The sequence below is a fragment of the Doryrhamphus excisus genome, chromosome 3, assembly GCF_030265055.1.
Source record: "Doryrhamphus excisus isolate RoL2022-K1 chromosome 3, RoL_Dexc_1.0, whole genome shotgun sequence".
NCBI lineage: Eukaryota > Metazoa > Chordata > Actinopteri > Syngnathiformes > Syngnathidae > Doryrhamphus > Doryrhamphus excisus.
The window spans coordinates 7,175,731-7,464,088 of record NC_080468.1 but is presented as its reverse complement, the minus strand read 5'-3'; the positions used below and the strand labels follow the sequence as shown (position 1 = coordinate 7,464,088).

At 41.0% G+C, this 288,358-nt stretch overlaps 15 protein-coding genes and 2 long non-coding RNA genes across 37 annotated transcripts in view; 8 read left to right on the top strand and 9 right to left on the bottom strand.

Moving 5' to 3' along the window:
- Positions 1–24,467, bottom strand: part of pde4dip (phosphodiesterase 4D interacting protein) — a 47,835-nt gene extending 23,368 nt beyond the window's left edge. For 2 of the 8 annotated variants that reach the window (XM_058066728.1, XM_058066726.1), the window contains exons 1-10: positions 3,972–5,795; positions 2,502–2,639; positions 2,303–2,422; positions 2,140–2,232; positions 1,650–1,874; positions 1,416–1,574; positions 1,230–1,331; positions 581–718; positions 320–499; positions 37–231 (exon numbers count right to left, since the gene is read on the bottom strand). In XM_058066728.1, coding sequence (XP_057922711.1) covers positions 37–231; positions 320–499; positions 581–718; positions 1,230–1,331; positions 1,416–1,574; positions 1,650–1,874; positions 2,140–2,232; positions 2,303–2,422; positions 2,502–2,639; positions 3,972–5,237 — 2,616 coding nt within the window. In that variant the 5' untranslated portion in view covers positions 5,238–5,795. Of the gene's footprint in view, positions 1–36; positions 232–319; positions 500–580; positions 719–1,229; positions 1,332–1,415; positions 1,575–1,649; positions 1,875–2,139; positions 2,233–2,302; positions 2,423–2,501; positions 2,640–3,971; positions 5,798–8,664; positions 8,719–9,669; positions 9,827–10,866; positions 11,019–11,098; positions 11,223–12,942; positions 13,020–16,871; positions 16,983–21,102; positions 21,171–21,245; positions 21,293–22,812; positions 22,865–24,231 lie in introns of those variants that run through there. The other 6 variants (XM_058066730.1, XM_058066731.1, XM_058066725.1 and 3 more) reach the window with 6 other exon arrangements.
- A 7,918-nt stretch (positions 24,468–32,385) lies between these two features.
- tm6sf2a (transmembrane 6 superfamily member 2a) lies at positions 32,386–39,441 on the top strand. 3 transcript variants are annotated; one of them, XM_058067756.1, is made up of 11 exons: positions 32,386–32,457; positions 32,544–32,661; positions 34,414–34,517; positions 34,590–34,687; positions 34,757–34,860; positions 34,953–35,035; positions 36,684–36,808; positions 37,807–37,908; positions 38,282–38,374; positions 38,526–38,645; positions 38,728–39,441. In XM_058067756.1, exons 2-11 carry the CDS (start codon positions 32,570–32,572, stop codon positions 38,935–38,937), a joined length of 1,131 nt encoding a protein of 376 aa, XP_057923739.1. In that variant the 5' UTR covers positions 32,386–32,457; positions 32,544–32,569; the 3' UTR covers positions 38,938–39,441. The 3 variants fall into 3 exon arrangements, with proteins under 3 accessions (XP_057923739.1, XP_057923738.1, XP_057923740.1); XM_058067755.1 differs by having other exon boundaries at positions 32,423–32,661; XM_058067757.1 differs by lacking the exon at positions 37,807–37,908 and having other exon boundaries at positions 32,423–32,661.
- Positions 39,442–40,510: 1,069 nt separating this feature from the next.
- Positions 40,511–87,345, bottom strand: LOC131126206 (neurocan core protein-like). Of its 5 annotated transcripts, none has more exons than XM_058068485.1 (22): positions 87,144–87,345; positions 86,952–87,055; positions 86,218–86,266; positions 66,369–66,442; positions 61,294–61,497; positions 59,902–60,084; positions 59,330–59,504; positions 57,658–57,785; positions 57,065–57,349; positions 56,149–56,286; positions 55,994–56,077; positions 55,772–55,920; positions 53,902–54,061; positions 52,610–53,653; positions 48,358–48,468; positions 47,637–47,750; positions 47,337–47,388; positions 44,851–44,957; positions 44,395–44,477; positions 44,100–44,244; positions 42,742–42,924; positions 40,512–41,558 (listed from the first exon to the last, which is right to left on the bottom strand). In XM_058068485.1, exons 2-22 carry the CDS (start codon positions 87,019–87,021, stop codon positions 41,443–41,445), a joined length of 3,654 nt encoding a protein of 1,217 aa, XP_057924468.1. In that variant the 5' UTR covers positions 87,022–87,055; positions 87,144–87,345; the 3' UTR covers positions 40,512–41,442. The 5 variants fall into 5 exon arrangements, with proteins under 5 accessions (XP_057924466.1, XP_057924468.1, XP_057924470.1 ...); XM_058068487.1 differs by having other exon boundaries at positions 86,218–86,252; XM_058068486.1 differs by having other exon boundaries at positions 86,218–86,280; positions 86,953–87,055.
- An 18,439-nt stretch (positions 87,346–105,784) lies between these two features.
- LOC131126277 (uncharacterized) lies at positions 105,785–131,144 on the top strand. Its single transcript, XR_009129125.1, has 4 exons — positions 105,785–105,989; positions 107,562–107,639; positions 120,351–120,994; positions 130,920–131,144. It is a non-coding gene; the product is annotated as an uncharacterized LOC131126277 (long non-coding RNA).
- A 1,743-nt stretch (positions 131,145–132,887) lies between these two features.
- On the bottom strand, positions 132,888–139,579 carry slc25a42 (solute carrier family 25 member 42). The gene is made up of 8 exons (XM_058068978.1): positions 139,242–139,579; positions 137,770–137,926; positions 137,369–137,483; positions 137,196–137,221; positions 136,920–137,086; positions 136,723–136,839; positions 134,879–135,030; positions 132,888–134,805 (listed from the first exon to the last, which is right to left on the bottom strand). Exons 2-8 carry the CDS (start codon positions 137,845–137,847, stop codon positions 134,480–134,482), a joined length of 981 nt encoding a protein of 326 aa, XP_057924961.1. The 5' UTR covers positions 137,848–137,926; positions 139,242–139,579; the 3' UTR covers positions 132,888–134,479.
- Positions 139,580–139,752: 173 nt separating this feature from the next.
- On the bottom strand, positions 139,753–143,427 carry armc6 (armadillo repeat containing 6). The gene is made up of 7 exons (XM_058067252.1): positions 143,008–143,427; positions 142,683–142,768; positions 142,031–142,601; positions 141,363–141,508; positions 141,156–141,287; positions 140,946–141,083; positions 139,753–140,752 (listed from the first exon to the last, which is right to left on the bottom strand). Exons 1-7 carry the CDS (start codon positions 143,126–143,128, stop codon positions 140,540–140,542), a joined length of 1,407 nt encoding a protein of 468 aa, XP_057923235.1. The 5' UTR covers positions 143,129–143,427; the 3' UTR covers positions 139,753–140,539.
- Positions 143,428–152,518: 9,091 nt separating this feature from the next.
- LOC131126315 (transcriptional repressor p66 alpha-like) lies at positions 152,519–170,036 on the top strand. 4 transcript variants are annotated; one of them, XM_058068700.1, is made up of 11 exons: positions 152,519–152,698; positions 161,075–161,541; positions 164,595–164,727; positions 164,969–165,094; positions 165,192–165,269; positions 165,350–165,469; positions 165,666–165,836; positions 167,075–167,333; positions 167,446–167,837; positions 167,917–168,163; positions 169,006–170,036. In XM_058068700.1, the coding sequence occupies exons 2-11, from the start codon at positions 161,078–161,080 to the stop codon at positions 169,143–169,145; spliced, it is 2,130 nt and encodes a 709-aa protein (XP_057924683.1). In that variant the 5' UTR covers positions 152,519–152,698; positions 161,075–161,077; the 3' UTR covers positions 169,146–170,036. The 4 variants fall into 4 exon arrangements, with proteins under 4 accessions (XP_057924683.1, XP_057924684.1, XP_057924680.1 ...); XM_058068701.1 differs by having other exon boundaries at positions 165,663–165,836; positions 167,917–168,031; XM_058068697.1 differs by having other exon boundaries at positions 152,520–152,698; positions 165,663–165,836.
- A 186-nt stretch (positions 170,037–170,222) lies between these two features.
- On the top strand, positions 170,223–172,410 carry ndufa13 (NADH:ubiquinone oxidoreductase subunit A13). Its single transcript, XM_058067100.1, has 5 exons — positions 170,223–170,386; positions 170,805–170,883; positions 170,971–171,042; positions 172,053–172,122; positions 172,180–172,410. The coding sequence occupies exons 1-5, from the start codon at positions 170,293–170,295 to the stop codon at positions 172,297–172,299; spliced, it is 435 nt and encodes a 144-aa protein (XP_057923083.1). The 5' UTR covers positions 170,223–170,292; the 3' UTR covers positions 172,300–172,410.
- A 1,077-nt stretch (positions 172,411–173,487) lies between these two features.
- On the bottom strand, positions 173,488–181,821 carry LOC131125491 (uncharacterized). Its single transcript, XR_009129034.1, has 3 exons — positions 181,745–181,821; positions 176,996–177,092; positions 173,488–173,946 (listed from the first exon to the last, which is right to left on the bottom strand). It is a non-coding gene; the product is annotated as an uncharacterized LOC131125491 (long non-coding RNA).
- cirbpa (cold inducible RNA binding protein a) lies at positions 177,987–181,164 on the bottom strand. Of its 2 annotated transcripts, none has more exons than XM_058067098.1 (7): positions 180,991–181,164; positions 180,245–180,344; positions 180,053–180,159; positions 179,821–179,965; positions 179,577–179,721; positions 179,272–179,330; positions 177,987–178,880 (listed from the first exon to the last, which is right to left on the bottom strand). In XM_058067098.1, the coding sequence occupies exons 2-7, from the start codon at positions 180,342–180,344 to the stop codon at positions 178,867–178,869; spliced, it is 570 nt and encodes a 189-aa protein (XP_057923081.1). In that variant the 5' UTR covers positions 180,991–181,164; the 3' UTR covers positions 177,987–178,866. The 2 variants fall into 2 exon arrangements, with proteins under 2 accessions (XP_057923081.1, XP_057923082.1); XM_058067099.1 differs by having other exon boundaries at positions 179,842–179,965; positions 180,991–181,154.
- On the top strand, positions 181,707–201,067 carry LOC131125487 (voltage-dependent calcium channel beta subunit-associated regulatory protein). 3 transcript variants are annotated; one of them, XM_058067095.1, is made up of 13 exons: positions 181,707–182,190; positions 186,790–186,943; positions 190,315–190,417; positions 190,516–190,626; positions 193,184–193,255; positions 194,855–195,000; positions 195,708–195,769; positions 195,852–196,014; positions 196,087–196,267; positions 196,820–196,954; positions 197,055–197,253; positions 197,333–197,522; positions 197,587–201,067. In XM_058067095.1, the coding sequence occupies exons 5-13, from the start codon at positions 193,208–193,210 to the stop codon at positions 199,241–199,243; spliced, it is 2,781 nt and encodes a 926-aa protein (XP_057923078.1). In that variant the 5' UTR covers positions 181,707–182,190; positions 186,790–186,943; positions 190,315–190,417; positions 190,516–190,626; positions 193,184–193,207; the 3' UTR covers positions 199,244–201,067. The 3 variants fall into 3 exon arrangements, with proteins under 3 accessions (XP_057923078.1, XP_057923079.1, XP_057923076.1); XM_058067096.1 differs by lacking the exon at positions 190,315–190,417; XM_058067093.1 differs by lacking the exons at positions 181,707–182,190; positions 186,790–186,943 and having other exon boundaries at positions 190,315–190,372.
- On the bottom strand, positions 182,268–187,128 carry LOC131125488 (midnolin-like). The gene is made up of 7 exons (XM_058067097.1): positions 186,776–187,128; positions 186,587–186,680; positions 185,697–185,756; positions 184,018–184,386; positions 183,840–183,939; positions 182,591–182,758; positions 182,268–182,498 (listed from the first exon to the last, which is right to left on the bottom strand). The coding sequence occupies exons 1-7, from the start codon at positions 186,919–186,921 to the stop codon at positions 182,341–182,343; spliced, it is 1,095 nt and encodes a 364-aa protein (XP_057923080.1). The 5' UTR covers positions 186,922–187,128; the 3' UTR covers positions 182,268–182,340.
- A 371-nt stretch (positions 201,068–201,438) lies between the features above and the next one.
- Positions 201,439–213,117, bottom strand: stk11 (serine/threonine kinase 11). 2 transcript variants are annotated; one of them, XM_058066525.1, is made up of 11 exons: positions 212,857–213,117; positions 210,327–211,124; positions 207,703–207,786; positions 207,476–207,565; positions 207,103–207,235; positions 206,865–207,001; positions 206,513–206,640; positions 204,808–204,865; positions 204,429–204,622; positions 203,079–203,334; positions 201,439–202,235 (listed from the first exon to the last, which is right to left on the bottom strand). In XM_058066525.1, the coding sequence occupies exons 2-10, from the start codon at positions 210,608–210,610 to the stop codon at positions 203,126–203,128; spliced, it is 1,317 nt and encodes a 438-aa protein (XP_057922508.1). In that variant the 5' UTR covers positions 210,611–211,124; positions 212,857–213,117; the 3' UTR covers positions 201,439–202,235; positions 203,079–203,125. The 2 variants fall into 2 exon arrangements, with proteins under 2 accessions (XP_057922508.1, XP_057922509.1); XM_058066526.1 differs by having other exon boundaries at positions 210,327–211,120.
- Positions 213,118–213,891: 774 nt separating this feature from the next.
- On the bottom strand, positions 213,892–222,776 carry sugp1 (SURP and G patch domain containing 1). The gene is made up of 14 exons (XM_058066524.1): positions 222,658–222,776; positions 221,453–221,621; positions 221,270–221,373; positions 220,562–220,807; positions 220,312–220,435; positions 220,139–220,224; positions 217,896–218,019; positions 217,482–217,816; positions 216,164–216,270; positions 215,844–216,021; positions 215,650–215,756; positions 215,339–215,484; positions 214,235–214,364; positions 213,892–214,148 (listed from the first exon to the last, which is right to left on the bottom strand). Exons 1-14 carry the CDS (start codon positions 222,674–222,676, stop codon positions 214,122–214,124), a joined length of 1,902 nt encoding a protein of 633 aa, XP_057922507.1. The 5' UTR covers positions 222,677–222,776; the 3' UTR covers positions 213,892–214,121.
- A 644-nt stretch (positions 222,777–223,420) lies between these two features.
- Positions 223,421–228,760, top strand: LOC131125213 (E3 ubiquitin-protein ligase RNF126-like). Its single transcript, XM_058066527.1, has 9 exons — positions 223,421–223,635; positions 224,154–224,212; positions 224,290–224,350; positions 224,431–224,672; positions 224,829–224,897; positions 224,965–225,034; positions 225,185–225,278; positions 225,709–225,824; positions 227,618–228,760. The coding sequence occupies exons 1-9, from the start codon at positions 223,561–223,563 to the stop codon at positions 227,768–227,770; spliced, it is 939 nt and encodes a 312-aa protein (XP_057922510.1). The 5' UTR covers positions 223,421–223,560; the 3' UTR covers positions 227,771–228,760.
- Positions 228,761–229,408: 648 nt separating this feature from the next.
- LOC131125210 (potassium/sodium hyperpolarization-activated cyclic nucleotide-gated channel 2-like) lies at positions 229,409–267,324 on the top strand. The gene is made up of 8 exons (XM_058066523.1): positions 229,409–230,684; positions 232,042–232,465; positions 236,692–236,853; positions 246,689–246,907; positions 259,642–259,788; positions 259,873–260,113; positions 260,182–260,346; positions 261,734–267,324. The coding sequence occupies exons 1-8, from the start codon at positions 229,546–229,548 to the stop codon at positions 262,681–262,683; spliced, it is 3,447 nt and encodes a 1,148-aa protein (XP_057922506.1). The 5' UTR covers positions 229,409–229,545; the 3' UTR covers positions 262,684–267,324.
- A 12,308-nt stretch (positions 267,325–279,632) lies between these two features.
- Positions 279,633–286,421, top strand: LOC131125473 (spindlin-1-like). Its single transcript, XM_058067064.1, has 5 exons — positions 279,633–279,759; positions 280,562–280,603; positions 281,333–281,592; positions 282,965–283,198; positions 283,634–286,421. Exons 2-5 carry the CDS (start codon positions 280,584–280,586, stop codon positions 283,837–283,839), a joined length of 720 nt encoding a protein of 239 aa, XP_057923047.1. The 5' UTR covers positions 279,633–279,759; positions 280,562–280,583; the 3' UTR covers positions 283,840–286,421.
- Positions 286,422–288,358: the final 1,937 nt, after the last annotated feature.

The window sequence follows — 288,358 nt, the reverse complement described above, 5'->3', positions numbered from 1 at the left end:
AAATGGTGTGTGTTGTATTTCTGTGAGGATTGATACCTGCAAGTACTGATCTTTGGAGCTGAGGTTGTTGAGCAGGTCCGCCACTTGTGTTTGGTGTTCATTCGACTGGCGGCTACGGTCTGACAGCAGCTCCTGGAAGAGCTTCTCCTTCAGCTGAAGCCGAGCCTTCAGCTCCTCCACCACCTCGGTGGGGCCGGCCTGAACTCTCGCAACCAGAGCTGCCGTCAAATCCTGCATACAGTACATACATAAAATGAGTTGACTGATTTTCTTTTTTGTTTTTGCAAGCAGATAGCAAAGGAAAATACATGTGTGTCACCTGAGTCTCCTTGCTGCGAGCCTGCAGAGCCACATGTAGCTGGCTGATGATGGTGTCCTTCTCCCTCAGAGTGCTTCTCTCTTTCTCCTCGCTCTGCTGTTTCAGCCACTGGAGGTTCCTGTAGGCCTCGGCGGCTTGCTCCAGCTCCAGCTCTTTCCCTCGCACCAAACCATCCAGGCTCTAAGATAAACGCGGATCATATCAGAAAGGAACACACAGTCGACCAACCTTGTAGCTCAGGGGTATGTGCTGAGCGCATACTGTGATCGTCTCCTCGTTGTTGGACAGGATGCACCGGAGCCTGTCCAGGTCCCGTTCCTTCTCCTTGAGAGCGAGCTGTAGTGTCCGCACTTGGCCTTCACGTTCATCCAGACAGTGGAACTTGTCATCGATGGAGCGCTGTGGGCAGCAGAGGGAGGAAATACCATGATATATAATTTCCAAAGTCTAATGCAGCTCTGGTAAATTACATATTGGGATTACAATTTTACTTAAGAGAAATTATACTTTATTTTTATTTTTTTTTACTTAAAACTCTATGTGAAGTATTTCCATAATGCCTCATATTAACTCATTAGCAAGATCTCAGTGTATAGACTGGTCATATATCTCATCTCGTTTCATATTATCGACATACTGTATTGTATATAACTCTGGGAAAAACTGTTGATTTTGTTAATACTTGGGTTGTTTATATTGTTTATTTTTCTATATTGTGTATTTTGTACTGCTTAACTGATTCTGTACTCTTGCCGCTGTGCAATGCAAATTTCCCCACTCTTATCTTATCTTATCTTATATATATATATATATATATATTTGTGTCTTCCTATTGGTATTATGTTATAGCTAATAAAATATTTACAAAATATACATCTTCACTTCGCTGTCATACATGTTTGTATACTACCTCCAAAGCTCTGTCTCGTTCTTTAATGCGTTCTCTCAGCTTCTCCAAAAGGGCATCTCTCGGTTTGGAGCTTCCAGGGGTCTCCAACATCTCAGAGTACTCCTACACATATTAACAATTTTAGAAAGTTGTGTACCTAAATATATAAGTATATATATAATATATAAGTGTGAATGGGGGGTTTACCTGTAACTGTCGCTCCTTGTCCTGCAAAGAGTTTTTCAGCTGTGAGACGATTTTCTCGTTTTCCTGCATTACACTGAGTCTCTCTGCTTCGGCTTCCCTCAGGACCGCTTCTTTAGCCTGCAACTCGGAACGAATTTTCTGAAGGGTGCTGCGCAGGTCCTGCAGCAGAGAGAACTGAGAGCGTAAGCATGCTTCATCATTCATACGGCTAATAATGCTGCTTTAATCACAAACCTGATTGTGTTTTTCAGTCTCTGCCCTGTGCTGCAGTGCCTCTTGGAGGTCAGCGGTGAGTCTGTCTTTGGAGCGAACCAGATCGTCACCTTGCCGCTGGCTCTGTCGGAAGCTCCTCTGGCTGGCCTCCAACTCTAGCCCCAGAGAGAAAAGGGAGCTTTGCACTCCAACAAGCTCTCCCTGGAGCTGGGCTAGCGTCACTGACTCGCTGACCCCCTCTGGAGCCTAAATAGAGAAAGGACACATACAGTTTCATTACTGCTTCCTGTTAAGGGGTAAACAGTGGACCCATTTCCTGTGCCCTTTACAGATATGGCTTTATTTGGGCTCCTCATTAACTAAAATAACCCACATACTGTTGCAACTTGGCAACCTAAAAGTATTAATTTTTCATTTTTATAGAAATCACTGCTGTAATAGTGATTATGATGGTAAACAAAACAATAACAAGTGGAATTAACTATACAACAATAATGCACTAGGGCCATACCTTGCTTTGTGCAAGCTGGCTGCGGTGGGCTATCTCTCGCAGCTTATATAGTGTAGAGTTTTGTCCCTCGATCAGCTGATAGAGCTCCTGGGCCTTGGAGTAGAATTTATTATTACTGAGAATGCATCCATGAATCAAAAAACATTTATACAAAGACATTCACCTCTGTGTCTTTGGTACTGATGGACTCTGTAAGGTCTAGGATGGTTCTTTCCTGACTCTGAGCGGCCTGGCGGAGGGAACGCAGCTCACACTCCATTTCGCTCAGCTTCTCCTGCAGCTTCTACATATAGAGATTGGAGGGGTCATTGGGTCAGACTCGAATATAAATGCATTCCTCGGAGTATATGAGCGTGTCCTACCAGATTATTGGCCTCGCTCTCGTGGATCTTGGCCTGTAGGGACTGGACCTGCAGCTGGGCCTTCTGCAGCTCGTTGACGCACTGCCCGGCTGCACACTCATACTGGTTCAGCTGGCTCTGCTGCTCCTCAACAAGGTTCTGGAATTGAACGAGAGAGGTGAGTCAGGTCAAAACCAGAAGGAAAAAGACATTAAATGTAGACAAGTATTGGACATGGTGAATAAAAACTAAAAATGCAAGGCATTGCTGATGGATTGCATAATGGTTGTTCAACATTTAAAAACATAACTGCAATTTGTCAGGAGGACATTGCCTCCACTACACGCATGAGGTAGCACGCCCTGAGGGCTCTATGCGACTGTTATGTTTGCATAACCCACATGTGCACTCTCCTACACTACAAGTCAGTTCTAATTGTGATGCCTTTGCTGACACGATTCTTTTAAAACCCACTAGCTCACATAGTTTCAATAATGCGGGGAATTACTAGCAATTTCTCTTAGTCATTGGTGGCGTGATATTGTGTGGCTCGTTCATCCCCAAGGGTTGTGGATAAAATTAGGCCAATACTAGAGTGTGCTGGCTTCAACATCAACCCAACCACAACCTACTTACACCAACAAGCTCTGAGATCACATGATCTTACTGTGGCGGGCCAACACACTGAGTTTAAAAATGAACTACTGGGGATCAATTTTTGTTCTAATGTCCTGTTCGTAAGAGAAATCACGTCAAGCAATTGGAAAATATGGAGACACGGTTGCTTAGTTTTTTGGAATTTTAAATGGTAAAAAAGTCTGTGTTTTAAAAATAACAATAACCTTTTTGTTGCATGCGCTGTCTGTCTCTCTCTCTCACACACACTAGGCAATTAGGCCATTCCGTGTCTGAGAGCTTACAGACTGCTAATTTGATATATTCTCCCTCAGACACACAACACAATGTCTGACAACTTTTGCTTACTTGCTGCGATAGATGGATTTCAGCAAATGAAGGTTTGTTTTTGTGGAATTACCGAACAAGTATTTTTTTAAACATAATTTTTACCTTTAAGTCCCTAAAAATGTTTTGTTGTAGAATACTGCTTTTTATTACTATGCCTTTTCCTGAAGCAACGTTCTTCGGGGCTCGGATTGTCTAGAGTGAGAACTTTTTTGTGAGAAGCCACTATACTTTCATCAAAGACAGAAAAATATATATTTTTAATTTTAAAAATGCTCTCTCAGAATGTTCTGAAGTCCTGTTTCACTGCCAGTGTCATATTAAGTACATTAATGTTGCTTGGAGGAGTAGAGCCACAGTGTGGCTGTCGCTCAGCTTCCCATAGCTGATGTCATGGTCTTCTTCTTCAGACACCAAACTAGCTGAGTGAATCATTTTGACTCAATTGCTTCAATATAATTATTCATAGGTTGTCATTCCCATCTTGTGGTAGTAAACACTCTCCGTTGGTTCTTCCGGGTGTTATACCTGATGCGGCTTTGGAGTAGGATACCCTTTGTAAACATCCTCCATATAATCATGTATATCAGCCAGGTTAAGATCCTTGTCAGCCATGATGTCCAGTTGGATCAGGGGGGCCTCCAGCTCAGGTGTTGGCACATGGTTGAATCTTTCAGCAACAGGAGTTCCAAAGTTCAGTCCCAGAATTGGATCTGGGAAGTCCATCCTTCCATAATTGGCACTGTGTCTAAGGAGTACTGGGAGTTTACTGCCCTTGGAGCTTGGGACTGGCCGGTGGACGGCATAGCTCTGGAGCAAGCACAGAGCCAAGGAGAGATTTGGCACAGGGCAGGATTTACCTTGTGGAGCTTGCTCAGAAAGGGAGTCAGATATCTGGTCTTGTACTAGTCCATCTGTTGTTCCTCCAGGATGAGTGTAGTCCTCAGTTGTCTCCAGGGATGCTATGGATGGGCTGGAGCTGACTCGTCCAGCGAGAGTGCGGTCGCTATCTGATGTCCTAGACACTTCCTGAGATCCAGGAACCAGCGTCAGAGAGGAAGGCGGTTCATCTTGCTCATCTACGTTGCCTTTCTCTTCTACTTCTGGACCCCCACCACTACCTCCAATGACGCTGGCTGAATATCTAGTTGAAGGACCACAGGATGTGCTCCGTGCGAGCTTCCTCGGTACCTTACAAACAGCTTCGTAGTCAGAGTCTGTCACGCGCAAATGGGAACACCCGCGACACCTCCTCGGAGTGCAACGATGAGATCCTGTGACCTCTGACCCTGGCCCAGCAGAGGACTGGTGGTGATGGTGGCTTTCCATGCTGTCATCAGCCCATGACTCGTACAAAGAGTACACAAGGTCTTCCTGAAGCAGGGCACAATATTTGGCATGAGTAAGCCCAGAAATGTCCACCATCCCATCCCTTGTTGCTACTCCATCCTCTGTAGACGCAAGTGCGTTCTCATCATTGGTTTTCTTGTACAGGCCGCCGATGCACTGTCTAAGTCGGTGTTTCTCTTGCAGGAGACGCTGCAGGCGTTCAATGGAGAGGGCCTCCACGCGGGCGATGACTGTGTCGAAGCGGTACATGCGGTCCAGCATGAAAGTGCACTTGGAGCAAGCGAACTCCCCTCGCCCGTCCCGGGTCAGCTCCCGGCCGAGGGCGTGAGACAGCAGCACCTGCAGGTTGAGCTTGGCAGTGGGGTGGAATATCCATCTCCGCTGGTTGCCGTAGAGATCTCGCCCGCATATGCGACATGTCTCTTTCATTTTGAGGTCCAGCATTGAAGGTGCCAGAAAAAGGCCTGCCACTTATGAATTGCTGTACACACAAATGTACATTATGTTTGCGCTTTTGGGGTAGAGTTCAGCACATATTTTCATTTAACCTTGGCCAGGACAGGAACGTGAACATTAGGCTAGATGCATCCTCTCCAGCAGGTGTTGTGTCCCTTAGCAACGGACATAGTGACGTATTGTTAAAAATATCACCAATCCTGTTGAATGAATTACATTTAAAAGCGATTTCATCCGTTCCTTCACCAGCAAGGATCCTCCGAGGCATTCATTCAACGGACTATGACGATCTGTTCCGCTAATGGCTTCATTGTGACGGCGAACAGTCCACCGCCCTTTTAACACGGACACAAGGCGGAAGAAGGCACACCGGAACCATTCCTCTTCTTCCCAGAAAACGTTGGCGACAAAAGGCGAAAGGTTGGCTTCATTTTACAAACCGCCTTTAACAACGACGGTCAGGTGCTCTTGTGTATCCCGAGATCTTCCGGAAGATAACGACGAGGCTGCCTGAACAAGACCTGCAGCACCGGAGCAAACCATTCTCAAGAAAAAGGGGGGTGTTAAAAATCCATGCAGCTCACACAGGCTACCTCTTTCATCTTAAACCTCAATAATATGCTTAAATCTATGAAAACAGAGCAGCATAAAACACACCAACGTGCAAACACGTGATAAGTTATTCTTATTTTAAGTTATGAGGAAATAAACACAGCTGCTTTCCCCCTCCTTTATGTGCGCTTCTTCCTCAATCCCAGTTGGCACAGCTCACTCAGCTCGCCCGTGAAGAGAGCTCACTGTAACATTAATAACGCTCTATTAAATGGAAAGCAAACTGCAGTATGTATAATTATCTCATGTTGGATATATCCTGGTGGGGAAACGTCTTTATCATAACAGCAGTCCATGTTTTCGTAAATAAAAACATCCATATATTAGATCATAGTGATGCTTTATAAAAAAAAAACACTTTTACTGCAAATTCCATCCTTTCCAAAAAGCATCAGTTCAGTTTTTATTTTTCTTGTCTCCATGGTGCAAATGTCTCAACAATGACTTGGTTGTAATAGTCCAACAATAAAGCCTTATGTGCGGTAATTTTATTTGTTGTGACTTTCTCACAAACATGCAGGACGAAAACCCATTATTCTAAATAGTTCAATTTTATTTTCCTGAGATCTAGAAAAGTACAAGTTACATTATATTTGCATTAAATAATAAAACAAATTGTCTTGTGTGACAGCAACATGTCACCGTTTTGCCTGAAAATGTTTATATTATTATGTAATGTGCGTTGCCGTAGACAGAGGTATTTAGTGCTGTAAAACTTTGCTTTACATGGACACAGGAGGACATCATAACAACAGCTAATGTTTTTGGTCATCCTGTATTCCACCCATCTATCCATCCACTTTCTATGCCGCTTATCCTCACCAGGGTCGCGGGTATGCTGGAGCATACCAGCTGTTTTTGGGCGAGAGGCGGGGTACACCCTGGACTGGTCGCCAGCCAATCACAGGGCACATATAGACAAACAACCATTCACACTCACATTCATACCTATGGAAAATTTGGAGTCGCCAATTAACCTAGCATGTTTTTGGAATGTGGGAGGAAACTGGAGTACCCGGAGAAAACCCACACCCGGGGAGAACATGCGAACTCCACAGAGATGTCCAAGCAGAGATTCGAATTCAGGTCTTCCCGATCTCCTGACTGTGTGGCCAACATGCTAATCACTCTCCACCGTGCGGAATCACCTTTTTGCAGGCATAAGTACTGTGATTTTCCAATATTGAGCCAAATGGTGCTCAAGCAGATGGTCACAATCTAATGCTGTCATTGTTGCACAAATGCAGCAGGAAGTAATAGTTTGGCTTTATGTCAATGCGTTCTCACACAATTTTGTCTAATGTCGTTTGTCCGTCCTATGTGCCCTAGCAACAGTTGCCCTTTCAACATGATACCCCCCTCTTCCTGCCATCTAGACATTGATTGGGCTCTAAATGGCTATGCTGTCTGGGGAACGTGTTAAGAGCTCTTGCGGTGAGTGTCAATCTGAAACATCAACAACTTGATATCCGCGTCTGTCTGGCTTGCCTGTCGCTCCAAAAGTCAACCTGACTTATTGACAAGTCGACTGAAACCAGAGTCAGTGAACTCTGAGCGAGCAAGATGCCAGCTAGAATGCGTGCACATATGACAGGGGAGACCTCACTGGAATGTGTACACAGATACACAAGCACAAATGTAAACTCTGTTTTATCTCTGTAAACGCCACTTGACTGAAGAGATTTCTCCTTCTGCTCTGTTGAATGTACCGTATATAGCCCAAATATATTACACTTGACCTTTCAAACAATTCCTCTTATGTGTACAGCAACATCTGGCATAAACAAGGTGAACATCAAACATTTGCATTTTTCACTCCAAATGGATTTGTATGTTAAATTGCATGCCAAACCCAGCATGGCATGTGTTACCATGCAGTCTACCGTCCTGCGGAATGGAAAGAAGACACTGTAGGGTATTGTTGTTATTATTTCAAAGTAATAACTCATGTCTGTGGCTCACACTGATGAGAGATGTGAACTTTAAAAGAAGAAGAGACATGTGCCCTTGGAGATTTCAGATAAAGCTGTGATTGTAATAGGAGCTGCTACTTTGTGTGATTATATAAGCCATATAACCCATAAGAGATGGGCTCTACTCTTTATGGAGGAGTAATATAGAGCTACACTGAGAAGAAAAAAAAATTATGATGCCACAAGAATAAAGTTGCGATTTTGTGACCAATCTAATAATAACATGCTGAAACTTGTTTGTTTTGATTTGATAAAGTAATGTATTTATTTCGCCCTTTCATTCATCATTTATATGCATTTTGAATTGTCTGTTGCATGTGAAATTACAATTATAAAAATATAATAAGTCTGTTACGTTGAGTAAGTTTGTGTTAACATTTTCGGCTTTCAGGAAGGGATTAATTGGGTTTATATTATTTCTTATGAGAAAAGTTGATTGAGTTAATGTCTGTTTTGGTTAGAGTTGGACCTTCTGGAACAAATTAATGATGTTAACTAAGGTTCCACTGTATTATCATTACATCGGCTATCGGCTAACATTTTGGCTTTATCATTTACTTTATTCTGTAATATTTTCCATGTGGCCGTAATACTTCTTACTAACTGTGTTTATTTGTTAGCTTTTTCAGTAATATATTATAATAAATGGTGTTCCAAGCCTGAAAGTGCTATTTTGTTGCCTCGCCAGGAGGAGGCCAACTTTGTCAAATTTAGCATCTGACCTTCAACTAGGGGGAATTTGACACGTCTTGAGATTCAGCAGAGCTCTCGCAACAAAATGTGAAGGCTCATGAACATCAGTTATTTTTCAACACACATATTTGACTCACCTGCATTTCCTGTTCAATGCGTAGCCTCTCTTGGCCGAGCTCCTCCTGATAGAACTACGATGAAGATAGAAGATAGAACTACATGAATGAGAGGAAAATGTTATTGCATGTGCACAATGAAGAAGCACCAGTAATTACTGTACAAATGCATGACGGTAGACGACCGCAAAGTACACCATCTGGTACCCTGCAATATGCATATGACATGTACCCTAATGGCTGTTCAACAAAGAATCATACTCCCAATAGTAATACTATATATTGTACAATATAGTATGTGTATTTTTCAAATAAACGGAGCCTAAAGACTTACGTTTTTACAAAGGCCTTTTCTTAGCCTTTTTTTAAAATATATAAATACCTTTTGTTGTGTTGTTTTATTGCTTCACTGTAGGTTTTATGCTTTCTTTGTAGCACTTTGAGATCTCTGTAATGTAAAGTGCAATATAAATAAATATATAATATATTATTATTATTATTATTATTATTATTATTAAATAGTTCTACTGCCACCTAGAGAGGCTTGCCGGGTCGTCTTTTAATTTAACACACGTCACATTACAAAGTATGTCCTCTTACCTAATGCAGGGTTAAGAGTTCATAACTTGAGATGAAACATACATAACTGAGATGAACATAACTGAGATGAAAGTGTCATCCACTAAAGCTCTAGAGATGCTGGCAATAGCGGTAAACTCAGCCACCTGTTCACATCAGTGTGTGTTTGTTTAATAAGTTCCCTTTGACCTACACGATCAGCTGTTTAAATAAGTCCAAAGGAATGTGACATACGCTGCTTCAGGAGCCCCTTTCCACAGAAGAGATCTGCCCAGAAGAGCCACGATGGCCAGAGTGGAATGTGGTAACATTAGAAGGCTCATTTTAATTCTGCACTGTTTGACTGACTGGTTCTCAGCATCATAAAGTGAAGATATACAGCTAATATACAGCAGACATACAAGCAATGTGAAGCTCAATGTGAAGTGTCTTAAAGGGCCGGTGTACCTCCACATCCTTGTCCTTCTGCAGCAAAGAGGAAGACAGATTGTCAACCTGCACTTCCAGCTCTCCCACCCTCTGTGTAAGGGTCGTCTTCTCCCCACTCAGCTTTGTGATGAGGGCCTCCCGGGACTGAAGCTCTTTGGTCAGCTCCTCAATAACTCTGAACACACACAGAGGTTGGGTACTAAGTTAATAACTGTAAATAATAATCTACAGATATGGTGCCTCGTATAGTTAATACTTAACAGGAGACTGCGGACATCTGTAACTTCAATCAGAAATTGTTGTTTGTTAAGAACAACCACAAATTATTTTAATCTTTTTTTATTGAAAAATAGGCTGCTTTGTCCACAGAAAGCACATCTCATTCACCATAAGTCGGCAGTAATAGTAATACAGGCAAAATGAACAGCATCCATGTTCAAAAAGTTTATGGCTTTCATGCTTCACTGATAATGTTTTTTCATTAAGCGTTGACTTTTCTCACTTTGTTTGGCGGTCCTTCAATGCACCATAGTTGCTGTTGCTGTAAAATGCACCGTGATGCCGATTCCATCTGTTCATCAATCATCTTACATTATCATTCCTTTTTGGTTAATACCTTTACATCTTCTAATTTAAAATGAATATGAGCTGAATCTACCCTAATCTTATAATTGATGCTGTGGCCCATAACCGGGGGCAGGGAAACTTTGGGGGTCAAGTCACTTAGGGTTGACCTGAAATCGGAGAACAATGTCAATGTGAAGCTAGCAGGGCGACCTGCGTTGGTGTGTTAAAAATAGACATTTTTATGGGGGTCTCAAATACTCGACATTTGCCGGTGGCGGTTCCGGAGCGCGCCCTCTACAAAAAGTGGGGCTCTACTGCCCAGACAACAATGCTATCAAAACACCTGCCAAAAATCATGCCAGGCAAGGACACTTTGTAGAGAAACACTTCACGTATGTGCAGTATCATCCTTGGTCTTAACAAAACCTACAGTGTTATTGAGGATTAAAAATAAGTGAATACATGGCATCTGTCTTTGCTGGTTGTAGATGTGGTCTAGTAAATGCATACTTTAATAAAGAAATGATAAAATAACTTGTTTTGAAAGGTTTACATTTTCAGGCCCCCACGAAATTATCATGTAAATAAACACATGTTCACAGTTAATAATGTTGTAGTGTACATAAAGGGTCTGTTGGTGCTTTTCACCTGTCTTTGTTGCTGTTGCTTGGGGCCAAAATGTCGGGAGGCCTCTCATCCACAGTATTGTCCTCCATGGGGGCATCCAGGGACTGTGACCCAGACTGTGACCCAGCCAGCGTGGTCGTCCTCCCCATATCACTGCGTGCTAACTGGGCCTCCTTGAAACACAGAAACCGCCACGGTTGAAGGCAAGATAAACATATGTGTGAAAGTGTAAAGTTGTTATAAACACGCCAACCTCCTGCAGGAGCTGTATCTTGGTCTCGAACACTTGCTGTATTTGTTCGATTTCCTGCTGTCTCTCCTGACAACGTCTCTGCACCTCGGCCTCATTGTGGTTGGTCAAGCTCTCTGCTGCCGTGCTGGCAAAGAAGACAAATGATCAGTCAAGCTTAATGCATCATAAATTAACACGCATGGACACATTCAGTCTGAGCCTAAAAAGTCCATATGAAGTCATCATTTATTTTCTGGGATACTCAACACTGCTCCACTTATAGCTAAGCTAAGATGAATCAAGAGGCCAGACACTTCATATAGGCTTTTATTACCTTGGTAAATGCCATGTCTAACGTGTTGTTCACAGTCGTGTATTTTTATACGACATACCACATACACTCCCTCTGGACACATCATTAGGTACATAACCTAATGAGAGCCAATGCAAATTATGTATTGTCATGGTTTTATTTGTTTTAGACATGTTACAGAGTGAAATATCACATGTTTACACTTGCATCATCCAACATAATAAAAAAAAACGTACAAGGAGGCAGAGCAGAGATGAACCTTTAATTTAACAATATGATTATTTGGGTTGCCATATTTATTTACTTACAGGCGGTTCTTGTCTTTCCATGTTTTGTGTTATGAAGTTGTGGACTAAGCAGCATAGTGGTCTCATGAGTGAAACTTCCTCCCATTAAGGCTGTCTCTCCCTCACTTGCAACGCCCCTTACATTTTTTCATTACAATATTTTATATGTCCCAAGAACCAGATTTGGCCGCCGAAGACCAGGACGCCTCCCTGGTGAGGTGTTCCGGGCATGCCCAGCCGGGAAAAGGCCCCGGGGCAGACCTCGGACACGCTGGAGGGATTATGTCTCACAGCTGGCCTGGGAACGCCTTGGTGTCCTCCCGGTGGAGCTGGAGGAGGTGGCCGGGGATCGGGAAGTCTGGGCTTCCCTACTAAGATTGCTGCCCCCGCGACCCGGACCCGGATAAGCGGAGGAAAATGGATGGATGAATGGATATTTTATATGTCCACGTGTTTTGTGCACAGTGTATAATTTAGGTGCAAGTTCCGACTTTTACTAAAAGCTGCAGGAACATAACGTGTACGTACACTGAGGGACTCCTAAAAAAATGGGCTACAGTCATAAATATTAACCAACCACAGTGGCGTGAGCGTCTGTCAACATCACGTTGCAGGACTACGGCACCCTCCTTCAATTCCCGCTCCCAGAATGGCACACGCCACACTGTCGCCACGAGTACCCATTCTGGAACTTTGTCTATGTTGACGCGCCTCAGCACATGCAACAGCTCAAATAACTGGGATATTCTCAACCAGTCTCAGTAACGCACATAACTCTAAGTGGAATGGACAAGCGTCCTCACTGAGGACATTTGGACAGAGCACAAACAAATGTTTTTTCTTTTAAGAAGCGTCTTCGTATTATAGCAGAAATAGTCACCATGGCTGTTTTTGCATGGCAACAGTCTAAATAAAATAGGGTAGATGGTATTCCAAGGGTTTCTATTTAAATTGTCTTTCCCGCTTATCATGAAAATGACTTCACGTCACATATTTGCAGATAGTGTGACACTAAAACATATGAAGTGATAACAGTAACTTAAATAGGTCAGTAATAAGACCCAGTTGGGACGTTATAAGCCACCACATGTTGACCTTATAGACCCATCTCTGTTGATTTCAGCACCAGTAAAATGACATTTTTATATCTTATCTTAGTTTAAACCTCTAACGAAAAATGCAAATGTGGTATTTTCCTGTTTCTGATATCACCAACAATGTTGTACAATTATTACTACAAATGTAAATAATGTGTGTGAACTTACAGGGCTTTGTCAAGAAGCTGCTGTTTTTCTTGGAGCTCCTGCTTCAAGCTCTCTACTTCCACCTTCAGTTCAATGTTCTGCAACACACAAAAAACACACACAATGTGGCAATCCTTAGTCAAGTCTGATGGGGTAGTAGCAGGCAGTAAAAGTCACATGATCAGGCAATAATTCCAGTACTGTACTTATCAAATCCATAGGATAAAACAGCCATCTCCAAAACAAATACAGTCAAACCTTGTTTTTCGAAAGCCCCAGCTTTTGGATGATTTTTTTTTTTTTTTTTACAAAACTTAACCATAATTTTTGGTTTTTGTACACTGCCACAGTTATTATACACTATTGTTAAGAACAAAGAGACACACACTCACATTACAGTATACATTATGTGTATCTTGGGTACTGTATCTATCACACAGCTATATATTTATATACCTAAGCCCACAGCATTTTCTGTTTCACTATCCTATCATTATGGAGATTATGAATGTAGAATGTAGGCACATCAACATTATAACCATTTTTGCATTGTTGTCTGTGTCCTAATATTTAGCATGGACAAAGTAACAACTCATTTGGAGTCAAGTTATTGTTATATTAAGTGACTCTAAAGCCATGTTTCACGATTTTATCATATCAAGACTGTTTGTCTGTTATCAGTCCGTATTTTACCGTGCTATTCTTTAAAAATAGCAAAGTGTCTCCATGTGCAGAGTGAATGAGAGCCGGTGTTGGTGTTGTGCATCATCAGTTATAGTTGGTATATTTAGAGCAAGGAGAATTCACGGCAGCTCTGATACTTATCTTCTGTGGATCATAGGTTAAACTCTGCCGTTTGTTTACCTGCTGCGGGACACATTAGTAGCAATCAGGGCTTTTAGACCTTGCCAGGGGATAGAAGATGAACATTGAGGAAGAGAGACAGGGGCTGATTTTTTTCCATTCTGGACCTCAGGATCTATAGCTGAGATCAGATAGCAGTGCTTATTTGCTTATTGGTTTTAAAGCCTGTCATTAGACTCAGATCTATAGATTGACCACTTCCTGTGTTTTCTTCCTCTTTCACGTGTCTTTTTTAGTCTTCGACAAGCTAGATATACCAACTCAGACTCAAGACTACGTTTATCCAGCCATCTAAACAATTAACTTTTTGTAATATTGAGTGAGTCCAAGGAAAACAGTAAATTGCACATAAATGGGAGGAATGTAGTTACTGTACTTTATTGATCCCAAAATGTGACAGCAAAGTGGACTGTGCATGTGTGTGTGTCAATAACATGGTCATAAAAAACAGGTCTATCTATATATAGACAGGCGTCACCTGCTATTTTGGCCCCTGTTGGTCCTCCAGCCCTCAGCAACAAACCCTTGAATAAAGCATGCAGAGTCAGGAGCCTTGTGTCAGCATTTCAATCCACTGTCAACCCGGATTATTCATGCAGATCACATGCTTACACGCACTGATTGATTTGGGAAAAGGACTCTAATTACTTATTTGCTCACAGCTCAAACGTGGGTCATGTCCTCTCTTATTTGGACTCTCATGCAATGGCATGTGAGTGTAGTCTGGCTAAAAATAGTGCATCAAGCTTCCAGAGGGATCGCTATGTACCCACCTTGACTGTGCTCTGTATCAGTAAAATGTTTACACAGCGGGCACGCCGGCCAACAACCCAGAGCTGCTCGCAAGTATAGAACAAAGATTTAGCCGCCAATCATAAAGAGATTAGACTGATAAGAGTGAAAGTTTGCAAAGACAAAAGATTAAAATCCCATGGGTGGGATGGATGTACTGATATGTGATCTGGTCACACAGTCACTCTGGGTATGTGTGCATTGTTCAGGATATTCATTCAAATCTGACTCATCAGACACTTATTTGTCTAAGATGGAATAACTGCAGTATTTGATAAGGTCCAATGTAAGAACTGTTTTGTTGCAGTTGTGTAAGATTACACTGTATCTCACTCAGGGTGTATTAATCCAGCTATTTTCTATACTGCTTGTCCTCACTAGGGTCGCTGGAGCCTATTCCAGTTGACTGTGGGAAAGAGGCGGGGTACACCCCGGACTAGTTGCCAGCCAATCACAGGGCACATATAGACAAACAACCATTCACACTCACATTCATACATATGGATAATTTAGATCTCCAATTTACAGAACATGCATGTTTTTGGGGGCTGCATGCAGCCTTACAGCTCCGAGTCCCGAGTTCAATTCCACCCTCGGCCATCTCTGTGTGGAGTTTGCATGATCTCCCCGTGCATGCGTGAGTTTTCTCCAGGGACTCCAGCTTCCTTCCACATTCCAAAAACATGCTAGGTTAATTGGTGACTCCAAATTGTCCATAGGTATGAATGCGAGTGTGAATGGTTGTTTGTCTATATGTGCCCTGTGATTGGCTGGTGACCAGTCCACGGTGTACCCCGCCTCTTGCCTGAAGACAGCTGGGATAGGCTCCAGCATCCCGCAACCCTTGTGAGGATAAGCGGTAGAAAATGAATGAATGAATGCATGTTTTTGGAATGTGGGAGAAAACCCACACAAACACCCGGGGAAACTGCAAACCATTATATTCCCAGTCTCCTGACTGTGTGGCCAACATACAAACCACTAATCCACTATGCGCCGGTGTGTTAATGTTGACCATCATTAATTATGAGTAACATAGTAGAAACATCAACAGTCCACCATTGAAAACTACAAACAACTGTTAAACTCTCCATGAAATTATATTACACTTCATAACATTACATGCATTTTGTGTCAGATATATCAGCAATTATTTTATCTTCTAGAATTGCAATCAATTACTCAATGACTAATCGATTATCCAATGAATCGATAACTAGTTCAGTATTCAATTCTGAACCACAAGATGTTTGGTTTATATTGATTTGGTAACAAATATGTGATTTTATAACAAACCTTTAGCTATGCTCAAATCCTCTAATAACAAAAGAAAAAAATATGAAGGAAATATGTCATACAGTCTCTTTGTTTTGGTGGGTGGAGGCGGGGCCGGTAGCATACACACAGAGTGCAGAAGAGTGGAACAGAGTAGAAATTAAATTTGTAATATAATGTCATATTTATTGTACTTTTCATAAAGTTATGTTAAAATGTCGTCTCTTTCTTATAGACTCAATCTTGTGTCTCCTGTCAATACCATATAGAAATCAAACTTGGGATATTTTGAGACACAAAAGGCTTTCATTGCAGTTTTGAATCATCTCACAACACGCACAATAATAATAATTCTAATATAATAATCATAATAACAACATGGGCTAATGTTGGGGCCGCAATCCACTCCAAACTAAAACTCCCTAAAATTACTTCTTGTCGTCCACACATTTATTGCAACACACAAATATCAGTCTTATTTATGTCTTAAATGGCGTATTGTCTCAGATTATGCCTTCTATATTGAATAATATTAGTGTAAAAGTGACTATAGGGGTGTTATATCATGTCTAGATGACTCTAATAATGTTGTGACGTCGAATAGGGAAACCCTGTCCTAAAAGAACACACGTTCACTTTTACAATGTGACTATGAAGATCAGTTTGAAGCTGTACTTTGCAAGGAGTCCCTTTTGTAGATACGCAGACTATTTCTACCTATTGTTGTATAGACATTTACAACAATAAATAAAGGCATACATAACGGCATTTCCATGGTACAAGGTGATGAGAAAATATTTTGTGTTTTCCTGAACACCAAAATGTCGACCCAAACACAAAAGTTCACACAGTGCATATAAATGAAGGTGCAATGAAAGACTTGTAAACACTTGCTGCAGCAAATGGCAGGATGTTGATGAGCGTGACAACTGGAGTTTGCTCAGACAAGGACTTCTGCAGTAGCGTCTCACCGGCATTAAAGTGTTTAAAAATAAGTGACTCATGTCCTATTTACTCACCGTTCGGTAGACATCTTCACTGCTCTCCTCGTACTTCTGCTGGATCCTCTCCTCCAGGAAGTAGATGCGCAGCTTGAGGCTGAAGTTCTCCTTCTTGAGGTCGTTCAAGTGCTGTGATAAAGTGCGATAACTGTTAGACATGGCCGTCAAAGGGCGTCCAGACGTCTTAACAAGTCCATTAGTGGTCAATCACGAAATGTCCTCCTTGGCTTCTCCATATCACCAAGGACAGCGAGCTATAAGCACGTGTCCCTCTTTTGCCTCTGGCAGCCCATTGTCAAAAGCACACACAACGGAACGAAAACACAATTACACAAAAACACACACACACACAATCTATGGGAGTTTTTGAGGTGCAGAGGGCGTCTCTGCAGCCCGGATGATCACAGATGCATCCATGTCAGCCTCATGGTGTGTTCTGGAGTGGCAAGGGGACGGGACAGGGGGCTTATTTTACAAGAAGACACATGCCCGGAATCCCAGACCGCCAGGGGAGATGGGTGGAAGTGAGGAGGAGGGGCAGGCGGGGAGGAAAGTGGCTCTTGGTTTACAGGCACTTGTGATATGATGGGAAGTCTCACTCTGCTGCAAAATCAGGAGTTGACACATACAAGGGGGATGGGAGAGAAGGGCAAATGTTTTCATTTTGTCTTCTTCCTTTTGTATACTATGGATATTCATGTTTACAACCATTTTCCCCTAATAATATTTTAATAGCTAAAAGCACCCTTTAAAGGAACAATGATTGACTTCAATTAATATTGCATTGTTTTGTATTTGTGATATTGTTTTTTCTGCCCTCTAGTGGCATTTTCATGTAACATCTCAGTAAAAATATCTACATTTACTGTATAAACTCTTCTGGTCCGAACAGACCCGCATTAAGTTGTTTTGGATGAAAGGAACCTACAGAGTGGTTAGTTAAAATAAATGTCAAATGAAATTGGAGTTGTGCGCCCGCAGTGCTATTTATAGGGTGCCCTCAATCTCTCACTCTCTCATTTAACAACTGCTTATAATGCAATGCCTAATATTTAATAAGGTTTTGACAGTTTTGACTTGTGACTAAAGTGATGCGGTTACGTCACTATACTTCCTCTTCCGGATGTCCATTAACGTGTCCCATTACATGTCTGTTGATCAATTATTCAGACACACAATAGCATCAGACGCCAAACTTAGTTTCCACACGCATTAGGGATGACATCATTGGTGGAGCATTAACACACAACACCTTCACGTCCGTGCACACACTCGCTGTAACTCGCTTACAACGGATTTGGACACGCATCTTAATCAATAGATAAACCAATCAGGGTTTCTCTACTTCAGTCTCAGTTGTACATCATAACAAGACGCTTTGGGAAAGGTCCTTTTTATATCCGGTTGAAAAAGCAAGATCTTTAATTGGCCATTTAGTACATATTGTTTAGCCATTACATATACTACATATTTACAGTAGCTCATATTATAATACATGTTCATACTGTTTTAAATCTTAATCATATGACATGTAGTATCAATCAACATATAATAACATTCATACTTATGGAATATCTAGATATTTGATGTATCCATCCGTCTTTAATACATGTTACAAGAAGTGTGCATAATAATTGATTAATTTGATGATAAGACTTATTTGGAATTGATTAGGTTGTTTGTCTATATGTGCCCTGTGATTGGCTGGCAACCAGTCCAGGGTGTACCCCGCCTCTCGCCCGAAGACAGCTGGGATAGGCTCTAGCTCCCCCGCGACCCTCGTGAGGAAAAAGCGGTAGAAAATGAATGAATGAATGGAATTGATTATTGATTAAATGATACCAGCATTTGCTTTTGAAAATAAAGTAAAATTCCTGACAAATAATGACAATATATGGGAGCTTCTCTGGGAAAAAGGAAGGGTTGATAGGTATGGCTTCTGGCCATGTCCACATGAATATGGATATTTTAAATAACTCAGAAAGGCACAAAAAAAATATGCATTCATGTGTCCACACGCAAACGAAGGATTCTGTCCTTAAAAATGGTAAAACTGTTCAGAGTGGAGATTTTCAAAAATGGAAAGATAAAATTGGGCTTTTTGGTTTGTGTGATCAAAAATGGGCCACATTATTTGACATTTTTTTAAATTTCATTTAACAACAGAATCTTAAATGAACCTCAAGTGACACTCCTTTTCAAATCATACATACATTTGGTATTCTTTGAATTGAGACGCAAGTAACGGCCATGAACAAATACGAATGTGAATTCATTCATTTTCTACCGCTTATCCTACTGGAGCCTATCCCAGCTGTCTTTGGGCGGGAGACAAGGTACACCCTGGACTGGTCGCCAGCCAATCACAGGGCACATATAGACAAACAACCATTCACACTCACATCGCCAATTAACCTAGCATGATTTTGGAATGTGGGAGGAAACCAGAGTCCCCGGAGAAAACCCACGCATGCACGGGGAGAACATGCAAACATGCAGGGTGGAATTGAACTCGGCTCTCCTAGCTGTGTGGCCTGCACGCTAACCACTCGACCGCTGTGTAGCTGTGAATGTGAATGTTTGGCCAAATAATAATAAACTCTAATTGCTTGCTGTCAAGAGACAACACTGCATGGTCCACAAAACAATAATAAGAGGAATATTTGCCTAGATGGATCTTACAAAAAAAATGTAATAATCCAAGACAAGGAAAGTGGGCCATGTTGGAGCCCAGGGGAGACTTGGGACACCCAGGGTGTTTTCCATGTGATACCCTCAGCTACAGGTGATCTAATTTTCTTGACAGGATTTTAAGACCTTTCACTGCATGTGCAGTTTGGTTGTCATCTTGGATAGAAATTGCACTAAAGGCACAAGCCATGTTTCCACCGTGCAGTAAACAATACAGTGCAGTGCAACAAGTCCTAACTGTTATAATTCACAGTGTTTTTTAAGAATAGCCCATCCTTTGGTCATCCCATTCCATTCCATTCCCACTGTCTCATTGAAGTGACTATTCTGTATTCCAGTGGAGGGATACCAAAAACTGACACAGTATAGCTCAGTTATTTTGCAAGCCTTTAAAACCTTTGACCAGAAAAACGTATCAAAAAGGACATCAGTATTTAACCCTGTCGCAGTACATTGAGCTGCAAGATTTCAGCACAGAGCTCTCAAAAATCTTGGGCCACCTTGACACAAATTTTGCCCTCTGTAATTCGCTGTGGCAATGTGTGTCATTTAGATCAATGGTTCTCAACTGGTTTGGTTGCGGGATCCACCATCATCGCTCAATGACAAGCGGCGACCCATATTGTGGAATTTCAGATACATATTCAAAGCTAAACATAAACATGGCACAGACCAGCAAGCAAATAGCATAAACAAGAACAAGAGGTACATTCATGATCATCAGGCACAGACAGCACAGGTATTTTAGTTCATGTAACCATTGCTATTTAGGCAACAATTTGTGACAATTTACATCAATATGCATACTTTTTAAATAATAGACCACAAAGCAACAATTTATTTTTGAAAAACCGTGACATAAAGTGGCAATGGACGACTATTTCACTCCAGTTTATAATGAATCTACTCTTTGGCACACAACATTAAATACTATTGCAGGGACAAAATTTGTGCAAGTGTTAAATTGGCTTTAGGCTGTGTCTCAATTGGTGCACTTCCATACATCCATCATAACTCAAGTGGTTGCAATACACAATTGAGACAAAAAAGAAGAGGGAGCAACAGCACTGCACTTTCAACATTTGAGCTCCAAGGAACTACAAATGTAGTCTATATAGCGGGGGGGGGGGGGGGGGGGGGGCGCAAACTACAGTCCAGGGGCCACATCCGCCTCGCCAAGTGTTTCAATCCAGCCTGCCAGTTGCTTCCAAAGTAGCTTCTCACATCCAAACAACCACCTCACCCATGGTGCCAAACAAACACAAGTGAACAAATATGTGACACACAACTTCACCTACCCACTACACTTTCTGGGACGTAAAAAAAAGGGACGTTCACATCCTCTTTAAGAGTCTTGTGTGTTTTATCGTTCATATTGTATACCGCACATTCTTTATTCATGTACATTCCAGGCGTCTTATTCAACCCAATGAGGCCCGCCCACCACTAGTATATTGGAAGTATTGGACCTGAGACACAGCCTGCCTTCTTCGGAGACATTAGAGTAAGCAGCTTTATAATGTAGCCAATAAACAAAGTAAAACTTAGAAGGGCTGACCTGCTCAAACTGCTTTAGAGTGTGAGGCTGAAGAGGAGGAGAGTTGTCTGCTTCATCCCTACACAAATCTACAACAGATAAAGGGATGCATCAGACAAATATATATATTTTTTAATATATTTCTTAATATATAACAGGCTTACCTGTCATGGGGCCTGTGGTTTTAGATGATGGGTCCTCCTCCACAGCACTGTGGGAGAAACAGCACAAGCACAATTGTCAGTGGGGAACATACAAATGCACTTGTGTTTTTCTTTTTTATTTCTCAATTTGGCTTTGCATTATAGGGAACAATCTCAACATGTCGTGATAAAAGAACAACTTCTTTTATCAACAACTTAATTTTTATTTTTCTATACACAAAATAAGCTAAAAAAATAAATAAACAAATTAAGAATAAATAAAGACAATAAATCAATCAATCAGTAATAAATAAGTAAAATAATAATAAAACAGCAAATAAGAAAAACGTAAGAAACCAGAAATTATTTTTTTCAGATTCAAATGTACAGTATTAACAGTTATTTAACCTTTAACATGAACATTAATGAAACTTAATAATTTTACCCAATTAGCAAGTTAGCATCGTACTCAGGCCCACGGGCCGCGAGTTTGAGACTCCTGTTTTATACTATCAATATTATTGCTGTATCAGTATTATTTTTACACATACATAACACCAAAGAATGTTAGAATGCTACTTAAAACAGTTCCTGTACAGTTTAAATAAAGGTTTTAGATGGCAATAATTTGACGTGGGAAGAATTTGTTGAGATTTCCGTTCAACTGTACAAACAAAACAAATGAAAGTTTTACTGTTTTGACAATTATATTACACATTGAGGTGCATCTGCCACAAGAATCCCATCCCAACTTTGTCATTAAAGCCATGACTTTTATTTGCTTATTGCCAAGAAACTGCAGATCTGTTCTCTTTTCACATGTACAATAGGATCTCATTTGCACCTCTGTGAAGACCTCATCAAAGAGGGGTGAGGGAAACCCAGCAGGGAACATTTGGAGGGATAAGCTAGCCCCTGCTAGTACAGTGTGCTAACTAGCACATTATGCTGGTAATAAATGGCAGTGTATTATATTAAGGCATCATGTTCAGGCCTGCTACTTTTACACATATCTGCTTTAAAGCTACCCCATGCTATTGATGCATGTCCCTACATGGTAAATTCCTCACTAGAACAGCTGCAAAGAGGACAGGTTGCTGCATGCCTGAGCTGTAGAAGTCAACTGCAGGAGTAGACTAGAAATGTCCCTCATGCTACATATCAAGATAAAAATAGCACCACAGTCGTGTTGTATGTGCCACAATATCACACGTCTATGGATTTACTGTACCCATGCTGTATTTATTTGAATTTCTGTTGCTTTTTGTTGCTTTTTTGTTATTTGTTGTAAATGGGTCACCAATAACCACAGGAGTGTAGCACTGAATTTTAATTTGAATATGACAAAAATGACGAATCTGCAGATCGGGTTGATGTGCTGTTGGAAATGTGCCGCAGCTTTGTCCGTATGGGGGCCTTGGGTATTCACGACAACCGGTTCAACAGTCAGGCACCTGATATTTTGCAATAACAACGCTGTCAGCATTCCGAAAATAGCAGAATATTGGCTAATTTGCGCGTTGTGTTCAAAAACCCGGCGAAACGTATTTTCCCCCTTTACGCACAATTAGCTTGAAAAGCAGCTCACCTCTCACACTCTCCCCACATCGGCGATGACCTCCAATCCATGCAAGTAATTCCTTTAAATCAACGGGTATACATGTTGCCTTTAAACCACACCGTGGTTTTCTCTCAGAGATACCAAGAAACAGCAGAGTGGAGCGCGTTGGCGCACCGTGCTGCTGCAGGAGGAGGAGGTTTGTTCACCCTCCATAGGGCAGCATGAAGTGGGCGGGTCCATACAAATATCAATAATAACCAATCTAGGCTAATATCGCTGATATTTTTCAGTTAATTTCCGTTTTTACCAGTTATTTAGCACTACAGTATTGTAATTTTAGCAAGAATATGGGACTTTTCTTGAAATGATGACATTGTCTAATATCTTTGTATTAAAGGGGGGGCATTATGCTCATTTGTGGCCTTTGTATTGAGTTGTGGACTCCTACAGAGCAGCTACACACAATAACCCGCACATAGAGCATTCAAGATCATCCAGAATTTGCACTTATTCCAGCCGTATTTGCTGGGATTTCCAAAAGGGTCTTTTAATTTATGCCACCCATGGCCCACCTTCGGGGACGCCCACTCCACTTTGATTGGTGACACTTCCAAGCGCTCCAGAGTACTTCCAAACTACTGCCACTACTTACCCCATTTTGTAATTTCCAAGCGCTCCAGAGTACTTCCAGACTACTGCCACTACTTACCCCATTTTGTAATTTCCAAGCACTCCAGAGTACTTCCAGACTACTGCCACTACTTACCCCATTTTGTAATTTTCATAATAAACGAATAAACCTTTTGGAGAGCTACTTTGAAAGCGGTTCGGAGCTACTGGTTGAAGACCCCTGACTTACTATGTATAAAGTGAAAGAGTAGTAACGTAGGTCCGCGATAACTGCAAGGAGACAACATTGGTAATGGAAATGTGGTCATTACACATTTCTTTGATTGTTTGATTGTTTTCTTTGAAAAGGCTGTTAGCAACTCCAGACATTGATGGGCTTGTAATTTAAGATGCAGAATAGACAATAACTTAACCATGTTAGTTCCCACTATACTGCATGGAGGAAATCAATGGTTTGATTTAGAATATATGGCTTTTTTTTGCAATAGTCATTTATTGACTGTCTGGAGTATGAGTGGGACCTTCATAGCAAACAACGCTATCACTGTTGCTGGGGAGTTATATATCCAACTGCCAACTTGAAAGTAACAGCTCCCGAGATGAATATCCGACTAACTTCACCATGTTAATACAGTTAATAGAGTAACGTGCAGTCTGGTCCACTTCCTGGCTAAAGCTAGCATTAACGTCAGCTAAAGTACACAGCATTAGTTGGCTTGATATTTGAATTAGCCACCGTATTCACAGTATAAAGTATAATTTATTCCCTGCTTCAATGCTAGCATAAGACCCACCTCATTTATTGTTTTGCTTTACCTGATTGGTTGAAAGAAGTCAGGTGTAGGGGTCATAAACAGGGCAGTAAACCGTGAAACCGAGAGTGTTTAATCCTGTGAGTGTCGCATCCTTATTTGCGCAATCCTCATTTTTTGCTAAGAAGTTCTGTCGCACACTGTCCTCGCGGTTGAAATGGATGAACTCGCCCCCCTCCTCCCGTTTGATGTTTGATGCCCTGGCCAAAGACCAAAGGTAGACACCGGAAGTTAAAAAAAAATGGTTCCATGAGTACCGGAAAGTCAGAACCGGTTCATGCTAGTTGCTCGATGTCCAACCCTAGATATAGGACAGACTTTATTCACGCCAAATTGTGGAAATTCCATGTTTTCAGTAGAACAGGATACAGTATAAATAAAGAAAAGTAAACATGACTTCATAAAAATGAACGAATTAGTAAAAAAAAAATACATTATTTACAATTGTGTGTTATAAAGTCTTATGAATGTGGAGAGGAATCGTGTCTCTCTGCATCAATATAAGCAAAATAACAATAAAGAGCAAATAACCTACTGCCCCGACATGGGTACGAGCAGGACCGAGTGTCAGGAGTCACATTAAACAGATGAGAACACTGGCAGACTGTGGCCGTGTGGTTATCACAATTTTCAACTGGTGTTTATTATTATTATTATTTTCATCAGGACCTGCACTGACTCTACAGAACCACTAGATGTCCTCCTAACACCAAAGCTTACCTTAACTATGCAACGAATTGCCATTAATGTCACATATGAACGTAGTGGTTAGATTTTTTCTTGCTCCTCTTTAAGTTCTTTTCCCAAACACCACGCGGGGTCCTGTCCTGGTCCCTCGTGGTTCTGTAGAAATAATCCAAATAGCAGGAGACTTCATAAAGTCTTTATCAGCCATCTTGTTCTCCTCAGCTCGGGCCATCTCCTGCAGTTCCGGCGTGGTTTCCGGACACCAGTCAGCCATAAATTTGTCTTTGGCTTCACAGTAGTTCACCACCACCTCCTCGGGCTGCTCCCCTAAAAGGCAGTCTAGGAGAAAAGAAATCCACTAGTTCTATTTTGCCATCATGAAATTAATAATCCTATTCATAAGAACAGTCCAATGTCTAATAAGTCCTAATAAGACAAGGTGTTTAAAGCCAAAGTATATTATTAAACTGTCACTGTCAATCAAAACTGAGCAACCTAACCCCTGACCTGCAAAGTCATGAATGAGGTCCTTGATGAGGTGACCAATGATAGCATAGAGAACCCCCAGCACGATGAAGATGGCCATGAGCAAGTAGAGCACATATGTCGGTAGGTGGATGGCATCCCTGGAAGGGGGAATGTAACTCTCAAACAGCACCACACCGTCTTCTTCTTTGTAACGGACCTTTAAGCTATCTACTGGTACTTCCATGGCTCTCAAGAGGTTTCACAAAGTTTCAGTCCAAGAAGTGCTATTCTGCTAGGGCAAATTCCTGAGTGATGAAAAGAAATATTGTCTAAGTTCTCCGGCTTGAGTCGCTGATGGTGTGCAATGTTGAGCCGTACTGAGGATGGAAAGAGATTAGAACAGCTTGGAACCCCTCAAGGTCAGATAGCGTGAGTACACTTGTTATATTAACCTATCATACTCCCTATTGTACTTTATTCATCATAAAGCAAGCACTACTTGCAGTCACAGGTAATTAAGATAATTCTAAGAATGAAATTCCAATAAAAATGCAATAATAAAGGACAAATGATAGACTGTTGGCTTAGAAGACATTTTGGGACACACAGCATTTAGACCAGATAGGACAGCTCTAGTCTGAGAGCTTGGTGCAGGAGCTCATCTATTAATCCATGTTTACTCTTTTTTTCTTGTTTTTTTTCATTTATGGAATGGAATGGCCTTTATTGTCATTATACATTATACATTTACTGGAAACCTTGGCTGAACGAATTCATGTTTGCAAACTAATATTAATGTTTTGTATTTATTAAACTGTTTACTAAAATGCAGAATTATATGTATTGTATTTTTTTATTTCATTGAGCACATGCACATTTTCATTAGAAGTAGTTATAAAACACTGGTCACCATATGAAAAATATATTTTATTATTGTAAGTCATTTTAAAAATAGGTATAATTTTATTTTTAATAATATAAATACAATAAAGGGTAACATATTCAGAATGTCAACAATAATAAAATATCATTGATATTTTTAATTATTCAATTCTATTTATTATAGTAATAAAAATAGAATTTACAATGCTTTCCAATACAAGACATTGACAAAAATTCAAAATATAATAGAAATACAAATAAACACAATGAATAGGTATTATCATAAATACAATAACAGAATAGATTATACAAATAGGCTTGAAATAATGTCTGTCTATCTATAATGAGGTTGATGTTGAGTAATGGTTTCCAAATGAGGTGTGTGTCATGAGCAGGTATTATACACACAGGAAGGAACATAACATAGATTAATAATGACGACAGATGAGACTAACTTGTATTGTTAAGCTGTTTATTGAAGAGAAGCTTGTAGTTGGACGTACTCTATAGGAACACATACTGTTACAATAATGGAGTACTTTATAACATAAGGGACAGGTTGTATTGTCATTATATGTTAGTAAGATGTTACTGTATGTACAGAGTAGTACATAAGAAAAATAAAAGGTTTTAGTTAAGCGTGACTAGATGATAAAAACTAATGTGATAAATTACAGGCCGGTATCATGAGGGGTCAGAGGGCAGGCAAAGATTACACAATGTGAAGATGTTCTTTTTTCTCCTGAGTCGGAAGAGATGGTGCTTCTCCTCGGTGGAGGACTGGATGAACAGTGGCTCTTTCTATCCCCACTTTGTGTCTCTCCATCATCTTCTCTTCTTCTTCTTCTTCATCTCCTTCCAGTGCACCTCGACCTCCTTCACTGTGATCTTCCACCGATTTTGGGCCAAGTATCCAGTCTGAGGAACAGAAATGTTTTTTTTTGTTTTTTTAATTCAACATTTGTGCCGTATCTAAACTTCCACAATTGCACTATTAGGTTACAAACTGTTGCTGAGTGAATCAACAGCACCTCTGCTGGCTGCAGATAAGTACTACAATTAATTGTGCACCGATTACAGTGGAAACTTGGTTAGCATCATTAATTTGTTCTCAAAGGTCTGACTCTAACTGAAACAGATGCTAACCGAATCTTTTCCTGTAAGAAAAATGTAAATCTAATTATGCAGATAAATACATAAGTACATCAATCCATCCATTTTCTATACTGCTTATCCTCAGTAGAGTCGCAGGGGTATGCTGGAGCCTATCCCAGCTGGTGAGAGGCGGGGTACACCCAGGACTGGTCGCCAGCCAATCACAGGCCACATATAGACAAACAACCATTCACACTCACATTCATACCTATGGACAATTTGGAGTGGCCAATTAACCTAGCATGTTTTTGGAATGTGGGAGGAAGCCGGAGGCCCTGGAGAAAACCCATGCATGCACGGGGAGAACATGCAAACTGAGGGTGGAATTCAACTCGGGTCTCCTAGCTGTGTCGCCTGCACACTAACCACTCGTCCATTAACCTAACATTCACGTTTTATTTTTGACAGCCAACTGCTGACCGGTTGCCATTTTGTACGCTAGCTAATATGCTAACAAGAATGGACGTTTTCTGATCAAATATATTAAGAATATAGACGGACTGGTGCATTTTATTAATAACACTGGCCAATGCACTCAAACTTAGGCATGTATTTTCAACCAAAAAACCTGGTAACCAAGGTTCCACTGTATTTCAACATGAACAATCAACAATTCATTTCCTACAATCCACATAATTATTAGGATTAGGGGTTAAATTGGTGGGAAACGGGCAGACAACACCAAATTCTGGGTCCAAAACCTGGTTCTCAGAGAAGAGGTGACCGGACTTCGCTGCCCGAGGTTACCTGCCAGGTCATGCATGAGATCTTTTATCAGGTGTCCCACTATGGCGTAAGTGGCCACTACAACCAACACCACCCCGATGACGACATAGACTACATTTTGAGGTAGCGTGATGCCATCACTTGCTGGAGGGATGTAGTCCACGAAATAGGCCTCCTCCTCTTTTTTCTTCCCTCTGAAGGTGAGCTGAAGAAGCCGGCGGTGTCCAAACACCAGCTGGGAGACATTGAGGCGTGAGGCGTTCTGGGACGTGTCTTGATTCATGACGCCCTCTCGTCTGTTCAAATAATGTTGAGCGACTTGATCATCATCCACCTTCATGGCAAAGTAAAGGCTTGGGAGATGGCAAGATAAAGGACTTCAACAACGATGAGTTGGAGGGATGGAGAAATGTTTATGGACTTAAGGAAGGACAGTCTCAAATGTAGTTCACCATAAAGTGTGCCAATTCTTTTGTCTAGACTTAAATCCCTTTATAGTACATATTTAGAGAACTTCATTGAGGGTCCATCCAAGACTGAGGAGCGTAAGAGGTGAATATAGGACGGTGAGAGTTAATAGGATTGGGTGTGTCAACCTGCAATATCAGCATTCCATCTGTACAGGGATTAGACTTGGGTCGTATTACACCCAAGATGCTTATGGTCTTCCATGACCAACATATCTACATGTGCGATACACCACACACTTATGATAATGATATATATATTACATTGACCATATATCGGCACCTTTTCATCTAAAACAGTCCACTGTCTGCATATATAATTCACTGTTCAATGAACACATGATGATCATAGTGAATCTTTCAACTGCAGCTCAAAAGGTGGCCAAGTGATACTGTATATTTATATAATATTCCATTTATTTATGTGTATATATGAGTTTCTAAGTATAGTAAATTTTAAAAACCATTTCAAAAAACATCTGATCAAAACATGAATGATATCAAGGCACTATGTTTACTTTTGCTTTTCATTTTGTTGGGTAGTTCTTTTTGTAAGTGATATTAAATTATTAACTTATTCTTTTCACTTGGCTATTGAAACAGTAAAATAAAATGTTAAAAAAGCTGATCCAGATTTATTCAATATTTATTTAGTTATTATGTATTATAATTATTATATTTAATTTATTAAATATTCCATTACTTTAATATTTTTTTATATTTAGGGTATAAAACAATATAGTAAAATAGTAATAATAATTTTAAAAAATAATATCCAGGAGAGAAATTATTCATTTATTAATTGTATTTTTTTCCCAGGAATTAATACCATATAATACAATTAAAAAATAAATAAGATTATAACACATACTGCATCTGATCCAAATGTCAGTAACATAAAAATCACAAGTAAATTGATGTTTATTTATTATTATTTGATGTATCTATTTAAAAGAATCATTTTATTAAAACAATGCAAGACAATTAAAAAACTAATTTAATAATAATAATATAAAATGTCCGTCATGTTACAAAGCCAGTGTATTTATTCATTTAAAATGTTCCCTCTGGGGTTGAAACAGTGTCATAAAATTGGATTCAACAGTCAGTGATGAAGAACGGAATGCAAATGAACATTTCTGTCTTACCTGGTGATCAAGACCTGTTGAAAAATGCCTTCTCAGCTCTCTTCTTTGACTTGTGAATAAAGGGGCTTCTAAATTTGAGGGCTTTGGGTACATCTGAAATGGAACAGAAACAAAGAAAGAAGGTCAAAGGTGACAACCGATGTGATGTTTCACTAAAAATCCAAACACGCTGTCATTGCTTTTCTAAAACAAAACAAAGGCATGATGAGACCGTCACGATCGGATGTCCTCCTCTAGGGTCCCGTCTTGTTCTCTTTTTGTGGCATGTTAATTTGAACGAAGCGAGTGATGACAAACTGCCACTCGATAATGATGAGGGCCACGTTTGCGAAGAGGATGAACCAGGAGACCGGGTGCAGACCGCAGTAGAAGTCGTCGTTCATGTTGATGGAGACGAGAAAAATAAATGCGTCTGTCAAGGAGGGTTCGTCCGCTGTGTCAGGTCCTTCTTGCTAATCCTTGATAGGATTTTGTTGACGCCTGTCAGTTGTTTTAGCTGAGTCAGCAAACTAGAAGGCAGCGTTTGTTTTGTATCTTCATCTTCATGTTTTGCATCATTACCGTCAGCTTAGGAAACACAGTTTGAACCATTGAACCATTGAATCCATATTTTCTGGTTGAGAACTCACCTGTTTGATTGACTCCTTCCTCCTTCACCTGCACTTCCACTTCCACTTCCACTTCCACTTCACTAAACTAAACAGGAGTGTTCTCCAGAAAAATAAAGTTAAAATCAGACTCCAAAGACAACAAGCTAACTAAACACCTAAGAAGTTGCAAACAACAGCAGTCACTGTGTCAGGTGGGCAGCACGTCATGCCGCCGCCTCAGGCCGGGGTGACCACCTGCTTAGGTTTGTCCTCTGGCTCCATCATCCACTTGAAGTAGGCGTCACCCAGAAGGAAGGTCCAGTAGACGACGGTTAGCGAGGTGTTCACCGTCACGATGCCAATGATTAAAGGATGCAACATGGTGCTTTCAAAGCAAATGGACACACTTAAGGATGGTATGTGTGTGTGCTATGCAGGTCAGAGCGCGTCTGTCCTGTCTCTTCTACTCCGACACCCCACCCCTCGACACTCTCACTACGTTTCTGCGGGGTGTAATCCTCTTCAGAAGCTTTGCTGCAGGAGATAAAGTTGCATTAGAAAAGGCCTCGTTACATAATTCATCTATTCCTCATCTCATCTATGATACTTTATTGTCCTGGCTTGAAAAATAAACAATCTTTCTGCTATTATTAGGAATCCAATCAGGAATGGAGACTTGCTGTATCAGACAAGGGAAACATTAATCTTGTACCTAACAGGACAGATGGCTCTTTAAGGAAGAAAAATGCAGGGGCCTTGACAACTAAATCTGGACCTGAAATGAAATAAAAACAATAAAAAAGATTAGAATATAGATAGATCATAGATAAACTAATGAATAAAATTCAAATATTTCATAATTTATTCATTTGCTACCGCTTATCTTCACGAGGGTCACAGGCCTGCTGAAATCTATCCCAGCTGGTCACCTGCCAATCACAGGGCACATATAGACAAACAACCATTCACACTCACATTCATACCTATGGACAATTTGGAGTCGCCAATTAACCTAGCATGTTTTTGGAATGTGGGAGGAAACCGGAGTACCCGGAGAAAACCCACGCATGCACGGGGAGAACATGCAAAGTCCATGGGTGGAATCAAACTCGCAGAGTTCGCAGAGAGAACGCAGAGTTCAGGATGCTCAGGATGACCATAACCGACATTATATTTCATGCTGATGAAACTCCCTGGAAGTTGCCCCGACAGCTCATACAGCAAATTAATGTAGTTAATCCAGTTAGTCTTGATACAAGGAATAACGTTAGCTAACTTAGCATTAACAGACAGACTTCTGTTGCCTAGCTAGCTAGGACTTCAGTTACTTCTCTCATTCCTTGCTGCTTTATAACTTTATAACCTTATAACTTGCTGAATAACCTTCTGATATCCATCTAGGAGTTACAGTTAGAGTCAAATCAAAATCAAAATAGTATATTTAACAAGTTGTTGTCGGCTAACATTACCTACCTCGCAGTGATTCTCATCGCCTGCGTCTCCCTCTCTCGCTCCCTTTCTCTCGCTCTCTCGACTTCGAGTTGACACAGCTGAGGTTCCTACACGTTAATAAATTGCCATATTAACTAACCATGTGCGCATACCATACTAAGTAGTATGTGCCTTACACTTAAAACTCTTTTTTTAAATTGGTGACATTTTTACTGGGGCACTGCAGATCAATACTGGGGCACGTGCCCTAGTGAAATCTGTCTGGTGACCCCGCCTACCGGGATACACCCTGCCCTGGTCGAACATTGCACATATGGCATTTAAAGGTAACAATGCCTAAAACGTCCACTAAGTGGCAGCATAAGCAAATGTAAACATTAGTTCAACAGGCCCCTGTATAATTTAATTAACTGAAGTAGTTGAAAATTGTAGGAATTCACAAAAAATAACACATTTAAGATAAAAAAAGGGGCATTCTGGTGGTATTATATTCATCAGCACGTTCCTCCATGTACACGTCATTTAAATGTGAGACACTACCAAGCCAAAGAGTTGGACTTTGACACCAACTGGAAAGGTGGAGACGTGTTGGCCCAGCAGCAGTGTTGATTGATCACTGATCAAATCATCACCTGTACCACTGGACCAGACACCGGTGGGACATAGCATGTGTCCTTTTACCACTACAGGACTTTAGCTGGAGGTATATTTGTGTATATTCTTTTGTGTGCTTCCAAACAGCGGGAAGGACAGCCAAAGAGTGGACCATGCGGGTGCCTGTGGAATTGTGCGTGCTCCTCATCTCCCTGCAGGCGCCTGCTGTTTTGTACACCATGAACAACATCCCTGCTCTTCAGGAGTAAGTGTCTTCACACTGAACTGGTTTCAATCTCAATTTATGTGTTTTTATGAGTGTAATGTAGCTTCATTGAAATATATAACATACACAAACTATTTTGTTATAGACAAATGTTGGAAATTTCAATGCAATCAATTCATTTCAAAAGTGAAGTAGTGTCGAGGGTGTTCCCGTCTTTATTTTAGAGGCAAAATATTACAAACCTTAATATGATATTCACATACTGCAGCTGCCATAATAAACATAGTGTCTGGTAAATGTAATACCATAAATTAAAACAAATGTCTATCAAACTTATATACTTTTTATCCATTCCTGGTCATAATTTTACGACCATTTGTCTGGAACTGATGTACATTTTTGACAATATTTTGGCTTTTTAAGGCTGAGGTTTTAAACTTTTCAGCAGCAGTATTTCACTTTAATAGTTTACTGTCATTGTTTTTGTTGTTGTTTTTTTTGCATTTGAAGCTCTACGTAGAACCTCCTTAATGTCCAACTGTGCAAAATGTAACCTGAAACTGATCTTACAATTCTGATCAAGAGTGTTTAATTTGTGTATCACTTGTATTAGGTATCTTTAGGGAATGTGATGTGACAAATGGTATAAACTTTAAACTAACATACCTGTCACTGTCCAAAACACATTATTAATATGGAATTATTTTTCATTCATTCATTCATTTTTCTACCGCTTATCCTTGTGAGGGCTGCGGGGGCTGCTGGAGCCTATCCCAGCTATCTTCGGGCAAGAGGCAGGGTACACCCTGGACTGGTCGCCAGCCAATCACAGGGCACATATAGACAAACAACCATTCACACTCACATTCATACCTATGGACAATTTGTAGTCGCCAATTAACCTAGCATGTTTTTGGAATGTGGGAGGAAACCGGAGTACCCGGAGAAAACCCACGCATGCACGGGGAGAACATGCAAACTCCACACATAGATGGCAGAGGGTGGAATCGAACCCTGGTCTCCTAGCTGTGAGGTCTTGGCCCTAACCACTCAGCATTAACCTAAAGTGCATGTTTTATTTTTGACAGTATTATTACGGTATTTAAAGATCCTCAATATAACAGGACCTACTGCAAAAAAAAACTTGTCAAAGATCCTCTATATGACAGGACAGTTCTCCTTATGAACTTATAAATTAACACAAAGTAAACATGAATAAACAAAGTAAACATTCATTCATTCATTTTCTACCGCTTTTCCTCACGAGGGTCGCAGGGGGTGCTGGAGCCTATCCCAGCTGCCTGGACTGGTCGTCAGCCAATCACAGGGCACATTCATTCATTCATTTTCTACCGCTTTTCCTAACATGCAAACTCCATACAAAATGTCCAGTGAAGATTCGAACCCGGATCTTCCAGTTCTCCTGACTGTGTCGCCAACATGCTAACCACTAGGCCGTCATACAATATTAGATACGTAGGTTTGAATATAGAGTATATACATTTATAAAATTGTAAATAAATAAATTAAAATCTTCAGCTCTGCTTTGTGATTGGCTGGCGACCAGTCCAGGGTGTACACCGCCTCTCGCCCGAAGACAGCTGGGATAGGCTCTAGCACCCCCCGCGACCCTTGTGAGGAAAAGCGGAAGAAAATGAATGAATGAATGAAAAATCTTCAGCGCAATTTTCACATGAAGTCAGAATATTTTTTTCAAAAAATAATGACATATGACAATGATATAGCTACTAGTTGACAAAAAAAGACTGTGATACTGTGATATTCCTGCAGGCCTTTGTCCATCCTGGGAACGGGAGCAGTCGTCCTGGGAACTGTTCTTCTTCTCTTCTTCCTCACTGTGCAACATAAACAGACAGTGGATCCTTTATTTTATGGTAGAGACACTCCCTAGCATTTTACTGGTAAATTAAGATGTGTATTTTTTTAAAGTTGTGTGTCTTGTCCAGTTTTTGCAGAGTTTTCCTTCACTAGCCTGGTGGGTCTGACTAATGCCCTGGAGCAGGAAGGCTTTATATCAGGATTTATGGGCTTCTACATCAAGATGGTGAGCTTTGATGAAGTCCCTCCAGGGGTATTTTGGTCCAAATTGACCATATGTTGGTTGTCTCCTCAGGGTGAGCCTCATCTGAGTACTGCCTACGCTGTGATGATGTCATACTGGGAAGGCGTCGTTCACTCGGTCCTGTTGCTAACCATCATTCACCGCATGTTCACAGGGTAAACGGTGGCTCTTTACTAACAAACATGGCCGGTCTGGTGGTGTTATGTTGTGTTTTATGTACGATGAAGCTTTTGGCTGTTAATTGCAGGAAGACCTATCGCAGTCTGGCTCTGCTGTGGGCGGGGTCCTGCATCAGCCATCAACTTATTCACATCCCTGGAGTGGTTGTAGGTGAGTACGGGATTGGATTATTGCACAGTTGACCTTCATAGCAAGTGAATGGGTGTTATGTTTATGTTGGGTTATATGTTTTCTACTGTTATTTCCTGTTTGGTGCTTTTATTTTATTATGTCTGTTTCCTGTTTGACGACACCATAGGTATGAATGTGAGTGTGAATGGTTGTTTGTCTATATGTGCCCTGTGATTGGCTGGCGACCAGTCCAGGGTGTACCCCGCCTCTCGCCCGAAGACAGCTGGGATAGGCTCCAGCACGCCTGCGACCCTCGTGAGGATAAGCAGTACAGAAAATGGATGTCTTTAATTTGTTTTAAGGGTTCTCTTTAGTTCTATTTATCTGCTAGTCGCTGATCTATTAGTTTTCCTTGGGCCATGGTCACCTGTGTTCTGTGTGTTGTTCTCCTTTTCTTGCTTGTTCCTGTTCTTTTATTCCGCCATCCCATGGAGAGTGTTATGTTTGTCTTAACTTTTTGTGTGTCATGTCGCTCTGTGTGCACTTATCTTTTGCTAATGAAAGTCTTTATTGAACTAACCTGTCGCCATATAAGATAAGATAAGCCTTTGGTCCCACAAGGGGAAATATCCTTGCAAGCGGCGTTAAAACTGCACAAAATAATTGCTAATGGTGAACAATGAAGCAGAGTCATCAAACAGCTGTCAGAGAAATAAGAAGGTTGTCTTATATTTGAGTCTGTAAGGGTATGTATTTAACTGTAAGATATCATGACCAACTATGGATTGGTTCCAAAGGGGACCTATTGTGCTTTTTCCACTTTTTCTGACCTATAAATATTGTTAGAATTTTGCATTTTTGTGTTAAACAATGCCAAAGCTTCAGATTATGAGGAGTCACTGACTCCATCCAGCCAGTGACTCCTTTTATGGGCGGGCCCAAGCTGTTAGCTGTACAAGCTGAGTGGAGCCAATCACAGCAGAGTGGCCGTGCCCGGAGGCGGGCCACAAGTGGAATAAATTAAAACAGACCATTTTGGAAATCGAAGGAAAAACAGCTGGAATAGGTGCAGATTCTAGAAGATCTAGAAAGCTTTATGTGCAGGTTATTGTGTGTAGCTGCTCCATAGGAGTCCATAACTCAATACAAAGGGTTGAAAATGAGCATCATAGGTCCGCTTTCAAGAGACATAAATAAATAGTAAATAACACAAAAAATTAAATTAAATTAAATTAAATTAAATTAAATTAAATTAAATTAAATTAAATTAAATTAAATTAAATTAAATTAAATTAAATTAAATGTCTACCGCTTATTCTCACGAGGGTCGCGGGGGTGCTGGAGCCTATCCCAGCTGTCTTCGGGCGAGAGGTGGGGTACACCCTGGACTGGTCGCCAGCCAATCACAGGGCACATATATACAAACAACAATTCACACTCACCAAATTAAATATATCATTAAAAAAGTAAACATAGTAGTAGTAAACTACTAAAATAGTAGTAAACATACATTACTGCAAAAGTATTGGGACACCTACCCAGGGCTGAACAGGAAGTGACTATGGAATAAAACATCATTGATCCAACCTTATACTTTTGAAGACTTTGTCCATTGAGGAATTGACAAAGAGCTGTGCCACAAGCCAATTTGTGCAAATTTATTTACATTCTTCTTCTTCTTTTAAAGGTAAATATGGATCTAATATTCGTCCAGCTTTTTGGAGGAACGCACCCTTTTTTTTAGCACCTTTTTGGGCAGCTTCTGTCCTTTTTAGGAGGCCCGGTGAGATGCCAATCATCACAGCCGACAAGGTAAATATAAACAGGCTAATGTTATTAGTACTTATACAGACACATTTACTTTAAATGTGTTGGAGTTGCCTTAGTCATTAGTTCCTCAGTAACTACTCTGAATGTATTTGCCTTAGTTCCTCAATAACTACTCTACTCATTATTTCATCTTTAGTTCTATTAGTTCCCCAGTGACTACTATAAATTTACATGTCTTAGTCATTAGTTCCTTATTAGTTCTTCATTATTTCCTCAGTAACTACTCTAAATGTATGCGCCTTAGTTCTGCAGTAACTACTCCACTCATTTCATCTTTAGTTCTTTATTAGTTCCTCAGTAACTACCCTGAATGTATTTGCCTTAGTTCCTCAATAACTACTCTACTCATTATTTAATCTTTAGTTATTCATTAGTTCCTCAGTAACCGCTCTGAATGTATGTGCCTTAGTTCCTCAGTAACTACTCTACTCATTAGTTCCTCAGTGACTACTCTGAATGTATGGGCCTCAGTCATTAGTTCTTTATTAGTTCTTCATTAGTTCCTCAGTAACCACTCTAAATGTATGTTCCTTAGTTCCTCAGTAACTACTCTACTCATTAGTTCCTCATTAGTTCTTCATTAGTTCCGCAGTAACTACCAGAAATGTCCGTGCCTTAGTCATTGATTACTCATTAGTTCTTCATTAGTTCCTCAGTAACTACTCTAAATGTACTCTATGTGCCCTAGTGTGTCAGTAACTACTCTACTCATTAGTTCTTCATGAGTTCCTCAGTGACTACTCAAAATGTATGTACCTCAGTCATTAGTTGTATGTTCCTTAGTTCCTCAGTAACCACTCTACTCATTAGTTCCTCATTAGCTCTTCATTAGTTCCTCAGTAACTCCTCTAAATGTACTCTATGTGCCTCTATGTGTGTCAGTAACTACTCTACTCATTAGTTCCTCAGTACCTGAGGGATAGAAAATGGATGGGTAGATGGTTGGGTCAATTGTTAACTTTTTTCAATGTGTTGACTAGGTTGCAGCAGAGCAAAGGAAAGGTCTCTTATCTCGACCTATTGACCTCCAGTTCTCAGTGTTGCTACTAGGAGTGGTGGTCTTCTGTCTTTTTAGAGGCTTTGTGAGTACATACATATTGTACATAAGTTTTACCTGTACCTGTATGTGTACGTGTACAACCTTCCAGAAACTGGAAGGTCGGGGGTTTGATCCTCCATCCTAGTCGCTATATTGTTTCCTTCACCCACCTTTCCTCCAGTGCTGCCCACACTGGTGGATGAAGGTAAATAAATGTTTGGTGGCGGCAGGAGAGCCTGGCAGCTATGTTTGGGTTTCCCCAGGAGTGTGTGACTGAATAATGGGATGACTGTGAAGAACTTTGAGTACCTTGGACAGCGCTATATAAATCTAATCTATTATTAATAGTAGTAGAACTATTATAATTTGACATTTTCCAAAGTATATAGAAAGTACTGACAGTTTCTGTCCTTCAGGTAGTGCTGGACTGCCCTCTGGACTCCTGCTTCACTTACATTTATCAGTATGAACCTTACCTCAAAGATCCAGTCGGCTTCCCCAGGGTCACGGTGAGTAACAGTAGATGAAGACCACTTTGTCTTTGTTTTTTAGAGGACATTTAAATTGCTTGGGTACACATAATTGGGTCTGTGGAGCAGATTATTTTGATAATTCAGAACAGATTTGTCTGGTTGAATTCACTTTGCATTATTCCTGTAGATGCTGGTCTATTGGTTCTACGCTGTGCCCCTGCTGATGGTTCTCATCTACGGTCTAAGAACACCAGGCAGCAGCTGGATGCTGGACTGGTCTCTCTTCTTTGCTGGAGCCACATCTCAGGTAAACGCGCTTGTTATGTTATTAACAATTGATATTTACCGTTTATTTTTAGCACTTAGCGACTACTCTACTCTGTCTCCAGGCCCAGTGGTGCCACATTGGAGCGTCGCTGCACTCCCGCACATCCTTCACATACCGAGTCCCAGCAGACAAATTGGGGCCTGTTATCATCCTCAATGTTCTGCTTGCCGTCATTCCGGCTCTCCTGGCTTTGCGCTGCCACACCAATCCTGCTTATTTCATGAAAACTGTCCCCACAGAGCAGAGCAATGGCAATAAGAAGGAAAACTAAAGCACAAAGAGCAGCCTAAAGGGTTCTTCTGCAGGTACTCCCTTTGTCAAGACTAATAGAAACCTGGAGGAAAGCCACAATTTTTATGTTATTTTTTTACACGAGTGAGTCACCTTGTGCAGCACTCCCTGCATGGACTGCTGGACCCTGATAAGAAGGCCCTTGATGGGGGTTAGGACTGTGATCAGATAGCGTAGCTTTCAGGTGGCCCATGCAAACATCCACTTTACAGATCTTAAACCAACCAGCAGTTGATTGCTTTGTCTCCATACAGTCCGTCTACATAACCGAATGTAGCTTTAATTCAAGTGACTCATTATTCCAACTATTGCTTTTTATACTGAACAATAAAAAGGTGAATGATATTACTACGCACACTCCAACCGTGACTTGGTTAGTTCCCTCTGGTTCAACATTAACACACTGACACCGCTTAGACTGGACTTGAACCTTCACCTCCTGATGATGTCATGCATTACTGATAAGAGGTGAACCCTGGATAGAGGTGCACTGTCACACTCAACAGTCAGTCACCTGACATGTATGCATCATTTTTGTGTGTGTTACGTTCCATGTTGTAGCGACATTATAATGTATTAATCACACATGTTCATTTTATATGGTTAAAATGTACCATTTCCAAGAATTTCAACATGCACAATGCATGTTTGGTCAATTGGAGGCTCAAAATCAGGGGTGGAGAACCCTTCTTCTTAATCAAAAAACTTGGCTCTGCAGAATTAGCTGGCTGACTATTTGACTAAAAAAAGGATGTTTACTTCTTGACATCTCAGTGACCCGGGTAGGTTACTATATTATCTAGTCATAATCAATTTTTGGTGTCTGATACGGGAAATATGGCAAGGATAGCTGGCAATGGCTCTGGCCACCCGCACTGCGGTATAAAATGGATAAATGGATTAAAATGTAGTATTGCAGAAAGTTTTATTGTGTGAAGAAATGTCATCAAAAACCCACGTTTGGCTCAGCTATCCCAGCTGTCTTCGGGCCAGAGGCGGGGTGCCAGCCAATTGGACTGGTGGCCAGCCAATCACAGGGCACATATAGACAAACAACCATTCACACTCACATTCATACCTATGGATAATTTGGAGTCACCAATTAACCTAGCATGTTTTTGGAATGTGGGAGGAAACCGGAGTACCCGGAGAAAACCCACGCATGCACGCCGAGAACATGCAAACTCCACACAGAGATGGCCGAGGGTGGAATTGAACCCTGGTTTCCTAGCTGTGAGGTCTGTGCGCTAACCACTCGACCGCCGTGCCGCCCATGACACCATTAAAATGTAATTAATTAATACAATATTTCTTTATTTGTATATTTTTATGGTCCTCTTAACTTTTTGTACTCTGGAAGACATTTATGCACATGCTTATGGGACTGCACTCGGCACCAATGGCAACCTTAATTTAAGCTAAGGATGGTCCCAGACAGCCATTCAGATCCACTGCCTCGAAACCGGTGACATTTTTGGTGTTTAACACTTAAAATTTTAGTCAGGAGTTTAGTCATACAGTAACACCCATGTATTATTAGACAGTAACAACACAAATATGATTGTAAATGATGTACAATTTTGTCTTTATTAAGAATGAAACACAACAGCAGGACGAAAAAGTCATATAAGAACACCAACAAAGGTAGAAGACTTCAAATATCAAAGACAAAAAAAAAACCTAACAAAACTTGGCACATACTAGTAAATATAGCCATGCAATGACTGTAAGTAGTTTTAAGCAATTTTCGGTACAATGGAGTGGAGTGAATTAATCCTGTCCACATTATCAATCAGTCAAGTTATCAACGGCACTTGCAGAGTGCTTGAGGAGCTCTATCTGATTGGACAAGGTCCAGCTATTTATTGATTCCCCATCATCCAGTAAACAGCACAATATGTACAACACTCAGATAAGAGACCCATTCATGTTACTGGCTGATTGTATGCAGAACTTGGGTTAGAAAAAAGAAGTCAAAATAAAACCCAGAAGCGCATCCTCACTAGTAATAAATAGAACATGACACAGCGAGCAAATATTAGAAAAAAAAGCACGTCAGTTAGATGTATGAGCTATGCTGCGGCGTATATGTACAAAAGGACAACGGAAAGGCTAGCTTGCATCGATGACGTGCGTGTGCTTTGTAAACAGAATACTACATGAGTCTTTCATATTACACAAACAACCAAAAAGAACGCTTCTCGCTTACATGCGCACAATGGAGGCGGCTGTGGGGGGGGGCGAATGTACAGAAAGTTTATAGGGAGCGTGAGATCTAGTGTAGCAGTTAGTGTTCGCATTGGACCTTGGTTAAAGAAAAAAAGTGAAAACGAAGCATCAAAACAGCCGAAGTTGGTGCGGTTATTAATGAGATCGACTCCTTGTCGGTTAGAAGCAGAAAAACGGTTGTGTGTTGTTTTCTCTTGCGTGACTTACTAGCGTAACCGGTAGCACCTTGGCTTTAGCAGGCGTGATGTTATTTGGTTCAGTTGTAGCCGCGTGCGTCCTCTCGGGCCTTGTGGCCCTCGCCGTGTCTCCTGTGACCTCGACGCTCGCGCCGCTGGTTGTGATGATGGCGCCGGTATCGGTGTGAGCGACGGGCTGAAAGTACAAGGAAGGTAAATCTTTTTTGTGGTGTAAAAATATGACATACATCATTGGCCGCGTATTTTGTATAGTGTATTTAACAGTATGCAAACAATGCTTTTTCTTAAGACTGACTGCAAATATGCTAGTCAAAGATCCTGTACAACTCCTGACAGAAATGATCAAAGATCCTCTATGTGACAGGTGTGTTCTGCTCTTTTTTTAAAGACGTGCTAGTCCAAGTTTCTCTGTGCAAAAGGAGCATGCTACTGTTTTAAGGACCTGCTACAGAAACGGTATACAAAGATTAATTCATTTTTCTACCGCTTATCCTGAGGGCTGCGGGGGCTGCTGGAGCCTATCCCAGCTATCTTCAGGCAAGAGGTCTCCAGGGTACACCCTGGACTGGTGGCCAGCCAATCACAGGGCACATATAGACAAACAACCATTCACACTCACATTCATTCCTATGGACAATTTAGATTAGCCAATTAACCTAGCATGTTTTTGGAATGTGGGAGGAAACCGGAGTACCCGGAGAAAACCCACGCATGCACGGGGAGAACATGTATACTCCACACAGAGATGGCTGAGGGTGGAATCGAACCAGTGTCTCCTAGCTAGCTGTGAGGCCTTGGCCCTAACCACTCGGCATTAACCTGAAGTGCATGTTTTATTTTTGACAGTATTATTATAGTATTTAAAGATCCTCAATATAACAGGACCTACTGCAAAAAAAACTTGTCAAAGATCCTCTATATGACAGGACAGTTCTCCTGATGGACTTATGAACTAAGACAAAGTAAACATGAATAAACAAAGTAAACATTCATTCATTCATTTTCTACTGCTTTTCCTCACGAGGGTCGCAGAGGGTGCTGGAGCCTATCCCAGCTGTCTGGGTACACCCTGGACTGGTCGCCAGCCAATCACAGGGCACATATAGACAAACAACCATTCACACTCACATTCATACCACATTCAGACAATTTGGAGTCACCAATTAACCTAGCATGTTTTTGGAATGTGGGAGGAAACCGGAGTACCAGGAGAAAACCCACGCATGCACGGGGAGAACATGCAAACTCCACACAGAGATGGCCGAGGGTGGGATTAAACCCTAGCTGTGAGGTCTGCGCGCTACACACTCGTCCGCCGTGCCGCCACAAAGTAAACAATGAATACAAATTCAACGTACATTTTGTGCAGATGATCCTGGGTCGCTCCCAGCTTCCATCAGCCTTGCAGCGTGCGGTGGGAATGTGGCGTTGGTAGAAGCCCTCTGAGCATTGGTAGCGGACCACTGCATGGATGTCATAGTGTGACCTCCGCCGACCTACCAAATGGGCGTTTTCCACAGCAGGTGGCGTCCCACACAGCACTAGAAGCATAATAATATACAGTAGAACCATATAACACTCAATGTGTCTGTCTAAGATGTCATTCACACACCAAACCACTAGGGGACAGCCTGTGCCCTTTGAATCTTTTTGATGCCACTACATGACCACACTATTTAGATTTGTCCAAACATGATAGCTGTAGCACATCAACCCAATGTGGATGCTTCAGTGATTAATATTGTAATAAGCATACCGGCAGGTTATCATGCTGCCTTCAATGTAATGCAGTATCAATGGGACAAATTTGTTGCATTTCCTATTATCCGCCGCTCCTAGGAGAGAATGCTAAAGAAGCAATTTAGTGGCTAAATTAACATACGGCTTGTCTAACATAATAGATGTGAGCTACAGTGCTAACAGTACAGCCACATTTTCACAGCAACATCATGTTAGATTAGCATATTCGCTGAAAAATGGCTGTGTCTTCCAGCACATGACTTGTGCTGACAGCAAACGAGCATCTTGTTGAGTCTTTGTAGCGAAATTGAGGGCTAGCTAGGTATCCACTCTTTTGTCTGTGAGTGACGGTGAGACTAGCGGCTAGCGAGGCATTGTGTTAGCCCGCCAGATAAATATTGTTTTTCATGTTAGCTGCTATAATAAAAATATCACTGTAGCTTGGCTAATATACAAGTCAGTTATGGAAATGGAACACTGTTGCCGTTTAAAAATTTTTTTTTGCACCAAAATAGGTAGGTCCCAATGATGTACATTGTTAGCTAGCTCATGCTAATGTTTTTTCTCTTGTTAAAGTGCAGTTTTCCTTTAAGACGGTGTTTCAAACGGAGTGGGGCGAGAACAGGGGAGACAAAAACCACCACTTCCGGACAGAATGAGAGTCGAACCTTTTTTTCTACTTCATGTCAGCCATTTAATGTCGGTTCAGCTCTGCTAGCTCAACCATCCATGCTGTGTGGAAGGTCATGTAATCTAACGTCATGTCTCGTAACATTACTGATGCCTACTGACCACAATACTACATGTAACTTGTCTTTCAATATAATATAATCCATCCATTTGGGTGAGAGGCAGGGAACCGGAGAACCCGGAAAACCCATGCACGCACTGGGAGAACATGCAAACTCCATACAGAAATGCCTTTATATAAATAAATTATATATATATTATTGTAATGTTATACTTTATTCAGTACCTGTTCCCTTCTTGCAGATGTAGGGCAGATTGTAGTTGCAGGGCACGTCGTTCCATTTGCCATCCTCATGAGCAATGGTCACCACACAGTCCTCACCTCCTGCAAAGAAGTTATCTGGCTGGCTCTCCCGCCAGTTTTCATATACCTACAAAGAGGGAAATGATTGCAATTTTATTATCAGCGGGTAGCAAGGCTGGAATCTGGAATGCATTTTATGTGAGAGCTTGTGTTTGTGTGATGACATATTTTGCACAATCATGGTGGAACTGCTTGACTTTGATTTATAGTGACTAACCAGTTCACTGCCATCAGTCCATTGAAAATCATCTTCGACAGTGCGGTCATTCAGACCCACCCAGGCGTTGTCATGACCCAGACCTTCAGAGAATCACCCGAAACATATTATTATGAAATGCAATCAGTCATGTGCGTACGCTAACGGTATACAGAACAAGGACTTCTTTGCACACTGGGTGTGCATTCTTAAATAAACCATCCACACATATACATAATAACAATGATTAACAGATTCCCTGGCTGGAATTTGTCTATATTATCCAACTCTAAGCCCTCGATTCAGCGGACTAGTTGTTTTGACTGTACGATAACCAAGACATTGTACTAAAACCAAGACATATTTTTAGCATTCATTTTTGTACCAAACTGAATCATACAAAACTGGTGCGAATAGGTTCCACTTTACACCACAATCAAGCCACAAACCAAAATTCTCCCCAGTTTGCACTCCTACCATTGATAAACTCCTGTTCATTGGCGGTGGTGATGCTGCTCAGATGGGCGCTGTGCTCTCTGCAGTCTTTCTCTGCATCCTCCCACGTGTGTCTGTGGGTGAAGTACCTGCAGGACAACACATATATAAGTAGTTATAGAATACATAGAGTCTGCAATACAAAATCTCAACATAATTTTCATTTTTAATATACTGAATATTTTGCATGTTTGTAAACTCTTCTCCTCCTACACAAAAGGGTCAACATTTGTCAAATATGCACCCCTACTGTTGCCTGTGCTATTATTTTTCTATGACCCGCGGTGGAAGAGTAAATAAACTCAGAGCTTCTATAAATTGGATTAGCATTGAGATTTTTCACACAGCCCAATCAAACAAACAAACCTCAAACCTTTAAGTGATTAGCCAATTCATCAAAAATGTGGTATACATCTAGGAGACTGGCAAGCACATGTCTGTGAAATTTGAGCAAGATTGGTTGAAAAACCTATCCACAAGCAAAATATCTTCGCAGGGGCATGTTTGGGGCGTCAACCAATCATTATTTTAACTGACTAATCGGCCCATTATTTTTGGGATTAATCGCTGAATTAGTTAAAAATAAATAAATACATTTTTGCCTCTTTATTAAGAACAGGATGGGACAGGGTGGGACAGGATCCCAAAATTCTATATGTTTTAAGGCAATAAACCCCCTTACAATACACTTTATGCACTTTTCTCAGACAGGCAATAACATTGTCTCACATTCTCTCTTGTTTAAACACTCAAAGAGGTCTGCAAACAAAAGAAACAGCACAACACAGATCTGGCAGCAGATTGACAACAACAAGGATGGAAGGCCACGGTTTATCCAGCTGTAGGAGGATGCAGAAGCTTTGTGGCTTCCTCTACTATCAGGCTCATGAATGACCTTGACATTCATGGACAGGCTCTACGGCAGGCATAAGATCAGTCCCTGAAGGGGCTTAAAGAAGCAGCAAGGGGCTATGGTTCAAGCGGAAGGAGCCTTTCTGTGCTCAAAGCAGAGGGTGGCACACACCTGACACACCAGGTAATGCCCATGGGCTCTCTGGGGGGCCTATTAGCTCATTGTCAATATAGTACTGTAGAATTTTTGTGTCCTTGTTAAAACATAATGCTTCAGTACTCCTCCATTGAACTGAAGATTAATTTACAAGGTAGCAAGCTAGTGATGACACAGGAGTTATGGCAGGGCAGCACAAATGACATTGATTGACAATGGTCTACAGCTAGCTAACACCTACATGTTGTCTACACCGCAACAAAAATAACAAAACAAAACAAAAAAAATCAAGTCAATGCTGATATGTGTGAATATCTTATTTTGGGTAAAACACAAAGATATAAGTAATATATATAGATCAGGGGTCTCAAACACGCGGCCCGCGGGCCATGTGTGGCCCGCAGGACACTAGTTTGAGGCCCCCGCCTTGATATGAAAGTTTAATGTTAGTGCGGCCTGCGCAAGTTTGATATGGATGCTGTATGGTATCATGTACCCAGAAAAAATGATTGCGTTTGATTAATGTTCATGTTAAAGGTTAAATAACTGTTAATAGTTATCCTCCCTATCCGTGTGGAAGTGGTAAGTTTTTGCTATTTAAGTTTAAAGGAAATAACTTGAAGGCTACCCTTTAGGTTGCTAGCTCTCTAGTTTGCGAGTTAGCATGTGTCTCAAGACCCTGCAGTTGCGCAATATATTGTAAATAAAAAAAGTATAAATGTGACTATAGTCGTGTTTTGTCATGTCTACAGGGCTCTAATAATGCTTTGTTAATTTTAATCTGAAAAAAAAACAATTTGTCTACCCACCAACCAAATGTGGTTTCTTAAGTTTTTATTATTTGCCGTTTTATTATTAGGTCGTTAGCTCTCTAGTTTGTGAGTTAGCATGACCCTGCATAGATATTTGAGAACAGTGGAATGTTTTATCAGAGCTTTTATTGTAGAAAATCGGAACCAAAGCACTGAAAAAGTTTGTATATTTTTCTGTTTTTAATAAATGTGTTTTTTGTTTTTTTTTTGGAAAACCCGATGCGGCCCAGTCTCGCCCAGACCCTAGCTCCAGTGGCCCCCAGGTAAATTGAGTTTGAGACCCCTGATATAGATAATAGGTCTGATTTCATGGATGGCTAATATTCACATTTTAGAGGCTGTAATCAGAGGGTACTTACATATTTAAAAAAAAAAAAAATTTGATTACCAAAATAGTTGTTCATTCATTGGGTTAGCCATGTCCATAAATAATTGATTATTTGTCTATTGCTTACAAAACATACAGATACAGTTATAGTTATAGCATGTCTAGCATTTTCACCACAACCCATAGGGGGCACCAGAAATATCATAGTGTCTTGTGACAAAATAGGGCTCCAAAATGTCTCAATTTCTGCATGAAAACAAGCATATATGTGGGTGTGTGTGTATATATATATATATATCTCAGAAAAAAGGTTTCTTGCCTGTAGCAATGGCCATGGAACTTCCTCCAGCCATGATCACAGCCCTCTATGTCTGCAAAGAAGTCAAGACGAGGGGGAGTTAGTAAAGCTATGCTTGTATTGTAATTGAGCGGGCAATTTCAGGTAGTAGATATAAGACAGAGGATCCACTGATTACCGTGAAGGTTAGCTATTCATTCATCCTCATAACAAGAGCAACACACACTTACACGCTCTTTGCTTTTAATTACAAATTGCGTCTATAAGAACAAATATAAAAAAAAATGACTTCCCTGCTTCAGTATATTGTAAGCCTCTCACCTTTCTCACATGTGTCTCCGCCATAGCTGGGCAGGCAAAGGCACAGGAAAGAGTCTATCTTGTCGATGCATGTGCCTCCATTTTCACATGGTTCGGACTGGCAGTCGTCGACATCTGCAAAGAAGAAAATATATTTGTGTTGACATGAAAAGCATATCATGTCTATGACATATGATTCATTTAAAAGTGTTCACTTCCTTGAGGGCTGGCTGCTTTATTAGTTCAAGTTCAATACTCATTTGTTCCGTAAAGGCACACAAGGCAAATTTACACCCCCTTGTGTCACGGACCATAGTGCCCAACCAAGACCAAGTGCCCAACAGAGGACTTCACCACGGCTCACAAACATCCCTCCATCTTCATTAGGTCCAAAGCAAGAGCTGTATACAACATCCGATGCCGCCTGTTCAGCATTCTGGTTGTTTGCAGTGATGTAGATGATCCACAAGACTCATCGTCTCATTCCGATGTTTGTTTGTTGATAAGAATCCTTGTCAGTGAGATCTGACCTTGAAGGATCCATACCGTCATCCCCGTTTGTCAGTCTATCAGCCTAAACTTTGACCCCTCCTTCTATCACTTAGATTGACAGCTCGGCCTTTACTTGCCGTCAAAACACGAAGAGAACACCTTCTGTCAGTGTGTATATCCTGCACACTTTATTACGCCAGTGTGTGAGGGCGTGTGTGTGTGTGTATATATGTGCGGCAGCATCACTCACCAATCTCACAGTTCTCCCCCGCGTACCCTTGTGGGCAGTAGCAGCTGTAGCCTGTTCCCTGAGGAAGGCACTTTCCTCCATGCAGACATGGGTTTGTCACGCAGGGTTCCACTGTAGGTGAAAAAATAAATACATTTTATGGTGTTAAGAAGTGCCTGAAAGTCTGATACAGGCATCAAAAGTGCTATATCTGGTGCCTGAGCCATAAGTTCCCTACCCCTGGGTTATAAGGATTAGAATAATGGATACTATTTAAATAGATTTGCTTAATAATTCACATATTCACACATATTTATACAAATAATAATGACAATACTGCAATAAAATAGTGTTTCCAGGACAAGCCTGTAAAATCAGTGTTTTAATTTTAAAAATAAAATGAAAAAATATGTAATATTAAATAATGAATCACTACACATTAGAAATCATATGCATACATTATTATGTCTTGTTTATTTTTTCATTTTATTTCATTAACTCTCTGCTTAAACATAAGATGTATCTCTAGAAAAAGTTACATGTTTTCCCACTAAGATAAGTGTTATGTATTTCATTTTTAAATGCAAATAATTTAGATAAAATCACACCATGCTAATTATAATTTTTGCGGTTGAGTCGAAACCAAGGGTTCCAACACACACATGCACATACACCCACTTACACACACATATCCATTTCACACTACACCTCTTTTCACAGGGATCACAAGCCACAGAGCCTCGACCTCACCATCCACTCACAGTTGCGGTCGTCATGGTTACCATATGGAAAGCAAGTTCCGACTCGTTCCACCAAGTATAGTGTGCAGCGTGAGAACTTTAGACAATAGGCATCCTCGGCAGAAATGAGCAGACCCCCCGGTGAGTGCCTCGGTCTGACTATTCACCCTCTAAATATGTGTGTGTGTGTGTGGTCTGTTTCCACAATTAGACATTTCCATATCAATTGGGGCACCACCACGTGTTTCTCCCCTCAACTGCTCATTATAGCGACTTAAGGTCTTTGAAAAGCAAGCACCACCCGTTCCTTTCTGGTCACCAAGCACGGCTGTGGGAGTCTTTGTTCTGCCCTCTCTGACAGCATGTGTGTGTGTGTGTGCATGCAGACATTGTGTGTTGTTTTCACAGTGAAATGAGTGAAAATCAATACCCGAGATACGTTTTTTTTCCCCAAGGCTGATCATGTACGTGTAACTCACCCGACGCTTTTATTCTTAATGAATAGGTGTAGTATTTGTGATCAGATTTTTTTTGTACAGAACATTTAGTACAGTACGCATTAAGTGAGGGACAGGAAGTACAGTATAACTGTCCATGATTCGTTCATTCATTCATTCATTTTCTACCGCTTATCCTTACAAGGGTAGCGGGGGTGCTGGAGCCTATCCCAGCTGTCGGTGTACACCCTGGACTGGTCGCCAGCCAATCACAGGGCACATATAGACAAACAACCATTCACACTCACATTCATACCTATGGACAATTTGGAGTGGCCAATTAACCTAGCATGTTTTTGGAATGCGGGAGGAAACCGGAGTACCCGGAGAAAACCCACGCATGCACGGGGAGAACATGCAAACTCCACATAAAATGTCCAGTGAAGATTCAAACCCAGATCTTCCAGTTCTCATGACTGTGTCGCCAACATGCTAACCACTAGGCCATCATACAATATTATATTGTTTTGAATATGCAGTCTAAAATTGTAAGTAAATAAATTAATTAAAGTCTTCAGTGCAATTTTCACATGAAGTCAGAATTTTTTTTCCAAAGAATAATGACATAACATGCTAGGTTAATTGGCGACTCCAAATTGTCCATAGGTATGAATGTGAGTGTGAATGGTTGTTTGTCTATATGTGCCCTGATTGGCTGGTGACCGGTCCAGGTTGTACCCTGTCTCTTGCCCGAAGACAGCTGGGATAGGCTCCAGCATACCCCGCAACCATGTTGAGGATTAGTGGCATAGAAAATGGATGGATGGAGGGTTTAAATGTTTTAATATTTTCAATGTTTAATGGTTTGTAATGGCTGTGAACACATTGCTCCGCGGGGATAATAAAGTTTACCTGGACCTTGACCCTGCAAAAGCATAATTATTCTCTATAAACAATATTTGGATTTGAATTATTTGTGTTGGTGTTTCTAATTTTGCTGCAGCTTTAGAAACAAATTAATAATGAAAACTGAGGTACCACTGTACAATAATTCAGACTGTTCCAACTATTACTGTTGCACTTGTTAAATTGTATTTATTGGTGAATTACCTTTTTCAAGTTTCATTTTTAAAAACTGCTACTGCTACTGCTACATCTGCTTAAAGCGTCTACTACAAGGTGACATCTATAAATCTGTGATGCAAAAATCTAACCATTTCAAACACAGCAATCCGGGCCGAGAGGCACCGGTTTGCATGAGTCAAGGTCAAGGCATCCCTTGACAAACATCAAGTGATATGGCAAGCTGAGCTATGAACCTGCGAGTTGGAAAGATAAACTTGTGCGATTGGCTGTTCATTAAAGTGAGTGGTGCAGAAAAATCAATAGCGTGTATGGAAGGAGCTGACAGAGTAAACCACCCTCTGGTCTGTGAGCAGGCACACTGACACAAACAAAATCTAACAAATGTGATTTGAATGTGGATATGGTGTAGGTGTGTAAGCCACGATTTCATCAAGGAGACAATTAGTGTGATGCATCAAACAATAGCGTGCGAGCTACGTCAACAAACACACTGATGAAGTGATGAGCAACACTTTACTTGCACCACAAAACACACAGCGGCCATTACTTCAGTCCCTAGCAAGCCCATCCATCCACGTCTTGTATTTATGTGGTTAAGAAATCAGCATTTGGGTGTTTATGGCCCTCCTCCTGCATGCCTCCGAGGACTCTCGCTCAATCAATCAACCTTCATACCGAACAGAGGCAACCCCCCCCCCCACAAGCTCGCTCGTCAATACAATTTACAGCTGTTCTCTCTTCGTAGAGCCAGTTGGCAGCTGTGACTTGCAGCTTTGCAGAGGAGCAAAGTAATCACCACAGAAATGTGGGCTAACGCCATGCCCACGAGGCTTTCAACTGGTGGATGTTTCCTGTAAGCGTGCTCGTTATCAAGCTAAAAAAATAAGTGAGTAGAAAAGCCAGCCGCCAGCTCTGCTGACATGCACCGTGCTGCAGACTTAATCAGCAGACTGTCTTCGCTTTTTGATGAGGGGGGGTGAACAATGTATCATTGTGAATATATAAGGCAGGGACAAGGTCAGGGGAGAAAATGAAAAGAGATAATCCATAAACCTATGCTCTTTTTTTTTTTTAAGTTACAGCAGCTTTAGGTTGATTAGCGTACATTCCTATTCATACATTGTTCCCTAACTGACCTTTTGTGACTACATTCACGTATTGATGATCTGCATATGATTATTAAACAGCAAAGTAAGCAAGCTGCCACATGATTTGCCATTGCCCATTAAATGTACAGTACTTCAAACCTTCATGCCAGCTGGCAGCTCATATTTACACACTTAACAGTGTCAGTGAACACACCATCAGAACAAAACCACTTGATTCTAATGAGGATGTCATGTTTTGTGTTAAATCGGCTCACACCATATGAACCAAAAGTATTGGGACACCTGCCAATCACTCGAAGAGTAAATGTAAATGGATGATAATACAGGGTTGGACCCCACTTTGTAGCTCAGAACTCTATGATAGATGCTTTAAAATTACACACCAGATAGAACAGAATTTAGGATAGCAGGTTAGTTAAAGCATATTGTTCTTAGTATTATCTGACATTAAAGATAATATGTATAGCATGTATTTCATCTCAACGAGCAGCGACTGCTGCTATGGGCTCCTCCCCCAAATTGAAAAGTGGCAGGTCCGTTTAGTTTGTGAAATAAAAACAAACGACAGGATGAAATGACTGAATGAAGTTAATTTGTAGTTGTAAATTTGTTTTGCTTTTCATGTTTTGTACTTAATTTGTGCAAATGCGTCATAGACAATTATGCAATTTTACCATAGCACGTCGCCACCACAAATATATCGCAGTCCTGTGGGAAACACTATACTGCTCACTGGTATCAGCGTGATATCTACAATGTTACCGCCTATTTCTAATAACATTTTATTTATTTCTTCAGACCGGCCTGAATCCTGATGAAATAATTTTAATCTAAAGCACCAAAGCTGTGGACGGTCATTATGGAGAAGCCGGTTAAATTTAAGCAGAACTTTAATGCTCACCAGCTGGAACCAGAGTGGCGTTGCTGACGTTCAACCTGCCGGTCTCCTCCTCCATGTTGCCAGGTAAAATGGACCCCGAGCCCACTGTTTGAGACCAGGCCGGCTCCTCCTCTTCTAAAGGAGTTTCCACAGAGACGTTCAAGACGGCCACTCTCTCCAATGAACCCCATTCCAACAATGTTTGGGAACTGTTGTGGTTGTTTGAGGAGGAAGGCGATGGAGGGGTGCCTCCTGACATAGTTGTTGGTGAAGGGGATGGAGGTAAGGAAAAGGGTGATGCTGAAGGGGAGAGAGATGTTGCAGACGGGGCTGGCGATGGAGATGGAGAAGAGGATGGAGATGTGGATGATCCGACAAGGGGTGATGGTGAAGCTGGGGAAGAAGATGAGACCTCCAAGTATGTTTGGTCAGACAGGGATTGGGTCTCAGTTGGCACGGTGGAGGAGTGTACGGTTGTTGATAGGTCTACATTCTCCTCCCTAAGTATGGGCATTACTGTGGGTTCAGAGGTGCTGGCGGCCATTGTGGTGGTGCTCCTGGTTGTGGTGGTGGTCTGTCCTTTCCTGTGACCCCTTTCTCTAGACCTGGACCTTTCCCTGGGTTTGCTGGTTCCAACTGGCCGCCTGGAAACTTGTATCTCCCCTTTGGCCTCTGCAGCAGTTATCTCACCACTTCCTTCATAATCTCCTCTGCTTTTATCTTCTCCTCTGCCTCTCTCCTCCCCTCTGTTTTTCTTCCCTCGACCCCGGCCTCCTCTAGAAGAGGAACGAGAGCTCACTGTAGCGGCCTTCTTCTCACTGGACTGGGTGGTGGTCTCAGCGTCCACACGGACCCACACGGCTTCCACGCTGGATGGTGTTATTTCCAGGCCTGTGTTGGAAGTGGTGGAGAGATGTGATTCTGGTGTGGCGGGTCTCCCTGTGGTCACGGAATTATTAGAGGCAGGAGAAGAAGATGTTGGTCGGGTTGTTGATTCTTCATTTGATGGGGTTGTGTCCTCCCTAGAGGGACCACTGGATGTTGAACTTCCCCAAGAGAGGAAACCTGTGGAAGATGGAGCTCATATTAGCCATCCCTCATAGCCAGAATGAGAGAGACCTTGATAAGAACAATTATGGCTGCGTGTTATTTGCATAATTGAAGGCAAATTTATAAAAGCCTGCGCAGTTTTCTGAATTATTAACACACTCTTAGATTATTTTATGTTTTTATGTTGAATAATTATTGTTCCAGTTAATGTGCTGTGAATATTTGAGGTTACAGAAAAGTAAAAAATGTATTAAACCAACTACCTGATGATGTTGTACTGGACAAATTCTCTTCATCCTTCTTTTTTGCCTCTTCTTCACTCACTGGCCATTTTGGGGTCGCAGTTCCAGTTTCCTCACCATCACCAGTTCCTACTAGGTAGTTCCAAGGCTTCCAAAAGGACTTGACAATCCCAGAGAACACCTAGAATTATTAAGAATAGAAGTAATTATAGATGAACTGTCTTGACTCAATGGAAGCAAAATAGAGTGCACCACTTGACTTGGCTGCAACCAGAGGAGATGTTTTTGATTCCGTCTCAACTAGTGAGAACAGCATGTCTTCTGATATGGTAAAATGAGATATTGTACTTGACGCTATGCTAACCCCTCGAGCAGCATAAGCTTTGCAATACAAACATCGGCATGGAAACAGGAGTTCAGAACAGTCACAGATAGATTCTCCCATTCCATTATTATATTATGATCCCTTTAAAATGAAGTTGGGCTTTTTATCAGACATTTTACCTGAAGCTATGTACCCCCCTACTCCTACACACTATCTCTTATTCCAGTCCGATGTTGGCATCCGTCCGTTTGAATGGCTTCAATTTGAGCTTCACTTTTTTTGTCCACTCACAATGACATGGCTTTGGTTTAGCGTGGCGCACCCACGCCCCTGTCCCTCTTGGCTAAAAGGGAGGAGAGAAGGCGTGAGAGGGTCTAAAACAGCTGAGTGTAATCTTTACCAATCAAATGAACGCCTCTCATTGCCTTTAAATGCACAGGGTCCACTGGACTGTGCATCAGAAGCCACAATGCACATCACCATGGAGACCACCTCTGTTCCTGACAGTCATATTAAACACAGCGGCAGGCTAATCCAGGCATCATGCTTGTGATCAACCTGCATTCATGCTCTGTCATCGCCAAATAGGAAAACCTTTGATGGTATATTCTCAGTATCTCCTCATCCTCCTTGCATGTACACCATCTTTTCAGATCACATTAAAAATAAAGATGTAAGGTAAATCCTTAAGACACCGACTTACATTTATTCAAGGAGCGTCTCTTTTTTTTTTGCTTTCTCTCTTTTGTTTTTCTTTGAATGAGATTAATGAGATGCCCCCACGCCTATCCCGGCCCAGCCCAGTCTACTAGATTACCAAATTGTCCAATGACCAATGCACAAGGTGCGTTGCGCCATTAAAATAGAGCCCATTGTCTTACTACTGTGAGCAAAAAGTGGTTGTTTTTGGAAGCAAAACAATTGGAAGCAAACAAATAAACATTGTAGGTGTGCAACAACAGTAACTTCATTAATTAAGTGATAAAGGATACAAGATGGAACACAATCCAAACGCGATCGCTGTCAGCACCCATCGGAAAATTGCACATAAAATAGGCTTGTAATTTATCGTATTAAAATTCACTGTCGAGAAATAAACTGAAGTTGGCATAGCAGCACATGATGTGGAAGAAACGATCATTCATCCATCACTTTCTGGAGTCATCTTGAACCGTTTAAAAATACTTCCTTTGTTAATCACACATGTCATTTTAAACTCTTTGTGAACGGAAATAAAGCTGATTTTCTATGAAAATAGGCTATTTATAACAAAAACAAAGACCTTCTTTGTAAAAATGTATGGTTAGTAGCAGCTGCGGACATCCTCATGCAGTCAGAATGGCGCAATCTTGATCATGACATAGTTGTATGATTAGACGACCTCTCTGAATCGAATGAACCGTCAAAGTGTTGACTATTCTAAGACAGCCCTAATGGAAACTGCAACTACTTTTACAGAATTCAAACACGCCTAGTTTCATATAATTAATACTTAAAACCTTATAAATGATTGATGTATCAGTGTGCCTCAATAGTCAAGAATAGCATTTTTAAAAAGAACACAACCTTCTTCTCAGCAGGTGTTGGAACCATAGGTGGTCGAAGAAACTCAGATGAATCGGGCTCGAATGGTTCCCCCCAGTCGATGCTTTGACCTGGAATCACCTGAAGAGCCAGGTAAGGTTCCGGTGACTCTGAGGACCAGGGGTCTGACGCTGGTGGGAACAGAGTATTTTATTTTTTAGGTTTGGACATCAATGGCACCAGTTGTCATTAATTTGTCCTTACAAGCATTAACACCATGAAAGGAATCCTCCTCTTCAAGATCCACCAGTCCAGTCCAGTTAGATGGAAACTGCTCGTTTGTGGATCCTACGTTGATTCACAAAATAGATCGATTACAACTGTATTTGATTTGTAATATAAGACATAGTATATAAAACCTTTGGGTGTAATAGCCGGCGGTGGACTCGTTGGACCTGGACTCTTTCTCCCTGTGGACTCAGTACTTGTGAGGTAGCTCCAGGGCTTCCACAGGGAAGTGTAGATCTGCGAGATGGTATCCGTGTTCTTCACTTTCCCTACAAAAAAAATGACACCTTCTATAGATGTACTGTTTTTAAAAGATACTACGGTAAATCCTCCCTCTCCACTTTCCACTGCTTGTGTCAATCCGGCGTTTTCACAGCTACATGACAGTGTAAAAGATAGAGCTCAGAATTCACTGTTGCCATAGCTACAAGAATGGCCTTGGCATGTACTGTCAGTGTTGCTACAGACAGAATTCAGGGCTTCTACAGTATCTATTTGAAGGGAGGTTCTTGGACCTTGGCTTATTGCAACAGGAATGTACTTCTGTTGGAGCTACTAAATTATGTCTGTGCTGTGAAAATAATGTTAGTTCATTATTACATGTATTATTTTCACAATTTCATCATTTATTGGAGGAGTGCAGGTTTTTTTGTGGCTGTTGACATATTTTTTTACTGTATAGTCGTTTGGCCCCTTCCCCAAAATGTGGTATAGATCAATATGTACTCAAGTGTAGTGTTTGTTTATTTTATAATAATTTATAATATAATATTTACCCCATTGAGACTTTCGGATCAGCTTCAATAATAGTGACACATACTGTATATTTATGCATGTAAGAATTTCAATAAAAAAATGATTTCATGTCTTGACATGCAAATGGAAAGATGATAATCTGCATTCTACAGAATGGCTTACCAGCACCCAACATTTTTTGTCTTGTGCACCCCCAGAGTCTTTTTATCATATCATGAGTATCCTCTCACTCACATGTGTTGATAATTTTCCAAAAGTAGAGTCTAACACAACTGTTTCCCAATATTGTACCTCTATAGCAGTATGCATCATACAGCGCTGTGGCATTGTCACTCGTGACGTTTGGCATCACGATGCGGACTCCAGCTTTGCTCCCTCCACAGTCCGGACGAGAGCGGCTGACCGGGTAGCGTACACTTCTGTCAGAAAGCCAACCCGGGGCGCAGCTATCCAGACCGGCCTTCCAGGCCAGATAAAGCTGTCCCACTGTGGCCAGCTGACCACCCAGGGACACACAGCGGTCTGAGGCTGACGACAGCGACAACCTGCCAGGGACCGAGGTGTGAAATACCTCACCTGGAGGCAGAAAGTGGAGATTCAGTTGTCAAGTAGACAGGCAGGAGGTAGGAGTTACTTTAAAGTGTGCATTTGAAAGGTGTGACACAGGGAGGGAAGAGACAAGTTTCTTATATTTTTTAGAATTGTCACTCATGAGGCATAAATGCACTATTTTAAGCTGCGGGTTCAGCAGCAAGCATCGCTGTAGCATCAACTAAAAATAAATATTCACTGCGGTGGGTTATTAACTGAAATTTATGCATAAATGAATTGTTGTGGGCTGAGGTTAATGCTGTCTCATTTTGATGTGTGTGGAGTTTATTTACCATCCAGTTCTTTTGCAAAACAGTACACGTCAAACAACTCTTTGGGGTCCCTCTTGCCATAATTCCTCACTCCTGCAGAGTACTCTTTATGTCCAGAGCAGTTGAGTTCAGTAGACTGGACAGAATATCTACAACGACAATGAAACAATAATCAATGAGAAATACTAGATCGTCTTTGTACCAGTACGGATGCATAGTTCAGGAATATTTTTATATTAACAAACAAACAACATTCCAGGTGAATACATTAGCCTTTCACATATTTGATTCTATATCTCATTATTCTGTCTTTCTTATTCTGTCTTCAATGTGCCTTGGTTGTACTTAAAAGATTGCAACAAACAAAGTCAGGCAAAAGATCAGTAATAACGTCTGCCTCTTATCTTGTTGCTAGGCAGAATTTCTGGAGCACAATGACCAATGTTCTCATAACAAATCCTGGATTTTATGTAAATACACATATATATTTTGTATTAAAATATATGAAATATGTGATGTGTTACATATTGAATATGCATTTAAAAAGAGAGAAGAGTCTTGATACTTAATATGACAGGTACATTAGCATATTTCTATATATAGCGGCCAAAGGTGCTCATTTTTCTCAAATGAAATATCTATTAGGGAGAAGCTGTTTATTAGGGAGAAGTCTTTATTTGTACCTGAGATTTTTATAATACAGTAAGTAAACTACATATATTGTCATATTATATAGTATGCGTATATATATATGGATTAAAATATTTGATTGTGATTAATCAAATTTGGGGCATAGTTAACTCACAATTAATCACGTTTAATCACAGGTAGAAATACGTTTTTATCGATATTAAGTAGGGGAAATGTCTTTGTGGTAAACGATTCGATGTGCAACTACAACGACAACAAAATAAAATTTTCATGAAAGGGATATCAATTTCAGATAAAATATGGGCCATTATTTAAAAAAAATAACATACAGTCAGCAAGCATATTCTTTTTTAGTATTTTTATATACTTTTATTAGTATTAGTATTTTTAAATACTTTTATTAGTATTAGTATTTTAATATTATGATATTATGATATTATTATATATTTTATTATTATATTATTATATATTTTTTTATTATTACACGGGAGCCAGGCAACGACATTTCGTTGGCAATTTCACTGCTGTGTTATTGTGCAATGACAATAAAGAAAGTCTATGCTATGCTATCTATATTAGCTCTTAAATTTGAATTTTGAGATTTTATTATCATGTTTTTTCAAAAATACATCAATTAATAAATTGTGCTGTTTCATGGTTGAATATGGCAACCATGAACCATGAGGAATTGTTAGTAAAAAATTGAAGTGCTGCTGTTTTAGTTAGCAACAGAGTGAGCAACACAGTTCAAATGGGATAAGGAGTTATCAGCAGTCTTTAATACCAGGAAAATCGTGGTAATTACAGGTGATGTAAAAAGGAGGCCTTTAGTTGTTTCTAGCAATTAATGGTGAAGGCCACAATTTGAAGGATTTTGGTATTACATTTTCCTTTCAGTATTTTGGAAACTTTACAAACCAAAAGAATGATGCAAAGAATTCACTACTACTACTTTTCCAGGAGATGACTATAAGTGTGTCTGTCTTACTAATGAGCACATTAGCTAAGTGGCAAACAGGGAAGTCATTATTTCTCTCCTCACCGGACAGTCTGATCGTCCAACCAGCCGGCTGCACAGCTGGCAAAGCCGTCGTAGAACGCGGCCCACATCTGGGCCGGTGTTGCCACCTGGGCAGAGTTTTCCTGGCAGGCCTGCTTGGCATCTGCAAAGGAGAGGGCGTAACGGGCGCTCTGTGCCTGGTAGTGGAACACCACACCTACAGACACATACAAATGTGTTATTTTGTATGTCATTGTTCACAGAAATCCTGTTAGGATGTTATTGGCTAACATTACAATGGTGGAATTTCATAGATGAACAAACAGAATTGGTATTCAGCCCAAATGCCCTTCATTAAAAAAGCATTACACAATTACTCAGGTGGGAAATTAGATCAGAAAAAGGCAACACAGGAAGTCTCATAGTCGATTAATCAAGTCAGCCATTGTGATGGGACAAATTTGCTAAATTAATGCTATTAATGTATAAAGATGTTTTCTCTAAAACATAGGAGAGTGAAGGCTCAAACTGGCATAAAAGTTATCATTAGGAAAGAAAATCCTTTGTTTCACTTTACATGCTGATGCACTGTTGTTGGTTGCAGCTGCGCTTACCATAGACCACCAGGGGCACAGCGTGTCTCTCGTAGTCGTCGCCCATGACAACCTGACAGTGGTAAGTGCCTGAGTCGTTGGTACGGAGACTGGTGATCTCCATGGTAGCATTGAGGGGATTGGCAACGTATCCTGGCAGTCTCACACGGCCACTGAAAGCCTTATTCACCTTGATTACATCACCTTTGGCATAAACAGAGAGAGGAGGGTGTTGTGTAGATTTTAGAAAAGGACTAATTAAAAGGTCCTAAAAGTGTTGTTTCCTTGATTATTTTCTTGTGACGGGGGTCAATATGGCCATATGTGGCCCGCAGGACACTAGTTTGAGGCCCCCGCCTTGATATGAAAGTTTAATGTGGATAATATGGATACTGTATGGTATCATGTACTCAGCAAAAATGATTACGTTTGATTGATGTTCATGTTAAAGGTTAAATAACTGTTAATAGTTATCCTCCCTATCCGTGTGGAAGTGGTAAGTTTTTGGCTATTTAAGTTTAAAGGAAATAACCTGAAGGCTACCGTTTAGGTCGCTAGCTCTCTAGTTTGCTAGTTAGTATGTGTCTCAAGACCCTGCAGTTGCGCAATATGTTGTAAATAAAAAGAGTATAAATGAGACTATAGTCGTGTTGTGTCATGTCTACAGGGCTCTAATAATGCTTTGTTCATTTTAATCTGAAAAAAATAATTTGTCTACCCACCAACTATATGTGGTTTCTTAAGTTTTTATTATTTGCCGTTTTATTATTATTATTATAATATTTATTTATTACTGATTGATTGATTTTCTTTATTAAAATAAAATTAAAATTAAGATATTTGAGAACAGTGGAATGTTTTATCAGAGCTTTTATTGTAGAAAGTCGGAACCAAAGCACTGAAAAAGTTTGTATATTTTTCTGTTTTTAATAAATGCGTTTTTTTTTTTTTTTAGAAAACCTGATGTGGCCCAGCCTTGCCCAGACCCTAGCTACAGTGGCCCCCAGGTAAATTGAGTTTGAGACCCCCGGACTAAAGTATTGAGACACACCTTTTATTCAATCATTTGGTGGAACTAGTTTGGGGATGGCCCAGTATATCAAGCTATGGCTGGGGAGGCAGAACCTGAAGCAATGGACGTGGACGGACGGCTAAGAATCTCTACACGACTTAACAATTATTAATAGGTAATAAATTTGTTTAAGAAAACTTGCAGTCTTTGCACACTTTGTGTCATTTCCAGCCACAAGTCTCATCCAACAGGTAAAAAAAGCACATAAATATGAAGAATATTGGGCTGAACTGTATGTTTTTGGCAATTCACGGACAAACACAGACATGCTCCAAAATGTGCTTTGTTGTATCCATCCCAATACGTGTTGGATGTACATGTGTGTTCTGTCTCGGTATTACCTTCAGCAGTCAACACAATATGTTCCAGAGGGGCGCTCTGTCCGCCTGCTGGAAGCCTGACGAGAGTCCACAGGAGGCGGACAGGCTGACTGTATGAGCTGGCCTGTAGGGTGAAGACACACGGGAGGACGACTTCACCTGCTAGTGGCTGCTGTACAGTAGGATGGGTGATCCTACGCATGTTAACTATGGTGGATGAAGCACCTGCAGAGAGGACAGAAGCGAGTGCAATGTTGTCAAATATGATCATGAGGAAGTGGGTTCACAATGGAGGGGCGGAACAAATGAGGATCTATATCTATTTGTGGTTGGTTAGCAGATCAATACTTTTTGATTAAAGCATTAATCAGTCGTCTCATCGATTAGTGCTTTCCGCACTAAGTAGGAGAAGAGAAATGTACATGCGGGGCAGCACTAGCTTTACGCCAATTTGTCTGCTAATCACACATCAGGGATTCATTACAAGCTTCCACACATTTTCTTTTATGATTCCAGCAAAGGAATGAATGCGCACACACACCTACACGCAGAGATTTTAGAAGCTCCTTTTATTTATCACTTTTCTCCATTCTATTCCGATAAATGTCAATATGATTAATTAGAATAAAGTTCACGCCAAATTAGGATCCTTTCTAAAGATCACTGAATGGCACCAACCAGTGTGCATTGTCGTTCCGCACGTCACCATGACAACAGGATCACCTTCAAAGATCTAACCAAACAATCCCTGTGCATCTGTAACATGGAACCCATTTGTTTCTTTCATACCTGCAACACATTTGTGCTGTAAGATAATAAAAAAAATGTACAAACATATGAGTGAATGCAAAATTATTAACATAACGTAAACAAAGGGTCTTTCTTGGAATAATACAAATAGTGGGATTTAATCCCTGGAGGATATTTCCATCTGCATTTAGATTGGACGTCTTTCACGCACTTAGCCCCCCTGAGATCATCTGTGTGAGCTCAGGAGAGCTCCCCCCGCAGCTTGCCCCCTCAAATCAGATGTAATCACAAAAAACAGGCAGCCCCGAGAGCATGAGCCGGAATGAGATCGGGAGCCTGGCGGACAAAGCTGGGGAAAAAAATCCAGACAAAGAGAGTCGGTGTAAATTGAATGATGGAAATGGGGGGGGGGGGTTTGAATGACAAGTGTACTCACAGGCATGGAACTGGCAGATGGGATTGTAAAAATATGGCTAAAAGTGAGGGGAAGAGCACTGGAAGTGACTTGTGAGGACACTTGCTGTCATTAGCAGACATCTCTCCTTCTTGTCAGCTCCCGAAAAGATGGTGAGGGGAGGATTTTAACCCAGCTGGCTCAGTGGATGGCAGACATTTAGCAGCAGACACAAAACATGGCCGCCTCCATCTTTTGCTGAGAGACTGGCTCTGACACAGTCCCCCCACAATCAACACATGCCTAGATTCTTTAATGACTGCAGATAATGATTTGGCATTTATTTACTGAAAAAACGATGGGGAGTCAATTGGAAGCAATTGGAAGCAAACAATAACTTCATTTTTTGCCGTTGTGGACAGGAAAACGTAGCTCTCTTTGACCATGTGGTAATTTTTGGTTGGCTCTACACGCATTGTGTAAGAGAACTAAGAGGCTATTGCACAACACAGCAACAAAAGAACCAATGTTTTAATAATGGTAAGGACCAATTGTTTATGCAGCATTAATACCGCTGTTGAGTTTATTGTAAACAACAGTACAGCAAGTGTAACATGTACATGTAAAAGTACATGTACATGTAAAAGTACATGTTACAACATGTGTAACATTTACCAAGTTTAGTAGTGCAACAAACATTTTAAAGTGCATACAGAGGTAAATAAAGTTATCACATTTCAAATGTGCAACTGCCATCTGCATAAAGAGGTTGCCTACAGCCACAGCTGTTAACATCAACGTTTTTTGGACCAAGCGCTACTGAGTGGTTATTTAACCAAGGAAAGAGAAAAGAAAACGAACAACAACCCCAACTCAAGTCCATCTCTACAACACCCAAAGAGACATAAATACACACAAGAAACCGAAAAGAGAAGACACACAATCACACAATAACATCCATCCATCCTCAATGCTGCTTATCCTCACTAGGGCGTATGCTGGAGACTATCCCAGCTGACTTCCTGAATTCGGGCGAAAGGCAGGGTACACCCTGGACTGGCAAACATAAACAATCACAACAATAATAATAACAACAATGATAATGATAAGAACAACAACAATAATAATAATACAAAATGATAATGATAACAACCTTTTCCCCTTTGAGGCATGAAACCAACAGTAAAAAGCAAAAAGAACAAAAAGTACACAAAAAAGTAACAGTCTTATGATCTTTATCATTATTACTATCCCGTATAAATGTTACCACTACTATCACTACAAATAATAATAATAATATTCACAATGCCTTGTGGTTAGGACACAGACTCAGGAGAGTGTAAAGACTTGGGTTCGATTCTATGCTTGGGTTTTCTCCAGGTACTCCGGTTTCCTCCCACATTCCAAAAACATGCTAGGTTAATTGGCCACTCCAATTTGTCCATAGGTATGAATGTGAGTGTGAATGGTTGTTTGTCTATATGTGCCCTGTGATTGGCTGGGGACCAGTCCAAGCTGGACCCCGCCTCTCGCCCAAAGACAGCTGGGATAGGCATACCCCTGCAACCCTAGTGAGGAAAGAAAATAGATGGATGGATAATGCCTTGCACTTGCATTGCATCTCACAAGCCCAACAAGTTGTCCAGGGCACCACGCTGTAGCCAGCATTCATTCATTTGTATTTTAAAATCATACAATTCCATTCACATAAGGAAAAAAAAAATAGTAAGAAGTTAGAATAAGTTCAAACAAAGCTGTGCAACCTCAAATCAAGTCTTCAATGCAGTAAGAGATTATTTTAACTGCTCTGTAATTCCAACAAATGCTTATAATTCCCAGAGTTGTCTGCAAACTTTCTCCACATCAAACTTGTCATACTAATCCACAAGAGACTGTATTTTTTTTGTTCCATAATTGTGAATGTTATGCACAGTTGTAAATGGAACAGATGGTGGAGTTAAATTGCATAAATAGCTCTGGAGATGTTCCAACTCAATCCCACTGAGTATGTCTGCAAACATTCGCAGTGTGTCAGCGCTTACTTACAACACTGAAATTAGCGCACACCTGTCTGTCGGTATGGGAAATAAAAATAATGAAGGAACAGATGTGTTTCCCCGGAATGTCAGCTTTGAGTGCATCTCATCCAGCTGCACTTCCTTTCTGCTATTTCCTTGTTCCCTTGAATGTGTCACCCATTGTACTAAATAGAAATGTCCATCACATGAGTTGTTGGGCAAAAAAGGGCACAAAACAACGGCCTCATTCCATTAATGTCCTATTAAGTTGTTAATTTTCCCATGAAGGTGGGTCCCATTAAAGTTCTATTTTAGGAGAGAGAGAAGGGTGGCAATGGATAGAAATCCCATTTCCTGTCGACTGAGATGGCTTCACATTGCCTCTATAACCGTTGGTTTTATCGCTCGCATCACTGTATGTCCTCAATACAACCTTTAGCCAATCATCTCTTGGATAGCTTCCCCCACACTTGGAAGAACAAAGATGGTGAATTTTGAGTTACAGTGGACCCCCTAAGGTCAAACCAAAACCCTTCCATTTCAGGATTATGGCTGGCCTTCAATTTCGTGAATTTGTACCGTAAGAAATAATTTTTCAAGTTGTTGCCACCATAAAACCTTTAGCAAACTAATTTACTATTAAACGGGATCTATTATGCTTTTTCCACTTTTCTGACCTATACATGTAATTAGCATGTTTTATTCACGTGTTAAACTATGTCAAAGCTGCAGATAATGAGGTTTCTGCATTTGGAAGTGAGCAGTTTGGGATGGCTCTAAATGCTCGGTTTCAGAGGGGGCGTTGTACAACTTGAGGTTTGTGATGTCACAGAGGGGTGGGCTTCCTTACATATTGTGCGCCAGATATCCCTACATAACTGTGGGCCAGATATGCTAATTTCTAAAGACGCCACCATCAGGCACAAGTGGTTGGAGTTCCTGATTAACTACCAGCAAAAAAATATATCGTTTTTTGTGTGACTCTTGAGCCATACACTCTAAAACGTAATTCAGAGTATCTGTTGACACCACTTGATTTTATATATGAATGCAATGTAAAAAAATGTAATTAATTGATTTAGATAAACTTTCTAAGTTGCTAACTTTATTTTTTAAGTTATGTTCAAATAATAATGTTGGCTATTACATGAACTTAATTTAGAATGTCATATACACTCAAATTTTATTGTTGGTAAGCTTAAAACAAAATTCAGGTTGCCATGACTTAATAAAATTAGCTTGGTAACATAATATATACACACACATATATAGTATATATATATTAAGTTACTGCTACTTAAAAAGTTGTGTGCATTGTTATTATAATTAAGTAGACAACAAATTAAACTACTTTGAATAAAATTATTAAGTCAGTTGACTTAACATATTTCTTTGAGTTACGAACTTAAAAACTTGTCTTTATGACAACAATTATTCAGTAAGCATTACTTAAAATAAGCTTTGAGTGAAGAGGAAAAGCTAATTTGTGCAATGCAATATTGTTTGTTGGTTCAAAGCAATTTCAAATTAAGTTGTCATAACTAAGAAAGACTAATGGAAACTGTTGCGTTGATTTTTTTTGTTGAGGCTAAACGTTTATTTTTTGAGTGTAGTTTCCCGAAAATGTGTGTCAAAAAACAAATGCCTTCGACTTTAGACTTTCCACTGTACATATAATTATGCCTGTACTGTTTTGATATTTTTTCCTTGAAAACATTCTGAAAATGACAGGTCATCTCATATTCACCGTGTCGAGATTTATGCATAGAAACATTTACATACAGGTGGTCTGTCTTATACATATATATATATACAGTAACTCCTGAGACACTGTGCATTGTAACCAAAAAATCTGTAGGATTCCACTTACTGTTGGTTGGCAAATGGTCTGAATTTGTGTTTGGAGAGACACAGAAAAGGAAAGGAAAACTCACCAAAACCAAAGCAGTGCAGCAACATGAGAGCCAAGAAGATGTGTTGCCAACACCCTGGAAGTGCCATCTTAGACCTGCCAGAGAAGAAACAGGAACAAACAGATTATTATTACTTGTCATTTTATGGTTTAGGGTTGTTGTCTTCTCAAGGGTCAATAATGTATTTACTAATCGATTAATGATAATGATATGTTACTAGAATATACAAATTAATATACATTCTGTTTAAATGTTAAAGGGGGCCTATTATGTTTTTCTACTTTTCTGACCTATAAATATAGTTACAATGTTGTACTCTTGTGTAAAACGATTACAAAGTTTCAGATAATGACATTTGCATATTTGTAAGTGAGCCCTAAAAGAAGTTTGGGATGGCTCAATTCGCTTGGCTGTAGGCATGATACACTCTCTGCTCTCCCCCAAGCTCTGCTTCTCTGTTTACGAAACAAGCTCAGGCAGACGTTATTGTATTTGGTGATTCCCAAGCAAAAGGCAAATATTGTCATCTGTCAACGCACGCTGTGTGCTCCCACGAGCGGCTTCTGATCTTCACCGCACCAACGGCGGCGCCTCTGACAAAGTGTGTCCGACAATGAGTGCTCCTCCTCGGGCAGGCGAGGTTGCCACACATCCGGCTTCTGCTGAGCTCCACTGCAGCACCAGCCAGTCTCCAGTAGATCATGAGCTGTCAGTAGCCTCTTTTCAATTACCTTAGCATCAACTCCTATACCTACTATAATAGAAAGTGGGTTTCGTTCGTAGGTAGGAAGCACTTTGCTGTGATTGCTGACATGCCCAAAGTGGCCATTTTGGCCGCCAGCACAAATCCAAGGAAATATAGCTGGAATAGGTGCATATATATAGAAAATTTTCTGTGCAGGTTATTGTGTGTAGCTGCTCTACAGGAGTCCATAACTTAATACAATGTGTCGAAAAATGAGCATAATAGCCTTTAGTGGTACCCAACAGTGATCATTCATTCATTCATTTTCTACCGCTTTTCCTCACGAGGGTCAGCTGTCTTTAGGCGAGAGGCGGGGTACACCCGCCAATCACAGGGCACATATAGACAAACAACCATTCACACTCACATTCATACCTATGGACAATTTGGAGTGGCCAATTAACCTAGCATGTTTTTGGAATGTGGGAGGAAACCGGAGTACCCGGAGAAAACCCACGCATGCACGGGGAGAACATGCAAACTCCACACAGAGATGGTCGAGGGTGGAATCGAACCCTGGTCCTCTTAGCTGTGAGGTCTGTGCGCTAACCACTCGACCACTGTGCCGCCCAACAGTGACCATTAACATACCAAATTCCACATACTGCAATGTTCTTACAGACAGCTCACTAAGAGGTTAATCCCATGTACCCTCATCAGAGGGATAATGTGTTATAATGTAATAAGAACAAAAAAAATTACACCTCTTTAACATGCCACAGTTTACTTCATGAGCAATTAGCTCAGAAAAGGTGTCAGACCTTTATGTTCATGTGAGGTGGTTTAATTTGGAGATGGCGTGACCTTTGAAACCGGAGATGAGGCAACACACCAGTGAGGATGTTACATTCAATCAGCAGATTGTTTTGTTCATTGAATTTCCCTTAGGAACATTTGTATTACAATGGAACCTCGGGTAGCACCATTAATCCGTTGCCGAAGGTCCAACGCTAACCGACCTGTACTCTGACCAAATAAAATGTTCTCACAAGAAAAATATGAATCCAATTAATACTTTCCACAAAACCAAAAATGTTAAAACAAAAATATTTTTAGAGTTTTAAAATTAGGGTATGACATGCACTTTTACCTTGATAGAAGACGCGATTGCTAACAAAGATGAGATGGTGATGTGGCAGCGAGATCCACTCAGACACTACCATTGTTATTTCTTATTAAAAAGCAACTTTCTTTGGCTCCATTGAGAGTTATTTTGCAGCCGTAATCAAAAGAAAAACATAGACTTGTGGTGTAACTGTGTTAGTTAGAAAAGGACTACAGAGTCAACCACCGATGACATCATAGAAGGGCCATGGCGCTGATTTCCAATTCATTCCTGTTTCCATGTACTAGCATACATTTATCTGTGATAAAAATACATTAAGAACACAGATGGACTGATGCAGTGTATGCTATGTTGTACTCTAACTACACAAACCAAGGCAACATTTTGGCATACATTTTTGAACACACTTAGGGTGTACGATAATAACATAAAATAACACTAAAACTTACTCATCAACATCGATCTACAGTAGTTCATTCTTCCACCGAGGTGGAACAAGGTCATCTTATATTATCCCTGTTGTCTTCCTCAGTTATGAAATGATTCTAGTACACTTCCATAGGAAATCCAAGCAGACATTCTAAGTAAGCTAGTGACTTTGCCAGAGGATTTGGATGACGGCCCGAAGCTCGACGCTCAATGGGGAAGCAGATTGTCCTGCTCTGAGATGGAGATAACAAGGGGTTTGTTCGAAGAAAACATAGCTCTGTTTTATAATCAGCATTGTTTTCCCAACAGAGGTTTACTGGAAAACTGGATTAAGCACAAAACATGTTTGGCATGTCCATTTCAGTTGCATAAAGCAAATAATGCATTCCGGCCTCTTCACTTTCACCAAGGTAACTGCAACTCATTCCAGCAGCACCCCGACGGTCCGAATGAGAATTACGCAACACTGATTCGACAATTTCATGAATACACACAACAGCAGCTTATCTTTATGGCTATTTAAATGTTAAAAAAAACCCCATTAATATCATCAAACAAGTCAGTGAGGGTTTTCTCATAGAAACTAAGTTAGACCCCAAATGTCCAATGTATGAAAGGTGGGTTTGGACCTTGTGATGGGCTTTGACAGATTGGGGTCGAGCTGCTGGACTCTTTGCGTGTTGGCGACCCCGGGTGGTGCTTTGTAAAGCTTTGGACAGGGTCACGACACCCCCGTTTTCCCCATGCAGCATCGGGAAGCATACAGAGTGTTGTAACAGAGAGTCTGGCCCTGGCAGGGTCCCAGCAACCCCGATCCACACCATCAGAATTCACAGTTTAGCCCGTGGACATGTGAATGGATGCAACACAATACACAACACTGTGTGCCCATAGACAGCAGCCATTCAAGGGTTTACCAGTAGGGATTTACAACATACAGTGCAGTTGTCACCCAATAACACCAGCTGCATACTAACCAGCACTACTTTTTTGTTGAGGACAAGACACAAGATGTTGTGAACGCCTCTTTCTAAGTCACGCCTCCTTACTTTCATACGCATCATGTCTTCAGGCGAAACGAGCCTGAAGTCTCTAAAATGCTTCAGTGGACCTCAATGCACATGTCCATCCGACACATTTTGACAACGTTGTGTGAATAGATGGGACACTTGGCTCACTTTAAAAAGCCAGTGAGCACAGTGACAAGGATCCTCATAAAGATCACGGATTAGCAGCCAACTGTGTGCTGAAGGAGACAAGATGACCCAAATCTCCTTCAGTTTCTGCTGGGAAGTCAGAACTATCCCACTGGAACGTCCGTGGTTGGACTTTGAAGTGTTCCAGTCAAAAGTACACAACAAACATGAGTGATCTTGATGAGTGTTTATAAGCAAGGGTATACACCAGGGGTCTCAAACTCAATTTACTTGGGGGCCACTGGAGCTAGGGTATGGGCAAGACTGGGCCGCATCAGGTTTTCCAAAAAAAAACAAAAAAATGAAAATAAACTTTGCTTTGGTTTCGATTTTCTACAATAAAAGCTCTGATAAAACATTCCACTGTTCTCAAATATCTTAATTTTTATTTTTCTGCACAAAATAAAATAAAAAATAAATAAACAAATCAAGAATAAAGAAAATCAATCAATCAATAATAAATGAATATAATAATAATAATAATAAAACGGCAAATAATAAAAACTTAAGAAACCACATATGGTTGGTGGGTAGACAAATTATTTTCTTCAGATTAAAATGAACAAAGCATTATTAGAGCCCTGTAGACATGACAAAACACGACTATAGTCACATTTATACTCTTTTTATTTACAACATATTGAGCAACTGCAGGGTCTTCAGACACATGCTAACTCGCAAACTAGAGAGCTAGCGACATAAACGGTAGCCTTCAAGTTATTTCCTTTAAACTTAAATAGCCAAAAACGTACCACTTCCACACGGATAGGGAGGATAACTATTAACAGTTATTTAACCTTTAACATGAACATTAATCAAATGTAATAATTTTTTCTGGGTACATAGTAATACCATACAGCATCCATATCAAACTTGCGCGGGCCGCACTAACATTAAACTTTCATATCAAGGCGGGGGATTCAAACTAGTGTCCTGCGGGCCACATTTGGCCCGCGGGCCGCGTGTTTGAGACCCCTGTTATACACCCATCACAGTTCAGCAATCATTTCGGTTTTAAAGTAGTCAGTGTAGAGCTTGTTTTGCTGTACAGATTTAGTATCCTCAAGCAATTATGGTCCAAATAGATGGCAATAAAAGTGAGTACACCTCACAAAGTACTTGTACAAATAGTACCAAAAGTATCAATATTTAGTGTGAGCACCATTTTTATCTAGCACAGCCTTGATCCTTTTGGGCACAGAATTCACCAGAGCACAGTTGTATGTCTGGACGAGACATACTTGGCCACTCCATTGCCTTCACCTTCATCGTCACATACTGGACATCAATATCATTATCATGTTGGAAAACTGCCATGCAAGCCATGCCTGATTATGCTATGCTTCACAATGTCACAGTACATGTTGGAATTCACGTTGCTCTCAATGAAGCACAGCTTCCCAGTGCTGGCAGTAGCCATGCGACACCGGACCATTATGCTACCAACTTGACTTTAGACAAGAAACAATTACTTTGCACTCGTGTTTCAAGCTAGTTTGACAATAATAGCTGTGTATTGAGTCATTCTGAGTGGATAGTAAAATCTATAAAGGTACTGCCATTCAAGCTGTACACCAACTGTCAAGTTCTTTTGGTCTTTAGCATAAGGGAACATGAAAAACCTGAGAAAATCATAGAGTAAGCTTTATCAGCTCAGCTCCAGTCTTAAGTTTATTCCACATCTCAACTACTTAAGAGTAGGGCTGCAACGACTATTTACATAACCAATCAATCGGTCGGTTACTTTTTCTATTAATCAATGGATCAGATTTAAAAAGACTATTTAAATATTTGCTCCTTCATTCAAAAGGTTTGAACTGATCAGTGAGTCAAAGTTGGAACACGAGATCGACAGGCGAATTGGTGCGGAGTCTGCAGTGATGCTGATGCTGATTCTGCATCGGCCCGTTGTGGTGAAGCTGAGCTGAAAGGCAAAGCTCTCAATTTACTGGTCGATCCCTACCCTCACCTACATGATCTCCCTTCGAGATAAGGTGAGAAGAACTGTAATCCGGGAGAAACTTGGAATAGAACTGCTGAGCCAGATGAGTTGGCTTGGGCACCTGGCCAGGATGCCTCCCGGACACCTCCCTCGGGATCCGCCGGGAAGAGATTGTCGGAGAGAGGGAAGTCTCTGGGCTTCCTTGCTTAAGCTGCTGCCTCCATGACCCATCCATCCATTCATCCATCCATTTTCTATGCCGTTGTCCTCCTTAGAGTGCCCCCGCGTTTCGACCTCCGATAAGCGGTAGAAGATAGATGGATGGTCGGATAGATGGATAGTATTGTCCCCACTGTAATAAAAATGGTCGCTCAATTGTGGTGGTTGCAGTCAATAAATTCAAACCTCATCTTCTGGCAGGCTTGCTAGGTTTTTACCAAATGACCTGTAGTATCTTTAGATTATGTTCCATGTAGAACAAGCTTTTAAAAATGCCAATATCGTGTATTAGCATTAAATTGACCTTTCACACTGTGACTATGGGAAACATAGCTAACATGCAGAATATTTGAGCCTTTTCTAGTCAGAGGTTTGGATGCATGTTGTATCCACTAGATAAAGCATTGCAGATGACACAGATGATAGGACACTGAGTTCTCTATTCATGTGCACACACCCACACCGACACACTTTGAGCTGACATCTCTATTAAACTTCACTCCATCAACCCTGAAATAATTTCTACATGCCGACTCTATTGCAGAGTACTGCATACCGTTGGATTACCTGACAGCAGTAAAAAAAAAAAACCCAAATCACAGCATACACATATTCATAGAAATATGCATTACTTGCATGCTTTCCTTTATGTTCTTTTTAAGACAGAAAAGAGTCAAACTGTCAGCCACTTGACAAGTACAGTTCCCTTTTTAGTCTAATTATGTTTCGCCAAATTCTTCACTAATGCAGAGCACTCCAGATGAGTGACAGTTAAAGTGACGAGGGAGATAAGAGTGAAAGAGAGATGAAGGAAAGCCGAATGAAAGGAAGGTCATTTTATCACCCTTGTCATATCATTGCAATGAAAAGCCACTCCTTAACGCTGGGCTGGAAAGTCTTACGCTATATATTCACTGTGCAGGAGCCAAGGACGGCAACAGCAGTCTATCTCAGGACGTTAATATTTGAAAACATAATACATGACAAATGTATTGGGACACCTGGCTATTATAGCTGCCATTCATTCGGAGGAAAAATGCCTGAGGTCACAGAGTTCATCCTAAAGGTGTTTGATGGGGTTGATGTCAGGGCTCTTGAGTTCACCTTGCTTTGTGCACTAAAAAACACAGAAGCCTTTCCGCTAACTGTTCCCATGAAGTTAAAAGCATAGACATGGCCTAAATTAATAATGTCGATACACTGTATCATTCATTTTTTAATATGGAAAAGTACACTTGAAAGTATTCTATTCATCCAGTGTACACATTACGACATACAAACATGGTGTTCATTGTGCCTACAATGGTGACTAATCATTATGCTGCAAAACAACTAATGACTCATATACTTTGTTCTGCTCTGGTCCTTAGATACTGAGAAGGTTCTGGAAAGGATGCTGTCTTCTCACACTGCGGCTATTGATCACATGTGGGCACAGAGATAGACTTCATTAGGCACTCAACATAGGCCAAGCTAAGTTAACCATGTGGAGTGAAACCTAGATTATTGTAGCCTTTGTGTTATGCAATGACATAAATATCTGCACAATGTTGTCCAACACATTTACCAAGAATGTGTCTGTTCGACAGAATGGAAATTAGTCATCCCGGTGAGATAATAATCACTTTGCATTCATTTGTTTTGCATTTAGGCAGTGTAGTAGCTGTACACTTTGTAGCGCCACACATTGAACCTTGTTTTATGGAATCACAGCAAGTGATTTGTTATGTGTTGCCTTGAAGCACTTTGTAAAACTGTTTTTTTTTTTGCAAGACAGTGAAATAAAAATATGAAATATAGTTCTACCCAGAAAAATTATGAGATGCCTCGAAAGGTGACCAAGACGATGGCAAGGACACAGTAGACCAACAATCATCTGAATGTATTGTATGAGTACCTTAGCATCAAAAGGAACATCTTGTGTAGTAGATTTTTAGCGACACACAAAAGAATGTACACCAGATTTGGTCTGAATAGCATTTAACATACCCACTGTCAGTGTTAGTGTTACAGTGATTAACTTCTTTTTACACTTATATCACAAGTGAGAATGTTATAGAACGGGATGCACTCAACTGTCACATTGGTGTAGGTTAGACAACCGTGTCATTCGTTACTGATGTTGATGGATTTCAAGAAAATAAATCAATGTTTTTTTTAAAAGATTGCCTGTACAGCTAAAAAAGCGCTATTGCAGGGTGAAGGGTCCAAAAGTCAAATCCATTTCATTTGGGATTGTTACGATTTTGCCAAAGTGGCCACCGCACCAGCTGGACCCAAAGGTCAAAGGTGAACGTTCAAAGACTAGCTCTTGGCAACAAAGTCAATTATGAGTGAGTGAGTGTGAGTCAACGGTATCATCTCAGATTTATTAAATGTGTGGTTCTACACACACATTGGTTGATCTAATGCAAACATAATACATTATTGTTGTGTTTTCATCCTCTCAGAAGCATATTGAGAGAAAAGCCAAAACGACAGCAACATGATTATCTCTCCTCTATGGTGAGAATGATGTGCTGTGTTGGTGAAATATTGACTGTGCGAGGAAACAAAACGTTGTCCTTCAGGTGCGTTTCACATTCAGCAATGACAAGAACACAAAGTGCTGAGAGGAGATGTTTCATGCAGTGTGAACACAAAGTATGCATAAAACTTTGCAGTTAAAAAGAGGTTACTCCTTAGTAAGAAAAACAATTGTTTTCCTGCACTGTTTTGTCACCTTGAAGGCAAGCCTCAGGACAAAGACAAGAGGGATTGTTGTCTTTGTGTGGACGAGCTGCTCAGTTGTGCTTTCATCCATGTTACCATTGGCCGAGCCAGCAGCTTTAGGCCCTCCCTGGCTACATGCTGATGGTGATTGATGGCACGGCTGGTCCAATCCCCTTTGGGGTCCCTTTTCAGCTTGATGCTCACTCATATGGGGGACCAATACACAAGAAAGAGCTTTGATATCAGAGCTCAATTACAAGTTTCGACTTACTTAAAAGGGACTGGAGCTGTCCAGTGCTGAAATACCTGGACAAAAGTTACCCTTACATCAGGGGTCTCAAACTCAATTTACCTGGGGGCCACTGGAGCTAGGGTCTGGACAAGGCTGGGCCGCATCAGGTTTTCCAAAAAAAACAAAACGCATTTATTAAAAACAGAAAAATATACAAACTTTTTCAGTGCTTTGGTTCCGATTTTCTACAATAAAAGCTCTGATAAAATATTCCACTGTTCTCAAATATAAGAGTTGGCATGTAGAAATAATTTTATTATTTTTCTGCACAAAATAAGATGAAAAATAAATAAACAAATCAAGAATAAAGAAAATCAATCAATCAGTAATAAATAAATATAATAATAATAATGATAAAAAGGCAAATAATAAAAACTTAAGAAACCACATATAGTTGGTGGGTAGACAAATTGTTTTTTTTCAGATTAAAATTAACAAAGCATTATTAGAGCCCTGTAGACATGACAAAACACGACTATAGTCACATTTATACTTTTTTTATTTACAATATATTGCGCAACTGCAGGGTCTTGAGACACATGCTAACTCGCAAACTAGAGAGCTAGCAACCTAAAGGGTAGCCTTCAAGTTATTTCCTTTAAACTTAAATAGCCAAAAACTTACCACTTCCACACGGATAGGGAGGATAACTATTAACAGTTATTTAACCTTTAACATGAACATTAATCAAACGTAATAATTTTTTCTGGGTACATGATACCATACAGCATCCATATCAAACTTGCACGGGCCGCACTAACATTAAACTTTCATATCAAGGCGGGGGCCTCAAACTAGTGTCCTGCGGGCCAACCGCGTGTTTGAGACCCCTGCCTTACATGGTTTTAGACTGACCACAAAGTACAGTGGCCACAGCTTCATACATAAAGTGCAAAGGTCATAGATTCATCACCCTTATTAACACAGAGAGATGAAAGACTTAATTAAATGTCTTAGTAACAGATTCTTGAACATATACACTACATGTGATAGGATGAAAGCTTCTGAGTATGCTGTCAAGTTACACCATAGTACATGAAGTTTAAACAATATTGCATATAGCACACAATTCACAACCATTCTCAATAAGCGTGCCAGATTCCGACCACAATCCAAAATAATTTAACTGTACACCACTAAAAACGGCAACACGTTAACGATTGCACTCTGACTGTACAAAATAACACCTTAAAAGGTGTAAGACAATCAAAAGTCATGACTTTAACTACAGCAAAGCATGCTGGGAAATGTGTACTCTTCTTATTCCACAGCTGCAAACTCTTCCCTCATCTCATGGATTGTGATGGTTTTGTGTTGATATAAAATACTATAGCTTTTGCCGGACATTGAGAGGTGGTCGATCAACAGCTGACATAGGCTCCATCATAACCCCGCAACCCTAATGTGGATTATGCGGCATATAAAATGAATTAATTCATGTATTTATCTGAAAAACACATTTACCACTTTTCCTTGCAATGTTATCACTATCACTTCTCATTACATCTTTTTGTATCACTGATATAAATTACTCTTGCAATTTTGACTTAAAACATAAGACTTTTCTTTTGTATGTATTTTTCTCCAAAGAATGCAAGTATATTCTCTGAACTTTGGGACTTTTTCCTTCTCTGCTTTATTCTCTGAATTTTTTTTTTCTTTTCAGCGTGCCTCCGTTGCTCATGCATATTATAACATTTCCATTCTAGTTCAAGGTTCTTGAACTCTCCACATTCACACAAATACAGCCAAGGAAACAATTATTAGACCATCCTCATTTCTTCAGTTTCCTGTTCATTTTAATGTCTGGCACAACTACGCATACCTTTATTTGGACAAATCTATTGATGACAACAGAAATAACTCATACGAGTTTCATTTTTTTGGCAGCCCAATGCTGTAGCTATTGATGAAAGAACTTATTATCAAGAAAACCATGGAAGTTACTCCATGTCAGCTTTTAAATTGGGTATTTTTGTTATCATCATTATATCAAATGTCCCTTATGTTGCACCAGTCATTAAAAAGGATCAATAAAACAAAGAAGGATGATCAAATGATTCTTTTACCATGACTGTATTCTGCTACACTGTACCTTTCAGTGTAAGCTTTCATACATCTATTAGCAAGCTTTTCTCAGAAACATGTCAACAACAACAACACTGGAAAGGAGTGACCTTGATGGTCTTCACATTGCATTGACCAACACTGAAAAGATGCCTTTGCCAAGTAGCCACATTTTTGCCAAAAACACTGACTGAGCTCATCAATTTCTGATGCAGACCAACAAAACTTATGTAACCCAATTCGCACAGCAAATGTCATCAACGACGCGTCTAAATCATATTCTAATGGCTACAAATTAATGATGGCAAAAATATGAGCTGCACTAAAATGTGTTTGTACAGTGGGTGTGCCAAGCTCGGGGCATCCCATTCAAAAGGACTGGAGGCTGTGATTGCTGACAACAATGTGTCAACAAAGTATTGAGCAAAGGCTGTGAACATTTCGGAACGTGTGATTTGTTAGTTTTGCATTTTTAGTAAATATTGAGAGGAAAAAAACTTCCACGCTGTCATTCTGGGGTGTTGTGTGTACAATGGGAAAATGCGAATGAATGCGAAATGTGTAAATGATCCTCATCAGGCGTGATGTGTGATAGAAGAGTTTCAGCTAAAATGAAAGGAAAGGTATACAAAACTGTGGTGAGACCAGCCATGTTGTTTGGTCTAGAGACAGTGCCACTGAGGAAAAGATAGGAAGCAGAACTGCAGGTAGCAGAGATGATGATGCTGAAGTTTTCATTGGGAGTGACCAGGATGGATAGGATCAGGAAGGAGTACATCAGAGGAATATTACATGTTAGAGGCCTTGGAGATAAAGTCAGAGAGGCCAGACTGAGATGGTTCGGGCATGTCCCAAGGAGAGATAGTGAATATGTTGGTAGAAGGATGCTGCCAGGTAGGAGGCGTAGAGGAAGACCAAAGAGGAGGTTTATGAATGTAGTGAAGGAAGACATGAGGGTAGTTTGTGTGAGAGAGACAGATGTAGAAGACAGGGTTGGATGGAGGAGAAACCCTGAAGGGAAAAGCCGAAAAGAAGAAAAAGAAGAAGACAAAATGTGTAAAAGTGAAGTGTTGCGAATACTTTCCAGATGTACTGTATGGAAACCTGCTTCCTTCCCCTATTCAAACAAAATGAAAGGACAATAAGGCATTCACCTCCTGTCTCCTTCAAAACTCTGCACCCATCTTTCAAGAAACAATTGTAGAAGCTTTTTCTACCTTCTCTAAGACCACGCTGCCCTGTAGTGAGTGCACTCATCTCTGCACACACACACACACATGCACACACACACACCCATTGGATGAAAAATGCATGCTGTAAACTTGCAGCTTTTAGCACCAGTCTTCACTATTCTCCTCCTCACCTCCTCCTGCTGCTGCTGCTCCAGCACATGCTGGTCGTCTTGTTAACCTCGTCCTGCTTTATGGCACAGACACCCAGCTGGTGGTGGGTGCTCTAACAAGGCCAAGGAAGACGTAGACTCCTCCAGAGTGGAGGGATGAATAGAGGAAAGGGGTCTGTTTGGCACCCATTAGATTCACGCACCATTTAAATGTTGAATTCTTATGCCACATTTGGAGTTTAGTAAATAGTTTTTAAGACATAAGAAGCATCGCTGGATGTTATGTCCAGGTGACTTCACAACACAATAGATTTCATGAACACCTGTTCGGGTCTATACAAATGCATCCCTTCACAAACTTATTCAAAATGAAGACATCTGACTCACACACATGCTTACTTGAGGGCATGTTTTATGCATGCACCTACATTAGTTGTAAATATGAGTCAGTATTAAAAAAGCTTTGATATGTAAATAATTCAAAAATAACAGGAGCACTGATTTGTCCACAGTGAAGCCAGCACTGTATTGCATATTTATATTCAAACATGCATTTTTTTTTTTTTAGAATATTTGTATTTTACCTATCCACCATTCAAATTCAAACACTTAAAATTGTCCCCATGCTTCCCAATGACCGAGGGCTGCACCACAACATACACACACTGCTTCTATGGACGCTTTCACCACTCACCTCAAGCGACAGATGCAATCCGCTGGAATGTGCGTGGAGGGGGAAAAAAAGCTTTTGCACGGGAGTGCAGGTGCGACACAAGCACGACGGAGCGGCCGTGAAACAGCACTTTGCAGGAGCACCGCCGGACACCCCCACTCTTTTTTTTTTTTTTTTTTTTTTACCGCTCTTTGCGCAGCCTGACTTTAGTGAGCGGTCGATGGGCGCCTCATCCTTAGGCTCCGTGCGTGACGGGTGCGCGCTGGCCACCTTTAGGTGCTCCACAAGCTCCGGGGGAGAAGCCAGATCAGTTTGAACAAAGACGCTTGACAGGCAGGCAGGCAGGCAGACTGCTCCAGCTCCCCCATTCAAAGAGAGCGTGGCGGTGTAGGTGGGAGGGGGAGGGTGGATGGTTAAAAAAAAACGGGAGGGGGAGGGCGGGGGGGTGTCTTTATATGACCATAATCCCACATAAACCTTTAAAGGTTCATCCACTGTCTGTGAATTAAAATGCAATGACAGTCTGATGAGCAGCTTAATCTCACCACGACCTTCTGATATTCTCTCTCTTCCTGTCACACAAGTTTGAACACCTCCAAGATGCCTCTACAGTATAGAAGATGGAAAAATGTCACTGTGCTAACTAAAACTCTTTCAGGAAAACGAGTGAAAAAGTGTGCTAATTGCTGACATAGTAGAGAAGTGTGCAGTAGAGCAAGCATTTATCTGTCATAGTGTTGCTAGGTGCTCTACATGCACGGTTTTGAATAATGCATCTCCCCAACTGTCCTGGAGGCATGTTTTTTGGAGTCCTCATCGTCATCATGATGATGATGATTGTGTGTGCTCCGAAGAAAAGACTGCGGGTAATTGCCCCACTTTAAGTTAATTTGGAGGTCTTAATAGGTATAACCTCATTTAAAGGCATGCAGTACAGCCATTATTTTTTTTTTTTTTGCTATTATTGCTGCAGTGAATCCTCTACAGAGCGGCCAAACTTTTTCACTGAGTGCTGCATGCAGAAAAATTGGAAGACATGGGGGGGCCACTTTGATACATTTTGTACATTAACCCTTTATAGGGCAAGTAACCATATATGGTAACTTAAAAAACAGGGTTTCCCCATATCTCAGCAAGGTAACAGAGTCATGTGACTTTCTCATGCCAATCAGTCAAGATCAGACAATGTCACAGGAAGTGACATCGTGGGCTGTGATCAATCAGGAGTGAGCCAGAGAGTATCAAACTTCCTTCTTCATTCAGAAGTCGGAAATTGCAATTTTCTGACGCTTGGGGCCCGACACTCTCGGCCCAAAACATAAAAACTAACCATGATAAGTTGATCACAGTCACTCTAACTACAGTACCTCTGTTGATGTCACCTTGTGCAGTTTGACCTGTCCCTTTTTCCATACCCTAAATGGGCAAGGAACCATGCACAAGGTACACAGTAACTTCCTTGATCTTGATTTGCACCCAAAACGTGAAACTTTTTTAAAAAGTAAAAATGGAAAAAATGTCTTCTTATAGCCCCCAATAACACTGAAGGATTGAATTTTTAAATTTCTAAGTATTTCAGTGAGTGCCCTATAAAGGGTTAAGGATGTAAAAAGTGGTCCACACTAGGGTGACGTCTGCTAGATGAACAAAACATTAGCATCTTTGTAGACGACAATATGACCTTTGGGAGAAATTAAACTCATGACCCTGTCTGAGAAAGTGATTGCCCCCACACCCCTAGTGAGAGCCATTATCCACGAATGGTGAAAACATGGAACAGAGGTGAACCTTCACAGGACAGGCCCGCCAACCAAAATTACAGCGATGACTCATCCAAGAGGTCACAAAAGACCCCACAACAACATCCAAAGAACTTCAGGCTTCACTTTTCTCAGTTTAGGTCATTGTTCGTAACTCCACCATAAAAAAGACACTGGGCAAGTTCCAAGACAAAAAACACTGCTGAACAAAAAGAACATTAAGGCTCGTCTCAGTTTTACTAGTTGGTGATGCCCAAGACCTTTGAGAAAATACCCTGTGGTTTGATGAGATAATTTGACGGTGTGTGTCCCATTACATCTAGTGTAAAAGTATCGCTGTAACTCAGAAAATAACATCATACCAATAACATCTGCTCATCTGTTTGTGACCTCAAGCTCAAACCAACATGGGATCTGCAGCAAGACAATGATCCAAAACACACCAGCAAGTCCACCTCTGAATGGCTGAAGATAAACAAAACAAAGACTTTGGAGTGGTATAGTCAAAGTCCTGACTTGAATCCTACTGAGATGCTGTGACATAACCTTAGAAAGGCGGTTCATGCTGGAAAAGCCTCCAATGTGGCTGAATTACGACAATTCTGCAAAAGGTGATTGGGCCAAAATTCCTCCACAGCGCTGTAAGAGACTCATTGGTAGTTATCGCATACGCTTGATTGCAGTTATTAGATTTAGGAGGCAGTCACTTTTTCACGCAGGGTCATGTGACCACTTCGTCCAGTTAGCCAAATTCTGGTGTTGGTGATGTGGATTGTAGTTCCGGTTAGTTTGGTTTCTCAAATCAAAATGTGTTTAAAAGAGAAATACATTTGCAACATAAAAATGCCTCACAAGTAAGCTCTCCGCTATTTTCTTTCTGTTGGTATCACTGCATGCTGCCGCCTATACATTGTTGTGTACTTCTTTATTCGTGCATGTAAACACTGTGGAACTGTGGAGTAATCGAATCACTTTAGTGAGTGACTGAATAACTAAGTCAGTGATAGGAATCAAGTTTCCCCTAACTATATTTGACAGCGGGTCTGCCGATATACAAGTTTCACAATGGTGACAGATTTGCAATCAGTTTTTGACCGGCCTTACGGAAAAGACCGTTGAGGTAATTTGCTCTTCCCCATCAGTTAAACATTCATCGGCTTTGGCCTTTCTTAATGCATATAATGCATACTTGTGTTGTCTATTCCATAGAATGAATTTAATGGGAATCGATACTCTGCAAATGAAGCTTCATTATTGTGGCACATTAAAATGTTTGTTTTCCAAGAAAACATTTTCTACACATTTGACCCCATATGGTACAAACATAAATAGATAACACTGTGAATGCCTTGTCATTCACATCATGTGCCCTGCATAGTGTTTTATAGGCTAAAAGGACCAAATGTATGTAAATTACAAGCTGCTGTTTCACACTTAGCCGTTACAAAAAAAGATGCAGCAATTAAAGCCAACTGGCGACACCCTGCATCTACGGGTGTGCTTATTTTACAAGCAAACATATTTCCGGCTAAGTTTCTTGATGGGGAACCTCATCAGCGCAGTAAGAGTTGACGGGAATAACAGTCAAACAGAACAGCAGGGGATCATCCCACTCTTATTGCATCGCTGATTCCCTCTGAACACTACGGGAGGTGCAGGAATACTGGAAATCTAAAGCCAACTAAAAATGTCTCCCGAAGCTCAGTGGAGCAGCAGAAACATGTGCTCATTTGAATTTACTAGAAAATTGTACAAAATAATTCAAATGAAATGTACAAATAATGCGTACACTGTCAGGATCCCCCCCAGATCCCTCCTCCCCTTTCATTCCTTTACGGTAACACCCTGTTGTATAAGACTTTTGACGGCTCCGATGGGCAATCATCGCTGCATCGTCCTTGATGTCATCCCTTAAAGGCCCACCCAGAGGAGGACACAGCACCAGATGGTGTACTTTAAAAAGTAGACTCTCCAAGAAGCAGACATTAAAGTTACAATTGAATATCCATCAAACCATACATTTTCTATGCCGCTTATCCTCATTAGGGTCGCGGGTATGCTGGAGCCTACAATTGAATATTTTCATGAAATTTCTGTATTTGCATATGTTAGTATGGACAGTTAGTTAGGTACATGTTCACCAGGTTCCCCAGCGCTTGTTGGAGAACCGACTGTCTCAGCAAAGAAGCGTCTTCCACGCATGTCCTTCCTGAGCTGTATTCCGGGAAAAGGCGGACTCTGAGAAAATAATAGCGGTCGCAAAGGGGCCAACACTTCAGACCAGAAAGGAGCTGCAGTGTTTTCTGGAGTTTGTTCACTTTTATTGCAGGTTTATTCAAAATTTCAGAGACCAAAACCAGTTTCAGATGATAACCATGCAGAAAAAGCATTCCAGGAGCATAAGCAGTTGTTTATTCATTCATTCATTCATTTTCTACCGCTTTTCCTCACGAGGGTCGCGGGGGTGCTGGAGCCTATCCCAGCTGTCTTCGGGCGAGAGGCGGGGTACACCCTGGACTGGTCGCCAGCCAATCACAGGGCACATATAGACAAACAACCATTCACACTCACATTCATACCTATGGACAATTTGGAGTCGCCAATTAACCTAGCATGTTTTTGGAATGTGGGAGGAAACCGGAGTACCCGGAGAAAACCCACACATGCACGGGGAGAACATGCAAACTCCATACAGAGATGGCCGAGGGTGGAATTTAACCCTGGCCTCCTAGCTGTGAGGTCTGTGCGCTAACCACTAGACCGCCGTGCCGCCCCCAGCAGTTGTTTACCACCGGCCCCATCCTAATTCAAACCAACAAACCCTTCCAAGGGGTACACTGCCAAGATGGACGCCTTGGACACTAGGGTCGGAGAAGTGTTGTTGCAAAGGGCTGAAAATCAAAAGCTGCATCCTGTACCTTTTCCTCAGGCATCTTTCTCCAGCACAGATGAATTAGAAGTAGGTGACAAGGAGTTGCTGGTCGTGAAACTGGCCCTGGAGAAGTGGCACCACTTCTGGACCTCTGAACTGACAACTTGTTCCTGACACTGTACCCAAGTGCTGGAATGAGCCCATGAGTCCCGCATTTCTTGCCAACCAGAAATAAACAGGACTAGTTCCTCTATCAAGGGGTATTTTTCGGTGGCCCACCTTGGATAAAGATGTCAGGGGCTTGGTGTTAGCCTGCAAAGTCTGCGCCACCAACCATGACCGTCCAGGAAGGGGTCACAGTGGTGGCATTAATGGTGGTCACACATTAAAGTCGATTTTGTTTCAGGACTTCTACCCTCGAGTGGCAAAATAATCATCATGTAGATTGGTTTTGTGTACGTTTCATCTCTCTGGAGAGGTTCCCCTCAACTACAGAGACAAACCAACTCCTTGTAGATCACGTCTTCAGACTTCATAGAATACCCACACACATAAACTCTGATCGGGGTCTTTGTAAGGAGCTGGGAGCTAATTCCGTTTTGTTACCGTCCCCAGTCAAATGGACAATGTGAGAGAGCCAACCAGGGTTTAGAGTCAACGCTAAATGTGTTACCGAAACCAATCCCACCACCTGGGCAGAACATTTAGTTTAGATTGAGTATGCACACAATACTGTGAGCACCTCTGACCTCTGTATGTCCCCCTTTGATGTGCCATGCTGGGATATCAAGTGCTTCTCTTTGCTGCCCAGGAGTCCAAACTTCATATAACATCAGTGCAGGCCCATTTTAGACGAGCTAGGTGGGTTTGGAAGGAAGCCTGCACGGCCATGCAGGGAACATTGGCGAAAAATAAGAGGCTTGCAGACAGATGTTACATCCCAGTCCCACAATACGCTCCCGGGCAGCCTTTTTGGCTCTCATTCAAAAACATACCACTCAAGACTGATACCCGCAAATTCTCTCCCCGGTTTCTAGGTCCAAGATGGTCAATCCCTCAACAATTAAACTGAAGTTTCCCCATATAAAAATGCTCTTCTATTATTAATATTATGTGTGCAACAATACGTGTATTTGTATCATACCGTTCGATACAGTGGTCACGGTTCAGCACGCATGTGTATCGAACAATAAGTAACACACCGGCACATTTCTGGTTGTCACCTTGGCACAGCTAAGTGATCATGTCATTCCTTCTCTTTTGCTGCAGCTGCTGGCGTGCTCAAACTGGCTTCCTACAGCACCTATGGCTATCCTGACCAGGAGAACCAGAGTGTACAGCATGAGAAGCGGCCTGCCATGACCTGGCAAGGTGCATTAATGTCGGATGTCACCGTGCGTCCACAAAGGTGGGGAGAACCACAGCCTGCACCTGGAGGATTACGTTGCTCACTGCGTATACGTATAATGTACTTTCAAACTTGGTATCACAAAAAAGTCCAACAAAAAGCACATTTGTGAAGACAATCACTGAAGTATGAAGTATATGAAGAGAGCATAGAATGATCCTTTGAACTCAATTTCTCATTTCTCATAATTCTCTTAATTTTCAAATTAAGTCGGGCATTTTTGATACCACAGCAGCTGAGCTGATAATATCTCAATATATTGAGAGAATATTATATTTCTGTGTAACAAAAGAGTTAATGTTTCACAAATTCCTGCAATCCAAGTAAATTTATAGAAAATATTTTTTAAAAGTACAAAAAGTAGACTGTTTCTTGAAGCCCTTTCAGAAATGCTCTCCACCGAGGGAGCTGCCGCCCAAACACAATGGTGAATACTTAAGAGGAGCAGGATAGGCATGATGACACAAAAAGCTGTTCTATCATCTTAACAGCAGTGCCAGGAAAGACACAGTGCCCACAGCGGGGAACAAAGAGCATAATGATGTTTTAGTAGCATAATAAATTCTCCATCTCGGCCCTCTCAGGCGTCTGTGCTGGCTTGTTATTGGCCGGAAAAAAGTCTCCTTCGCCGTGGTTTGTTTTTACTGGTGATGTTGTTAATGTGATGAGATCAAACAAGGTGGTAAGCAAACCACATTAAAATGGCTTTCTTCTGGGAGACGGTAATGGAGGAAGTGGAAAAGACGCGGTAGGAGCTCATTGTAACCACAAGTAATGATGTCCCAACATAATATTATGTAAAGACTGGGTCTGTAAGAGCATTTGGGGTAAGCAAAACCACCAATATCAGCTTCAGGCATACAGTTCTAAAACGGCTACACCAGATTTGTTTGTTTGCAAAAAACCTGACATGGACAGCTGCAGACGTCTAAAAGCCTCACTCCAAATGGGCTTTTGCTAAGGCTCTTCCCATTTGCTTTCAATCTAAGTGAACCTGTGATACACTGTATATCCCCATATTTCCATATTTTTTCCACAAAATCATTTTCAACATCAAATATGTGTGTGGTTGTTTCACCATAATGACAAAAATCTTAGTCTTCTCATATTATTAAATGAAAACCTGAATACAAGCAGGTTTGCCCACCTCTGCTGGGTCCCTCCAGCTGCATCCGCTGCCTTCTGAACCACCGACGCTCGGAAAGTAGACAAAGGAGAGAGAGGAAAATTAGTTTTGAAGGGTGCAAAACTTATATCACTCTCACAAAAACAGGAAGTCCCACACACGGCACACATGCTTGTTCTGAATGCTGGGAAGGAGCAGATCTGTGGACGGACGATACCGTGGTTTTTCACTGATATTGGCCGATACCAGTCTGTGGATGATCGATCAGAGCACTACTGGTAGGTAGTACTTGTTTATGTTATCACACATCGTTCTTCCATCACAAGCTCTGACACATTGACAGGTAAGTGACTGAGTCTGAATGAGGCCTGAGTGTAATGAGTAAATTAAAAACATTTACTTTTTAGATCCTGCTGTGTAAAACAGGGATCCAACCCAGAGTGCAGTGGCAGTTTTACTTTCACTTTTAAGTCCACAAATACCAGAAAATTCACCATTGACGCTAGAAAAGCTGATGAGCTAGATTTGTCACTTGTCACTTTACTACGTTGGCAATACTGGAACTTGTCAGAGCTCCACTCAGGAGTGATGAGTGAGAACTCTGCATCAAGATACAGCAGAACAGCACAAATCTAGTGTATATCGTTTGTGATATCATGCTTTAAAATTTTTAATTTTAATAATATTGACATATCGCCCAGGCCTAGTCACACCATATTTAAATAATAACACAAAATAAAATGAATGGTACTCACCCGGTAAGACACCCGCAATACTGACATCTAGTGGTGTTTTGTAGGCACTGCTGTTCTGCCAAATTGCCATCTTTTTAGTGTCATTTTCTTCATAATTGTGTCCTCTAAGCAATGATAAGGAGAAGAGTTTGCTCAAAGAAATAAAAGTCAACTCTAGTAAATAAAATGGGTGTACTCTGAGCATATAATCACCTGTGAATTGGTGAAATGCTAACGACATGCTAACTGCTAACATGCCAAAACAAAGACTTGTCTAGTAAACAAGGATTAAAGCATATAAATTTGATGTCGTTCTTGAAAAAACGACCAGAATAAGCGCTAGCAAAAAACTGCAACAGCAATGGAATTAGCAGGTTAGCTAACAGCTGGTTTGGCTTCTTCTTCTGTGTGTTTTTTGTCAATGTGGGTAATCTGATGCCTCTCACAGGTCAGTTTGGGTACTACGTCAAAAACATGCATGATGACGTTTTAGTATCACGTGGGGTCTATTACATGTTAAAGATCTGCCACAGACGTAACAAGACAGCCTAAAATTGCACACCAGTGAAAATGGGTCAAGTGGGGAGGCCTTCTGGGCAACTTCATTTAAAAAAAAAAAAAAGCTACCACCTACACACACACTATTTTACACTCTCAATTACATACTAATTTACCTTGGCAGTTAAAATTCAGGTCATGTGTGGATGAGCATGTGTGTGCGTGTGTGTGTTTAATTATCCCCTGTGCAGCATCTGTGCACAATGTCCCACTCTGCCTCCTTGGTCCTTCTTTCATGCAGTTTGTGTTGTATGCTAAGCTAAAAACAAACAAAAAAATTAAATTAAAAACAGAAAGTGCCACAGTCAAAGCGCTTGGCTAGTTGTCTTTATGTCCATGTATGTACATTAGCACACACGCACACAGACATACACACTCACACACGCACAGATTTATTGTCTTCATTAGCATCGCCAAATAACCCAATGGAGAACAATCAGTGAAGTGCTGTTTTATAGGATCTAAAATGTCTCTTTTATTCTGATGGTTTACTTTCTACTAGTATTTACCACTGTCTGCCCTTGGTAAAAAAAAAAAAAATTAAAAAATAATTGAAATAAGAGAGCTCTTCTTTGTCCGCCTTATTTCCAGCCCACAAGGTTATTCTATACTCCAAACTCTTCCTCCACAATCATGCATTTGGAATCTTGTAAGTTCACTCCAGGTTGTTTTAGTACTTCTTCATTCCTAATCCAGTCCCAACAGAGAATAATGAAGTCAAGAATTAATTAGGTGAGCCGTTGAGTTCCTTTGCTGCAGGTGAGAGTCACCCTAGTCTCGTACTGTGTGTTTCAGTATCATTGCCTCATCTTGACAATTAAACTTAATGTGACTTTACTCCCATTTTAACTTTGTTTCATCATCCATCTATTTTCCAAACAATTGGAACATTTCCGGATTTGACACTTGCGATTGGCTGGCAAACCGCTCCAGGGTGTACCCTGCCTTTTATTCAAAGTCAGTTAGGATAGGCTCCAACATATGCCTGCTACCCTAGTGAGGACAAGCGGCATTAGAAATGGATGGGTGGATATGTGTAGCACTTGAATGGCTCAGGAAGTGCAAGGGAGTAGATAGATAGCTAGATAGATGGATGGATGGATGGATGCATGGATGGATGAATGGATGGATGGGTGATGAATGGGTGGGTGGATGGATGGATGGATGGATGTGTAGATGAATGGATGGATAGCTAGATAAATAGCTAGATAGAAAGCTAGATGGATGGATGGATGGATGGATGGATGGATGGCTGGATGGATGGATGGATGGATGGATGGATGGATGGATGGATGGATGGATGGATGGATGGATGGATGGATGGATGGATGGATGGATGGATGGATGGATGGATGGATGGATGGATGGATAGATAGATAGATAGATAGATAGATAGATAGATAGATAGATAGATAGATAGATAGATAGATAGATAGATAGATAGATAGATAGATAGATAGATAGATAGATAGATAGATAGATAGATAGATAGATAGATAGATAGATAGATAGATAGATAGATAGATAGATAGATAGATAGATAGATAGATAGATAGATAGATAGATAGATAGATAGATAGATAGATAGATAGATAGATAGATAGATAGATAGATAGATAGATAGATAGATAGATAGATAGATAGATAGATAGATAGATAGATAGATAGATAGACAAAGTTTCTGTGGCTTTCACATATTTGCACAATTTTGTAAAGATTTATTTGAACATCCATCTGTTTGTTTCGTCCAATTAGATCACATCTGGCTCATTAAAACAGCTTTCACATTTTTCTCACAGACAATATAGTGATGCTCCAGTCTTTATTTGGCCAAAAATACAATAATGTATTTTAGTCAATATTAGTTATTATTTTTTTTCTTTACATACACTCAAAATTGGTGAGTCTTTATCCTGACAGGTAAAACTTTCATGCTAATTGAAAATTCTGTAGTCTAAGGAGAGCTAAAGCTTTGCGGTGACCTTTAACTACACTGATAATAGATCACCTGCTTTTACCTTGGACACCCTTGAGACTGTTAATGGCCTCAATGATACAGAGAAGTTACTCTTTTCAACAGTGGCTTCTCTTTGATGTTGGCTGTCATTTTTACTGATTTTTACTTTGTCCTTAGCACCGCTCTCAAAACCATAACTGACGAGTCTTATAAATAACTACAAGTAATATATTCTAAGCAATATATGAACAAATGGAACAAAAGGCGCTTGTGACAACACAGCCGTGATAGTAAAATTATAGCTCTATCTAGTGGACGGAATTGGTGTTACAGTTTAGATTACACCTTCAAAGGTCAGTGTGGCAAAACAGAAATTAAATACATCTAATTAAATACGAAACCAAAATATGAATACATAGTTTCAATGTATTTAGTAGCTGGTAAATGTACACATATTTTGCAGGAATAAATGATAAATAATGAAAAAAAATATTATTTATTTTGATATTACTCTGTTTTTACTTTGTTTGTTTAATGCTAGTGTAGCAGGCAAAGTGTAGGGCGAAAAGAGTCGCTCTTTTTGGACAAAAACTCAGGAAGTTGCGAGGACGTGTGGTCTCCGCTTATTGAACACGACAACACTTCCAACAGAAAACCCGCCAACCTCCCTACTACAGTCGCATTTTCTTGACGTCATCCGCGCACCCACTCTCCAGACATGACCAATCATTTCACACCAAATCAAACTGTTACACTAGTAACAACTACACCCTCACCAAAGCACGTAGAACCTAACAAATGAACTAATAATGACCTACTTTATATCACATGTTGCTAATTAGCCGTGTTTCAAATCAAAATGGGATGCATTTCTTGGTGCAACCAGCAGTGACGATGTTTCAGTCTAAGCTAGTTTTCTATCGGAAGAACAAGGCAAGGCCAAAGTACTCTATTGCTGACGTAGCGTTTCATGTGTATTTGTTAAAACTGAGGTTATATATCACTACACATTATAATTAATATAATCACTTATTTACATTCATATTCCTGTTATCATTTGTCGATCCAAACAGTGTATTTAAAAACAATAAGTCATTCAATTCCGATAGTTCACATTTTGTCCATTAGGGGTCACTAGTGGGCTACTCATTATACCCCTCCCTCTTTCCTCCATTCACGCGCCCATTCATCAATCTCCCTTTTTCTCCCAGTGACAAAAGATGCATCAAATAGGGAGTGTGGGAAAACATAACAATGCATTAGAGAACACAGACACTCATTAGCATATGCAGGGGGATGTGTGTGTGTGTCTGTGTGTGTGTCTGTGTGTGTGTGTGTCTCTCTGTCAGTGGGTGTAAAACTTGCTATAACTTGGTACCATGCACACTGATTGGCTGATTAAAACTTTCAATATTAAATTATTTCGATTAAAAAGTCAATATAACATATATATATATATACACATATACACATTTATGTATATATATTTAATATACATGTGGAATTCATGACACAGTGATTACAGTGTGGGTGTGTTGTGTTAGAGAGGAATAAATAAGAAAAGTTCTTTTTTGCAAGATGTAAAATGCACCTGAAATTCTGTTTCTTCCCACCCTCTCTCTTTCCCACCCAAATCCAAAGGGGGTGGGTCTTAGTGGGGGTCATGTCTGGCCACCCCTCAGGAGATTGACGAGGTCTCTGTCTGGCCCCATGAACCACCACCAACGGTTCTCCGCCGTCCCTATGACAACAGTTAAGGACTCTAGTCTAGGCCCCTAAGGCCCCTAGACTGGGGCGTTTGAGCAGATGCTCATAATTAACGTCACTATGTCGAGGTGTCAGTCGAGTGGACCCCGTCTGTCTTACATGGAGGCAGACCCTCTCCCAGACTTGTCAGGGGCCCATAAGGCTGGATGAAAAATGAGGGGTGCGTGTGCCTGCTGGGTTGGGGGTGGGTGCCCCTGCCCACCGCGGTCTGCCCAGTCAGACTGGAAGCATAACCTCCGTTACAGGAAAATACACAGTTGCAATATTCTGCTTTTACAAAGCATTGTGGTTGACTAGAATAGAACTACATGGCATCCTACTGGGAGCCGTTTAACAATATCAAATATTGTTAAATAAATGCCTCTCCAACTGTCAGAACTAAGCTATTTTTGAGACAATTTCTATATTGTATCTTGCATGGGTGTACCTAATGTTGTGACTGGTGTGTGTATACTTAAAAGTAGAGGACTGATTATTGCATCATTTAGCCCGAACCTTATAACTTGAAGCCACATGCAGTCACAATGGTCCATTTTTTTCCATGACTACATTAAGTAAGGATTTGATTGGGTGGTTAATATGACCAAAGTGCACTAGAGTTCACGTTTAAGTGGACCGAGACCATGCAGATCAGCAAATCTAATATTTTGTTTCAGTTGGCCCTAAGCTTTCGGATGACATGTCACTCATTTAGATCAGATGTTGCATTCAGGATACAGCAAAGTGAAAGAAATATCACAACGGAATATGCGTCATTTCTTCCAAAAGTGTCACATTTTATTCTCATGTCCACGTATGCTTAAAATTAGCCTTTTTTTGTTCTGGTTTATTTTACTAGCAACAGGCTTTGCACAGGTGATAATTAGATGTTTTAATAATTTTTGGGAGTTTTTAGACTGCTACAGCATATTTAGAAAAATGATTTTGTAGATTTGTGTGGCAAAAACCTATATGTACAATGTCACATACATCCATCAAAAATTTCCTTGTTAAGAATATCACTCTATATCTTCAGATTTTTTTTTTCCCCCAAAACATGGTGCAGGGCTAAAGATCTCAAGATCAATAATGTCTCAATAAGATAAGTTGGTCTTTCACATTGCCACCATGCATACAGTAACCTCTGAATGATCATGTCTAAACATGACCACCCCGCCCCTGCTGAGAGGTCATCTGATCAATGCTGATTTGTTAAAGACATGTCCATCCGCTGTCCAGCAAACGACCCCACAGGTCACCAAATGCACTGTCCGCGACTTCATCATGGTCAGTGGCACACTCCGGCGACTCACAGCCAGGGGTCACGGGGTCATCTCACCTCTGGCCTGACCAGCCCTCTGGGTTGTCATGACTTAATAAGGTATTTCCCTGCACACTGATGGCCTCCTTTGTCGCAGCAATAGTAAGTGGCGTGGTTTACGATGATGTTCTGGCTGTTTAAGAGCGGCACAGGAGGTGTGTAAAAGGAAGCTTGTGAAAGTGGATACAAGCTTGTAAAAAAAAAGGTAACAATAGGTTGCTGGTATAACGCAAGCTAATAAGTAAATATCACAGATGTGCATCATCCATTATACATGATTGTCATAGAAAATTAAATATCAATTTCTAAAGATAGACAAGGAATAAAAGAATCTTGAATGACACAAAATGTACGGATATTTTTAAGGTAAGGAAAGCACAAATAGCAAAATGACTAGAAAATAGATTAGAAAATATTTATAGTATTAAAGGAATAACCTTTAACAAGATAATATAAAAATTCTCTTTAAAATTCTCTTTAAAATGTAAAATTAAAATCTTCAACTTTAACAGAAATTCAACAAACTGATACGATTACTTGCATTTTTGATTGATTGATAATATTCATGAGTTCATTCATTCATTCATTTTCTACCGCATATCCTCACTAGGGTAACGGGCGTGCTGGAGCCTATCCCAGCTGTCTTTGAGCGACAGGCGGGGTACACCCTGGACTGGTCACCAGCCAATCACAGGGCACATATAGACAAACAACCATTCACACTCACATTCATACCTATGGATAATTTGGAGTCACCAATTAACCTAGCATGTTTTTGGAATGTGGGAGGAAACCGGAAATGTAATTTCTGTGTGTGTACGCTCACTTCCGCCAGCTCAAAACCCACATTTTTTATCACACTCCAAAGCAAAAAATCAGCCAAGAGGCAGCTTGCCCCTCAAAAAGTAATTAGTTGGTACATTTGTATGCCTGGGTACCACTGTATAAATTACTGTATTTTCTGCACTATAAAGCTTACTTAAAACCCTATAGATCAGGGGTCTCAAACACGCGGCCCACGGGCCAAATGTGGCCCGCAGGACACTAGTTTGAGGCCCCCGCCTTGATATGAAAGTTTAATGTTAGTGCGGCCCGCGCAAGTTTGATATGAATGCTGTATGGTATCATGTACCCAGAAAAAATTATTACGTTTGATTAATGTTCATGTTAAAGGTTAAATAACTGTTAATAGTTATCCCCCCTATCCGTGTGGAAGTGGTAAGTTTTTGGCTATTTAAGTTTAAAGGAAATAACTTGAAGGCTACCGTTTAGGTCGCTAGCTCTCTCGTTTGCGAGTTAGCATGTGTCTCAAGACCCTGCAGTTGCGCAATATGTTGTAAATAAAAAGAGTATAAATGTGACTATAGTCGTGTTTTGTCATGTCTACAGGGCTCTAATAATGCTTTGTTCATTTTAATCTGAAAAAAATAATTTGTCTACCCACCAACTATATGTGGTTTCTTAAGTTTTTATTATTTGTATAATTATTATTATATTATATTTATTCATTGCTGATTGATTGGTTTTCTTTATTGTTGATTTTGTGTAGAAAAATAAAAATCAAGATATTTGAGAACAGTGGAATGTTTTATCAGAGCTTTTCTTGTAGAAAATCGGAACCAAAGCACTGAAAAAGTTTGTATATTTTTCTGTTTTTAATAAATGTGTTTTTTTTTTTTTTTTGGAAAACCTGATGCCACCCAGTTTCACCCAGACCCTAGCTCCAGTGGCCCCCAGGTAAATTGAGTTTGAGACCCTTGCTATAGATACATCCTATTTCCAAAATCAAAGGTGTGCCCACCGGACTATAAGGCGCGCCTTATGTGTATGAGCTCTGTGTACATAACAGAGCTGAAATCCACTATTGTTGTTTTTGTTATACTCACACACTTATTAAAAACATTTAGACCATTTTTAGGCTCCATATTTTTGAAAATGACATATATGACACAATTTTCAGTTCAAAAACCGTGTCTTCTAAGCCGTTTCAGTGATGATGGAAATCATGAAGGTCCAAATCATGAGTGAAGGATTAATTCCCTCAAGGGTCGTGGGATCAGCGAGTCAGACACCATTTTATTGCAGCTGAAATGCAGGAACATAGGGGGACGGGGGTGGGGGTGGGGGGTGTCGTCTGGGATGGAGCCAGCCAATTATACTGTGACTAGACACATGGCACTTATATGCTCATATGCCATCTATGGTGGGAAACACACACAGCACGTTCACATAGACCACTGGAATGATGATTTTGGATGTATATTACAGCATTCTACTTGTTTTTGGAAGCTTCGTTTAATATTCATTTACTTTTCAAAACCCCAAAGTACAAGCTTAGTCATTTTTACTATTTTTATTATTACATTTCATGTCCACTTCCCAAGAAGTCCCAAGACCAAAATCATTGGGGGTGGCCGAAAGGGGGATGTTCACAGGAAATGAATGTGGAAAAAAAAAATCAAAAATAACTTTAAAAGTTTGTGTACATATTAAGTGCAGGATTTTACTTGTTACAGCTTTATTTATTAATTAAAGATTAAAGATGTGTAGTAAGTGTCAATATAGTGATATATATAACACATCATGACTGGTTCAAGACTCTTCATCCTTGTATTTAGCAAACATCAACTGCTTGTATTGTTTCTTGAATTGGCTCATCGTTGTGCATTGTTTGAGGTCCTTACTCAATCCATTCCATAGTTTGATTCCACATACTGAAATGCTATGGCTTTTTAGCGTAGTCCTAGCATAGAAGTGTTTCAAATTTAGTTCTTCCCTGAGATCATATTTCACCTCTCTTGTAGAGAAGTATTGGATGACATTTTTAGGTAATTGGTTATTTTTAGCCGTATGCATTATTTTAGCTGTTTGAAGATTAACTATATCAGCAAGTTTAAGTATTTGTGATTTTTGAAATAAGGAGTTAGTATGTTCTCTGTAGGCGGCATTATGAATTATCCTTACTGACCTTTTTTGCAGTACATTTAGCGAGTGAAGATTGCTTTTATAGTTATTAGCCCATATTTCCACACAATAAGTAAGATATGGTAGAACCAGAGAGCAATAAAGAGCACAACAAATTTTGCTTTGTTTAAATATGTGCACATTATTATTTCCACATTATTTGCTGGTACGTGTCCTTTCTGCTGTTACCAAACAGCATTATTTTAGTTTTACTTAGGTTCAAGGACAATCTATTATCATCACACCATCTTTTTAGTGTGACCATTTCTTCTCTGACCTTTCTAATGATTTCATCTGTACTCCCTCCAGAATAAAAAGCAGTGGTATCATCCGCAAATAATACCAGCTTTAAGTCTTTCGTTACTTTGAAGATATCATTGATGTACAAGTTGAACAGTTTTGGCCCCAGTATTGACCCCTGGGGAACTCCGCACGTAATAAGATCTGTTGCTGTAGATTTCTTCACTTTCTTTCTACTTTAAAGTGGAGAAAATGAGAAGCTTCAAAACAAATATAGTATTCAACAAAACAAGCTTAATATCTCTTAGGGCGTGGCACCAAACTCTGGGCCCCCAGAGTATCAAGTCATTCTCATTCAAAGACATATAGCTCTGTTTCTGATTCTGGAACTGGATTTCCAGGGACAGGATGATTTAGCTTTTGGCTGGTGTTGTTGCTAGGCAACCATTTTGAAGTTCAGCAGTTATCCGGTGGAGGGCTCTGCAAGCTCGGTCTTGCCAGTGGCTCTCACACAACTGAACACAAAATGTAGTTTTTAAATTAAACGTTTTATTTTGAAGGGAAAAAAAAATCCAAACCTACATGGTCCTGTGTGAAAAAGTTTAGTCCCCTAAACGTAATAACTGGTTGGGCCACCCTTAGCAGCAACAAGTGTAATCAATTCTCCTTCAGAATTCTGTGGTAGACAATGGAATTCATGGTTTCATTTATGACAGCAAGTCTTCCAGGTCTTGAAGCAGCAAAACATCCCCAGACCATCACACTACCACCACCACATTTTACTATTGGTATGATGTTGTTTTTCTGAAATGGGGTGTTACTTTTACACCATATGTAATGCATGGGAGACACGTTTTTGTCCCGTCAGAGCACAGAGTATTTTCCCAGAGGTCTTGGGGATCATCAAGATGTCTTCTGGCAAAACTTAGATGAGGTTAATGTTCTTTTTGTTCAGCAGTGTTTTTTTATCTTGGAACCCTGCCATGCAGGCTGATTTTGCCCAGTGTCTTTCTTATCGTGGAGTCACCAACACTGACTTTAACTGAGGCAAGTAAGGCCTGCAGTTCTTTTGATGTTGTTGTGGGGTCTTTTGTGACCTCTTGGATGAGTCGTGGCTGCTCTATTGGGGTCATTTTGGTTGGCCGATTTTGGTTGGCCGACCGTTCACCACTTCTCCATGTTTTCATTATTTGTGAATAATGACTCTCATTGTGGTTTGCTGGAGTCCCAATGCTTTAAAAATGACTTTATAACCTTTTCCAGTTTGATAGATCTCAATTAATCAACTCAATTAAGTAATGTTTTTTCCCTTTTAATGATCAGAAAGCCCATAATATTTATACGTTTATGCTTTTGTCCATTCATTGATGATGTTTCTCGTTAAGTGTTAAGATTTTGCACTTTATTTGAAGGCTCTTGAACGCACCTCATTTATGTGCTATGAGACGTAAAAGCCAAACTGATGCAAAACATTATCCCATGTCACCACTGATAGACTATATACTATACTATGTTATACTATACTATACTATACTATACTATACTATACTATACTATACTATACTATACTATACTATACTATACTATACTACTATAACTGAAGTATTTAGATTAAATAAATAAATCAAAGATTTTCAAAATCTTGTCGTATTGTTGTTTGTGTACGTTTACTTACTAAGTATGTTTTTTTTTTATCAAGGTTTTTTGAAATACAACCCATGAGCCTCTCCTCTGAAAATTCATTTAAAAAGCTCTCAAAAATATTGAATTTCTAGAGAATATCTGCATTTTCTGCTTGTCCTACATTACAAGAAGCAGAATTTAGCTTAGCTTTATGCATTTATGCTTTTTTTGAGTGTAGCTTATTTGGTTTGTTTTGGATTTATTTCGGTGCTGATACTTTTTTTCTATATTAGCTGACCTATATTTCATTTGACCACTTGTGGTACTATTGAGGGGCACTATTGAGGGTACTGTAAATGCACAAGTGACAGGGCATGGGTGGGGTGACGGGAGGTCACATGGTTTTTATCATTCGTTCACTGGCTCGCTTATACCCATGCTGGCTCTGATTCATTTAGTTTGTGTGCATTAAACTGTAGACCTGGGCCTAAAGTCTGACACTGCAGGGCAGTTTCTGCCTGTCCCCGTTGTCGGGAGTTTCTCCTGCCACGGATCAGTGACTCAGAGTGGAACGAGTACCTGCGCAATACTCTTCTCATTTTAAACTTTTGTGTAGTCCAAAGGCTAAAGTCTCAAAATGAAAAGACTGGAGACGCTGGCAGCATGAACGTGCTTTTGTGTAGTTTAGGAGTGATGGATGTGCAACAAGACTAGATGATATTATTGCAAGGTTCTTCTTAGTTGTTCACTTGGACGCTATTTATGGAATCACCGCCTGCCACAATCCGAGGACGAATGAAGAAAATGCAAGGTAATAAAGGCTCACCCTCATCATCAACCTGGCTGCATGCCCACGGTCAGAGAGTCTCCAATTTGGTGAGAGCAAGGTGCAGTTCAAAACTTCAAATTGTGGCCTGGAAGACACACTCATTGCTTTACAATAAGCTCTACTCAGCAAAGAACAGCTACTCGTATATTAGCACTCTGTCAGAGATACGTCTCTCTTCTGGTTCGGTGTCCCACAGGGATCACAGCTTCAAGGAACATCAGTTTTAGTTTTACTTAACTATGTTCAAGGATAGTCTATTATTATTAAACCATCTTTTTAGTGTAGTTAATTCCTCTGTGATTTTATTGATTAGTTCTTGAGTGCTATCACCACAGCAGAATGCAGTTGTCGTGTGCAAATAATACTAGCATTACGTCTTTTGTGATTTTACAGATGTCGTTTTTGAACAGTTTTGGTCCCATTATTGACCCCTGGGGTACGCCGCACAATATATTCAAGCTTGCAAATGTATATTTTTCTAACGTCCTGTCTGTTAAGTAGCTTTTAACCCAGTTCAAAGCCAATGCTCTGATTCCATATTTTTCTAATTTTGTAATTTGGATATCATTAATCCATTCATTCATGCAAATGTATATTTTTCTAACGTCCTGTCTGCTAAATAGCTTTTAACCAAGTTCAAAGCCAATCCTCTGATTCCATATTTTTCTAATTTTGTAATTTGGATATTATGCAAATGTATATTTTTCTAACGTCCTGTTTGCTAAGTAGCTTTTAACCCAGTTCAAAGCCAATCCTCTGATTCCAATTTTTTTTTTAATTTATTGTATGGGAAGCCTTTGTGAAATCCATTAATACTGGAGCTGTGCACTTTCTACGGTATATAGCTTTGTTGATTTTGATTAGTGCCATGGAAGTTGAAATGTTAGTTCTGTATCCGTATTGGCTGTCCTCGAGTAATTCATTCTTACTAATACATTTGTCCAACCTCGTTGTTGAATAGCTTTTCAATGTAGGTCAAGGACGAAAAAATAACAATCCCCTCAAAACTGGGACGAGAATAAAACAAAAGAAGCAGTCAAGTACAACAAGGGAAAACAAAAACTCACCCACAAACTGTTATAGTGTTGGCACGGCACAAAACACAGCATCAATTCTATAAGAAGATGAGCACCAGCCTCAATGGGCACTAAATAAACGTTGGCTGGAGCACACACCACAAAGTGGTCCCCACTCATAATCCCTGGATGGATACGGTGTCAGGGTATCGGTACAAAACCCATCTCAACACACCTTAGAAAAGTATCTAAAATCTTAACTGGGTGTTGGTCTTCACCATTTCCTGTAACGGAAACTGGGGATCTGAGTTTGGATGAGTCGCATTTGGAACAAAGTTGCTCTTTTATGAGTGATCATGAACTCATTGGCGAGCGTTGCAACTTGTTGCAAAGTTGAATCATAGCTTTGCGGGCTCATGATTTGGTCAAAAAGAGTTCCTTTCTCCCGGTTAGGCACCCTGTATGGTGGAGCAAGTACCACACTTTTAACCACGCTACAGCCTGGATCCTGGATCCCGATGATGAGTCAAGGGAGACAGGTTTAAAGCAAGGGTATGTCAGCTGTGGTTTTTCTTGAGAGGTTATACAGCGTCCCACACCGGCCCTTTAACCTCGGCAATAGTGACAGAGGGGGGTCAGCCACAGGAACCACATATAAGGGGTTGGTGAGTAGGTCTCCATGACATTATTGAAACAATCAAGAGTGAAAGTTCAAGGTAAATATACCAGAAAACTGATAAACGCTAAACAAAAAGTGTGGAGCACACAGCGTAATGCACTCTCCAGGTGTTTCAGACACCCACTATAGAAGGGGTCTCAAACTCACTTTACTTGGGGGCCACTGGAGCTAGGGTCTGGGTGAGACTGGGCCGCATCAGGTTCCCCCCCCCCAAAAAACGCATTTATTAAAGACAGAAAAATATACAAACTTTTTCAGTGCTTTGGTTCCGATTTTCTACAATAAAAGCTCTGATAAAACATTCCACTGTTCTCAAATATCTTAATTTTTATTTTTCTACACAAAATAAGATGAAAAATAAATAAACAAATCAAGAATAAAGAAAATCAATCAATCAGTAATAAATAAAAAAAATAAAATAATAATAATAAAACGGCACGTAATAAAAATTTAAGAAACTACATATAGTTGGTGGGTAGACAAATTATTTTTTTCAGATTAAAATTAACAAAGCATTATTAGAGCCCTGTAGACATGACAAAACACAACTATAGTCGCATTTATACTCTTTTTATTTACAACATATTGCGCAACTGCAGGGTCTTGAGACACATGCTAACTCACAAACTAGAGAGCTAGCGACCTAAACGGTAGCCTCCAAGTTATTTCCTTTAAACTTAAAAAGCCAAAAACTTACCACTTCCACACGGATAGGGAGGATAACTATTAACAGTTATTTAACCTTTAACATGAACATTAATCAAACGTAATAATTTTTTCTGGGTACATGATACCATACAGCATCCATATCAAACTTGCGCGGGCCGCACTAACATTAAACTTTCATATCAAGGCGGGGGCCTCAAACTAGTGTCCTGCGGGCCACATTTGGCCCGCGGGCCGCGTGTTTGAGACCCCTGCACTATAGCATGTAACACTATCTGTCTATAAATAGATCGTCTGTGCGTCTGCCTGTCTATTTATTATTGCTTTATTGTTTCCATTGTGGTCCAAAACTTCTCTCCCACGGTGCAAAGCAAGCGCCATTTGGAGCTCAGCCACACGCACTGTGGAGTCCATGCAGTTTAATGAATGCAGGGCAGGCTCTGCTTTTGAGCTTGAACTTGAAGCGGCGGAATGTGGCCCGTGGGAACGAGCGGGCCCCTGTTGGCCCCTTCTTTCAGGGAGAGGGCTCGCGCTCCGGTAGTGTCACAGCTCATTAGCATACGACTCAAATGAAGGCACGCGGGCTCTGCTTCTTCCACACATGCTGAGACTGCGGCAGTGGACTTCAGACACAGCGGTAAGAACTCCACCGTTATACCTTCACGTTCATTCTATGGTTATATGTTGTGTTGTTTATTGTGTGTAGCCTTTGCATCGTTAATAATCCAACTTTAGTTTAGTTTGAACAAGCTTATAGCAAAATGTACAAGGCGGAACTTTGTGAGTACACTTTGCAACTTTTTAAAGTGTTACTTGCGATGCTTTGCTTGTTTAAATTGTTTTCTATATATCAGATTAATTTCATTAATCAGCGTCAGTAAGTCACTAAAATTGAAGGAATGTTAAATTGTTTGTAATAATTAAAGTTTCAGTTCAAATGTAGTCACTTTACAACGACAACAGTTTCTCATGTTAATATTAATTTTTTACTCTTAATTGTTAAATCCTAACCAACAAGTCATCTGATTAACATTAGAAAACATTGTCTTATTTATGAAACGTGTATTAAAGTTTAAAAAAGCTGCTGTTCTAGAGATAAAATATAATTTAAAGCATAAAAAAATAAAACAAATTGTAATAACAATATCAAAATGAAAAAGGTATGAATGAAAGTATGCCATCAGGCTCTTTAGCCACCATAAAAATGACTCCAATATTAATTTACACATCAGTGTGACATCTATTTATCATGTCCATACTTTTCCAAAATGTTTGAACAAGCAAGATGATATATGTCAGTTACTCACACCAAATATAGAAAATAAGTGTGAATGTTAAACTTAAATAAATGAATGTTGCAGGGTTTCATTAAAATGTGTTTAAAACCTAAAGAAAATGACATTGAACAAACATAACAGTATTCGTATTTAATTAATTAGAGAACACGAAGAGGCCTGTGCTGCAGAAAAGAAGGAAAACTTGAGTTGAAACATCAAAATTCGTCTGTGAAAATCATTTTTAAAATCGTAAAGCTATTTTAATTAAACAGAAACGTTTTAACCAATCCAATTAAAGAGACATTTTAAATGCGAAGTGCTGATTGGCTGAATTGTCGTGACGTTTCATCACATTTCCCTAGTGGAGAATTCGTTTTTCATTCGATTTCACTGAGTGCAAAAGAACGTGTTTATGTATAGTGTTTTATTTAAAATAGGCCTTTTACAAATATAAATAGCAGTGTAAGAAATTAAACATTTTAAGTCCATGAGAAGGTGCAATAAATATCAGATTAGTGTTTTCTTAATGTAAGTAACATTCAACGTTAGTTTCGTTAATATTATGTAACAATATAAATAAAACATATGACACGTGTCTTCACTGATAGTTACAATAATGATAACAACAACAAAAGGACGATTACACAGGTTATATCTTGCCATTTTAGTCACTTTACAAATATACACCTGGTTTCACTTTACGACATTCTGGTTTTTGTTACATAGACTTACATAGACAACTAAATCAACTACAATGTTTTTATCTCATTCAAATTACATTTTCGCATTTCCTCACATAAAGTTAGGCTAAAAAAATACTAATACATCTGTTATTTCTTTATTTTATTTCCTTATTATGTACATTTAAATTTAAAATATTTAATTTTCCGAGGAACGAATGCATATGTTTTCTATGCTAATACAAACATTCGAAGTACTTTTTTTGCTATATGCCGACCTGCTATGTCCTTTCTCGCCGAAGAGTGTCGCTGTTTCTTTTTCTGCAGCTGGAGACTAATTTATTTAGCGAGTTCATTTTGTTTTGTTTTTTTAATCTTAAGAAAACTATTGAGAATCTTTAGTTTTATAATTATAAACAATTACAATTTAATTAATTCTTCGATTAAAATACTAACATCCTGGATTGCTTCAAATAAAAACATTTATAATGAGAATGCCAACACGTGCACAGTATAAAACACGAACACACATCTGTTTTTATTATTATTATTATTATTATTATTACTAATTTAAATTATTATTTGATATGAATGTATTATGCCAAGTCGTTTACTAAACGTCAGTTATTTTTAATGATCAATATTAGGGAATCCATATTGGAAGGCACTGCTTTATTGCCACAGCTATAGTAAAACTGAAACTAACATGAATCCTTAATATTGTATATATTTAAAATGTCTAAAATGTTCATTTATTCATTGTGCATCCTTCCGGCTGTATAGTACTTTGCTTTTAAAGCAAACACCCCACGTCTGCTGTTTATTCAGCATACACACAATGTGAATTTGATAGGCCCCATGCAGTCTGCTCCTCATCCATATACCACCTTGCCTCCTCTCTCCTTCTCTAGTTCTCACATATTGGGGAGAGGTTTTACTAAAACATGCATTTTGGTTGCTATAATATCCGACAGGACAGGAAGGTCAAAATAGTAATGTATGTAATGACTTAAGGATTCATTTTAATATACGTCAATGATTTTTGTTTGTGTTAGAATTGAAATTGTTCTCATTATATATTTTCTATATCTATAATGTGACAATCCTGAGCATGCACAAACACACACACACACACACACACACACACACACACACACACACACACACACCTATAGGACCATGCAGTGCACATAGAATATTAATTATCTACATTATTTTATTTAATGAGTATTTTTGCAGCCTTGCGCTGGTGTGAGGAACATTTATGGAGAAGGAGGAGCTGGTGGAGGACAGGCAGCGCTGTGGTGCAGAGTTCAGGGGGTGTAGTGAGGAGGGGGGGGGCATTGTTGTGAGCCTGGGAAAGTGTAGCACGGCTGACGCCAGACTCTGGTGTGCAGGGTGGGGGGACCCAGACCGGATTGTCATGTAAATGCCTCTCCAGCACGTTGTTGAACTTGATTTTGACTTCTTTCTTTCTTTCTTTTGCCCCCCCCTCCTTCCCCCACTTACCAAAGGGGGGGGGGGGGGGGCATTTTCAATGTCACACATTTGTGGGAAAATCCATTTGAGCACACACACACACACACGATCGTGTGTGAATGCATTCATCTTATTTCAAGCTATAATAGGCTTATTATATGCATGTAGAACTTTTATTTGGGACATAAATTGAGCTGCAGAAAAATACACATCCCTCATTTTAATAATATCTTCCTCCGAGCATGTGTAAGTTCAATTACACCATAGAAAGATGCCAGGCAGCAGCACAGGCCTGCCCAGCCGATTGGATCTTCTTATAAATGATGCAGAGTAGAATAAGATTCATGCAGGATGACTTGGAGCCGGGCTGCCTCCACCCACCACCTAACCCACACCCGCGTCATATAACAGATTGCCCACGCACAATAATCGGATATGTAACTGCTATCTGATGCAAGCTTCGTTTGGGAAGCATGCAGGGGATAGGTGCAGGGAGAGCTACCCTCCCGCTGCTTTTATTATTGGGTTATCTCCACACACACACACACACACACACACACACACACACACACACACACACACACACACACACACACACACACACACACACACACACACACACACACACACACGGTGATTCTAACTTGAGAAGATATTGCAAGTTGCTGCTGGAGTCTGCGCGTGTGTGAGAGAGAGAGAAAGAGAGAGAGAGAGAGATTGTTATCTTTCGCGCCATCTCATCTCCTCATGCAGCCTAGATATCAGTCACATCTTAATATCACACTCGATAATGCTCTGCTCCATGCAGCTTGCAGGATTGCCCCCCCCCCCAAAATACATTTTATATATATACCTATATATATATTGTGTGTGTGTGTATATATATATATATATATATATATATATATATATATATATAGCTCCGAGTCAATTCCAGAATGTTCCATTATAAAATGCACTGTTTTGTTTCATATTCTTGAAATTTCAATTATAATTACCAAACATTTAAAATGGTGTTCGTTTATGATCATATCAATTAAATACCAAGGACAATTGTGGAAAAAGGGTCTACCAAAATAGGTCAAACTAACCATTGAGGAGAATGTAGGTGAATTGTTTGACCTTATTTAGAAATCATTATCACAGTACAGTAGAACAAAAATATATAGAATTATGTTTTATGCCAGAACTTCATTATTGTAAATTTGTATTTGATTTTAGTGTGCTTATGTTATATGTGATATATTTATGTTGGCGTCATATGATTGTGATTTGTTTACTGGAGAAATTAAAATTTTAATAATATTTTTTTAGTCCACACCCCCTCAAAAAATATTATGTATGAATCTAAAAAAAATCCTGAATTACAAAGTGTTTTTTCTGTATTGCATCTGCTTAAAAATACCATGTCAATTCAAACAAAAAAATCAAATTCACCAAAAAAACGTTCACAATAAAATAGAATGAAAATACAGAATTCATTAAATAATCAAACTGATTAATTAAACTAATTTGTAAAAATATTGTACATAAAACAACACAAACTAAACAAAAGTGGTCATTTAAAATAGTCTTTTAGAGAGATTTATCCAAATAAAGCTCAGGATCACTAATATAATCTTTAAACTAAACACCTTTATTCATTTTCATGAGTTAAAATGTTTCCAGATTCCCGCCTCTCTCTCTCTCTCTCTCTCTCTTCCTCTCCCTCCCTTCCTCCCTCCCACCTCCTGAGGCGGAGTTAATGCTTGTGTGTGTGCGTGTGTGTGTGTGCGTGCGCTCACCATGTGCACTCTGCACTTGTCAGTCGCGCTGAGAAACGGTGCAGACCACTCCGAGTTGCACATCACTGTGACTGCACACTTTTTGTGCCGCAAATACCACACGCTTCGGTTGTGATTTTTTTGGGGGGTGAGTGGTTGTGCAATCTGAAGGTTGGACTTGAGCTCGTTATTATTTTTTTTTTTTGGTGTGGGGGGGACTTTAGTGAGGAAGAGGAGGAGTAGCGTGAGCCTGATGTGCAAGTAAGTGTGACGGAATTGCTGTTGGTTGTTATGATACTTTATTATGTTCTACAGTGAAAGCGAGCAGCTTTGTTGGTGTGCATGTTGTTGAATAAGCGCTCGTTCCGTCCGAGGAAGCCACATTATTCACCCTATCATGCGCGTTCATGTCCCAAGCACATGCACCTGTGATGCTGTGTGCTCATATGTGATGTGTAGTGTGTGTGTGTGACATGTGATCTGGATCCGGAAACCGGACGCGGCCCCTTTAAGAGAAACGACAAGGCTTAGTTTGTATCTTTGGTTATCTAGCTGTATGAGTTTTAATTTCATAAAGCTAGAGAACCGAAAGTACCGACTGATGCCGATCACTTCAGAATCTGCACACATGTGGAGAGGCGGGCAGCATCCGGAGGGGGGAGCTTGCATGCCCGCATGGATGCCGACGATGATGATGACGATGATGAGGGCTTGCATATGGTCTTATTTGTCCATTTTGACGCTGTATGGCGCCTTTAAGAATTTAATGATTCGCCTTTAAGACACAAAGGAGGTGCGTGGGGGTGGTGGGGGGGGACTGTCATCACAGGAGTAAAAGTGCAATCATATCTGGGGGAGATGGAAATAGTTAAAGGCTGCATGGGATTGGCGAGTTCGCGGGTCACGTGATGTTGTTGGCAGCAGCCTCCATCTTTTTCGTGGATGTTTGTTTATAAGAGTGCACGTGAGAACGTATGGAATAGAAAATGTATACAAACACGTTATTATAAAACTGCTTCAGTGTAATATAAATGTACTATGTAGTTGTTGATACTTTATTGATCCAGACAAAATTATATTAGCATATATTAGACAGAACAATGAACATTTAAAAAACTATAAATAGTCAAAAGAAAAATACAGACATTAATAGTGGCCAAATATTAAGAGTACACTATAAAACAGAGTTGATCTGACCTTTTATGTGGATTTTTAAGTGGTAATTTGAGGCATTGCATTCATCCTGCAGACTCCACTGTGTCAGTTTGCTCAATGGGTGCCATGTCCCCTGGCTGCCATTAGCCTCCCATTACCAGTGTGATGTATATAAGTGAATGCAAGGTGAAGCTGCAGCATGTCAAGTATAGTTACCTGCGAGGCATACGCTAACATTTCATGTCATTTGTTTTGTCCTTGTTCGTCATCCCAGCTTGTCAGTGTTTTTTTTTTTTTTTTTTTGCCAAAAACACAACAAAATAGGACAAGCTATGGCGCTTGATGTATTCTCAGAGTGTCTCAGTCATGACTGGAACGTTCCTGAAGTCCCAGCATGCTCTATTTAGACCATGACTGACAATATTTGTTACAGACAAGAGCCGTTGGTGCTGTGATTGTTTTACATGGAACACGCAGCATGACCTGTACTGTTCTTTTTTTTTTTTTTTTTTTTAGTAGCTTAGCAACTGGCACACGGAGATTGTGCATGTTTTATCAAGCACCACATACATGCAAGACAATAGGAGATGAGACTCTCAGAAGCTGCATCCCCATTTTGTCCTCATGTGCTTTGTCTGATGTATGATATCTTATTGTCTTTGTGTTTTTTTTTGTCAGCAGAATGGCGTTGATATCAACTAAAAAGTTGCCATCGGAGGGCAAAAGGCCAGCAAGGGTGAGGCCGAGGGGCTGCAGGTAAACACACACACACACACACACACAAACACACACACACTCGTGTTTAACCTGTCATTTGCAGCTTTACTATAAGCCTGCACTTGGACATCATATGTGCTGTATATACGTATTATTGTTATTATTTTTAGGCATGTGGGCTGCGGTGTTGCTTGGTTTTTGGATAGAGATGTTTGTGTAAAAATGTGTAGGAGTGGAAATGATGCAGATTGATTTTCATGTCGAGCTTTTCCATCAACAGCAGCCTTAAACAAACATACGCAACATCAATTTTATGCCACTTTTAGCTGTTTTAATTATGCTTTGAATAATACAGTGAATGCAGTAAAATGAATTAAATAGTATGGGATTCAGTGAGCCTCCCACGGAGAATATAATAAGGTTGGGGTGTCCTCGACTGATTTCTGGGGCATACTTTGTGGACTGACCCCAGACTCAGTGTCCCCCCTCTCTGTACAGACACTAAAATCAACTCAGTTTGCCTCTAAAAATGACTGAAGAATGGTTTTCTTTATTGTTCTCATGCTGATCCGCTTTCCCTTTAAGTCTTCTGGAAACTCCCATGGAGACCTGCGTCACAATTTGAAACATGCTGGTCTAAATAAATAGTAGGTTAAAGACAACGGGATTATGTATAAAATTCAAAATCAGTTTCCATGAAACTTAGATGTATATGGGTCAATTAAAAGGTATTATATTTTTAGTAAACTGGCTATAGTGACTATAGTTTTTTCTGTTTGAGTCACTCATTTACATCCAGGTATCAATTACCGTATTTTCCGGACTATAAGTCATAAGTTGATGTTTACATTGTACATTTTCAGTGGTACAGGAGTGATAGGAGTAGTAGATACTCGCACACAAGCCAAGAACAAGCCTACAGCAGTCATTGGGGAAAAAAAACATACTGTATATAAGTCGCTCCGGAGTATAAGTCGCAGGATCAGGCAAACCATGAAAAAGTGTGACTTAGGGTTAGGCTGCTAAATGCCAGGTGTAATTACATTTTTGGTTGAATGGATATTATATTTGTTGAATATGCTCTTCTCAAGACCAAAATATCTTTTGGAAATATTTGAAAAATATTGAAATGTGAATTTGCTAAGGCATTATGTCATACCTTTTCGAAACAAGTAGGTTCTCCTGCTGTTTTTCAGCTGCTGTAGTATGAATTTCTTTTGTTCTGTCTTACGTTGATTGGAGAATAAAACATGTAGTAAAGCAGAGGTGTCCAAAGTGTGGCCTTGGGGGCCATTTGTGGGGCACAGCTAATTTTTCAAGGCACATGTAAATGCACAATATAAGGAGACAAGGTTGAAATGTTGATAACACAAAGAATATACGCATATATATAAATATATATATATATATATAATTTCTTAGCCTACTACATTTGTTTCAGCATTTTGACAAAATGAAAATAAAAGTCACCCTTGCGTCCTTTGATCTTTTTCAGTGTGCATCCCTTGGTAGTAAAAGTTGAGCTACCCCTGACGTAAAGCCAAACCAAACAATCAAGGCAATTACCGTGCATCAGTTTAATGTGTTTACATGCACAAAACAGTCTGCTTTCAGCCCATTAAATACAGTTTTCTTTAATGCTTTGTTTCCCAAAATAGAGCACACACACTCCCACGGGTACGCAAATTATCATGGCGATGGTATTTGAATAAAAATGAAAATCAGCGCAACTACATCGGTATCTGAAAGAACACACACATGCAGTTACGCAGTACACCGGAACACCTCAACATGTGAACAGCGCCTGCACAGGCGCAAAGGTGATTATTGTTCTGTGTGTGTGTTATATGAACAAATAATAATATATTTAATGATGATGTGTATTAATAGTATTTCATTTCTATTGTGTGCTAAATGACAGTAGGTCTTCTTTCGTGGCGCTGTGACTAATTAGTGCATTTACTGGGATTTTGTGTTTCATTGTGTGCTTAGAGGCGCTGCATGGTTTATGTTTGTTAGGTGTGAAGGAGTAGTGTACATTTAGGCTTTAGGTCAAATGTCTGAAGGGAAAGTTAGGGAGACACTCGCTCTAAAAATGGCATCAATGGAAGCGCCCATCCCACGGAATCATGACAGAACCTCCCATTTGGTCATTTTCATCTATGAACCAGGAAGTAGCTTGCTAACTGATGCATAGAGGACAAACAAACACTATGTATTTACTGTATGATCATGCTAGCGCTGCTGAAACAACAAACCCAATGGAGAGTGTTGCAAACTTTATACATGCCGTGCATTTGCTTCCGCTTTATCATTTTCTGCACACATCCTCATCCTCATCCACACACACACACACCTCTCTTTCATTCTCATGCAGTCAGCGTTTTATCCCTTTAAACACGATGATCCTATTTGTCAGGTAGAGAGTGTGGTAGGTGCCGGGGAGGTGGCCGTGTAATCTTTGCTGCGGTTCTTTATCCCGTTAGGCGAGGCACAGGCGTCGGGGCTCAAGCCCACGTTTTGGACCTGCTCATGTGGAAAGAGTGTTTGGGTGGCTCTGTCCTTTTCGTCCTTAATGCCTGAACGTGACAACCTCCCCTTGTCTCCCTATTATGGTGCACAAAGGTGTGCGGCCAATGCATAATTCAGCTACATTTAGCAGACGCTTATATATGTAACGTTAATTTGGGTAAATTATTTGTTTTTTTTTATAAATGCTGCTTGTATTTTATTTGAGCTGTGCAGAAAATGTCACCTCACCCCCTCGGTCCTCTTCTCGGCATTAAGAATTAAACACTAAGTACATATTAGCACCAAGGTCAAATCTTCATGGTTCCACAACCTTGACGCTCAATAGAAAGCTCAGTTATTCAAATTTAGTAAGGAGTTCTTTGAGTTGGCTCGATTTTTCCCAAGCTTGCTATTAGCATATGCAAGGAGCGGGCCGGCGATGCTGTTTTCTAAAGTGGATGTAAATTATAACCCCAGTATTATACAGACTGATGGCAGATAAATCTCTGCAGTAATGCATTGCAGAGAGTGGGGGTGGAGGTGTCAGTGTGTGTATGTATGAGTGGCTGAGGTACACTGTACAATAGCCGCTGGCAGATGGAATACACACCGTTACAAAGTGCTCGCTTGCTTCCTCGCTAATGCTCAACTTTTTTGGGGGGGAAATTTCTCAAATTCTCCTTAAAGTGTGCACTAAACCAATATTAACACTGGGAGATTACCAAATTGAAATTTGCACTTGTGCGCTCCATAAAGGCCTCACGAGCAAAGTGGGGATCTCTTTGGAATCTCTATGCAAACCAGGGCTTGAATAATAAGATGTATTTATGAAGGGCTGGGAAGGCTTGCAGGGAGGGGCGGGGGTAATGTGGGGTGGGGGGGGGGGTCCCTGCTTTTGAAAGCCACTAGGCCGCGGCTTGAATAGGATTGAAGGGGAAGGAGAGGGGGTCTAGTCGGACAAGGGTATGGAGGTGTAAGAAGGGGTGGTGGAGGTGGGGGTACAGGGGCCCCCCAGCAGTCTAGGCCTCAGCCGAGGCAGCTGTGAAAAGGGTTCCCGTCTTTTTCCCACGCCCAGCAAGACGCGAAAACACTGCCGCAACTCGCTAGGGTCAAGTCCCATCACTGATATATACACTCATACACACACTCCCCTCATGCGTGTGTGTGTGTGTGTGTGTGTGTGTGCGTGTATATATGAGTCGTGCAAATTAACAAGCTGTCTGCTGTGACATGGGGGACACCTGCCATTATCCCAGAATGCTTTGCTCTCCCTCATCACGGGACAACAATTAGGTCATAACTTCAACTTGAACTTAAAATTCAACTGAGGACTAAACAAAGCCTCACACGAGATAGATGGCTAGAAAGATGGAATTGATGATTCAACATGTTTATCAATGGGACTTTTAATCTTTTAATAAGAAAAAAATATATACATATAATATGAATACAAATATATAAATAATATGGATGTAATTGGTACCTTTATTGCAGGTTAGAAGCATTTTATTTTAATTACATTTATTTATTTATATTTAATTATATTTTATATTAATGTATAATATACGTATATATAATAATTATTTGATACTGTGCCTATAATACAATATATATACACCGTATCAGTAATCATACCTTATAATAGATTTGTTAAAATAATTCTATAATTGCCTGCATGTCTGGATTGAATGTTAATATACTGTAAGTGACTTTTAGTTAAAAATAGATAAATAAAATAATTATTGGTATTATTATTTATTGTCATTATTAATCATATAATGTAGATATTTCCATCCCATCCATTTTCTGTACCACTTATCCTCACGAGGGTCATGGGCGTGCTGGAGTCTATCCCAGCTGTCTTCGGATGAGAGGCGGGCTACACCCTGGACTGGTCGCCAGCCAATCACAGGGCACATATAGACAAACAACCATTCACACTCATATATAATGTAGATATTGTACTTGAAATTATATGTGTATTAATTACATTTATATTTAATAGTTTGCTGTTATGTAATGTGTATACAAGGTGGTAACTGTTTCAGGGTGGAAAAAAACACAACGTACCTGTGCTGCTCTGTACCTGTACAAATGACCATAAATCTCTGTAGAACAGGGGTCTCAAACTCAATTTACCTGGGGGCCACTGGAGCTCGGGTCTGGGTGAGACTGGGCCGCATCATGTTTTCCAAAAAAAAAAAAAAAAACGCATTTATTAATGTTCTCAAATATCTTAATTTTTTATTTTTCTACACAAAATAAGATGAAAAATAAATAAACAAATCAAGAATAAAGAAAATCAATCAACCGGTAATAAATAAATATAATAATAATAAAACGGCAAATAATAAAAACTTAAGAAACCACATATAGTTGGTGGGTACACAAATTATTTTTTTCAGATTAAAATGAACAAAGCATTATTAGAGCCCTGTAGACATGACAAAACACGACTATAGTCACATTTATACTCTTTTTATTTACAACATATTGCGCAACTGCAGGGTCTTGAGACACATGCTAACTCGCAAACTAGAGAGCTAGCGACCTAAACGGTAGCCTTCAAGTTATTTCCTTTAAACTTAAATAGCCAAAAACTTACCACTTCCACACGGATAGGGAGGATAACTATTAACAGTTATTTAACCTTTAACATGAACATTAATCAAACGTAATAGTTTTTTCTGGGTACATGATACCATACAGCATCCATATCAAACTTGCGCGGGCCGCACTAACGTTTAACCTCAAACTAGTGTCCTGCGGGCCACATTTGGCCCACGGGCCGCGTGTTTGAGACCCCTGCTGTAGAAAGTCAAGGAAAATATAACTGGAAGAGGGGCTTTTGAGGATCTGGCAACCCAAGACAAATTGTTTAGCAGCTCTTATGTCGAAATAGACAGTGGCACTCCTCTAAAACAATTATCCCACACAAAAGCAAAGAAGGTCAAAAGCATCACATACGTATTAAGTGTCTTTTTCTGCCTCTTTTCATTATTAGTCACTCGCTCATGTTTAAGAGCTTCTACAAGAGCTTTTTAGAAATGTCTGCAGCTGCTCTTTTGCCATCTTCACCCCCTCCGTGCATGGTGCACAAAGCTACTGTTTCCTCCCATTCCTGCCCTGCGTGGCTTTTTCCTGCACGCTGGCACACCAATCACAGTGTAGTAAACACCACACACTGGAGAGTCGCCGTCATTTAGTCCCCCTCTTCCCGCATGCATGCTTTTAATCTCACACTATCTTCTTCGCGTACTCCCTCGTTGTCATTTTCCCTCCTATTCAGATGAGTTTCAAATGGAGCAGGGGACCGTCCTTAATTAGCTCTGTAAAGATGCTTTGTGGCGACAGTGTGGACGTCATGTGCATTGAGAGTGTCTGTGTGACAGCTATAGTGTTAGCATAGAGGAGGTGTGTATGGGTCCTTAATGAGGTTTGTTAGCCGAGTGTGTATCCTGCTGTTTCGGGCCTCCTTTGAAGCAGCACACATGAAGTGAGACAGAAGTGTTCCAGCAGGACAGAATGCAGATTACGCTCAGTGTTGGATTGGGAGGATGAGGCTCGGAGTCTCGTTTGTGCACATTTTGGGAACTATGTATATTCACGGGGTCATGTTGCTCCTCAGATCTTGAAGAGGAGGGAGGAGTTGGGGGTGAACCTGCATGTGAAAAAGAAGATAATGACCTCCATCCAGGAGGTTAGGTTTTCACTGCAATATGTTTGCTTATTAGTGAGTGAGATACATTTTGCTGCAGCTTGTGTATATTTTATTCAATTTCCCCCCCCTAATGGTTCACCTAATTTTTCTTCAATTTTTATTTAAAAATTATATCTATGACGGTATATGACATGGGCAAAAAAATATATATTTTTGTCAATATATTTTTTAAAACATTATAAAAAATTAATCTCAGTAACTGGCAACATAATAATTCATTCATTCATTCATTTTCTACCGCTTTTTCCTCACGAGGGTCACGAGGAACCTATCCCAGCTGTCTTTGGGCGAGAGGCGGGCTACACCCTGGACTGGTAGCCAGCCAATCACAGGGCACATATAGACAAACAACCATTCACACTCACATTCATACCTATGGACAATTTGGAGTCGCCTAGCATGTTTTTTTGGAATGTGGGAGTAAACCGGAGTACCCGGAGAAAACCCACGCATGCAAGGAGAGAACATGCAAACTCCACACAGAGATGGCCGAGGGTGGAATTGAACCCTGGTCTCCTAGCTGTGAGGTTTGCGCACTAACCACTCGACCGCCGTGCCGCCCCAACATAATAATTATTTTCAAATTTATTTATTTATTTATGTTGTTGTACCGCTATATGTAAAGCACACCCAACTGATACTACAAGTTCCAGAATGCATTGCTATAGCTGCATTTGCTGTCGATTTTGTCATTGGTGTGCTTTTCATTGTAAAAGTAAGTAAGACTTAGTGAGTTCTTATAGGAATAGAATGTATTTTTCAGTGAATATGCTAGTAAATATCTATATGTATGATACTGTAAATGATACTGTCCATTGGGAAAGGCAAGTACCACCAAGTACTATTTGTAGTACTATTCCTAGTACCTGGTCAGCTGGGGTTCTAAACATGCTGAGTTGATACCATAAGTAAATAAAAAAAAGCTGTCTCGAGCCTGCAGTATATTATACTTCACAGTCTCAAATAAATCATCTATATTTACTTTGGTTCTCCTCTTGTCTGACTGATGCGTTTGCAGTTTTCTCAGTTTTGACCGCCCAAAGGCTGAAATAAATGATTGAAATATGTGATTTTTGGCAATAAAACCGACTGAGTTGTTCTTTTTGTTTGTTTGTTTGAAAATAGCATTGTAATGTGTAACAGTGTAACAGTAACGCTATTTGTGAGCGTTACAAGACCCCTCGTAAAAAAACATAAAAACTCCTAAGAATACCTATTTTTTGTGTGCTTCTCACCGTTAATAAACATATTTTAAATTCAGTTGTACACATTAAGAAGCAACTATAAGCATATAGGATACAGTAGTGCATGTACAGGTCTTGTCAAAGCATCTTCCTGCTGGAAAATGTTGAGTGAATTGACTGGTTAAACACCGCCGTCTGCTGGATCCATAGCTGCTGCCCTCTTTTTTTTTTACCCTGCAGATAACGCCATCTAAGCACGTTCTATAAAAATATGTTTATAATTTAAATCATGTTTATTTAGCCTTGGTGAAGATCTGTGTGTCTACTATGTGTCTCTGGTGTGTTCAATACCTGGTGGTTGATCGGTAAGAAGAATATTGCTACTTTTAGGGACTTTTAATGAGCGTCAGTGTTGTTTTTTATGGGGTTTACGTTCAAAGGCGTATGTATCAATTCACAGAAGCAGTTCAGTTCAGACAAAATGCAAAAGAGAGGCGAGGCGACGCTGGTGAATGAGCAGATTTGGGGGATGATTTGATGCGGATGCAAACAGATGAGAGTCGCCGGTTTGCGGTTGAGACGGTGCGGGTGAAGGAAATGGATGGGGGATGATGGATCATATGGAAGCGTGAGAGCCGAGCTGCCTGCTGTGCCCGCTTGCTGCCAATGAGATGGTAAAGTGTCACTCAGGATGCAGACGGACAAGCAAGGACAGACATCATTTGTTAGTCCTTAAACTGCTCCCCTTCCTCACATACACATTGCATCCCCTTGTTCCTCTTTTCACTCCATTTCCTGGAGATTCTCCTCTGCCAATGCATGTTTATGAACTCCCTAATCTATTTCCTCTATCTGCCTGCCTTTTTGATGAAATAGCCTCTTTCTTCTCTCATTTGGCAGAGCTTCGTTGCCTCACCATAGGAGGTGGCGAGTGTCGGGGCTCTTCACCCTGTTTTACTAGTCTTTTTACATCATGAGCACACAAGATTTTATTAGGCTTTTTACACAAGCTTCCTTTATACATTAAAAAAAAAAGATGGTCGTCCTCTACGATTACCAGTTTACCTGTCTTGAATATGAAATAAAAGCATACATTAGTGAAGGCTTGTTAACACGTTCAGCCTGCCTCACACACACACACACACACACACACACACACACACACGCACATACACAAGAAGAAGAAGAAGCCAGTGCTTGTTAAATGGGCTTTGGAGGAGCGCTAAAGATGTTTTAAAAAGTCATTGGAGGATGTGATTCCTGCACTCAGCCCTTTAAAAGTGTGAGGATAAAGTCCAATCGTGTCGTTTAAAGCACCTCAAAGTGACAGCCTACACAAGCAACTTGTATTTTAGTACATTAAATCCAGGTGCAGGCAATTATATGCATTTGCCATATAGTGAGATAAGAGTAGCGACATTACACAGCACGGTATGCATTTAAACAAGACATTTTCGATATAGTGGTTGTGTACAGTCTGTGATTGGCTGGCGACCAGTCCAGGGTGTACCCCGCCTCTCACCCGAAGACAGCTAAGATAGGCTCCAGCACCCCCCGCGACCCTCGTGAGGAAAAAGCGGTAGAAAATGAATGAATGAATGAATGGTTGTGTACAGTGTAAAACTACACTTCATGTGATTAATGGGCGTTTCTGATATTTCATTAAAGAGGACCTATTATGCTCCTTTTCGGCTCTCTGTATTGAGTTGTGGGCTCCTATAGAGCAGCTCCACACAATAACCAGCATAGAAAGCTTTCTAGATCTTCCAGAATCTACACCTATTCCGGCTATAGTTCCTCGGATTTCCAAAATGGTCTGTTTTAATTTATTCCACCCACAGCCATCCTCTGGGCTGTGATTGGTCACACAAGCTTGTACAGTTTATACTATAAGGAAGTCCGTCTCGTCACAGTGGGCCCGTGTTGGAAAAAACTCTCTAAACTTATTTCAGGTCTCTCTTCCAAATGCGCAAACCTCATTATCTGAAAATTTGGCATCGTTTAACACGAGAGTACAACATTCTAACTATATTTATAGGTCAGAAAACTGGAAAAAGCATAATATGTACTTTTTAAGTACATATAGTCGTTCCTCGTCACTTTGCGGTTATTGTTATTGTTAAAAATAGAAAGCCAAGTCATATGTATGTACGTATATGTATTGTGTTCACTAGGTGTCAGTAATGTTACACTGATGAGACATTACCTTAGATTACATTACCTTAACACTGTATGTACTCAGACATCCCAAAAAAGGGATTTTCTGGAATATATTTTGTGGAATTTTCTGCTCACACTGGACTCTGTTTACGCTCAAATGTAGGAACTAAAAATCAATTCATTTTGCAGGCTAGCTTTGTCTTTATTTTTCTCAAGCTGCTGTGTCTCCCTTGGTTGAAGTGTTTTTTTTTGTAAAGGTAGATGTATTGATACAGCTCTTGTATTGGATCTTATTATACAGGTACATCCGATTAATGTAAATACAGTACCTTTGAAAAGTTAATTTATTTTAGTTCAATTGAAAAAGTAAATGTCTTATATTCTGTAGGTACACTACAAAATGTCAATAATGTGTATCTTAATTGTTTAAATAACTTTGGTAAGGGATGTGAAATGCATCCAATAGATGTTCATTACACAACATTAGTTTAAGGGAACAACTGCTACCTAGTATATGAGTTATGATTGATATCAGTATTTGGATATCGGTAATATAGCTAACATGGAGCATCTCTCATTTTGATTATTAGAGCTCACAGTCATGTAAAAACCTGCAGTTGGGCTCTCGGTTAGAATTTAACTTCTGAAACATGAACGATATTGTAATTTATCGAGATGCACCACATGTGTACCACAGGAAGTGGCGAGGTTGAATACTTTTGTATTTGTTCAAAGTGGACATAGAAACATATGGAAGGCGTGCGCCCCCAGCAGACAGTTGACAAACACTTTGTAATGGAATCGACATACAATGTTGAACGGTCTTAAAGCAAGTAATGATCCAAGGCCATCATGTGGTTGTGTTCACGGACACATCTCTGTTGTGTCCGTCAAGTCCAAAGCCGTAGGTCACAGTGACGCACCCCCATTTCGCCTTCCAGTGCACAAACATATTCTCCCACCCGTCTCCCCAACCTTGTCCTCCCTATCCTGATAATGCGTCTCCATTCTTTCTTGCTGGGCGGAGGAGGGCTGCCCTGAACCAACATTGGGGGCCCCTTTTGTGTGTGAAGGAATGGGGAGTTAACACCCATGCGTGGACCCAGCTCAATGGGGGTATTGTGTCCGAAATCTTCACCCCCACGTCAGTCCCCGGGCCAAGGCTGGTTGTATTTGTTGGAAGGCAACTCCAATTGATACAACACACAAGAGCGTCCCTTTATCTCACAAGCTGCTTTGTCCTTTTCATTTGACACCACAATGAATGTGATGGCGCTGTCTGCAATTTGTTGTGCTTAGAAAAGAACGCTCATAAAAGATGACATTGTGTGAGCATGATAACAAGATAAACTGTGAGCAGGATCGGTGTGCAAAAACATTGACGATTGGTTGATTATGGTCATGTGACAGGGGAATTTAATTAGGTGTGCAAAATGTACCCTTACACCAATGGTGTCCAAAGAATATCTATTTGCATTTAAAAATGAGGAAAATAATTCTTCATTATTTTCTAATATATATATAATATAAATATATATATATATATATATAATTCTTCATTCTAATGAATTCTTCATTATTCTCAAAATAATGGAAAGTTGTGTAATTCCTGTGTTTTCCATAAACCCTGCTGAGAACACTTCATTTTGTGTGTCTGTAGCTTTAATGCTAATGAGCTGTGTTTGTTCATACATGTTCCAAGAAGCACTATTATGTACTTAATCTAGGACACAAATATTAGCACAAGCATGAGCACAGGAAGTAAGACTAGCATGGCTATGTGAGCTACAGCGTTAACATTCCAGTCACATTTTAACAGCAGCATCATGATAGCTTAGCCCGGGGGTTTGCAACCCCCTGAATGCATCCGCACCGCATTCGGACTGCTGATTGGATGAGCAGCGGAAAGGGGAGGGGCGCCAATGTGTTCAGTGAGACACAGAAAGTACATCTTGAGAGTGTGAACTTCAACTCCTGTAAAGATGCTAGTGTTGTGCTTGAAGAAGAACACGAAAGAATTGTTCATTTTGCACAAATATCGACTCATAAAGGCTTATATAAGTTCATTCATTCATTCATTCATTTTCTAGCGCTGTCTTCGGGCGAGAGGCGGGGTACACCCTGGACTGGTCGCCAGCCAATCACAGGGCACATATAGACAAACAACCATTCACACTCACATTCATACCTATGGACAATTTGGAGTCGCCAATTAACCTAGCATGTTTTTGGAATGTGGGAGGAAACCGGAGTACCCGGAGAAAACCCACGCATGCACGGGGAGAACATGCAAACTCCACACAGAGATGGCTGAGGGTGGAATTGAACCCTGGTCTCCGAGCTGTGAGGTCTGCGCGCTAACCACTAGACCACCGTGCAGCCCCTGCTTATATAAGTTTCAGTTTTTACATTATTTCAAAGTACTTGTGTTAGTTGAATTCTATTGGTATTATTTTAACAAGCTTTGTGGCTCCAGATTATTTTTCTTCACTGGAAGAGGAGGCAAAACGCTTCTTTTCATGTTAAAGGTCGCCAACCTCTGGGCTAGCCTATTTCCTGAAGAAAACCAATATGATCAAACTTATAGTTTCCACATCTGTAGCTGACTGATGGATTGTTGAAATAGCTCCAGGCTTTATTTTAAGATGTGTAGTGAAGCCTGAGTTTTATACAAAGCTGTCCTCTGGGAAGTGATGGGCTCCTCCATGAGGAAATAGCTTCATGATGTCTTGAAAACCAAGAACTTCAAAAGCGACCATTTTTCGGAAAAGTGTAGCAAACAAGTGAGGGAGGTGATTTTGTTCTTCTTTCTTCCGTGTGGTACTGATAAACAGGCTCCAGGGACACATATTACTGTTAAAACATGATTAAAATGCCAATTTAATATGGGACCTTTAATTGTTTTCTACAGTAAGCAACCTGAATGATCTATTTTCCTGTCTAAACGTCTCCACGTCTCCAGTGTGCTTCAAACCGCACGTTTTCATTTGTTATCGTACAGCAGCGAGCGCCTGGGGGCAGGTTAGCAAAGAGCAAGTTGGCGTTTTCTTCCCACATATTTTTAATCAAAGCTCTGCTGTTTACATTTACATTTGCATTGAACGGAGGGATGGTGAATGCCAAAGGTGAGATTTGGTAAAACACTCCATTGTTTTTGTTTTTTTTTTTTTACAGATGGAAACAAGTGGGTGGTTGCAAGGCTGGATGACTGAACTCAGAGACGACCCCCTCAGTGCAGCTCATCATCATCATGATCATCGCCATGGGCTCTTGTCTTCCTCCTCCTGTGGCCCACACCTCCATCCAAGGGGTCCAAGCTCAGCACCGTGAACGCCTGAGCAGGAAGTTATAGTGAGTGGGCAGAGGAAGGATGGAGAAGATCCCTGAAGGCTAGAAGCACCTCTGCATGCAAGAGAAATCAATACCAAGTATGCTTCGCCTTGGAGTGGGGCTTTCCTCTGGTTCTCTGCGGCCTCGGGGCTCACAGGCCTCCAAAGGACGGGCCCTCTCAACTGGACCGGACCCCCTTCTCCACTTGTGTGGTTTTGCTGAAGGGGGTCCCCCATCACCTTCCAATCCCAATACACTGAAAGCTGAGACACAGCCAAGAGGGATATTTCTTTTTCTTCATCTTTCCCCCCCCTGCAACAGATTGACATATCCCTGCCTTCTTTCAATAGGACTTTTGACTTGCTTCGACGGTGCAACCTTTAGTTTTCCCTCCATTCTTGCTCTGCTGTTGCTTAGGCGAGCTGAGCAAACCAGAAACTCTTTCTGTTGGACTGAACAGCAAAGAAAGCAATCTTCTCTATCTAAAGGTAAGCATCTCATCAACAAACTTTCAGTTTGAGGTTAATTATATTTCTTCCAACATTTATTGCAATACTATCAATATCGTACAGCAGTTAACCATGTTAACTATTTATCAAATGTATGGACAGTGCAGCGGCACGGCGGTCTAGTGGTTAGCGCGCAGACCTCACAGCTAGGAGACCAGGGTTCAATTCCACCCTCGGCCATCTCTGTGTGGAGTTTGCATGCATGGGTTTTCTCCGAGTACTCCGGTTTCCTCCCACATTCCAAAAACATGCTAGGTTAATTGGTGACTCCAAATTGTCCATAGGTATGAATGTGAGTGTGAATGGTTGTTTGCCTATATGTGCCCTGTGATTGGCTGGCGACCAGTCCAGGGTGTACCCCGCCTCTCGCCCGAAGACAGCTGGGATAGGCTCCAGCACCCCCGCGACCCTCGTGATGAAAATGAATGAATGGACAGTTCAATCTACAGTGTGTATCCGCTTGAAACAATACACTCTTTATACACGCTCTTAACTTAATAACATTGCTACTAGGGATGAGTGAGTACAGCGCTATATGTATCTGTACTCAGAATGGGCGGGGCATAAACCGGAAATGGGTGTCATTTTCTTGAAAATGGACGGGGCATGAACAGGAAGTGGACATGGCTTTCCTAATCGTGTACGGAACCCCAAATGTTGCACGGGTTTTTGCAAGTAGACAGCACACACTTGGAAGTACCGCAGGGGCGCTCGCTGTGTGACCTGCCAATCACAAAGCGGGAACAGTGAATACATTTCACTAATACATTAAATTTCTTGAAATAAACTTTATTCCTAATAACTACAGAACCGTTTACAAACACAATGAGAATTTCCCGTTTTTTCTGTGAAACGCCAACATAGCTACAACTTTGAAAAATGCAAAAGATTTTCCAGAGACCTCCATGGCGTCACACCAGATGCTTGGAGCATGTGCCCTAATACAGTGCACCTTGCTGGGCCACACCAGGGAGCTCCTCCAGCTCTATACTATACTACGGTTCTCCTGACTTGCATAGCGGCACACTGGCTGCTTGGTGTATGTGTCCGAATATAGAGCACCTTGCTGGGCCACAGCCTCCGCTCTATACTCTGGTTCTCCTGATAGGTCATAATATTTGACTAAGAAATTGTCCTTTAGCACATTTGTTACAGTACGTTTTCTGGCATCAAATAATTAATTGCACAATATATGAAAGCTGTTGCATGGACAACTCATTAGTAGTAAATATCGAACAGTAAGAAGCAACACATTTGCAAACGTTCAGAAATTGAGTTATGTAAAGCTCTTAGTTGGTCAGTAAAGGTTTTAGAGACATGATAACAGGTGCCCAGGGTGGGGGTCACAAGTTAGCGTGAGAACACATGACTTAACAGACTGGCTTAATGTTTCCTCCCACATTCCAAAAACATGCTAGGTTAATTGCCGAAATTGTCCATAGGTATGAATGTGAGTGTGAATGGTTGTTTGTCTATATGTGCCCTGTGATTGGCTGGCGACCAGTCCAGAGTGTACCCCGCCTCTCTGGCTCACAGGATCTGGTGATGTGCACTGATGTTTGTGCATTATGACAAAAATTTGTGCAGCATTTAAAAGTTAGCTTTGACTCAAAATGGAGTTTCCACTCTGACCCTTGTAGCTGTTTATGGAGTGTTGGCCAGCAAGCTGCAGCCACACTGCAGAGCTCCAATCACAAACCTTCATCATCGCTCTATGCAGGCTTTTTTTTTTTTCGTTGTGTGAGTGTGTGTTTGTTTTTTTCCATCCAGATGGGCACAGCTTCAGACAAAATGGCCGCCAGACTTTCCTCGCTGCCAAAGATGGCGGGGGCGCGTGTCGGCGCTTCGGTATCTGTGTGCTTTAGCCGTTATAGTCGGATGCAAATGGGGGGGGGGGGTTAATTGCATTTGCATAACCCTCTCCAAGTTGTTGACGGTAAAACGCAGGCGATGTTTAGAAGCGCGGTTAGCGGTTAGCGTTTGAGGTGTATTAGCTGTGTTGTTTTTGCAGGTTTTCGGTTGAGATTAAGGCTGCCTACTGTGCCATATGGTGTTTGCATGCAAATGTCACTAGAAAAGATTAAGCCCTTTTTTTTTTTTTAATCAGATAGCGCTCTGTCACTACTACACACACACACACATATAAATAATGCACCGGTGAAAGCATTAAGCACACACACTATAATTAAGCAGAGCTCCACAACAAGACAGACCATCATTGTCTCATTTCCATTCACGTGTTGTCTAGTTACTATGGTGAGGTGCCTGATTTCGCAATATGTATATTACGTAGATTTCGGGAGAAATTGTAGCAGGAAATGAAATGAAATCTTGACATCCGATTGGCTGTTATTTCTGTGTCATTAATTCACACAAATGGGGGTCTGCCCTCTTTGCATTCGTCCATCAAGGCAGCTGCAAAATGGCGGTCACGCGAATCACATGGTTCTCTGTCTGGTACCAGGCGGATAGTTATGGGGAGGGTGAATTTTGGGGGTACTAGAGTGATGAGACTGGTGTGTGTGTGGGGGGGCTCTTAGTGGAGAGGTTATTATTTGAGGAGAAGGGGAGGGTGGGGTGTCTGGTTTTTAGTAGCCCATTAATGAGAGGCTGGGTGAGGATGAGGAAGCGAAGGGGGGGGGGGGGTCGTTTGTCTGCATTTGTGAACATGCGTCTGCATCCCTGTCATTTGCATAAAGCGGCGTCCATATGCTGCATGGCGCCGCAAACCCATTTTTTTTTCTTTTCCTCCTCCTCCAGCACACACGCTGTCTCAAAAACGGCATGCTTGCTCGACATCGCTTTTGGTGTCGTCCAATGAGGAGACACAGAACTGTTTTGGACCAATCACAAACAACCAGGAAGAGGAAGGGAAAAGCAATGACTTTACCCTTGATGTGCTTGTAAATGGATGATAAACAGCAGCGTGAGAACACTAGCATGTATTCATTGTACTGTTTGTGTGTCATCGGTCAGACACAAAGACGCAATCCAAATCTCCATCATGTCTCAAATAAATACGGTTGGCGATGCGTGGGAATGCAGTGAGAACACAACACAACACAACAGTCCCGGGCCGGCGAGACGGCTGCTGTTGTAAGCAGGTGAATGAGGACCCTAGAGTTCAAGGGTCACGGCCAGTTGAAGAGGCTGTCTGGTTCTTTGCTTGTTGTCTGGGCCCTCGCACCATGCTAATGAAGTGGTTTTGATAAGCAGCGCCGTCTTTTGTTCGTCCAGTCTGGGCGGCTCAGGGGGAACGGATTTAAGGGGAGTCACATCAGACATGCAGCATGCAGAGGTCAGACGGCCACGCCCGTGACATCGACTAAATAAGAGTAGGCAAGTGTTGATTGAACACACATACGGAGGTTATTTTTTTCTGGATTTTTTTACATTTGTTTACTTTTTTTTTTTAAATCTGTAATTCAGCAAATTGTTCAGCCATATTACGTGTTGCGTTTGTGAGCGATAAGAATATCCACTGGTTTTCTGTTTATTTAGACCACAAATACAGGCGTAATAAAGTTGTGTGATTTTCAGAGTGTCACTGAATGCAACTTGTAGTGATAATGAGGAAGTGGAGTTTGAGATACATATGTGGTTATGGAATTGCACTGTTCTGTTCACTTGTTGTGTTCAGGTCACAATAAAGTTGTGGGGATGCTTTTATGGCTCCGTCTCTCATTATAAGAGACAGACAACACAAATTTTTTTTACATAATTAATTAAATAAATTAGTTACCACCATTAACATGCTATTTCTGACTGGCCTATTGTAGAAATTCTAATATTTCATTTTTATTTTAATGTAACAAAAAATATATTTCATTATTGATGATGTATGTACACTGAATGTGAGTGTGAATGGTTGTTTGTCTATATGGCGACCAGTCCAGGGTGTACCCCGCCTCTCGCCCGAAGACAGCTGGGATAGGCTCCAGCACCCCTAGTGATGATAAGCTGTATAGAAAATGGATGGATGGATGTACACTGGAACAGCCAAAGTCAAAACAAATCAAACTAAACCAAACCAGTCAGTCAAATCATCAACCTAAATTGTAAAAAAAAGAAATCACAAAACCTATTTTAATAAAAGAGTCTTCAGCTACTGAGACTGAGAAAAATAAAGAAAAACTATGTTGAAAGCAATGTAATGAAAAAAAAGCAATGTAATGACAACCATAGAACAAGATGTGGAACTGGTTGCCGAAACAATAAATTAAACAAAAATTACTATTTTTGTAATTAATATAATTTATTGTTTTTTGTAATTGTTTAATTAATAAATACAAAATTAAATTAATAAAATCAGATGCTGACATAAATTTATCGAACACAATTCATGCACTACATACACATTTTTTTCCATTACTTTCATAGCATCACAGAATGATTAATAATCAGAGTTCAACTATATAATGTACATTTTCTTGAGTATTTTAAAAATAAAATTTTATATAAATTAAAATATATTAATAAAATAAAATTATTTTAAAAATTATTTACAAATAGATAATTGCTGATTAAAGGGTTAATAGTTGATCATGAGTGAATACAGACAATGTACTATAGTCTTGCATTGTATATGAAGTATTATATGTATCTTGGTGATGGTGATGTTGAGGGTATAAAGTTGTTCTGCACAGATCTTTCCTTCCTTTGAGCAAGGCAGCATTCCCGAAAGAGGAGCAGTGGTCAAGGAAGGAAGGAAAGGAAGTGAGTGAATGCAAGCAGGCCTATACCTCTGTGTTCTCTTTATGCTTGTGGCTGCAGGCTTCATTAGCTCTACAGAAAGGGACAGCTCCCTCAATAGAACCATAGACCTGTCTCACTGGCACAGACTCGGGCTCAGTGGGGTGTGTGTGCGTGCATGTGTGTGTGTTTGTAAGCGTGTTTCCCCGACCATTCGCACACCACCGGGCCTCATTGTTTCTCACTCATGCCTAAAGGATGCATCACATTGACATTTTTTTAAGGCTCACATCTCTTTGTCCCTCATTCTCTCGTTTTTTCCCTCGCAGGCTTTCCATTATTCTCCATTTCACAATTTTTGCTCATTGTGTTCTCACTTTTTGGTCGTATTGTTCCTTTCGGGCTCAGATCTTCTACAAAAAAGCTGGACATTCCTTATATGTACTGCACTGCACTCTTAGTCCACAGTGAGACCTACACTGTATTCATATGGTGCTTATGCACGCAGCTCTTTTATCACAGCTAATATAAACATTAGCAGTGGTGGCTGGTCAGTCAAGGAGGGGAAGCTCATTTTTTTCCCCGACCTAGATCATCAATGTGTTAATTTATTTATTTATACGTAAAGCAGGGGTCTCAAACTCAATTTACCTGGGGGCCACTGGAGCTAGGGTCTGGGCAAGGCTGGGCCGCATCAGGTTTTCCAAAAAAAAAAAAAAACGCATTAAAAACAGAAAAATATGCAAACTTTTTCAGTGCTTTGGTTCCGATTTTCTACAATAAAAGCTCTGATAAAACATTCCACTGTTCTCAAATATCTTCATTTTTATTTTTCTGCACAAAATAAGATGAGAAATAAATAAACAAATCAAGAATAAATCAGTAATAAATAAATATAATAATAATAATAAAACGGCAAATAATAAAAACTTAAGAAACCACATATAGTTGGTGGGTAGACAAATTATTTATTTCAGATTAAAATTAACAAAGCATTATTAGAGCCCTGTAGACATGACAAAACACGACTATAGTCACATTTATACTCTTTTTATTTACAACATATTGCGCAACTGCAGGGTCTTGAGACACATGCTAACTCGCAAACTAGAGATCTAGCGACCTAAACGGTAGCCTCCAAGTTATTTCCTTTAAACTTAAAAAAGCCAAAAACTTACCACTTCCACACGGATATGGAGGATAACTATTAACAGTTATTTAACCTTTAACATGAACATTAATCAAACATAATAATTTTTTCTGGGTACATGATACCATACAGCATCCATATCAAACTTGCGCGGGCCGCACTAACATTAAACTTTCATATCAAGGCGGGGGCATCAAACTAGTATTCTGCGGGCCACATTTGGCCCGCGGGCCGCGTGTTTGAGACCCCTGCCGTAACGTCTAGTACACTACCGTGTTCGTTGGGGAAAGAAACCACCCAGAAGACAAATTCACAGGGCATCTGTAAAGTCTTCGGATCAGTCCACAACAACTCTCCGGTGGAGGTTTACACTTCAAAATCGCTGATTCGCTCATTTCACTGTCAGAAAACAGAAAAGGATTCCACCAGAGACAGATCATCCATCCAGTCATCATGCACAAGTCAAGCATCCGGGCCAGCCCACTGCCTTGTAGCTCCCCTGAGACGCTGAGCGTCCAGTGGGCGGGAGAGTTTTTATTTGGAGAAAGTCTCAGAAGAACAGGACAACCAACTATGAATGATAATACAGTATAATATTCAAGTGGCAGTGTGCAAAACAGGATACAGGACACACCATAAACCATGCAATCCAACCTACTTTGGTGTTCTCAGGTAGGAGACATGGACTTTTTTTTTAGGCTCACATTATTATTCTTCAAATGAATGTTAAAAAATGTTAAAATTAAATTCACATTACATACTATAGCTTAACATGTTATATGTATGCTTTATTCATAACATAACAATTACAATAACAAGTATTACCAATACTAGATGTAACATTCAGTGTGTGCAATGTTAGCAGATTGTAACAACATTGTAAAAGCGGGATGCACATATTCCTCATATCTTCTGCTGAAGGATTATCCCACTATGGACTGATTTCATGTTCAAGTCCTATCTACTGTGGGTTCAAGGTTGGAGTAAAAAGTATATAAGGAGAAAAGGAACTCGGTTTGTTGTACCCGCTGAGAGATGCAGAGTTTTGAAATAAGGGAAAGAGTATGGGGGGGGGGGGGGGGGGGGGGGGGGGCTGTGACAGCGAGGAAAATACTGTGGCCTGGTTTGTGGTTCCGTTGGGATGTTGGCACTTTTTTTTTGCCTGCAAAATGAGATAGCAAGAGCTCCTTTAACACACACACACACACACACACCTTGTTCTATCTGTCTATATGTGTGCTACTTTGTTGTTGAGGCAGCAAGAAAGTTAATGTCCCACATTTCCCCCTTTAGTCAAATGCATAGCACAAGACACTTCATTAGGTACGACTGCAATGCAATCACATGTGATGAGCCAGATCACCATCATATCACAACTGTGGCGAATGTAGCGAATTAAGTGTATGTGTGTGTATAGAACACACAGCATGACCTCTGACCTTGTCATGCTGAGAAGATTTCGTTCCCATTGGCTGGGTGGGGAGGAGGGAACAGACCATGGCCTTGCCTTTACACACACACACACACACTGTCTCTGTTGGCTCCATTGGTGTAGCTGTCACTCGGCCACCCATTCAGGGCTCAGTCACGGCCACTTAGAGCGCAGCAGACTTGCAGGGATTCAGACTAGCTGTGATCCAATGACATGTATTTATAATGAGGGGGCTGCCGGGGACGTCTTTGTTGCACAGATACAATGTCAGAAGAAGTGTGTGTGTGAATGTAGTGAGTGTGAGAGAGAGAGGGAGAGAGAGGGAGAGAGAGAGAACTCCATCCTCCTCACACATTATGGAGATATAATTGAACTCCTGTAACACTCAAACATTTCACAGTAAACAACAAACGGAATAAATATAGGTATTTTTTTTCCTCACGAGGGTTGCGGGGGTGCTGGAGCCTATCCCAGCTGTCTTCAGGCGAGAGGCGAGGTACACCCTGGACTGGTCGCCAGCCAGTCACAGGGCACATATAGACAAACAACCATTCACACTCACATTCATACCTATGGACAATTTGGAGTGCTTTGGTTCCGATTTTCTACAATAAAAGCTCTGATAAAACATTCCACTGTTCTCAAATATCTTCATTTTTATTTTTCTGCACAAAATAAGATGAAAATAAATAAACAAATCAAGAATAAAGAAAATCAATCAATCAGTAATAAATAAATAAATATAATAATAATAATAAAACAGCAAATAATAAAAACTTAAGAAACCACATACCACAAAAACCACACAAACACGCGGCCCGCGGGCCAAATGTGGCCTGATGAGGACACTAGTTTGAGGCCCCCGCCTTGATATGAAAGTTTAATGTTAGTGCGGCCCGCGCAAGTTTGATATGGATGCTGTATGGTATCATGTACCCAGAAAAAATGATTACGTTTGATTAATGTTCATGTTAAAGGTTAAATAACTGTTAATAGTTATCCTCCCTATCCGTGTGGAAGTGGTAAGTTTTTGGCTATTTAAGTTTAAAGGAAATAACTTGAAGGCTACCGTTTAGGTCGTTAGCTCTGTAGTTTACGAGTTAGCATGTGTCTCAAGACCCTGCAGTTGCGCAATATGTTGTAAATAAAAAGAGTATAAATGTGACTATAGTCGTGTTTTGTCATGTCTACAGGGCTCTAATAATGCTTTGTTCATTTTAATCTGAAAAAAATAATTTGTCTACCCACCAACTATATGTGGTTTCTTAAGTTTTTATTATTTGCCGTTTTATTATTATTATTATTATTATTATTATTATATTTATTTATTTATTACTGATTGATTGATTTTCTTTATTCTTGATTTGTTTATTTTTCATCTTATTTTGTGCAGAAAAATAAAAATTAAGATATTTGACAACAGTGGAATGTTTTATTAGCGCTCGGAACCAAAGCACTGAAAAAGTTTGTATATTTTTCTGTTTTTAATAAATGCGTTTTTTTTTTTTGTGGGGGGGGGGGGGGGGGGGGACCTGATGTGGCCCAGTCTCGCCCAGACCCTAGCTCCAGTGGCCCCCAAGTAAATTGAGTTTGAGACCCCTGCTCTACACAGAGATGGCCGAGGGTGGAATTGAACCCTGGTCTCCTTGCTGTGAGGTCTGCGCACTAACCACTAGACCGCCGTGCATACAGTATTTTACCATGTCGCTAATGATCAAATTGGACCAAAATATATCCAAAATATGTTTAAAATTGATTCTGCGTAACTGGGTAACGCAACCGAAATATCTATTTTTTGTGACCCCTGCTATAGTCTAGCGCCCATGGAATTGCCCCTATATGTGTATAGCCTAATAACAGCATCATTTATTAGGTATGCATGTACACTCTGCCAGACAGTTAAAAACGACCCTGTATAATCTGCATCATACTGAAATATGTTGCTAATATTTGGGGTCAGATTGTTCGAAATAATGCTTTGCATTTCTATGCTGCTACAAGCCACCACAATATTCCGTTAAATGATCACCTCGGCGCTTGTGTTGTCTCATTGTGGAGGTGCACTGGATGTTGTGGATTTATCAATGCTGCTGTCTGTGGGCTACAATAGTGCATACATTAAGCACCGCTTAGCAGTATAGATTGTATACAATTGCTCCATGTCTGAAGGATTGCATTTAGGACTGAAGTCACATCCATGGAATATAACGCCGCTAAATGCTTTAAAATACAAAGTTAACAGGTAAGCTGCTCTCACAATACTAAATAAAGTCAATAAATGACGTAACTACAGCAGACTGTTACCGTGTCTTCCCTGTTGAGTGGGTGTGCCATTTCCCTCGGGTGTGATTGGACAGCTCCCCGCTGACTGTATGAGTTTTCGCGCCGCTCCACACTTGAGGGTCAGGGGTGACGTAGCGTGGGTTCGAGTCAGATGTGTATTGCTAGTCATGAGAGGGGAGTCCCTCATGGTAACTCACACACACACCATCATCCAAAATGTGCAGTGTCAGTGCCGGGATGTCTCACACACACACACACACACACACCTACACACACACAAAGTGATGATGTGTGCTATGAGGAATTTATTTAGGCTTCACTCATCTTCTTTTTGTTTCTCCTTGCAGCCTGGGGACTCCTGGTTGGAATGGATCCATCAGCATGAGGAGATTTCACGTCTGATGACCAGTAGTCAATGTCATTAATTGCCACATGAAGACTAGAAATATCATTTTCATAAAATCTTATAATGATGACGACCATTGTGGGTTTTCTTCTTGTATTGATGAATACATTTTGTAGTAAATATGTGTACAATAAAGAACATTATGCTTCAGTATGTTTCTCATCATCACTGCTCTTAAAGGCAACAATGTTTGGAATTTACAGGAAAACTGCACTTTTTTGGGGGGGGGGGGGGGGGTTGCCCATCATGCAGAATTCTTATATACGACATGAACATATGGGTTTCTCTTTTCTGTGTGTTCTAAAGCTATAAAAACAGGTAAAAAGAGACCGTGCATTATTACACTTAATGGATGCACCTACTATAACATGGTTTTATATACAGTGCATGAAAATATGTAATATTTACAGTACTTTATGTTTTTTCCTTCCTGGGCGCATTGACTTATATTGGTATTATATTGATATTTCAGTGATATTTCATCGTAGCATAGAATCGAATGTTACACCTAGCATTAACTTTTCCAAACTCAAAAATCAGACCAGAGCAGCAGCTCCAATATGTAGCTTTACCCTTCGGTAGTCACCTGAGGCATGGTGAGTGTGTGGTGAAGCTCGTCGCTATCCGGCTGGTAGCTAGCCGGTGTGGTGTGGTAAGGTGTCAATACGCCAGTAACGTAGTATAACATAGTATAATGGGCGTAACAACGTTAATAACAATCAAGTTGCCATAGTTTGGTTAATGTCCACGTCACATTATAGTGTTTCCCATTATGTGCATTCTTACCTGCATCTTTTTTTATCTGTTTTTATATCTTTAGAACACACAGAAAAGATAAAGAGATATTGTATGTGTTCAGGTCTCACATAAGGACTGTGGATGATAAGCATTTTTTTAAGTGTAGTTTTCCTTTAACACATTTCGGAGATAGTCACATGATTGAATTATGAAAAAACAAATAAAATAATAAAATGCACCAATATCCATCTCAACATATTTGATTTTTCTTTAGAAATAATCTACCAGTCACCAATCTGTAAATTAGTTTTGGAAATGTATTTGTCCGTGTACAAATATATATATTTCTCTTTCTATACACACACACACACACATACACACCTTTTATTATATGTATTACATTACCATCATTATATTTTACCTACTGTTTAAGGATGAAATTTAAGTCAACACTATAGGTCAGATTTCCAGAAATTAATAGTTTGCATTTTTTGTAAAAGATTGACTTTATACTGTATATACATGGACAAGTGTTGGGAATTAGCACATTGCACTGAAACACTCAAACAATAATTGTGATGGCGACATCAAATAAACAATAAATTCATATGCTTTAACAAAAGATACGCAAAAAATAGAAAGAGAGACAGGAGTCCATCTGAATACATGCTAAATGACACCGCCTCCTTCTAGCATCTAGCAAGTATCCATAGCAACCACCTTCTGGCTCATTCCCTCCATCCTGCCCGCCTTCACATTCTAATTAGTCCCTTTCTGTCTTTTAATTGATTCCTATGTCACAAATCATGAAAAATCAGACTTCACACTTAAGACTATTTTTATTTTGCAATCTAAGATCTATATAAAATTAATGCAAACTTAATTTCTATATTAGTTCTAATATTAGTCTTTTGTGCATTTTTGAGTTCATGGTCAAGTTCAAGCTGCTCGCAGGTCAATCAGCCCCATAATGGGCTTGTATTGCCATCTATTGGCAATTTGTGGAACTACAGGACGGACATTTATTTACAAGCCTAGGGTTCTGCCGTGTGGCTGTTTTATGTCATTACACCATCACCGAATAAAATGACGTACTGTACAGACTTTTGTCGTCTACATGGAATTAATTTATGTGAAATACTCAAACTATAGACTTTAAAGGAAGAAAATATTTACAGCAGGAGACAATATCCAATTTTATTTGACATTTACAAAACAAATGTGCACGCAACACAAGGTCATTTGTTATAGTTGTAACCATGCGTGACAAACAATACTATTAATCAGCAAATTGAAATTAGGATTTTCCATTTTGCAAGAACGTCTTCATCAAGACTAGACACAAACATGTGGTTTATTAATTGCAATTAAAACCCACATAACTACAACTCATTGAATACATGTAAAAGTACATGAACGTGTACTCCATACACTCACAACAGAAGAAACACATTGCTAACAAACCATCTGAAATAGCTGAATGATCAGTAACATCCAAGAAAATACCTTCCAGAAAGGTTAGTACAGTAGCTCAGTCATAGTAAAACACTTACTATTCCTTGTCAGGCACTTTTCATTCAAAAGAATCGCTACTGAGATGTCGAGCCAGCTTGCGGCTCCCCCAAGTAGGCCATACTTGTCCATACATTGGACATCCAATGGAATAAGAAATTAGCGGCACTGGTAGCTGACAAAGAAGACATGAAGTCCCACAGTACAAGGCACCATCAAGCTATTGCAGCCACTTTTGTACTACTTGTGAGAGCTTCCATCTCAATTCTTTCAACAAACATGGCTATTGTTATAAAACAATTTGTGTTTCTACTTAAATATATTAATATAGAGCCATACATAGATATATAAATATCTGAGGGGGGTGTTTATTCTGTTCACAAGTTACGATTGCCTCATCGGTTTATGACACTTTGCTGCCCTCTGCTGCTCAACTATCAGACAACAGTTTGCCTTTAAAACAATACGGCACCCAAATATGACATGTTGAGATAAAATCCGAATGAAGAGTTATTTGAATTATGACCCAAAGTTAACTACTATGTTATTAAAGTAACAAAAACTGATGATATTTAATACATTGTCCTCTGCATTAATTTTGTCAAAAAGTGAAACTTCAGCTCACTTATAGCGCAACCATTGGGAGCATTAGTGGAAATACAATTCAAGAATTACAAGTTACTGTGATGCAATCAAATGCATTACAGAGCTTCTAGAAATGTTTGTGCGGAAGGGATTTAAAATGTAAAAACCGCAAAATGCTTGCTATTGTCCTAGCAAACATCAATATACACTTTCATTTCACTGTCACTGGCATCATTTCATAGTTCATCCTTACAATCCTTACATCACTTTGGGCTGAACTGGAGGGACATTTTCCAGTCAATATCTCATTAATCCACTTTTATATGTCTTTAATAAATCACATTTATGTGTTAATATCACACATTAGACCATTAAGTGGATAGTAAATAAATGGCAGCCTACATTGCATTGGAAGGCGTTAGTTCACGTCCACAAGGCAGCAGTAAGAGTGTGTGTGTCTGTCACCCGTGTCAGTTATAATTAAGTAAGGATTAAAAAAAAACTACAGATCATATTGCACTTTGAAGCACGTGACAGTGTGGACGTCACATACACATCATGTATGACGACACGCTTACCCCATATGAGTATGTGTGTTTTGATTGGCATATGCTCCTCACACACTCTCGCCACAAGATCCTATCAGCCACTCCCGTCTCCCCGCCATTACCGAGATGTGTAACCCATCTCACGGAGCTTGCTCAGAAGAATCTCAGTGAGGTCAAAGGTAGTGAAGCTGATTCCCACCGCAATGGGCCCTTTGACCCAGTTCATACTGAGGCCTTTGAAGAGTCCTCTGATGACCCCCTCCTCCGACATGATTTCCTTGATGGTGCCCAGGATGGTGCCGTACGTGTGACCCGTGACGCCTGCCGTCTGCATGCGCCGCCGTACCACATCCAAGGGGTAAGACGCAGACTGACCAATGAGGCCCGCACAGGCCCCAAAGGCCAGACGTTCATAAGAGTAAGGCTCTGGGCGGCCACTGTTTTCTTTACGGGGGAGGTAAATATAAAAGTTACAATGAAAAAGCCATTCGTGGACGTCTACGTGTTCATACTCTACCTGCATGAAGCTTCTTCAGCGTCTCATAGGTAAAGAAGCTGAGCCCCGCATAGGGAACCACGCCTAGTATGGTGGGGGCAAAACCTCGATACAGTGTCTTTAGCCCCTCCTCCCGAGAGATCCTTACGAATACATGCAGGATGTTGCTGTACCTTCACACAAAGGGCATGCCAGGGCTCAGTGACATCATTGTCTAATTTGCATACAGCAGGACTTATCGATGTTGATTTCATTTCATACAGCAGTAGGCCCATCTTATAAGACACTCAGGCAATAAAAAAAGTAACGCCAACTCCAAAAAAATATTAGGGTTAGGACATCAGTCTATCATCCACCCTCATAGGACAAGCAGTCTAACATTAATCTGCCATACATAAACATACAAACCGACAACACTACTGGCTTTGTTTACACCACATTCCACACCGCTTATGCGCAGGCTACGGGATCTCTGAAGTTACACAAGAGACGGCCGCTGCTTTAACAAGAGCAATATACAGAGCAGCCTAGTTAGCTTAAGAATAGGTTTCAAAGTGGGGAAGAAGGACAAAGTAAGAAGCCAAAAACATAATGGAATGAGAGGAGAACTTTATTCCCCACTAAGTCATGTGAGACTCTTCATCCATGGCTAATAGTTCATTCATTCATTCATTTTCTATATCACTTATCCTCACGAGGGTCACGGGCGTGCTGGAGCCTATCCTAGCCGTCTTTGGGCGAGAGGCAGGGTACACCCTGGACTGGTCGCCAGCCAATCACAGGGCACATATAGACAAACAACCATTCACACTCACATTCATACCTATGTACAATTTGGGGTCGCCAATTAACCTAGCATGTTTTTGGAATGTGGGAGGAAACCGGAGTACCCGGAGAAAACCCACACATGCATGGGGAAAACACAGTACTGAATATTTTTTAACGAATAATAGGTCATGCATGTTCTCCCCGTGCATGCGTGGGTTTTCTCCGGGTACTCCGGTTTCCTCCCACATTCCAAAAACATGCTAGGTTAATTGCCGACTCTAAATTGTCCATAGGTATGAATGTGAGTGTGAATGGTTGTTTGTCTATATGTGCCCTGTGATTGGCTGACAACCAGTCCAGGGTGTACCCCGCCTATCACCCAAAGACAGCTAGGATAGGCTCCAGCACCCCCGCGACCCTTGTGAGGAAAAAGCGGTAGAAAATGAATGAATAATAATAAGTCATAGTCAACCATGAAACAATGATTATTAATTAATTAATTAATTAGTGAAAACCCGCATTAACGCAAGGTAGTGATGTTCAAATTTCTGTAATGTAGCGAGAGACGACTGTATTATATATTTTATTACGGTCGCCGTCACTCTTTTTTATCACTCTTCCCACAATACTTTGGTTTGTCCAACAAACACTGCATTCTGTTGTATTTACAGCAATTTCTCTGACTTAGTGCGCTATTTCCAGTCTTACTTGGAGTCCTTCTGATTACTTATTTTGCTTAAAAGCTTGCCACTGTCATCACGCGCAAGACTGGCAATTGCATTAGTGAAATGACTCATTCTATTCTGCTCTATTACTGTAATTTGAATGACTCTAAGGAATATTTACAGTCTTATGTGGAGTCGTTCTAATGATATACTTTGTGAGTGGTTGCCGCTGTCAACCACAAACGCAGTATCAAGTGAGGTTATTACAAGCATGAGCGTTGTTGTGGGTTTCACTTCTGGATGATTTAGAATTTTTGTATGTAATTTATAATGTATTACGAATTGCTCCTGGGCACGCAACAATGCACTCACACGATCCAAACGTTCTTTAGCTGTTAGCGTGACTTCACACACAATTAAAAGTGGGCTTACATTTCCTTTGGTGTCACAGCCATCCGAGCTCGCACCATATCCAGAGGATATGTCAACATGGTGGCAGTGGTGCCTGCCATGGATCCAGCCAGTAACCTCGGGAGTGGAGGTAGGGCCCTGGAGGAGACAAAAGGAATCTTATGACTACATAGTTGTAATAAATAAACTATGTGTGTTTAGTCTGGTATGACACTCACTTTCCCTGGAAGCCGTAGTAGTCCCCCAGGAGACTTTTGTACTGCTCGTGAGCACAGAACTGGATGGCGGCATACGGGATGACCCGCACCATGGTGGCGGAGTTGCCCCTCCACAGACTGAGGAAGCCATCCTTCAGGTATGTGCGGTAGATTACCCTGTAGGCCTCCTGCCATGCAAAGGGAATAGTTCAACACTTAGAACAAAAGGTTTAGTCAAAACTGCTTGACCGTGGTCTTACATAGGTGGTAAATATGCAGTGATCAACTCAAACCTACTTTGGCAGAGAATCTCGCTGAAGACACTGGAAAAACAAAACACCCAGTTAATACTCTGCATTGCATTGCATTGCATTGCTATAAACTAGTGTCGTCTATGTGGGTATTCAATCCCCCTATAGTCTAAATTTAAAACACGTTCCACATTTAGACCAGCCCAGTATACAGCTTGCCTTGGAAGATGATTTTAGTCCTGTCCAATGGAGCGACAGCTGTCTTGGCCACAGCGCCTGCAAAAGCCCCCGAGAAGAGTGTGGTGATGACAGAGGGAGTCTTCTGCTTCATGCTCTGTGCAGCAAAGAAGGGGTCACTTTAAATTTTTCGACTGTGTTGTGTTTGTATTGCTGTAGATGATTAAATAACAGCAGGCAAAAAACAACTAATGGAATATCATGCACCAACGTACTTGTCTAATGAAGATGAACAAACACAGTAATTTAAGCAGCATGGCCGATAACAGAACTATTCAAACATTTGCAATAAAGATATTGCATGCTCAAAAGACTGCGTGGGGCCCCTTAATGTCACCCTATATAGTGTAGTTTTAATGGAAAATAAACTCATCATAACTCACTTCTGCCTGAGTGGAGGCCTGTGGCAGCCCATCTTCCTTAGTGAGTGACAGACGTTTCTCATGGACTCCACTCCCCATACCTGAGCACTATGCTCTGCTGCCTCGGCGCGCACTCATAAATCCAAACACTAGGGGGCAGCAGCACTTACTCTGGAGGCTAAAAGAGTTGAAGTCAAAAAGGAATAAAATACAAATTACCTATTGACAAACAATCAATGCACTTTCTTGCCAGTTGTTGTCTGCATTATTGGGGTGTATGCTATCAGCAATTATTTCAGTGATACAGTTATTGTTTGGAAACACTCACTTGGATAAACAGGGCTAAAACAAATACTACCCAGATACTTTTAAGCCACCTGGCAAAAGTTGCATCCCAGAATATCCCCTGAAGAGTACAGCTGCTGACCTGTACAGTAGGTGAAAGGTTTTTACTGGAGCCCAGCTAAGGCAACAACAAAGATTACTTCACTCATGTGCTCAGGTTACACTTTTTAAACAAGTTAGTGGCATTTGGAGAAAGAAAAAAAACCCAAGAACATTGCATGGGGTCCAGTAACTTTCTTCACAGGCAATGAGGTCTGGAATTTTATTTGGTGGTGAGCTAATCATTTTACTTTGCAATAACTGATTTGTATGACCTTCAAACCCTCAGGCTTACAGCGTGATTGTTGAACACAAGTTTCACAGTCAATTATCAATGTTGTTACTAAGATACTGAATGCAGTGGAACATTGAATATGTTCCACAATTTCAAAATGAATCAAAATTGTGGGGGGAGATATGTCTCAAAAGGTTGCATAACTCACAGGACTGCAAGACTTCAGCTTAGTGACCATGCAGGAAGAATGCAATGATGACCAGTGAACCAGAAATGGTTCATGCCTGTCATGGCTGCTCAGTACATTGGCAGGAATAGGAAAAGATGAAGAATAAAAAGGTACTAACAAATACACTTTATGTTGTACATTCTGCAATAAAACATCAAAGCTACATCAAATAATACAAAAGGACCCTATTTTGGACATATCTCCTTTCACCTCAATAACTGTCCTCACTCACACCAGCTTGCTTGTGCTTATCACTTACAAACTTCCTCCACTGATAATGAATCTGCAGCAGTTACCCACTACTCAACATACAGTATTATGGTCCTATTACTTCCTGACACAGCAGAGCAAACATCAATTATTCAAACTGCAGGAGAATGCAAGCATGCATGAATACATACTTGTGTAATGTTAGTGATCATTGCACTGTGTTCTATTGTTTTAGTGTGCTAGTGTTGCATTAATATCAGTGTATGTATATATGCAAGGGCATATAATAAGGGAAATTAACTACAATTCTGGTTGAATTAAATAAGATTTCTACACAAACTAGCTTACTCAGCTCAAATGTCACAGTACTTTGAAGTTTTGTCACGTTAATTCAATTATTTGCTTACTTTTCAGCATAAATGTGACACTGCTTACCTGAAGTGACACCAACAGGGCAAATTCCAACGCTTCCAACGTTTCCAGTGAAATTCCCAGACTTCTCTTTGCTTAAAGTTAGCCAAACATTAGCTGAGTTAACGCTCGCTAGCCGTTAGCTTGCTGCTACACAACTGCTTCCGTCTATATATATTTTTAAACACAAGAAATGCGTCGCGATGAAAATAAACTAACTACAGCAATAAATACAGTAACATTCGACTGATTCTGTCATTCACTCGCAAATTAGTGTCTATGACTGGCTGACATGTCGTCCACGCTGTTGCTGTTGCTGTTCTTGTCACAACTACCCCCCGCCTGTGCGCGAGGTTTGACAAGGACGAGTACCCATGCATTATGGGAAATGAAGTCTTAAAGTGACGCGGAGCGTAAAGATAGGCTAGCTCGAGGGGCGTCTCAGATGTCCAAGAATTTACGATAAGATTACTTTGGAAAATTGATTTCTGACCAGTTTGACGTCAAAGAATAAGCATTTGTGTTTGTACTGTAGGCTTACAGTTTTAGTTTATTCACAGCACAACAAATTATAAGACAATCCATTCATCCATTCAAGGAAAAGGCAAATAAGGAAATTCCATCCACAAATAAAGAAAACAACACATAACATGATTTTTATAGGGGAATGCTTCATCAAACGAGAATAAATTATTATAAAAAAATATTGTAAAAACCTAGCACTGTCATTCCGGAGGTGTGTTGCAGAACAATGCAATTTGCATAGCGGACAATGAATGTGTGTAGCACATTTTTTGTGTGCCAGCTTACGTGTTACATATAATATCTGTAAACAATATATCAAAATAAAACATGTACAAGCTTTTTGGTCTTGTCAAAACATAAATTTAAGCAGGGTCTTGTATGACTACTGTTTTAGTCTCATGTGCACATAAATGGGAGTTTAATTGAGTTGATTCTACAATTGCATGGTCACATAACAATCATATTAAAACATTCATTCATTCATTCATTTTTGACCGCTTATCCTCACGAGGGTCGCGGGGGGGTTGGGGTGCTGGAGTCTATCCCAGCTGTCTTTGGGCGAGAGGCTGGACCCCACCCTGGACTGGTCGCCAGCCAATCACAGGGCACATATAGACAAACAACCATTCACACTCACATTCATACCTATGGACAATTTGGAGTCACCAATTAACCAACAGAGATGGTTATATTGTAAGTGTCCTCATTGTGCTTGCACCTAAAAGCTATTCCCTCAGAGTGGGTTTTGCTTGATTGAATACAAGACCTTTCACCATAAGCTCTCCTCTCCACTTTTTTCAGTTGGTGATGCCGCCGCGTTTGCCAGTCCACAGCTCTCGTAGCTCCACCTGGCAGCCCAGATCCCTGAGGGCAGCTTTAGCGGCATCGCTGCAGTCGTGATGGTTTCGTAGTGCCTGCGCTATGAGTGCCTCCACTCCCATGTCCAGAATCAGTTGGCTGTAGTTGGGCTGACGCGACACCAGGTTCCTCAACAGCATGCATGCCTGTTTCTGGTCATAAATGTGAAAAATTTGAGACATAAAATATGGAAAGATGCTTTTTACATTGGCCTTTTCTCTGTTAGAATGAAACTACAGTAACATTTCTGGACTGCTCATACTGTATCTTTGTAATGTAGTAACCTGACAAACTCAGCAGGGGTTCAAATTCTTATTTTCTCCACTATATAGGAATGGGGCTTACCTGCACATTCACAGCATCAGTGTGAGCCTTCATAGCCTGTACAGCAGCTAAGGCACCTCCTTCCTCCATGATGACCTTGCAGTTGTTGGGTTTACGTAAAGCAAGGACAGAAAGGCACGCGCAGCCCTGCTCACACACCTGCAGGAGTGCATAAAAACTGCAAGCTCACACAGAGTGGCACGGCATTCACATCGAGGCCACACAACCTACCGAGGAATTTGACTGGTGTCTGTTCATGGCGATGACGATGAGCTGGACTCCACCCGCTTTAACAACAGCATCTTTTACATCATCATTTCCAGCGATGGCTCGTATTGCGCTCAGGACCTGCCGAACCAACTCCTGCAAGGGCAAAAACCAGCTCAGTGACAATGGTTGGGAGATTTATGGACAAAAACCTTTTGTGGCTTTCAATACCGGTGACTCATAGCTGTCTGCAAGCAGCGTCATAATGAGTTTCAGCCCTCCCAGGTCACATATGTCTTGGCAGAACTCGTTCCTGACGGCCAAACGGGACAAGGTGGCGCACAGCTCACTCAAGACAGAGATATTGTCATTATGAGCTGAGGGTAGAAAGATAACCATTATTACTATTCTTAACAAGTCAAACATCTATTGAAAACATGCAATAACAAGACATGGTGCATACACTGGAACCTCAAAACTGGAAATTCCCAGAGGTTGTTACATTTTTGGGAACATGCCACAAAAATATGCAGGATCATGCTACTTCTGGGCATTTTCCTTTTTCTTTGGCTTTTGTAACACTTTTTTCCAAACAAGACCAGACAGCTAATGCTATTCGCAGTAACCAAAAGCCAAATTACATTTGTGTTGCTGTCAGATGTAGTTTTTTTGTAGTTATGATGCAAAAATGACTTGTTGTTACACTTGTATGAGCACATCTGTATTAAGAATGTTAGGGATGCCTTCATCTTGATAAGTACAACATTTTGCACATGTATGAGTTATGAATGTTACTTTAAAAAACGGTTTTATGCTCACCACAGATCAAATTTTATTATTTCCTATGAGAAAATGTGTTTGTGTGTTGGTTCTTCATTGCAGGAATGAACTGGTCTTACCTTTTGCAGACTCTATTAAGACCTTGAGCCCATTATGTTCAAGAACAATACTCTTGGCATGCTCGTGAGCATGCCCAAATGTAACCCGGACATCATCATCAAAGGTCATGACCCTGAGAGCTGCAGAGGCCTCCTTGACCACCTCAGCGCAGCCGATATGCTGTTTGACGGCGTCAGTCATCAGAGGCAGGACGCCTGCTTTGACCAAATCCTGTCTGTTCTGCTCGTGTTTCAGACAGCAGTGACGCACGGTGGAGAGGGCGGCTCGCGTCACACCCGAATCAGCCCTGTACTTCTTGAGAATATCCAAAAGGAAGCATTGTCCGTCTGCATCTAACAAGTCCGGTTGTCCGTCGGTCAGTGCAGCCAGTGCGCACAGAGCAGCCAATGCTGCTTCCTGGTCTCCAACACTCTTTTTACAGTAGGAAAGGATGATGGGGTAAGCGTCTTTCTGGGCCGCCAGGTACCTTTGAGCAAATCCAAGTAAACATTGCTCGGTGAAACACTTTAGATCTGCTGCCACTTTGGTAATGCCAGCAGAGTCTTTTGCGATACGGAGGGACTCCAATGCCTGTAAGTGGAACAATCATGATGGTAAACATGGCCGAGGACAGATACAGCATACAGTACGAGTAGTGTGTAAAGGACATACCTTTAAGATCTCATGGGTTTTCTCTTGTTGTTTGTCCTCAGATGGCACAGCGGGTACAGCCTTTACAATACAGCTGAGGTCCACACCTGCATGTATACATCAACAATCGGCCTCTCAGTCATAACAAATGACCACATATACAGGTATATGCACAACAGCATAGCAAACGACTGACATCTATTACAGATGCAAGTGCATCGTTTAAACAACCCATATGAGCATGAATCAATCAATCCACATTCAGCTTCGTAATAAAGATGGAATTTGAAAGGTGGGGCGTCATCCCGTGTGTTCATGCTTCTCCGTCCTTTCTACAATACAGTACCTTGAGACTGAAACTGCTCTACAGCTTCCCTCAAAGCCTCGTCAGGATCCATCTCAAACTCGTCGATGTTTTCCCTCACCGCAGTATCGAACGTTTCCTGGGTGATTCTCCGTACAGCCATTTTACTTGTTATTGTACCTTTAAATGGAAGCGTGACACGCCTTTACAAAAAATACCGTCGCTTCTTGAAGATTGCCGCTGAAAACAATGTAGCTATCTCGTAATGGCGCTGCTAACGTTGGTTTTGATAACAAAACAACGTCGTCGTTACTGCCCTATGGCTGCCTTCCCGCACTATTATCAATGAAGGGACCACCGGTGTTTATTTACGGCATTTACGTACTCGATCTAGAGTCTTTAAAATTGTAAACTCTACGTAAATTCTGCCGGCCCGTTTTGATGAATTGCCGCCTGCGCAAAACAGTCCCACACAATTATCTGCACGGTAGAAACATAGGTTTTCGTAATACAGTTCCACATGCCTTAAATGTTTAATTTAAAGACATGTAAAGACAAATATTATTTTAGTTTGTTAGTATTGTATTATTTCCTCATATGTTAGTAAAGATGGGCGAATAATATGGTTCATTAGGTGAAGCCTCACTTTTTGACACATGGAGGAAACATGCAAATTCATCGAGTACTTTTTAAAGGTACACCTATTAAGCGACAATTGTATTGTATTGTTTTGTTTTGTTTTTTACAAAAAAACCTTGGCACTGCAGTGTTTAATCATATTGAGATGTGCGACAGTTCTGAGTAAAGCGCTCCCTCTTCAGACGCTGCATATGCAGGACTATTGTGGAGAAATGAAACCAAAACTACAACAATTACATTTCCGCTTCACTTAAAATGTACAGGCTTTAAACTGACCCTCTGAGGTCACTGAAAGTGCTGTAAATTTGCTGACATGCAAAACCTTTAAGCATCTAGAGTGATGTTTTTGTCAAACAAGCCTTATGAAAACATTCATGAATGCCCGAGGGTAATGTTAAGGCTCAATAATGGGAACATACGCACTGTCATTGTTTACCATTTAATAGTGAGCACCAGGTTCCTGTTGTGGTCGACAACAAAACAAAATATAAAAATAGTGAAGTAATAAAATTAAAACATGTACAGTACAGCTAAGGTAAGCTGCACAGTGAGATATTTACTATGCCACTATACCACAATAACTTATATTTTTACACTTGGCTGGTGGACCTAATGATGTGACTCATGCAGGTACAGTACGTGTATTTTAAATAATCAAGGTTTTCATTAATTTCTCAAAAAAAAGTTAACTGTGCCACCTTTCACAGCAGAAAATATGTTTTAATAAAATAACAGATACCATAATGTCTGAAAATAACTGTAGATCTGCAGTTTTTGGTGGATTCTCAGACGATCTGTTGCATGTACTGTATATAATTATCCAAATTGTATAACCAAAAATTTTAATCAATTATTATAACACACAATAAATCAGCTCACATTCATTCGTGTAGTCTGCATGCCTTCAGCGGTTGTCACGGGGGATTTTATTGTTGCTATGACAACTCGGGATAACCATTTAAATAAATAAAAATAATGCAGGCTACTACTATGCACGCCTCACATTAGAAAATCTGCATTTCAGTTAAATGTAATTACAATATGTTGCATAATTCATGCAATAACCTGCAAGTAGATGATAAAGATTATGGTTTTACATCCACAGAACAACTGTTTAACTGTGTTTTAATTGGCCTAAATGGCTTCAATGCTGAAATATAATTTAATATGATAAACAAGATTAATGTCGAGAGACAAAATCTATTATTGAGATGGATAAAGACAACAGAGAAATTCATATTCACTATTATGCAATATGCAACTGTTATTAATTAATAAATCTATTTTTGTTATGTCCATTACCGCTGATTTAAATGTCAAATAATGACATCTATATGACTGCGTATCACATGTCGTCATCATATGATGTTTCTCTTATCTGGTCCAGCAGCCGTCACCAGGAGGTGGAGACTCGTCTTCGTCATGAGTTTCAACTTCTGGGACTGCTTGGAGGGTTTTTTTTCTTGGACGCAGCCGAGTGGAGTCATTTCCTGCCAAATAGTGAGCCAGGCCTGGTCGTGACTGCAGCAGCCACTTCCTGCATTGTTACTGCTTAATGAGGATTAAGTTGACGCTGTCATGTAGTTGCTGCTGGCCGCCATTAGGCCTCCTCAGAGGGAGAGAGAGGCTGGAGTATCCTTGTTTTTACCCCCTTTTTCTGGAGGGGATATGAACCTGATTAGGAACAATTAGATAACTTCTCCATGTTTTGACATATAGCTTCATAGTCCCCTATATTTTTTATTTAAGAAAATCTCTATGGAATATAAAAACATACTAAGTTTTTTTTGTTATAATTAATTATGAATAATATAAATCATATGGAAACTGCATTTATGTAACATTCCCCTCACACTATTTAAAGTTTACTTAAGTGGTATTTTATTGTGTTACATTTCCAGTTCTTCCTGTTATTTTGTCCACCATAGAGATGCATTACTCACTCTCTAAATGTTGGGGCACTTTTCAAGGATCTCATCACCAAAGCCATGAACACATTTTTTGTTTTGTGTTTCCGAACACTAATAGGTTTTTTTTTTCATGTTCGAGGTTTGTTTGACTCATTCAGGAGCATTCAAGACACAATAGTGTAAAAGATCTCAGTATGAACCACTACAACTTGCTAAAAGGACATAGATAGAAAAGATAAAAGACAAGATATACATTTCAATAAATTGGAATATCAAAAGTTATTGACTTCAGGCGTTCAATTAAGAGACCAGTTACAGGAAGCTTTTGCAGTTTATTTGCTGATTTGAGTGTGAATTACTAATTTACAGTATTGAGCTTTAAATTATTATTATTATTATTATTATTATTATTATTATTATTATTATTATTATTATTATTATTATTATTATTATTATTATTAAGAGCACAGAACTCACAACTAGGAGACCAGGGTTCAATCCCACCCTCGGCCATCTCTGTGTGGAGTTTGCATGTTCTCCCCGTGCATGCGTGGGTTTTCTCCGGGTACTCCGGTTTCCTCCCACATTCCAAAAAACATGCTAGGTTAATTGGCCACTCCAAATTGTCCATAGGTATGAATGTGAGTGTGAATGGTTGTTTGTCTATATGTGCCCTGTGATTGGCTGGCGACCAGTCCAGGGTGTACCTCACCTCTCGCCCGAAGACAGTTGGGATAGGCTCCAGCACCCCCACGACCCTCGTGAGGATAAGCCGTAGAAAATGAATGAATGAATTATTATTATTATTATTATTATTGTATACAGTGATATTACATAATATCATATTACATTACGGCAAAATCTGGCCCACGCTGCAATTTTTCCCAGCCCCATGGAACTGTTTGGAAAATAGCATTGAGTTGGCCTGCCTTGCAGACCTTTAGAGCGGTTTGATAGGTAAGCGATGAGTTTATACTGAAAGAATAAACTACTCTGGCATTTTGATTTTAAATAAATATTGTACATACTGTAGCATGAAATTCACACCCATTTTTAATAAGGGTGCCTGATTCAGACCAAAAGTCCAAATAATTTAACTGTACATGACTAAACACAGCAGTACTTTATCTATTCCATCTTGTCTGTATAAAATAACACCTTAAAAAAGCACAAGACAATCCAACTAACTACAGCAAAGCATGCTGGGGCGATGTTTTGTGTCGATATAAAATACTGTATCTTTTGCTGGACATTGAGAGAATGATGAAGATATGGTTAATCGACACTCACTTTATTGAAAGGAACAAGTAGAAATTTCAAGCAGGCACGGATGGACACCAAAAATGCAAATTTCTCAGACTTCAATGTCAAATAAAGTCCATGTCGGTGGGGGGTAATGTCCAGTTTGGCCAACAACCGACAGTAGGCTTTGATTTTTGTCCAAAATATAGAAATACACAAATACAGTTGTGTGAAAAAGTGTTTTCCTCCCTTCTGATTTCTTATTTTCTGATTTCTAAAAATAATCCCCAATGTTGTTTTTGTTCAGTGGTGGTTTCCATCTTGGAAAAACATGTCACTGTAACACATTTTCCTGTTAAATTACAGTACACTTACTGGCAGCTAGAGTTGCCAGCTTCAAACTGTTATTCCACAGCGTCCTACTGTGATCGACAACAACAGTTTATTACTGTAAAAGTATTACAGGGGCTCTTTTGCTGCTTCAAGACCCGGAAGACTTACTGTAATAAATGGAACCGTGAATTCTGCTGTCTACTAGGCGAATGTCCGGCCATCTGTTTGTGACCTCAAGCTGAAACCACTTTGGGTTCTGCAGCAGGACAATGATCCACAACATGCCAGCAAGTCCACCTCTTTTTCCAGACAGAGATGCCCAAGTAGAGATACATACAAATGGATACATACATCCATTTAGTGACTGTGAGGCCAACATGCCAATCAGTAGGCCAAGGTGTGGCCATTATTGCAACCCACACAAGTACACCTCTCAGTGAACATGTGCGAAGTGTCAATATAGAATGGAATGGAATTCACCAAAGTTGCACGCATTACTGAAATCCTCTTCTACTCCACCATGATGACAACACTGTTGGTGATGGGGGATGTCAGACACCTTGCACTCCTCTATCGTGCCACAAATGTTCAATTGGGTTCAAATCTGGAAAAGACATACTCAACCACTACATCGCCTTCACCTTCATCTACCTCAGCAATGCACTTGATCATCTTGGAGGTGTGTTTGCTTTCCTTATCATGTTGGAATACTGCCATGTGGCACAGTTTCCCAAGGGAGGGGGATGCCACAGTACATGTTGGAATTCAGCAGCAGTCATGTAGCCCCACACCATTTTGTGATCACCACCAAGCTTGGCTGAATGCTAGATACATCTCTCTCGAGTACTCACTTGTATTGCCATCTAGGTAGAAAATAATTGTCATGTCACTTTCAGTGGCTAGTACATATATACTGCCATGCAAGCTGTGCACCGACTACTCTAAATAATATCCGAGTTTCATCTCTGCAGTATGGTCCCTTGAGAAAATATACTGTAATAAAAGTGGCCTCACAGCCAATGATTATTTGCAGTATTATGACATTGAGATGATGCCACTGCATGTACACAATTGAACGGCCTCTGGAGATGGAGCAGCGAAATGAGAGGGAGGGAGACAATCAGACCTGATGACACAGCATCATCTAAAGAGAAGCTTAGGACGACAGAATGAAGCTGACAAAGCACTCAAACAGACCAACCCCCACCTGATAGACTGTGGTGGTCCCCTGCTTCACACTTCAGTGTTTATGGTGGCTTCTTGTGCAGTATGACGGGATACTCTGCAAACATTTCTTGAAATTAGAAGACAAGTGGCACTGTTATGGAAATATTTTTAGTCTACATCCATTATTATGAATCTATAGACTTTCATTTAACACCAATTTATCAGTACATTCATTCATTCATTTTCTACCGCTTATCCTCAGGAGTGCTGGAGCTTATCCCAGCTGTCTTTGGGAGAGAAGCGGGGTACACCTTGGACTGGTCTTCAACTATTGGTACACTTAATGCTTTATTAATTTAAAATGATGACAGGTAAATACTGTATTCATTCACTACCGCTTTTCCTCACGGGGGTCGCGGGGGTGCTGGAGCCTATCCCAGCTGTCTTCGGGCCAGAGGCGGGGTACACCCTGGACTGGTGGCCAGCCAATCACAGGGCACATATAGACAAACAACCATTCACACTCACATTCATACCTATGGACAATTTGGAGTGGCCAATTAACCTAGCATGTTTTTGGAATGTGGGAGGAAACCGGAGTACCGGGAGAAAACCCACGCATGCACGGGGAGAACATGCAAACACCACACAGAGATGGCCGAGGGTGGGATTGAACCCTGGTTTCCTAGCTGTGAGGTCTGCGTGCTAACCACTTGACCTCGACTTAGTCCAAATTAAGAATGCTTGACCTTGATGGAAGTCTGTACTGTCATTTGTTCCGGACTACATGCATGATTTAAAATTAGTCCTTAATTCAATCACCTGCACAGTTTTGCATCATTTGCTGCATAGCCTTCAATGGAAAAAGTGAGAAAATAATGACATGCCAAAACTGCCCAGCAACTGTTCACAATAAAGCATCTGTGTTTGAGACCACATTTTGCAATGACGCATTGACTCTTATGCTGAAAGCAACAATCAAGACTGTTGATGCTGGTTACACACCACCGAAAGGACACACATGATTTGAAAAAGTAAATGAAACAAACATTTTATGACTGCTCACAGAAAAAAAAAACATAATTCAGCAACAAATTCTTCCAAGGAACTCTTTCGACTATTTAAGCTCAGTGCCTTAAGGTAAAAAAAAAAAAGACAAGATAATATCTTTAATGATACACATAATACTGAGGTAATTTAACACAAATAAGTTAAGAAAAAGAACAATCCCTTAAGGGGGAAATTCTACTTTACACTGTTAAGTGTTTTTATTTGCCTCCACATACACGTAACCAGGAATACAGTACGTGTACAAACAGAAGTGAGGAGGCTACACAATGAATAACGTTGCGCCCCAAGCAGTTAGGTGCTTGCCCAAGGCTAATTGGCAAATCTCCAGCAACTGATTTTAATATTTTTTGGGTCTTCACTCGGTCTAAAACTTTACAACCCCCACTCTCCAGGTCAAGAATAGACTACTAATAGTTGTTAACCATACACGCTGTGCATACAAGGTAATGATATAGGAGCTTCAATTGGCAAAACAAAACAAATGTAGACATCCATCCATCCTTTTGTATGCCACTTATCCTCACTAGGATCATGGGTATGCTGGAGCCTATCCCAGTGGTACACACTGGACCGGTTGTAAATGCAGACATACAGTATGTATGGAATTTATATAACATACGTATATATTGTTCTTTGTACTCCGGTTTCCTCCCACATTCCAAAAACAGAATAAAGTTGTGGGGATGCTTTTATGGCTCCGTCTCTCATTATAAGAGACAGACAACACTAAAAAATGTTACATAATTAATGATATAAATTGGTTACCACCATAAACATGCTATTTCTGACTAGCATATTGTAGAAATTCTAATATTTTGTTTTTATTTTAATGTAACATAAAATATATTTCATTATTGATGATGTAAAGTGAATGTGAGTGTGAATGGTTGTTTGTGCCCTGTTATTGGCTGCCAACCAGTCCAGGGTGTACCCCGCCTCTTGTCCGAAGACAGCTGGGATAGGCTCCAGCATGCCCGCCAGGCAACCCTCGTGAGAATAAGCAGTAGAAAATTAATGAATGAATATTTTTCTTTGTGACAAGGCTTAGCAAACATGTGAATGCGCCACACGAAAGCTGCATCTACAGTATTTACTTCAAGTGACACCTACTCGGTTGTTTATGTGGATTTTAAAATTGTGATATTGCATTTGGCCACTTGAAAATACCTGTAAATAGTGTAAAATAAAAAGTAAATCCAGCATAAATGAGCAGACTGAACTAAGACCATAAATCGGTCCAGAGTGAACACAAACTGCTCAAGGTTGATTCTCTTATACTGCCTGAGGTGCCGACTGAGCCGAAAGAAAGAAAAGTGGATCCAATTTCAAATTGACTAGTAATGTGAATGCAAAAAAGAGCTGAGTCACTTCTCAGTTGATTCATGTTTAAATCCACTTAGACTTAGTCGAGTGTGTTGAAAAGTACAGAATGACAATGCTCCAAAACTAAGGCTTTACACTATGGAGGTTCCCTGATCTACGGTGTTCTGTTTTTACAAACACAGTCCCATAACTTAATTTTAGCCTGTAAATATGAGACTTGCTTGAGAAGTAGTTAGAGTGTGTGCTAGCGGAATAATGCGAGCGGTGCGTGCACGAGAAAGTGTTTTCCTTGAGCTGGGTGGATGAATACAGTGTGTGCCTGCTCAGTTACACTGAGGAAGAATAACATTGCTTTTTAGATAACTTTTTACACTTCATTATGTCTCCCAAGCGGCAATATGGCCATCACATGGAAATCCATTACAATGGAAGTAAAAATCAACATCTTAAAAAGCTCAGAGGGGAGACACCGCCACCAAGATTGGCCGCTACTTTTGTCAGAAACGACTATTGCGACCATCATTTGGTATCAAGAGTTTTGAATGCTAAAGAATGCAACAGGGGTCATGGATTCCATGTGCTGTTATGAGGAGATAGCTGAGGAGAAGAGGAGGAATTTCACAATTCAATTAAATGAAATGGATGAATTTGAATTTAAATTGACTATACCCCACAGGAGGTTTTTCAATTTGAATTACAGGAAGTGGAATTGAATTCAATACAAATCAGAGAAATTTGTAACCACAGCCTAATTTGGACCCATTTGTAGTGAAAACTGAAAAAACTGAAACCATCTACTGGTCCAATGTGAACACAAAGTGGTCCAGGTTCACTTGTCATTATACTGCCTTAAATGGCATTGGAACTGGCATAAAACGGAGAGAGTGTTCTGGTGTAGATCCCATTTCAAAATATCTTGTAATGTGAACTTCAAAAGAGCTGTATCTCTTTTCTTTTGGCTTTAGATCAATTTTGAGGATGGACTTACACTTCAGGCTTCAAATGACACTTATGTAGTTGTTTATGTGGATTGTCAGAAGTTCAGTAGATGTAAACACAGTGTTATTAGATATGAGTCATTAAAAAAAACAGTGTGGCAAAGACACCAGTGTAATTTGAACTCAACGTGGTGCAGATTCACCTTGTCATGCAGTGCCATTGTAGTGCCTCATGTGGCATCAGATCTGACAAGAAAAGTATCCTATTTCAAACTGACTTGGAATGTGAACAGGAAAAAGGAGCGGAATATTCCTATTCCATTGATTCACTTTAAGATCCACTATAAGGAGTTAAAATGGACTATATGTGAAAACACTAACATAAATATATAGTTCTTGTTGGAAATGTGCAACATGATTACCTTCTTGGTATTTGTACGTTAATAAACACAAACGGCTGATGTGAACAAAAGCATTGGGTTTCGTTTTGCCAACTATACAGTGTGTTGAAGTTATGTGGACATACTTGTGGAGTATTCATTGCTTTACACCCTGGAGCAATTAACACAATTTCCATATTTGACAGGTTGATGATCCAGTCCAGCTTCTTGGCTGTCTTTTGCAGTATATCCAGTTTTGTCATTTCTGAGTGACTTTTTTACTTTGTTGTCTGTGTTGCATGTCTATGTATCAAGTGTTCTATTGTTTATGTCAGATGAGTGTATAATATACACATTAATAACATGTAGTGTGGGGCAAATGATGAGTTGTGTGTCAAGTTGAAGGGAGCAGTTAAGTGCTGGAAGACCCCAGAGGAGCCGGGGGGACCCCTGACTTTTTTACTCATCCTACCTTGGCGCTTGGTGGTCAACGGCTTACATGATGTGATCCGGTCGCCCTGGTATGCCGAGGTGCGCATGCCCACTAAGAGGACGCAGCGGCTCCATGTGTGTTGAGGCGCATTATTTGGCAACAGACGCGGCAGCGGGGAGGGCCGAAAAAGGAGGATATCCCCTGGATTTCAAAAAAAGCAACGATTAATCCAGGTTAACCGCACATTAAACATTCCTTGGTCGACCATCGGCGAAGAGCGGACGACAAAGCGACCGAGTAAGTTGACTGGAGGGGGGGTTGAAGCTGAAGTTTTCAGCGAGTGGATCGAGGGGAGCCTTTTATTCGGTCTCGTCGAGAGGAGCCAGGTCTTCCTCCACCTATCTGTGACGATAAAGACGCTGATGGGCTGTTGAAAAGTAACACTTCTCCGCAGAGCCAAAGGTTGAGCCCCGGGAAGGAGAGAGTGTACCTCTCGGGCACAAAATATGTCTTTGTATGCGTTCTAAAGCTTGTCCCACTGCCTCTTTCTCGGTAGAAGTGGTCAAATGAAGCGAGGATTATAACGTTTCATCGTCGGCGGCAAGCTCCGGCTGTGGGCCGGTCGGTAGTATTAACGAGTTCCGACCCGGCCATTTCCCCCTCGGGAGGGGAGGGTAGACAGGTAATCGCTAAGCACACTTAAGTTTTACTTTTTAAAAACAAAACAAAACATTGTTCTTTTCAAAGTTTGTCTCCCTCGGTTGAGGTTGACGGCTGACCCGCATCGGGGAGCAGCCAGGTCAGCGATTCGGTCTCGGCGGTTCTAGCTGTATGGGTCTCGTTTCGAAGCAAATTGAGTTGTTTTATCACCTTGCCTGGAAGTGTGTGTCGGTATTTGGTGGCTTCATTTGAGCCTTGAACCTGTGAGCTAAAGTGGCTGCTTGTTGTTGTTTTGTGCGGCGTAGCTAATGTTAGCTAACGCCTCCTCTCATGCAGTGTCAACAATAAAAGCCGGCTAGTTGCACATGTACTGTGGGCTGGCTTTAGTTTTTAAAGGGCCGACTTTGCTTTCTGTGCTCTCCCGAGCTGTGTGAGGCAGGTCACGGAGGGCTGTTGTCCGTTTTGAGCCCCATGGCAGTCGTCAGCGTTGGTTGTGCTATCTTGTAGCTAATCTTCCTACTTCTCGCTGTGACAACCCGAGTCTTCCTCCTCTTAAAGCTGAACACACACATACACACTTTGACTCGACACGCACACACTCTCCCTCACGCGCGCACGCACACCACACATACACACTCAGTGGGTTTACATGCACGAAAGAAAACTAAATTATTATGTAAAATTGATGGATTGAAAGGCATGTGAACACCTTCTTACACTCTTGAAATGGGGACCAGGTGTGCTTGCATGTGTACACAGGATTAACAGCCGTCACTCCAGTGTAAAAAGAAGTTAACCACTGTAGATGTAAAATTTAACTTAACTTTTATAACCGGTACCTACTTGCGTGATCAAGTTGAACAAAAGTATTGGGACGATGCCTGGGGCTTAAAGGAAAACTGCAACTGCATCACTAGGGTCACGGGTATGCTAGAGCCTATCCCAGCTGTCTATGGGCGAGACGGGGGTATACCGTGGATTGGTTGTTTTGTTTTTCACCCAGAAAGTAAAACACCACCACCATTAGCTAGAATATTATACTACCAACAGTGGTTTCACAGAACAGATTTCACAAAAATGTCTATAATCATCACAATAATCAATTTAACTGAATGAGATCTGTTGTTGTGCTGGAAGGCTATCACAGTAGTGTGCATGCTCATATGCATACATATGAGAAGGAGAGCAGGATATGATACGGTCAAATGTTAGTGCACCCATTTCAGTACCTAACCAAGACAGACGGCACCTTTAAGCCTGGATTATACTCCTGCGTTTAGGCGCTGTCGTGTGCTCCTGCTACTCCTCACCCAACCACATAGCTTTAAGGGCTGTGATTGGTTTTGTATATAATTTCCTGTCTGTGTGTGACTCGTTTTGTGAGCATGCAGCTTGTTCAGGCTTCTACTTCAATTTTTGCTTTACATTTGGAATAAAATAGTCATGAAGTCTCATGGATGCTCACTGGGTTGACTCCCCTGAAAACACCGCCCCAAGCACAAGCTCAACATTGATGCAGAACTTCGAAAGGTGTGCAATGGCGTAGTTAGTCAGTAATAATTGAACAATAACGATGGCAGATAAGCTATAAAAAGTCTTATTTGCCTCTCTACACTAGATAACGTTGCTAACAATATTTAATAGATGAATATATTTACATGAGTGAGGTACTATAGTCTTAATTAAGTGAAGTAAGAACGGAATGCCCAACTTAACATCACACAGAAGTGTGACAATATGGAGAGAAGGAACTATGCCTGGAATCTGATTAATGTCTGCATGTAAACGTCTCTTCAAACCAGTTTAAACAAATGTTGCTGTTGTCTGATTTGAAGGATTAACTCGAGTATTTTAAACACAGAGTATTACGTATACCAGGAGCCAATGTGTATTCATGTTGTGTTGACTAAAAGCAGCATTTTCTTGTTGAGGCAGCAGATATTATTGTTTAACTTAAGCTGTGGCAATGTTTGTACTTGATGAAATACTCAGGTCTTATTACACAATATTAGTTATTAGATTTCACCAGCCTTATGCAATACCATATAATACTGTGATAGTATTTGCTCAAGTTTACGTTACTGAATATGGTTCTTGGCCCTATTATATTATTTATGGTGCATGCTCAAAACTGACTCTAGGTGATTTTGATATCTTGTTAGAATGTGCAGGTGTACCTAATGTTGTGACCAGTGAAAATGTAATACATTGCCAATTTCTATAAAGAAGGGACTCTATTCACGTTCCTGATGGAGATCACTGAAGAAGAACTCCCAATTTCACAGCAGAAGCAGACTTGGAGGGCTGTTTGGTTGGGGAAAGAAAGCATTCAAATAGACTTATGATAATGGTGATGTTGAGGGTATATCTTTTGTCAGTTGGTTTATCAGTGTAGCTTTGTTGTTCTAATTTTGACTGCCATGCGTGTCATTATGGCTTATAATTACTGTGAGGTAATTTAACTATTAAATATCTGCGTTCCATTTAGGGTTGGTACAATTATGTGCTATTAGTAGATGTTACTACCGTCTAGAAAGAACATTTCATGCAAACAGCAGGGTAAACAATCACAGAGGCATTGTCTGGAAATGCTTTTGTGCTGAGATAAATAAAGAAGAGTTGAGAAGGTTTTTACTGAGCTATGTGTGATGTTGGACTCTTTTTAACATTGTTGCGCTCCACATGCTATAAAATGCCACTTTGCTGATCAGAAACAACACAAATTGTGGTAATTTGTGTACTGGGCTGCTGTTCTGTTGTGTATGAGTGTTAGTGTTATCGGGCAATAGTGGAAACTTTGAGGTTGAACTCAGTAAGTACATTACGGGTTTGATGGTTGACCTTTGTTTTGTTTAACTTTGGAAACCATTGTATGCTATGGGAAATAAAGCAATACTGAAATAATTGGTTTCAGGGTGGCCATTGTAAATGCTTTATTAATGATAGTGTAAAGATAAGTGAACCACTGTTAAAAACATTCAAATCATAACTTAAGTGACAGGTTGTAACCACTGTCCCACAAGCGTAAAAAGAAGATACCACTAATAAAATGTATTAATAACAGAAAAGTGGACAAAATTGTTAGGACACGGCTTAGAGTCTTCGTACTTCAAAGCTAGTGAGTTTTTTTTTCTCTTCTCTTGCAGGCATCTAGAATTAGTCCTTTCAGGCTCGCTGGTAGAAAGGCTGAACCTTTGTACAACTTTATAGTTTTCCCTGAAAATGTTGGTTAAAGTCAACCTTAAGGGCATTTAACTTCCTCCCAGGTTTTACTGTCTACAGCGAGCAGATAAGGTCTTTTCAAGGTGTGTGTGTGTGTGTCTAGTTATGGCTGAACTAATGAAAAATGTCACCATATTTTGACAGGAGCTCAGAAAGAGGGGGTGGATATTCCATGTTCCACACAAACTGTAAATGTGTTTGCTACAATTGAGGACAGTTGAGAGAATCTGCAAGCTATTGAGTGACAGACTGGTTGACTGACAAAAAGGAAGAACCTCTTTAAGGCAGGAGCAGAAATCATGACAGGTGTCGATGCTCACAGGCCTGATAGTAGCGTAGCTCACATTTTGTATTTGTGAAAGCCAGTTTGTGTTTTTGATGTAGCTGCTGGACGGAAAAAAAAAGAAAAGTCTGTTGGCAGGTTTGACTGGACAGGTTGACGTAGGCCAGCAGGGGATGGCTGTGTGAGTAAACCTCACTGACGTCTAAAGAGCTGCCCTCGATGAGGAGTTGACAGCTCGGGCTTTTAGCTGGTCGGCTATCGTCTCATCGGTGGACCCTGGTTAGAGCTGGGCAAGGGCGGACCAGACGCGTTACGCTGGGGCAAAATCAAGTGCGTTACTTGGATGCAACAGCAGCGGTGCTGTTGATTCTCTCTGAGATCATTTCCTGTCTGGAACAATAGGTCATCAACTAAGTCAGGGGTGTCGAAGTCATACCACGGAGGGCCAAGACAGTGCACGTTTTCTTTGCAGCCGGTCACTAAAGCAGGTGATTTTAATGATCAACATCTCCTCATGCCCTGTCCACACATAGGAGGGTATCTAAAAGTTATTTTTCTACGATTTGGCTTATCATCGACACAAGCCTGCAGATGTCTGGGACTAAAAACAAAGGTTTTGAAAACCTCTGACCACACAGATGTTGTTTCCACACATCAGAAACAACATCGATGCCCTCAGAACTGCGTTGGTCATAGCTACTGTTCAAGCACTCTTTGCAAGCCCAAATACTGCTTCACGTTGAAGAACAGAGGCAAAGAAGCATGTTGAGGTCGGCCATTTTCCCTCAAATAACCATTCCATGTCCAAAGCATCTGCCTCCTAACAGGCTCAGACGGCGGTTTTGGGTCTGACCAGGACGCACTGTAAGCTGGTTGGAGAACTTTCAGATGGAAATCGTTCTCCCAGAGGAATGGGGCGACAATTTCTGAATGTCACGGTCCTCCCCATTATCCATTGCATTTATGCGGTGAGGTGTGGGTGCACTTAAACAAAAAAAAAGAGGTTGTATGGATACTATTTTTTTCATAAACGGAGAGGGGGAAATGCGGTTTTACAAATGCCCTGCTATGTGTGGACAAGGCCTCAGTGTGAGGGGAGGTGCTCATCAGTTAAATGATCTGCTGAAGAAACTGGTTGGAGAGAAAGCCTGCAGTGTTTTGGACCTCCATGGCATGAGTTTGACACATGTGAGCGAAATGCTTGATTGTTAAAAACTTTTTAAACAAAGTATATGTATATGTACTGTATGTCTACTTGCAGTAAAAAAAATCTGCATAGGAAAACTAAAATGAAAATTAATTCATTTTTTTTTTCTTCACTTCAATTCTTGATTGATGTATAGTATATATTCATCCATTTTTAATGACACATATCCTTATTAGGATTGCAGGGGTGTGCTGGAACCTATCCTAGCTCACTTCAGGCATGAGGCTGGTCGGCAGCCAATTGCAGAGCCCGTATATAGATTCTCTCTTTCTTAATTGATTTCAGACATGCATATTAATACATGTTACATTAATGTACATCACATATAAACATATACAATATGCACTCCATTGCTACGCATGTCTGAAAAGCCAGAGCAGTTGCCAATTCAGTGAGTGATTATTCCACACATATAATCACAGAATCACAAAACAAAAACCAACAAAAAAGAATTGTGAGAACATCGGGCACCCCGACAAAACCCCAGGACACAACCCCGTAGCACCAACCATCAACCCCACCAGCCAACCCACACGATCCTGACCCAGACAAACAGTCATTCACACTCACATTCATACCGATGGACAACCTAACATGCCGGAGTACCCGGAGAAAACCCACACACCCACAGGGAGAACATGCAAACTCCACACAGTCTTCCCGATCTCCTGACTGTGTGTCCAACATGGCTGCCCAAACGCTGGTACTAAAATATACTTTTTATGTGTGTGTGTGTTGCTATTGACTTTTGCACCACATGCAGTTGGGAAGGCTGAATGAATGAAAACTGTGGCGCAATACTTGGGAGTGCAAACGTCATTCCCAGGACACCTACACAATTTGGCTGTTTATTGTGGAAGTGTACTAGAAATGCTGAAGTTCGTTTGAAGTTTGTTTGTGTGGAATTATGTCTTGACATTTTTGTTGTCTTTAGAGGCTGCCTTGGTTGTTTGTGATGCCATGTACGTGGGTGGGTGGTGGTGTGGTCCGCCATATGCGTGTGTGTGTGTGTGTGTGGGCTCGAAGGAAATGTGTGTAAAAACTGCCACGGAGATGAAATGTGAAACCTGTCAGCCATTCAGACCCCGTGTTAGAGAGATCGAGTTGGCCTGAGGTCATGGGGTGCGTGGCTGCGTCCCCACCAGCATCAGCTCCCAGCATACAGTACATACTCCATGCCATCACAGCATACTGTCCACAGACATGCACACACACACAGACACTGACACTGTATAATGGCCGCCACTGTAGAAGCCGTGTGTCTGATCCAGCACCTGGAGGGTTAAAACTAGCTTCAGCTTCACGCACACACAGACACACACACACAAGCCAACTGGTTTGAACCAGTTCTCGAGAAAAGTGCTTTGTGTGTCCCACTGAATCCTGGGAAGGGTCATGTCATGTGTGTCTTGGTGATGTAAGATATACTGTATGTGTGTGTGTGTGTATATACAGTATATATATATATTTAAAAAAAAGCCTAGTCAGCTGTTATCCTTAGTCAGCTGTTATCACTGGTTTGGTACATAGGCTTTCTGTATTATTTTGACTTGTTTTATGGGCACATCATAACCACCCTCGTTATGTTTTATTTATTTCTTTCCTTAAAAAATAAACAACCTTGCTGTCATTTATCGCCGGGAAGATTAAAAGCTTCTACACCATGGGTAAGATGTGTTCTGTACGCATAAATATGATGCAGAACACGACTGCAGTGAATCACAACAGGGTATCGTAGTACATGTGTGCATCGGCGACTGCTGCTGACAGTCTTTTCTGTGAACTTTGACCAAAGGTCGTCTCTTGCTGCGTGCCACGTTGGTCAACTTTTTGCACATTTTAGTTGTGCTCTTTTGTTGAGCGGATAGATTTGACTCTAGGGTTAAGCAGATACCTTGAGTAAAAAGTCAAACTCAATGAGAAATAGCTGTACAACTTTATTAAATGATCATCTGAAATAATTAGGGTTAGGGTCTAACTCTAATTATTATTATTATTACGATTATTACCCATCTATAAAATAGAACTTCTCCATGGTGGGTGTTACTCTATTTAAAAATAATATTCCAACAGTTATAGGTTCCCCTGTGACTGCACATATTCAATGAGGAACTCCACGCATACATCCATATATGGATCGAAGATGCACATTATCATTATCGAGCCACAAGCATGTGACCTAATGTCTCCTTGATCCTCATTTCTAATTTAACCCTGAGAGATTCACAGCGGGCGTTGCAGTGATAATGTGTGAGCTTGCGCTGGTGCACAGTGGAACCACTCGTGTGTGTGTGTGTGTGTGTGTGTGTGTGAGAGAGAGAGAGAGAGAGAGAGAGAGAGACATACAGAACAAGCATCTGTTTGTATCCACCACTGTTTGGCATATCCACATACGGTACATTTGTTGCACTGAGAGATCAGACAGTAAGGGATCTCATTTGGCCCACATATTTCATGATGATACCTATAGTTTCATGCGCAGAACACTCGTCGCTAAAATGTTGCTAATAATCTGTCGTGAGAAACGAATTCCACGTCTTGGTCATGTGATCACACTAAGCCAGTTTGTTTTGTCTGGAGGCCATTTTAGTTACCCCCGTGTCCGCTGCCGATGAGTCAAGGTCAGTTTGGTCCGCTAGACAATCGGAGCAGTGCAGTAAGATCAAAATATGCAAGAGCAGCAACATCTAAATGGAGACAGTAAAAAGTTCATCTTGAAATGGAGCCAAATGTTTCGACCTAACATTAATTATGTACACATATCTGAAGACTGCTTGGCTACTTAGCTTGTATTGTGCTACTTTTGTATAAAACATGCAATACATAGTATGTGTTGAAGAAATCCAGTTCAAAACGGAGCTCAAAAGTCTTTACTATTTTCAACTGGATAACAACTTTTCTATTGTAGTTTGCCTGCATCATACAGAGGTGCAACAATTAATTGATCATTCATTGATGAATAGATGAATCAATTAGCCAATTAATTGACAACCATTTAGATATTTGATTGTTTTGATTGAAAAAGTAAATATTGTCTGATTTCCGCCTCTGAAACGTGAATATTTTTTCATATTTTTTTCATGAAAGCAGACATTATGTTTGTGTTTTAGGCAAGACAAGATATTCACACACATCAGCTTTGACTTCGAAAAACTGACATTTTGTTTCTTTTCTGATATTTTACCAAACCACTAACCCCTTGTTCTTTGGGCCATATTGATTTGGTGTGTGGTTATACAGATTAATCAAGAAAATCCTCATTAGGTGCAGCCCTAATACAAATTTGTTGATGTATCCACAGGGGATGTCTGAGGAGGACGTCCGCCAGACACGCAGCCAGAAGAGGGCGCTGGAAAGGGATGCTGCACCCCAGACAATAGAATCTTCCAGAGATAACAATGAAAGCAAAAAGCCTAAGCTGGACCTGTCCGAACCCACTGCCCAAGCACTCATTAAATCTGACCCCGAACTGGAACAGGATGGTCAGAGTCCAACTGAGACTGGATCAAATGAGGAGCCGACGCAGTTACCAGCGCTAGCAGTGAAAGACGAGGCCGCCCATGAAACGAGCTCGGACAATCAAACTGGATGCAATGACAGAACCAGAAGGGCTCTGAAAGCGGAGTCGGACGTGGATACCAAGAACCACTTACCAGTGACGGAGCCGAAGGCTTCCAGTGGCATGTTGGCTACGGGCGAGGTGAAGGCCACCATCAAAGTTGAGGTTCAGACTGGAGAACAGCCTGTGGACATGAGCACTTCCAAAGGGTAAGAAACTTCATCCATTTTCTATGCCACTAATCATGTTGGCTATCTGCAGGGGATCGAGTCTATCTGAGCTGACTTGGGCCTAAAATGGGACTACACCTTGGACTGGTCGCCAGTCAATCACAGGGCAGTTGGGAAAATAAATTAATTAAATGGGAATTATCGTATTGACCCACATAAAAGCTAAAAAAACATAAAAATTGTGAAATGGTCATCTTGTATTTAGGGTCTAGATATTAAAAAAGAGTTACTAACTGATTTACTCCACTACAAAAGTAACTAGTTACCAGTAAAAGTTATTAAAAATTACTATTGTTACTATTATGAAGTCTGTGATATACTTTTAGGCGGCTTCGGTAATGTGCAATAACGGTACGAGGTCTTGATGTCTTTTTTTTGCATTTTTGTCACAACTAAATGTTTCACATCATCAAACAAATTTAAATATTAGTAAATGGCAACACAATTTAACACAAAATGTCGTTTTTCAATGAAATGCTTTATTATTGAGGGAGAAAAAAAATACATACCTGCATAGTTATAAAGCCATTTCTAAAGCTTTGGGACTCCAGCACACCACAATGAGAGCCATAGTCTACAAATGGCAAAAACATGAAAGAGTGGAGAACCTTCCCAACAACATCCAAAGAACTGCAAGCCTCACTTGCATCAGTTAATGTTAGTGTTCATGACTCCACCATAAGAAAGACCAAAAACCATTGCTGAACAAAAAGAACATTAAGGCTTTTATCAATTTTGCCAGAAAACATCTTGATGATCCCTAAGACAAGACAAGAAAAGTAGCGTTAATAATAGCCAATGACGGCAAAACTTATCAGATAAAAATAGGTTTAATTGATCCACAGCCTGAAGAGACTTGTAGTGAGTTTGATGCACTGACTGTGATTTTCAAGTGCTATTGACGAAGCTACAGCTGTCCTGAAGAGAGCGACTTTTAACCTTTAACCTTTAGTCCGCCACCATTTTCCTCACAGCTCACCCACCTGAACCCTAAAACCCTCACACACACACAAAATGAAGCCGTGTGTCAAACCGGTTCCAGCCGGCCGTTGCCATGGTTTCCACAGTGGAAGAAGCGGGGGGTGGGGGGGTTGTTGTTGGAGGAAAAGTGAATCACGTGATGATGACTTTGAGGTCATGTGACTTCTTTGGAAGTAGTGATTAATCCACAGGAAGTGATGATGGCGCTAAGCCCAGAGAAAAGAGACACACACACACACGTAAAGAGGGCAGCTCAGGCAGACAGGCCGCATGTTGGCATGCATGGACCTATTCTTTAAAAACATGTATTATCCGTCATTGTATGTGTGTGGACGGAAGCCCATCCAACATCATTGTCTTCACTTTGTGTGTCGTTTATGTAAAACAAAAAACCTTGCATCTCACATCTGAATCAAGTGTTTGCACACTAGTGTGCATGGCTGTAAATAATAATAATAATAATAATAATAATAATAATACATTTGAAGCACTTTTCTAAAAACTCTACCAAGGCACTTTACAATAAGGCAAATGGAATGAAATCAGTACAATGTACAATAAAGCAAAATAATACAGGACATATAATATATGTCCTGTATTATTGTTCTTATTTAAACTATATATTATATAGTTTAAATAAGAACAACAAAGAATTGAGTAAAATGGGCACATTTAACATTATAAGCATGTTTTAAAGAGATGGTTTTAACGTGAGTTTCATGGGTGAGGTAGACAGGCGGGTGCAGGGAGGGCGTTCGAGAGGGGGTCACCCCAGGTATGGTACTTGGGGACAGGAGATTGGTGTCAGAGGAGCGAGGGGGACGGTTTGGTGAGTAAAAGTGGATGAGGTCTGTGAGATATAGGGGGCACACATTATGTAATGCTTTGAAAATAAGCATCAGCATTTTATACTGTTTACGGTATTGGATAGGAAGCCAGTGGAGGCTGTGAGGAGGACAGGGGTGATGTGGTCACAAGGGCGAGAGTGAATGAGTGAGTAAAATGGCAGCAGAGTTCTGAATATAATGAAGTTTATTGAAGCTTTGGCTTGGAAGTCCACAGAAAATGCTGTAACGGTAATCAAGTTTGGTGGTGATGAAAGTGTGAATGAGGTTTTCAGCAGTAGAAGAGGAGAGTGAAGGGCGAAGACGGGCGGTGTTTTTCAGATGAAAAAGGCAGTTTGGGTTATCTGGATGATGTGGTGTTCAAAGGAAGAGGGTTCTGTCAAGGAAAAGATGTGAGCTGAGGGAGTAATGGAGATGTTGTCGACGAGGGAAAAGTTGTTGGCAGTATTTGTGAGCAATTTGGGACTAATTATGACAAAGTTGAGTTCGATCCATTGTTTTATTTTGGCGATACAGGAAGTGAGAGTGGCGTGTGATGATTTGGTGGCTATATAGAACTGGATATCGGCAGTCCTCAATGCCAGATGATGCTACTTTTGGGAAGCAAATACAGGATGAAGAGTAGGGGGCCAGGCACTGATCCCTGGGGGACATTGGAAGAGGAGCAGTGGTTGATGAGTATGAATTGATGATGGTCAGTGAGGTGTGATAGAATCCAAGTCAGTGCAGTTCCAGTGATGTTGAGCGTGGAGGAAAACATACAAGACGATAACATTTAAGATAAATGTAAAAGTCCCACCTGGTCCCACTTTAGCTAGGATTGTTTGTTGTTGTTTGTTTATAAGTAACTAACTGCAGTTTTCTTAGGTTGGGGCTTCATGTTTAGGTATTTTAACTTACTGCCGTATTTAAATCTTGTGTGGATTGTAGCAATTTATTCTGTCTTTATAATAAGCTAAAACTCATTTGAAAGTCATTTAAAAACCATTCATAAGGGTGATTGTAATTGTACGGTGTACACATTTTTATACATACTATTTGTTGAAATACTAGTTTTTACATTGTGGACTTTGTTGATGATTATTGTAAAAATGTGACGTTTATTATTTGCTTGTGATCTCGCTTTCATATGCACCAGCTGCCATTTTGAACCTGTCTGGCCTCTCCAGTCACATGATCAATACTGACTCTTCCTCCCTCCTGCAGCATCAAACGAGAGAAGCGACCTGCATCCCCTGAGGAGGATGATGACATCATCATCTTGTCAGACAATGACTCCCCGAGTCCTCCGGTGAATGGTCTGAACCACTTGAAGGAGCTGGACACGGACCTCCTCATGGTGAGATGTTGCACTATTCCTGTGATGCACTGCTTCTAAACACGGACACAGGAAGTGGGATCAGGCCTGAACACTCTTATTGCGGCGCTAAAAGATTGGCCAAATCAGCTGATGATTCAATTTTAAATTCATTTGGCTATGAATTGAGTCTCGCCGTGAAGCCCGCATGATCGGACACGGTTGTTTGTCGTCAGGAGTGTGAATGCGTGTGAAGTAATTGAGTGTGATACGTTGAGTGCAGAAGAGCAGCCCGGCCGAGCGCGAGCGCATCATTAAGCAGCTGAAAGAGGAGCTGAGGCTGGAGGAGGCCAAGCTGGTGCTGCTGAAGAAGCTCCGACAAAGCCAGTTACAGCGGGACACTCTGAAGGTGAGTGGCACTCTGAAGCCACTTCAGCACTCGCTTACACAAACGCGCACACACAGAGAGTCATACACTCTGCTATAATAACCTTACCATTCCTCAGTCCTCGGGGGTGTCCACCTCCTCCGCTCCACCTCCTCTAATACGTGGGACCATCGCAAGCGGCAAAAGCTCTCAACAGGTTAAAAAACACACACGGGCGCAACACACTTTCACACTGTATTCAACACCGTCTCTCATTGGTTGTCTCTCTGTGCACAGCTGGTGACGGGCAGGACTTCAGGCACGGTCATCCCCCCACCTTTGGTGCGTGGAGGGCAGCAGGTGTCGTCCAAACATGGCTCCCAGATCATCATGCCGCCTCTTGTTAGAGGAGCGCAGGTGGGTCAACTTCAGGCTTCTCAGGGCGGGCTTGCTTATACCTCTTTCACCCTTCAAGACATTTCAAACGTAGGTCTTCTTATCTCTTTGCCGGTCCATGTCTGTTCTGGGCCCTTTGCGCTGCCGCCGATGTCCTCCTCTGTGCTCCCCTACCTCTCATCGTCCTGTTTAGCCCATATCTTTATCTCCACAGCAGGTCCAGGCTCTCCGCCAGCAGCAGCAGCAGCAGTTGGCGTCCACCGGAGGTGGAGGCTCCGGGCCGCCTCCGTTACTGTTGGGGACCAGGACCTCGGCCCCTGCTGGCCAGGGCCAGAGAAACATGTTGCAGACAGGCCTCATCAGAGTAGGAACTAGTGCAAACTCACTGGTCAGTATCCTACTCCTTATTTATTAATATGCAAGTATAGAATTACATCAACAGTTACAATAAATGAACCACTGCTAATACTAAAGCAGAGAACCGTCAGCATCACAAGTACAGGCATTCCAAAAATACTGAGATATATGCTAATATCGTCTAACTCAAAACACAACATTATCATGGGGTGCGGGCGGAACGTTGGTCGAGTGGTTAGCTCGCAGACCTCACAGCTAGGAGACCAGGGTTCAATTCCACCCTCGGCCATCTCTGTGTGGAGTTTGCATTTTGTCCCCCGTGCATGCGTGGGTTTTCTCCGGGTACTCCGGTTTCCTCCCACATTCCAAAAACATGCTAGGTTAATTGGCGACTCCAAATTGTCCATAGGTATGAATGTGAGTGTGAATGGTTGTTTGTCTATATGTGCCCTGTGATTGGCTGGCGACCAGTCCAGGGTGTACCCCGCCTCTCGCCTGAAGACAGCTGGGATAGGCTCCAGCAACCCCCGCGACCCTCGTGAGGAAAAGCGGTAGAAAATGAATGAATGAATGAATCATGGGGTGCCTTGGATCGCAATTGTAAACCCCTGTTTGGAGCTAAATGTGAAAACAATTGATTGTGATGACTTCTATACTAAGTATGTTTTTCTATAGACACATATTCTCTTGCAGCTCATTCTATTGGAATAAATGTGATAAAAAGCCAAACAAAAAGCATACCACATGCTGAGTTCATTAATTTTAGGTGCGACCTGAACTGGGTCTCATATGACATTGTATCATTTGTCACTCAAATGTTGATTTTGGTTAGCGCGCAGACCTCACAGCTAGGAGACCAGGGTTCAATTCCACCCTCGGCCATCTCTGTGTGGCATTTGCATGTTCTCCCCGTGCATGCGTGGGTTTTCTCCAGGTACCCCGGTTTCCTCCCACATTCCAAAAACATGCTAGGTTAATTGGCGACTCCAAATTGTCCATAGGTATGAATGTGAGTGTGAATGGTTGTTTGTCTATATGTGCCCTGTGATTGGCTGTATCCCGCCTCTCGCCCAACACCCCCCGCAACCCTCGTGAGGAAAAAAGCGGTAGAAAATTAATGAATGAATGTTGATTTTGTAGAAGCAGTGGTTCACCTTTATGTAAATCTGACAACGGTGCATATTGTTTAATAAGATTAATAACTTTTCAGTGAAGTTGATGATATTACTGTATGCAGTACTAACTTCTGTTTCCATCTGGTGTTCACAGTCCTCGTCCACTTTGAAGGTGTCCTCCTCAGGGAGCGGCGGCGTGACTCTGGTCGGCACCAACGACAGTCCAGCCAGCCGCCAAGCCGCAGCCAAACTAGCTCTGCGGAAGCAACTAGAGAAGACCCTCTTGGAGATCCCGCCGCCCAAGCCTCCTGCTCCCGAGTTTAGCTTCCTGCCTTCGGCGGCCAATAATGAGTTCATCTACTTGGTGGGACTCGAGGAAGTGGTCCAGAACTTGCTGGATACCATTCACAGAGGTCTGTTTGCCTTACTAGGACACCTGATTAGTGGTGGCCACAAATAAATGAATGTATGGGAAACTCTGGTGTCTGCTTTTTAAATTTAATTTTTTTCTATGGCTCCATGCAGGAAAGACGGGCGTAGCTCTGCCCAAGCTGGTCGTCAGAGACCCCTTCGTGTGCACCCAGTGCCACACCGACTTCACGTGCAGGTGGAGGCAGGACAAGGCCAAAGGAGGCATCGTCCTCTGCGAAGACTGCATGTCGTCCAATCAGAAAAAGGCCCTGAAAGCCGAGCACACCAACAGGCTGAAAGCCGCTTTCGTCAAAGCGCTGCAGCAAGAGCAGGAAATCGAGCAGCGCATCATTCAGCAGACGTCTTCATCCATCTCCCACGGTAGCTCTTCATCCTCTTCGTCGTCACTGAAGGCGGAGCAACTGGTAGCTCAGCAGCTGAAGCAGGCTCAAGCACGATCCTCCCTGCACCGAGGGTCCAACGTCATCCACCATCACTCCATCAAGGTGAGTTTGAGGGTGAGAGAGACTTGGTTCTTCTGTTCACATGGTAAAGCATCCTACATCTGTTTGTGGCCACCCTCAGAGCTCCCAGGGCCAGCTGTCCCACAGTAGCGTGGTGAGGGGTGTCCCCCACTCCTTCTCCTCCTCTTCCCAGCTGCAGAGTGCCGTGGCGGCCGCCGCTTTGGTCAGCCGTCCAGGTAAGCACGTGACCCAGCGCTCTGTCCAGATTTCAAAGGTGAGCAGCAGTGGAGTCGGCGGCAGCAGGAATGTGAGCGGAGGAGGTAGTGCCTCATCCACTGCATGGAAGAAGCAGAGCAACAGCAACAAAGGTAGACTCGCGACTCTCGTAGCAGCCCGACTCTGGTGCTCTCTTTCAAAACTCCTGTCTGGCCCAAAGCAATCCTCCAGATGACACACACAGCCCCCAACCCCCACGTCTGATGGTCCAGTATTTCTCCTGGAGTCCTGTCTCCCTTGTGCCTGTCTGTATGTTTTTGGGGTATTAAGCTATGTCCACATCAACGCAGCTATTTTTACAATGTAGATTTTGAAGCTAATTGGAGACTCTAAATTGTCCGTAAGTGTAAATGTTGTCTATATTTACCCTGTGATTGACACCTGACTCGTCCAGGGTGTTGCCCACATCTCACCTAAAGTCAGTTGGCATCGGCTCCAGCTCAACTGTGACCCTAATGATGAGTGGTACAGAAAATGAAAGTAGTGTATTTATTTAATAGTGTATGGAAGCTAAAACACTCATCACAACGGGCACTGTAATATCCTTATAAGGGACCAAGCTATATTATTTTATTTCACTTTAACATTTCTATTTGTAATTGTTTGGTTATATTTTATACAGTATATAATTGTTTTTGGAAATGTATGTATATGTTTCTTAATTTGGGTCCTGTGAGTTAATCCACTTACCTTCTTCAGCTTGACTCGTACGTTCTATGTTCTACATTAGGCTATGTGAGCAGGTGCTTTGATGAGAGCAAATGTGACACAAACAAATACAATACGCTGACACCCATGTAAGAAAAAATATAAAAAAATACCTGTGTATGTGGACCTAGCCTCAAAATAAGCCATACGCATTATGTGTATCTTGATGCACTAAAGCACTAAACTGACTTGCTGTTGTTCTGCCCCCCCCCCCATGCACACACAGGTGTGACCATGGCCTACGTGAACCCCAGCCTGAGCGGACACAAGACCTCAGCCAGCGTGGACGCACGTCAGAGGGAGTACCTGCTGGACATGATACCCTCACGCTCGTCCATCTCGCAGACTGCAAACACATGGAAATGAATAACAAAACAGAAAACATGCCATCTAGAACCTTCTTTGTTCACAATACGGTGAACAGCGCACCCTGGAGGAATGTATGGCAATTACAATCTGAAAGTGAAGAAACCTTCCCTTTCTTATCTTTTTTTTTTTTGTATGATTTCTTATTTTCTGTTAGTTTTAAGGTTTGCTGTCCATCAGCATCTGTGCAGATAGTTTTCATATGATTGGGGCAAAGAAATAAAAAAAACAAAAACTTGGTACTTGTGTCTGGGTAATTACGTTAAATTACACTTGAATGTTTTTTTTTTTTTAAATTGTTTCAAACCTAATCATACCAGGCAAAAGTTGTACAATTTTCCATTACATCCATCCCTTGTAGTTAAAAGGTGGAATTTATTTTGTATTTGCAATAAGTTATTTTTTGTTCTTTTCTTTTTGGACTGATGTTTCTTTTTTTCCAAATCTATTGTGGTTGTTTCCACAAATGAAGAGGTTTATTTTTAGCTTTGTTTTCTTCTTTCTGTTTAACAGCATGCTGACCTTTTAACCCCCCCATGTTCATTTTTGGCACCTTAGCTAGAGAAGCATGGTGTTGTCATCTGTAATTACCATTTGCTTATTTTATATTGCTGTCAACATTTGTCATTTTAATTTGTTTCATCTTCATGGTTGAAATAGCTGGATTTTCCATCTTAAAAAGAGCAAAACAAATATTTCCACATTGTGAACCTGGGAAGCACAAGCCAATTCTTTCAGTCGTTTTTGTTTTATATCTTGTAGCTTCTCACCGCATTGCAGAATTTCTCCGCTTACCCATGCTAAATTGCATTGTGCAAATTAATGTTCATAATTATTTTGGTTTACTTTTTTCCTAGCCCCTAAATAAATAATAAAAAATATACATTTTAAGCACTGGCTTTAGTTTCTTTCATGTATACATCCTTTACATACTTATGTCATAACTATAAGTTAAGTTGTACTCTACTGAAGACTACATTCTCAAAAATCTCAATCAAAACATGATTCCTGATGAACAAACTGTACTTTTACTACCGCGGCCATTTGGGGGCGCTAGAGTGTCTGTTCCGAGCTTCGCTGACGAAGCGAAGAAGAGTCTCTTACGTCATCGGTGTGTTGTGGAGGAAACAGAGGAGGCCGGAGCAAGATGGCGGGGTCCAAGGTGAAGCAGGACATGCCTCCTTCGGGAGGTTATGCTGCATTTGACTACAAGAGAAATCTACCAAAAAGAGGACTATCTGGTACATGCACCGTTCTTTGGTCTCAATTAAAATGCGGATTTAGTTCGTAAACACATAGCACAGCTAGCTATCTTGACTCGCTGCGCAGTGCTAATAGGTTAGCGGTTATGTGTGTCTGTTAAATGAATGTTTACGTTCGTACATTTATAATAATGGTATATGATGTTTTTATTTAACTTATTTAATGTCGATTTATTTAATTCGAACAATTACATTGTTTGACGGTGGCAAGTCGGTGTCTGAGCGTGTAGTATCGAGTTAGCTTGTGCATGTAGCAGTCATGTTGCAGTATGTGGGAAAATGACCAAACTCTAATATTTGCATTGATTTCAAGCACCTGATGAATTGGCTAAAGTGTGTTGAGATAAATGTACTTTAAATGTTTGACGCACAGCCTAACCAAATCCTTGTTTAACAGGTTATAGCATGTTTGGCATTGGCATTGGCGTTATGGTGTTTGGTTACTGGAGACTGTTCAAGTGGAACCGGGAGAGGAGGTAAGGAATTTTTTTGGTGGTTGGTTGTATTTTAGTAATGTGAAGTTTGACATAAGGAGATGATGGCTGGATTGTATGTCTTTACAGGCGATTGCAGATTGAGGATATGGAAGCCAGGATAGCTCTAATGCCGCTACTTCAGGCAGAGCAAGACCGCAGGTGACTGAGGAAATTTGTATTATCCAATCAGTTTATTGCCAAAGTAAATGCCTGCATAGTGAATGAGTGGTTAGCATGCGAGGAGACCCAAGTTCGATACTCCGGTTTCCTCCCACATTCCAAAAACATTCTCGGTTAATTAGTGACTCCAAATTGTCCATAGGTATGAATGTGAGTGTGAATGGTTGTTTGTCTATATGTGCCCTGTGATTGGCTGGCGACCAGTCCAGGGTGTACCCCGCCTCTCGCTTGAAGACAGCTGGGATAGGCTTTATTAGAGCCCTGTAGACATGACAAAACACGACTATAGTCACATTTATACTCTTTTTATTTACAACATATTGCGCAACTGCAGGGTCTTGAGACACATGCTAACTTGCAAACTAGAGAGCTAGCAACCTAAATGGTAGCCTCCAAGTTATTTCCTTTAAACTTGAAAAAGCCAAAAACTTACCACTTCCACACGGATAGGGAGGATAACTATTAACAGTTATTTAACCTTTAACATGAACATTAATCAAATAATTTTTTCTGGGTACATGATACCATACAGCATCCATATCACACTTGTGCCGGCCGCACTAACATTAAACTTTCATATCAAGGCGGGGGCCTCAAACTAGTGTCCTCATCGTGTTTGAAACCCCTGGTGTAGAGTTTGCATGTTCTCCCCGTGCATGCGTGGGTTTTCTCCGGTTTCCTCCCACATTCCAAAAACATGCTAGGTTAATTAGTGACTCCAAATTGTCCATAGGTATGAATGTGAGTGTGAATGGTTGTTTGTCTATATGTGCCCTGTGATTGGCTGGCGACCAGTCTAGGGTGTACCCCGCCACTCGCTTGAAGACAGCTGGGATAGGCTCCAGCATCCCCTGTGAGGATAAGCGGTAGAAAATGAATGAATGCCTCAGCATGCATTCCACTAAAATAAACTGTAGCTTCAGATTAATCGTAATAATTAATTGTATTTATTGAAAAATGGCCTGTATTCTATGCTCTTTCTTTGGCAGAACCTTACGCATGATGAGGGAAAATTTAGAAGAGGAGGCTGTTATCATGAAAGACGTTCCAGGCTGGAAGGTAAGTCATTCACATTTTAATGATGTTCTTTCACTTAACAGTGTTTTCCATCCACAGGTCGGCGAGAGCGTATTTCACACAGACCGCTGGGTCACCCCTCCGTCCGAGGAGCTCTTCAACCTCAGGCCACGGGAGGAGTTTATACAGAAGCGCTTTGGCTTCTTGCGGCATATGTGAAGCACCCTGAACATTAGTGGCCACCATTCCCCAAACACCTGCCCTAACTAGGGCCTTCACTGTAAGCCTACCTTGTAAATGTTCTATTAAACATCTTTTTTCTGTAGCTCATTTACGGGCACGTCTCTAACTTATATTTGGAAGCAATAAAAGCAATTCATTGCGCTTGGGTACCAATGCACAAATAGGAAGCTGTATGCATATAGAAGCATTTTTCATATTTTTTGCCTCAAGGAATGACAATGGTTAAGTTCCAATCCAAATACAGTGTAAAGCATTGAGAGATGCTGTAAATATGTAGTATTGTACACTGGTCACTGTCAGTCATGTTACTGGAATGTTTGGCTAATTAATCACCCAGATGGGAAGCTGCAGGTTTGAATTCTAACAGGCACAGTCCCTACTAAACATGGGCTACTGTTACAGCTGTACCCCACAGCTAAAACCAAACCCCCATTCTCTTTCTACCCACCCACCACTCTGCTCCTGTAGCACCAGAGCACATTTATAGCAACACACCAAGTCTTAAATGGCCCATTTTCTGTGATTTCTACAATATTTGAGTAATAACACAAATGTGACTATAGGGTTGTTACAGGTAGGGAGGGCTCTAATCGTGATTGCATCACTCCATGAAAATGTTATAGTACCTTGCTACATCACGGCTCAAATACTCTATTGTGGTTTATGATGACCATTAGTGCAAAAAGCATATTTAATAAAAATTTCCCTTTTTCTTAAATTATGCATAAAATGGCTGAATAAAATACAAATCAGACGCATTCTAATTGTGACTGTAGTATTCTACATTGGTCACTACAACTATTACTGCAGTGAGACGGGCACAAGTCTTTGAAATTCCATAGGGAACACAGTCCCAGTAATTAATCCTGGTCTACTATATTGGGTAGTAGTACAAAATGTAAAGTTTTAAAGCCTCCCTTACAATACACTGATGTATTGCTTGAAGTACACATTTGACAAAAAAATATATGGATATATTTAACCTATCCAAACAACATCCTAAAAAGGTGCTTCACAAGAATAAAAACTACTTAGAACATAACAGGGTAAGCTTGAATATGAGACCTATGAGAAATATAATGTACAAAATAACACTTAAAGTACCAATACTCAGGTCAAATACCTGTGTGAATGTTTTTGTTTGGGTAAGACAAAGATCTGCTAACATGAGTCCTGTCATATTTGTCTAAAAAGGCAGATTCTCTACTATACCATATTGGGTATAACAAACATTTTAAAGCAAATATTGAATCCTATGTCATAGTATTTGGACCAATTAACTGAAATACATAAGGGACTTGATACCGCATAACTAAGGAATCAGACTGGACATTCACTTAACGTTGTCAGGTCTGGAACCACCTAAAATGCAAAAAATTAGAATACCGTTATTAGATTTCACCAATAATGTGACTCAAAACAATGAAAGTCTAATCATCCTTTATTTCTTCATTGCAGTACAAAGGTAACTTGAGAGTAGGGTAAAAAGTTAAGAGAAAGTACTTCTTCACTCAGGTGTCAGTCAACTCTGCTTGTGTTTGTCTTTCAACATGACATCAGCGACTATGAGCCACAACTTGTCAGGCAAGCTTCAGTGTAGCAGTTGGCTGCCGCATGCTGGGCCTAAAGAAAACAAGAGTCAAACAGGTGGTTGGTAAACAAACCATGCTACTTTGAAAACACAAGAGTTGTTAACCACATTTTAGTCCCAATATTCTAACTGTAAATAACTATGGTCACAGTCAAGTCAAGTGATTGATGACCATTTGAAGCTCTTCAGCGTCTGTTGTGGCTTGTGTTTGCAATGCTCAAATATATTTTTAACACCAGCACGTCTTTGTAATGAGTGAAAAAACAAAGACAACTTTGTGTGAGACCATGAATGCATCCTGGCTGAGTTCTGATGATAGGATGAGTAGACAGGATGCTATTCAGTTCTCTCACACAGGTAAACATGGAGGGAAAAAAGTAATACAGTAAACCTCGGATATATCGGATTCAATTGTTCCCAATATAAGCGATGTCCGATATAAGCGAAATCAGTTATATGCGTATACCAGAAAATGTCAGTTTTACGCATATATCGGATTTATATCCGGTATATGCGTAAATTGGATTTTATCCGTTATAAAAAGGCACTTCCTTGACTATGTTTCCAATGTACCTGGACTGGGCAATGAAAAGAGACGCAAGGTAATGAGAATTTAACTTTATTGGACTCTGAGCATAACAAATTGTTAATTAAGCTAGGCCCTGTTACGCCCGTCAGGCCTACGTTATTTCCAATAGTGAGGTTAAGATCTCATTCACTGCTGTGCTAGTATTATTGACGTCACTCACTTTTATATTTGTCCTAAATCTGAATAATAAACGTGAATATAAATCGCGCAGGCAACGCTGCAAATGACGTCGTATAGCGGCCTGTCACGATTCGGCGAATCGGAGCGCCACGATGCGGCCATCCGATATATGCAAGGGAAATTTAATGGAAATGCATTGGAACGGGACTGGAAATTTTGTCCGAAATACGCGAAATCCGTTATAAAAAAATCCGATATATGCAATGAATTTTTATTGGAAATGCATTACAGAAAAATGTTGTGAGCGAATTTCCGATATATCCGAGTCCGATATATCCGAGGTTTACTGTACTTAGAAAAAAAAAAAAACAGCGGCAAGTGACTTGTTTGCACCAGAGTAAGCAAATAAGTTTAATTTATACATACATTTATGTAAGTTTATCACCAATACTAGCAAGACTCCAACTCGTCTTATCTGAACAACTTTGATTCCCCAAAATTCCCTCCAAATTTGACGGCCAAAACTGTGGGAGACTTAATTGGCTCAGCATGTGAGCTCGTCACAGCAGTTTGCCGCCGGCTGTCAATTCACTGCTATACATTTGTTCAGGTATCAGGTAGTGAGGTTTAACCAAGATGATACCATGATAACCCTGCTAGTTAGCATCCCTTACACAGGCACACTCACTCACTGCACTTCTTTGTTCTACTCTCTTGTTAGAGTTTGTAACACTTTGTTTTAATACAATTTTTTGCGTCGCCACACCATTTTTCTTTCAGGGCAGGGGGAAAATGGGTCTTCATAGTAAAGGTTGCCGACCCCTGAGTTATACCAAAGAATATAAGTTTATAAAATATATTAAAAAAAATCAGGGTTTGGTTTTGGGTAACCAGTTTTAAAAATCATAGAAATAAACTTCATAACACCAGAGACAATGTATGGATAGATTAAAAAAAGTTATCCCAAATTCTGCTCCGTCAGAAACTAAAAATGCTGCCTGGGTGAATATCCCCTTTTTTGAAGTCTGGAATGTATGGAAATGGAAACTCAAGGAAAAATATTCATGTTTGTATTGTTCTGATTTCTAAATATCAGGGGGTGGGAATTAAGTTTTTCCCCCTTTCCTGATTTGTTTGCAGGTGTGTTGCACTTAAATGTTTCAGAATTAGTCAGACCTGAACACAAAATGCAGTTTTTAAATTGAAACTACCAATACTGTATTAAAAGCAGAAAACAAATATCCAAACCTACATGGCGGTGTGCGAGTGTTAAAACCTAACTTAGGTGGCAATTTGTCTGGACACACTCTGGTTTGATTACTGCCCCACCTGTTCATCAAGAAATCACCTAAATGGGACCTGCCTGACAAAATGCAGTAGACCAAAAGATCCTCAAAAGTTAGACACCATGCTGTTATCCAAATACATTCAGGAACAAATGAGAAACAATGTAACAGATCTCAGTCTGCAAAGGAAGCATAAAGCCATTTCTCAAGCTTTGAGGCTCCAGTGAAGCACAGTGAAAGCCATTAAACACAAATGGCAAAAAACATGGAACAGTTGGTGGCCCCTCAGCAGGAGTGGCCGGCTAAAACAAAATGACCAAGAGTGACAAGTCATCCAAGAGGTCACTAAAGACCCACAACTGCAGGACTCACTTGCCTCAGTTAAAGGCCGTGTTCATGACTCCACCATGAGATTGACACTGGGCAAAAACTGCCTGCATGGCAAAGTTCCAAGATGAAAACCACTGCTGGGGAAAAAACATTAGGGCTTGTCTCCATTTTAAATAAACCACAAAACATCTTGATCCCAACACCTTTGGAAAAATACTCTGCTCTGACGAGACAAAAAGACTATCCTACCATCGGTAAAATATGGTGGCGGTAGTGTAATTGTCTGGGGCTGTTTGGCTGCTGTAGGACCTGGAAGATATCCGGCCATCTGTTCATGCTAAAACCAACTTGTTTGATAGCAGGACAACAATCCAAAACCTCTGAATGGCTTCAAGAAAAACTAAATGACAACTTGGAGTGACTTTGCCCAAGTCCTGAACTGGATCCTATTGCGGTGCTGTGGCATCACTTGAAAACGGCAGTTCATGCTCACTGAAAATTATTTGATTGCAGTTGTTGCCAAGGGGGGTCCAACCAGGGGAGGTTTGGGGGCAATCACCTTTTGCCCACAGGGCCATGTAGGTTTGGATTTCTTCCTTCTTAAATAATTAGGTACATTTTTCTGACTGGCTTAAGATTTCTCCCCAAATACCTGACAGCAAGGATACATATACGGCAATATTTTACCCCATTCCTACTTTACTGGCTATATTCAATTGTCCAATGTTAAGAATTTCGGTCCTGCAGGAAACCTACCTGATGGTTGGCAAGACACACACCATCTGATGCCACCTGCGTGGAAAACCCCATCAGCTGTGTCGAGATCTTTCGAGTCCCAGCATCAGCGTTCAACCTACAGAAAAATAAATGTGTTAGGTCTGTGCAATAAAACAGCAGCTTGACAAATCCAGTTGCATGCAGCACTATTCATGGGACTGAAACTCACCACTTAATATAAAAAAAAAAAGTACATCTGAGGAGATACACTGGTGGGGGGCATTAAGAGGCAAAATAGAGGACTAATGCGGTGAACTGAAGTGGACAGGTCAGTACAATCCATGACTCAAGAGGCCAGAGCTTTTGTGTTGGTAGTCAACTGGTGGAGCATTTACATTCCAGGAGCGTCACAAACATTTCCTCGGGTATTAAAAGAAATCGGAAAGGGCTTATCGGCCATGTCATGTTTGTGGACGACTTGTGAGGCAACGACTAAGAGCGACTGAACTTGGATCTGGGCATTCATGGAAACAAATGACAACTGAGTTTGAAGGATGTGAGCAAAGCAAAAGAGATTTTTACCTCACGTGCATTGATTGGCCTACTCTCTCCACATATGACCTAGGCAAGAGAGCAGCTTTCATCTCAGTGGAGCACTTGTTGGTAGGCGCAACGCTTCACTCTCCAAGGACTTGTGGGATTGGCAAGTAGCTGACCTCTTGAATGTAATGAAGCATTAACAGGACCATACACCAGCGCAACGTTCCCAGCACTTTCCCCCACACGGGACTGATAAACCCCACTACTGGTTTAACCTTGCACAAGTTGCCTATGCAAGAGCTACAACAGTCGGGGCCAGGCACTACAATCGGTGAACTCATTTCAGCTATATATAAAAAAGGGGTCCAATTTTATTTTAACTTTTATATTTCAAATACAGCCAATTATTATCCCTACCAATTTAACTAATGAGCACACAATGTTTATAATTTCCCCCATGCGACACTTTTGAGAGGCAAGAACCAAAGAATATTTTCCACAATCTGTTTAATGGGCTCCATGAAGCCGAACTGACAAAGAAAAGAAAAGACCATACAAAGAACATAAAGTACAAATCTGTTCCCGTTTTGAGATTTTACTTTTGGAAACGAAGTTACATTTTGTTTCGATCACTTGACAAGATTAGTCCATTTTACAGCACATTTAAAAAAATGCAGATGTTGAGCAGAGCATAGAAGATACCTGGGACAGACTGTAGCATGCTGCAATTTGCAACTTCATGAACAGCTGGCCACTTCGGATTTGTAGTTCACCAGTCTGAAAGGAATTCACGCTTTTGGGAAAATTGAACACAGGGGTGCCAACTAGGTTTAATTGTAAAAGGAATTTGGCTTAAAATTCCCTTAAATCTGTTTGGGCAAATTGATCTCTTTCTGGAAGGAGGTCGGCCAGTGACCAAGAGGAGTAACTTAGGAAAACAAAAAGGAGCCCCATTAAGTTTCACTAAAAAAAAGGACTTCAGATTCAGGCAACACTTCAAAGTTCTGGGCAAAATAAGGCTCACTGCGATGTGGCTGAGCAAATTAACACCACGAGGGGTGTAGTTTGAGCCCCAAAAATGGAGCTTGACCTAGTGATAGAAATGTGTCTATTTTGTGATACAGAGTTTGGGGAAATAACGGGGACCTCTCAGGCAAGGGAAGCAACTGTAAGTTGTTTAAACATGGACCTGTTTATAAAAAAGGAAAAGGAATGACCAAAACTCATGGCTACATTCTTTTTAAGATGCTTGAGCTACAACACCAGAACTACAAAACTAAGGTCAGCAATAACACGTGGACGTTTTTTCCTTGAGGAGCGCATCTTTGAAATACAGCCAGCCAAGTGATGATCTTGAATCAGGGAGATGTTTACTCGTTTTCAGCTGAGGATAAGAAGTGGGCACACAGGTAAAGACACTGAATGTTCCAAACACTGGAGAGTTTCACAACATCCCACTAAAGCCCTCCCACACTTTCGACACCAGAGACTCCGTCGGCTGACTGAGCAATAGCACCGAGCGAGCAACTCTTTCAAATTGTGCATCAGTCTGGGTTTCCCGCCCCCAATGCAGGGTTGGTGCGAATTGCAAAAATTTGGTAACCTACTCAAAAGGCGCCAGCTTGGCTTCAAGCAGCAGAGAGGTGCAACAATAAGAATATGTTGGGGTTGCAACAATAGACTTAAGCTGTGATAGTGTATAGAAACTGCACTGAAGTTTGGTAACAGCCCCAACATAAGTCTACACAGTATAAATACATATTATAGATGCTTACTATAGCTGTCGTACGAATCCCGGTAGGATGATCCAGGGCGATCATAGCCACCTTGACCCCTGTAAAAAAGATTGAGAAAATTAGCGTAGTACTAGCAGTGGCGCCGTTCACAGTACATATTGCAACTTATACTGCCACATACCATCCCAACAGAGTTCGGCTTCAAATGTTAGTCTTGCAAGCTAGTGTCCGATTTCAAGTGAATGTTTACTTAATATACATGTGCAATTTAATATAGTAACATGCCCGTATTCTGAGTACAACCCAATTGATCAGGTATGAACTGTATTAACCTGTACACGTACCTGTTATCTCTGTAGTTGTTGGAGTAGCCGCTTCTGTATCCACCGCCACCGCCCCCACTACCAAAGCTCCTGTCTCCACCACCGAAGCTTCGATCGTTGTAGCTTCTGTCACCATATCCCCTGTCTCCGTTGTAGCCGCCGCCACCTACAAAACCCAACATTATTTCCGAGTCCATTTACAGTGTGTTCATTGGATGTTTGGTGAACAAGGGACCAGGGTGTTTGGTAGATCACTCATGATCACCTCTGGAGTAACCTCTCCCACCTCTCCCCCGGGAACTTCCGAATCTTCCTCCTCCACTTCCGCGTTGGCCTCCAGAGTTGAAAGCTCCCCTTGAGCGGCTGCCCTTTCCTGCTTCATCCACACGAATAGATCGGCCATCCAGAGTCTGCGAGACAATTTCATGCAGTCGGTGTATGTTCTACACTACCTCATTTATGAAATTACTAATTTACACAGGATTAAAAATATTTACCTTGCCGTTCATGGCTTCCAATGCATCCTTTGCGTCCTCAACATTTTCGTATTTCACAAACCCAAAACCACGAGACCGTCCAGTCTCTTTGTCTCTGATCACATCCACTGTTGTAAGTTGAATATAATGAGTGCATCAATGCATTTCAAAACGAAATAGAGTTAATATTTAATTAAGTGATGGCTAACGCACCTTTCTCAATGGTTCCGTATTTGCCAAAGGCCCCCGCCAATGAATCCTCGGTCGTGGTGAAGTTAAGACCTCCAACGAACAATTTTCCCTCGTCCGACATCTTTAGGGGAATAAATCATTTTTAACAAAATGTTTAAACGCAAGGGCGTCGATGCTTTCGAATATGTAATAACGACGTCATGGTGTGCGGCGGCTATAAACGAGGGGAAAGTAGGCACTGTTCTTAAAAACTCAAAATAACTAACCATTCCCGTGTATTGCGCGTCATATGAAGTGGTGAAGATGTCGCTAAAACAACGTTTCATCGTACTATGTAGGAGTTTTCAAATGCAAATGGCGCAAGACCTCAAGGCCAAAAACGTGGTCAGCAGCGTTAGCTTGATGCTAACTTGCAATGGCTTCCATCCTTTGAGCGCCATTTTAAGTACGGCGCTTTGTTTCCACAGAGTGCATTTGCATCCGACCTAACAGCTCGGTTAAACGTGACCGGTTTAATTCCACTTTCAATGAATACATTTTAATTGAATAGCCACCACAAAAATGCATTAAATAAATTTTGTTTGCGATTAACAAAGCTAGCTGCTCAACGGGAAAGGCCCCAAATCAAAGCACAGCAAAAACGTGTTTTAAATAGTAACGCCAGAAAATCAAATTTAAAAAACCCTGCATGTATGGATAAGATTTAGTACAACTTACATTAGTAAGAAGAAAATACATTCATTTTAACAAGTAGAAACCACTGTTACCTTTCCAAGGGTGACGATCAACCAGACGACGTGAGGGGCGACTGGGGGAATGTGAGCGACCAGCAATGGTTTAAGCCTTTTATTGGGCTGTCCTTAAGGACCACTGCGATCCGCTAGGAATGATCACATGATCTTCTTCCGTCGTCCTGGTTGGTCAATGGCAAGCTTTACGACAGTGATTACTTTACGGCCATCACGACGCCTTCTTTATCCCATACGACTGCATAGAACCATACCAAATAGAACATAAACGAAGTATTGAAAAGCAGCGTAAGGGAACAAATGTTCAAAATGTAATCTTTTGTTGCCATTTTCGACTCGCATTGCACCGAAGTTAACACAACAGACTCTAAATGCACAGGGATGTTTACTTAAAACGTATTTCCGTAGTATGCGCTGGGTAGGTTTGGCCGCCATGATGGTGACCAGAATCCAGAAACATTGTATTGTGAACGTGTGCTCGGCACTATGTACATGTTGGTCATATTTCTGCAGTATAATACACATATACATTCATTTAATCAAAGTGCACACACAGCGCACAACATTTATTTCACACTCGGCCCAGGGCTAGTGAATGCATTGTATACGTTTGTGTAGCCCCGCCCGGCATCATAGCGGACTTTCTGCTCCACGGCGTACTACACTCTACATGCGTTTGCGGGACAAAAGACAATCCTTGGTAAGCGCCACAGGTGTGATAGTAAGAGGCAGTTCAGGCGACAAAATGGACATGTCGTTCCAGCCACATTACCTCATTTTGATGGTACTTTGCTCGCTTATAGAGTTTTCATGAATCCGCTGGTCGTATTATCTCTCCCGCCTCTATACTGACCCCACGTGACGTAACGTTCGACTTAAAATGGCCGTTTGCATTTGTGTATAAATGTTGGGAATGCAACAATGACACATGGGAATCTAAATTAAGACAAGTGACGTTTTAGAGGGAAAACATCTTCATGAATGACTGAGAAACATAATCGACACAATAGAAGTACTTCAGTTTCTGTAGATTATGTGCACCAGGGTACAAAGCTGACCTAAATGTGTTAGTGGAGTCATTAGTTATGTTACTTGTTATGTTATAATTACTTGAAGACGGTGCAAATTTTGGGCACTCTGCTGGACTTTCGATGAACACATACTGCCCTCTGCAGTAAAGTAGTGTACCTAACAGAGAAAGGGAGCTACCTGAACAAGGTGAGTACTTTTTTATCTGGTAAGTGAAGGAAACACATTGTAATCAATGAATGAAATGACCCCAAATTGTAGTCAGTTATTTTATTTAAAAATAAACAGTTGTACGTGCCCACAATTAGCTTTTGTGAGACGTGGCTGCCTTTTAGAACATTAAGGAGGATGGTGATGCTGATAGGGATGTGACAACTGTGAGCTCCTCAGAGTTCGTTTGTGATGTCGCCGGTCCATTAAAAACTGCAAGCGCTTCACTTTCCGGTGCATTGTCTGGTTCTCTTCCAAAACGGTTAGGAACCTGTGAGCCTCCTCATCTATGTACAAAGAAAAGTAAATCTAGTAGTGTAGTGCTCAAGTATACAGCCATACTAACACAAAATTTGTTAAAAAAAATGATTGAGCTCACCAGGAGTTTCACAGAGGGGCTCGTCCATCTCTTTGCGGTTAGAGGGATTCACCTGGGCCACTTGGTAGCGTGAAGCAGCTCTGAGGAAGTCATCAAGAATTTGCAGGATAATGGCAATGCCTCGTCGAGGATGGTTCAAGCCGCTCCGATTGCACAGCGCCAGCGTGCCTGATGGGAAGAGAGATTGAGTTGATGACACCACATGTTTACTGGTGTAAATGTATTTAGTTTTTTTGGGGGGGGACATTGGACATTTGTGTGTCACCGTAGTAAACGTAGCAAGAACACACCATTTGGGGCCGTTTAGATGGCACATTTTTAACTGACAACATGGATGGATTTACAAGAGAAAGGAACCCTAAACACAAAAACAGTTGAAACCAGGTCTAACAACTTGTGTTTGTATCAGTATTTCTAGTATTAGTATATAGTATATCAGTATCAGTATTATCAGTATTTAGGCAAAGTGATCATTGAGTTGCATCGGATAAGCGTACAGTGCTAAGTCTGGAGACAGTTTTGCATCCCAATGAATGACAAAGTGTCTGATTTTGTGTCCAATTCTATACACACATACACCAAAAAGTGTAATGCATAGTGCAGCGTATTTGGTTGTTTTTGCAGGGTTGTGTGAAACGGGATAGTTCAAAATAGATGTGTTCAGGGCAGAAAGAAGTTGTGAAAGAGCATCAGACACTGTGTTACTCTGTGGGGAGCTACACTGTGCCGCCGTCTGTCATCATAACAGAGAGCCGTGGCTTGCCATGATGAGAATGCATTAATTATGCCAAAAAATGTCACTTAATTAAATGAATTAGTTACCACTGTTAACATGATATTTCCGAATAAGACACCCTAATGTACAATATGGACTATGAACGATAAAATATTGACTGTTAAAGAGTACCTGAACATCCCTCCTTTTTTTCCTTCCCAGACGGTGTAGTGGGTAGGTAAGGGAGGTATAGGTTTGGCACCATGGGTGAGGTAGTTGTTTGGCTCGCATGTGAAAAGCAACTGAAAGGTTGTCTCAGATTGACAGACTGACTACTTGCAAGGCATGTTGCCAGCTTGTATTAAAATTCTTTGGAAGCAACTTGGCGTGGTGGATGTGGCCCCTGTGCCATAGGTTTCAACACAAATGAGGAGTTCTGTTAGATGTAGCTCAACAGCCCATCCCAGTAGTGCACTCCATTTTACCTCAAGTATGCGTAATTAACAATCAATTCCACACATTAGAGAAACATACCGGAGAAAGTTCCAGAGAAAACTCCTTGAGCATGAGTAAAAAAACTTTCTATTACTGCGCCTGCTTGCTTGATGGGCTCAACAGTGGAGGAGTGAGCTGTCTGTAAAATAAAAAAGACAGAGTGACTTTAAACATAGCATCATGTGACAAACAATGTAAATCATCCAATATGGCTGACCTCTGTGAAAGTGGAGGCTGCTAAAGGACTCTGTGGTGCAGCACTGGAGTCCGTGGTTAAATAAACTGGTGTGCTCGCTGGTGCTGAACATGCAGAAGGCGTTGATAAAATTGAGTGTGAATGATGAGACTTTGGCCGCTGATGGTAGGTCACAGCAGACATAGCAGTGTCCACATGGGGGTCAAATTGCATGGAATATGTAGCTGGATAAGTGGTACTTGTTGAAGGTCTGTTTGAAGCTTCTAAGGCATTGTTTAGCTGCAGTTTGGCTACATCCTGAGAGGACAGCTGGAGCTGCACATCCATCATGTGGGAACCCATTGCCAGTTTAAGGGTCAGAGGTACAAGGCCGGACAAGAAGTCACTGATCTGTGGGGAAAGTCAGACATATTAACCACTGGTTCATTATTGGGTCAAAGAGGACAAAATCAAAAAGTTAAAACTGATCTGATGAAGTATGACCAATATATAAGCCCCAGAACAAGTTCAATGTGACAGTAAAGGGTCCATGACATAATTCATCAACTTTGCTTGTATATGATAAATATTGTTTCTAATGATGTTCTACATTGTTTGATTTTTGAAAGTGAACGGTAAATTAGCAAAAATTACATTTCTAGTTCTAATTTCTGGAAGTGATGTCATAGGGGTGACGCTTCTCGAGGTAAACCGTCAAAAATTTTCATCAAAATAGTAGTCGAGCCAACATGTTGTGTTGCTGCTGGATGTTCACAATATCAGAGCAATATTAAGGAAGAAGGAATGGATGAAGCAAGTGCAGGGAACGAGAGACACATGGACGCCCACCTCGAATATTGTCCTTTGTAGTGATCATTTCACTGATGACCACTTCGAAGGAACACCTTTACAATAAGCATTTGGCTTGAAAATATGCTATAATCACATTTTGAAAAATTATGCTATTCCGCCAGTACACAGGAAAACAAGACAACGAAGAACAACCTCTAAATCAAAGTTGGCACAAGAAAGTAAGTATTGTTTACATAATGCCTTCTAAACACCACTATAGCAACAAGACTGCTAAGCATTATAACCTTGACATGTGGCCACATACTGTACACAGGTTATTAAAAAAAAACCTTTACGCTCATTACGAAGCCAATTTAAAACAATGATTGGAGGATAAGCAACTGAAGAGTAATTTACACTTATATGGCTTAACTCCATGTTCTGCAAGTTCTATACTTCATCTCCAAATGCTTCCTACTCCTTGAAGACTCGACACAACGCTCAAATCTCTGCTCTAATCAATGCAAACATCCTCTGTTGCGTACGCTGCCATGTTTGTGTAGCTGTGCAATAGTACTCTGATGATGTCATGTCCGGAAATTAGCCTGAACTGGAGTACATAATTTTTCTAATTTACTGTTCACTTTCAAAAATCAAACAATGCAGAGCATAATTACAAACAATATACAATGTAACATATTTAAACAATGAATAATGATCATGCCAGGGAACCTTTGAAGCGAAATTGCTACCAAACATATAATCTAGGTCTGAATGAAACTCTGATATGATTGGGGAATTTGAATTAAATTTGGTGTCAATAAATAAATAGTTGTAAAGGAAACATGGGGGAAGAGGTATTTCTTTTTTATAAGCCACGCTCACTTCACTCATGCCTTCTTGTTACAGTATACTGTAGGAACTCCTACCTGGCATTCTGTTAAACTCTCCAAAGCCTCCACCACCCTTTCAGCTCTGGTACCTGAACACTGCGGAGGAAAAATACAATTGAAAAACTATAACAATATACAGTGTGTGTGTGTATATATATATATATATATATATAGTGTATATATAGATATATACATACATTAGGGTGCATCGAAAAACACAATTATTGAATTTTGAAATGGCTGGGTACTAAAAGTGTTACAATATATGTAGAAACAACACACACAAAATATTTTTCCAATACATGATTATTTAGGGGTGCCACCATACATCTGTTTTTGTGGAATAAAGTGGTGAACAGTTCAATGGTCGCCATGGAGATTTGAGGTCAGCAAAGAATGCAGCTCAAAAACCCTGAGGTGATTTTTGTTTTTGTTGGTATTTATACTCCTATTACATATTACTAGCAAATTTGTGGTTTTGTTTTTGTAATTTCAATGATTTGTAGTCATGTTTATAGGTATTTAGTGCTCATTGCCTCTACGGTAGCTAACATTAGCTAGCTACAGTTTGCTAATGACAGTTAGCTAATAGCTGAGCAGTCGCAGGTTGGTCTTTGGTCTGGGCCCCCTTTGATAACCCTATAGAAAATGATACTCATATACATATACATTTTCAGGTCAACGTTTTGGCAATTAGACATTTTCCGAAATTTTACAAACGTTTATGTGTGAGGTGGCACCCCTAAATCTCAATGGATTTCCTCAAAACTTTGCAAAAGACATTTTTATGTTCATTAGAAAAAAATGGAATGCCAGCCAAATTGATATTATGAATTTAAAATTTCCCATTCAAATTTGATGCACCCTAACATACATATATACAACCTATATGTAAACAAACTATAACTCCATTGCGTTTTACTTACAAATAAGGCAGCCTCTGCTACTGCTGGGAGCTGTAGGGTGAGGCTACTACCATCTGCTATACCTTGCTCCAATAGTTTCCCTGCAGTCAGCTGCCTATCATATATCATAATGCGGGGATAGAGTTCCATTTAACATTTCAGTCATGTGAATGCACGGCTTTGAGCACAGACCACAAACACTTTGCTTACTTGTCTTTATGCAGGAGGACGATTCTGTCAGCTTGCACTTGAAGTTGACGGGAGAGACGCGTTTTCAGGCCCTCAAGGGTCTCTGCTTTGGGAACAAGGATCTCCACAGGGCAGCCGATGGAGGTGGAGGTGATCAACAGACGCATGGTGGAGCCCGGCGTTAAAAAGGTACCGCCTTGTTTCCTTATTGCAGCTTCACATAATACATTATATCATTATCTCATATCGCCTCTCAAATATCGTTTACCTTTAAATTAATGAGCAGTACATTTAAAGGGAAGTGGTTACTAGCAACGGCACAAGACATATGAGACTGCAAAAGCTTTACTACACCAGAAGCTAGTCTCCGGTAAGCCCCACCTACCCGGACAGACAGCCAATCAGAGTGAGTCTAAGACAACGCAAATCGTCCAATAGAAGCAGCTTGTTGGCCACAAGGTACCGCCTACTAGTGCCTGCTGTATTTTAAGTACAGTACCTGTAGGCAAATTGTGCAATCAACACAAACTTTATTTGCCAGTTGACTTAAAAAAATCTAACATCCATTAAATGGGACCCATTGCTTAGTTTTAGGTATTCATATAAACCGTATCTTTATTATTTATTGTGGTTTACACTGCATTGTGCTAATTTTTTGTAGTATTTAACAAAAAAGGTCACTAAAACAACATTAAAACCATCTCCTGTTGCACAATAAACTGCAATAAAAAGCATAGTAAATTAAATACAAAAATATGACTTGTATTGGATTGGATCTATAGAGGCTCTCTAATATAAAGTGTTATGCAGAGTATACAGGTATTCCTATACCTACTCCAATACCCAAATCTCTAGGAATATAATGTGTTATGGCTGGTGAGTTGGTGAATGTTTTACATTTTTCCAGGTTGCATGATAAACTGGAATAATAAACACTGGCAGCTAACATGCACATGGTCTGTTTTATTTTTAACTTCATTGTTCAGACAGTGAGAACAGGTCTCCTCTTTGTATTCTGCAGCAGCCTTTTCCTCCTCTCATCCCTGCCTCTTTAGTATTCATGTCCCACCTCTGGTGCACAGCCAGGCTTTGGGGCTGCTCCTGTCACGTGATGCACAGGACGGGGGTGGGGGGGACGAGAAATGCGGCTAAAACGTGTCTCCTCACGTTGGCTAAAAATAGGTACACCCACAACACCCCTGCCTTTTCTGGACTCATGCGTCACTTCGTCTTCCGTCCAATAGCTTTGTATTGTTCTTTCACAGTGTGTGCATCAGTGCCCTTGGGATTGTGATGCAGACATGCTGCAGCAACACTTCCATGCACATCTCTCTGGTAGCTTGTGAGAAGGGAGGGGGGCTTGGCTACTTTACATTCTCGGAGTATCGCCATTAACAATTCCACAGGATGTCCTGCTCTCTGGTGCATGCACAAACGCAAACTCTGACGTCAGAGCTCATGCAACACACACACACACACACAGACAAACACACATGCACACTGCGTTCTCTTCTCCTTCACATTCCTCCCACTTCTCCTGACAGCCTTTCCCAGATGTGTTAAATCATCTGGTATGTTACACCTCAGCACTTCAACATGAGCACATTCAAAACAATGTTATTCATTCATTTTCTGCTGCTTATCCTGTTTAGGGGAACAGGTGAGCTGGAACCTATCCCAGTTGACTTTGTGAGTGAGAGGCTGGGTACACCCCGGATTGGTGGACAGTCGCTCACTGGACACATATAGACAAACAACTACTCACACCTGTGGTATTATAAGAAACAAACTGAAATAATACACTTTCCATTCCAAAAATTATAATATTAAGACAATTAAGTTAGAATAAAACCCTAATATTATGAGAAACAAATTATAAGCAGATGAAATATTTGTAAAATTAAACACAAAACAAAAGCAAAAATGGAAAAACAATCAAAAAGTGTAATGGAAAGAGTAAAGATTTATACTGATAATTAGGGATGTCCGATATTGGCTAACTCTCAAATTCCGATACCGATATCAGCCGATACCGATATGTGTAACAGGACATATCCCCTGTGGTGGTATGAACACATGTGTTCATGTTTCGGAAAAAATATGATACTGATATTGCTTTTTTATGCTGATATCAGATTGGACATGCCTATATTTAATAACAAAAAATGATGAAGTTAATAGTTGACACATTCATTGTTGGATGTGAGTGACTGCAGTGTACCACTCCTATAAGAAAGGGAGAATAGGGAGTAAGTGTTATATAGGAAATAACATTGTACAGGTATTTAGTAGGGCTGTCAGAAATAATGTGTTAATAGCGATAAAAAATATTATTAATTTATTTAATTAATTTATTATATTAATTTGTGTTTTTTTAATTAATGCATGCACACCAGAGCAAGCACGTCTCTCTATTATGACAGCAGACGGAAGCAGAATGGAGCACAGACGCACTGGGAGAACATACAAACTCCACACAGAGATGCCAAGCAGAGAATCGAACCCAGGTCTTCCCTATCTTCTGACTGTGTGGCCTAGGTGCTAATTCATGGATCACCATGACCTTAAAATTGCATCATAACTCCCCTATTGTTGTTTGCTAACTCGCTAACGTTTGAAGCACTTTTTTTTCCGCCCAGCGTGATTGTCACTGTGAGTGACAGGGAGAAAAGCACTGACTCGCAGGGTAATGTGTGTAGTGTAGTGCACAGTCAGTGGTGGCATGCTTAAAATGAATTTGTGTTATGTCAGAGATATATTTTTACATCACTGTAAGTTAAATTTTCCGTTCTATTGTCACTTTTGCCCTTTCATGGCATCATTACGAAAGTCAAAGACGCTCGTAAAGTGGGTCTTTAACATGGCCTGGGTCTTGGGATGGTGTAAGAGATAAACTGCCTTCTTCAGACTTTTTTAAAGGAACAAATACTAATATACTAATATCTATTTAGTGTCAATACAGTAGTAGTATGGTGTAGTTTATAGTGCTAGCATGTTTGCTAAAATGAATTGGTGTTATGTAAGTGACATTTACTTGCTGTAAGTTGTACTCCTGGTTCTATGGTTATTATTAATAGTAACTGTATCACTTTGAAGGCTCTACTGTTCTTTATGCAATTTTTTATAACACTTATTAATGAATTTGAAACAATGCGTCGTCTTGTGCCTTTTTTGACTGACGTCGTGTGGACTGTTTTTCAGTCAAAACTGTCGGTCCTATTCTGCCATCGTGTGGTAAAACCCGAGATTGCAACAATGTGGTTTTACAACAGGGAAACACTGGTGGCCTCTGACGTAATGAAAAAAAGATAACTTCCAAAAAGAATGCACACGATGAATTCTACTAAAGTCGGGTAATCGATGGCGGTACAATGAATGACAGCGACTGTGAATGGAGGAGGGAGTGGCGGGGAGCTGGGGGGTGTCTCTTTCGTCTCGCATCATCATCACCACCATCAGCATCGTCAGCGCTGGTCACATGGTGCGTCGGAAGCAAGCGGGCGGGCGGGTGGGTGGGTGTGTCCAATGGCTTTCATTCATAACTCCAGTGCTTTTTGAAGCCCAAATGCAAGGATGCAGAAGACGTTGGGAGCAGCCTGGACCGGAACCTTCATCTCGGTGAGTCCCATCGGATCATCTTCAGTAAGGAGCGCATACAGGCGAGTGGGTGATGTGTTTGATTATGTAAGAAGATGTTGTTGTGGAGAATCATCGGGTTTAAACAGTTGACGGTGATTCCTTCCTTCCTTCCTTCCCCACAGGCGGGCTGAGAGCAGCCAGAGATGTGGGACACGGGAGAGTGGAAGATTCTGAGGGACTCACAGTAGTCACTGGGCGGAGGGAAGCTGCTTCCACACCTTCTGATTTAGAACGTAAGATGCAGAACATCATCGTTTATTACAGTGTAGAACACACACATATATACAGCATGAGCACTACTATTGTACACTAAAAAGTACACGTATGCACTTCATGCATTAGTGTATTCGCATTGTCATAAAAAGCCCTCTTCAGTCCACACTGACTGAGCATAAAGTGTGCAGTGGTGTATCACCATCGCCCGCCATAGCAGAGCACGGTTGGTATGTATGAGATATTACATAAAATATTATCTGAGTCACATGGCTGGAGAATGTGCAGCAGTGTTTGCAATGTGTGTGTGTGTGTGTGTGTGTGTGTGTGTCAGGAATGCTATCAAGCGCTGACGTATACAATTATATGTTGTCTTTTCTATCTCACATTCTGGGAAATATTGTAATGACATGAGCAAATCTATATTCTTCTAAAATGTATCCACTACTTTTATGTTAATAGATTGAAACAATTTTATAATCAGACAGGTCTGAATCTTCCAGGTGGATGTGTCCAGCTGTGATTGTTGGAAAAACCTTTTATTCTAATGATTCGTTTCCTAGGGAATTACTGTAATCACAGATAACAGCCTCGCTAAAAAAAAACAAACCCTACATAAAATCACCAGTCTGTATAATTGCCCTCCGAGTTCATACTGGAGCTGTCTGGGGAGGTGGGGATTTTTGTCAGACAGTGTTGACATAATCAAACAAAAATGGCTGTAATCCAGTCATCCAGGCGGTCCATCTGCTCGGCCTACAAAATCACTCTTCTACTAGATGAGGACTTGTTCAGGTGCTGGACAGCGATTAAGGTATTAATCATGAACTTAAAAGTAAAATGCACATGCAAAATGAGCTGCGAGAACTGTGATATGGTAAAAAAAAATGGTTACAGCGTGACAACACACTTTTATGGTAACTGGAACAAAAACAGTCTGTTCTAACGTATAAGATAGTTGGAGACAAAACAGGTCAAGTGTGCATGAGATATAGCAGTTCATTATACGGTCGTCCCTCACAACTTCAGGCTTTGAATTTCATGGCTTCAGTCTATCGAGGTTTTTCAAAAATAATACAAATCTTATCAGTATCAGTAATGTTATTGTTATGTTCGGTGAAGCACACACGCGCCAGTCTTGATTGCCCAAACACTAGGCTTTTCTTACAGGTTTGAAGTATCTCACAATGAGCACATTAGCTCTGAACTCCCAACATCACTTCCTGTCAGCATCAACGGAACACAAGTCTAATTTATATCTTAAATTGCACATTTTCTGTTATGTCTGCTATATTGGGTAACATGAATGTAATGGTGACTATAGGGGTGTTAGTTCATGTCTAGAGGGCTTTAATAATGTTACAAACTGTATTACACTGTAAACACTAGGCTTTCCTTACAGGTTTGAAGTATCTCACGATGAGCACATTAGCGCTGAACTCCCAACATCACTTCCTGTCAGCATCAATGGAACACATTTAAAGCAACACACACGAGCACAAGTCTAATTTATATCTTAAATGGCACATTTTCTGTTATTATGTCTGCTATATTGGGTAATATCAATGTACATGTGACTATAGGGGTGTTAGTTCATGTCTAGAGGGCTCTAATAATGTTATTACTATTTAGGTTTTCTATGCGATATATGTACTGTATTCACGCGATAAATAAGGAAACCTACTTCACGTTTGGGTCTGGAACCAATTAACCACGCTAAACAACGGATTACTGTATCAGGCTCCAGCTACATAATGGTCTAGATATACATGAACAGGTTCTAGATACAGAAAGTGGGTCATACATGAAAGGGAGCAAGTAGTAGGTAAGAACCTCTAGTTCAGGGTCTTGATAAGTCAGGTTCTTGATACAAGTGGTACTAGGTGAAACAGAATTTGGATAAGTCAAGTACGAGATAAAGCAAGTTCTAGATTGGGCAGTTACTAAGTAACAGCGGTGGGAGAAAGTCGGTGTGTGCAAGTCTTTTGTCCCAAGTCTCGAATCAACTCTCAAGTCAAACCATGCAAGTCCAAAATAAGTCTCAAGACAAGACAGGTCGAGTGAAGTCCCAAGTCATAGGCTTGTCATGTTTGAATCCTTACAACAGTGATAAGCAGTATTTGGTGTTTCTGAAATAAAATACAATTTTAACAAAGTAATCTTTTGCACTTGAAAAATACAATGAATGTACTCTTAAATCTTAAGTATTTTCAAGTGATTAGACCAAAGTCTGAGTTAAATCGAGTCCAGGTCACATGACTCAAGTCCACACCTCTGCTAAATAAAATGGTATGGAACACCTTTTCTAGATATGTTCTATCTACAGGCGAGCACGTGTCAAAAATCACCTTATTGAAATGAACAGCCACACCAAATGTCCAGTTCGGCTTTGAGTTTTGGTCCCCTGTGCGATTGAGTTTGACACCCCCTGATCTAGAGCAGTCTGAGGCAGGTTCCAGTGAGACAGAGAAGCACATGTTCTGTTTCTTCACCTTCACTATACACAATGACAGCAAGATAACAATGACGGATGATGCTGTTGGTTGGACTGTCTCTGACTTTGGTGGTCCTCTGCAGGGTTCACCCACGCTGACCTGGACCATGAGCAATGATTCGCCTGCTCTGACAAGTCTGACGGAGAATTCCACTGTGAGTAATATTAAGACACAGTTTAATATGTACGTATGTCACGTGTGTGTTAGGACACCTTGATGTGTATCCAAAGAGGAAAGACGAAAGGTCTCACTGCTGCTGTGGCTGATTGATCCTGTTGTTTCTCCTGTTTGGCTGAGATGGTGGAAACAGCAGATTTCATGAAGCACACACACACGCTTATAAACGCACACACTGAGACGTGCAGATGGAGGAGCGTTAAAGATGTCACTCCAACTGCGAATCGCACAAGGCATGCAAACGTATGTTGAAATGTTACATACTGCATTTTCCCCAAAGGCCTGGACTGAATGGAGGCCAAAACTGCATTTAATGGATGTAAAAATAGACATGTGACAGCGGTGGAGAGCGTGGTTTAAGTATGAAAAGCATGCTCTTGGCACAAAAAATATTACACGTGCTAAAGTAAATATCATTAGAACCTATAGGTCACAATGTATTTGATCTTTGACATGTTTAGTAGCCATTGAATGCTTGCAAAAGTAGCTTAAAGGCACTATAACTGTGGCTATATATAAAATCGTATACTGTGGCTTTAACCCTAGGAACCATAACCTGTATTTGGTAACTTAGATGTAAGATAAATAAAGAATAGGCATACATAAATAAATAATAAGTTTAAAAAAAAAAAAATATATATATATATATAAATAAATATAAATATAAAAATAAATATAATAATAATAAAAAAAAAATATATATATATATATATATACACACACACACGCAATAACTAATATGTTATCATCATCATCAAATTTTAAATAAAGACACCCATTTTAAGGGGTTAAGTTGTATTTTTTGTCACTAACCCAGTTACTTGTCACCATCTTTGGAATGTGACATCAGAACAGATGCAGGACGTTCTGCTCACTGCGGGGATTGCTCATGTGCGTCTGCATCCTCCTCTCGTTTCCATTTTTAGCCTCCCCCCCTCAACCCCCCGCCCCGCATCCTCATTGAGAAAAGCTCGGAAATTAAATTAAGGGTCTCGCTGACGTTTCGATTAGCATCCCCGAGCTCACACAGCCAAGACCAACTGAGAGAGTATTAATCAGAGTGTGGCGAAGTCCGCCTGGGCACGAGAATCACTTGCAGTTCCTCATTGTTCATTCTAATCCTTATTAAATAATATTTCACTTAGCTGACAGACTATGCTAAACGGAAAATAATCCATTATTCTTGTAGCATGAGTAATGCAGTTGCAAGCACAGTGCAGGATATCTGTGACGTGTGTCTGGTTGTGTCTTATAACAACATATGATCATCCATTGTCTGACCGTTGCAGACAACCATTCACACGTCACGATTGGAGCTTTTTTTAAAGAGCACGTGGGAAGGTCAGAAACATATCTAAGTGTGCGAAGAACATTGAATCTGCACACCGAAAGGTCTATACGCATCTAGGATGAATGCGTGTGGGTGTTTGCATTCATGTAGCAAGGATGCTCAACAGTCAGTGGCTAAGCACAAAAATAGAATGTATTCATCTTTCCCCCTCCACACTGCAGCATCAAATGGAAGCTCTAATGCACTGTGGCAGGATAAAAGTAGTAGTCTGGTTATCCCCAACAGGATGTACCTGTGTCGGCGGGCCAGGTGGAGAATTATGTGCTGCTCTTGGTGCTGCTGAGTGCTTTCGCAGGGGGGACGCTGGTCCTCCTCTCCCTGCTGCTGCTCTTCTGCCACCGCTGCTGCATGGGTGGTCGCCGCTATTCCAGGTAGGTGGTACTCATGAGGGTTGCTCAGAGTTGCTCTGTAATGTGCCACAGAAAGTTTAAAAATAATCAGAAAACAGATCAAATTTCATGGGAATTCATCACAATACATTTTAAAATGTTATTCTTTTTGGAGAATAATAAAATTATTTTTTTTAATCCCAACATTAGATGTTTTTTATTTTACAATTTATCAGAATTTTGTTCTTTTCTGCTATGAAATACATTTTTATCACATTTTTCTTCCTGTAAGCACTTTGGAATTTGACAGTGACGATTAACAACTTATTTGAAATTATAAAATTTCAAAACAATTCGGTTATTTTACCAAAAATTTGGCTGCATTTGAAAATAATCTGTAACAGAGTTACAGACTAACTTGCAATTTTGCTGAATAATTATTCCCATTATAATTCCTCTTATTTTACCAAAAATTAGGCTGCATTTGAAAACAATTCTGTTACAGACGAACTTACAATTTTGCTGAATAATTATTCCTATAATTCCTCTTATTTTGCCAAAAAGCCCAATGAGAAGCTGTTTCTGGTGAATCCCTACTGGAAAAAAATAAATATATATATGTTGCATATAAAGAAATCCACCACCTGCTGGGTTTGGTGAATCACAACTCTGTATTAAGTATACAATACAAAACAGTGCCTTCTGTTACAGTCACTACTGCTGCGTGGTAATGATTGTGTTCCTTTCAGAGCGAGTGATGACCCTGAGAAGACCAACACGACTTACATTGAAGACTCTCAGCCAACGCAAGGTTAGAGCTACATATTCTAAGGTCATATATTTACAATCTATTTACTGTATCGTCATCTCACTCCCTCAATTGTGTCACTAAGATATCACAATTCGCCTGGATGAATCAGACGCTCTCTCGGCTACGAGTTGCCACGAGGGCGAATCAGAGAGGTTTGTTTCCACGGGGTTGACCGGCCGCAGGGTCTCTTTCAACGAGTCTGCTCTGTACGAACAGGAGAAGATGGCTCAGGAGAAAGGACGGAGGTACACGCCAAATGAGTTCTTAAAAGAATGATAGAGTTCATGATAATACATCCCTCTACCTCTGTCCTTCAGGTACACTCTGACTGAGGGGGATTTTCACCACCTGAAAAAGGCCCGATTGACCAACCTCCACCTGCCGCCGGCTCCGTGTGACCTAAAGATCCTCACCATCATGGAGTGTGACTCCACTGAGAGCAGCACCGTGAACATCAGTGAGGCACCAGCGCCCGAACTGCCCCTCTCAATCTACCAGGTTAGTGGCATCAACCTCTCCTGCTCTCCTGAAGAGAAGAAAAAACTATTAGTCAAGAAATAATTGTTCTTGTTTACATCACATAATATTACATACAGTTAGAAAACAGGTCATGTTACAAAATGTATTTATTTTTGGCCTGTATACAACATATACAGTACGTGTGGTCAATTGTTGCTAGGCAGAATTTGTGGAGCAAAATCATTGTTTATATCACAACTTTGTTTGACCCCTTGTTGCTAGGCAGAAATCAAGGGGCGCAACCATTCTTCGTAACTGTAACAATTTTTTCCTGTTTAAAGCCACTAAAAGCATGGCCAGTTTTATGCGTCAAGAATGAAAAAAAAAAGGGGAAATTTTAATTTTGCTTGGACATCCGGTAAAATCGGTGGAGCATAACCATCAGTGCTCCCTAGTCCAGTTAAATTAATGGACCCATTTCAGCATATTCAAATGATGTGTCCTGTTTACATCACATGTTAGCATGACCGCTTGTTGCTGCAATCACTGTTTTAATCACACATTGGACCACAAAATGTTTTCCTTTAACAGCCGATGGACAGAAGAGTGCCTGACTGGTTGGGTCAGAGCCTCACTGGAGGTCTTCCAGGAGACACCCATCACTCCATCGTTCTGGACCAGATTCCTAGACAGGATTTGGCTATGAGAAGCAAACGCTCCTTAACTGTGAGCATCAGTTCTTTCTCATTTTAAAAATATTTGTCACATTATATTTGAAAGTTAACTGATACGGTACTGTAGTTGATCACCTGATCTTTTGAGTCAGTTGGACACTCTCGGGGACCGAGGAGAGGCTCACAGTGACCACATGATGAAGGGAGAAACCACTCAGGCACCGGGACAGTCTTCAGTTCTGCAGTTCTTATCGAAACTGCGTCGCCATGCCAGTCTGGAGGGAGCTGGGCCGTATTTCAGGCGGTGGAAGTTTGACAGCAGCCACCGGGCTGCCAGTCTGGATGCCAAAGGTTTGTGTGGGACTTTTACCATTAAGGTTCTATCCTGATAAACTCTTATTGAAAAGCTGTGATGTATCTTTTCTACCAGGATCCCCAAAGAGAAGGCCTTTCCAGAGGCAGAGAGCGGCAAGTGAAACCACCGACCACACCGCCGATGACTCTCCTCTCCGAGACGATCCAACTGGGTCGTTCCCTAGTCAGACAAGTGGCCTCCAGTCGCTGTCTGCAGAGTCCCTCTCTCAAGCTTCCACGAGTCCTTCCTCAGTTTTCCTCCACAGGTATACCTTGCCACCAAAACCTTGCCATGTCACAATGTCCTGACAGTTTTCTCCCTGTGTTAAGGCTAAATCTGGAGGCCATGGTGGTAGAGGTAGCGGGTGTCACCAGCAGGAAAGAAGGACCAGATGTCTGTTCCATCCAGAGACAAGACAGCATCTCAGGCAGGGTGCCAAGAATGGAGACCGAGTTCAAACCAGATGCAGTCAGAAGGATAGACACTGACAAGGCTGTGTCTGAATCTGTAGAAGACGATGATTTGTTTGAGCCACAATCAGAAGCCATTCACTTGGGAGACTCATCCAGGAAAACTCCTGAAGTTGCAGTGAGGCAAAACTGTGAGCTGGACCAAGATGAAGGTGAAGATGGCGTATTGGGACCTGAGATCAGACCAAGGGCGGATTCCGGGTCTTCTCTTTTGTGCTTGGAAGCACATCCATCCCTCTACAGAGACATCTGGAGCTTGAGAGCCTCTCTGGAGCAGTACGCCTCCTCGGACCAGAGCAGCACTGACCGGGAGTCCATCCGTAGTGATGCTGAAAGTGTCTCATCATTGGGTTGTCCAGCTGCTCGAAGTGGACACCTAGACAGCTGCTTGTCTCAAGACATAGAAGATGAACCTGAACCAGACGGAGAGGTGATGGAGGGAGGCGTGCGAGGGGCATCAGGTGGGGCCAGTGAAATCGGCGGCGGAGTCGACGGAGAAGCTGACATGGGAAACCGCAAACTTCTTCAAATGGACAGCGGCTATGCCTCCATTGAAACACCATTCAAGGCACCTGAGGAGATGCGGATTTTCGGGACCCCTGCAGCGCCTCGTGGGAAGACGGCGTCAGAAAGGAGGTTGTTCTTCACAAGCTCAGGGAGGAAAGGTACTGTGTGCGAGAGCACCGAGACCAGGTTGTTCCAGGAAGAGTTGGAAGAAGATCTACCAGAAAGCACAGAGGGTAGCCTCCAAGAACCATATCTACTCATCAAATCACTTCAGAAACAAGAATCACATGTAACATCTCAGCTGATCAAGCCAATCTCTCAGCCCTCCAGTCCCCACCGACCTCGTCTCCATCGTCGTGACTACAGCATAGACGAGAAGACAGACGCTCTTTTCAACGAGTTCCTCCGACATGACCCGCGGTTCGATCAGCAAGACTCGCCGTTTCGGACCAGACATCGATCAAGAGTGCACCTGCGGAAGCAGTGGCAGAGACACAAGCAATACAGTGACCCCGGCTCGGGGACAGGGGGGCGGTACTCGCCGTCTTTAGAGAGGCAGAGGTTCACTCCGCTTCCCAGAGGGGACAGTGCCAGTTACCCTCTGGACACCAGGTATCACAGCACACTGTCACGCATCGCCAGTGCGGCAGATGAAGAAGCCAGTGAGATTGCGGCCTGTGAGGATGCAGCCAAAGAGAGCACAACATCCAGCGATGGAGCCAACATGACCTCCACCGACCCCGCCATCCAGGGCGTGGAGGGTCACCAGACCTCTTCCAACTCAAAAAGCACAAGCAGTCCACCTCCAGGCTGCATGGACCCCAGAGTGGACAACAGGAACAACAACAGCAGCCAGCAGGTGGAGAGCAGCCTGACGGACAAGCTGGCGGAAGCAGTGGAGGAGAGGCTCTATGGCGGCCTCAGGAGGGCGGAGCTCAGCCAGGGAAGAAGTGAGTGGGTGGTGGTTGCCGCCTCTCACACAGCCTCACCTGACCACAGTCCCAAATAGTCCAGTCCAGTCATCAACTCTTCCAAACATCACAAATATAATCTGATGGCCAACCTCCGCCAGCATTTCCTCTCAGACCTTAACTTCCACTGTGATGCCATGTTCCCCCTTTTTAGCTCATATTGCACAGATACCTTAGCTCCTTCATCTTTAGGAATATTTTCAAACATAAAAATTGTGAATTTTCCGCATGCTACTACTACTACTGTAATGTCCAAACAATGTGTAAGTGAAGACTGTATGGTTTTAAACCTAAAAAAGCACTTTGTTGGATAAAAACAAATCCGTGTTACCTATTTGTATCATGAGCAACCATATCCTCCGCAAGTGTCCTTCTTGTTTTGATTTGCATGAAGGCAACAGGAGACCATTTCAGCTACCACCAGTGTTTGCATTCCTACGTTATTATGAATGGAATGAAAATACAGTAGAACGTTTTTGTGCACAATGACGGGAATTCAGGGAGATGCAGATGTTTAGACAGTTTGGAAAGGCATCATAAAGTTGATATAATGTATTTTGTCAGAAAATCCTGTCCATTGTGCCATGGACCATGGCAAAAATACTCCCGTCATCTCTTTGTTACCATCATATTGACTGAAACATTAGGTACACTTACACAATCTAGTAGTAGACATGTCAGATTGAGAGCTGTATCCAAAATGCCTTTATGCAGATAAGACTTATTTCATAGTATGTTCATTATTGTATTGGAGTGTTTCTGATAACACCATTATCATCTCTGTAAAGGCACATAAGTATACAGCTCTTGTGGATCTTATTACAGATGATTATGCAGGTATACCTAATAAAGTGTCTCATGAGAGTATTTGTCCACTGTTTTCAATTAAGCCAACCTATGGGCTGCTGCTATTGTAAATACTCAGACCTGAAGATTGGACCAACAATGCACTATAATACAAACACTACTTAAGGGATAACAAACCAATTACTGACACCTTCTTCAGTCTGCGCCCTCCAAAGTCGAACACAATCTATGATGCTGGATGACATGCAAGTCGTTCCAATTTCTACAATAAAATATAATTTAACATGAATTATTTCCAGTCATCATCAATGTGTATTAATTGAACAGGCAAAGTTAACAGCCATACAAGTTGAAAGTTAATCACTGTACAATAAAAGTTACAGTAAACCTACTCACCCTTGAAGTAGCTTCACAGATACCTAATGGAGAGGGGACAGAAACGTGTTTGCAAAATGAAAGTGTATTGCTTGCATGTACATTTGGCTTATGTTACCATCTTCAGCTAATGTATTTTTCATTACTTAATGTTTTTGCACATTTAATGGGATGTTCAATGAAGTGATGTATGATTCCATTTTCTGTTTTAGAGTTATCACACCTTTGCCTATTGCCATAACTGGTACTCCTTTGTGGTGGTTTCACCATCTCAAGAAAAATCAAAACTTGTGGAAATGATTAGATGACAAGACGGTAGAGCTCTTTTTCCCAGCAAAATATGGTTGAAATTGTACTACTTTTGGGTGTTTGACTTTGGAAGGGGCACTGTATCTACTATTACATATTTAGCAGCTGCTTTCAGTGAATGATTATTTAAAATGAGAATTGATCCAACAGTTTATAACATGTAATAGGCGTGTCGGCAATGTGTATGTATATGTCCTTTCAGACAGGTCTGAGCTGGTGTGTGTATGCGGCCATCTTATGTCTTTGTGACGCACTCATGCTTAAGTAGCTGGCCGTATAGTGCGATGAGTCATGCAGTAAATTACATCTTTCATCCCTGACAAAAGGACAGACAACCTCAATCACGTCTTCCAAATAAATGGAGACAATTATAACTGTCACTTTTTGATGTAAAATGCAGAAGTTCTTTATCCTGTTATGTTCTGTGAAGAGAGAGAAATTCTGTTAACCTTGCTGACGTAAAAGGTGCAGCACTCTCCCTCCCTCAGAGTCGTGACTCACCTGCTCTCTGATCTATTCTCAGAGGGGGGTGGGGGGAGGCTGCAGGGCTCCTGCTGTTGTGCTCAGCACGAGCAGATGACAGCACCGGCAGCTGAGCAACATCAATTCTTGCTGAGATGGGATCTCATTACAAAGACTGTGAAGCAAGGAAGGGTGTAAAGGAAATACAAATGTATAGTAGAGGGGAAAAAAATATACCCAACTCAAACAGAAAAAAAAACCACACACACACACATACGAGAACTTTGGGACATTTTATATAAATAATAATTAAAAAATATTCATTGGAAAAAGAAAAACTAAATAAAGGGAAATCAAAAGTCCCCAACAAGGTTGTGGTTGACCTCAAAGACAGTCAGTCAGTCCGTCATCTCTTCCAGCTTTGTACAGCATGCAGGTTTTATGTTGGTAGTAGTCGTAGTAGAGCATCATCTTGTCACAGATTTAAAAATAGAATTATTCATCACTTTTGCTTTTTCTCTTTAATTACTTTCCCCCGCACACATCACACTGTGTCTTAAAACTGCTATAAGGTTCTGTAAAAAAATGTTGTCAAAAGCCACTTTTACAGAGAATCTTGCAATACCATTGTAAAAAAATGACTCCACGGTGAAGAGAGGCGCAATGATACTGCTACCACAGAGCTTCTGTCCAAATAATGTCCTTCTATATGCCGGCTGTCCCTCTCTGTTACAAGACCAAATCCATTTGCCCACTTCAGTGGAGACATTCCCTTCCTCCATTAGTATGTGCTAGAGATGTAATAAGCAAATAATGAATGATGGGTTTGTGAAGTCCAGTGCAACATTTGCCACCCCCCCGACAGGAAGACAGCATGAAAATGAGAGACCACCGGAGGTGAAGAAGCAAGAGCATCGGAGGAAAGGAAGAGCGCCTCGATCTCAGCGCAAAGAGAACATGTCATGGTGTCCACCTTCCTTTGCCGTCACTTTACAAGACTATAGGCCGGTGGTCCATGGAGGTATGAGGCTCAGCAGGTGCCCGCTGCAGGCAGGGGGAGGACAGGGACAGCACAACCTGACGGAAGAGGACAACACACAGACTAAGATAGGGTTGACGCACATGCCCTTCTCCTATGTGACGCTGTTAACACGGAAGGACTCGTGTTGACACGAGTCAACAATGACACTAGTGTCTTCAGTGTGAGTCAGTAGTGACTTGGAGAGATGCAGCTGTGACACAGCGATCCACTACAAATAGAGTCTCAAAGGTTAGGCAAGAGGAGGAGTTATGGTGTACATTTTAAGATAATAAAATAAAAGAATGCTCATTGAAACAAGTCATCAAACACCTGTCAAAAGTGCATTCTAACAATAGAAAATGAGTGGATCAAGAGGGATCTAACAGAGCACGTCATGGGACACACCTATTTTGATGATTAAAAAAAACCCCTCTATCAATGTTAATCATTTATATATATATGCATTATCATGCATATTATTATGCAATCATACATTAGCAGGTACATAATACAGTATTTTGTCGTTCTTTTGTCATTTTAAACATGTATTTTTTGAGTAATAAGCCACAGCCAACCACGGAACAGTCGTATGTTCAAATGTCATCTTTTTCCTCATGATGGCTGCTAGAAAGCTATAATCTAAACCTCTGTGGATATAGTTGATGGGAAAGTTTGACCGGAGAATATACTGCTGAGTCATAGCACTGCTCGCTCGTTATGCTTGCTGAATGCCACTTATACTCCTCCATCTGCATGATAATCTGTCTCATGTCTATTTATTGTTCTATTAGCCAAGGCTGTTTCTCTCGCTTCTCTTTAAGTAAACCGTCCGTGGCAGCATGAACTCGCAACACCCACTGTCCCTGTCAAGCCCTTTTCATTCAAAGTCAAACACTCACCCGGTGGACTGCTGCCGATAGAAACTGGACAGGAGAGGGAGGGGGCGTCATTGCTGTTTGCAGGTAGAGAGCTTACGGATCTTACTGACTGTGGAGACCCCTTTGCGTGAGGGGTTGGATGAGGATGAGGGCCGACGGTCAGTTTTAGCTCTGCTATTAAGAGACCCTCCCTCTGTCCCGTTCACACAGACCGGCTTGGCCACTGGTGGGCTGTAGTCTGCGAGGCCCAGATCGTGGTCTTCTTCAGCCACTTGACCTAAACGTTAAACACAAATATGGATATGGATAAGTAGACATTAAAAAAGTCTACATTAAAAGAGTGGTTTTCAAAGGGTGAGGTTGGCCACAAGTCATCAAGAGTGGTTGCAGGAGCTTTAGAAGAATAAAAACAGCCAAATTCAATTATGTTAAAAGGTAAAAAGTTAACACTATTAAGACTAAATGGAATGAGCAAAAAAAAAAAAAAAAGCCACAAAATAGGCTGAAGAAACAATTTTTCTGGAAGTAGGAGATGCCCCAGTCATATATTCTGAGGGGACGCTTTGAAAACCCCTGCATTAAACCATAAATAAAACATGTTATCAACACTGCTTTTTGCTAGGCTGCTGTCGTTGGTTCTGGCCATACATTTATGTAACAGGTGTCATAACCATGCACTGTGTGAACAACATTGCTTTGCACACATAGGAGTGAACCCTGGAAAACCATTTACACTTCCAGCAACAGAACCACCTCCACTGGACTATTTCTAGGGCACTCCATTCACATTCTACTGCTCTATTTGGACTTAAGTGGGGCAACACACACTTCTAGATGCCCGGCCAGCATGGACTGCTTCATTTATTATTGCAGGCTGTTGCCTAGTAACTGATATAGGTCATGGAGGGGGAAAAAAAGAAGCCAGAGTCTTCCTTCACTCAACTGAAGATGTGCTGGCCTTGGAAGTAGGGAATACTTGAGGGATGTCCCGATCCGATCACATGATCAATCATGGGGGTTTCAGAGTCTGACATTATCTCCAGACCAAGACTCGGATATTAATGTATAAAGTTAGCCTAAATGCTAATATTGGCATTAATGAACACAAGGGTTACACTGAAATAAACTTGATCAGGACATCCTTAGAATACTTTCAGTGTAACATGCAATTTGACTCTTGAATATGGTTACACGTTTCACAGTTTTTTTTGTCACATTTTCCTGGTTTCAGGTTCCAGGTTCCAGTTCCATCAGTTTCTCAATAGTATTTCAAATGGGGTGGAGTGAAAACATTTCTGTCCTCTGGGGAGGCATGACAGAAAATAATTGAGAACCATCGGCTTGAGGACCAAATACTGTGTCCCCACAAACCTGGCACTGTGAAATCCTGAGTGTATATGATCTCGTCCTCGCCGTCATAAAGCTCGTCATCTTCGTCTTCAGTGTAGCCATGGAGGTCCTCCAGGTATGGCACCACCGTCATGCTGCGCCAAGGGTCCCTGCCTTCGGCACTGGCGGGGATGGGCACGGGGAGCTCAGTCGGAGGGTGTTTCTTACGCACCCAGCTGGCAGAGCAGGAGAATTGGTTCATGAGCAAAAAAAAAAAAAAAATCACTTTTTTTAAAGTGTTTTTTTTTTTTTCAAAAGAATGACAACCGTAGGACTATTACCATATTTTATCAGTTTTCTGGTATTTTCTGTAGCTATTGTGCATGCCTAGCCAGTTTACACACACAAAAAAAAAACTTACTTGTGTTGCCTTATATTTTGTATGGAGAACCTCTTTGCAGGGTCATACTCAAGCATCCCTGAGAACATAGAACATACATAATTTAAACCACATTATGAAAATTTCCTTCTTATACATTCATGAAAGACATCAAGGGTACATATCTTGTCTAGTTATACTGAGAAGCACACATACTGCTTGCATTTAAAGTGGACTACATTCCATCCTTTTCATTCATTCAGTGTATAAAAAGTATCCTCTTTTACACACAAGTCAAAACAGATACTTCAGAAAGGTGACTAGCAGGATACAAGCATGTGTGGTTTCCAAACAGTTATTGGCTGTATCTCAGATGGATTTGAAACTCTTTCAATAAATGTGGGATTTTGTTACGGCAAAAATAGTAACTGGCTGTTTATACAAATCTAAATACCTCCCCGGGTTTGACCTGCAAACAGTGACTGATGTGAACTTTCCACCTTAAGTCGTCAGCGTATGAGCACTGATGATACATTTTTGGCCCTCATGATGTGGGCAGAATCTGGCAATGGCAGAATGTCAACATGATGAGGCAGCGGTGATGTGGTGCGGATACAGACCTAATAATGATGTAATGATCACCCAGCAGTGTTGATCAGAATTCGGACTCTGGGTTTATTTGAGTCAATGTAATTACGGCCGAACTATCGCTCAGGTGATGTGTCATCAAGACACAGACGTCATACACTATGAGGGTTGGAAGCCTGAAGAGATATGACACAATCGTAGCGTGCCAGCTGTAATTTCAACAGTAAGTGTCATTGATTGACACCTCAAATGCAGAATTCAACTCCCCCACATCAATTGTAAGAGCATTTCCATAAAAGGAAAAACCATAGATGGGGGCAAAATACAATTTAACATAATAAAATATACAAATTGATGTCTTGACATTTTCACATCCAAGTCTCGACAGTGTTGTTTTTTTAGATTTACTGGTCAGTTTGCTTTGACACAAAGCCAATACAGGTTCACGTAAAAGACTCTTGACTTCTTTTGTTTTTTTTGGAGGGAAGACTTTGAAGCATTTCACAAGGGAGATGCAGAGCCTGCCAGAGTGTTTAGTATTCAGATGTTGGCTCCAGATCAATAAAAACTACGTCAGCAGCTGAAGGGATTTCTACTGTGCACAGGGAGTGGGGGGGACCTGCAAAGCTGACAAGATTGGTCATGTCAGAGCACCACCTGCTGGACATAATGAGAAACTACATGCAGGCAATCCCCCCACACTGTAAGTGCCGCAAATACAAGTTGTCAGGGATGTTTGTATTGGTGTTAGCAAAATTACGCAAAATGGAGGTAAGCATATCTCTGCAGAGAGGTGATGCATGGGCCAACGAGAAACAAATAGAAAGTGTGTCCACATTTCTGACTGAAGGATTGTGGTGTAGATGATGAGATGATTGCAAGGTCATTTGTAATTGTTTTTAATTCATAATGTCTCACTGGCTAATGCATGGAACCTCATATGAGAGCATACAATTCCAGTTTGTAATCTTTATATTGTTTACACACATCACTTGGAAGGCATGATGTTAAGTACCACAATGACCCAAATATAAAGATGGCAAACAACTCTGAAAATATGTATCTGCTATACAACTGAAATTTACCATTTACTATTTATGTTCAGGGTCTTATATTTGGATCAATAAGGTGTTTGAAAGTTATAGAGTCCAAGACTCACCTCGCAACAGGTCTGAAAGGAGAGGTCCACACTCTTCGGGAATAGTAAATTCCCCTTTTCCAATGTTCTCAAATAGCTTATAGATATTATCCCCCTCGAACGGATAAAGACTTGTAGTAATGTTGTATCTAAATGGAGGGAGACATCAAGGGAATCACTGCTACTGTATTATACCTTTGAATATCATGTCACTATTCCTCCTGCTGTCAGTTCAGAATTTCTGTGGTAAACTTGTAGAACGTTTTCTCAAAAGAGCGTAACAGTGTTTAAGTATAGTACAGCAGGTTGCATATTGTATAATTTTACTCGGTTCAATCATTATAGGATAATGATAAAGCCTGAGACTACTCACAGTGTTACTCCCGCAGACCAAATGTCCACTTTAAACCCTGAAAAGGTGTCCAGCCCGTTGGCAATCTCAGGCGGCTGAAAGGCCGGAGAGCCCTGGCTGGTGCGACACGTGTCATCCTCTGCAAATGGGTGTAGCGCCTGGACACAAAAGTCAGCATACAAGTCCTTCTCTATCCATTTACATTTACTGCATAGCCTCAAAGGATGGTGAGGATCACAGTGCTTTTGTTTGAGCTCACCTCTGCTACTCCCAGGTCAGAGATTTTAAGTGCCCCGTCTGTGGTCAACAGCAGATTGCCTGGTTTAATGTCTTTGTGAACTATTCCCTGGCTGTGCAAATATTCAAGGCCATCTAATAGTTGGCAAAAGTACCTGCGGAAAACAAACACAATGCCAAGATGTGGTCACATTACGCTTCAGCACTGTGATAAGTTGTGATATATGCACACAGTGTATGTGTAGTTATTCTGAAAAGCACAAGCCCAGCAGTCTTGGATCTAAATTTAGGCCTGGGGCTATTGTTGCGGAGAGGACAAGTCTAATAATAAAAGTGAGCTAGAGAAAGAAGGGGGTGAGAAGCAGGAGGTGAAACAACAAGCAGAAAAGACATACCCGTGAGCTTGAAATATAGGAAACCTTTTTTCCGGGACGCTATCCAGCATTTGTTGCATCCCACACACACAATATTCCATCACCATATACGTATGGCATGAGTCAAGGGCATTTGAAACAAATACAATAATAAACCTGCACAATCTAAACAAGAAAAATCCACCTTTACAAAAGTTGGATTAATAATCAAGTGACTGTGGATCACATAATTAAGGGAACAAGGATATATTTTCTGCTTCTCTTCGTTGTACAGAACATCTACCAACTGAATCACATTCTTGTGCTGGAGTCTTCTTAGCAGCTGAATTTCCCTAAAAATGAGACACAAACAAAAAGGAAATTATAACTCAAGGATCCAGAAACACAGCCTGGTATTATTATATGTCATCAACATTATTAGCAAACAAAACATTAGTTAATGTATTGTTTAATCCACAGGGGGAGTTAAATGTTGTGTTTAAGGCCTGTAGGATGAAGCGCTGTTTCTTAACATCTGCATGAATCTATATTGTCCTAAAGCACATGCGTGCGTAGCTACAGTCAGTTCCATAAATATTGAGGCATCAACACAATTCTCATCTTTTTGGCTCTTTTAGGAGTAGCCAAATGCTCTAGAATTCATTTCACATGTGCTACTTGTTCCTATCTGTCGATATGAGCAATATGAAGCGTCACTATCTCTGACTACTTTTACATGCAGTGATATAACCCTATCATAATCGGAATATTAACAACAACTTGGTTGTGCACGGCCATTTAAACACCAATAACCCTTTTGAAAAACCTGATTGTTACCCGTGTTACTCCTTTTCTTAACCTGAATGTTGGGTCATGTATACGGGGATGGGGTATCGATTGCAAGAAATATTGATTTGTGTTCCACGCATGTTCCATTTGAAAGGAATCTTGGGTCTTTGACAGGAAGTATTGAATTTGAAAACATGACAGCATGCAAAAGAGCACATTTTTGGGAGTGGGAGCGGGAATGACGTGCATTACATTATGGTGTTCTCTGTGCATTGCTGTTTAGATCGGCACATCCCGATTGTTTCTGATTCTTCTGGGATGAGACTCAGCGCCTCCAAATCAGAGGCTATGATTCTCAGTCGGAAAAGGATGGAGGGCATGGTCCTGTGCCAGACCCTGGACATGCTGGAGGGATTATGTATCCTCCCAGTGGAGCTGGATGACGTGGCCGGGGACCAGGAAGTCTGGGATTAACTATTGAGACTGCTGCCCCCGCGACCCAGGCCCGAATAAGTGGAGAAGAATGGAATGGAATGGCTGTAGTTATAGCACATATTGTTTAATTTCAAATCAATTGTGGTGGTGTTCAGAGTAAAACAGATAAAAATTGTGTTGATGTCCCAGTATTTATGGACCTGACCATATCCTACAAACAAAGGCGTGGCATGCCTGAAAGTGTTGTCATGGAAACAAGACCAGCATTGCTTAATCAACGGCTCAAGAAAATTTCCATAGCGATGCTGTACAAGCAGTTAAGTGTGAAGACAACAGTGAGGTGATGGGTGGGTTGGGGAGGGGGCTTAATAAGATCCTCACAAATGACAGGCGCCAACAGTTCTGTTTTTAAGGCCTCCACCGTATTAGACAGAGTGATGTAGTGTACGTGTGTGGAAAAAAAAAATACTAAAAACATGCCATCTTGAAGATTATCTCCCGCTGTGTGAACTCATGCAAGTGTTCCCTGATGCTTCCTCTATTATTAGCACGGGCTCTAGGAATATTTAATGATGTATGGTGTGATTAAATCCTGATAGTGTGCAGGATATTATAACCCAGAAATGCTGAATCCCAGAGAAAAGCGGGAGATAATTTGTGCCATCAGAGGTTTTAGGTCAGAAATAAGTGACGCAGGTGCTATGCCTTTACACTGTGGGCGGACATTATCATCATCATAAAGTTATGCTGGTCATATTAGATGAACAGTGAGCAACAATTTGTAACTTTCCACATTGAAGTCACACATTATTCCTTTCCAGAAGCTGAACTCTAGTAAGTAAAAGGTAAATAGTTCCCTGTGAGTGCAACAGCTGCTCTGCCTGGCTGTTGCTGTGGTTCAAGCCCTGGCATCAAACCGATCATAATCTCAGTTGTACCATGTCAGACTCATGTCCATGGAACCGAGCAGTACGTATAATACGTACAGAATGGGGAATTATTTCGAGTTCAGATACATGCCTCAATATTAGCTGCAATTGCAGAGACTTCTGGGAGGTTGTACAATTCAGAATGTGAGGAAAAACATGCTTCTAAAGTCGGAGTGTAAAACTTAAAACGCATGTAAGGCCTTGACAAATCTAGAAAGTGCTGAGCTAAGCGATCCTCAAAGCATTAATTTGTTATTTCTTCACCTTTTTGGCAACACAAATTTGAAAACAGGACCATTTTTAATGATGTGATGAGTGACGCACGGTGGATTTGTGGTGAGGATATGGGCATCTACCTGTCCCACATTCCGAATGTCATGTTAATTGGCAACTCAAAACTGTCCATAGGTAAGAGTGTGAGTGAGTTAGTCTACAGTGTATGCAAGGAGGGTGTCCTTTTCTGCAAAGTTAAGGCAGTGTGTATAACTTCATTGTACACTTGCGTGACAAAGTGCATTTGCATTAGTCTATTTTGTTCAGGTTAAGACTGAGTGTATTGTTTTTATGTGTTAATATCAACAACACTTGTGTGACAAGTCCTGTGATAAGTTTCACCCTGAACTAGATATTTATATTCCCATTTTGTGTGCAGCCATGTTCCGTACACAGCATTGTGATATGAGAAACATCTGTCATAAACATAATAGACGTGGCCAAAAAATTGTTAAGGTACCACTCACTTTTTCACATTGGCTTCTCCATTGGGAATCCTCCTAAGCTTCTTCTTTTTCAATATCTTGACAGCCCGGCGACAGAGGGTTTCAGAGTCCAGCATCTCTTTCACTTTGCCATATGATCCCTCCCCTAGCAGATCGCCCATCAAGTACTTTCCTATCAACTTTGCCCTCTTCCTCCGTGGCTGATAAATCACCTCGGTAGAGTCGATGCGGTGAATGAACGTGTCCATCTCCATCAGTTCGTTTTCATTCAAGTAGTTAAGGTGGTGTATCTCCCCCGTACTCATGACTGAGCCACGGATTGAGCCTCCCTGTAAAAACTAGCCTTGGGTTGGAGCGTAATCCACTGTTCCTAGCTGGAAAATTAGTCCACAAGATGTAACGGATAAATTTTAAAATACTGAAAATGGGAGCAGGGCGAATCAGGCTGGGGTGGGGGTCAGTCCGGGCTTGTAAACATTAAGGTTCTTATTAGTCAAAAGCTGCACACAGAGGTAAAAATGTGTGCACTGACAAAAAATATATTCTCTCCTCACTTTGGTATTAATTTAACACCATTTAAGTAGAGGCAAGCTGCCCTGGTTCAAGGCCACGCAGCACAGCATTTCTGTCAAGGATCCATGCTGCATGGCATAGTCTGCCTGGGGACACATAAGCGTGTACGCCTGGACCGGGTCCAAACACGCTTCCACTGCCAGTTTCCTGCAGCACCGTCAGCCAGGCTTCTGCAGTCAGACGGAGCCTTCCAAAAAGAGTTATCCTGGCTTCAAGTGTCCTCCATGCCACTGTGGTTCAAGCTACCTGAAAGGAAGGGTCATTTAAACATTAATGAAAACACACACATGGTCCTACACTACGGTGTTATCATAACATCAGTGGGTATGTTACAGGGGTTCTGAAACATATCATTTAACCCATAGTCATAACAGTAATAATGCAAATGGCTTGATTTGTTTTTCAATATGCTTAACAAGTTATATGAACAACATCAAATGTTTACACTAATACAATTGGAAAAGTCAAAAATGGAGTTGGAAGAAGCAGGGTCTATTTTATAATTGGAACCCCCCTTCATGCCCTACCAATTACTGATCATCTGTTCATTTCCGGTGTTAAAATATTAACATGTAACATGTGATTCTAATAGTATAAAAATATATTTAAAAATACCCAAAATGCTATTATTTACAATCAAAAACACCATCAACAAAACACAAATTAAAGCTGCAAAACAAAAAAGAAAAAAGCAGCATCTAGCTCACTGTTGTCTCTTTACAGAAGATTTGCATTAAAAAAAAAACTTCCAAGCACCTCAGCTGATCCTGTTTCCCTTTTCTGATGATTCAACATGAGTAAAACTATGTTTAGAACTACAAATAACCTTGAGTCTTGGTTTCCTAATTTAATTTTGGCCATCACTTCAGCAAAATAAAATAATGTTAAGATTTTATCTCGGCCAGGGCCTCTCAATGTCTAGACAGTGTAATAATTATGATACGGCCGGACTAGACTAGTCATTTTTGAGAAAATAAGTCACCAAGATGGTTTGGAATGTTACCAAATTTTGTGTAAAAAGTCGGCAAGTTGGCAACACTGGTGAAACGTGTTTAACCTTCTCCTCCTGCTCCATGTGGACACAAGAGATGCCATCACACATCTTCGCCAATGACATTCGCCTTCAGCAGGAAAAAAAGACAAGGCAAAAACTAATGGTCTTCCCTATTGGCTCATAACAACACCAGCCAACTCCTGTAGTTTCTTTCAAAGAGTTAGAGCTGATTCCTTCACGATAGACAAATCACTACTTTAGAGAGCCAAACAGTGATCAAAGAAACAAAACAATGAAAGAACTAAAGTGTTAGAAAAAATACATTAAAATAAAATACACAAAAAATTGCCAATAATTTAAAAAACGAATTAATAAATACATAAAGACTGCCAAACAATGCATGAATGATATGGACTAATATACTTATTTAATAATGATAATCAAAAGAATAAAAGGCTTATTTAGCAGTCAATCTGAGACGCATGTATGATGCATTAACAATGACTGTACGCTTAAATACTACCTGGCTAACGTAGCACATCTTACTTGAATGAACTAGCTTGGCGTGCACCACTTCTGATAACACCGCTGCCCCTTCCAATAGATGAGTAAAAAAAGCCCAAACTTTTTAAGCAAATACAGTCATATGAAGTGCGAAACGCAACTATAAATTTGGGATGGGTGAAACGTCGTCACACACTGTGAAGCTAGTTGTGACACCTAGCTAGCAATTAGGTGGCATTACAAACCAAGATCCTTTACCGGTGATATGGTGGTGGTGAGGGGGAGGGGGTCCTACGTAGAACCGTGGAGTGTGGAAACTTGTTCAAAAAACCAAAAGAAGCAAAACAAAACAAAGCAGCAAACGGAGAATGCATCCAGATAAATCCAGCTAACGCAAGCTAACCAGAGTTGCGCTCAGGTCTCACTATAAAACCGCTAGCTAGCTAGCTCATCGCAAACTCCTCTAGTATGAAAACTCACCTTAATCCGGTTAAATTTTTGCTCTGTCGCTGGTTTTACTTGCTTCTCATATGTTAGTCTTCAGTGTAACAAAAGTCGATGTAGACCCAAGCTGCATATCAATTAAAATGTTCGGACTCTTCGTATATTACTGCTGCCACTCAGGTTGTCGCCATCTTGGTTGCTTGCTACACCCCCCACCCCCTGAATCTCTCGCTGTCAGTCCACACATTACTGCGTCAAATCAAAGTTTGGCCGCAAAGTGGAAGACCGACCGAGAGACACATCATTTAGAAAAATAAATTAAGCATATAATCGCTTAAACATATTCACTATCGGATTCTTATGATAGCCCAGTGACGTGCGGTCATTGAACGCCTCATGTGTATCACTTGCCAAATGAGCTGATTTACTTGATCAGTCTTTTATTTTTAACCGATTCACAAATATGTTGGAAGTTATTATAAAATTAGTGTTTCTCCCTAAGCAATTTGGATCAAACACATAATTTGGGGAATGTTATTCAATTTGATGGTTATGAGCACACCCAAATGCATATTATTTCACCTTGCTTTTGTTGGCCTTGCAATAAGTAGCCTCTTATTGTTGCCCTAGCCAATTCTGGAGTGACTTTTGCTTGGCTGCGATTTCAAGAGTTATAATTATCCAGAGTGAGCCCCCCTCGAGGAATGGCAAAGTGAAGGTCTGATTTCACTTATCTGTCACCTTCCTTCACTACTGGCTCCTCCAGAGCGGAGTGTCTCTCCCTTTCAATCTCATAAATTTATATAGTTTATTATAGTGAACATGCATGGATAAATACCTGTAAACACGGAAACGAACTAAACCAAACAAGATTACTCTTACTCCCCACTTGACGAGGCAAGTCAAAATACTTTTTTGTTCCGACACATGGCAGATAACTCTGGATTGCGGTAATCTTGCCAATATTGGGACATTTTATTTCTAAGCATGAAAAAGTGGTAATTGGCAATAGAAAATGAAAGGAATGGCTTTGAAATTTCACTGAACACTGAAATAATGTGGGTCACAAGGTAATGTACAACAGGTTTTAATTATTTCAGGTGGTATTTATATCCAAATGTAACAACACAAGCAATTTTGTGATTGTGTTAATGAGATAGTTGAGATTTCCAAAACCATACTGACAGGTGAATCTAGCAGGTATTCAGGCTTTACCTTCTGCTCTCACACACGCACACACACACACACACTTAAATTGTCAATATTGCTACTGTGCAATAAAGTAAACATTTTCCTTTGTGTCAGTAATATGGCCTCCGTGGATTATTCTGTGAAAAAAATAAAAATTTGATTAAACAATCATTAATCATATGATGTATACTATATATTAAAAAAAAAAGAATCAGGGGCTTACCAGAGGGTTGGGCCTAAAGCGGTATGCGAGCATCATCCTCTTCCTGAAAGCGTCATACTCGTCATCACTTTTTGTCAGGTCAGCCGGGCGGTCGACTCCAAGTCCTGCACCATTCATGGCTGTAGTTCCCCTAAGATGCGTCACAGATACACTCAGTCAGTTTTAAAGAGCCGGCAATATAGAATATGACTACAAGTGGGCCTAAGCTTACATACGAGTTCCGTTCCTGGACTGTGATGCAAGTAAAGTTTACCTCTTAAGTCACTCACACAGTGCATAGATCACATAAAGGACATGCAATACAGTAATAAAACACAAAATACAATAATGAAATAAATCACTTAGAAAAATTAAAAGCTAGAGCTGTAAACTTTGTATATCAATGATACTACTACTACACTGCTATATTGATACAGTGACCCAGAAGTCATGTATTGTGTAAAAATATGGCTGTGTGTCGGGAGGACAATTTAGTTGGCTGATGTTTTGTCATGGTAGTGGCCGACGGTAATCTGTTTTGTTTTTGCAATAAAAGAAACTGTGGCTCGACCACCTCGTCAGCATTCTTACAACATAAAAGGTAGACATTACAATATTATCTTTAGCCTAAATGATGGTCATGACAGTCAAGAGATTGACTATAACATAGTGCATTGTTCCACGGTGCACTGCAATTTAACTACATCTCCAACTAATCCAAACAAAAATTATGTTTTTAATTAATTTATGGGAGTGTGTGCGTGACTACAAACCCCCCTCAAAAGGAACGCTATAAACCGCGTATCACCTACACAGGAAAATTTACAAAATGTGAGGTAGCGGTTTATTGTAATGCATGCAAATATACGTTGTTTTAATGGTCACTTAAATCACAAAGAGAAAACTACATTTAGGAGAGTGGATGTTCATATTTTGCCATAAAAGTTGCTCAACAAACCAACCAGGTTCCAATCATAATGTCAGCTCAATCTATGAGGAAGGAAGGAAATAATGAGGTCAAATGTAAGGAAAAAGAGACAATTATTGGCCCATGTTGAGATTTCAAGCACTGTAAAATTGAAATGTATGCAGACAGCATTGGAAAACAATTTGAGGAATACACACTTGTTGACCGGAGCCTTGATGCCCTGTCCCTCACTTCCAAGGCCCTCCCCTTCTTTCCACCCCATCTTCATCAGCATACGGAAACCAAGATTCTCCACAGTCAACTTAAACTCTTTGTATTCCGAGTAATCTGGGTCCCGCCCTTCCTGCAAGGGGATAGTACCATTCATAGGGCAGTTACTCTACAGTGTCAATCAAAACTGAGCATTATTATCTTATCTTTCTTTATGTTATTCAATCAATGTAATACTAAAATGGTCAGAAAAACAATGCTCTCGCTAAACAATGCAAAGCTTAGTCCTAGAGCTGACCTTGAGTGCCTTAAAAGTCTCCATAAACTTCTCTAGCTCCTCAGGTGGCAGGAAGTCTCCGATGAAGTGTTTCCCCTTGCCCATGTCTGTCAAAGACTCTGCCCATTCTGAGAGAATCAGGTAACACAATCAATGGCTTGTAATTACATTTCATAAGTAATATTGATTACAGCTGCTTATCAGCTCAGTCGTACCCCGTGTCTTTTCCATTTCCATTTTTCGGAGACGATGTTCCCAGGTGCCTGCCTGCTGGTCCACCTCTTCATCACTGTCGTACTCGTGCTGGTGGTCTCTGATGGCCTTTTCCCACATGACCTGCATCTCGGCCATTGCTCGCTTGTGCTTCATGATCATGTCATACATCTCTTGCATCTACCAGGATGGAAAACACAGCTCTTGTTACAAACTTACACTAGACGGCCATTGGTTTCTCTAACTCAGTTCCTTGACAAGGCACATCATCATTTTTGATGATGATGGGCCCCCCGCCCCCCGAGTACGATCAACTATGTACCTCTTGTTGCTCTTTTAGCTGTTTCTTCTGCTCTTCGGATAGTTCCGTCACACCAACGAGACCCAAAGGTTTCCCCTTCTTATAACCAAGACCTTGCAGATCTTGAGCTAAAAAATGACAAAACACAACATCATAGGATGTTACAAATTCCTCCTATGGATTAGATAACACTTGGGAAAATATGATGGCATTATGGAGTCGTTATCGCACAAAAGTGACCATGGGTATACCACTCACATTTCAGCAAGCATTTTAGCATTATATTTTTTCAAGGGACGATATTATAGTAACAAAGCACAAATGCATTTAAGAGTAGTCAGTGTATGCTTTGTATAGCAGTATAGACTTACTATCCACAAAAATGAGTCAATAACACAGGTATTGTTTTCTTAGCTGGCAAGTGAGTACACCTCTCTGTCCTGGTGGGTCGGTAGTAAAAATGAAATTAGTAGATTGCAAATATTGTCATATCGTTTTTATATTTCTTCATTGCACTTGTTGAAAGTAATGTTAAAATCTTGTCATCATTCTCGTACATCCAATATTGTATATCTTATGTGTCTTGTGACATTCGTAGCATTAATAAATTGAATATTTTCATAATTGTTGTTCTTCTGAATATGGTTTTTAGCATTATTAGAGCATCATGTAGAGGGGATACATTAAATATCACCCATATAGCTACCTTTACCTTTGTATTCCCCAATATTGTAGATAAAATGGAAGAAAATAACGCATATTAGACATACTGTAAATAAGATGTTTGTAGTTCCTTGTTTTTTTTTTCTGGACAGCGTACTTACTGTGTTGTAACGGCAGCGTTAAATGTCTTTCACTCGTATTACCCAATGCAGTAGAAACAGTAAGAGTAAGCCATTTAAGATGTAAATAAAACTCCTGCTTGTGTGTTATCTAGGGGACCTTTCTAGCGAGCGGACAGACAGGAAGCGATGTTGGTCAAAGGGTCAGGGTTGAATTTTAGCTGGTTGTGGGTCATGGCCCCACTAGTAGCCTGTGTTATTATGATTACTATGTTATTATTATTGTGCCTATTGTGATATACAGTAATTTAAAACAAATTACTTTAGTTCAATTAGCCATTTTTTCCACTTCAAAATTTGTACATTTAGGCCAAGAATACACATTGTTTAAATATATATATATATATATATATATATATATAAACAAATTAGAGTGAGGGCGCAATGTAGCTAGGGGTGACTGTACTGTAATAAAAGTGATTGCTGAAATATGAGGGGTGTACTCACTTTCTTTTAGATACTGTATAAATACTTAGAAATGCAGCATCAGTAAGTACCAGAGAGAGACGGCATATTGGGGTCTGGAACGCTAACATCTTGAGGGACAACAATGGTAGGAACGGGTAGCTCCACTTTGTCGTCCTCAGCCCCCCATCTACTCTTCCTCTTCCGTTTGACTGGCGGGGTGTTAGCCACCTGACTAGGACTGGGTTGAGATGCTAGGTTCAACGGAGGGGGAATTTGTGCTCGTGGAGGAGGAGGAGCCAGTCGTTGCAGCTCTGTCCGAGACTCTGCTGCTGGAGGTGAAAAGGTCTGGGAGGCTGCAGCACCATACTCTCGTAGCTTTTGCTTGTAGTAATGGTAGGCTGGGTTTTGGCAATCAAATAAAAAGCTAGAGGGAGAAAAAGCCTTGTGAGCAAAAAAAAAACCCTCAAATGAATACTTATCAAAGTGACTTTATAGAACCTCACCTGAAGGTAGGGTTGTCCCGGTTGCGCTCGATAGCGATGCTTTCCACCTCAGGGCCACCCTCAGCCACAAACTTGGCAAGCTCCTCGGCCACTTGCTGGGTTTCTGCGTCCACTGGGGGGGAGACTTTAAGCAGTCTATCAGTACTGGGGCTCAAATGACACTACTACTGTACCATACTCAACTGGCATCATACATCACCAGTCTAGAGCTAATGGGGGATAAAAAGAGGGAGGAGGAGCAACGAGGACAGCACTGATGAATGAGACACATTTACTGCAACAGTGAAAAACTAATACGTTATATTGAATTGACACTTTGCTTTTTACACTACCAGTAAAAAATACTGGACACGCTTTGTTATTCAACAACATGAAAAATGTCTCCAAACTTTTGACTGGCAGTGTACATCTGTTTATCTTTTGACATCCTTATAATTGTGCAATTAAGTGGTGTATATAATATATGTGGTGCAATTGACTATAAACTGGTTTATCTAGAATTAATACTTAAGACTAGTACTCAGACCTCAATGTATGAACTAAAGACAAATATTATACATACAAATCATACAAACTAAGTCAAAAAGAAAGCTAATACCTATTGACCCAAATATAAGAGTATTTTCACGAGTTGTATGGTATTCTGTGTCTAGAGATGCACGCAAACCACAAGTCACAGGTTTTCTACCTGCCACTCACACACACTACATAATGGTGGCCAATAAGGCAGAGTCATGAAATTACTGTCAAGCAATTAAGAGAATTAAATTAATAAAATACAGTGAATCAGGTATTAGGGGAGTCAAAGAGACACTCAGTTCACATGACGAGACTATACATGAGATGAGGTCTACGAGAACAAGATGAGACAAAATTATTTTTAAGAAAAGTACAATGGAAAAATATTAGGACTGTCAAAAATAATACGTTTATGCCAGTAATGTGCATTTCTGTGCATTATTATAACATAAAACAAGTAAATATGAGTTAGCTAACAATGCACATCATTGGGACCTACGTCATATTTTGACTGCGAAGCCCTCTAAAAAAAATGTCAAGGTTTTATGGTTTAATAGACATGCTGTGATCATGCATTAACAAGTACATTTATGACAAAATACTTGGAGTATCTTCATTCATTCATTCATTTTCTACCGCTTTTCCTCACGAGGGTGGCGGGGGTTGCTGGAGCCTATCCCAGCCGTCTTCGGGCGAGAGGCGGGGTACACCCTGGACTGGTCGCCAGCCAATCACAGGGCACATATAGACAAACAACCATTCACACTCACATTCATACCTATGGACAATTTAGAGTGGCCAATTAACCTAGCATGTTTTTGTAATGTGGGAGGAAACCGGAGTACCCGGAGAAAACCCACACATGCACGGGGAGAACATGCAAACTCCACACAGAGATGGCCGCGGGTGGAATTGAACCCTGGTCTCCTAGCTGTGAGGTCTGTGCGCTAACCACTAGACCGCCGTCTTGCCGTATTTTGATTATTTAAAACACTATTGAAACTTCTTTCCTAGGAGCATTGATTTGGCCCAAGAGCTTATGTTGCTTCCGTCAACAACGACGTCCGCTTTCACTGGGATGGCTGTATCTTCCAGTACAAGACTTGTACTCCAGTCCTCAGGTAAAAAGCATCTTATTGAGATTTTGTAGCGAAATTGATAGCTAGGTATCCACAGTGTGTTCTGTCTGTGAGTGATAGCGAGACTAGCCGCTAGCAAGGCGCTGTCTTATTCCGCCAGATACATATACCAGTAGTTTTTCGTGTTAGCTGCTAAAATAACAATATCACTGTAACACGGTTAAATATACGAGTCGGTTATGTTAATACAAATATATTTCAGCGTCTTTGGTAGTGAATGAACTAATTATCGTCCTAGGCCTTGTGCTCACAAGACTTTTTTTCTGAACAAGAAATCTTCTCATCTTATAATTTCTCGAGATCTTGTGCCACCCCTATTATGTATGGTTTCACTGCTATTTAAAATGTGACTTAAAAAGAAAAAAAATTTTACTTTTTTTGTTGGGCCTTAAAAAAAGAGGGGTTGTCTTATATTTGGGTCAATGCGGTATAATCAACAAACTTAATTATGGAGTTACATGGTAATCTGTTATTTAATTCAGTGATATTGCAACTGACAATATAGTTGTATTTGGTGTAGCCTAATGTGAAATAAATTGCTATGATGAAGAAAGAAAAGGTGGCTTCCAGAAGACACCATCTTACCATTAACTGATGCGTTCTCCTTTTTGAGTTCTGCAACTCTCTTTTTGTAGTAGAGATACTCCATACTGCTTGTATCATATAAAAATCTAAAAGGGTTGAAAATGGAGGAGATTATAATGATTTACAACTTCAACAAACCTGGAAGAAGACACAAAAATGCCCTTGAGACTTACGAGAAAACAGGATTTTCCTTGTAGTCCTCCTTGGCCCTCTTCTCCAGCTCAGGTCCCCCCTCTGCCACAAAAGAGGCCATCTTGTCGATAATGAGTCTGGTGTCTGAGTCCACTGGGGGAGAGACTTTAAGCAGCCTATCAGTACATTTACTCTGAGGTCAGCCTATGACAAAATTCCAGTCATATGCCAAGTGAGCCCTTGGAGCAGGCAGGGGATGCACTGAAATATCCGAGCCAGGCCTTGATTTACCTTTCATGTTTAAGAACTGGGAGAGATCAGTCTCTTCCTCATCATCATCATCATCAGGGGAGCAAAACACACTTGGCCTCTGGCTGATGACTGGACTCTTCTTCGACTGGGAATAACTCTTAAACTGACTGAGCATGCTGCCCACCCCAGCAGATCGCTTTCCGGCAAAAATGCTTTTTCTTTGTGGGGTGTTTCCTATTGGGGATGATGTTGATGATGATAGACTTTTGGCATCATTAGGGGAACCTTCAGAAAACATCCATTAAAAGGGAAAAAAGGGACACAGTGTCAGTATTTTGCTATTAAGTATTTATCATGTTACAATTAGGGTTGGGCGATAATTGTTGTATACCAGTACAGATTCTTTGAACAATAAGAAAATGACTTATCGGTAAAAATGATCATTTCAAACAGAAAAAAGCAAGAGTTGAGTTGGTGACTCAAAAAAATGTTCCATAATCAATAAAATAAATTAGTCGCCACCATAAATGTACTATTTTTGACAGCCCTACTCCACTGAATGTAATTATAATGTCAATAACGTGACACATGCCAAGGGCCAGATCGCCCAACCCTAATCACAATGCTGACATTTCTTATTCTTGACGTATGGAAATGACAACTGCATAATAACTAAAAATAAAACATGAAATTGAAACAGTGTGTTAATTAATTAAGCACAGGATGAATGGAGGTTAGGGTACTGACCAGAAGTGCTGTTGGATTTTTGCTTCTGCATCGTCATGAACTGCTGTAAAAAGCTTCCATCATTTGCGAATTTGTTGGAGGTGGCATCGAGCATTGCAGGAGAGCTGAAATTGTTGAAATCATTACTGAAGCTGATAAACAATGCAAGTCTTCATGTCTAGCAATAGACTAGTATGTCATTACCTTGAAGGAAGAGATTTGTTTGGGATTTGTGCATTCATTTTGGCTTGCAGTGCCAATTTGGCCTCAATTTCCTTTTTCTTCTCAGCGATCAGTTGCTCTTGGTGGAGAATATTCAAGTTCATCTTCTGTTTATGTGGCTGTGCATTCTTATTTTTCCATCCTCCCCTCCCTAAAAGATAGAGAGAGGTGTCCTTGTTAATTGCTTACAAATGTTCAAACTTGGCCAAAGTGTATGGCCTACTCAAGTTAAATTTTGTGTGATATTTTAACATTTCTGGTGATGAATAACGAAAGCTTGAGCTAGTTAGATCATGATTAAAGTTCATGTCATGATTCGAGTCTCCACTTTCATTGCCAGTTGGTGAAAACAACTACTTTCATTCCTATGTTTGATAAATGGACCGAAAGCAAAAGGAAGGGATTCCCTGATATCATGTAATGACCTAAAATCGGATATTCCTATATTGCAGATTTGCAAATTTCCATAAATCTGGGAACAAAACTGCAAACTACTAACCGTTCAAACTCCTCCCCTCAGGTAAGTCCGACAGAGCTCTGGTCACCAAAACAAGCAGGCACAGAGACAGTTTCTTCCCCAGGCCAGGGGTCAGCAACCTTTAGCATCTTAATTTGTTTATTATATTTTATTTGGAGAACATATTTTTTTATGAAAGATTATTTCATGTATTCTGTCTCTGTGAATGCCTTTCCCCTCCTTTCCATCTCATGTGCAGCCCAGTGTTGCTAACTTCTCTCAATAAATCTGGCGACTTTCCATAACCTCTTGGTAACTTATTATCCCTTTTGCAAATCTTAATCTTAGTTTTTAATTATTTATCTATGTTGTTAGTGTATTTTGTATACATGTACACTGAGAGCTAATTCAACCGGAATTAGATTCCTTGTTTGTATAAACATACTTGGCCAATAAAGCTGATTCTGGAATACAAATCAGACTCACACAAGTATACGTTGGTCTTGTTATGAACCGTAAGCAAACTGCGTTATTCATGTTTAATTGAATCTTGAATTTTCTTACATTACCATTGAGCTAAAGTCAACGCCATGGTTGCATGCTAGTGAGGCTAGTAAACAGCCCTTTTACGGCTACAAGATGCTAGCTTGCACCAAAAAGCTAACATGAATTCTTCACTCAAACTACGGTCAAAGATGGAGCACTTCGCCGGAGAATAGTATGACTGTACCTGCATCGCTAGATTCCATTATCGTAGCAGGAAATAAATAATATTTAACACGGACACCAATCCAATGTGGTGTCGATGCAACTGCGATTACTTTGGTAATTAGGAAGCTGGGAGGTACCAAAAATAAACAAGACTGCAGCTTCCGGTATGGACTTTTCAGTTTAAAAGAATTCCTATTGTACATGTGTACAGTATACTATGGAAGCCCCCATAGTATACTGTAATGTAATGTATACCGTATTACATTTTATTTGCTGCATATCACCCATTAAGACGATATGAATAGAATGCTTTTAATTTGGGGGACAATCGGAAGTATATGTTTACTGTATTTTATAAGAATAATGCTGTATTGGTGAGACTGAATTAGTTGCTGACTGATGATTTGTGGGTCATTAATAATAATAATAATACAATAATTATTAAAATAACAACAGACATATCCGTGATTAGCTACGTTGTTTTGCCCTGGAACACGCTTACAACTCTTCCAGTATTGTATATTTTGTTTTTTCTTTACTCATTTCTATGTTTATCCTCACGTATTTTGATTAGTATATTGTAAGAGTTAAAAAATAAATTATCCCTGCTTTATGGATGCGTACTTGCAAACCTGTTCTTGTAGTCTCAAAAATATATCTAAAAAACGTCAACGTCGTGAACCACTTCCTGTCATTAGCGGCCTTATCGTTTCAATACCCGGATGTTCCCGGTCAACGGTGTCGATGTAAATCCTTAAACTACCTATCCCAGAATTCAATGGACCTTGTGGTCCTATGTCATTAGCTGACATCCAAATACCACTCCCAAGTTCGACACTTAATTCTCGCGATCTTTGATATTGAGACGCTGCCAGCTAGCCGGGGGGTTGACAAACGACATGATACTTGTGTGTGTGTAGAAATGGCTGAAGCTTCCACACCACCTTGCCGGTTTTTCTGTCACCGGTGTGCAACAGAAATCAGACCGCGTTTACCGGTAAGGCAGAAAGAACTAGATTTGTTGTTGACCTGACGAGTGTACGTTTTTGCTTGTGTGGTGTTGATGGTGTGTAAGTATGAGAGAAAAGAGCTAATCGCCTCGCTAGGGTTGTAGACACGCTCGTTAGCTAGCAGGTAATCTCCAGAGTGCAGTTTTAGTTTTTGTTCCTATGAAAATATAGTATTGGACATATAAATATTATACAATAAAATTATATAAAATAAAATTATATAATTAATCTTCGTGAGATCAAGACTAATTGTGCGAGGATTTAAATATACGTTTTACTGTGTACATAAAACCTGGTCCTGGGGGTTCGATTAACTGTTGTTTACAGTGCTATGACTACACGAGAGCCGAAAGTGTATGATATCACTTGTGTATGATATCACATCCTAATATACCCACTTTGCTAACTAATAATGCTAATTATAGTAGTCTATGCTCCTTGTAAAATTTTGTCAGTTGCCTTGTTGCTGTTCTGGCGTTCATTCGTGTTTTATTTATGTATGAAGGACTTCATCTGCCCACACTGTGAGTCAGGATTCATTGAGGAATTAGCAGATGAACCAAGGTAAGGCCCATGTGGGAATATTACTGTTTGAATGGAAAACCATCAACTCTGCACCGTTTGAACCTATCTTCATACAGAAGTGAAGGTAACTCCCCATCTACATCCTCTACAAGTGATCAGGCAGGGGCAGCCTTTGAGGTCAGCGTTAAATCCATCAATTGAGTAATGCTTTGTTGTACCAACATGAGACATTTTCCTAATAGTGTATTTTCCAGCAGAATGTGTATCACCACCAGCACCTGTTGACCTTTCCCTCCGGGTACAGTCCGTTCACTGTTGGGATTTTCAATGACAACTTTGAACTCAGAACTTGGCTACCCACAGAAGACAATAACAGAGAGACAGAAATAAGGCAAGAACAAGAAATGCCGTCGCTGCAACGAAACGATGCCCAACCGCGGAGTCGACACGTGCCTTGGCGGCAGGGTACGCGCCACGAGGGAGTTCCCACGTTGGAGGGGTAATCTGTTTATATTCTGATTGCTCTTTTATAAACTATATATATATATCTATATATATCTATGTATATCTAACATCTGATCTATTTTCAAATACATCTGTTGAAAAAAGTTGACAGGAAAATGACAGGAAATTTTTCTTTGTAACTATATTGCAGAATTATCCAGCAGCTAGTTAATGGAATCATAGCACCAACAGCCATACCGAATATTGGAATGGCACCATGGTGAGTAGAAGTAACTTGTTGATTCACTTTCTTTGTAAATTCTTAATTAATTGGTTACATGTTGCAGGGGTATGCTTCATTCTAACCCAATGGACTATGCCTGGGGTGCCAATGGACTGGATGCTATCGTAACACAGGTAGAAATGGCTACCAAGACACATTAGTAGACTACAATAACAACCAAGCCAAATGTGCACCTGTCAGCTTATGTCATAAATTAAGCAAGGTTAAAAGTACACGCACATAAATATCTTAAGTGTTCTGGCATGTCTCTCTCATGTTTGTAGCTACTGAATCAGTTTGAAAACACGGGTCCTCCACCTGCAGATAGGGAAAGGATAAAAAGTTTGCCGTCCATCTCCGTCACAGAGGAACATGTGGGTAAGTTCAGGCCTCCTTTACACTGTTGATAGTAACTATGTATTTAGCCTTTTGATGTGGACAGATGCCAAAATGATGCTGGTATCACACCTGTCCACACATATGCAGGTATGTGTATCAATTGTCAGCGGCTCAAAAATATTTTGACAATTGACTTGGTCGCCAGCCAATCACAGGGCACATATAGACAATCATTCACACTTACATTAACACGTGTGCACAATTTAGAGTCGCCGATTAACCTATGATGCATGTTTTTGGAATGTGGGAGGAAACCGGAGCACCCGGAGAGAAAACCCATGCACGCACGCACGGAGAGAACATGTAAACCCCACAAATAGTTTTATGTTTATATGTTTTGTAATGCTATGTGTTGTGCTTCTTGCTTAGCTTGACTTTATAGCATTATGTGTGTGTTTTGCATGTGCAGGCGCTGGTTTAGAGTGCCCTGTGTGCAAAGAAGACTACAGTGTCGGGGAAAGGGTCAGGCAGCTTCCATGCAATCATTTGTTTCACAATGACTGTATAGTGCCATGGCTGGAACAGGTATGTGCACCCACACTCACTTGATACTTTAGTAGGAACACCAACAGGTACATCTACAAAAATTAGAACATCATTAAAAATGTTCAATCATGAAACCCATACATGAAATTGCTTTTATTAGGAAAATGGCACTTATTTTTGAATTTTGCCCAGTATCATCAATACTTGTGTGAGACATGAACATGTTTTTCTGTTGCTGTGCGTTATAAATTTAAAATCGGCTAAAAAGATTCAGTTCATTAATGCATGTAATGGGGCACACCTATTCTGCCTATAGAGGCCGCTTTTAAAACACCTCCAACAGCCAATTGTGGTTTTGTGTACTTACATCTTGTGACCGTAGTAACAGGTACATTCATTATAACATGTAATCCTTCAAGTATTTTGTGTATTTTGGTCATTTTAAGCTTCCTGGGTGCATTGATTTCACATAGCAACATAGAAACAAACACCTACAACTAGCTTTAACTTTTCCAAAGTCAAAATCAAAAAGACAGAAGCAGTGGCGTTACCTTTCGGTAATGGCCTGAGGCATTGTAAGAGAGGCACTGTGGGCGAGTGTGTGGTGTGGCAAGGCGAGGTGTCACTACGCCAATAACATAGTTCTTTGGCATAACAATGATAATAAAAAAGCTTGGTTAATAGATTAGGTGACATTACAGAGCCATGCCAAAAAATGGGAATATTGTGTAAAAGTCAATTTTGTTCCATAATATCATTAAAAAACCTTTCTTATATCCTAGATTTATTACACATCAACTGAATTTTAAATCTTAATGTTTATAACTTATATATCTTATGAAAACCAAAAATCCAGGCGCCAAAATTTTTTAATATTTCCTGTAAAAAGTGGGGATTTTTGATACAGAAATTTCAATCCACTGAAAATTATGTTTAATTACTGTATTCAATAGTTGGTTATGGCTCCTTTTGCACAAATCACTGCTTGAATTCAGTCTGGCACAGACGGAGGCAGTCAGCCTGTGGCACTGTTGAGGTGTTACGGAGGCCCAGGATGCCTTGTTTGCAGCCTTTGGCTCATCTTTATTGTTGGGTCTGATGTTACTCATCGTCCTCTTCACAATGCCCCACAGTACAGCACAGCAATATCGTCAGTAAACCAGTTACTTGTGGTTTTGACACTGTGGGCAAATGTCAGGTCATGTTGAAAGATGCTCCAGCTCCAAAAAGGTTTTCAACAGACGGAAGCATGAAGTGCTGCAAGATCTCCTGTTAGACAGCTGCATTGACTCTGCGTGGACCAACACTAGTAGATGACCTGGCACAACAAATCGTCAGACTTAAAAACCTTCACACTGGACTTTAGCCAGCTGTCCCGTGCCTCTCGAGTCTTCCTCCACACCCTCGGACCTTGATTTCGAAATGGGAGACATTTGCTTTCATGCTCCCAGAGAACAAGGACCACTGTCCAACAGTCCAATTATTTCTATTAGCTAACAGAGTACGGCCAGAATATTCTAATATATTGTTTTTTTTTAGCTGTATGCCATAAAAATCAAAGTTAAGACAAAAAATCTTTGAATAGTTCACACTGCAAGCACAATGAACCAAGAAAATATGAAGGTTTCAAAATTTGAATGAACTTTTACACAATATTCACATTTTTTGACATGGCTCTGTATATGTACTGGACATGGAGCCTTATTGACAGTTTTTGGAGGTATATGGAACAATATTAGACAAATACAGAATAGATTTTTTCATTGCATAAAGCTAGAAATCGTCTGTCTTCATCTTTAAAATCCTTGTTTTTATTCCCCCTTGTCTTTAAGCATGATACGTGCCCCGTGTGCAGGAAGAGTCTTAATGGGCTGAACACAGCCACAAACCCACCAGGTTTATCAGGGATGAACTTCTCTCCCTCCTCGTCGTCCTCATCCTCCTCAACCTCATCTACCAATGAGAATGCCACTAACAACTCATAGATTCTGATAGAACTGTATATCTGGAAACACTGCAGTGAGACTTTTAGGTCTTTTTTTTTTACAAGCACAGCTGCCAGTCTTAATTCTAAGGGACGTATGAGAGTTCCTCGCAGGCTTCTTACTCCTCATTCCTGACCTGCTGCTGGGTCCAACTCCTCCTCTTCCAGCTGCTGCAGTTGAACCGAGGACACTCATATACAAGGTACCACTGGAGGATCCACAACAATAAAAATAGGATCAGCCACAAGGTTAGCAGGACACATTTTCTATTTAAAAGTCAAAATGCTCTTTTTAAACGTCGCCTGTGGTGGTGCAGATGCGTAGATTATCTAGTTCATATCTCATGAATGCTGAACCACTGCGCAGCAAATGGATCCAATTTTGTATTTGCTTCTGAATTTTATTTGCACTTGTTTTAAAAATTTGCACACTTTTATATTCTTGTGAACGTGTTGGTTGAACTGATTTTTAAAAATTCTTCATGTGTGTCTGGTGGAATTTGGATGATCAATTCAGGAGGTTTATGCTGCTTTTGTAATTATAGTGTTTAAAAATAGCAAAATCGTACTATTTATTAATCATGTACCACAAATAGAGACAATAAAACTCGGCAATGAACATCTAATATTCTTACCTCCATAAAACTGGCCCAAAGTATATTTTGTTTACTGAGTTTTTTTTGCACACATAATAAAGCCTGTAAAAAAAAACATACTCATGCATCAAATTATTAATTTGCCATTTCGACTCCAATATTGCAAATAACTTTAATTTGACTATGCAAATGTTGCTTTAATTTTACAGTGAACAGTCCCTAAAATAACTGATACACATGTATTTTAATTTGGCTTTTGTTAATGCATATAATGTTATTGTCCTTGTCCTATAGTGTGTTGTATTTTGTTGGCTCCACACTGGTGCATATTTTGGTTATGTACAGATGCTCACTATTTTTCATTTCAGAACGTTAATATTTGCTCATAACCAGCTCAGGTCTGACAGAGGAAGTGTAGAGGCAAAAGGTAAAATCTGAATATCATGGTTTGCTCTTTCTTGACCTGTGAAGAGCACATTGCATAGCTTCAGAGAGGTTCCATGTGCATCCCTTTGTAAAATGCATTATTATACTTTGCCTATTTACGTTGGTTTTGTATAACCTTTGCATGGTGTTTTTTTCACACTCTACTAGAAGTACAAACTTATTCCATATAACTCCTTATTGGACTCGAATGTGGATCCACATTTTTCCTTGACCAAATGGGTGAGAGGTCAGAGGACTAAAAAAAAAATCCCAGACGGGTACAATGTGTTCCCTTGTTAGACCACTAGATGGTGCTAAGCAGTGTATGTAGGCCATAGAGATGTCATTGAAAACAACCTTTAAATTACATGACAAGGTCTCACTTTGCACAAAAATGTTGCCATGAAAAAATAATGTTGCATTGTAATACGCAGCACACGAGCATGTATGATTATATAGGACAGATGGATTCAACACGTTAGATAAGGATTCACGTTAGGGTGGGTTGATTGGGAGGTGGTTAAGATAATGAATGCATATACATAAAATGTAGTTAAAGTGCTCAATTAATGGGGTGATTAAAACGTGTCTTTCACGATGACTGATGAAAGTATAAGAGCAGATATAGTTTGCAAAGAAGTCACGTCCACCCCTCCCTCTGCTTTCTCTCCTCTCCCCCTTGCCTTCTTTCCATCTCCCCAATGCATGTGCTGCTTTTATACAAAGAATACATCGACGGGGGTAAAAATCAGAAATGCTCAATGTCATGGACAGGAATGAGGTGTCACCTGCGTCTGGTGCCACCGTGAAGAAGAAGGCGGTGTGCCCCAGTGCAGGTGCACACAATGCCGCCAAATGCGCTGGAAGCCAAAGCGGTCAAATGTGTCCGGACACTGCCCGTCTGAGCGCTAAGGAGAAGGATGAGGTGGAGGGCGGGGAAGAGGAGTGCATGTTTCCGCATTCGCGTTTGCGTCGAGCCGGGTGGAGCGGCACAGGCGGAGGTGGAGGAGGAAGAGGAGGCGGCAGCATTGGGATGAAAAACTTTACGCCAGGAGGGGGAGCCGCGTCCTCGGCTTCCAGGAGGCACTCCAACAAGGAGCCCTGCCTTCCTCACGCAGAGGACACTCTTGCTGCCTCACTGCTCACTGCTACCTCCGGAGCCACGGAGACCCGCGGACCTCATCCGGGCGATGCTGCCCAGCACGGCGAAAGCAGCACAGCATCTGGGGCGGAGGCGTCGGAACCGTCCGTCGCGATAGACACCGCGAACGCGACAACTGGTGATGGTGGCAGCAGCGTCGCTCCAATTTCCAGCATGAAATGCAACAAAAACGGCGAATGCAGGAGGGACTCGGGCACTGGGAGTCTGCGTTCGATCATCTCCAAGCAGGAGAAGCAGACTGGCGGGTCGACGAGGGCCGAGGACGGAGGGAGCACCAAGCGCGGAGCTTGTAACTCGACCACCGCCAGCATGGACGGCTCCATCACACCAGGCGGGTCCCTAGCCGGAGGGCACGGAGGTGAGAGCGCCAACCCAGGCGCTACCCCCGGATCGAGCGGGGTCCCTGAGAAAAAGGACCCAAAGGTGTCCTTCTCAAACGCACCCAGCCGGAAAGCCTCGTCGTCCCTGCACGGATCGAGCCAGACCCCGCAGGCCAGGAACTCTGTCACTTTCCAGAAACCCGAGGATGGACCCCCAATTGTGCCCGCCGAGGATGCAGAACCCCGAGGCAGCCAGGCCAGTTTCATGCAGAGGCAGTTCAGCAGTATGCTGCAACCAGGAGTTAACAAATTCTCCTTGCGCATGTATGGCAGCCAAAAGGCTGTGGAGAGAGAACAGGAGAGGGTCAAATCAGCTGGAAATTGGATTATCCACCCTTACAGTGATTTCAGGTAAGATCGGGGTCAACATAAGGGGGCTCTTCGTTGTGTGGGTCCTCACAACTTCATAGCGGGAGACGGCGCCGACCCCAATGAGCACACATGCATGCATACTACATCCTCTGATTTCCTCCTTCATGATGTATTATTGATCCCATTCACTGGAAAATGCTGCCACAAATCCCCGAAACAACCTGTTGTCAGTCAAATGGACCTAAGACACAGTTGTAAACTAAAGCCTTACCAGTTTGTTTGTACAGTAGTGCGTCTGGGATGGCCTGCTAACAGATGATGCACTCCTTGGTCATATGCAACCAAGAGGGCATGGCTTCAATGCCTGCTCATCTCTAATGTATCAAAATATTATCATTGGATGCCTGAAATTAAAAAAAATATGGAGGTTGTGTGTACAGTGTGTATGTATACACTTATGCCATATATATATATATACACACACACAAATGCACATATGTATCCGTGCTTGTGTGTATGTGTGCTATGCACTCAATAATGGAATGTCACCTTGAGCCAAAAGCATGCTCACTGGAGACACATCCGCACAGATCCTGCATCCTAATCTGTTTACTGGAGCTCAAACGAGCACCAGAAATGTTGACAAACACATTTGCACGCCAACGGAACAATAACGCCATCGCACTTTGTCTTTGTTACTTGACCTATCAGTCGCCCAATAGTTGAGGAAACGTCTCATCTTGTGGCTGTGTGGATTTCAGCACCACAGAGAGAGCGGACAGCTCCCCACCCCACTTTGCCCCCCTTGAACCTTCCTAAACCTTCACACATCGGCCGTTGACGTCTGGCCCATTTGTGTCATATAACGCAGAGTCAATACACCACTTAAAAGCGAAAACTTGAGATAAACATAGCTTAAGAACCACAGGATACTGTAGAGACCTCCACTCCCACACAGAGCTGCCCTTACTCTCATTGTGATGCTAATGCATGCATGGTAAACATACAAAGTAGCCTTATGCGCATGGTCGCCATCCTGGGCGCTTTTTGCAATGGAACACAGGAGTCGGAGCTTGTTGCATAAGTGGCAGTGTAGTGACTCAGCGCTGCACCTGTCCTGCAGAGACTGCTGTGACGGGCCTCAAACCTCACTATACTTTTACTACGTCACCTCTTTCATGAAAGTCTCTGTATCCATGCATGCAAAGTGGCGTTGATGAAGGTGCATGAAACAGAATATATATCAAAGTGTAGTGTCTTGTGTTTGTGTGTCTCATGCCTTTTCGTCTCTTCACTGACTAGTTTTGTCTGTTTTTCCACCTTTTCCCCTTCCTGCTGTACCCCACATGGACATATGTCATCCGCACCACACGCACACACACACACACCTTGCTAGGTTCTACTGGGATTTCACAATGCTGCTGTTTATGGTGGGAAACCTGATCATCATCCCCGTGGGCATCACCTTCTTCAAGGAAGAGACCACCACACCCTGGATCATCTTCAACGTGGTCTCGGACACTTTCTTCCTCATGGACCTGGTGCTCAACTTCCGCACAGGAATCATCATCGAGGACAACTCTGACATCATTTTGGACCCTAAAACCATTAAGAAAAAGTATTTAAAGACATGGTTCATAGTGGACTTCATCTCATCCATTCCAGTGGATTACATATTCCTCATCGTGGAGAAAGGGATGGATTCCGAGGTGTACAAGACAGCTCGAGCCCTGAGGATTGTCCGCTTCACCAAGATCCTGAGTCTTCTGAGGCTGTTGAGGCTCTCCAGATTAATACGCTACATCCACCAATGGGAAGAGGTATGTCTAACAGAGGAGAACATGTGGTTCACTTGTCTGCTCTATAGTGAATGTTTGTCTACATGCGCCCTGTGATTGACTTGCGACGTCGGCTCACGCCCATAGCTCACCAAGCTGTATAGAAAATGGATGCATAGTTTCAAAGAAGAAGTCAGTGTCAAAAGGTCACTAATTTGTTTTTAGCACCTGCAGGCTCAGTATGAATGTTGACACCTGCTGCCTGGTGAAAGCTGCATAATGTCAGCAGGATGATTGAGCCTTAACAAACTTTGCATTCTAATTACTGTTTTTGTCTCACAAACTCCTCCTGTGCTCACCCGTCTGCGTCTCTCCCTGTCTGACCTGGAAGTCCCACAGGCAGCATCAGGCGGTCTAATAAGCAGCCTATTATCAGGGCAAACACAGTTAATCAATTAAGGCACAGGTGGGATAACAGGGTGGGGATAACATACACTGCTAAGGGGCCGTCGTCTATGATTATATGTCACTAATTTGTTCATTCTGACACGGGATGCACTTTGTTGGCACTGTCCAGACGAAGGAAGGAGAGCAGGATCCAGCATTGTCAGGAGATCATTTGACTTTGCGTTTATGCCGCGATTGGCAGCATGGTGTTGGCATTTTGCAGTGCTGAGCAGTGCAGTGGGCCTCAACTGCACACTTGACCTTTGGATAATTGGATTTCTGAAGATATGATGTGATGCACACACACACACACTTATGTACGCAGACACAGTGGTGCATGATGGGAAGTGATACTTGGCATGCATGGAGAATGAGAGTGGAGATGAGGGGATTGAATGAGTGTCATCTCCCCTCCATCATGGATGTCACATTTCACTTATTTAATTTCTTCACTCATGACACATTACAGCAGGGCTTATCTCACTGGCAGCACATGGGATGACCTCAGACTGGACCGTGACTTCAGTTCAAAACTTGAGAGTCACAGCGGAGTGCTAAAAACACCAGAACGTTGTCATATAGAAGATTCTGTTTTGCACCCAGAAATTCTGGACTCCATGAAAAAAAATCACCTGTCATCACAAAAAATATGTTTTTCTTTTTTTGTAATTGCCACACACTCCCTGCAATGATACTAAGAATTATTGAACACAGTGATGCTCACCCTCTTCACTTGGACAGGGATGGGTAAAGTTATGCCTAATTTGTTTTTACTGTGAATCTGGTAATGTGGAAGTGACTATTAATTTAATTAATACATGCTGAACAATTACCTGTGCTGATAAATGTTGGTTAAAACAATCACACCCTGCTACCTTATTTCATTGTGGACATTAAGTTAACTGGTTCATTTTCATGGCACACAGCCTGGCTAGGCTACAAACACAACAGGTCACATATTGACACCCTTCTCTCAACTTTCCTTTTTTCACTCCCAGACATTATTTGAGTAGGCACTGGCAGCATTGTTTCACTCTGTCATAACTTCTGATTTACAGGCACAGTGAAGGTAGTAGTGGACCAAACCATTTCATGTAGCTATGGGGGGTGATCAGTCAATCTGGAAGTTTCCTTTTGGTCAATGTGGATATTTAACTGTTACTACCAAATACAAGAATTTGTTTTAATCATTTTCTCACTATACAGTATATGTTTTTGTAAAAATCCCAACCAGATAGTATTTCCCTATTTACTGGGCCCCCTGTTAGTCGTAGGCCCTTGGAATTGTCCTAATTTTTCTCCCTATATGGTGCCCTGTATGCAGATTTAAAGGGGTGGCTGGATTTAACTTTGACTGCCAAAAAACAAGTAAAACAACAAGATTGTTTTATGGCTACATTTGGAAAAAATATCTAAATCTAGATCTCATAATCATATTTAACTATTTTACTAATTTGATTTTCTTGGAATTGTGTCATATCGATGACACAGCCTCATCGTGCCTCACAAATCAGAGCGACAAGTTGCAACAAGTTGTCAATATAATGTAGCGCTAATGCTAATGCAGCTAAAGTATGTTCTTCTAGAGTTCAAGACACTCTTCTAAGACAGAACACAGCCAACAATCACAGTGCTATAAGACAAAATGACAGCACAATACATAAGTAAACACACAGGGCAACTACTACCATGGAGAATAATAAACAATTATGTTAATTCTAAACTAGGGATGTTCCGATCAGGATAGCGATCCTGATAATCTATGAGTGAAATCGGGCGATACAGATGACATACATGAAGTTTAAATGTACTACTGGCTATAAATACTGGCTATAAACTTATAACGTTAATTGGAATTATCAGCAAGCATAGTTCAAATGGAGCTTTGAAGTATGGCTTTTATAGCATGGACGGGACAACGCTGACTATGCAGTATGGAAGAAATGACAAAAATAGGATATGAACAGCAACTTGTTTGTCACCACACTCATGAAAAAACTGCCCAGGAAGAGAAATGTGTTTTTTTTTGTATTCAACCACTACATGTGAGGCATGTGCCGGCTGCTCTCACAATGAACACCATTCACGTTTGCTCAATTCAAACCGCCAGAGGTGGGAGTAAGTCACAAGCGAGTCCCAAGTCACTGTGGTGAGAATCAAGCAAGTCATTGCTCAGGTCAAGTAAGTCACAAGTCAATTCACCTATCGAGCTACCAACGTTTCCACATTTAAATCAGCAAAGATAGTGGTACACAAATACACGCAATTCACGTATTTGCACATATTTAAATGAAACATTTACAAAGTTAATGATTACATGTGTGTATGTTAGTGACTCTTAAAGCCTACAGTTGATAATGTCTGAAAAAAAAATGTTTCATTGGCATTAGGCCTGGGACGATAATAAATGAATGAATGAATCACACAATAAATGAAAATTAACTTGATCATTTTTTCTGGCCTCAGTACATTGCCATGTGTATGGGTGTTCGTTTTCCTCAGCAAGCAGGAAGAGCGTTCCACAGAACAACGGCATAAAGGGTGTGAGCTCATACAATCTCAATGTCTCAGTGGGTGGAAGAAGTGCCAGTAGTATACATGCAGAGTGCAGAAGACTGTAACATAGTAAACTGCAATATAGTGTCATATAGTTTTCAATATTTTTTTCATTGTACTTTTTTTTAAAAGTAAGCTTAAAATCTTGTCTCATGCCCATAGACCCAATCTTGTGATTTGTCTTGTGGTACCCTTATCAGAAAATTAATTAATTCATTTTCTACCACTTATCCTCACGAGGGTCACAGGGGTGCTGGAGCCTATCCCAGCTGTCTTCGGGCGAGAGGCGGGGTACACCCTGGACTGGTCGCCAGCCAATCACAGAGCACATATAGACAAACAACCATTCACACTAGCATGAACTAGCAAACCTAGCAGGTTTTGGAGTGTGGGAAGAAAACGGAGTACCTGGAGACAACCCACTCATGCACGGGGAAAACATGCAAACGCCACACAGAGATGGCCGAGGGTGGAATTGAATTCGGGTATTCTAGCTGTGAGGCCCGCGTGCTAGCCCTTATCAGAAAATAATGCAACATATTTAATTATTGATGAGGTAACATCTAACCTTAGTTCCCGGGAGGAGCTGGCCGAGGTAGCTGGGCTTCTTTGCTTAGGCTGCTTCCCCTGCGACCCAACCTTGGATAAGTGGAAGAAGATAGATATATATACATATATATATATATCTATATAGACCTCAATATAATACCTCAAGTCCTTCTGAGTCAGCTGTCAAATCAACCCAAGTCATGAGATGAGCATGTCAAACTTTTTACAGTGTTCGGCAAGCAAGTCCCAAGTCCTCAAATTTAGGTGATTTTGGAGTCTGACTCGAGTCTCCCACCTCTGCAAACTTCCATAACACAGTTAACGCTAGTCTTGTGAAAGTGGATTTTCCAAAGTGTCTGTCCAGTGGATGATTGACATCTAAGACGACAGTTGTTAAGGATCATGATGGTCCCCGTCCATCACTTTGTATATGAAAGTGTGCATACAGGGTTTGTCTTCACGCGTATGTGTATCCTGAGGCTCGCGTGATGTCATGTGTCTTGCCCACTCCCGCTGTGTTTGATCCGGGACTGATGGGCGCCTGTCACCCTCACTCATTTATCAACTGCAGTGTAATTTAAAAGAGACTGTACAGCTGAGTGGGTTGCCACTTTGGCGTGTGAAATTTGAATTCAGTCACTTAACAATTAGCTACTTGCAATCCAACACATAGAACACATTCTTACCTTACCTTTGTTGTTGCTGCACTCTATCAGATCTTCCACATGACCTACGACCTGGCCAGTGCTGTGATGAGGATCATCAATCTGATTGCTATGATGCTGCTGCTGTGTCACTGGGATGGCTGCCTACAGTTCCTGGTACCCATGTTGCAAGACTTCCCGTCTGACTGCTGGGTGTCCCTCAACAAAATGGAGGTAAGGTTCATGTTCAGAAATCATGTCTGTGCAAAGAGATTGAAATGTTCTCTAAATTAGTAATTCCAAAATGTTTTAATCAGTGGATCTCACACAGTGGGTCCTATTTAGTTTAATTAGATTTTTTTTTCTAATTATAGTGCATTGCATTTTGCATTTTATCATGTCTATCATATGAAAGCTTTGGTGGCACTATGCAGAGTGGTCATGCTGAAATCTCCCTGATAGGTTGTCCATAATAAGTTGGAAAACAAACACACGGTGAAAGTTAACGGCAAAAGTCGATATGATGTAATGTACATCAATGTGGTCCAATTAAGAAATTATACACCGTAACCTCCGGTGTATAAGACACACCAGTGTTTAAGCCACCTGGAGTTTGCATGTTCTCCAAATGCGTGAGTTTTTTCCGGGTACTCCGGTTTCCTCCCACATTCCAAAAACATGCTACGTTAATTGGTAACTCCAAATTGTCCATAGGTATGAATGAATGTGAGTGTGAATGGTTGTTTGTCTATATGTGCCCTGTGATTGGCTGGCGACCAGTCCAGGGTGTACCCCGCCTCTCGCCCGAAGACAGCTGGGATAGGCTCCAGCATATCCGTGACCCTAATAGCCATAAATTATCCGCACCGCAACATAAACCGAAGGGTTCAAAGTGTAAGAAAAAAGTAGCGGAAATTCCAGTAATAATACACCACGTTACAGTTATTAGCTCAAGTGGTTGGAATGATGTTATTACCGTTCCATGGAAAAACTTGCTCTTCACTGCTCAGATCAGATCAGCCAGAGCGATTTTAGCACACGTTGTAATTCCCCTGTGCTTCAATGCAGTGGGGTGACAGGAAAGATAAAAGAGGCATCGGAGGGGGATAAGAGAGGGCTGGGGGTGACCATGGCTGGACAGCTGGGCTCTTTGTTGCTATGCATCTCTCTGAGAGATAAAAGCTACTTGTTTATACGCATACTGTCTGTCTGTCGGGCTTTTACTGAGAGTGTGGGGACACCACAGTGACCCAGCTACGAGGCATACGGCCAAATGCACTTTTAAAGAGATTTGTCTTATACTGTAATTGCCTCAAGATTTTGGGTTTGAAGGATTTGTGCCACTCTGGTGTACAAAGTAGCAGGTTAATGACATCATAAAACATGATTCTGAAGGTTTTATGTGTTGTTAGCAGAGGAAGCAAGATTGGTTAGGATTTATTTTTTAATGAACATTTCAATGAAACCTCCTCTGTAGAATAAAACACAGCACATAGGGCTTGTTGGAACATAATATGTATTGGCTTTTCACAGTTGAATGCGATTTGTTAGATTTTGTTCATAGTCGACTAATATTCAAATGTTAAGTTTTGTTTTTCTTTTAGAGCAGAGCTAATGGCCATACCGACAAATAAACAGATCTCATTGGTGACATTTTCCACCCCAACGAAACAGGCTAAAGCACTCATGTAAACAACTCAACATGGTAGGTGTGAAACAACAGGACCTTCATTTATTTAGTGACACTGAAAGCTGAGATACAATATCAGTGTGAAATCAGTGCGCACAACGCCCGTTTCAAGAGTAGCGCAAAGCTCCACACGTCACACTCATTGCGCGTCACACATAATCCGGAGTCCGACGCAGCGCCCCATTTTGTCAGATGCTCATTCATGTAGACGTTTGTACCTTTCAGCTTCTTTCTCTGTTTCAGCAGTGCGCTTTTGAATTCCCTATTGGTGAACTTAACGATAATGACGGGTGTGGTGTTGTTTCTGCCATACAAGTCTCGCTATTGACATCCATCTCCTTTGATTGTAGGAAATTGGTAATTTATTGCTTCTTGAGGTTGTTATTCTGTGATTGTACATTTCTAATCTGTGTAAGCAGGTCTTATTTGTTTTTTTGTGCTGCAGATTCTTCCTGTAGTGCTATCATTTCATCCCTCAAGGTGTGAAATAACTTCAGATAATTGTTATCTACAAGTAAATATGATGTTGAACCCTGATTTACATTATTTGAGGCGTTATTTAATGTCCTCATCCGTCAGCCACAATGGCCCTGTTTCAGATTGTGGACCCGAATTTTCCAAGACTAGTACCATTCTGCATTTTGTTTGGCATTGTTGCTAAGCAACCGTAGTATAGTGTATCCGTTTCATTCATTCATTCATTCATTCATTCATTTTCTACCGCTTTTCCTCACGAGGGCGCATATAGACAAACAACCATTCACACTCACATTCATACCTATGGACAATTTGGAGTGGCCAATTAACCTAGCATGTTTTTGGAATGTGGGAGGAAACCGGAGTACCCGGAGAAAACCCACGCATGCACGGGGAGAACATGCAAACTCCACACAGAGATGGCCCAGGGTGGAATTGAACCCTGGTCTCCTAGCTGTGAGGTCTGCGCGCTAACCACTCATCCGCCGTGCAGCCCTATAGTGTATCCATCCATCCATTTTCTGGGTCATTTTATTATGATAAAATAATCAAATGTGTGCCGACAGATACATTGCGACCTCTAAGAATCGGGAAGATTGGCTCTGCACTTTTTCACTCCAGACCATATCCGATTCAGGTCCTTAATGTTACGCGACATTAAAAACTCAGTTGCCTTGAAGTCATTCCCACTCTTTCTCTGCCACTCTTTTCTCTCTCCACTCTGTGACACGTTTATAATTTGCGGTTGAGGTAACACAAGTATACTGATATATACTGCCAATGTAACTTTTTTTTATGTTGACAAAATTCTGCTAACTTGCCGGTGGCATCAATAAATGATAAACTTACAAGGCAGATTGGAGGTTGACTTTGCACTGTTTATGGTTCAATCTGAAGTCGATGACGGATGAGGTTTAGGACTGACAGACCACTGACTCGTCCATTGCGTTCTCCCTTTGTGGAATCAGAGACAGTCAGTCCCCAGAGAGCTGTCACTCTCAGAGTAAAGGGTTACTATGGCATGGTGCAGCCTGCCTAGAGCCACCTGAGACCAGCCCCCTATTGAGTGGCTGACAACTTGTAACATTAGCCATTGTGTTGCAGCCAGGCCATCCATCAAAGCTCACACCCTTACAGTGGCTTTGGTGGTGAGGAGAGTGGTGGTGGTGGTGGGGGGCCTCAGGCAGGACCCATGGAAGGCGTTGAGAACATTCTGTAACTCTGGTTGACATCTGCCTAGCCAGTAATTGGATTCAGTAGAACTTGTAACACCTTGGGGACAGGGCTGTTTTCATAATGGACCGCAACTTCAATCTATTAATTTCATTTGGTTTATATTCAGTGCAGCAATATGTAAGCTTGTCCACAGCCAAGTTAATTTATTGTGGTGGCAGAGCCTTGCTGTATATCATACACAGAGTTTCTAGAGGCATATACTCCAATGGACACTTCATTAGATACATTCATTCATTCATTTTCTACCACTGTTTCCTCACAAGGGTTGCGGGGGTGCTGGAGCCTATCCCAGCTGTCTTCGGGCGAGAGGCGGGGTAAACCCTGGACTGGTCGCCAGCCAATCACAGGGCACATATAGACAAACAACCATTCACACGCACATTCATACCTATGGACAATTTGGAGTCACCAATTAACCTAGCATGTTTTTGGAATGTGGGAGGAAACCGGAGTACCCAGAGAAAACCCACACATGCACGGGGAGAACATGCAAACTCCACACAGAGATGGCCGAGGGTGGAATTGAACCCTGGTCTCCTAGCTGTGAGGTATGCGCACTAACCACTAGACCACACAAAACTTTGCAATATGAACTGTGAGCGTTCTTATTGATTTTAAAATGATGCTTATGCGGTGACAGTTTGACCCTGGAACTGATTTTTATGATTTCCTATTGGAAAAATTCATTTCAGGTTCCACTGCATGCACAATCTACATTATTCCATTGGTTGTTTTGATACTGCCCCATTCATCAACGTGAATTTATCTACTGTGGCAAGGCTCAAGTCTCCTCGTCTTGTTCTTTGACTTCTAACCCCTTTAAATGGGCTGCTAATTACTAACTGTTTGTTTTCTTGCTAATACGAGGGATGCTGTTATCTGTGCCAAAGTGGACCTTCTTTACAAATGCATTCATCTGGGTATAAGGTCTCATGAAGGTTGCAACTCGTAGAACAAGCGATGATGTGTCTATGAAAACATACATCATAAGGATGGCCTGTTTGCATTACTGCAAAAGTTACATAAGATAATCAATGGCACTTTCAGGTTCCATTAAGAAGGGAGCCTGGGCCAAGAGGTGATTAGTTTAGGATGAAGAGTGCATGACTCTCTTCTTAGTACAAAGATGCCAGCACCTCCAATGCAGCCATAATCCCTTAGTGAGACATGAATGGAGGAAATTGCAACATCATCGCTTCCCCCTCATAGCGCCACAGAAAAATGGGCTGTCTAAACAAATATATACCTTATTCATGTCCACTTACTGCTACAAAAATGATTAAGATGATTTAGTTTGACTTTGACTGTATTTCACTGACACCCCCTGCAGAGTTAAGACCTCACTTGGAGTGGAAGAAAGTCCCACATAGAGAAGGCGAGACACACTAAAGCCAGATAAGCCATTGTAAATCAAGCTGGTGGGTGTGTGACACGGATGGGCCAAGAGCTTTGTTGCGTGCGTGTCGATTATCTTTCGATATTTGTTCAGCTTATCAGCCACTGGACACTAAAACATTGAGTGGTCATTTGGAGTGCTAGGAGTCAATTTTCAGTTGTCTGCCTTTTTCCAATGTTGGGTTTCAGTCCCATAAAAATCCTCCATACTTCACTACTGCACGGTGTGTTCATCACTTTGTATGTTAATCCGCCACTTTGGGCCCGGCAATTAAAAAATAGGCTGCATCCACTAACTACTCGTACCCTTAGTGGTGTGTCAGCAAATTGCAGATACATGGAAACACTTAATATATTATTTCCAAGATGGTAAATAAATATTCTGAGTCATTTCATATTAACCCAGACTTCAAATGGAACATGTGTGTCTACAGCTATTTTCCCAAGGGAGTGGTGTTACACTCCACTTTTGGAGAATTATCAACAGGTTTGAGTGAGGAGGTACTTATGGTATGACATAAGTCCCCTATTTATCATTTGTTACTCAGAAAGAAAACACAAAGCAAGATTTGTGGCGAAATACTCCCTAGAAAATGCTTTGCATCATTCATCAGCCTTAGCTGTATTCTGTAAAATAATATAACACACAGCTTAGTATGGTGTGAAAACCACACAGCTTCGATTCCTCCCTCGAGCATCTCTGTGTGGAGTTTGCATGTTCTCCCCGTGCATGCGTGGGTTTTCTCCGGGTACTCCGGTTTCCTCCCACATTCCAAAAACATGCTAGGTTAATTGGCAACTCCAAATTGTCCATAGGTATGAATGTGAGTGTGAATGGTTGTTTGTCTATATGTGCCCTGTGATTGGCTGGCGACCAGTCCAGGGTGTACCCCACCTCTCGCCCGAAGACATGCCCGCAACCTTTGTGAGGATAAGCGGTACAGAAAATGGATGGATGGATGTACATAGCTTAGTACCTCTCATTGAGTTCATGCTGAACCATGACAGATCATTGTGTACAGTTTCAGGACTTGTAATATCTTTAAAAGAACACATAGCCTTCTGTAGCGGAGAGGCTTCTCGGGTTGTGAGATCATCTCCCAGGATGCACTAGTTTGGAGTGGTCAAAGGTATAGGACAGGGGTCTCAAACTCAATTTACCTGGGGGCCACTGGAGCTAGAGTCTGGGCAAGGCTGGGCCTTTTCCCCCCAAAAAATGCATTTATTAAAAACAGAAAATTATACAAACTTTTTCAGTGCTTTGGTTCCGATTTTCTAAAAGAAAAGCTCTGATAAAACATTCCACTGTTCTCAAATATCTTAATGCACAATGCACTATGCACAAAATAAGATGAAAAATAAATAAACAAATCAAGAATAAAGAAAATCAATCAATCAGTAATAAATAAATAAATATAATAATAAAACGGCAAATAATAAAAACTTAAGAAACCACATATAGTTGGTGGGTAGACAAATTATTTTTTTCAGATTAAAATTAACAAAGCATTATTAGAGCCCTGTAGACATGACAAAACACGACTATAGTCACATTTATACTCTTTTTATTTACAACATATTGCGCAACTGCAGGGTCTTGAGACACATGCTAACTCGCAAACTAGAGAGCTAGCGACCTAAACGGTAGCCTTCAAGTTATTTCCTTTAAACTTAAATAGCCAAAAACTTACCACTTCCACACTGATGGGGAGGATAATTATTAACAGTTATTTAACCCTTAACATGAACATTAATCAAACGTAATAATTTTTTCTGGGTACATGATACCATACAGCATCCATATCAAACTTGCGCGGGCCCCACTAACATTAAACTTTCTTATCAAGACGGGGGCCTCAAACTAGTGTCCTGCGGGCCACATTTGGCCCACGGGCCACGTGTTTGAGACCCCTGGTATAGGAGGTGTGTTCAAATCAAAGAACACGGAAGGTTGTCCTCTTTTGGTGATTTTATTTAGGTTATGATGTGGTACTGATGAGACATACATACACAGACAAATACACAAATAAATGATAAGTAACGTAATGTAACTAATATTACACAAGTATAATGATGAGCTAAAGGCACGCTACACACAGAAATTCAACAAAGAAACTAAGCAAACATGACACTCACTAGAATAACCGTTAGTCATAGTTAGCTCAAATACTGATGTACTGATGTTAGCACCGATGAACGAGGGAGCCTGACTTTGTGAAGAGGGTGCCCAAACTACTCCACAGCTCCCACAATAAAGCCAAAAACTCACCTTTATGCATTCACGCACAGCATCAACCTGGTGATATGATGTATGAGGCGCAATAAGGCTCAGAGATCTATGCATTGTTCAACCGAAAAAACGTCCCGCACTGTGGTGCGTTTACTGACCGCTGAACACCGTAGGACAAACGACACTCTAAGCTGAACATACAATGCAATGTAAATTATGGGCTTTCTAACAGTCACAATGTTTATGAAATTAATATTAATGCGTTTTCTGTATGCTAAGTAACATAATGTAATCTTCAATACTGCCTGAGAACGAACACCGCACTCTAAGCTGAACATACAATGCAATGTAAATGATGGGCTTTCTAACACCATCCCTTCTCTTTTCCAAAAATCAGACACCTTTCTTCAATTTTCAAGTTCAATTCAGGAGATTGTAAAAATAGCCACCCTATTGTGCCACTTGTGGAAGCGCCTGACCTCCTTGTTAAACTCATAATTGATTACACTGACAGGCAACATTGGGTAGACCTGCATAATCTAATAATGACATCCAATACAATCAAATTCAGCCTCTTCAAAGATAATAATGCCCAGCTTTGGATCTCATTAGAGTCTGCAGCCTCCACTTCAATACTCTGTTGCTGGTGAGTGTACAAAGAGACATTTTGCCATAAAAGAACTCATACGTAGCTGATGGAAATGTTGATTACTGACAAAAACGGCAATAGTTCCCAAACTGGACTCTCTTGGGAGAGCTGTTGAGACTCCCTCCTCTCTCTTGACTGAGCTATTTCAGAATCAAAGTGCTCGTTGTTCATCTATTATTCAATCTGTTGCACTCCACTGTTTCTCTTTCTATTTCCACACTAGCCACTATTGAGCCTCGTCCCCCTTGGTGGAGCTGTGTTTATTTTGGGAAGTCTTACTCTTAATAACACACATGGAGACATGCGTCGCTGTGGACATGTAACAGCATTGGTCATTTGTTGCAAATGATGATTGACATAATACTCCTTTTTATCTTGATGAAAGATGAAATAGTGACCAAATTCATCAATACACTGAGCCACGCAGTCCATTATTTGTCAATAAACACATTGATTACTGCAATAACGGGCTTAATTAAAATGTTTAAAGTGGAAAAAAGTTTCTTATCAATTGTTAAATGTCCCTAAAAGTCTTAAAGTAAGCCATATTGGGAATGTGCCATTTTAAGTGTGTGTAGCATTAGCATTTTTGTCCACAACTGAGAGTGTGTGGCTTCCAGAAGCACGATTGTGCACTTTATACACTTTTTAAATATACCCTGTAACTCGCTTGTCCTACGTAATAGATGTCATATAGCACATCCGGCAATGTAACAGTAAGTGGGGCAGAAGGACACAAATGCTAGCAACACAAGTGTGGCTTTGTGTACCACAGTGCTAACATTACAAGCACATTTTAACAGTAACATCATGCTACCAGGGCGGTCAGACGTTAGCGTGCAGCTAGGAGACCAGGGTTAAATTCTACCCACGGCCATCTCTGTGTGGAGTTTGCATGTTCTCCCCGTGCATGCGTGGGTTTTCTCCGGGTACTCCGGTTTCCTCCCACATTCCAAAAACATGCTAGGTTAATTGGCAACTCCAAATTGTCCATAGGTATGAATGTGAGTGTGAATGGTTGTTTGTCTATATGTGCCCTGTGATTGGCTGGCGACCAGTCCAGGGTATACCCTGCATAAAATGAATGAATGAATCATGCTACCATAGCTTATTTGCTGAAAAAGTATTATTTATAAACATAACATGCACATTTCTGTAATAAAATCTTTAAATGGTCAATTTTGCAAAATAGGGCACCTTTCAAGAATTAATCGATTATGCAGTTGTCGTTAATTGTGTATTGTAGCAGTAGGAGCAAATTTGAGTGCAGTGCTACTACTAGTTTGCTGTCTCTGGAAAAGTCCAACACAGCATCAGCTATGGGAAGTTGAGCTGCAATTATGCAACTCCTGCTGGCATCATTGTCCAATATAAAGGTGCAGAATATTATGCACCTTCAAAAGTTGAAGTTGAATGGCCAAGTGGTTAGCGTGCAGGTCACACAGTCAGGAGATGGGGAAGACCAGGGTTCGATTCCCCCCTCGGGCATCATGTTCTCCCTGTGCGTGTGTGGGTTTTTACTCCCATATTCCGAATGAATGTGAGTGTGATTGGTTGTTTGTCTATATGTGCCCTGTGATCAGATGGTAACAAGTCCTAGTCCAAGTACCCAGCCTATACCAGCTGTCTTCAGGCGAGAGGCGGGGTACACCCTGGACTGGTCACAGCCAATCACAGGGCACATATAGACAAACAACCATTCACACTCACATTCATACCTATGGACAATGTGGAGTCGCCAATTAACCTAACATGTTTTTGGAATGTGGGAGGAAACCGGAGTACCCGGAGAAAACTCCACACGGAAAATCGAAACCAGGTCTTTCCGATCTGGGCTTATGCCGACCACTCTGGCCACCATGCGGCCCCATTCCATTATATTGTAAATGATAAATTACACGTAATTGCGAATGCTTGATTGCAGTTGTTGCTGCTAAGGGTGGCCCGGCCAGTTATGATCACTTATAGCCATGTAGGTTTGGATTTTTTTCTCCCTTAATCATAATAACTTTCATTTAAAAACTGCATTTTTTGTTCAGTTGTGTGCATGAATGTCAACATAAGCAGCGGATGACCAGAATGTGCAGAGCACACTCTTCATTCCCTCCTCTGACAGGACATATTTAACGACCTCTCATTATTATTTGTCTCTGAGGATATCATTTCCAAAACCTCCATGCTCAGTTGATGAGGCCTCAAAGGAATTCCCCCAATGTCATTTCCGCTATCCACTTCTCTCTGTCTTTTTAGTGCAACACTGTCCCCTGAGTTCTTATTTATCTGAAGGCTTTCCATGACCCGGCTGTCCCCAAGGCTTCCCTCCTGCTCCTCCAACAAAACATACCACTTATGTATAATGAACCCAGTTAACTGTTTGTTTATCTCTTCACAGAATGATACCTGGTCCGAGCTGTACTCCTTTGCTGTCTTCAAGGCAATGAGCCACATGCTGTGCATTGGTTACGGCCGCCAAGCCCCCGAGAGTTTGTCAGATATCTGGCTGACCATGCTGAGTATGATTGTGGGGGCCACATGCTATGCTGTGTTTATTGGCCACGCCACGGCTCTCATCCAATCCCTGGACTCCTCCAGACGGCAATATCAGGAAAAGGTGGGGCCCTTTTCTTGTTACAGAGTCTCATTACTTTTGTCTTGTTTCAAACCCGAGCCAACATCCTCCTCTTTTTACTGCCTGTTGCCATAAGGATTGTTGAAAGCATCTTGTGTCGTCACTGAGCCATAAATAGTCTGATCAGCTTGTTCCATCACCTCCCTGACGCTATCAGATCTGGAAATAGTCACTCTTATTCCATCTGAAGGAAGTGATATATTACTGACTGGCAACAGATCAAAAATAAATTAAGTGTTTACACACACACACGCGCACACACACACACACACACACACACACACACACTGGACACAACATTAGGCAAACTACACAAGGGATCTAATTGAAGAACTTTACAGAGGTCTTAATGTAATGACACACAGATCATACTGAGACAATGGATGCAATAATGAACATATTATTAAACTGATCAATCACAAGAGAGCATTGTTAATCTTTAAAAAAAGAGCCTTTGTATTGGATTTCATTGGATCGTGTAAGAGGACCTAATGTTGTCTCTGTGTATTATTATTTTTTTGTATTTATTGGCTTTTTTCTCGATTATTCTGTTGTTTGATTCAACAACAAATGAAGTCACAGGGATCGGTCTGCTCCAAAAGTTTTAAAGCTCATATAAAGTACAGTGCAATCTTGAAAGTGGAAGCTTATACAACCGAAATTCAACCAAAACTACACATCTGAAGTACAAACATAGCTTCAGAGTTTTAACCATTTTCTTTGGCTTTTTTGAGGCCTCTTCTTTCTCTTTGGGCTTTTCCCTTCAGGGGTCGCCACAGCAAATCAATCTCCTCCATCCAACCCTGTCTTCTGCATCTGTCTCTCTCTAACACCAACTACCCTCATGTCCTCCTTCACTATATCCATAAACCTCCTCTTTGGTCTTCCTCTACGTCCTTCTCAACGCAGCATCCTTCTATCAATATATTCATTTCTCCTCTGGACATGTCCCAACCATCTCAGTCTGGCCTCTCTGACTTTATTTCCCAGGTCTCCAACATGTAATGTTCCTCTGATGTACTCCTTCCTGATCCTATCCATCCTGGTCACTTTTTTTAAACACTTGTGTGAAAATTAAGTGAGTTATTTCAGAATATTAAGACTATTTGATATTTTTCACTGAGTTTGCATGTTCTCCCCGTGCATGCGTGGGTTTTCTCCGGGTACTCCGGTTTCCTCCCACATTCCAAAAAACATGCTAGGTTAATTGGCGACTCCAAATTGTCCATAGGTATGAATGTGAGTGTGAATGGTTGTTTGTCTATATGTGCCCTGTGATGGCTGGCGACCAGTCCAGGGTGTACCCCGCCTCTCGCCCGAAGACAGCTGGGATAGGCTTCAGCACCACCCGTGACCTTTGTGAGGAAAAAGTGGTAGAAAATGAATGAATGAATGATATTTTTCACTACTTCAGAATGGATATCTCTGATATTGATGTTGGATATTGGGCTGTTATAAGGAAAAAGATGAGTATCATATTATGTCGGCCTGCCTCTACAATCTCAGATACGTCACTGCAATTCAAGCAAACTCATTGTGCATTTGAAGCAGTCTTATACGGGAAACTCCCATGGGATGACAAGAAGTCATTAGCTGTAACAGAAACGATGACCTTCCCCTGTCGATGGTGAGTAAAGGCGGCTTTCAATGAGCGCCCCCCGTACCTCGTTTTATTATGCCTGGCCACCACTACATTGGCTAATACAATACGCCAGATGCTAGAAGAAGTAAATGAGTCTGTTTTGATCATACTGTCGCTGATTATTGTTTTCTGTTTGAGTAATATCATTTGATCAATCAAGCCTTTTACACTCTACAACGCATCAGAAGCTGTATTGGAAAACAAATGCCTCTATTCAGTCACTGAAGGTAATCTTGTGTTATAGTTATCAGGTGATAGTTTGACCCAGGAACGGATTTCTTTATATCTCTGTTGTCAAATACTTTCAAAATCCAAACAAAGTCAATCGGTGTTTCATACTGTGCTCAACCTGAGAACCCGACCCTCAGTTTTAAGGACTAACCAAAAGGTGGTTTTGATTCATCTTTTGCTTTTTCTACACAATTTACTCCCAAAAAATAACCATTGATACAGGCCATTATTATGTTACATTATTTTAAATTCTGACTGTTTTATTGTATTTATTATCTATTAGGAGTGGTTAACGGCGGTCGAGTGGTTAGCGCGCAGACCTCACAGCTAGGAGACCAGGGTTCAATTCCACCCTCGGCCATCTCTGTGTGGAGTTTGCATGTTCTCCCTGTGTTTTCTCCGGGTACTCCGGTTTCCTCCCACATTCCAAAAACATGCTAGGTTAATTGGCGACTCCAAATTGTCCATAGGTATGAATGTGAGTGCGAATGGTTGTTTGTCTATATGTGCCCTGTGATTGGCTGGCGACCAGTCCAGGGTGTACCCCGCCTCTCGCCCAAAGACAGCTGGGATAGGCTCCAGTACCCCCGTGACCCTCGTGAGGAACAAGCGGTAGAAAATGAATGAATGAAAGGAGTGGTTAACTTATTTTTACGCTTGTGTGCCAATTATGTAGATTAAAAAAATGCAATGTGACTCTTGCCTTTATCATTTATTGTACAGGTTAATGGTAGACGGTGATAGTTTGACACTGGGACAGATTTTTTTCTATGGAAAAAAAAACGAGAACATGTAAGGATGTAAGGATAAAAGTACACTATTCAAATGCTGGAGGCATTCGCTTCAATCAAATGATGAGGCTTTGTTGAACATCATATATTATGGTCAAATTAGTTGTTTTGGTCATGCCCTCAGATTTATTGTGAGTCAGGATGGAGATCATCAGAGCTGCATCCGTGGCCTGTGCAGGAAAACAGAGCAGCCTCCTCTCTGTTTCTAAGCAGAGTCTCTCCAAGTGGGGAGCAGAAGGATTGCTGCTTGCTCTCAGCAGCCAATCACAGTCCGCGGGTGTGTTCGGCCAGGTAGAGGCTGCACATCGTTGGGGGCGGGGCCTTGTGGCGGTGCTGATGTGATGATGTGGAAGGAAGATGGAGGGGGTGGGGTTGGAGGGATGATATGATGTCCCTCTTGGGCCGCAGTAGAATTGATGAGGCAGCAGACCTGTGTGTCCTGCCAATGTCATCTTGAAGGTGACGTAGGCAAAGATGGCTACCTCCCTGGTTCACGCTCTCTCTCCTATTTTTCATCACTTTACGATCTTCACCCATGCCTCAAGTCTCATCCCTCCCTCTATTAAAGGGCTTCACCTGATCTTTGCCTCTTTTTAGTTTGCAGCCCCTCTTGCTCTCTCTTCCTCTTTGCTGGTGGTGTCCTTGAGACATGCAGTGCAACTGCTATCCGTAAGCTACAGAGAGCAGCATGGAGGGGGAGGGGTAACCTGTGGGAGACATACTGTAGCTGGGAGGCCTCCTTGTCACAAGGAATTCTTATGCAAAACTGCCCGGGCTGTTTTACATTGTTTACAGTGCTTTTGTCAGCGTTTTTGTCTGCCTAGCAATTTTTTTTTTTAGTGGTGATGTCATCTCTAGTGTTTGTGCTGGATGCGGGGGAGTTGAGACAAGCTCACTTCCAGAACCATGCTATATTAAGTCATGCGTTGGTACTGCTTTCATTGATAATTTGATGGCTTTGTTAAATGTTTGGATAGCACTGGAAAGAGCAAGGAACCATATTTGATCAGCTTGAGTTGCAGTGACACTTCATGCCTCTCAATACTATTGCTACTCAGCCTTCTGATAAAGGAATTATATTGTTTTATTGGAGGCACCAAGGTCATAATAAACAATGAGTATTATTTTCAATACTTTAGTATCAAATAACTATATTTGGGGGCGGCACGGCGGTCGAGTGGTTAGCGCGCAGACCTCACAGCTAGGAGACCAGGGTTCAATTCCACCCTCGGCCATCTCTGTGTGGAGTTTGCATGTTCTCCCCGTGCATGTGTGGGTTTTCTCCGGGTACTCCGGTTTCCTCCCACATTCCAAAAACATGCTAGGTTAATTGGCGACTCCAAATTGTCCATAGGTATGAATGTGAGTGTGAATGGTTGCCACCAGTATCTCCTAACCACTTCTCAAGTAGCTCTCAGAAGGGTTTATTCGTTTATTATGAACCCAAATACAGACAAACTTAGAAAGTAGGGTTCAACAGTAGTCCGGAAGTCTTCAGGAATGTTTGGGAGTGTGACCAATCACAGCTGAATGGGTGTGCCTGCAGGAACGCCATGGGTGGAATAAATTAAAACAGACTGTTTTGAAAATCTAAGGAAATACAGCTGAAATAGGTACGATTCCGGAAGATCTAGAAAGCCTTCTGTGCGGGTTATTGTGTGTAGCTGCTCTATAGGAGTCCACAACTTAATACAAAGGGCCTAAAAATGAGCATTATAGGTTTCCTTTAAAAATACATCTGGACTTATAATATATAATAAACATATTGGTGTACGGTCTAGTGGTTAGCGCACAGACCTCACAGCTAGGAGACCAGGGTTCAATTCCACCCTCGGCCATCTCTGTGTGGAGTTTGCATGTTCTCCCCGTGCATGCGTGGGTTTTCTCCGGTTACTCCGGTTTCCTCCCACATTCCAAAAATTTGTCTATATGTGCCCTGTGATTGGCTGGCGACCAGTCCAGGGTGTACTCCGCCTCTCGCCCATAGACGGCTGGGATAGGCTCCAGCACCCCTGCGACCCTCGTGAGGAAAAAGCGGTAGAAAAGGACTGAATGAATGAATAACTATATTTGGTCACTTTTTTCTGATCATCCACAGTCCTTATGTGAGACATGAACACACATCTTTATCTTTTCTGTGTGTTCTAAAGATATAAAAACAGATACTGTATGCAATTGGACATACCTATGCTCCCTACAGATTAATTAAACCTCAAAAAATACTTCCAAAAACCTCCACCAAGGTTTCATGCTGTGACCATGTACTGTAGTAACAGGTAAATTCATGATAAGATGTAATGCTTACAGTATTCTGCCGTATTTTGGTCCTTTTATGCATTACTGGAACTTCTTTCCTTGGTGCATTGATCATTTGCATAAAGCAAACATATTATCCAATTCCAAAAACATTCCAAAAAGGTTCATTGGTGACTCCAAATTGTCCACAGGTATGAATGTGAGTGTGAATGGTGTACACCAGTCCAGGGTGTACACCTGAGATAGTCTCCATTATACCCCCTGCGTGCTAGTGAGGATAAGCGGTATAGAAAATGGATGAATATAGTTATTGAAAGCCCTAATATAGTGTCCATATGTTTTTTTTTCTTGCTGAGGGCAGTAAAGTGCATTTCTGACCAGTTGTCAGCTTTTCACCACTGCAAAGTGTTTCTTTTAGGCTGCTGCTGTTGCTGCTCTGAGGATTAGTAATATTTGAGCTGAAGTTGTGCTTATGAAACAACATGCAGAGCAGAAAGTGTCGAGCCAGTAAGGATGATGATGCTGCTAGATGAATGTGCCTAGCCACCACATTAGTACAGCGAGAGCCATTTTGATGATATACTTAGGAAAATAGGCCTGCGTGGAGTTAGCATTGAGAGGTGGAAGTTGCTATTTGAGTAAAAAGTAGCTTGAAATTGGAGATTTTGTGGTACTGACATGGAGAATTGCAATCTATGAAACATATTAACAGAGCACTGTGACATAAACCTATACTGTAGGGTACGGAAGATGACCTTCTCAGACCCTGAAAGCAGCGTGTGCTGAGTTATCACATTTGGATAATAGTGCTTTAGACGCCTTCAAGCTGGCTGTGGTCTTGTAAAGTGTTCCATGGCTGAATATACAGTCTGAGAAAGCCATTTTTTTACTGCTTCATTTATCAGTCATCAGCAGCGTGGTTATATACTGTAGTTTTTGCTTGCCGGTGTTCACCAGTGTATATTACTATGTGAGTTTTCAGGGTTTTCCACTTTTTTTGAAGCTGTGGTGGTGGGCTGCATGGGATGGCTGCTGTGTCATCCTGCTGCTGCGTCTGCATTTTAATTTTTATTGTGACAAAAAACTATTTTTAGGACCTATTTATTCATCTGTCCATTTTTTATACCACACAAAAATGTATCATAATCATATTTACCGAGTGCGGTCACTCTTTGACACCCACATTTTTTATGGACATGAAGTGAGAATCCCACTTTATAGAAATGTAAATTCTTTTTTGTTATTAAAAATCAGCTAATCAGCTATTAGCTTTGAGTTTGTAGTGTCTCTCCTTTCGTGTCGCTTTGTCACAATCATCCCAATCAGTGAGACGTGCAGACAATCAGTCTGAGGTACTTGGATGTGATGCAGCACAAGACCGAAAACAACATTGTTTTCTTCCTGTGCTCGCCTTTGTCTCCATGCGTCTGTCACAACAGCATAGCAGACATCCTGTCACTGATCACTCCAATTATCCTGAAGCAGGCTGACCTTGCAAAAAAATCTTAGCCAAACACAGCCCTCATGCACCAATATGTGCGGTGATCATGTCAAATGATTTGTAATATTCTCCCAGCAAGTCTGTGTGATGATCAAGCTCGTATCAGTCTCCTTTGGTACCGATTTTCACTTGCCTCCTTTCATTAGAAGAGACTTTGTAGTGTGCAAAGAGACCCCACAGTATGTTGTTCCTCCCCACATGCACATTGGTGAATAGAAAGCCAGACAAGACAAGCTCCCACTATCTGATTTTTCCTCTCTTTGGCGAATGTGCTTCATAATATAATGAAACGATTTAGCTGGGAACCAAGTGAATGAATTATACATCCTCCCATGGCCGTTTGGGATGAGCTGGAATTAGAATTTCCAATGGAGGGAGAGGTTGTGGGACAGGAGCGGAGCGGAGACAAGAGGAGAGGGAAGGAAAGGAAAGACGAGGAGAGGACAGCGAAGTAGAGGTAAAGAAGGAAAGTAATGGTAATGGTTTTATTTCATTTGAACATGCATCAGATTACAATTGAATGCATCACATAATCAGTTCACAGTTCCACATGTCCAAAAGGAGTAGGAAGAAGCAAAGCTTATTAAATCCTACCCTTCCATCTCAAGTAGAAAAGAAAGGAGAGGGAAGTAGCAGTAAAGAAAGAAGAGGCAAGGAAAAGGGGAGAGTTGTGGGGTGAAAAAGAAAAGAAAGCAATGACAAGGAAAGGAAAGAATAGAATGGGAAGAAGGGTAAGAAAAGTAAAGAAAGGATCATGTTCAGAGTCTCATGCCAAAAATCCTTGTTTGGTGCAGTAAAAGACAAATGAGAAAAAGCAATGAGTTGTTAGTTTGGATGACAAAATGTCAGCAGAGACTTGATCTGCCACATACGTCATCACAGTGACAGCAAATGGATGTCATTTTCTCTCATTTGGCTCTTTGTCAGTCTCCCGGTGGCTATGCTGTGACGCACCAGCTGATTGCTTGCTCTATCTCCTCTGTGCAACTTTTTATCCCTCACCACACACACACACACACACTGTGTCCAGTCATTAAATACCATCATGTAAGGTAAATCCCATTTGAACTCATTAGAGCTGCCTCCTTCACTATGCCAAAAAGAGGTCACATGTGGAAGAACAGCTGCTCGGGCGGAGCGTCAGGTTCTCCCTCACACCTCTCGACACCTTCACTTTGCTCCCAATCAGCACCTTTCATCTACAGTCAGAAAGGCACACCAGCTGTAGTGTTTGTTTTGACGTGGCTGCTAAAGAGTTGTGACACCGAGGTCGCTTGTTGTGGCCGCGTTCTATTCTGCACATGTCAAGAAACTCAGACGTGCAGGTGAAACGGGGGGCGTTGCGTAATGCCATCACCTGCCAACACTTTTCCCTCATGTCGGATATTGAATTATTTTAAGATGACATGTTATTTATTGGTCCACAACTGTTTTTGCTCAAAAATGACTATCCAACTTGTGCTGGAAATGCATTATCATCTCATTCATTCATTCATTCATTCATTTTCTACCGCTTATCCTCACGAGGGTCACAGGGGGTGCTGGAGCCTATCCCAGCTGTCTTCGAGCGAGAAGCGGGGTCTGGTTGCCAGCCAATCACAGGGCACATATAGACAAACAACCATTCACACTCACATTCATACCTATGGACAATTTGGAGTCACCAATTAACCTAGCATGTTTTTGGAATGTGGGAGGAAAAAACCCACGCATGCAAACTCCACACTCCACACAGAGATGGCCGAGGGTGGAATCGAACCCTGGTCTCCTAGCTGTGAGGTCTGCGCGCTAACCACTCGACCGCCGTGCCGCCGCATTATCATCTCATTACAGAAAAAAATGCCCTTTTTCCTAAGGTGTTTACTAACTGCAGATTGTACTAAAGTACTGATTAGGAGAGACGCCTTTATCTAGTAATATGTGTTAATAACATTAAATATAGTGATCATTTATTTATGTTTTATAATTTGGGATCAGCCATCTGATTTAAGTATGGCTATGGACTCCCTAATAGTGAGTAAGCACTATTTAGTAGTACAGTTGTCCCTACTGTTGGTTGCAGTTAATTGGTTCCTGACCCGACCGTAATAAGTGATTTTCCACAATTTGTATTCAAATTCAAAATTAAAAACTTGAATATTTTTATAGTTAGTGAATAAGAAAGTTTTTTTTATGACTTTATGGTCTGATTTTTACCATTATTAGAGCCCTGCACACATGAAACAACAGCCTATAATCACCCTTACACTCTTTGTTTACAACACATTTCTCACCTGCGCTCACTGCAGGGACACAAGAGATTTAAACATAGCATGCTCCCAAGTGAACTGTTTAGCCTGCAATATTTAAATTTATTCTAAAAAATATATTCTAAACTTAAGAAAGGGTTTCAAACAGTGTTGAGTGGGGAAGAAGGACAAAGTAAGAAGTCAAAAAAGCTACCATTTCCACACGGAAACCTTCAGACATGCCATGGCTGACTCCATGCAGTGTGAGGGTAATCTAATCGGATGTTGTGTCATTCATTCATTCGCAATCCTTATGTGAAACATAAGTGCATTATAACATGAGAAAATAAGTTAATATGAGGTAGCTTACAATGCTGTCGTTGGGATACCGCTTTTTCAACTCTAAGCCCTCTAAAATAACCTCTACTAATAACATTGTTTGATATATGTACATACTCTGATTATGCATAAACATGTACAGTGATGATAACATGTAATGGTTGCAGTATCTTGCTGTATTTTGATGGTTTAAATATATATTAAATTTGATACCATTACTTTCCAACAAACCTGACATATTGGCTTGATGTTGTTCATGGCCTCACCTCGTTAATTCCTATTAAAACCAAAATATTCTCACACTGGGGCTGTGGCATTCGCCTTGGAAAACATGGCTTTTGTGCCTTCATTCACATTTGCTTTTGCTCACTTGCAATCTGCAGCACTCACTAGCAGCCAGGACTCCACCCACTGGCACAAAGAGAGTGAATGACTGATGGGAGGGTTCACTCACTCACTCTGTTCACTCCACTATAGAACCAACACACCCAGGTGTTGAGACAGAGGCACAGAGTGAACACTCTTGACATCCAGCCTGTGTGGTAGAGAGAGAGAGAGAGCGAGGAGGAAAACAAACATGAGTGCATATGTCAATTTATCAAGCTTGTTTTTATTTGTCGTGCGATTAATTGATTTATTGATTATCGTTACAGGCCTATATGTGATGCATTTGATACAGACATTGCTGACATAATTAGAGCTTTACACTTTCCTGCACGGTCCATGCAAAGTGGAAGCGATTGTCCCTTAAAAGTTACGTCAAACCACATAGTGTTGGAAGTGAATGTTTTAATAGAGGCACATTTCATAGTGTATGATACAGGAAACACACAAATGCATTGATGATGAGTGATTTGTGTCATGTATCTGTCATGCATATTGTGACCTTTTACAGTAGGGGGACTGTTTTGGTGAAAATGTGAGTACAAAATGTGAGTACATAGGAACTTGTTTTTTTTAAAAAATGAAATATTGTTACCTGTGCTATTATTTTAAAAATATAGCTCATGTGTTATTAAATCCCAAAGTACACCCATATAACTTGGACTGACTTTCATTCATTCATTTTCTACCGCTTTTTCCTCACGAGGGTCGCGGGGGTGCTGGAGCCTATCCCAGCTGTCTTCAGGCGAGGGGCGGGGTACACCCTGGACTGGTCGCCAGCCAATCACAGGGCACAAACAACCATTCCCACTCACATTCATACCTATGGACAATTTGGAGTCACCAATTAACCTAGCATGTTTTTGGAATGTGGGAGGAAACCGGAGTACCCGGAGAAAACCCACGCATGCACGGGGAGAACATGCAAACTCCACACAGAGATGGCTGAGGGTGGGATTGAACTCGGGTCTCCTAGCTGTGAGGTCTGCGCGCTAACCACTCGACCGCCGTGCCGCCCTCGGATTGACATGACTTGAAATTTCTCACACAATATAATGAAAATTTAATGTCACTGCTTTTTGTTACTTTTATCGTTCTTATTCTGTGTGCCATTTGTTTCCATTTGTTTTCTTGTGTACTCTGCAAAGACCTTTGTCTAGTCTCTGGTGCAAAGTGCTATATATTTGCTTTCTAGTGAGCATGTTTGCCAATAACAACAGCAATATCATGTGTAGTAGAATGTAGCAGGCTCACTATTGTCTACCACATGATTCTCATAAGATTCAATACAGTACAGAAAGGGGCGACACGGCTAGGAGACCAGGGTTCAATTCCACCCTCGGCCATCTCTGTGTGGAGTTTGCATGTTCTCCCCTCCCACATTCCAAAAACATGCTAGGTGCATTGGCGACTCCAAATTGTCCATAGGTATGAATGTGAGTGTGAATGGTTGTTTGTCTATATGTGCCCTGTGATTGGCTGGCGACCAGTCCAGGGTGGACCCCGCCTCTCACCCAAAGACAGCTGGGATAGGCTCCAGCACCCCCGCGACCCTCGTGAGGAAAAGCGGTAGAAAAAGAATGAATGAATGACAGTACAGAAAGAGGAGGTAATGCTTCGTTTGATTGACGCTATGAGAGAGGTATGAATCAAACGTGGTTATCGTGGTTGTAGTTCGCAGTGATGGTACTGGAAAGTTCTAAAGAGGTACATGGAAGATGACCTTCTCAGTCTGAAAGCTTCACAGAATATGTGCTTGGTTGTCACATAATCCTGTTGAAAATAGTGTTTTTAGACAGCGTTAAGCTGGCTGAGGTCTTACCCGGCGTTCCATTTGAGAGGAACTGAACTATACAGCTTGTCTTTTCTGTTTACTGCCTCATTTATCAACCGTCGGCTGCCTGGCTATACAGTATATACGGTGTACAGTCTGTGGTTTGTCAGTGGTCACTTTGCATGACACAAACGTGACTATGGAAGGGGATTGTTTGCATTGTTGCTGTGACAGGGCCTTCATTTTCTATTGATCCTCCATTGATAGTCGTCCCAAGGCTCATTGATCAGGGGTGAGTTCATTTCAGTTGACAGTTGAAGGACGTGTGCATGTGAGGTTACTTTGTCGACACACTTGAATTAACTGGAATTAATTTGCATAATGTTTCTGTGTTTGGCATCACCGTTGGTTAGTAATGAACTGCTAATGATATACAATGCCTGTGTTGTGTTACAGATCCAAATGAGCTACTATACAGTCATTTTGTTATAAAATGTACAGTTAAAAGTAACTATACCTGGTATCTTTCATACCTAAATAGTACAAATTGAGCAAAATATATGAAATCAATATGGAATCGGCCTGATTGGAGCATCCCAAATGTGTGGTCTAAATAAACCGAAAGAAAAATTAAAGCAGTAAGCGGATTCACTCACTAACTCTTTCAGCAGAAGTACAATTTTCTGCATTTCAGAAATCCCAGAAAATACATGTACATACATTCAAAAAAATTGAATTCAACTTAAATTACGCAGCATCTTTGAATGCAACCCCTGATTGCCAACATGGTTTATAATAATATAATAATTTGTAATGATTTGGCACCCTACCATTAATTAACCATTAATAATTACCATTATTTTGTGTCAGTAAGCGGTTGTCTGTGTAGCAATATGAAGTGTGCATACAGGGAGCGGAGTGCAGTGCCGATGTCTGGAATTGCTAATACTTTTTTCCCACCAATCAGTGGTCTACCACGTTTTTTAAACACGGTTAGTCCTGGAAAAAATGCGTAATGAACACATTACACTTGGTACTACCGATGTTGTGCCATTATTGTCTGCACTTAGTAAACGCGGACATGTTATCACTCTATGAGTTCATACATGGTACGTCAGGGGTTCCCAACCAGTAGCTCATGAGCCACCAGTATCTCCTAACCACTTTTCAAGTAGCTCTCTAAAGGGTTTATCCATTTATTATCAACCCAAATACAGACAAAATTAGAAACTAGGGTTCGGCAGTAGTCCGGAAGTCTTCAGGAATGGTTGGGAGTGTGACCAATCACAGCTGAATGGGTGTGCCTGCAGGAACGCCATGGGTGGAATAAATGAAAACAGGAACTGCAGCTGAAATAGTTGCAGATTCTGGAAGATCTGGAAAGCCTTCTGTGCGGGTTATTGTGTGTAGCTGCTCTATAGGAGTCCACAACTCAATACAACGGGCCTAAAAATGATGGGTTTCCTTTAAAAATACATCTGCACTTATAATATTAGCATATTGGTGTACTGTATATAGTATTTACTATAGCGCTAGAATAACTTCCTTTCTAACTTCCTCCCTACTACAGTACAAACAAGTGGAGCAGTACATGTCCTTCCACAAACTGCCGGCCGACTTCCGTCAGAAGATCCACGACTATTATGAACACAGATACCAGGGCAAGATGTTTGATGAGGAGAGCATTCTGGGAGAACTCAGTGAGCCGCTGAGAGAGGTAAGAGACACAAAAAAGCACAGAATTAGGGTTTGTGGTTTTACTGTTTTTGAATGCATCACACATCATTGCATCCACCTTCAGGAAATAGTCAACTTTAACTGCCGCAAACTGGTAGCTTCCATGCCGCTGTTTGCCAACGCGGAGCCAAACTTTGTCACGGCTATGTTGACCAAGCTGCACTTCGAGGTATTCCAACCACATGATTACATCATAAGGGAGGGCACCATCGGGAAGAAAATGTACTTCATCCAGCATGGAGTCTGCAGTGTCATCACCAAAGGCACCCTCGCGATGAAACTCTCTGATGGCTCCTATTTCGGAGGTAGAATAACAGTCAATGTTTTATTGGTTTGTTATTTTCTTTTTTTGATTCTTTCTTTGTTGTTTCAGAGATCTGTTTGTTGACGAGGGGGCGGCGGACAGCCAGCGTCCGAGCAGAGACGTACTGTCGACTTTACTCTCTGTCTGTGGACCACTTCAATGAGGTGCTGGAGGAATATCCCATGATGAGACGAGCCTTTGAGACCGTTGCCATTGATCGTCTGGATCGTATAGGTCAGTGATTTTCAACCACTGTGCTGCGGCACACTAGTGTACCTTGAGAAACCGTCAGGTGTGCCGTGAGGAATTATCCAATATCACTTTTTATAATTAACATTTATTAATCATCATTTGCAAATATTATGTCAATAGCCATTATGTCAATAGTATACATGGACCCAAATATTCCAATTGCATTTGGTTTATTTGCTCAAACGGAAAGAATTGAACAGGGATGGAATATTCCTTTAACCAATCCGATTGAGGTATCTTGTGCCCGCTCAAACGGAAATTTGTCAGGGTGCCTTCTTCTTCGTGGTGTTTTTCATCTTCTGTTGTTTATTGGCGGTTGGCAAGCAGCTTCTGTGTGCATTAGCGCCATCTGTGAAACAGAAACTAAACACTTCTATACGCCATTCACAAGTGCAGTTTTATTAAAAAAGAAAATATATATCTATATAAAACATGTCCTGAGTTTAATTATAAAATATTAGCAAGATTGAATTGATCTTTTCCTGCTTAAATTTATCCCGGGTGCGTTCTTTCAGCGCATGCTCAGATATGACGTAACACGCAGATCCAGACGTTCTTCACTTTTAAAAATGGAGGCCAGCAATCGGCATTGGACTGCTAAGCAAAGTTTGTTTTTGATTCAAACTAAATTTCAAGACTGGACAGACGAAAAACTGACAATACGGAGTTATTCCAACAAGTGAAAGAAAAACTCGGGGAAGCCGGTATCACGTGATGTTGATGTTTACGTTTTACTGCGCATGCCCTATTGACTATTCTGGTTGATTTTCACGGCGCATGTAAACAAGAGATTGGAATATTCCTTTCTATGGATACCATTGTTTCCCGAAAGGTCATTCGGAAAGAGCTAAACTGGTCATGTAAAAACGTGGCTACTGTGGAGTGTCTGTGGTGTAAAGACTGGCAGAGCAATGTAATATTGGTCCGTGTGGCAACACCTACCTTGTTCCTCCGATAGACTTATTGATGCACGTGTGAGGTGATGGTGACATTTTGTAACATTTTTGGTTAGTGGTGTGCCACAAGATTTTTCCAATCTAAAAAACGTGCCGTGGCTCAAAAAAGTTTGAAAAACACTGGTATAGGTAAACAAAAAAAGATGAAAAAAGCTTGATAGTCATACAATAATAATCATGCAAATATTATAGAGACATCCACGTGGGGTTCTGACTTTCAGAACTTGTTCTACTGTGGGATGTACAAGAAAAAAATAAGCTCCAAAAAATATATTTTTCTGGGGAGTAAGCAAGGCTTGTGTTAGTCAAGCATTTTGACACCTTCAAGCATCTTTAGAATATAGACCTCAAATGTTCTTCCGAATGAATGGACAAAAGCATTCCGCTATAAACTGTCCATATCTTCTCTTCAGGTAAAAAGAATTCCATCCTGATGCACAAAGTTCAGCACGACCTTAACTCTGGCGTCTTCAATAATCGCGAGAACGAGATGATCCAGGAGATAGTCAAGTATGATCGTGAAATGGTGAAGCTCGTGGACTTGCAGAGGCCACGGGCCATGTCGATGACGCCTTCAATCGGTGGCATCTTCGCTCCCCCGGGCCAGTCTCAGACGGGCTCCGCGATCGCCACCCTCCAGCAGGCAGTGGCCATGAGCTTCTGCCCTCAAATGGCGAGTCCTTTAGTGGGTCCAGGGACTCTGCAGTCTCCTCGTATGGTGCGAAGGTTCCAGGTGATGCAGAACTTGCAAAGCCCCGTGTCCATGTCTCCTCTTCAGTCTCAGCCCCCTCAGACGCTTGGAGGGGCGTTTGGATCAGCTATCTCCAGCCCGCCCGTCCAAAGCCCCTTAGCAGCTTCAGGGCGGACTTTCCAGTACATGGCGAGTGCAGGCCCTTCGGGGTCCCAGTTGTCCTTAGTACAGCACCATGTACCTAGTCCCACACAGACCCAGCCGAGGCCTGCCTCACATAAGAGCACCCACTCCCTTCACACAGGGAGCTTGAGCCAGGACACCCGCGCACTGTCTGCCTCCCAGCCTTCACTCCCCCAGGAGGGAGCGCCCCAAGCTGCATCCGCAGCCCCCAGCCCTCCGCCCTCCACCCGCACCTCCAACACCTCCATCGGTCCCCCTCACCCTAACCTTCCCGGGCCCTCCGGGGTGGGGAGATCGGCGGGCACACAACAAAGGGTAGCCTTCGCTTCCACACCTCCTCCTCCTCCTCCCAGTGGACCTGCTGCGACGGGGACAGTAGCAGGAGCTACTGGATCAGGGCCTCCAGACTCTGCCGTTCCCAAGAAAGATTCAATTGTCAGCCTTCCGGAGCTAGACTCTGCCAGATCCCGGCTGTCTTCCAACTTGTGACCCTGGTCGATTTCAGGAAAGAGGCCTTTTTTGTAGGTGTTTGTTTTGGGTCAGTTTCGCTGATCCGTCAGCCTGCTAGATGACCAATGGGCTGTTGCCGGCTCCACCAGTCATTGGGCGTGGATGCGCTGTGAGCTGGTGTCTGCTGAAGGAGACGTGTCTCCACATTTTGGGACTGCGGCGAGGAAAAGTCTATACAATGAAACTAGTCTAACTTAAGGTTGAACTGGTCTAGTCTCCTGTGCCAGCACCTTTTATTCTTAGTATCACCCCTTACACTCTGCTTCCAAACACCTACTGTATATCGCTGTCTTTACTGTAAAGATATTTAGAAACGTATGATTAATGTAACATTTGCATACTGTGTAGAATCCATGCAATGCAATCTAGCAGGAGCTGGACTTAAAAATGAAAATCAGGGACTTGAGGTCAAATGACAATGACATTTTAAATGTTCAAGTGTTTTAGAGTGTAATTTCTTTTCTCCGTATAAAGCTGTCGTAGCAAAATAACACATCGCTCTTCATATTGTTTCAAATAGTAGTGGACAAACTAGTGTTGTAGACCGCTGGTCGATCTTACATCGAAGTGTAAATATTTGAGGAAAATAATATTATATTCATTGTATCTACCCAAACCAAAGTTGAGCTTGAACACAAAGTCTGGTTGTGTCTGTATCAACTAAAAAAGAAACATAGAAGAAAAATGCCATTTATTTAACTGCCTTGATTCAACGTTAGAAGCCATATATTTGGTTTGTGTGTTTGTATATACATGGGTGTACGTTTGTGTGTGTGTGTCTGTATGTGGGTTTTTTTTTTTTTTGGGGGGGAGGTGGGGGTTATTTTCGGAGAATGGACTCACTGGCGCGTTCTCTCTAACTCGGCTTTGTCAGGGCTGATTAGTTTGATATGCTGACGGCGGCGCTGACCACTTTCTCGTGAAACATCTGCCGAGTGGTCCGATGTTTGCTCGGCGTTCTGATTGTAAGCCTGGAGGCAAAAGGCGCTTAAATAATCTCAGCTTTATCAAAAAAAAAAGGAGACCATCTCATATTGTATACTTGCTTGTTTTTATCTAGTTTTATTGATTAACACATGCAATATAATTCTGCAATACTCTACCCCGCCTATATATAAATATATAAGAATATAAATATCTATACATATGCTGTACAGGAAAGTGATTTTCTTTTATTTTTAATGTGAACTCTTAAGGAATCCAGCAGCTGTTGTGGCTTCACTTGAGCTATTGTAATCCAGTGACCATGTTGTTACCTTAACCAAAAATATTTGAAGGGACGATAGAGAAGAAAAAGAACTAATCATTTTTTTTAATTACATAAAAAAAACAAAAAACGATGGAACCAGCCGGTGCATAGCAACAAGAATTCATACCTTGACAAGAATGTCACTTTAAAACCCATCTGAGGGAGTACACTTGTAGGATCAAAGTGGGAGTGGTTTGGGGTAAATGGGGTAAAAACATGGCAATGCCTTTTAAAAATAACATTTAAAGTCAATCAACCTGCAAAATGCTAAATCCTACATTAACAATGAATGTCTCGACATTTTGATTCCGATGGGTTGAGGCTTTGGTTCTTTGATTCTTCTTCACACGGTGGCTGAATGTATGAAAGAAGACAGCTAATCAGATATGAACTGCCATGTAAATAAAGGGATGATGATTTGAATAGGCTTTTTTTTTTGATGCAAAGGGGGTTGCAGTGTGTGTATGCGTGCGTGTGTCTTTTTAAGAACTCTTGAAGATGCTTCTCCTTGTATGCTCACCCCCCCCAACATCCCATCGCTACATCAAACATGAGCGGATCCATCGGTTTTGTGAGGTTTATTGAGGTGTATGAGTTATTAAGCACCTTGTGTGTTGCACTACAACCTTGTGAATCAAAATGAAAATCAATACGCCGTTTTTCTGAAATGGTCCCGCGGACCGATTATGTGCTTGTGGTAAATTCAATTCCGATAGAGAAACAAGGCGTGTTTTTTCCGCTAAAAACCCAACACATTGCGAAATTTCACTCAGGTTTTCTTTTCAGAGAGAGATGTAATGATCGCTGCAGCCAAGCGGGCCATTGATTGATGCGCACTTGTCTATTCTTGAATTCTTAAATTGGCTAAAACCCTGAGCTGGCTCCTATCTATCAGGCACGATACTGCCATGTTTTCACCACCTCTGAGGTCTTTTAATTCAAGGTGTAAGGTGATTGTTTTTATCCAAGGGCTTCACTTCATCTCATGGCTTTTATTTATTTATTTATTTATTTTTTTAAATGTTGGATTTTCACATTGTGTTCAGTGACTAACATGCACTAAACCGTTTTATCATAGTGGGTCACAATGCTGTGGCCCCCACTCATCAGCAACTTTCTATTGCTTTTTTTTTTCCTATGGGAAAGGCACATGCCAAAAGGCCAATACGATTGTGAATAAATCGAGTCCATTTGAGTCCGTATAGCTGTTGTGTGCGCTTCGATACTGTTCCAGTGTAATCAGTTGGTCCTCTTCCCTGTTCCTTTGTGCTAATACCAGAGTTTGCCCTATTAAGCTGCTATCAGGACTGTGCTGATATTACGTGAAGGGGTTCACAGTCAGTGAGAGCAAAGGGAGCTAAAGAGCTAATGTTTCAGGCAATATCAGACACTGTTCCATTACATTCGTCCACTAAGATACTGTAGTGTGTAAATCACAGAAAGGATAGGATATCCCAGATCATTGATCAGAAACCAGGACCCTGTCCCGGGTTCTGAGTGCTGCTCCTGGACCTTTCTGTGAAGTGGGCCTAGAACCTCTCACACATGTTTGACACTGACTGACAATTATTGAGAGTATCAGAGACTCAAACCTCTCATTTGTTGCTGTACCAGATATTTAAGGGTACTGAATGCCTTGGTGTTGATATGTTAGCAAATCAGGGTCTTACTTTTTGTTTATATAAATGTGTTTTTGATTTGTCCGTATGTTTTTTTTTTCTTTTTACAATGTGTCCCATGCACATGGACTGTATATACCTTGTGCCTAGTATATCTAGTTTCCACATAGTCTATTTTTGTGGTATGTATGTGCCTGTAAAAATGCAAATATGTGTTTTTATTTTAAAACTTGCAATATATGTAAAAAAAAAAAAAAAAAAAAAAGCTCAAGACTAGTATTGCTAAATTAAAAATGACAATGTCAGTATTTATAATTTTCCCTGATTTGGGAAATCACAATATTGCACATTTTTGTTGGTTTGAGCCTGCGCGCTGTACGTTCATGTTCTGTATATACGGTACACACAGAGATGTGGGGGCACATTGTTGTGTTTTTAACCACAACCTGCTGTACAAGAACTATTTTCTACAGTGAGAGGGTGAGCTCTGGCGGTCCTCTGTTGGTATATCAGCAGCGGAGATGTTAACTTTGGTAACCAAATTGCAATGAGAAAAAAAAAAAAAGCAGAGATGCCTGCACAAAAGAGATCATCTAGGCTGTTGGTTGCAAACTGATCACAAAAAAAAAATGTCGTCACAATTGATATAATCTCAGCTCAGTGCATACAATTTCACATGTTTCCAAGTGGGACCTTCATACCTTAGACATTGTCGCGTATACCAACCAATGCACGATGATTTATCATTTAGCAATTTGTGTCGTAGCTATTGTAGCCTGCTTAGCTAACCTAAGCCTTCTCTCTGCTTCAGGACTGTATCGTGTGCTTGAGTTTGTGTGCCTGTGTGTGTGTGTGTGCGTGTTCCTGTGCCTTTCCTTCGATAACTTCGGTCCCACTTGAGAAAAAGATAACACTGAGGCAAGTCGTGCTGTGTAGAAATAACTTGAGCACATCCAAAGTAGCACTCCCTAGCTCTGTAACCAGAGATACTTTACCAGCAACATGTAGAAACAGCACAGACAATGTGACGCAAAGGCCAGTCTGCAACCATCTTCTGCTAAAAAAAAAAAAAAAAAAAAAAAGGTTTCACAACTACCAAGTGATGTCTATAAATGACACAAGCTCCAACCAGCTCCCAGATTTGAACTTGCATCCAAAAAAAAAAAAGAAAAAAGGCTGCCATGTCCACCACCTCTGCTATAGCCGACAACACACGAGCCACACCCTGGTCTCTCTCAAGCTGGTCTGTCAGTCAGTGGCAATGTTGTTTAAGCGTTCGTAAAAAGACGATTACATTGTTGTGCAATAAAAAGATGAGCGCATTGGCATACTTATCTGTGTGTGTGTGTGTGTGTGTGTGTGTGCTTTTCCTTGAACACCCTGCTGTAATACATAGAAACACTCACACTTCAACCTTGTAAATCAGCCTCATTCCACCCCACATCAGATGAGATCTCTCTCTGCAGACAGGGGCTCTGCTGCATCCCTGATGAGATGTCTGAGCTCGGTCTAAAAGAGCCTTCTATGTGTGTGTGTGTGAAGCACACGGTGTATTTATTCCTGTACGTCACATTGCGTACGTGCACTAGCAGGCCCCCCCTGTTTTTGTATTAGTCTTATGTGAAGAGAGAGCAAATGAACCGGTGGCCGTGGAGAGTGTGTGTATATGAATGTGCCTGAAAGAGTGGGTGGGTGTGTGTGCGTCAGAGATGAGGGCAGTCCAAGGACACACTCCTCTGGCAGCCTGGGAGCAGCATCCACCCATTCTTTCTTTCTCTTTCCTTCACACACACACACACACACACACACACACACTGGTGTCTGGATCCTCAATGATTATGCACACAGAGGCAGGGAGATTACAATTACATGCAAGGTGAGGTGTTTTAACACCAGGCTCGACATTGTGTTGCTACAAATGTGGGCGAGGCCACAGCCGCAGTGCGTTGAAATAGTTTTAGCTTGACGTGTCACACATGCGCTCTCTTTTTTTGACATATTGACACACAATATCTATACATGTGGTTGTTATTCATAATGAGAACGCCACATACGTAAAGTTGCAATGCTATATAAGTAGCGCTCGTATCAAATTTCATCTTGTACATGTCCAAGGATTGTCCTCTACCTCGTTTTCTCTGCAGTGCCTGTGTCCCTGGCTGTCCTACTTCAATTAATCATATCAGCATCTCCTGCACCAACCCCGTTGCTTTTTACCTCCACCGGGCCATTTGCTTATTTAGTCCATTACTGCCCTGTCCCATCTTTCACCTTTTGCCCGATACCGGGCTTCAATAACGTTTCCACAGTGACACGTGCAGCTTGTTAGGTATAGTTTCGCCTTTTGCTTACACTCACAACTTTGTGAAGGTGTAGCACCATGACATGTTGGTGCATATCTGGATAAAAATGCCGACTCAGAGGAAACTCTTCAGCCCCATCAGAACTTTTTCCAAATCCGAAATGGCCGCAAACATTCATTCATTCATTTTCTACCGCTTATCCTCACGAGAGTCAGGGGATGTGCTGGAGCTTATCCCAGCTGTCTTCGAGCGAGAGGACTGGTCGCCAGCCAATCACAGGGCACGTATAGACAAACCATTCACACTCACATTCATACCTATGGACAATTTGGAGTCGCCAATTAACCTAGCATGTTTTTGGAATGTGGGAGGAAACCGGAGTACCCGGAGAAAACCCACGCATGCACGGGGAGAACATGCAAACTCCACACAGAGATGGCCAAGGGTGGAACTGAACCCTGATCTCCTAGCTGTGAGGTCTGCGCGCTAACCACTCGACCACCATGCAGCCAATTGTAATACAATATAAATGATTTCCCATGTATTTGTATTACTCCACAACATGCATCAAGTTAAATTCAGGGTTGTGGCAAATGGTACAAAAATCTTAGTAAATTCCAAAAACAACCCATCCAAAAGTTTAGTTTTTAATTATGACCTACTTGCCAGAGGCCCTTGCCTTCAAATTGTCTAATGGGTCTCAAACTCGCGGCCGATGCTAGTTTGAGGCCCCCGCCTTAATAGTTTGATATGGATGCCGTATGTTTTCATGTACCCAGAAATGACAGCTTAAAGCTGCGTGCACACCGGACACAATTGACGCGAAAACAAACAAAAAAAAATCAATATAGTCAAGATCATGTAACCGCAGTGTATGCTCAGCAGGTCTATGTCAACAATTTCATGTATTACAGTTATTTTTTCCACAGCACCCCCTGAATTTAAATACTATTGAGAACCTAATAATATAGGTTGCTGGCATCAGCATTGTTCAAGCATGACTAGAAACAAACCTGCCAACCTGCCAAATTTTGTGATTAACCACCCCCTACCACCACCACCAGTGTGATATGTACATTTATTTATGTATTTATTTATTTATATGTGACAATGTACATTAATGAACTCATAAGTCTATTGGTGGCAGCATCGGACTCAGTTATATGTAACTCTCAATGTGTCAAGGATCAACTATGGGCTTATTTATCCAATAAAATAATAGCCCTTGTTTCCAGATTGGTATTCATTTAGGTATTATGTAGCTATTTACAATACATTTTTAAACTTGTCTTTTTTTTATCATTACTTCTGAAACTGTCCAGTTCGGTGTTTGAGAACCGCCGCTCAGTCCAACTTTTCCTAACAGTTCAACCTTGGCGGAGGTCCTTTTTCCTTCCCGCTGAACTCCAATGTGTCTTTGCAGCAGTGGCATGCGTCATGACAACGCAGCTCAAATTTGAAATCAGGATTAGCGTTTGGTTAAAGCTCCGAGTCCATGAATGAGTCAGTGAGCAAGACAGGCAGATGGAGGGAGAAGGGGGGGTGGGGGGAGTCAGTCATCCAGCAGCCGCAGGCAGCATCAGCATCATCAGCATCACAGTTGCTGGACAGTAAGCAAGCGATGGGAAGGAAGTGAGCAGTGGGAAAAACAAACAGTAGAAGCACAACGGCCTTCACTGTGTCATCTAGATGAAAATTATAATTTGATGGCGGCCTCATCCATGACCCCCAAGGGGGTTTTTACAATATTTTACTGCTCATTTCGACAAAAATATGGATCAATGCAGTCTTGGGCCAAGGACACATGACGTCTCACAGATCCGGTCAATGTGTAAATCACACCAGTTTGCCATGGATGGCCCACTTACAGAGGAGGAAGAGGTCTTTGCCTCACTCATTCAAACGTCCACTTAGGCAAGAATTTATGATCATACCGCTGAGCCTTATACACTCTTGGGAATGTATATTGATATTGTATGAAATGTACAGTAATGTATAGTAATGGATCAACAAAGGTGGAAGAAATAGGAAAAATAGTGCAGCATGTCTACTATGTGTGTAGAATGTGTTGTGGATGCTTTTCAAATCAAATCAAATCAACTTTATTTGTATAGCACTTTTCCTGCAAAGACATGCACACACACACACGCACACACACCCAATCACACAATCACACACAGTAGGGAGACATGGCATGGCACTGAGGAACAAGGAAACGCCACCTTTGGGGCCGTCCACACTGGGAGAAGCTGCAGGCCGTGCCATCGGAGGACCAGCACCCGGGCCCCCCCGACTCCGACAGACGGGCGGACCCCCACATTAAAGGGAGGAACCCCCAGCCGGCCAGGTCGAAGGGACCCAAGGATGGCACCCCCTCAGCAGACCCGACACAGCCCCCAGTGTGGAGGACCCCCCTGAGGAAACACTGGAGTTAAATCTGAAGACTAAGAGCATAAAATAGGACTAAAAAGATAAAAACATAACACTGGAGTTAAAAGCTGAAGACCAAGAGCAAAAAAATAGGACTAAAAACATAAAAACAAAACACTGGAGTTAAAAGCTAAAGACTAAGAGCATAAAATAGGACTAAAAAGATAAAAACAAAACACTGGAGTTAAAAGCTAAAGACTAAGAGCATAAAATAGGACTAAAAAGATAAAAACAAAACACTGGAGTTAAAAGCTAAAGACTAAGAGCATAAAATAGGACTAAAAAGATAAAAAATCTTTCCATGGTGTCCCAGCTGTAAAAGAACCACTACCCCCTTCCTAATCGTATCTCGTACAAAACTACATACAAACAATAAAGCCTCATTTTCGGGTGAATCGCCGGTCACGGTGCCAGGTTTTCACCGTTGGGGCCGTGCAAGGACTAATTGGAACGCCAATATGAATTCAATCTTCAAAATGAAACACTCTTAATACACAAAGTAATCCTTCAAACTCACTGAGTTGTTGATATGATGCACACACAGCAAGGAACAACTCCTGTCTCCTTCCTGCTGCTCCTTGCACTGGCATTCAGGCACACTCGTAATTTTGAGTGTTAAGCGCTAATTGCTTTTTCATTTTATGGCAATTGACATACAAGGACCCAACTTTAATCCCTCGTGGATAATTGTTTCCAGATATTTGTAAATCCATATCCATCCTATACCATCTAAATTGAATAGTTTTGTAGTTGAGTAACCTTCTAAATACAGGTTTTAACATTATTAAAGCTCTCTAGACATGAACTGACTTTTTGTCAGCAATACGAAGCAAACTCTGACGCCGGTCATACAAGGACCAAACCATGACCGCTGCTTCGTTCGCATTACCGGAAAACCTGTTTACAATTTTCTAAATATGGGTTTTAGCATCATAAGAGACCTCTGGACATGAAATAGCACCCCTATAGTCACCTTTACACTCATATTACTCAATATAGAAGACATAATAGGAGTAAATAACCCATTTCAGACGTAAATGTGTGTTGTTATAAAGTAGTACAGCAATAGTAGCCCTTTTTTTTTTATTGTGGCTGTTGTGAGATAATTACATTACAAGAACATTACAGTAACATTACTGACACCTAGTGACCAGTGTACATATCATGCACACAGTCTTTGAATGCTTTGGTGCAGAATCTTCTGAATGCCTTATACTTACAAGTACTGGTACTTTATTTATCCATTTGTATGCGTCAAAATGCTTAATTTAGGCAAACAATGTGTAGAATTAGCTTTAGCATTAGCATTAGCATCACTTTTTTTTATTAAAAAATAGACCACAGAACAGAAATAGGGCGGTCTAGTGGTTAGCGCGCAGACCTCACAGCTTGGAGACCAGGGTTCAATTCCACCCTCGGCCATCTCTGTGTGGAGTTTGCATGTTCTCCCCGTGCATGCGTGGGTTTTCTCCGGGTACTCCGGTTTCCTCCCACATTCCAAAAACATGCTAGACTAATTGGTGACTTTAAATTGTCCATAGGTATGAATGTGAGTGTGAATGGTTGTTTGTCTATATGTGCCCTGTGATTGGCTGGCCACCAGTCCAGGATGTACCCCGCCTCTCGCCCGAAGACAGCTGGGATAGGCTCCAGCACCCCCGCGACCCTCATGAGGAAAACCGGTAAAGAATGAATGAATGAATGAGAACAGAAATATTTATTTAATATACATATTTGAAAAACCGTGATCGAATGAAGCCAAAAAATTGAATGTAAGTCGTGTATGTAATATGTGAATATGAATATAAATACTAGTTTTCTAAACACAAGCTCTTTCTGTGATCTAAGATTTAATGCAAGTTCCAAGTTCCGGTTGCCTGACCTTTAGGGGACAGTCTGCAGGGATTTCTGTGCAGCAGCTGGTCTCTATGCATTTATTCTGCTAAACATTTCCCATTACTAACGACCCAGAAATGTCTATGACAGAAAAATAGAGGAGTAGGATGTAGAGAGCCATTCATTTTCCAAAATTCACTCTACTGGTATAATTACAATTTGCTCCCAAGCACTTTGTTTGTAACAGTTAATCTCCCGGCGTATTTGGCCTTTTTCAGCTGGAATTGTCACATGACACGAAGCAATGCCCTCTCACCCGTACGCCCGCTAATTTCACTCCATCATCCCACTGATAATATTTGCTCCAGGACGGCAAGTGAAGTGGCGAGAGCCAGCACAAAGCTTTGGCTTCTGACTCATCTCATCTGTTCTGCTCTGTCAAGGTCTACTCTGTGACACTGTGGCTATTCATCAGCACAGACACACTTGCACATTCAGGCACACACACACACACACACACACACACACACACACACACACACACATACACACACTGCGGCCCATCACATCAGAGGACGTTACCGTGATGGACTAATTTCATCGCTTACTGCCTCTTGCTAAACCCTGACCCCTTGCAACCCTGAAGTCAACCTAATTTACATCCATACATAACCAGGATTTATTTAAAACTCCTGGCTCAATTCAAGTCAACCCCTATTTTGCACTGAACCTTAACAACCGCTTCCGATCAGGAGGACATCTCAGCAATCATTTGGTCCATGACATTTTTAGTAATACCATGCGTGTAAGTTGTTTGCAGAGATCTGAGCTTCATTTTAGGATGTGTAGCGAAGCCTTTTTATTTATTTTTTCAAAGTAGTCTAGTGTCGGGGCGGTGGAGTGTGGAGTTTGCATGTTCTCCCCGTGCATGCGTGGGTTTTCTCCGGGTACTCCGGTTTCCTCCCACATTCCAAAAACATGCTCGGTTAATTGGCGACTCCAAATTGTCCATAGGTATGAATGTGAGTGTGAATGGTTGTTTGTCTATATGTGTCCTGTGATTGGCTGGCGACCAGTCCAGGGTGTACGCCGCCTCTCGCCCGAAGACAGCTGGGATAGGCTCCAGCACCCCCGCGACCCTCGTGAGGAAAAAGCGGTAGAAAATGAATGAATGAATGAATGAGTCTAGTGTCGTGTCCATGATGGAGGAGGTGTGTCCTTTATATGTTGTCATAAAAACCCAGAACTTCACCCTAAAAAAAACTATTCCTCTTCATCATTAAAAATCCACATTTGCATAACTGAGGATAAATAACTGCTATATACTGTATGTTTATAGAAAGTACCACTCAAGAGAATCTTCCTCAAGCAACAACAACCAAAAAAAAAAAAACGCAATTGACCTCATTCCTAACTGGAATGCTATAACGGAGCCCGGCCCCTCTTTAGAGAAATCTAACCTCCAGGAGTGATTTTAAGTGGCCTTGGAGAAGACTGATGACTGTGTGCGAAGGTATGTCAAGCAGGCTGTGCTGTTTCTGGGTGTGAGCTGCAGAAGAGCAGCAATGGTTGTAATTGTCAGGGGGATTTGAGGGAAAAAACCCACAGCATCCATCATTTTTACACAGAGCGTCTCCCGGTTCCTAATAGCCCTTTTGACTCTCCCTCTCTTTCCGTCCCCTGGGATCAAACAGAACTCAGGTAAGCCTACTTTGAGCGTCCCACTTTCTTGCCATTGTATATTACATTTGCTTTATTCCGATAAACATTTGTGTGTTTTTCTTTCTTTAAGAATACATTGACAGTATACATTAAATACATACATTTTGATTTCCACATATTTATGTACATTTTCATATTTACAGTAACAATCAAATTCTCCTCGTTACGTTCATACCTAAATCATCCACCGAGGCCAGGGGTGTACAAAGTGTGGCCTCTGGGCCATTTTCGGCCCGCAGCTGTTTTTTTTTTTTTGGGCCACAGCCCATTGTAAAAATATAACAATTAAAAAAAATTGTAACAAAAATCAGTAGAAAAATCAATTTCACAAGAATATAATCTATATATGAAAAGAAATAAGTTACAATCTAAAAGGAATAAGTGAAGGAAGGAAGTGAGCAGTGGGAAAAAGAAAACATTACAATATTACGGTAATAATAAAGTCAACATATTCTGGGAAAAAAGTCACATTACAAGAAGAAAATTTACAAGAATAAAGTTGACATGTCTGCAACAAAGTCTAAATAGCAGATGTAATTTTATGATAATAAAGTCTAAATATTATGGGAACAAAGTTATAATATCACGAGAAGCCACAGTGCGAATAAGCTGCATAGAAAAAGTACATTTACAAGAAGAATATTTAAATATTTGGAACATTAAAAGTGCTGCATGGTGAGCGAGTGGTTAGCGCACAGGCCACACAGTTAGGAGAGCCGATTCGATTACCCGCTCTGGAATTTGCATGTTCTCCCCGTGCATGCGTGGGTTTTCTCCGGGAACTCCGGTTTCCTCCCACATTCCAAAAACATGCTAGGTTAATTGGCGACTCCAAATTGTCCATAGGTATGAATGTGAGTGTGAATGGTTGTTTGTCTATATGTGCCCTGTGATTGGCTGGCGACCAATCCAGGGTGTACCCCGCCTCTCGCCCAAAAACAGCTGGGATAGGCTCCAGCATAAATCACAAAGCTGAGATGCAGTTTGTTTCATATACTGAATATAACTTCTTAGCATATATACATGAGTGGGCTTGCAAGAATATCAAAGTGGCCCTTGGCCCTCTGTGGAAAACGTTTGGACACCCCGATCTAAAGAATAAATCCCTATTTTTGTGTGTTTTTTAATTGTGCACTTTGAATTGTAACTAATTATGCAATGTAACTATGATACTTGATCTGAATAACAGTGACCTGTTTCACCATAGAGGTTAATATTATTAATTTGTACCTGTTGACAAAACAACTATATTTTCCAAAGAGAAAGAGGGCAAGAGAGCGAGAGAAAGGTCACAAATATTGAATCAACCCCAGCAATTTGAATAATTGGCAAAAAAATGCAGCACAATACTGACTAAAAATAATGAAACAGAGCCAGTGAAGCCATCTGTAAGGAATTTGTATAGAAATCTACTTGTGAAAATGAAGACACACAAAGTTCTGATTAGTAATATCATTATCAACAGTTGAGAAAATGAGTGACATTGAGGACTAATTTCCTTTCTCCGGCTGATGTGACCATCATTCCTGACTGGGAATAGACACACACACACAATGCATGACCCAGTGCAATTCAGCTCATTGTCTCTCTCCGCGCTAATTCACCACCTCGCCATGCAGAAGAGTCTGCATTATCTCGGATGGCAGAATCGCCAAGGCCTCTCCCGTCTCCTCTGCTCAGATATCCCACTACAGTCTATTTCCGTCCAGCAGAGTGCATCTGACGTCTCTCTTTGCACTCAACACAGGCAGGTCAGTCGGTAATGGGTATTCAACTGAATCCCACCACAAACCAACAAAATATGATTAATAGTTTTTTTTTCTTTTTAATTTGACCTGATTATGTTTCCTACCTCAATCAATGTGGATGTGATGAGTTTCCAAATAGTCTGTCCTCCTTCCCCCCCCCCAACTGAGAGTCATTACAATAATGAGATGTTATTTATGTGTACAAAAGCAATTAAGTAATGAGACTTGAATGATTATTGCGGGTTAGGGGTGGTGATGGAGTGTGAAAAGGTCATCGGGGACAAGGAGCGAAGGGAGTAGAAGCGAGGGGGGATTATTTACAAAATTCATCTCTGAAATTGCTGAGTCACCGGAAGGGTAAAGCTGCAAACCAGCTCTCTTTCTGCTTCCTTCTGTCTTCCTACTGCCTCATCCAGAGGCCCTGCACTAAGACACACACACCAGACCACACCGCACCACGTCCTCAGCCCACCCCGCCATCAGCACCGAACGCACACAGGCATTCAACCAGCATGAGGCTTCCATGGCGCTTGCATTGCCGCTGTGTCCATGCTACAGACTCAACCCTAATGATGGGAAGGGGAAGGCCTCCTATATGCCAAAAATAAAAAATAAACTGCTCGACCCCTCTGAAAACTGCCATTTGTGGGACCTGCTGGGACCCTTAGTAATATTCCTGACCCGCCGGACCGGAAAAGTGCTGTTGTAGATTTGATAAAAATCAACCCAGCTGAAAAAAATGTCATTTTCATCCTTTTTTAGGGAGTGTCAAGACCGCCAAAGAGGGGAAAGGTAAGGTACTGCGGTAACAACCTGAAAAAAAGGCAACCAATTTGCATATCTGATTAAATTTGCAGAAAATTCCAATGTGTTTTTCTTCCACTGACTTCCGCTTCCACTCTTCTTCAGACTGCACTTCCGGAATAACAAACAAAAAACAGAGTGTGTACATATATTTATACTGTATTCTGTATATTTTGTATTTTCAATTTTTTTAATAGATGTGTCTGCACATACTTCACCAAAACAAATTCCTAGTATGTTTGATCATACCTGGCAATAAAACCGTTTCTGATTCTGATTCTTTGGGGTCCTTCAGTTACGAGCAGTGACGTCTTCCTGATCCCCCGAACCCTAAAAGTACTGTAGAAGCACCCTGAAAAATCTTACCTTAGATGCAGTAACTGGACAAAATCCCTTGTTAAAAAAAATGCATTTTCAGTCATTGTAGTTACTGCAGGACTCTCAATGAGGGACAGGGAGGACTTCCTAACCAGAAAGGTGCCATGGAAGCGACCTGGATAAAAGGACATTTTCACAAAATTTGCCAAACGTTGCAGAAAATTGACCATTCAAAAAAGTGTTTTCCATCATTTTTGGATGCAGGCAGGAACTCCAATCAGGATTCCCCAACACCCTGCAATGGAAAGGTGCTATGGAGGCAACATTTTGCGACCTCACAATGCCAAAATGAAAATCTCCCTCTTGGAAAAATGTAGTTTTCTGCCATTTTTATAAAAAGTGCCTTTAAAGCCATTTTATGTTCCTGCCAGGACCTCCCAATGAGGGGAAAAGAGGTTTAGCTGACCTCCCAGATCAGAAAACCATGCCTTGGAGGCAATCTGGAAAAAATATCATTATGTAAAAGTGCTGTTTTCTCACATTTTTGGGTCCAGCAAGTACCCCAAAGGACAGGGAAGTTTCCCTGATCTCCTGAATTAGAAAGGTACCATGGAAGCAATCTTAGAGAGCCCTTGGAAAATTACTTTTTAAGGTCACTGTATGGTCCTGCCGAGACACACAATGAAGTCTACAGAGGTTTCGATGCAGCCTCCTGAAAGAGAATGGAGATTTTGCCCCACTTCTGACTGGAATGGTGCTAGAAACAACTTAAAAAATGAAATTTAGTAAAATTGTGAAACTTTCTGTTTTTTTTTTAAATATATGTAGCACTTTTATACAGTGAGCCCATTATTCATTTACTCCATTGTTAAGGTACATTAGCCAGCACATCTGTCCCAGTTGCTGCCCACTGCTCCCTGCAAGGCAGAAGGAAAATGCACACACAGAATAAGCCTTAACAGGGCAAGCCAACATATTTGGTTACCTGAATTATACAAAAAGCAAAGCTGCCAATCAACTAACAGCATCAGTTGTGCATTGACAGAGCAGCGCCCCCTGCTGTCTGCACAGCACTGACAGGAAGATTTCAAGTCCACTGTAAAGCATGTACAACTTAAGTCTTCATCAACTTAGGTCTTCATCAAAGTAATTGATTTTCCTAAATGGAAGGTGACACTTGTTTAAAATAAAATATTAGGTTTCCCAAACATCCAGTAAAATGTGTATTTTAATACACTGGCTATAAATAGAGTGATTGGTTTCCAGACATGCATGTTTCATCCATGGCATGTTATCCCTCTAAAGGTATCATACTTCCGTTCACATTGGACCTGTGGTTAATAATAGAAATACCTAATCAATGGACATAGACACACAAACACACACTAACCTTGGCTTGACTTTACAACTGTGCTGTGGCATCTCTCTGTGAGATAAAATGGATGGGAATGTATCATGTATGTCGCTGATGTTGTCCAGTGACACAAGGAAGTAGAAAAAGATTGTTGGGCTGTGTTTGACTTGCTGGATCACGCTTAAAGAATAAAGAAGAAAAAGACATATTAGGTCTTTTTGTGTTGCTGTGACAACAAGGACAAGAAGAGACAACCTTGGACTGCTTTGTGTCGACACAACACTCACATCCTCACAACGACTATCAACTTTGCAGTCAAACAACATGGGCTCACACCTCACAGTAATTCCATCTGTAGTCAACTGATATGAGAAATATGTGGTCAAAATGTTGCAATCCAGGGGCGCAAAGTCATCGATAAACTAAGGTAATGAGAAGGACACTTTTTACCCTCTTAACCTGTTTAGGGTAATGATTGCATATACAGTACATGGTACCAATAACGCATTTCTGAATGATAAATGGTTGTGTTTCTTTCATTTTCCAAATGCAATACAAAATACTGATTGAAAGCAGCGTGGTGGACTGGTGGTTAGCATGTCAGCCCCACAGTCTGGAGATCTGGGTCTGAATCTCCATTCTCTGTGTGGAGTTTGCATGTTCTCGCCATGCTTGCAAAAACATGCACGTTAGACTCTAAATTGTCCATAGCTGAAAATAGTAGTGCGGACAGTTGTTTGTCTATATGTGTCCAGAGATTGACTGGCTATTATTTGGGGTAGTACCCCATATCTCACCCTTCATCAGCTGGGATAGGCTACAACTCATATCAAAGCCTAATGAGGACAAGCGGTATAAAGAACAGATGGTTGGAATTTAACTTAAATAAAAATGCTTTAATTCCTGATCGCTGCCATATGGTGAATGTGTACATGCTAAGTTTAAATAAAATTGTAATCATTCTCGGTATAATGACCTTAAGCTGTTAAATTAGCCCCCAAAGATCCTCCATGAGGCATCATCCACTCACCTCACCAGTCAATTCATCATGTCAAGTTTTGTCATGGGTTGAATACAGGAGATGTTGTGTTCAGTGTGACATCTAGTGTCGGAATTGTGCACTTCAACCAAGACCGACGGTGCTCTGTGAAGAGAAATAGTTGACATTGACATTCGGTCACTAAGCAGACATCCAAATACTTCCCATGCAGTCGAAAGAATCGAATATATATATATATATATATATATATATATATATATATATATATATATATATATATATATATATTTAATTCCTTGATTTAGTGAATATCAACGTCAGGAAACCGACAAATTCAGACACACTGAGCTTATTAAAAATCTTCATTTTCTCATCATGCATTCAATGCATTCATATTTAGTTGTAATTGGGAGTATCTATTTTAATATTGTTTTAGCAATAACGTGTGTAATATAATATAATGCATTAATGGCGACAATATCTGTTTTCTGATAACAGTGACGCTTCTAAAACGGAAAGCCTACGTCAAAAAGATGCAAGTCCCAGAATGCACCGGGGCGCTGTGTGTGCATTTTGGGATTTGTTGTCCTTAAAACCGTTTCCTGTAGTTAGCCTACATTAGGTGGTGGAATCTTTCCTTCAAAGAAAAACACACGTGAATTTATTGATCAGGTAGGGTAAATACATTATTTTATAGCCGATTGCCTAATAAACTCGTCGAAGTAGTTGAAGATGTTCCATATTTTTTCCACGATACGTCTTTATTGTACCCTTTTAAGATTGCAGCTACTGTCAGGGCACAAAAATCAGCGCTTACATGGCGAAGCGTTTCCTTTTGTTTAGTTAGCTTCCTAGTAGAGCTGTTGGCGCGACATTCCACAAAACGTCTCTTCCTTGATAAAACAACAGACTTCATTTTAAGTGACATTTCTTCTTGACAGCCGACAGTTTTACACTTATTTCTTTGACACGTCAACATTGAGGAGGCTAACGTTAGCCATGGGGAAGTTGTACATTTATTTGCGGGACAGACTTAAATGTAAACAAACACTTAACCTATGTTATTTAGCATGTGGCTAACATAGATAGCATTAGCTTGTAGCAGTTAATGTTTACATCCGGTATTGTGGGGGACTGTTACGTGCGAATTTGCATGTGAATGGTTGACTGAACGTGTGTGTTACATAATTATTTTACAGTGTGCGTAAAGTCCCATCAATAATGAATGTCCACAGGTTAACGTTTATTGAAAAAAGCAAATGTGTCAACCGATAATGTTTATATAGCTGTTAAAATGGCTATGTGTATTGATACTCCAGCAGATGTTATTTTCAAATTTGGAATAAAATGCACATACTTGAAACTGTGAAAGCCCAACATTGTTTACATAGGTTACATAAGGTTAGTACAACTTACCTTAGTCTGTCAGCTGCTTGTGTTGCTCTCACTACCTGATATCTTGTTTTCCTTGCAGGATTGTGTGACTTTATGGAAACATGTCAAAGAAACGAGGAAGGTAATGTCACAGAGCAGGTTTTCATTTTGCCTAACGCTGTTTGATTTGTCAACAAGCCTGTCTTCAAATCTAATTGAAGAAGCCAAAGAAGTTCAATTCGATTCTTATTGGCTGTGATGATATGTTGTGTCTCAAATTGAGTACTTCTGGAGTACATGTCAATACAGTACAGTATAGGAAGAGCATTATGTATTTAGTTCTCATACTGTATGACTTTTGACAGTATAATGCTGTCCCAAATCAGTCACGGTCATGGTACATTTCTCGTCGTCTTCTCTTTTTTTATGCTGAATTGCAACCACTTGACGGTGTATTATTGCCAACATCGGCATATAAAAGATCTGCCATCTTTTTTTTACACTTGGCAATTTTATAATAATCAAAAACGAATTCGATTTTTTTCTCTTGCGTATAAGTTTTTAGGCCACACTCCTTTCCAGTATGTTGCCAAGATGGTGGCTATTGTGGGTGGTAAGTGTCCAGGACTGCACTCGCCCTTTTGATTGCACAGCTGCGTACTTACAGTGCACAGCATTTTGCTATGTTTCTCAGTGTGAGCACCCTTAGGCCCTTAAAAGACTCAGTGTAAGTGCAGAAGTGCACAAATTGAGACACAGCCGTAGTGTTGAACTTTTTTGTGTGATTTCTTACTAAGTTGATGTTGATTGATATAACTATTCAAACCCTGCAGATATCCTCACTCTAAATGCAATAACTAACATTTGACAGGAAGCGTAGCAGCGAAGAGTTGAGTGAGAGCTCGGCGTCCACCCTGTGCCCCGACCCGGACAACCTGCTGGGCCGCAGAATTCAACACAACTGGAGGGAAAAGGGGAACGTGACCAAGTGGAAAGGCACGGTCCTGGAGCGGCTGACTGTCAACAGCTCCCTTTACATGGTCAAATACGACGGCTTTGACTGCGTCTACGGCATCGAGTTGTTCAAGGACAGCCGAGTGTCCAATCTGCAGCTATTGGCCGAGAAAGTCGGTAAGTTTGTGCCTAGCAGAGATGGAGTTAATAACGTGAGAAGACTAGAAAGAAATGCATTGTGAAATACAAAGTGTGAGTTGCGGATACCAGAATTTTGTTAATGTTGTCAAATTTAAAGCTCTCACAAGAAAAACCTTGGTGACCCATAATATAGCCAGTGGTACATTTACACATTTACACTGCATGTATGTTGTTGGTAGTGGTATTGGCTTATTTCACTCATGGATGGGATCGGTATCGGCAGCATAAACCCCTGATTGGAACATCCCTAATATGTCTTTGGTAGCGAATGAGTTCAGGATGATTAAAAGTGCAAAATGAGAAATAACTTCTATATTTACGTCGTGGTTCGGTTATTGCTCTATCATGTTTTTTTCAAAATTGTCTCTGTTGACAATGGCCTTATCAGTCAAGAAATATTAAAAGACAAGGTACAGGTATATGTAGTATTCTGGCATCGACATTGATAAGACATTTCCTGCATTAAGTCAGCAAAAAGTTCTCCCAGTCTGTGTGGCAGTGGTACATTTTTGGCTTCTTACTTTGTCCTTCTTTCCACTAGTCTTAAGTTTAGAATAAATAAATTGAAGACTAACTCGTTAGCTCAGTAGATTGCTACAGTACTGTTAAAGTGGCGGCCGTCTCACGTGTCGCTTCAGAGGTTCTGTGTGCTGTGCTTAAGTGGTGCGCAATGGCGTGTAAACAAAGCTAGCTGTATTGTCAGAGGTTACGTGTGTATGTATAGCAGGTTAATGTTAGACTGGCTTCCCTGTCGGTCAAGTGACGAACGCTATATTTAGATGGATACTAAGTTGATGTCTATCTTTTTTCCTAATGTCATGCGATCCATTGGCATTAAGTTTCTTGTTGTTGTAGTGTCTTGAATGCGGGTCGATTGACCCACATTATGTTTCCCAACTATATTAGGTAATATGAGTACTGCTGTATAAGGGTGTCATTTCGTGTCTATAGGGCTCTAGTAATGTTTTTAGAAGCTCATGAACAGTTTTTTATGCTCTAACTATGAAAATATTCCATTTATTAATCCTGTATTAAGTCCTACTTTGCAGAAATTCACCTGTCACCATCTGAGCTATAACCCAAATCATAATGCTTTTAGTGTTATAGTAATGTGCTATATTACAGCACATAGAAGTAGATGACGTGTGACCAGTTAACAGAGCACACAACGCTGCAAATTGCGCAAACTGCCGCTTGACTCAGCGTAGTGGGACAAACAAACACTTTCCACGTTAAGGTGCTAGACGAGTGTTGAATAAAGCTCTCAGTTGTGATAGCGCTTTGTCAGCATGCTCTGGATCTTAACAGTTCCCAGAACTCATTAAGTTGTCATGTCCGTCCTTTGCAGTGAATAATAAGATCAAGGTGCCTCCTGGGGCGGAAGAGCTGGTTGGCCGGGCGGTGGAACATCTGTTTGAAAAGGAGGACGGGGAGAAAAATGAATGGCGAGGCATGGTGCTATCCCGAGCCCCCATCATGACTCACTGGTATTACATTACCTACGAGAAGGACCCCGTGCTCTACATGTACCAGCTGTGGGACGATTACAAGGATGGTGATTTGCGTGTTCTTCCTGAATCAGGTAACGGAACTTAAGTTTACTGTGTGTGTGTGTGTGTGTGTGTGTGTGTGTGTGTAAGCATTACTATAGTATTGTGTCAAAATAAAATGTGGCCTATTTTATACTATTTGTGCAGAATCCTGCAAAATGGTTGAAGATGTGCATATATCACTGCACAATATAAAAATTAGAATGCTCTTCAGGTTGTAGGTTGTGACTGAAATGGAATACTTCTGTCTTAGGGAATACTTACTGTATATACTGTAGTGTAATACTGTATATACAGTATTACAGTATATACAGTATTACAGAACTGTAAAAATACAGCCATTGAATCCAATCCAGCAGACACCACCACCAGGACACAGATTTTCACAGAGTTTATTAAAAATTATTTTATTTTATTTTATTGTTTTTCTGTGCCCCCCCCCCCCCCCCCCCCCCCCCCCCACCCAGAGAACAAACACCTGCTCCCAGCAGACAGGAAGCCGGGTGAGGAGCCAGAGAGCCTTGTGGGTAAACAGGTGGAGTATGTCACAGATAACGGTCTAAAAAGGACGGGCCTGGTCATCTACCAAGTCCCGGCCAAGCCCACGGTGTACTACATCAAATACGACGACGACGTACACATTCACGTCTACGACCTGGTTAAAACCACCTAGTATGGACTGTCCCGTTCACACAGCCAGTCGTTACCGGTTGAAGTGTTACGGAGTTTTCCTCACCCACGATGGAGGAGGTTTTTATTTACATTCTCACATTACATTCATTTTCAATGTGAAAGTGGTTTTGACTTTGAGGTCATCTTCAGTGTAAATAAAACTTGTATAGCCCAGCAGGTGAAATCTCACATACAGTGCTGCGCCAAAATCACATACTTTTTGTAAAGACATTCAGCAACCTAAAAGAATTGGCTTTCTTACACATCCATGTTTGGTAATTGTACATGATTTCACTTATTCTCGTGATTTATTTCATTTTTCTGTTTGTGCTTGATGACGTCTCACTGGGTAAGCCTCAGTTTGTTGAATATAAAAGTGACATCCATTTGAGTATTGGGCCGATTTACCATCACAAGTGAACCAAGATTTCAGTTTTTGTATAGACATTATTTCCCAGATTTATTCAGAAAAAATAAGTGTATATTTCTGTTTTATTGTGTAAACTGCAAGTTTTCTACTCAATAATATATCAGCTATACTAAAGTTTATGTCTAGTTGCTTCAGCAGTGTTTATGCTCTATGCTATTTATGTTCAGTTGGCTACTGACAACATTTCTGGTTTTTGGATTTGATGCCATCATTAATGACAGAAGCTGAATTGTGTGATTATGGCCTCAAAATATTGCTAATTGTGTAATATGTTCTGTTGTGTACATATAAATTGAATCATTTTTATGAACCTAATCAAAAATGTTTTTAATGTGTGTTCTTTTTTTATAGTAAACCAACAGTAATATGAAATATGCTAATTATACTTGTGGCTGCTGCAGTAGGACTGCAATCTATCAGTGGCATTGGACAGCTCATTTGCACAATTGACCATCCATTGAAAATCCAGATTAAAAAAAAAACGTGTTTGCAGAGGTTTTTGTTCTTAGAAATTGAGATTTTCAAAACATCCGGTTCAGTGGTAAAACAGCTTTTAGAGGCCTCCATCCATCCATTTTCTATGCCTCTTGTCCTCATTAGGGTTGTGTGCAACATCATCTAATGTTTTTAAAGTGCTTATGACATGGAAAAAAAACAACAAAAATCAAAGTACTCACGTAATAAAACATTTTTGTCATACTGATGTCATAGAAAAATAAAACAACTATGAAATATGACTTAACTGAAGAGTTTTCTGAAGCTCTGCCATCTTGGCTGTGATGTCATGACCAGTACACTTGAACAAATGCAGCCATGAACTTTCACAGCAGTAACATAACATTCAGTGAGCACTGTTTGGTTTTTGCCTCAGCTTTTCTTTTTAGTAGTGATTTTTAGTTTTGTATTGCCGTGTGGCTTTTCCCTTGTTCTTGTTTGTACTTTTTTGCTTACCTCTGTGGGGACACTTTTTGTCATAATGAATATCTTTTTATTACATGGAACGTCTTTCTGCATCTTGGGTTCCAGACTGGCTCACGCCGTTCTTAACAGGGTTGTCATCAAAGCTCACTTCCGATCACATGATGGCGATATAGTGTTTTCGTCAAAAGCGTCGAGCCGGTGTTTCAGATTTTCCATCTCTGGAAGCTGTTTTCAAAAAATTTGTTTCAAAATTGAGACACTAAATTATGCATTTTTATACATAAAAAAGACCAAATGAACTAATTAAATGCATTATAAAATACAAATATTTATAAGGCAGAAAATGCATTGAAATTGTGAATGTAGTATTCTACATTGGTCACTAGGTGTCAGTAATTGAAACAAGCACCGATATATAGTCACAATAATAACGCGCTACTGTTCATGCGGCTATAACCCACGACATAACTCTAGACTCCCGACGGACGTCACTTCCTATCACACTAAACTACACCTAGGGAACACATTTACTGCGACACACATCAGCACAAGTTGTATTTATGTCTAAATAAATATCTAATTTTCTTGGATTATATCTACTATATTGGATATTACAAATGTAAAGGTGACTATAGGGGTGTTATTTCATGTCTAGGGGGCTCCAATAATGTTAAAAAACATATTTAGAATCAGATGCTTTCCGACAATGTAGACCAAGGTCTGAGGGACGGCGGTCACACATTCAGGCGGTTCGGTCCCTGTAAGACCGCTGTCGGATTTAGGATTTAGGAATGGATTTCTACTTTTTGCTGATGATGTGGTCCTGCTGGCCATGATCTTCATCGCTTACTGGATTGTTTTGCAGTCGAATGTGAAGTGGCTAGGATGAAATCAGCACCTCCAAGTCCGAGTCCACTTAAAAAAGGGTGGGAGTGACCTGTGTGGAGGAGTACCTTGAGGTCTTGCATTGACAAGTGGATTGCTGCAGCGTCCACAGTGATGTGGACTCCGCATTGGTCCTTTGTGGTAAAAAGGGAGTCAAAAGGCAAAGTTCTACAGCAGGGGTCTCAAACACGTGGCCCGTGGGCCAAATGTGGTCCGCAGGACACTAGTTTGAGGCCCCCGCCTTCATATGAAAGTTTAATGTTAGTGCGGCCCGCGCAAGTTTGATATGGATGCTGTATGGTATCATGTACCTAGAAAAAAATATTACGTTTGATTAATGTTCATGTTAAAGGTTAAATAACTGTTAATAGTTATCCTCCCTATCTGTGTGGAAGTGGTACGTTTTTGGCAATTTAAGTTTAAAGGAAATAACTTGAAGGCTGCCGTTTAGGTCGCTAGCTCTCTAGTTTGCGAGTTAGCATGTGTCTCAAGAACCTGCAGTTGCGCAATATATTGTAAATAAAAAGAGTATAAATGTGACTATAGTCGTGTTTTGTCATGTCTACAGGGCTCTAATAATGCTTTGTTCATTTTAATCTGAAAAAAATAATTTGTCTAGCCACCAACTATATGTGGTTTCTTAAGTTTTTATTATTTGCCCTTTTATTATTATTATTATATTTATTTATTACTGATTTATTCTTGATTTGTTTATTTATTTCTCATCTTATTTTGTGCAGAAAAATAAAAATTAAGATATTTGAGAACAGTGGAATGTTTTATCAGAGCTTTTATTGTAGAAAATCGCAACCAAAGCACTGAAAAAGTTTGTATTTTTTTCTGTTTTTAATAAATGCATTTTTTTTGGGGGGGGGGGGGGGACCTGATGCGGCCCAGTCTTGCCCAGACCCTAGCTCCAGTGGCCCCCAGGTAAATTGAGTTTGAGACCCCTGTTCTACAGCATAATGTGCATGAACAAGTCGTGCCAAATTTAAAAAAGGTGAACTTTGGCGAAAAATGGCAAAAAATATAACCACTGAAATGAATGAATGGGACACACTGCTGTTAAAAGAAGATATAGGACGATCTATAATATGACCTTGTTTTTATTAGTGTAAAGAGCATCTGATGGGTGTGCAGGGAGTTATCTCCGAACAGCAAATGCCAGTAACCTGGGGAAGCCTGAGGAAAGATCAACAAAAGAATCTGGTTTCATCCTCTTTGGACTGTAATTGTCTGCACTAAATGTCATTCCAATACATTTAATATCAAAGTAACAATATCAGAGGAATACCAGACAGGAGTGAAAACAGATAAATCTCCTGAACGTGGCTTCACTTTATTGAAAACATACTCACTACCTTATCATTTACCAGATTAGAAACATTGGAGGTGATTAATCACCTCATTCCAGGCACATTCTGCCATGTGGTGGAGCTTATGCTTCATTTTTAATCAAGTGTTCATCAGATTTATGAGCACACATATGCGTATCATTGCCACCACATGGTGACCGCCTCCCCTTCTCGCAAGCATTGAGGTGCCGTAGTGGGTGGTGACCTGTGGCGGTGAACAGTTGGCATACCATCCCGTCAGAACCGCAAGGATGGTGTGCATTTGTTGCATAAGGTGTATACGCATCAATTTAAAGCCTGTTGCACACATGCTGTGTAGTGAACATAGTATGCCTATATGCAAAACAGCTTGTCCGTCAGTAAATTGGATGATTGAAGTATCAGAAAAAGATACATTCACGTTATTTTAAGAAATGGTATGGAGGAGTAGTAACCTGTGGAAGAACAATACATGGTGATAACAGCCTTATAGCCTCACAGCTAGGAGACCCGAGTTCAATTCCACCCTAGGCCATCTCTGTGTGGAGTTTGCATGTTCTCGCCGTGCATGCGTGGGCTTTCACATTCCAAAAACATGCTAGGTTAATTAGCGACTCCAAATTGTCCATAGGTATGAATGTGAGTGTGAATGGTTGTTTGTCTGTAGTATGTGCCCTGTGATTGGCTGGCGACCAGTCCAGGGTGTACGTTCATTCATTTTCTACCGCTTAGGTGCTGGAGCCTATCCCAGCTCCCGAAGACAGCTGGGATAGGCTCCAGCACCCCCGCGACCCTCCTGAAGAAAAGCAGTAGAAAATGAATGAATGAATGAATAATAATATCCAAAAGTAAAGCAAAATATATAAGTTGATCATGAAATAAAACAAATTTTTTAAGACTTAGATAATTAGTAAATAGTTTATTTATAATTATTTAAATGTAATGGAAAT

Excerpts from the sequence above, each read along its gene's own strand:
- stk11 (XM_058066525.1), bottom strand. The coding sequence starts at position 210,610 with ATGAGTACGGGGGAGATACACCACCTTAACTACTTGAATGAAAACGAA. Across the intron at positions 207,566-207,702 it reads AACGAAGAGAAGCAGAAAAT|GTATATGGTGATGGAATATT; the intron begins ATATCCTTGTTC and ends CTCATGCCATAC. Across the intron at positions 207,236-207,475 it reads CCTATATTTCAAGCTCACGG|GTACTTTTGCCAACTATTAG; the intron begins GTATGTCTTTTC and ends TGTTTTCCGCAG.
- LOC131125473 (XM_058067064.1), top strand. The coding sequence starts at position 280,584 with ATGTCAAAGAAACGAGGAAG. Across the intron at positions 281,593-282,964 it reads GCTATTGGCCGAGAAAGTCG|TGAATAATAAGATCAAGGTG; the intron begins GTAAGTTTGTGC and ends CGTCCTTTGCAG. Across the intron at positions 283,199-283,633 it reads GCGTGTTCTTCCTGAATCAG|AGAACAAACACCTGCTCCCA; the intron begins GTAACGGAACTT and ends CCCCCCACCCAG.
- armc6 (XM_058067252.1), bottom strand. The coding sequence starts at position 143,128 with ATGGCTGTACGGAGAATCACCCAGGAAACGTTCGATACTGCGGTGAGG. Across the intron at positions 142,602-142,682 it reads AAACCCATGAGATCTTAAAG|GCATTGGAGTCCCTCCGTAT; the intron begins GTATGTCCTTTA and ends TTCCACTTACAG. Across the intron at positions 141,288-141,362 it reads CAGACAGCTATGAGTCACCG|GAGTTGGTTCGGCAGGTCCT; the intron begins GTATTGAAAGCC and ends TTGCCCTTGCAG.
- LOC131125210 (XM_058066523.1), top strand. The coding sequence starts at position 229,546 with ATGCTCAATGTCATGGACAGGAATGAGGTGTCACCTGCGTCTGGTGCC. Across the intron at positions 230,685-232,041 it reads CACCCTTACAGTGATTTCAG|GTTCTACTGGGATTTCACAA; the intron begins GTAAGATCGGGG and ends ACACCTTGCTAG. Across the intron at positions 259,789-259,872 it reads TCAGTGAGCCGCTGAGAGAG|GAAATAGTCAACTTTAACTG; the intron begins GTAAGAGACACA and ends ATCCACCTTCAG.
- LOC131126206 (XM_058068483.1), bottom strand. The coding sequence starts at position 86,366 with ATGTGTGCCGTGTGTGGGACTTCCTGTTTTTGTGAGAGTGATATAAGT. Across the intron at positions 59,505-59,901 it reads TGTGCCCCTGGTGGTCTATG|GTGTGGTGTTCCACTACCAG; the intron begins GTAAGCGCAGCT and ends ATGTGTCTGTAG. Across the intron at positions 47,389-47,636 it reads CGGAGACACATGTGAGAAAG|ACATAGAGGGCTGTGATCAT; the intron begins GTGAGAGGCTTA and ends ACTTCTTTGCAG.
- ndufa13 (XM_058067100.1), top strand. The coding sequence starts at position 170,293 with ATGGCGGGGTCCAAGGTGAAGCAGGACATGCCTCCTTCGGGAGGTTAT. Across the intron at positions 170,884-170,970 it reads AAGTGGAACCGGGAGAGGAG|GCGATTGCAGATTGAGGATA; the intron begins GTAAGGAATTTT and ends ATGTCTTTACAG. Across the intron at positions 171,043-172,052 it reads CAGGCAGAGCAAGACCGCAG|AACCTTACGCATGATGAGGG; the intron begins GTGACTGAGGAA and ends TTTCTTTGGCAG.
- LOC131125488 (XM_058067097.1), bottom strand. The coding sequence starts at position 186,921 with ATGCGTCTGTTGATCACCTCCACCTCCATCGGCTGCCCTGTGGAGATC. Across the intron at positions 185,757-186,586 it reads TAGCAGAGGCTGCCTTATTT|TGTTCAGGTACCAGAGCTGA; the intron begins GTAAGTAAAACG and ends TTTCCTCCGCAG. Across the intron at positions 182,499-182,590 it reads GCCCCTCTGTGAAACTCCTG|ATGAGGAGGCTCACAGGTTC; the intron begins GTGAGCTCAATC and ends CTTTGTACATAG.
- LOC131125487 (XM_058067096.1), top strand. The coding sequence starts at position 193,208 with ATGAGCAATGATTCGCCTGCTCTGACAAGTCTGACGGAGAATTCCACT. Across the intron at positions 195,770-195,851 it reads AGACTCTCAGCCAACGCAAG|ATATCACAATTCGCCTGGAT; the intron begins GTTAGAGCTACA and ends TGTGTCACTAAG. Across the intron at positions 196,955-197,054 it reads GAAGCAAACGCTCCTTAACT|TTGGACACTCTCGGGGACCG; the intron begins GTGAGCATCAGT and ends CTTTTGAGTCAG.
- tm6sf2a (XM_058067756.1), top strand. The coding sequence starts at position 32,570 with ATGCGGGTGCCTGTGGAATTGTGCGTGCTCCTCATCTCCCTGCAGGCG. Across the intron at positions 32,662-34,413 it reads AACATCCCTGCTCTTCAGGA|GCCTTTGTCCATCCTGGGAA; the intron begins GTAAGTGTCTTC and ends ATATTCCTGCAG. Across the intron at positions 38,646-38,727 it reads TTGCTGGAGCCACATCTCAG|GCCCAGTGGTGCCACATTGG; the intron begins GTAAACGCGCTT and ends CTCTGTCTCCAG.
- sugp1 (XM_058066524.1), bottom strand. Across the intron at positions 220,225-220,311 it reads AAGGAAAATCCTGTTTTCTC|ATTTTTATATGATACAAGCA; the intron begins GTAAGTCTCAAG and ends CAACCCTTTTAG. Across the intron at positions 214,149-214,234 it reads GCTTTAGGCCCAACCCTCTG|AATAATCCACGGAGGCCATA; the intron begins GTAAGCCCCTGA and ends TTTTTTTCACAG.
- cirbpa (XM_058067098.1), bottom strand. The coding sequence starts at position 180,344 with ATGTCGGACGAGGGAAAATTGTTCGTTGGAGGTCTTAACTTCACCACG. Across the intron at positions 180,160-180,244 it reads ATACGGAACCATTGAGAAAG|TGGATGTGATCAGAGACAAA; the intron begins GTGCGTTAGCCA and ends AACTTACAACAG. Across the intron at positions 179,331-179,576 it reads AACAACTACAGAGATAACAG|GGGTCAAGGTGGCTATGATC; the intron begins GTACGTGTACAG and ends TCTTTTTTACAG.
- LOC131126315 (XM_058068697.1), top strand. The coding sequence starts at position 161,078 with ATGTCTGAGGAGGACGTCCGCCAGACACGCAGCCAGAAGAGGGCGCTG. Across the intron at positions 165,095-165,191 it reads TACAGCGGGACACTCTGAAG|TCCTCGGGGGTGTCCACCTC; the intron begins GTGAGTGGCACT and ends ACCATTCCTCAG. Across the intron at positions 167,334-167,445 it reads GCTGGATACCATTCACAGAG|GAAAGACGGGCGTAGCTCTG; the intron begins GTCTGTTTGCCT and ends GGCTCCATGCAG.
- slc25a42 (XM_058068978.1), bottom strand. The coding sequence starts at position 137,847 with ATGGGGAGTGGAGTCCATGAGAAACGTCTGTCACTCACTAAGGAAGAT. Across the intron at positions 137,222-137,368 it reads GACTAAAATCATCTTCCAAG|TGTCTTCAGCGAGATTCTCT; the intron begins GCAAGCTGTATA and ends TTGTTTTTCCAG. Across the intron at positions 136,840-136,919 it reads TACTACGGCTTCCAGGGAAA|GGCCCTACCTCCACTCCCGA; the intron begins GTGAGTGTCATA and ends TGTCTCCTCCAG.
- LOC131125213 (XM_058066527.1), top strand. The coding sequence starts at position 223,561 with ATGGCTGAAGCTTCCACACCACCTTGCCGGTTTTTCTGTCACCGGTGT. Across the intron at positions 224,351-224,430 it reads AGGCAGGGGCAGCCTTTGAG|AATGTGTATCACCACCAGCA; the intron begins GTCAGCGTTAAA and ends ATTTTCCAGCAG. Across the intron at positions 224,898-224,964 it reads AATATTGGAATGGCACCATG|GGGTATGCTTCATTCTAACC; the intron begins GTGAGTAGAAGT and ends TACATGTTGCAG.